The sequence below is a fragment of the Neolamprologus multifasciatus genome, chromosome 13, assembly GCF_963576455.1.
Source record: "Neolamprologus multifasciatus chromosome 13, fNeoMul1.2, whole genome shotgun sequence".
NCBI classification, from domain to species: domain Eukaryota; kingdom Metazoa; phylum Chordata; class Actinopteri; order Cichliformes; family Cichlidae; genus Neolamprologus; species Neolamprologus multifasciatus.
In genome coordinates this window covers 3,010,381-3,298,738 of record NC_140451.1, presented here as the reverse complement: position 1 = coordinate 3,298,738, position 288,358 = coordinate 3,010,381, and the positions used below count along the sequence as shown (strand labels likewise).

Sequence of the window (288,358 nt, the reverse complement as noted above, 5' to 3'; positions counted from 1 at the left end):
TGTGTGTGTGTGATAGAGAGGGAGAGATCATTTATTCAATTGTCCGTAAAATGGAAGTTTGATGCATGTCCTCGTGCCCCCTCCATTTTTTTCTGTGGGACCTCAACAAAAAGGCTGTTTATCAACCGGGATCCTCCAAAAACAACGATAAATTGATTGATTGATTAAAATGCGATGTGTATCTTTGTTTCTCTTTAAACCGCCAACTCCTTGACATACTTCCACTTCTACTACTAATGTGCAAAAATCTCAAGCCACCCCTAATGTTGCTTGGAAAATAAGATTCATATGCAGCCATTTATTGAAACATGTGCAACTATACATGGATATATAGTATACAAGACAAAAACAGGATGTACAATTCTAATGAGCTTGAAAGTCAATTATTAGCATGAACAACTTTGTTTTTCAACAAAGCTTGAACTGTCTCGGTCGAGTCTTCTTGCTTTATGTTAGGAAGTCTTCAGGAATCGTTTTTCATGCTTCTCGAAGGACGTTCCAAAGATCTCCTTTGGATGCTTTTTATTCCATTCTCTGTCAAGATGATCTCACACTGTTTCAACAGTGTTGATGATAGGCCAGCGAGAGGCAGATGCAGGATAGCTCGTCAGCCTGTCAAAAACATATAGATGTTAATAATCGCTGTATGTGTGATGTTCCTATAATAGTTTGTTCCTGTTAGCCCACCTGCTAAGGAGAAGATGGGGCGCATACAGACACATGTTCAGACATACTCTACAATCATTGCAGCAAGATCAAAATGATGATGATTACTATTATTATGCTTCTGTCCAATCTATAAGCAATAGTCAGTGACATACTATCGATTATTTCAAAGCATTGCTCATCGAGCACAAATTCTTGTGTTTGTTGGTGAACTGGACTGTAGAGCTGGACTGGACTGCAATGTAAAGTTCTATGCTGTGAAAGCTGCCCTGCAAATGCCTGCGTGTGCTTTAAGAGCAGTTTGTGATGAGCTGGTGTCCATGCTTTGTGTTTGTGTGAGTCAGGATGGAGCTGAAGAAATGAACTGCCTCTGCTCCAGGGTACAACTTGATTGATCACTAAATAGGCTAAATTTGAAAGTTTTAGTTATAACGTTCCTGCAGAGCCCCTTAACACTTCAAACTTCAATTTTATGGTCTATTGAACGAAGTGTGTTCCTGACAGAATTGATATATGTATTAATTTACTTTAACCTGTAATTAATTACTATCCAAAAAGAAAACACCCCCCTCCTCCAACACATGCCCATTTTGTTTTTAAATTTCCAAAGCTTAGTTGATCATTCAGAAGCAGAAATGAATTTAGCAGTCCAAGAAGATCTTTTTTTCACACATCGCTTTTCACCCCCCTCCTGGGGCCTGAGTTTCCTGGTTGCTAAACTGCTCGTTGAGTGTATTAAAATCAGAGATGCAGAACAAGCTTGGCTGGCTATCTGGTGAAAAAAGAAATTGCCTGTCCACTTTTGTGATGTGTTCATGCTGAGCAGCTTCTTCTTAATGTGGCTTGTCATTGCAACCTGGGATTTACAGCCGGCAGGTAGGGAGCACACTTTACGGTGTTAGCACACATATTTGTTTACAGTGTGTGAAAAGAAAAACAATGAAAGACTTTCAGAAACCCTGGAGAACTATTAAACTACAAGAGGGCTTCCTACCTTGACCATTTCAATTTCAGTAAGAAAAAAGGATGACACAAGCATAGAAACTGCCCACAAACTTCTGTAGATTTGTCAGATTATACAATCAGATCTTTTATTAAGTCTCTTATGTTTAGTCCTTCAAAAGTAAGTAAATAGATCATTGTTAAAGGAAACAATGGTGGAAAAAAGTTTTCTTTTAGTTGATAAGTTAGTGATGAAGCAGCACAGGGGTGTTGTGTGTGACTTCAAACATCCTGCTTACCTAAAGTGTAGAAATTCTATGAGGAGTTTACCTTTTTCTGGGTGTTCTAGCTTCCCACCAGGTTAACTGGTGATTCTAAACAGGCTCAGGGAGGGGTGGCCATCTGCTGCCACTGGTTGAGGATGACTCCAAACTGGTTCTACAGAAGAGCTGAAGGCTCTGCCTCCCTTTCTACTTTTAAATAGCCAATCTAAGAGGACGCACACTATTGGTGTAATATGGTATAAGGGCATTAAGATAAGATAAGACCTAATTATTAAGACCTTGTGTGTGAGGAGCAGGATTTTAAAATTTATCCTGGATTTAACAGGCAACCAATGAAGAGGGGCCAGTATGAGAAATATGCTTTCTCTTTCTCCTTGACAGTACTTTGGATTAAGATGAAGTATTTAAAGATCACTGAATAAGATATATGAATGTGTAACGCTGCAGGCGTGGCTGGAGGCGTGGCTGGAGGCCAAGTACAAGTAACGGTGTTAAAAATAACGGTGTTACTAACGGCGTTACTTTTTTCAGTAACGAGTAATCTAACTAATTACTATTTCTATCATTACAACACCGTTACCGTTACTAACAAGAAAATGCGGTGGCGTTACTATTTTTCAACAGACGGCTGAAGCTGTGTTCAGTTTACCGCTTCTTATATCAGCTGCAGGAAGCAGCTGTAAGTAATCCGGGCGCTACAGCTTTAAGCAGCTGTGCGCGCTCCCGCTGGCTGCAATCACTTTCTTACAGACGATCACTTTTTGACACAAAACCTGGAGCTCAGGGGGCAAAACGATCGCGTGAGTGCTGCTGTTTGACTGAGCAAGAATAAAGTAGTCGTAGTAAACAATCACACGACCACTTCAAGACAAAGCAACAAGGTACCAGTTTATAAACTGTGTTGATAGGCAACATAAAACCAGAGCCATGATAAATAATATATATGCGTGATTTTCCCTCAATAGTTTCGTCACGTTTACTGTCTAAGGACCTCTCTGCTTATGAGCAAACAAAAAACAGCTCGTTCCTGTTGGTGGAAAAATGCACCATGTCGACCAATCAAAAAATGATATGGCAACATGACATTTGGTTGTTTAGGGAGAGGGGGAAGATTTAGGAGTGACGGAGAGAGAGAGAGAGAGCAGAAAAAGAGAGAGAGAGAGTTTTGAGATGTGAGAGATTTGTGACGTTTAGCGTGTTTGGAGTGTGTAGTTAATGTGTTGTCTTGTGTAGTTAGTGTGTAGTGTTGTGGATAGTTTTGTTGTGTGTCAGAATAATGAGGTGACTGCTGTCTCCAGGTAGAAACAGGAGTGATAAACCTGCTGCTGTCAGACCTGCAGGTATCAGGCTGTGATGTTCTCCAGTATAGTGGACAGAAATATTTGGAGCGGCACAAATAATTTGTGTGGCGTCTTACATCAATTGTGTTAACACAGTGTGTCAAAATGAAAACATGACTGTAAATTCAGACACGTGAGGTTGCGCTGAAAACGATGAGACCAAACAAGGCAAAGTAAACAGTTTTTAAACGTGAAACAGACGAAACATCAAAAGTAGTTAAAAATGTCCGATTCTACCCTGGACCCCAGAGGGTTAAACATTTTTTTAAAGTAACAGTAATAGTTACTTTTCAAGTAATTAATTACTTTTAGAATCTTGTAACTCAGTTACTAACTCAGTTACTTTTTTGAAGAACTAACTAGTAACTATAATTAATTACTTTTTCAAAGCAACTTGCCCAACACTGCATATCACTAAATACAAAGGGCCTCGAGGGGCAGGTGGGTCACCCAGAGGCTCTCGGTCCCAGGCACCCATTCTGTTAGCCCACACTTCAGAGGGGAGATGATGGGTGTGTGTCACTCCTGGGCTGCTTGTACTTGCATTTTAGCCTGTTTGTTTCAGTGCTCTTTGTCTGTTAACCTAGGTTCTCTGTTCCTACTTTAATTGTCAGTCCAAAGTCATTCCTAGAACCCAGTTTGTTTGAAACACAATTCATCTACAGACTGTGAACGCATCTTCAATGTTCACCTGTTCACAACCTGATTGCCGACTCTCCAGCCGCATTTCTCTCATGCCCCTGGATTTCCTTCTAAATGCCAATCAATTACTCCTTCTAAGCCTAAATTTACCTTTTCAACAATTAAGACTTAAAAATATTCACAAGCGCCACAATAAACATTTCCTCCCACCTGGACTGCAGTCAGTGTTCTCCCTCCTCTCTGGCAGAGGTCCTGTGCCGATAAACAATCCACTACCTTTCAATAAACTCTAAAAACCTGCCCCAATCTTCAGGTGATGTTGTGTAGGACTGTCAACCAGAGAGCCCTACAAGACTGAGGGCCTTTAGGAACTCAGGTTAAATCTCCTTCATCCTGGGGGGTCAGCCATCAAGGAGTTATTTAACTGCCTCAGTGACCTCACCCCCACAAAGGATGAGTCATCCCTCTCATTCCCAGATTGCACTATGGAAGGCGTGTCAGTGGGATTCAGATCCTTATAGTATCCCTTCCTTATCTTTATCCTCAGTTGAAATCAGCAGTACCCTCCCTGCAATATAACACATGTGAGTAGAGCACCGCCTTCTGTTCCTGAGTTACCTGCCGGCTTGTGTCAAGGCTGAACAAAAGTCTTGATCCATGTTCTCACTGAACCCCACCCAATTATTTTCTCTTTCTTTTTAGTCTGTTTATTTATTCATTTCCATCACTGTTATTTCAGTTACTACATCATATGTGTAGTATGCAATGTTGGGTAAGTTACTTTAAATTAGTAACTTAGTTACATTACTAGTTACTTCTATCAAAAGTAACTTAGTTACTTCAAGTTACTCGTTACTTTCAAAGTAACTAGTTACTAGGGAAAGTAACTTTGGTTTTACTCAGAATTCTCTTGTTAATGTGTTGCTTCCCTAACAGGATACCCATGTTAGCACTATCCTGCCTCAGTGCACTGTGCCACCTACCAATAGAAAGGAAAAGATAATGTGCATATTTCCACGAGAGAAATCCCACGCCTGGACCGTCGTTGACCGCCGCCATGATTCTAGCCTACGTCACAGCGTCATGTGTGCTTTTTACATCCAACACAAAAACTGCAGTCGTGGTGCTTTGATTGTACTCAGAACTCGGAAATTCTTTATTTTTATTTATTTATTTTTTATTTTATTTTTTTGCCTGTCCCGTTTGGTTCTTTTGCATCAGAATTATTGTCTAAAGGCGAAGAAAGATGCCCAACGGATTTACTTTACCAAACTGACCATCCTAGACTTGCCGTAATGGTTTATTTGATTCACCTTTTATTGTTTATTTTATTTATTTATTTATTTTCACTTGCTAGATACGGGACAGACTTGACTGGGCAAAAGAAAAGGAAGAAAGGAAGAGGGGGAAAAAACAGCGGAGAAGAGGGACGGGGATAAAGGGCAAAAAAACAAAACCAACAAAATAAGCAGACAAAAAGAAATACATATATCGATCACCTGGATCACCTGTTGAGAAAGAAAAGAAAACAAGCAGAAGAGAAAAAAAAGAGCAATAGAATAAACAACATCACGATGATATATGTGAATATGACAGTAAATACTAAATATTAAACATTATTGTGCAGCACGTAAGATCGACAGCACAGTGTGCTTTGAGGTAGGAGCCAAAAAGGGTGTAGTTTGTGTGTGTGTGATCACCCATGTGTACACCTGTGAGCATGGACGCGCTTGTTTTTAAAAGGTTCCTTCATGTAATGATCTGTTAGAGGGTGTGGGGGGGCCACAGCCCCGTCCTCCAGGGCATGAAGCAGGTATGGAGGAGATCAAGACTCCAGACATCCAGAGGCCCCCAGGAAGACCAACAGAGGGGCAGCCGTGCCACTGTCCCAGAAAGAGCTGAGGAGAGCCCCAGATGAGGGGTCACTCAGCAGCCGCGGAGCAGAAGCCAGCTGTGCCTGAGTGACCGAGCCCCAGGCCGAGAGGCCGAGGGCACCCCACCCACAAAGTGGTCCGAGCGAGCCCCAGGCTCCAGGCCCCGAAAGGAGCCACCAAGTAGTGAGCCGGTGTGAACCTGGACGCCCATCCCCAGACATGAAGAACCACCAACGCACCGATGTCTGAGGGCGTCTGCCACTGGCAGGGGAAGTGGTGGGGGGAGATAGGCCTCCATACCTTGGAGGGCCTGAGCTGTCCCCAGAGAGGTGGCGTCTGATACCCAACCTGACATATAGACACAGACATACAGACACACACAGATACAAACATCCATTCCCACCCTCATGCTCTCATATGCACTTACTCCACACTCAACCAACGTGGAGACAGACATAAAGAGACACTGTACACACAATCACACTCCCCAAGCGTACTCTACGAACCGGGAACTCTGAAATTCTGCCTTCTGAATAGGAAGATGTAGGTAACACCAGACTGAAGATGAGCTGCATACAGGGCTGGACTGGGGAAAAAAATCGTCCCGGGCATTTTGACTAGAGACCAGCCGCCATTATAAGCCTTTGAATGCTGTGACAGTGATGTTCACTGTTCTGATGGTATATATGCATCAACCTATCAGTCGTTTGTTGTAAGATTCAGATAATTATTTTTTAAAAGCGAGACATTTTAAATGAGAATAAGAAAGAAAAGTATTTCTTTGTGCCCCCCTCCCCCTGTTAATGCCCCCCGTGTGTGTGTGTGTGTGTGGGAGGGGGGAAGTGAGTGAGAGTGGCCCACAGGAGCCGCTGATCTCTGAATGTCTGACTTGTAAAATGTGTCATTAGTGAAAAGAAGTTGCAATGGACTAAATAATTCCATTCTGACTTTGTGATTCATATATTATTAATATTAGTATTATTTCATTCTCCTTTTGCTTTGCTCCTGCTAAATTTTTAAAAGAAAATTGTCTGCAATTACAGTCTAAATTGTGGACGTTCCCTTTTTAACACTTTGTGGAACAATAAATGTAAAAATCTGAGTTTCAACCCATTTTAGTGTAAATAGCTCTTATAGGTTACTGCAGCCCTTTAAACGTACCAGACGTTTGAGGTTCACTCTCCAGGCCCCTAAAATTAACCCACATGTTCCAAGTGCACTAATCGAGAGGGAAGTTGAAGTAACAAGTGTGGCTGGTCGGACTGGGCGAGTCCCAGTTCCATCTAAGCTTTGTATTGCCTACTGGGTAAGACTCACTAACAGAGAGCTGACCCATAATTCCTGTGTCAGGGTGCTGGTTCCTCAGATTGACAATATCAAAAGGAATCAACTGAGGTTCAGTGTAAAATTGAATACAGGCTCAAATCAGAACACAAATCGTAATCTTAACCAAGCATTTTTAGTTCTTTTAGAGATATCTAATTTATCTGTCAATATTTTAAATTAATTAACTTTACTCACCCATCTTGAAGGCTAGCTAGATCTTCATTACTGTTGCTAAAATCTGATTTTACCCCTACGATCAGATTAACTCACCATCATTAGACTTGTGTAGAAGCCCGTACAAAAGCAAATAGTGAATCTGTCATGGTTCCATCGTCTGTCTGGCTTTTCCTGTCCCTCCACCTCCCTGCCGACTGCTTACCTGTTAGTAATTAGCTTTCAAATGAACTTGTGACTCATGAGACATCAGGCTGGCCTCTTATGACTGGAGCACAGATCGTTGGAACAAAGATCATTGCATCAGCAGGTACACACTTGGCCTCTGTCTAGTTTTGATTTCTCTGTTTCCCGTGAAATGACCCATATCTTTGTGCAGACCTCTCTGTGAGTTCAGGGCCATGTGAACATCTTTTTGTGTGTGCCCTTGGAAGACTTTAAAATTAAATAAAATGAGCGAGTTATGAAGCTAATCTTTAATCTCAGCCAAACCAATTTTCTCAGAAACAAATAAAACACTGAAATAAAACAAACATTTAGAAATGATCTAAGTGGAGGGGCTTGAAAACGACGTGGCAGGAGTCAGGCGTTCTCACCGGCTTCAGTGAGCCTTGACCTCCCAGTCAGCTATCGAGCTGGTGGGTAACAGACGTCTCAGAAAACGTAGGAGCGCTTTTGCAATTATGTGATGTCTTGATAAACCAAGAAACTATTTTAAGTTTACAGATCTACATTCTTGCCTGAAAATATCTTAAAACTTTATTTTGTGTCACAGAATCAGTAATATTTCAAACTTTTCAGTCACTCTTCTCCGCCATTGCTGCGTTTGAGTATTGGGTGAAATGCATTCTGGGATATTTGGCTGCACAAGTCACCACAGATGTGCGCTAGATAGAATGGGAGGAGCAAGAACACATCTGGGAACAAAATTCTGAGCGTAGTTGAGTTGATGTGTGTTGAATTGGAACTATGGTCTATGACTAACGATGTATCACAACTCCACGAGAACGCAAACACACACACAAGTACGCATACTGAGTGTGTGTCTCCATCGATGCTTTTAGGAGGTTGAAATGATATATTTGTGTGGCTCTTTCCCTTTCAAACTGCACCACTTTATGCTCACAGTCCCTCACTCACAGGTAACCACAAAGGGTTCTTGCTCCTTGGCGAGTAACTTTAAGTTGGATGAAGAACTTTGTCTTGCCCTAGCTCAGGGGTCTGCAACCTTTAACACCCAAAGAGCCACTTGGACCCGGTTTCCACGCAAAAGAAAACACTGGGAGCCCCAAATACTTTTTGACATCTAAAATAAAGATAACACTGTATATATATATATATATTTATTTTTTTTTACCTTTATGCTTTGTGTGAACAACTAAAGTAAGTAAGTAAAGTTTATTTATTAAGCGCTTTTCACAGACAGGCAGTCACAAAGCCTTGCTGCCTTAAAGTCTGCGCTCTCTCTGAAGAGAGCTGCAAAGCTACAGCCGGCTGTGTGCGTACAGCAACCGTGTGTGAAAAGCGGTCAATAAAGAGATGCTGAAAAGCGTGTTCATGCAAACATCGTCGGGTCTGCCGTGATATATTTACAATGGGACTTCTGCTCCTGAACCTCTGTGCACAACGTCTGCAGATCGGGGCTTTCATCTTTACAGGACTGTAAGCTGTCGTCTGTGAGGCGTGAGCGTGTTTGTTTTTAACATAGTTCAGGGTGGAGAACAGCTGCTGACATAATGTGGATCCGAAGATCTATAATTGACCTACCTGGGGTCAAAAGTCTCGATCAATGCACGGCGTTTCGGCAGGTACACCGGCTTCCGCGAGTGTGACGCTTATTTTGAGCAATGAAAAAATAATAGAATATAATTTTATTTTTATATTTCAATATCACAATAATTTTCCAATTTAGAACTACAAGTTAAAAAGAACTAACACAAATAAAATACACTTCAGCTAAATACTTCTAATTTATTTTCCCAAACCACCCGGAGCCGCAAAATAAAGACTATGCGGCTCCGGAGCCGCGGGTTGCCGACCCCTGCCCTAGCCCGTCTGTTGTACAGGGGCTGCTGAAGGCCTTGTAATCTTGTAATAACCTCCCTAACATGTGTAGCTTTGCTCTCAGGTCCAGAATGTGTTGAATTTAACTTTTTCGTAGGCTTTGACGTTCCTCCCGTTTCCTTTAACTAGGTCCAACACTGCTCGTGGAATCATGCCGAACATCAACTCAAAGGGTGGGAATACTGTGGAGGCCTGGGTCACCATCAGCACTGCAAGCAAGAGATCGTCCAGCCAAAGATCCTCGTTATGTTCATCAACGTGAGTGAACTTGATGATGGACTTTAAAGTTTTGTTCTGCCACTCCGCCAGTCCATCAGTCTGAGGGTAATAACGTCTGGTACAGTCTATCCAGAAAAGGGCAAAGGCAGAAGCTAACTGCAGCCTTGTGCAGCACTACAGGAAACCTTTGAATATCCCCATGCTCAAACCTAATCTCCACCCACTCTGCCTCCAGCAATACTCTGGGTCAAACCAGGGTTTGATGGACCTGCACGCAGTACATCCTTTCCAGAGGGGAGAGGTGTTGGTAGGCCGGCAACACAGAACACCTGCGAGAAATGTCCCAGCCGCCCACACCTCCTTTACTCCTGCTGCAACGACTGTGCAGCAGGAGTGGATACAGAGCCTTCAGAATGATCATTCAAATTCTTAACAATCTCACAATATCTTCAAACATGAACTCTAAAGCTAAATACCCTTCAAAATCAGGAACCCCCCCAAATCAGATGATTCCCTATGATCATGCACTGGCAACAGTGGGAAGAAAAAATGCTCTTTTAACAGGAAGAAACGTCCAGCAGAAGCAGGCGCAGGTTGGGTCAGCCATCTGCCACGACTGGTGAGGAGAAGGAGCTCAGGCAAAGTTGCATCCTCCTAATGTTGAACAGCAAATTCTCCAAGAACAAGCTTCCCTGGTTATTGCTCCTCTACTGTCACCTTGTGGTGACTTTTTCATAGTACAGTCTGTAAGTTAGGGTCATAATGAAACCACAGCAGTTCATGTCATGCTTAGCATCAGAAGAATTTGTGACACAGGCAAATGTTACTCATGTATGGAGATAAGGATGCATCAGGCTGTGAAACACAAGAAACCTATTTACTGAACTTTGGGACAAAAACCTGGAAGGTCTGCTTAATCGGAATAAGAACACTTTATTAATCCCTCAGGAAACTATGTCGTTGGAGGGATTTCATAGTCCTCAACACCCAGTTTTGAATTTTACAACCTTTAGAAGACAAATATTTATGAATAAGTAGAATTAAACAGTCAAACCCAAGCCTCAATTTTTATACAGATATATCCTTTTAGGCAGGGGTCTCCAATCCCAGTCCTTGAGGGCCGGTGTCCTGCAGGTTTTAGATCTCACCCTGGGTCAACACACCTGAATCACATGATTAGTTCATTAGCAGGCCTCTGGAGGACTTCAAGACATGTTGGCTGTGTCCCAATTCAGGGTCTGCACGCTTGAAGTACGCGCACTACGCGTACTACGTATGGTGCGTACTATAAGTACGAGAAGTGCGGAAGTGAGAGGCTTGTGAAATGGGACGGTCTAGCCTTCTCGATCTACTCCCGCCCTTAATTCAGAGTATTTCAGGTTGTCAGCGCCACGGCACAAAAATCGAAAATGGACCCGAAATCTTTCTCCGTTTTTTGTGTTCAGCTGGTGGGGTGACAGACGTCACCGAAAACGTTGAAGCGTTGCAAATATGCAAATATGAACGTTGCAAATATGTCATATCTTGACAAACCGAGCAGATATTTGAAGTTTACACACCCACATTCTCGCCTGAAAATATGTTTAAAGTTTATTTTGTGGCCCAGAAAGATAAATAAGAGTAATTTTAAAACTTAGTAGCGGCCGCCATTGCCGGAAACTGGAGCTTGGCTGGGCCGCGCTATGAATTCTGGGATATGGTGGGCCAAGAAGGACACACCCGACCCATCCTTCAAATTCGGGGAAAAGGAGGATGCATTTGTCGGCTGCATTCGGAGGAGTCTACGAATTTGGACAGCCTTCGGCGCGTCGCTGTGATGTAATCGGTCTACAAATGCGGCCTCAGGAGGATGCAGCCCATGAATTTGGACACGACCGGTATATGCTTCGTCGCGCTGTTCAGGTTGCCTAGCAACCATGATACTAACCGCGAGACACGTTACATACAGCTTTGTTTGACAGAAATGAAGGAGAAAAATGTTTTTTTGGTCAATCATTTTTGTCATGACATCACTTTGATTAGTTGAGTATCTGAGGCTGAGACCACAGGACTGTAAAACATGATTCAAGGGCTTCATTTCTGTACTGAACAGTCATTTAAGATTAGCTAGTAAATAATAATTAGTTAATGTTGTTCATGAGACTAAAGTCATCTCACTGTGGTAATGTAAATATAATATGGCCAATATTATAGTATTGTCAGATTATTAATATATATATATATATATATATATATATATATATAATCTATATCACTGACTTTCAGCTTGTTGTGTTTGTGGATATATGACTGACTTTAATTATCCATAAAATCATCAGATTCTCTGTAAGATTAAGGTCGACTATATATATATTTAGAAGTAGAGGCTTTAAAACCAAGTTAATGCTGAAAGTACAAACATCACTAATGTCACACAACTCTGCCGACATGTGGGCAACAGTAATGTTTTAATGTTCTTCGTTATTAAACATTCGCACATGAATAAGTGACGTCATATTCAGTACTTACTTTTGACAGTTCACTCTTGGCCGCTCCCTTCTGCCGTATTTTGCGGCAAAATTATCCACACCCACCGCCGCGCTATGAATTGTGGGATATATGGGACCACGAAGCGTGCACCAGACCACGCTTGATATTTGGGGAAATCGACGGCGCATTTGGAGTATGCATTTGAAGTACACTTCAAATTGGGACAGCCGTCGTCGCGTGGCGGTGACGTAACCGCACTTGAAATGCGTACTTCAAGCGTGCAGACCCTGAAATGGGACACAGCGGTTGAGAAGGTAATTTATCCATTTAAATCAGCTGTGATGGATCAAGGACACATCTAAAACCTGCAGGGACACCGGCCCTCGTGGACTGGGATTGGGGACTCCTGCTTTTAGGTAACAAGGATGTAATGTAAGTATGGTGAGAAACAGAACAAAATAGTTTGAATAACAAAGCTCTTAAATTAATACAGTTCAATGTTCTCCAGTCCTTTGAATATCTCTTTCATATTTTGTTGTTTAGTAAGTAGTGCTGACATGCTTCCTTCAAATTATGCAGACAGAAGGGAGTCAAATGCAGCTACCTAAATAATGGTTCGGGCAAAGTGCAGAAACTCAGAACCCACAAACCAAGCAGTAAGACACAAGATGCGAGGACCGAGACTATAAATGTGCAATTAGGCAAATGGTGAGCAGGTGGGTAAACAAACAGGTCCAAGCAATCAAGGGATAATGACAAAAAGGAAGTAAAACTAAATGCAATATAGAAGCAATAAAAGACGACAAAATCAAAAAGTAACATGAGAAAGACAGAGTTGGAGACATAACAAGAAACACAGATTAGACATGACAAACTGAAACTCAAGGAATAAACAAAAGTATAACCCTGAACATAAATAAACTGCTTATCTAAAAGCTGACACTATAAACATAAAGAAACCAACCAGAAAGTAAATGTTGTTAGAAGAATCTAAAACTTGGAACAACATAAGAATCCCAAAATTGATGCCAAATATCAGGACCAGGAGAGGTCCACGAAACATGGATTGAACCACTAAGCTTCCCGTCAGCAGGTGACCTGCTCCACCACCATGAAAAAAACTCCATGATAGTTTTCTGTTTGTTTTTTATTTCATTAAGGGAAACTGGAGCTGGTTCTGAGCAAAGAGGACAGTGTGGTTGTTTCTTTAAAGAATCCTAATTAAGGCTCTGACTTTCCACAGGCTACAGGAGAACTTTGATTATTGGTTTAGCATCTCAGTGCCTGGGTTGCCGTTCGTTCCCTCTTTTTTCCCAATCAGTTCACTGCTTCTTTTAATCTTGATTCTACACTAAACAATGGGGACTTTTTTTTGTAAAAGTCCCATAAACTATGGGCTACTATTCTTATATTTGACATTTCACTCTCCTGAAACTAACACAGGTCACTGAGCATTCACTGTTATCTTCCCTGCTGTACTGCTGTAAACCACAAGGGGGCGTATCCTCACTGTTTGTTTCAGAAGAATAACTCTGTGTGTTCCTCGAGTAACCCAAGGCGCTCAAAACTTTCTTAATTAGGAATGAGCCAAGTGAACAATACAGAACACCTGATAGTTACTGATTCATTCAATAATACATTCCTAATAACTCCTGATCCAGGTAATCATTTAGTTAGAGAGAAATACTATATTAAATATTATGTAATACATGAAATGCTATATTAGTGAATTGTGATAGAATTGTCTGTATGTAAGAAAAAGCAGTCGTTTTTCTTACATACAGTGATTCCTCTTTAACTCTAATCCAAACACTAAATTCAGTTTAATTCAGTTTAATTCAGTTTTATCTGACAAGAACCAAATTCCAGCAGTAATCACCTCAAGGTGTCTACATGACACAAAACTCAAAGTGTCCCTTATTGTAAAGTCTTATGCATGGAGATGGAGCATAACAGGTCAGCTCTGAATTAGTTTTTTTCTTATTGTCAAATTGAAAACTCAGATTTTTCAGTCACATTTGAAATAATGAAAGATACGTTTTTGACTCAAACTCTTTGTAAAGTCGCTGCACCAACATGTCTCCTATGGTATTGCACAGTAATGTGAATAGGATTGCAATATAAAGCTAAAGAAAAATAATTGAAATAATAAAACCATAATTTGATGTTTTCCAAGCCGATCCTGTTAAAGGAACGACACTATGTTAATCTGTGGTTCTTTATAAACAACCAACGTTATGAACTGTGCTAACACACAGAAAATGCTCAAGCAGCACAGTAGTCGGTGTTGTCACATACAGGTGGAGTATTAAAACGCCTCATTGACAAGTAAACCTGAAAATGCATTTAATGCGTTTTCTCCTTCAGCTTGGCAAATTATTCACGGTGACAGAAAAATGTTTATTTCTATGACTCTATGACTTGCCATCATTAGTTAGCTGTTAATTTTTCGGTTGAGAAATTAATTAGTCTATAAAATTATAAAGGATCTTGCTGCAGAAAAAAAAAGTCTCTCTGTATATCTGATAATGCAGCTTTCAGGAGTTTCAGGAGACGGGTTTGTTATTTGGAAAAGTTACACTACAGCTCCCCTGCAATGCAAACACTTTTTATAGCCTTTATAAAGTACTAAATAAAATGCTACAGTGTATTCTTGATACTACTAATATAATTCATTATTATCTGGCAGATGATTCTATTTTCTGATTCTATTTATTGTATCATGGAGTGATTTTAAACACTATTTCTTATATCTGTCCCTGTGACAGTGGAGCTGAATCAGAGACAGTGCTGCCTGTCCAGTAACAGGGTGGTCAGTTTGTTTAGTGAGCTCCTGTGTGCCACTCCTTCACAAATGTCCCAGTTATAGACTCAACCGTCCTGATCAGTTCATCCAGCCTGTTTGCGTAACCAGTTCGAATGCTGCTCCACCAGCAGGCCACAGCAAATAACACTGCACTCTAAATTTCATGGACCATTGTTTGGCGAGCAGCGGGCAAACTCGGAGACAGAATTAAACTTTAAACTTCAGCTTTTATTTAGCTGAAAAAAGAGCAGAGAAAATGAACTAAGAAGGGCAGGAAGAATGACAGAGGCTCACACAGCGTGAGGAAGGACACGACAACGAGAGACAAGGGGCTGTTAAACAGGAAGCGACTGACACAAAAACCAAGACTAAGACATACAAACTGAACAAACAGGGAAACCAGACAATAAAGGAGATGGGACAGACCAGACATGGACACAACTGGGAAAAATGGAAAGTGTTAAAACAAATGATGACTAAATATTACATAAACTAATGAGAAGCGCAGCCTGGAAACAAAGGGAAACTCAGAAGCACAAAGAAACAACGCCATTGCAGTTTGAAAGAACTAGACAGAGAACTCGAACATTAACCACATCTCAAAATCCAAAAAATTCATTATGAGCTCAAAACATCCCACAAAACTCAAACCATTGGGACTACAACACCGACTCTTCAGCGTTTTGCTGCACACGTTCAAGGAGAAAGAGCCTGTCCATCACCTTTGTGTTTAATGATGGTTTTTTACTTCAGCCTGCTGTCCATGTGGACACCCAGGTACCTTTACTTCTTAACTTTATCAACATTCTGCCCAAGGTCAGACAGACAGCCTCATCTCATTTCCCACCATTTCTCTGGTCTTATTCACAGGATTAGATGATTTCTCTAAGACCACTCCACATTACTGCTCTATACTTTTCCTCCTATTTATTCATCCAAACATTGCAGAATCATCTGTCATGAAAGTCTGAAATCTACAAGTCGAACTGGACTGGAGACAGCGAAATACCACATGGTGCTGTAATACACATTACCAAATCAAAGAACACTACCTAGTCTTACATACTGTGGGATATCTCTCAGGTAGTCTGTATTCCATGAGATGATATTTACTGACATTTCCTGTAGCTTCTCTTAAAGTAGATTTAGTTTGTATCCAAACTGCAGAGCATCAAGAAACATTTTCATCTGTGGTCTTAAGCTACGTTCACACTGCAGGCGAAAGCGCATCAAATCCGATCATGGTGTGACAGTGTGAACGGCACAAATCTGATATTTTCAAATCCGATCTGGGTCACTTTCGTATGTGGTACTGAATCCGATACATATCCGATGTTTCAGAAAGCGACTGCTGTTTGATGGTCATGTCGCATTAAATCCGTCTTTTACGTCACCGACACAAGACATACGCCAATTATCAGCGCCGGAGAAGACATCGCGAACGCTTCCTGGCCATCCTGTGTAGATGTCAGTGAAACTGTTGGGAAGACAACGTTGGAGAAACGTGAACATTTTATTTGTACTGTATAATCTGCAGATTCTGACAGAAATCTGCAACTATCCTTTGAAGCAGCGCTCCTCTAAAACAGCAATAAGGATCATTATTAGGTTATTTACATTATTATGTAAATAACCTAATAACTTAAAGCAAAAATTGGGAAACGTAAAGTCCGAAGTCTTTATATTAAGGCCCATCAGTCAAACAATACTGTTGCTCTGGGTCTAAACAGAGCGCGTTGTGTGTGACTTCTTCTTTTGCGCATGCGGGCCGCTTTGAGCGTTCACACTAGAGCACGTTTGGTGTCGCATTTTATTTGTAGTGTGAACGAGCAGACAAAAAAATCGGATTTGATCAAAAAATCGGAATTGAGCATTAAGACCTGCAGAGTGAACGTAGCCATAGTTCAGTCAAGACTATTCACTCCAGAACCTTCATCTTCATCATGATGTCAGGGCAATAGCTATTAAGCTCTGATGGCCTTGACTTTGGTCCTTCTGACTCCAGCTGTCTATATCCCAGAAGCACTTTGATTGTGAGACATCAATTTGAAGCTGTAACTTGGTCAGTTGTGGACATTCCAGGCTTCAGTTGCCTAGATAACCTTCAAATGTATTTATTACCTGATCATATGTTAGGCATTGGCACTCATCATATATTGCCTTTCACAGACAGTGGATTGGAGTTTTGGACTTTCAATTTCTGTTTAATGTTTTCTGTTTGACTTAGTTTGTTGTAGTTCTTGCAGTATTGAGTGTTCTCACTGTTGATCATAATATTTTATCACAGCGATTAGAGCAGTAGGTAAGGTTTACAATTCAATGGTTTCTGTCCTAGACAAAATGTACACTTTACTGTTGTCCTTTTGTGCAGTAAAAATAAAACTAATGTCCACTGTCCAAAAGTTGTAGCCTGCTCCACCACTGTCCTCCTTCTGCACATGAACCAAAATCAACCGACTGTAGTGTAAGTGTGCAGGAATAATTAAACACATTTATACTTGTTTGTGTTTTGTTTTGTTTGTTTTTCTTTTTATTCACTTGGTGTCCAAATAACCAAGGAACTTTTGTAACTGTAATACCATTCCTGAAGTAAGCATAGTAACTTGTTGCATTATGTGATTACAGTAATGCATTATTTTTGGACCTGATAAACTCGGGCACCCAGCCACACAGTTTGCCCTTAAAAACATTAATTTGTCACTCACTAAGGGTCAGATGTACTTAAGAGGGCAAAAGAGGATGGGAACTTAATCCCCAAATAATGCTGATAGGTGTAGTTTAGTTTTATGGGAGATTTATAAAAGCTGTTTTGTTTTCAAGACACAGGTACAGGCAATTACAATATATATGCCAAATATGCGCAGCTCTGTGCAATTTAGAACAACTTCGCAAACTTAAATATGATGTTCAGCTGTAGGTGATTTAATTACAAGATAACAAGACATGCACAGTTATCTATTTACAGTCAGAAAAGCATGCAAATATAGGTCACACGCTGTCTCGTGTGGACCACGTTAATGACAGATGCAGTGCAAAGAAACATTTTCTGCATACAAACTGGAGGTCCTACAGTCGACCAGTGCAACAGTTAATCGTCTACTCCAAAATCCGAACGTTCAGTCTGGCCTCAGAGAGCCGTTGTGGAGTCTAGTTTAGAAAGGATGAATGCAGTGGGTGGAAAAAGCACTCTGCTGAGGACATTTTAAAAAGGTGTCTTGATCTAAGGCAACAGACAAAATCAGAAATTGGGTACACAAAGGTATTGACTAATGAGGCCCTGTGAGTGAAATACCCTAGTTGAACAGGAACACTCTTGGCTGTTTACAGTTTAGTGAGTCAACTCCAGCTCATATCAGCAAGTATGCAAGACATGCGAAGAGATGCTATAGCACTCGAGACCCAAACACCAGATCTGAGAGCAGCAGTATCTAGTGTGGCAAAACACTACAAGCTCAACAATCCAAAAATGAAATGTCGTTGTGTGTCCTTGGAAAAGAAACTGGAACCAAACCTTCCACCTGCTCTCACACTGGAACTGACTCTGATGTAGGATTGAAAGCCAAGCAGCTATACTGACATCGCATCCCTTAAAACAGGTGAAGCAAACTGGAAATGCCCAATGAACAAGTATATTTCTGTTAATTGGACTGAGTGTGTGTGTGTGTGTGTGTGTGTGTGTGTGTGTGTGTGTGTAGGTGTGTGTGTGTGTGTGTGTGTGTGTGTGTGATCTATACTTAGCTACAGAAATAACAGCTTCCATATGTTGGGGAACACCTCGTGAGTAAACGGTACAAAGCCGATGCTCTGTCCATGGTCCTAGAATTGTAAAAATTGTATTATGTTAATTAAGTGTAATAAAATTATTATGGGCGAATGTGTGGGGGGGGGGGGTGCCAGGGCATTGATAGGAACAAAAAACAAACAGCACATTCTCACTGTCAAGCAAATTAAAAGCTGAAAAAGGCTCCTAATAAAACTTCCCGACAAGCTTCCAAAGCCGGTCAAAATTGTCCTCCGTCCATTCTCTCTGTTCTTCAGCCACGTCACTTTGAGTCCCATTGTCACTGTGATGTTTTGCAGGATACAGCATCTCCACAGTAATCTGGTAGACCTTGTGTGGATATGGAAATGGCAGGAATCAGCATGTATGTTCAGTACATGTTGGGTGTGGTTGCAAGAGAATAAGATGATCATCACAATTAAATCTTAATCATCTAGAACACAAGGTTCCTTTGGACTAGTAACTATGAAGTATGTGAATCGTGTCAGGTGATCTTTCTTGGATTTCTGTGACGGTTACTGGCAACACGTTCTCACTCCCAAAGCGTAACATTTTACGCTAGGTGACAAATCGTCAACATATTACGTTTTCAGCTACCCACCACGTTCCTAAATGACGACCTCGGAAAAATGAGGAAATATGAGAAAATATGAGAACCGTATGGACTCAATCTACACATGTTCGCTCTTTTTCTTCAAATTGCTTAGAAACACGCTATTTAACATCATTAAAGTCCTGGTTAAGATTAGGAAAAAGGTTATGGTTAGGGCTAGAGATAAGGTTAGGTTTAGGGCTGGAATACAGGGCTGGAAAGTCTATTGCCGCGGGAGCGTCATTGCACTGGATTTCAGCCATAACCCGCCGCGTACCATAAGAACGCCGAAGGTCTCCTTTTGCGTTCCTCAGGAACGCCGCGGGACGTGACAAAACGTCGGCATGTTACGCCTCGGGAGTGAGAACGGGCTGTTACTGGAGGTTGCTGTGGTCTGCGCTCCTAGAGTTGTTATTATGTGTTCTGTCTCTAGCTTTGGTGGGGCTGTTCTTGTATTGTTCCCCTACCACTGAGAGTAAACCCTGAGAGTAAACCTCGGATGGTTCATGGGAGAAACGCTGGTTTATTCTCCTAGCTGGTGTCACTCTGTTGTACCTTTTAGGTGGTTCTAAGGCCTCAGGAATGGTTCTTCTTAGGTAACACAAGATCGCATGATCCTCTCTTATAGGTTAGCTGCTATCACATTCAGTGCCTTCAACAAACCAGTTGTTCTTGGGGCTTGATAGCCAATCTCAGAGGTTAGGGAGGATCATATCTGCCCTGGCACCCCCTTGCTGTAGCATTTGTGTTGTATATGCCAGCTTGTACACATACACGAGATACACGAGAGTTCTTCTTTACTGATGTTTACTGTGCTTCTCTTAACGTACACAGGTACACCGTAGAACTGGTGAATACAAATGTACAAGAAAATTATGTTTCAGCATTAAAACATATTGCAATAGAAAATTCACAAAATATAAACAAACATACCACTTTGGCCTGCAAGTAGACAAACCGGTGTAACTGGAACTTAGGACTTATTTCTTCTTTAACATTCACACGGCTAGACCGTCACCATGAGCAGCTTCTCTGACCTTACTTCCCAAAACAGGAAGTGACCTCTGCCCTTACCTTATACTTACAAAATTAACCGGTTATTTTCCATGTATCAAATTAACAGTACACCAATCCGGTAGGCAAAAAAGGAAAATGTTAACATGCTCAACACAAAAATAAAACATACAAAATAAAATGCGTTAATTACATTATCATTACAAGAGCTCCGCCTAGTGGTCAAATACTAACATTTCACCAACTGTTACATTGTATCTCATTAATATCTGTGTGTGGTGGGAGCTACTTCTTCCAGAAGGTGGAACACTAAGCTACGAGTTGCATCCAGGTTAGTCCATAAGAATCCATAGGGCCCACATCCTCTTCATGTGACTCCTTTCATTGGGATTACATTCCAAGAATTCCCTATTCTCATCTTTTGTCTACTTATGCCTTCTTGTTCTCATCAGTGTGTCCTGGACCTGTCGTGGACTTCGGTATTTGGTGGTGAGTATTTACTGGCAAATTATTTGAAACTTTGCAAATCAATAGAATTTGTTCAAAGCCTTTACTGGGCCCATGAGCCAGGCCTGCGTCATGACTGATTCAGACTGGAAATCCTCTTTTGCTGTTATGAAATTCCACACTCAAAACTCTACACTCAGAACCAAACACACAATATTTTAAATATAATCAGGCTTTCTCTTAACCTCGAAAATTTTTGCAGGTCCCTGCAGTTCACCAGCAATTAGAGGTAAAGCTGGAGTCCGCCAGTCTTCTCTGTTTTACCAGGACTCACATGATCCTCCATGTTGAGCATTAAATGGCTTGTCTTAAGTATTAATGAAACCTAAAGAAATTCCAACATTTAGCCTCTCGATATGGCTTATAGCAAACTGCTCCCCTCCTCAAACCTGCTTCTGACTTCAATGATAGCCAGGTCAATAATATAAAATTACTTTTGTTTTGGAGCTTTAAATAAACATTAGGCTAATGCGAATATGAACCATGGTAAGAGTCTGTCACTCACCCTGCGAGGTGATTGAGTTTAGCACTGATGTGGAGTTGATGGAAAGACTCGCTGCTCCCTGAAGAAAATTAGGGCAACATTTTGTCAGCCATGTCTATTCGCTGGTAGACAAAATATTGCTTCCATTCACTGGCAATAAAAGTGTCCCCCCTCTCTCTCACACACACACACACACACACACACACACACACACACACACACACACATATAAACAGACATTAGGTCTGACACTCAGACATATAAACACACAATGTGGAAACAGAAGTACAGAGAAAAATACATAAAAAATCGTCCCTACACACCCACACACATAAACACACATACGCCATCCACCAAGTGGTTTAATTACCCTCCTCTATTTTGGTTTTCCTGTCTCCTGCCCACTGTTGCAAGATAGATCTCAGTGTCAGAGCCGCTGACAGATTGAGACAGAGCACAGGTACCACTGCATATGTACACATGCACACGCACATGCGTACACACACACACACACACACAGAAGAAAAAAATCTGTTCTTTTGTTTTCAGCATCCCCCACTTTCTCCACCACACACACACACCACCCCCATCTCCCCTGTCTCCTATATTTCCAGGGTTACAGGGGTACACAATGTGAGTAAATAGCCTTCCTGAATCGTTTGGATTAGAGCCGAGTAAATCAGACTGATGCTGAGTTTAGTTTACGGCAAGGATCCACACACAAGTGTTCCATATAAACACCACTTAAAGATAGAGTAATGGGTAGTTTCTGCTAGCTGTTGATGGCAGCGTCCAGTTCATCTAAGAATTCTGAGGGGGAAAAATCACTCCGTGTTAATCTGTGCTCCACACAAGATTTGGGATTGTGAGATTAAATTTAGTTGAACTGAACTTAATCTCACAAGCTGAAATCATGGAACCCTAAAACCTATTAGCCAATAACTTGGCATATTTTGGTAAAGTGTACAGTCTACCCTAAAACAACAACTGATGACAACACTTCTCCTAGCAGACAAAAGAAGAAGTCCATATCATTAAGGAAGATAGAGGAGAACAGGGAGAATGATCTTAAAATAGGTGGCAACAGGTCTTTTATGGATCAAAATTAGATATTTTTATTCAAAAATCAATATCAACATGTGTAGATGTAGGCAGCAGAGATGTACAACAGTGAGTATAAACAGCCATCTGTAAAGCAAGTAAGGGACAAAATGGAAAATGCCGACTCCAAGGACAGAGTTAAATAAACAAAAAACTGACCTTTATTTGTATTATTCTAGGGCAGCGGTCTCCAACCTTTTTTGCGCCACGGACCGGTTTATGCCCGACAATATTTTCATGGACCGGCCTTTAAGGTGTCGCGGATAAATACAACAAAATAAAACTAGTACCGGTACTGAAAAAAAGAAAATTTATTCATAACACACATGAAAAGACCCAGGAAAACAGAGTAAACGATAAAAACGATAACAAAATAACGCTGAAAACCGATAAAAACCCTGAAAACTATACATTTCACACCTGAGCCTCAACTCTCGCGGCCCGGTACCAAACGACTCACGGACCGGTACCGGTCCGAGGCCCGGGGGTTGGGGACCGCTGTTCCTTACAATATAAAGCGCATTGAGGCGACTGTTGTGATTTGGTGCCATATGAAAACATTGAATTGAAATTGAATTGAAATTGAATTAGAAGAAACAAAAAATCCAGGTGACAGGTAGTACCAAAGTTTGTAAATTCAGTTAGGGAAACTTTATTTTTATAGCACCAAATCACAGCAAAATTTCCTTAAAAGTGCTGTATGTTGTAAGGTAAAGACACCAAAATCCATCTATCCGCTTCTCAGGGTCACGGGGGCACTGGAGCCTATCCCAGCTGTCATAAAGGCGAGAGGCGGGCAAACTCCACACAGAAAGACCCGGCCTGATGGTGGAACTGAACTCAGGACCTTCTTGCTGTGCGGCAACAGTGCTAACCACCGTGCTGCCCAGACACCAAAACATGAAAGCAAGAAAACGGTAGTGTCATTAAAGGAAAAACAGAAAGGGGGGGTTAAAGATCTATAGCACGCCCGATCTCGTCTGATCTTGGAAGCTAAGCAGGGTTGGGCTTGGTTAGGCACCAAAATAATAAAAGATAAAATCCAACAATAAGCAAACATTTGGCAACAGCAGGAAGGAAAAGCTTGTTTTTAATTGCACGAAACTTCTGGCAGAACCAGGGTCAGGAAGGGATGCTCATCTTCCATGACTGGTTGAATGTGAGGGGAGGAAGGCAGGGCAAAAGGCACACTGTGAAAGACAGTTAGAGATAATAATAATAATAAATGGTTAAATGCAAAGTGTGTTTAGAGGGAACTACATAGTAAAAAAGTAAGTGCAGAAGAAGCGCATGCATCGTGGAAAGCCCCAAGAACCTGGGCCTATGGTATGATATATACGGGAGGATTCAGATTCAGGAGCAGGATTTTGAATTGTGGGTTTAACAGGAGAAATCTGCTCTCTCTTTCTAGTCCCTGTCAGTCATAAATCTACATGCTGCCTATGGAGAGATGCCAAACAGCTTCATTGTTCTTGTAACAGTGACAATAAAGATCTATCTGTAAACAAGATGTGACAAGTGATAATAATAACATCTGTACTGCATTAAAACATTCACAGCAGGTGGGATATCCATCAGGTGATCACCTGATGAATCCTGCTTCCGGGTCCAAACTACTCTCTGTTTATTAAGGTGTTTTGTTTTTAACATGTTTTAATGTTTTGTATCTTGTTCTATTTAATCTGAACAAGCCCCTAAAAACAGTCAGTGATCACTGTTGTCCTCTCTCGGTTTTTATTATCACTGTTCATTTTGAAGCTCAGTTTTTAAAACCTTCCGATGTAACTACAGCACATGCAGCAGTATATGAATGACTGACCTCGTATTGTGGATGGATTATCTCAGTTGTTCTCCTGGCTGAAGATTGGTCCGTTTACAGCATCCTGCCATGCGATTGCATTTGTCTCTAACCATCAGGAACCTTCACGTTAACTTTTATCGAGTGGAAAAGTGTTAGCCTTCACCCTCCAGCTTCACTGTTTATGTTATGCTAACATAGCTGTGTAGCTAGCGATCACGTAGCACATCATTATATAGCAGCTAGCCCAACTTCAGTAACTCTACAAACATCACTGCTGTTTAGTTTTCTGTCTTCATTTATGTCAGAAGTGACAGCAGATATCCAAACCTAGTCTGTAAATTTGATTCATGTGTAGATGAAAGTACAATTAGCTAAGCCTAGCTCACTTTGGCTTAATAAGGATAAAGCTTAAGGAAATTTCAATCAATATAAACACATGACATCAAATATTTTTCTCAGAAAATATGCATCACTTTCCTCCTAAATTGTCCTAAATCACTGCAATAAACTGGATCCCCTCAGATCAGCCAACAGTGAAACTTTTTATTAAAGAAACATTATTTTTCTCAGCAGTGCAGAGACACAGAGGAACTTTCAAGTCATTTTGTTTGTTTGTTTGTTTACTTGCTATTGGAAATCAATGAACATTGCAGCTTTTAATACGACTGCATCCATTTTTGTCTAAATTTCATTTACATTTTTTATTTTTATTTGTTTACATTTACAGTTTGAGTTCTAAAAATCAAACAGGTCACTTGTACCGCACAGATTTCAGGTTCATACAGTGGAATAGTTTGTACTAATTCAGACCCTGCACAGTTCCCAGTTGTTCCTTATAGAATTTCACATTTCAAAAACATATTCATTTCCTTTAGGCTGCATCTCATTCATCTAAATTTCCTCACTGTTTTCGTAAAACTTTTTTAACCTATTAATTTGCACAGCTCCTGGTAAAATGTTTGCCATTATTGGAATGAGCTTGCTGTGTCTTTGTTTGTAAATGACGGCTCTGCTCATCTCACAGTTTCTACTCCTACTTGTGCATTTTTGTTATGCTAATTTTCCCTGTTAAATCTAACAATGAAAGTTAATACCACTCTGCAATGACATGTCTTCTCATGGTCCACCAGTGTGATGCAATTCAATTCAGTCAACACAAACTGCATCACGTAAGGTGTGGATGATACGACTGGTCTATAAGTGACCAAAAGAAAAGAAGATTATCTTTTCTAAATAGCATGTATCACTGAACCTATACCATCCACACATATATATGCACACCTGCTTTATCAGCTGTGCGAAGGAGTGTTTTTGTGGCTGTATGTGGGTAAGTGTGTTTAGCTAAGGCCAGCTTTGAGAGGGTAATCCATCTCCATCACTTAAATGATTATCCCCATTAATCTGCTGTAAACTAATAAACACTATTCCCTCCTCCCCTCGTCTTCATTCCCTCTCCTTACCATCCTGTGCCTCTGCTCTCTGCTTTAGATGGAGGTTCATTAAGTGTTTAGTACATTAATATGTCTCCATGTCCCCCCATTGTTCCTATCATCTGGTGCTTGGAGCCCCCTGAGGCCCTGGTAGAGAGTTTCTCTTTCTCTGTGTGTGTGTGTGTGTGTGTGTGTGTGTGTGTGTGTGTGTGTGTGTGTGTGTCACAGAGATGGAAGAAGAGAGTGACTGAGTGTAGATGAGTTCCCAGTGTGTGTTGACATGAGTGAAAAGAGTTGTGTGTGTGTCTTTGCAAGAGTGTCACTAAGATGATGAGCTGGGTGGATTTAATTTTGTGGTGGCTCAGATGGCCCGGCAGTCGCCACAGTAATTTCTCTGATCAGGTTAGAGAATCACTGCACTTGGTGATCAATCATCCAGCTTGTCACAGCAACTGGGGCCCCAATCTGCGTGAAGCCACTTGTATTTGGTGCAGAATTGATGTAGCCATGTTTCCTTTGCATGCTGAACAAAAGTTTACTCAATTAAAGGTTGTTAAGATTACAACCCATTCAATGCACACAGTTGTGTATTCATTACTGCAGAGGACAATACACTGATTTTGTGGAGCTGCTACTAAACCCAGCCAAGAATTGTACTTGCCTACCTTGCCCAAAGTAGGGGTGTCATTATAGTAATTAGTAATCCTAAATAATTGTGTAATTGTTCTTTTTGCAGAGGAATGTATGCTTTCATCTCTGGTTACAGACATTTTCATCATCTGCATACATCTGTGGTTTTATTTGCCACAAAGACAACGCACTGGATCATAATATTCATAGTAAATAAACCATAACACCCATGTGAGTCAAGGGAATGAAAAGATGAACAGGACGATGAACAGGACCATCTCTATGACTGTTTATTAGCTAATGAAAGATTATTATTCTTAGTTGACTGCCATTACCAAAGAAGGAAAATGCCAGGGAAAGACTTGTTTACTTTTGATGTAAGCTTTGGAGATCCCTCTCCCAACCAGCATCATCACATCTGACACAGATTATCATCACCAAGTATCCCTGAACAACTTCCAGCAAAGCAGAAAGATTTAATAGTGTCTGTTTGGTGAGACAACTATCTGACATTTGATTATTGTGTCTCAAATCAGCACAGGCCTTTTACATGACTGTCTGTCCCACTGTCACCAAAGTGCGTGGTGACAGCGGGAAAGAAAAACTCCCTTTTAACAGGAAGAAACCTCAGACAGAACCAGGCTCAGGGAGGGGCGGGGCCATCTGCTGCGACTGGTTGGGGAGAGAGAAGGAAGACGGGATAAAGACATGCTGTACATATACAGCCCTATATATATATATATATATATATATATATAAATAAATATATATATAAATAAATATATATTTTTATATATATAACCATATATATATAAAAATAAATATATATATTTATATATTTATATATATATATATAAATATATATTTATTTATATATATTTATTTATTTATTTATTTATATATTTATAATATTTAAATAATATTTATATATATATATATATATATATATATATATATATATATATTTATTTATTTATTTATTTTTCAGGTAGCATTTTCTTGACATATTTTAGTAATATTTTGCATTAGAAAGCAGCAGTTTTCAAAAGAAAACCACAGTAAACTATCTGCCAGTCATGAGAGAAGTTATTTCTGTCTTAATAACTGTACATGACTTGAATGAGGAGAAAGAGATTAGAAAGTAAAGGAGAGGACACATAGCCAAACATCACTCCGCCAGTCACTTTTGCATAATTACAACCTTCAACACCTCCTACACTGGAAGCTCGCCCAGCTTATTGTGCCCGCCTCCACCTGTCAGTGGATCACCAGCTCCCTGACGGACAGGCAGCAGGAGGTGAGGGTCACATCCCACACATAGACCATCAGCACCCCGGCATCCCCCAGGGGTGTGTTCTCTCCCCTCTGCTCTTCTCCGTTCACACAAATTACCACATCTCAGAAGAACCATCTCTGAAAATAATAAAGTTTGCCGATGACACCACTATCACTGGTCTGCGTACAAATAAGAGGTGGACAAGCTGTTCCACTGGTGCAGTCAGAACCACCTGAACCTGTTCAAGACTGTGGAGATGACAGTGGACTTTCGAAGAAGCCCTCCCATCCCCCCTCCTCCACTCTCTCACCCTCACCTCCTCTTCTCGCTCTCCTCAACAATACAGTACCTACTGTGGATCCCTTCAGATTCCTAGGATCCACCTTTTCATGTGATTTGAAGTGGTCCTCACATACAGACTCTTTCCAGAAGGTTATACTTCCTGCAGCAACTCAGAAAGGCCAACCTGGTCATCTTCTACACTGCCATGATCCAGTCTGTCCTGTGCACATCCATCACTGTCTGTGTTGGCTCAGCCACAAAGCAGGGCAGAGCCAGAGTGCAACAGACAATCATGTCTGCAGAGCAGATCATCAGGACCTCTATGGGTCCAGGGTTAGGAATCAGACAGAGAACATCTCTGCAGACCCCTCACATCCCAGACATAAACTGTTCAAACTGCTGCCTTCAGGCAGAGCGCTGTTTATTTAAACCAGCCACCAGCGTCACTCTGAGAGAGGATTCAGCGAGGAGCATGGCAGCCTGTGCAAACAAGGCGGACTTCGGAGGCATCGAAGTCAAGCAGCTTTAAAGAGAACTTGCAAGTGCTCAGACGTTCATCACCGATTAATACCAGTTAAACTTAATCCTATCAACAACCAATGGATTTAAGTAGTGGTGACAGTAGGTTAAGACAAGATAAAGAGCCAGACTTAACATAAATTTGTTGAGCAACTCGATCGAAGTAAAGGGACAAGAGGGGGAGAGGACCATCATGACTGTTGTCACAGCAGAGGGAACTGCAACTCGTTTTGGGTTGGAGGCTTTCCCTCGGACTTGGTCAGTATGAAGTGAGGGAGAAAGGGGGAAATTGCAATGTATGAAAGCAGGAGAACCAACTGAAGTAATATCTTTTAATGTAAATGGAGTTCTAAGTTGAAAAGACAAGGTTTTAAAACATATTTTCGTCTTCATACAAGGCAGGAAATAGGAGAGGAGTTGCTATACTTATTTCTAATACAACTAATTAAGAACACATATCAGAACTACCAGATGGGGAGGGAAGGTTTATAAAAAATTATGGGCAAAGTTGAAGGTCTGGAAATGACTTATATAAATGTGTATATTCCTCCAGGAAGCAGCTGGGCAGTATAAACAAATATTTGGCGTAATGGTGAATTCACAAGGTCTGGTAATTTGTGGAGGTGACTTCAATATTAGATTGAACCCTAAACTGGATGTGTCTGGAGCATCTATTAGCCTAAATGCTCTTACAAAAAAAATGAATTTATTGATCGAGGAATTGGGGATAATCGATGTTTGGAGAGAGTTACATCCTAAAAGCAGGGACTGTACCTGTCAGGGGATGTCGTGTGTGGGTGCGAGGAAAGGAGGACCCAAACGCTGAACTCACAGGTAGGTGAAGGCTGGTGTTTATCATGATGAGCGGATGAACAGAACATGAAACGGAGGACTGACTGAACTGAAATGGCTGGACTGGACACACAGACGGCACAGACAACATCAATGACATGATGGTGAACAAGTCGAAACTGAAGACTTGAATGAATGAGAGACACACAGCTGAACATAACCTACCTAATGACACATGAAACAAGCTGGCACAGGAAAAACAGGAAATGAGAACAAGTGGATAGAATCTCTGTAACTTTTTTCTTACTTATAAATATAGTATATATATATATATATATATATACTGCCTATTTTCTTTAAATGCTTCTTTTTTTGTATAAATAAGAGTAAAGTGTCAAATTCAGTTTTTGTGAACACATTCACACCAGTGTGTGAGTGTGTGTGAATGGGTGAATGACTGCATGTAGTGTAAAGCTCTTTGGGGTCCTTAGGGACTAAGTAAAGCGTTATACAAATACAGGCCATTTACCATTTACCATTCTCAAACTGATGATTCTGATTCTAATGGAGTTGCAGGTTTGTCTGTGGCTAACATGGCTAACGCTCCATTTCACTGCAGAGTCCTTTCATGTTCTTCATATATCCATGTTGGGCAGAGTGTGAGTACTGAGACTGAATGCCCTTTGTACAAGCACACACGTCTCAGCAGTGCAAAAAAATCCAGGCAGCCAGCCTGTGTCTCTGTAACCAATCACACAGCTCCTTACATCGTACACCATGGCTAGTTTGCGTTGCTTTTCCAAGGACCAGAAGAGTCAGGGGAATGGGATATCTTATCTGCTAAGTAATCTGTTAGCTGATCTACGAGATAATCTGGTAGTTTATCTAATCATTTTGTTAATATATTAGCTTATAACAGCTTGAGTTAACAAGAAAGGTAAATGCAGTGAGGAAATGGATTTGAAAATCAGAAGTGGAACCGTCATTTTAAAAATCAGACATAGATCTTTGATTTTGGAATCCATTTACCAATTTCTTGCTTTTAAATTGTATTCTTAAAAAAATTAATCCTTAATTAAATTTAATATTTAAAAATGTTTTTGAAATGAGATTTTTATTGAGTTTCTTTTATTGTGAAATTAATTTTGTTCATAAATAAAATTTTAATAATTAATGAGAAAATTACTCAACCATCTCACAGATGTATTTTTTTCTTTCGCTCTCATTGATCTCTCTGAGTTGACTTCAATAATCACTTCCTTCAAACCATCAGTTTGTCTGTTAGAGCCCATATCGTCACCATTGCTGAAGGAATTCCCGCCATTATTTAATGCTTCAATCTCAAATATGATGAGGCTATCTCTCTTACCGCAGGCTTTAAGGTGGCAGTAGACTCCACCAACATGTTAAGTATCCTACCAGGGGCGACAGGACACTGGACTATTTGTGCTGTAACATCAAGCAGGACTACAGAGCGACATCCCAATCCGACCATCTTTCTCTGCTCCTCATCCCTGCCTACACCCCCATTAGGAAACAAACTCCTGCAAGCATCCGGGTCACTAAAACATGGCCAGATGATTCGCCCCTCCAGCTACAGGCAGCTACTCAGCCTTCAAGTGGAGGGACAGTCTGGCCAGCTGATAACCCAACCAGAGGTCTTATAGCTTACAAAAGAGGATGTTGGCTTTATAGACCAAGCTAGACACTTTCTGGTCTTCTTAGCAGAGCTGCTCGATCCCAAATCTAGAAATCTGGCCAAATTTATTAAACACCACAAAACATTTTGGATTTGGATGATTAAACATTAGATCTCTGTCTTCTAAGTCCCAGTAAGTACACAAATTAATAACTGATCAACAAATTGATTTATTCTGAATTAGATAAACTGGTTACAGCCCAGTTAGTTTAAATGAATCAACACCCCCGAGTCATACTAATTGTCAGAATCTCTAAAACAGAGGCCAAGGACGGCATGTGGCAGCAATCTTCAGCTCATTAATGAACCAAAGACCCAGACAGAGTTTTAACCCTGGAGAAACCATGGGGTCAAATTTGACCCCATTGGTTTCCCTAGAAAACCAATGGGGTCGGCTCTGACCCCATTGGTTCTCCAGGGTTAATTCATTTGAAAATCTGATGCTTAGCTTAGCTAGAAAGCTCCAAAACCTGTTATATTTGTTGTTATCTGTTATCTTTACTCAGAGTTTCTGTCTGATTTCTCAGACTTTTTATCTGATTTAGTGCTCAATCAGCATTCGATTTATTATTAGACTCAATATTCTTCTTTTAAAATATAAAAGAACCCATCCACCCCTTAAAAAACAGCCTGGATCTTGTTCCTACATTATGCATCCTGTTAAACTGAACATTTAACAGTAGCAGCTACCTGAACTCTGCTCGTGGAAGAGTGTCAAGGGGTTGCACCTGAAGACCTATGGTTTGTTAAATGGACCCAAAAGAAGATGACATGAACTTAATAACAGAAGCTAAGCAATTTATTAGGGTGAAACATGAAGGTACAAAATAAGGGGGGGGGGGCTAAGAGCAAAGCGGCGGGACTGTAGAAAAACTATGGACCAGAAATATGGGGGAAGACAAACAGACAACCTGACAATGAACAAAGGAAGACAGAGGACAGAAGGGTAACAAGTGGAAACATTTTTCATAGACCGGATGAAAACACTGTACAGCTCCCCCATGCTTGTGTTACGACAAATGATCTTACTACACAAAGCTTCAACCTGCACAGGGGTATCAGACTGGGCTGCCTGCTTTCCCCCTCGCTTTTTGTTATTTTTATCAGCCCATCACAGGCCTGGAGTTGTCTGGTAGCAGAGTATGGTTAGATCTTGAAGGTCAGTACTGCTCCTTGACAGCCAGAGCTCACTAGCCATGTACCTGGCTGCATGTGGGACAATAGCAGCAAGAATATTACATTTGATCTCAAATCATCCTTCTGCCAACAGCACAGGCTGCCCACACCTTGTCTCTTCTGGTGTGGACATATTGTGGAGATGGTTGTCTACATAAAAGGACTCCTCAGTTGTGTTAACCAGGTTTGTGTTACCTTTCCTTGGCGAGGTGTTGGAGGGTGTAGATAGCGAAATATGGGCTGCAAGTTGTCCCAAATGGCAATACTCACCACTTTGAGATGTCTATTCATCGATTCTTCACCTCTCTCTGCAGAGGAAGGGCAACTGTGGTCTATCTTGGGGCAAGAGATGTACTTTGTAGACAGTTCCTTTAATGTCACAACTTACAGCATGTTGGATAAAAAGGAAGGATATAGTGATGTGTCGGTCGCGAACAAAACGGCTCTTAGAGCCGACTCTTTGAAGTGAACCACGTGAGCCAGCTCCTTATTGGGAGCCATGTTTTTTTTTCTTTCTCTCACCCTCTCTCTCGCACTTTTTCCCGCTTCACTCCGCACCTGTGCTTGCGCTCAGCAGAGGGGGGAGGGGCGGTAGCTACACTCGCAGTAGCACAGGAACAGAGCGGGAGGGAGAGAGAAAGAAATCCAGGGACAACAACAAGAGACAACATCATCACATTAGAAAGGTGCAGCAATCATCCACAATTATTCAGTTGTGGATGATAAAGGATTCAGGAAGTTTATTCATGCAGTGAATCCTATGTATGCAATTCCAAGCAGGAAAACACTCTCCCAAAAATCCTCCCCGGCCCATATGACAGAGAATGTGCATCTTCTTTTTGTTTTCATATTTTAATTTATATTTAATTGTGTTGTGGTTTGCAGTGTTTTGTGTTGTTTCACTTTAAATTTGTTTAAAAGGAAAAAGCTGAAAATTTAAATAGTTAAAAGTTGAAATGTAAATATTTGGTTTTTGTATTTTATAGTTTATTTATTACATTTTATGTGGAGTGAATAAATAAAAGTATACTTACGGTGGCCCCCAGAGACAAAGCACGTACAAACTCCAAAAAACATGAATCCTCCAACCTTTCTAATGTGACGATGTTGTCTCTTGTTGTTGTCTTTGGCTCTCTGTCTCTCTCTGTTTTGTCTTTTCTTATATATATATAAACATATATAAATAAACCACAGGGTTTTTTTACATTCGTAATTCCTTTTGTGCATAATTTTATATTGTTGATGATAATAAATTTATTAAAGCAATAAACAACCTGAAGAGCCGGTTGGGAGCCAAAAGAGCCGGTTCTCTAAAAAGAGCTGGAATTCCCATCACTACTAGGAACTACTTTTTATCTTAAGAATGCTATTCTCCCTTTACAAGTAAGAAAAGAACCCGGAAGACATGCAAGGGGTTAGATTTGGCCTTTGCTCTGACTGATCTTAAGTCCTGTTGATGTGTCCCATTTTCAGGGCGTAGGGGGAAAGTGTGTGTGTGTGTGTGTGTGTGTGTGTGTGTGTGTGTGTGTGTGTGTGTGTGTGTGTGTGTGAACCTTAGGTCAAGATCAGTGGTTATAAGCCATAAAACTCCTGCTTGTTTCTCCAGCTTCCTGGAGCTGGTCGGAAGCCCTTCACGGCCTTCCTCTCAGTCCTGTCACACCCTGAGATATTAATGAGCTGGTCAGCCCAGAGTTCACATATTCTGTTAGCTGATGCTTGTCCATGATTGTGGAGACAAGTGTCTCAAGGTCATGAGTAGCTCCTGACTGTCCCTACGGCACAAATTGCAGCATTGACCAGGACTAAATAATTTTAAATCAAAAGACTAAAATACAAAGCAGTGTTTGACGAATGACTGGTCGCCTCAAACTATCTCTAGTTCAACCCAGTATTCTCCATTAAAGGAACTCTCAAAGACCCACATTTCTAAATAATCCACTGATTTTATTCATCACTCTGTCTATAATCAGTATTTAACAGTAATAGTGCATTATGTTTTTACTTTTGTTATCACAATGTGATAATAATAACCACACAGTGTGATTAATCAAAGTCTTCTGGCTTTGGCTTCAAGCAAAAAAGACAAAAAAGGTGGATTATCTAACCCCATTGGTTTGAAAGCCTCTGTAACAACAAACTGTTAATATCACTGTCAAAGCACACACATGAGGCAGCAACCTATCAATCATAAGTTATAGGCCAGTGAGCATACTTGGATATATGAGCGTACCTCTAGATAACCAAATTTCATAAAGTGCATTTCAATTAATACTTTCAAAAGTCGAGCTCTTGTGGTAGAAAAGCGCTATAGAAGAACCAGTCCGTTTACCATGTCCTGGTGGCATCAAAAAATGCAGGTTTAAGGTACATATGTGCTGGATTTACTTTGAGAGCCAGAAGCTACAGCCATCATTTATATGTTACAGCTTCAACAAGGTTTCAGTTCCACAAAGCGTTTATACAGAAACTGTTTTGTTTTGGGTTTTTTGTTCTTCTTCTTCTTTTCTGAATATCATATTTTTAAAGAACACTTGACAGTGAAATGAAAATTAGCTACAATAATCATCAGGATTAGGGGTGCAACAACACTCGTATCGATATTGAACCGTTCGATACAGTGCTTTCGGTTCGGTACGCATATGTATCGAACAATACAAAATATGTAATTTATTTGATCAACTTTCCTTCTGACGATGCTGTCTGTGTTGAGCGCTCAGTGGATCTGCGTTCGACTACTCCGCCTAGGATGCACTGTCGAGCTCAGATCCACTGAGCACAGTGCAAGCTAGCGAGACAGAAGCTAAGCTCGTTGCAACATGGCAAATTGAACCTCCCCCACCCTCATTCAGATCTGGCGTTTGGAACTATTTTGGTTTTCATGTGACGTATGACCCTGAAGGTAAGCGCGTCATGGACTAAAGTAAAACAGTATGTCGGATGTGCCACGCAATGCTCAATTACATTGGTGGGAACTAGTGTGTTAGCGCAGTTAGCTCGTTAACGTGTTGGCCGTCCAGCCCCACGCACGGGGCGATCCGCGGTAGCTCGTTAACAGAGATTTGCCGTGTTGTGGCGTTAACGTCATTTCAGATTAACGCTGACAGCACTAGTGGGAACACAACAAATATGACTGCACATTCACTCCGACATCATCCTCGTGCAAAGACAAGTGGAAGCAGACAAAAACAACAAGCACGCATGCTACAAACTTTAGCCGAGTCATTTAGACAGCCGTTAGCACATGATTCTCCTTATGGGGACCTGATATGTTTAATATGCTGCTGAGAATATAGCCCAGAAGAAGCGTATAGTATAGCTTTTATTTTGGAAAGAGACATTTCTCTGTAATAAACTCTCTTTCAAAGATGAGCGATTTCTCCATCAGAGAGATTTATTTTTTTATTACTTTGTTGTTTCAGCAACATTAAATTTAAAAACTGTACTTTTGAGTTAAAACATATATTTATAATTTTAATAAATGACAAATTAAAAAAACATGAACATTTTTTTGTATCGAAAAAATATCGAACCGAACCGTGAATTTTGGGTATCGTTGCACCCCTAATCAGGATGTGAAGGAACGACAGCTAGAATAAGTCATCTATGTTTTACTGAGATAACCACAAGGCATTAACTCAAACCCCTAGCTAGAGTTTCTTTTTAGACACATTTTTCTGAAATTCCACTTGGACACACATGGGTTTCAGTTTCTTTTGCTCTGTCCAGCAAGATCTTTCTGACAAGGGTGTGAAATACTATACTTAAAGAAACAAAGCCATCAGAGAAGCTTACAGGATTTCCTCTTGCTGCGACTCACTGTGTGTAGTGTAAAGTGTTGTTCCTCAATCCAGTAAATTTCTATAGCCTCAGTAAGTAGGTGTCTTAGTGAAACATGTGAACTGAGCTGAGTGGAGGTTGTTGAGTAGCCCGACAGCCTAGGAAAGAAATTATTCTTATGTTATTAGGTATTGTTTTCTGTCCCCACTCTGAAACGCTCTCTCCTTCTCCAGCCCTAGCCTCGTTAGCTTAGCTGTGAACCAGGGCTTGTCAATATTATAACTCACCCTGGTGTGTGATGGTGATGCATGATGCAGCTGTCCTCACAGATGCTGATGTAGGACGTCAAAGTCTGTATACGTATCCAAATTGTTACTTTCTGCCTGTATGCAGGGATAAAGTGAACCATGTCTGAGAATCCTAGGGATGGCATTTACTTTATAGGCAATAATACAATCACATTATTTCTCACTGTGCAAATGAGTTTGACTCAAGAGTGCATTCAGATGCAATTCTGCTTGCAAAGCTGTCAGGACACAAAAGATCAAAACTAGTCTTGGTCAGCTGTTTGCATGAAATGTTTTTGGTCCAAAGTTCAAACAGATGAATGGGTGCTGTAAAATTTAAGCTTAATATATTATATGAAGTGTAATAGCTCATATCTCAAAAACTAATACAGATCAAAGCTTGAACTTTCACTCGCCTTTTTTACCATCAAAATAATTCAGAATCTGTAATTAGGGACAGATACATCAATATCTGAGTATTGGCTCGTTAATAAAAATGAAAAATCAAATTTTCTCATGGCAAACTGTCCACCCTGGACACATCAACAGTGTGGCACTGGGCTAACACAGAGAGACACACGCACTCACGTTCACACACACCACAAAAACAAATTCATTAAATTGCAGTTAGGTACAATTTCTGAATAATATATTATGGAATTTCAAAATATTGTGTAATTAATACTGCTGTCAGTGTTGATCTCGTTTAAATGTAGCTGCCATCACCAGTGTGTGAATGTTGTGATGACAGGTTGTGTAAAGCGCTTTTCTAGTCCCCAAGGACCCCAAAGGACCCCAAATACAGGCCACAGGCCAAACGACGCCATAACCGCATTAATGCCTGCACGGTGTCAACGCGTTCGCGCGGCTAGCTCATTAACACGTTAGCGCCGTCCATGTGCACCACATAAATGGTCCATTTCAAATCATCAGATTTTTAAAACATTTTCTGTTAAACCTTCTCAGATGTGCCCAAAACTTTTATGATCCAAAATTTGGGCATATATAACGATTACTGCTAAATTTTAACTTTCGATGTCAAATCATTTTTCTTTTCTTGTTTTAAAGACTCATCAAACCGACTTTCAGGTCCCTTTTTTCACATTAAATCTGAGCCAGTGTTTGAAGATGAATATATCAAATTAAAAGTTAAAAGGATGAAGTTTTCACTGGTCTTTCTTATCATCACCATGAATCAGAATCTATCATTTTGGACAGATACATTACATGTCTGAGTACTAACTAAATAAAATATGGAAGAAAACATCTTCAAGCCGTCCTATAAATATATTCTGTTTATAACTGCGAATATCTTATTTTTAATTTTTACCTTAATTATCAGAATGTTCCAGAATGAATTATCAGAATGAAAAATGTGCACATTTTTAACAAAATGATTTTCTGAGTTGTAATTAGAATATCATCGGGAAAGTGTTTTGTTCTATTTGGACAGGACAATCTCCCAGACCGTTTTTTCACAGCACTGGAGTTGACCAATGGCTACTGGCAGATTCCCTTGTCTCCAGAGTCAAGGGGAAAAAACAGCCTTCTCCACTCAGTGCGGTTTGTACCAATTTGTTACAATTCTGTTCGGCTCGTTTGTAGGCCCAGCCACATGGACCAGGTTCTGCATCCGTAGGCTGCAGACATCATCACCCATAGTGATACCTGAGCAGAGTATATGCAGCAGTTGGCCGGAGTCCCCAAAGAAGGGCGGGGTTGGATGGATGGAGGAATGGAATGAACGAATGGAGAAAACAACAACTATCACTTCCTGCCCACATCTGAAGACCTAGCTGACCTAGCTGACCAGCCCCTTAACTGACCTCACCTGAAACGGTGCCCCATCTGCTCCAGTCCAAAGCCCCGGGCAGCATTCATGCAGGGGAAGAAGGGGGAAACCCATGCCCCACACTCCTAAGTTGTATGCCTCGAAAATTGGCTGGAGGCTGTTTTGTCGTAGCAGGTAAGTGAGGTTGATGAACCTGTGGTGTATGTCAGGCAGAAGCTGTCAGAGCGGGAAGCCTGGTAAAGCACTGCAGAAGAAGAGTGCCTGGCAATCTTGTGGGGGGTTGACTCCCTTCCCGATTACCTCGTAGGCCACCCTTTCATCCTCTGTGTGATCACACCGCGCTGCTGTAACGCCATTGCATGGGCCGGCATATATGTGTAGAGTGGATTTGTTGAGACCTGAAAAATTGTGAAATTCTTGGGTTGCTCCTGGGTTGCACTGTGAAGTGCCACCTGATCACTTTTGCAGCATTTGTCAACATCTGAGCAAAAAGTGTGGATTTGCACACTTGAGAAATCCTCCTGGAACACTAACAAGAAACACGATGACCCCGCTGTGTCTGCGCTAGCCCTGCATCAGATGTGTGTTATGTCTAACACATTTCTGTTTACTGTTTTGTTGCAGCTCTCATGTCCTCATTCAAGCTGACCTGAAATCTGTTTGTTTTAGGTCGAGACAGTCCATTAAGACAATTAGAGTGTGACATTTAACCTCTGGAAAATTTGAGAGTGAAAAAGAGGAAAGGATAAGACCCATCATACGTATGCGTACTCTTTCATTTCACCTTCTGTTTTGCCTTGCAGACGGCATTTCACTTGTGGTGAGTCCTAATGTTGTTCTTGGAAATTATAATAATAATAGTAGTGAATAAAGACACAGATAAATATACTCATGCAGAAAACAAAAAGTGTGGAGCACTGCAGGTTAAATCTTTTCTAAAGATTTCATTCTTGCTCTGTGTTTGCAGCTCAGAGATGCAACACCAATGGAAGAACTTTAAATGAAAACCATAGAAACCACACACAAGACAATGGAAAATGAGCAGTGACTGTAACTTAATGAAGTGAGAGAGTAGGTCTTGGCTGGATTCAGGATCTGTTAAAATGGTTTGGAAAGTTTGAGAGAGACAGAAACAAGAGCCTAAAAAGCAACGGAAACAAGGCAGAAAAGAAGAAAAGCTTAAAGACAATACAACATTAATTCCACAAAGATGAGAGAGGGAGAAAAACAGAGTGAGCCAAAGAGGAGGTCCAGTATCAGTTGTTGCAGCTCCGTCCTTATCCCCAAGTGAGGCTGAGGAGATGCAACGGCTCAGCTTGGATCAGAGCATGTCATTAGGGCAGCAGCACACACCCCTGGGGCTGCACAGGCACCAGCCAGTCTGTTTTTGAAGTGTGTGTGTGTGTGTGTGTGTGGGTGGGTGTGTGTGTGTGTGTGTGTGTGTGTGTGTGTGTGTGTGTGTCCATGCACAAGCTTCAGTATGCCTAATACATCTTCATACTGTGTGATGCTGTGTGTTTGTGCATCTGAGCAACGTTTCTGGAATAACTTAAGCGCAGCCTTTTTTCCTGGCTGCCTCGAATGAACACTGATCTGTCTTTTATACAATCATCTTTCATCAATATACATCCGTCATATAGAGCACTCTGTAAAACATCGATATAGATGTGGATAAAAATCTAGAGGTAGAAACACAAAAAAAGAAGAATTTCTTTTCTAGTCCTCCCAATGCATCATCATTCAAAGCATAAAAATACTTTGTTTTGTCAAAGGAGGTTCACATGGTCATATGTGTTTCATGGCCAATACGTGTTGTTGGTGACAACAGATCAATGCTTTTCTTTTAAAGATTGATCAAATTTGGATGTTGGCGGGATGGAGGTGGTAAGTAGGATAAAATATACCCCTGGGTTTGAATGACAACAATTTACAGATGAGAACAAAAACAGGGGGCTTTTAACAATCATCTGCATGTGACCAAAGTAATTATTCCAAAACCCCGTTCTTTTACTAAAAGACATCATATGCATCTGAAATACCAGAGGCACTGGCAGGTGGGGGGGGGGGGTGTATTAGTCATCCTGGGCATTATAATTGACAATTTTTCATGACAGCCCTGCAGATGATACAAAACAAACCCAAAAGATGGCTCTAGAACTGAAGCTAAGTATGGCCACATATCGAGGGGCTTCAGCAGGATGATTCCATCTATTTGTGAGCACCAACATCTCCCAGCTGCCATCACTGCATGGATGGATGAGAAATGGAAAGCAGAATAATTACCATTCTCCCACCCAATTGTACAGAGACAGCAGGAAGTGCACACTCAACCCTTTGAGACTCAGAACAGGATAGAGGCACTGGGAGGACTGGGGGGGGTGTTGGGGTTTCAGGGTGCTGACAGGGTCAGCTGTTACACCAGACACAGCCCATCTGTTGTCTTGTTATACATGTGTCTGAAGGGTACACCTACTTTTCTTTACTTTTTTGCCTCATTAAAGGTTATCTGCTTCATTACAAGAGTGAAACCAATTTGACTTCTGAGAAATTTAAATGTGTGACGCAATGAACAACTACAAAAAGAATAATCAATGCAGATACTTCAAAAAGATTTAAAGGGTAGGTGGTTAAGTAAAACAGATGCACATCACTGATACTCAGTTTTACAGCGCAGTTTATTTATTCTACCTGGAAAACTGTCCGTGAGCAACAAAGTTTTCTTTGAAAAGAAAGGTGAGCAGAGCACTGACAGGCTAAGAGTGATTTCACAAGTTGTTAACGAAAGTAACTCACTATCAGATGTGGCAATGTAGCTTCCATAATTACTCAGCACAACCTAACACCATGCTATGCGCAGCTTTTAATTTCAGAAACAGCCAGAGAGAGTACAGCAGCAGTCGGTCCCTCTCCAGTGATGGGACATGAGGTAAGCAGTGAAAACTAAAGTCCAAAGAATCACTGGTGTCAGTAACAGTTTCAGCTGAAAGCTGGATGAGCTTCGAGATCAAATACTGCAATGGCATTTCTTTCCTTCAAAAATTGGAGAGATTTCATTAAATTAGATTGATTAAATCTTAACATAATGCTATTTGGGCAATTAAACCAGGATGTGTACTTGGATTTTTTTACCATTAGTATGGTGGGTCTTGATGGTTTGTCTGGTTTGTCATCTGATGTGCCTCAGCCCCAAAACCACTGAAAACAGTATCAGTCTGTTAAGGTTAAGAGGCTAATTTCTATTCTGTACTTCATTCTGTGCAGCAGGAAGATGATATGAATGGTAGAGGTGAGCAGAATAAGAAAATGGAAAGGAACATTTTTTATATACTCCATTTTTCTGTCACTGAGTTTGGTTTGCAGGGGCAGCAGCTGAAGCAAAGTTGCCCAGGTCTCACTCTCCCGAGCCAGCTCATTCAGGGGAACATGAGGCATTCCCAAACCAGCTGAAAGACACCAATCCTCCAGTGTGTCCTTGGTGTGGACCAAGGCCAAAAAATACCTTAGCTGGGAGGTGTCCAGGAGCCCCTCCTGATTGACCAAGCTTCTTAATCTTCAAGGAGAGCCAGCCACCCTTAAGAAAAAGTTCATTTTTGCCACCTCACTCCCAGATTTTATTCCTGTGGTCAATACCTGGAGCTTTTGGTCTGATCCAGAGTAAGCACTCCACCCTTTCCAGCTGAGGACCATAGTGTCAGACTTGGAGGTGTGATTCTCATCCCAGTTGCTTCACAATCAGGTGCAAATTGCCACTAATGCAAGGTGAAGGTCATGAGAAGTCACCAAAAGAACCACATCCCCTGCACAGAACAGTCACGTGATCCTAAAGCCGCCAAAGTGGAAACCTCTGCCACTTGGTTGTGCCTAGAAATTCTATCCATGACAGTATGGATATGAAGAGGAGTGGTGACAAAGGTTAGCAACTCTCAACAAGAACAAGACTTACTGCCAGCAATGCAAACTAAGCTCTCACTATGGGAGTAAACGGCCCATAGCAATGGACCAGTCACCACATACTGTAGGAGCATCACCCAGAGGATGCTCCGAGGGATACAGCTGACATGCTTCTCCAAACAGAGCCTTTAAGATCTCAGAGTGAACCTCATCTTCCCACTGGAGAGTATTTTAACCACTACAGTGGACAACTCACCCGTTGTCTTCCTCATCCGTAGGCTCTGCCTCCGCTAAAGACAGCGTGCCAGTGGGATTGAGGAGATCCTTGGAGTAATCTGTCCACCAACTAGCTGAGTTGTTCCACAGCATGCCATCCCCACTGTGTAAAGTGGGCATACCAGATGCTCCTAACACACCCTCACTACATGTTTGTCTGTGCCAGGAAAGGAAGGGGCCAACAAAAACGAGTTCTGTGCTACATCCATCAACAGACCATTATAAGACAAGACTTTCCTTCTTGTGCTACATAGTTCTTCATTATTCTGTTGAATAGAGATTCTGTATTGATCAGAGAGCTCCCAACCTGCAGACCATGGACTTAGAGATATGACTAATACACAGCACTGTGCAATCAGGAGAAAGAAACATGTAAAAGATGAACAAAGATTATACTCATAGTACAAAACACATTTGTGTGCATATTAAAATCTGTGGTAGCCATGTTGGCTTTGTATTATTTCAGCATGGAGGTTGTCATGGTGGCATTTACATACGGCCACATTATACTGATGGGTTTACTGATGGGCTGTGTGATAGACTGTGTTTTGTCTAAATGGATTCATTTCACACTGGCTGCAGTGATGGACCTTCACACCAGCAGCTCTGTTGTGTCTATGACCTCAGGCTCTAATGACACACGTTTCTCATTACCACAGAACTAAGACGGTTGAAAGATTGTGCAAATAATAATAATAAAGCATCACTGAAGCTGCCAATTGTTGAATATCTGTTATCTGAATAGCTTTTTCATGTGTGACACTGTAAAATCTCCACTGAGACCAAACCAAAGTGAAATAATTATGAGTTTGGGGATGGAATTACATTATTTCTCCAGATGATTTTTCTGTATTGATGTCGATCCTAATCCCAGTATATCTGTCCTGTCACTCTCTAGTAATAAACTGCAGGTTTCCATTGTTTTACTTTAAGACCTATTGTGATTGCATTTATAAGACACGTTTGTGTTTTATAAGGCATTCGTGGTTTGTTATTTCTACTCAGTAATGCTAAGCTTATGACCATGAAACCAGCAAACTTCCCTGTATCAACACAGTGGGAAGTTAAATGAGCAATTTGGGGGAATGGAAAGAAAACCAGAGAGTTGTACGTTACACCAAATGTGTTTGGTGAGTTCATTTACTTATATTATAAACTTCTAAACACATTCTCACAGTGATGTTATTTACTAGCATATTGCTAACCACAGTTAAATACAGTTAACACAACAGCAGCAATGAAACGTTGTGGAATAAGAACAAGTGTTCAAAAACATAGCCCTGGTTTCCACTGCAGCTGTGGTAATGAAACTCTTTGAAAATTACATTTTTATGAATATAATCTTTAAAATTATCCACTTCAGACAAACATTACTGCTACTTTTTAAGAACTCTGGGAACCCCGTGAGAGCATAATAGAGCACTTTCAGCACTCAGTCAGTTTGACTGATCTGCGACAAAATGGATCTTCCTCTGTGGAAAAACAAAAACAGCAATCAAATCTCAGTGGGAAGAGTTTTCTTTATTAAAATTTCAAAAGTTTAATCTTCGGTCAGGCCAACCATCGAGCGTTCGCTTTTCCTTTCGGTTCCTCCACACGGAGCCAACAATTCTTCCCATCAGCTACTCCATTTATTCTCCTCAATAGGTCAACAAGTCAATAGGTCAACAAGCTGGGATCTGACTAACCAGAGGCCTTATATGGGAGAACTATGAAACGCTGTGGGTCAGTCGGCCTATTAGTCTTGGTTTAGCTCCTGATTTATGGCACATCAGACTTACCCTGCCAAAGACTTTATCTCACAAATCATTTCTTGTGACGTCTAATAAAGGTAAAATGCTCCAAAAGGGCAATTAACATGTACATGTTAATTGCATAACACAGCAGTAAATTCTGTTCACCATTAAAATGTACAAATGCTAAATATTATCTAAAAGTACCAATAGTTATATTGGAAAATGTATTATTGGTTTTAGTGTTAGTATATAGAATTATACAAGCTACTGTCTAAAAGTAATCCATACAAGAAATGTTCAGTATTTCATTACAGGCAACTGGTGCTTGTAGCAGAGATAGCTTTCTGTATAAGTCTTGTTTTATATTTCAGATGAACACAGAGAAACACTTTGCCTATTTGAAAGCACCATGTCGGAGGAAGACACTGAACTATAGAGCAAACATGAGTGTAACGTTGTGGGTGGCTGTAGCTCAGGTAGTAGCACTGCTCACCTACTAATCAGAAGGTTGGTGGTTCGATCCTTGTCTGCCCAAGTCAGTTAGCACCCTTGGGCAAGATACTAACCCCAACCCCTGATAATCCACTGTAACGTCTATCTGAGTGCTCAGTTACACTGGTTGACTGGTAAGCAGTTTCACAGTTAAGTGAGACCTGTTTCCTGGTTGTTTTGAAGCAGACATAACATCTGACCTTAAATTAACCAAAGTGTTGAATATCTTTTCATTGTGATTTTAAATGTAAGTACAAATGAAGCAGGCCATCATTAAAAATCATCCTTGGAGAAATATATGACTAGAAAGATACCAAAATATTTAGGAGTGACCACATCAACAATAATCTCCAAGAATGAATGCAGTCCATTTACCAACCCTGGTAAGAAAAAAAATCTTCAGTTAAGATATTTTTTACCAATCTGTGGTCTGTTTGGCTACATCGATGTGATGTTGAGGTTTGTCAGCTCTTTTTTGCCCCACTCCTTCTCTTTAACTCTCTCTGTCTGTTTGCTGACTGGCTTCCATCAGTCACCTGAAAATGGGATTTTTTTCCAAGTCCTTGACATTCATATGATAAGTGCACTGATAGGAAGACCTCAATCACTGAGTGGAAAGGGAAACAGCAGCCCTCTGTCTTCGATGGTTCAGCAAAAATACTATCACTACTACAACAGAAGGGTTTTCTCACACAAAGGCAAACAAAACAACAACTGAAGAAAGTGAGTTACACAGGTGAAAGTATTTAAAAATAGATAGATACACATAGAAAGAATGACCAGGTCACCCTTTTTCTGTTTCTCCAGTGAACTAAACTACATCATGGCTAAAGTAACCTGCTGGGAGGTGTCTAGGGTAAGACTCAACTGATAAGCCGCTAATGAATCAGAACGGGGGATTGTTCAGTACTCCAGTACTGCAAGATGTCTAATGTGTTTTAAAAACAGATTTTCTAACTCCTATTGAATAGACATACTGCTCAGCTATACTTAATTTTAACAATTCTAATAATACAGCTATTATTTCTTCATCCCAGACAGTTTTTTAGAAGTAAAGATGAGAAGGGGTCCATAATATTCTCCATACGATAAATTTCTTGCAAGACCCAAAGCTAAAGATAAATACTGAATAGCTGTGATCTTAATTCACCTGGGTGTGTAATTAAAACAATAACAATTCTGTTGTGGAAATCACTGCATTAGCTCGGGTATCCTTGTCTGAAAACCAACTGCAAATTAAAAACTTTGCCATCTTGTATAGGCCTACCATGTTTAGGGTGAATTGAACTGAAATGTGAAATTCTTTGTAGATATCATTTAGGTGGTGTACCCTGGGTTAAATAGGTGTGTAAAAACTGAATAATACAGGTTCTGAAACAGGACGCAGTGCTGTCCAAATAGCTGTTTTATTTGTATATGCTTTCATATTTCTATTAAAAGCAAATGTGCCACCACAGACACTATTTACCCACTTTCTTATTGCTTCTAGTTATTTTAGTAAAGCTCAACCTAAATATAATCAACATAGCAACGTGCTATACTCAGTGTTGGGAAGGTTACTTTTAAAATGTATTCCACTACAGATTACAGATTACAGAATACGTCCCAAAATGTATTCTGTAACATATTCCGTTACGTTACTCAATGAGAGTAACGTATTCTGAATACTTTGGATTACTTAATATATTATCATGCTGTTTACAACTACATGAATGTACTATTGCTGTGATTTATTACTGTTACTGAAGGTCCGCGGCTCCGAACCGTAGTAAAGGGACCTCTGGCTAATACGGTAGGTTCGTGTCGGCTCGTAGCTGAAAACTAGCTTTACTTTGTTGTCTGGGTCAACTTTGCTAGCAGAGACAGAGAGAGGCGTTGAAAGGCTGCTCCAACAGAACTTATTGTTTCAGAGGAAAACACGAACACGGTGTACAGTCGAGTCTTAATAGCTTACTTACAACTGGGCTCGTCAGGCTCTCTTCTTGGCTGCAGTGGTTATTATTATATTTACATGCTTCCAGCTCCCGTTTCTGCTCGATGACAGCTCGTACTTTTCCTTTTTCTCCCTTCCTCGCTCACAGACACATAACGTGTATGGCAGTCCATTCTCCCTGCAGCACGGACTACACTGCCCATGATGCTACATTCTTTAGAGCTATACCTGTAGCATTCTGCCTGTTAGCTTAGCACAACAACAACAAAAAGGCCTCTCTCACCCAGGAAACACGCAGAGAGAGAGAGCGTCACCCTGTAACCATGGCAACCGTAACGCTGCCGCCTGGAACAACAGAACGTAGCTGTCAAACAAAACCCAAACAGTCCTGACCCGCCACAATATGAAACAGGGAAGTACCGCCGTGTAATCCATTTATTTCAACAAAGTAACTGTATTCTAAATACCACCTTTTTAAACGGTAACTGTAACGGAATACAGTTACTCATATTTTGTATTTTAAATACGTAACGGCGGTACATGTATTCAGTTACTCCCCAACACTGACTATACTCTACTGTACTATACTGACATGTTTTGCTTGCTGCTTGTAAGCTTCTAACTTATTTGCAAGCACAAAGATAAATTTCTAAATGAAAAATACATCAAATAACTACAGTTGTTCTTAGAAGAGAATAAATAAATTGAAACTGTAATAATGATATTTTATAAATACCATCAGATGCTGTATTTGAATGGCTGTGTACCAATGAGAGATTTAAATATCACCCATGAAGTTGAATTTGATTAAAAAGTTATGTTTTTAGCAGTTTGATACAGTAAAAGTAAGTTGTATATTTCTAAATAATAATACTAATACCAATAATAAAGTTTCCAATATAACTATATACTTTTTTTTTAACTCCACGTCCTTACAGAACACATGCGCACAGGCACTTGATTAAGAAGGAAAGCTTGAGGGTCCTGCTCAGTATCTTAGCTGTTCTCCAATGTTGTTCCCGGGATCTGCTTGAGCCACTCGCCTAGCTTGGGAGTTACAGCACCTAGTGCTCTGATTACCACAAGGACCACTGTTACCTTCACCCTCCACATCTTCTCCAGCTCTTCTCTGAGTCCGTGGTATTTCTCAAGCCTCTCGTATTCCTTCTTGCTGATGTTGCTGTCATTCGGTATCACTACGTCTATCGCTATGGCCGTCTTCCTCTGCTTGTCCACCACTTGCTTAGCCATCAACAGTTCAGAAGTTCCACACGATCTTAGCTCGGCCATTGTCTACCAGAATAGGGGGCATCTCCCATTTTGACCTCGGCACTTCCAGGTTATACTCGGCACAGATGTTCCTGTACACTATGCCGCCCACTTGGTTATGGCGTTCCATGTATGCCTTGCCTGCTAGCATCTTGCACCCTGCTGTTATGTGCTGGATTGTCTCTGGAGCATCTTTACACAGCCTGCACCTGGGGTCTTGCCTGGTGTGATAGACCCCAGCCTCTGTGGATCTTGTGCTCAGAGCTTGTTCCTGTGCTGCCATGATTAGTGCCTCTGTGCTGTCTTTCAGTCCAGCTTTGTCCAGCCACTGGTAGGATTTCTGGTCTCATCCACCTCCTCTATCTGCCGGTGGTACATACCGTGCAGGGGCCTGTCCTTCCATGATGCTTCCTCCTCTTACTCCTCTTACTTGGGTTTCTGCTGCCTGAGGTATTCAGTACACGGTTGGTTGGAGCCATCTTACTGACGTATTTGTGGATGTTCGTTGCCTTACCTCCCCTCTGATGTGGACATCGGGTCAGTTGGAGGCGCAGTCGAAAGATTGCAGCGGTCCCAGATCAGATGTACACACTGGAACACTTTCACATTTTGCTGTCTGTGTTTATTGTGCTATGGTGTGTTGATGTCTGTGCATTCCTGTATTATCCTTCACTGTTACACATTTCGATGTTTTTTTCCTCGCTACCCAGCCTGACCTGTCTCCCCAATGTGATGTTTGTGTATTGTATGTACGGTCGGCAAGGTCTGTCATCTCAGTTGTGGGCAAAAGACCTGCAACTGACAAATAAAGGCTAGCTCATCAATGTCTCATCATCTCATCCTGGATATTGGCGTTGACACTCACTAGTCCCCGGGCTCCTTCCTTCTGCTCTGCATACAGCTTCGGGGTGCTGGACTTGGGGTGAAATCCTCCATTCATGGTCAGGAGCTTTCCTGTCTTGATGTCAGTGGCCTCTATCTCCTCCTTTGGCCAGCTTATTATCCCAGCCTGATCACGGGCAGGGCAAAGGTGTTGATAGCCTGGATCTTGTTCTTACCGTTCAGCTGACTCCTCAGGACTTGCCTGACCCTCTGCAGGTACTTGGTGGTTGCAGCTTTCCTAGCGACCTCTTCATGGTTCCCATTTGTCTGTGGGATCCCCAGGTACTTGTAGCTGTCCTCTAGCTCATTAACATCGCATAAACAGTCTGAATATAAAACAAAAAACACATGTGAACTGATATCACTGAAAATAAACACAAAATTTACACTTAAACAGCAGAAGATAGATGTTATCTTACCTTGTCAAAATTTTTGCTTTAAGTTATTTTGTTATTTACATAATGATGTAGATAACCTAATAATTATCCTTGTTGCTGTTTTAGAGGAGCGCTGCTTCAAAGGATAGTTGCAGATTGGGCCTAAACTCCGCTGCAGGTCCATATATCAAACGATCACTATGGCATTACTGAGAGTTGAAAAACTGTCTAAAGTCTTTCATCTTTAATAAAATGCTCAGCGTTCTGCTCTACTAGGTGTAACAATTGAGTTTAACATCCAGGCATCCATGAAAACGGAATTTATGACATTTCATGGAGTTAGAAGTTAGCAGGAAGTTAGCTCGCTAGCTTCTATCTAAATACAATATAGCATGTCCTGACTGCGGGGTTTTGGAAACAAATTAAAACGTACAGCTCTGTTATCACTTCCAACATAAATGAAGACAGAAAACTAAACAGCAGTGATGTTTGTAGGGTTACTGAAGTTTGGCTAGCTGGTATATAATGATAATAATAATAATAATGGATTGGATTTATATAGCGCTTTTCAAGGCACCCAAAGCGCTTTACAATGCCACTATTCAATCATTCTCGCATTCACACACTGGTGGAGGCAAGCTACAATTGTTGATGTGCTACGTGACCGCTAGCGACACAGCTATGTTAGCATAATATAAACAAGCTAACTTTTTTTTCCACTCGATAAAAGTTAACGTGAGTGTTCTCGGTGGTCAGGAACAAATGTAATCGCATGGCAGGATGCTGTAAAAGGACCAAACTTCAGCCAGGAGAACAACTGAGATCATCCATCCACAATACGAGGTTAGTCATTCATATACTGCTGCATGGGCTGGGCTGTAGTTACATCCTAAGGTTTTAAAAACTGAGCTTAAATAAATGATTAGCGGTAATAAAAGCCGAGGGAGGTCAACAGTGACTGTTTTAGGAGCTTTTTGAGATTAAACAGAAGAAAATACAAAACATTAAACATGTTAACAACACAAAAGCCATATTAAACGCAGACTACTTTAGGCCCGGAAGTAGGATTCGTCACGTCATCACTTAACAACCAGATAAGTGTATACCTCTGCCTACTCCTTTTCGAACAAAAAAAATGGAATGATATTTTGTAATGATTGTGAATGTACATGTTTGAAATAAAAATTAACTCAACTCTTTCCCTCTTTGGAGTGGCTATAAACACTGTTGCTGAGATACTGTGTTTATTGCTATTCATTTATCATGTTTTCTTTCCATTTTATTCTATTTTAATTTGAAGTATTTTGTTTAATTTTCTAAAAGTTTAGTGTAATTTTTCTTGGGGCTGTATACTTTTGATGTACAGCACTTTGGTCAACTCTGTTTTAAATTTGCTATATAAATAAACTTGGTACTATTCCAAAAGCCTTGGTTTGCTTAGATGCAATTTTGCAAGCCTAAGCCATGCTGCCGCGCGTGTGTGTGTGTGTGTGTGTGTGTGTGTGTGTGTGTGTGTGTGTGTGTGTGTGTGTGTGTGTGTGTGTGTGTTTTGGGGGTGGGGGGACTGTTTGTTTGGAGAGAAGACACTTGATCTCAGCAGCCCTTCCAAAGACCCATGGTCAGGGGAATTTTTGTTTAGACTTTAACATTTAACATATATGTCTTTTGTCCTGTCTTCCTCCTCTCACACCTGAAAGGTTTCAGCAGCTGCCCCTTCCTGAGCTTTTTCCTATTGGAGGGAGTTTTTCCTTCCCACTGTTGCCAAGTGCTTGCTCAAAGAGGTCCCCCTGATTGTAGGGGTTTTCTCTAGTATTATTGTAGGGTCTTTACTTTATAATATAAGGGATAAGATAAGATAAGATAAGACTTTGTTGATCCCACGACGGGGAAATGTTTTGCGTTACCTCAGCTCAGGTACAGATATCAGAAGGAAAATACAAAAAATACAAATAAAATAAAGAATAAAATTTAAAAAAGTAAGATAATACACTATATACAACGGTAGCATACACAGTATGTGATTATGGATATGGTTGTGGAAATATGCAAGACATAAACTATATAGCTTAACATAACTATTCTACCACTACTAGTCCAATGTATAGACATGTACACACACACACAGGTACACACTAAATATACATATGTATACATATACATACATATAAACCTGCACACGTCCATACACATAGCAAACACATCTGGCTACAAGGAGACATCTTTTTAGGTGCAGGGATAACTCGGTAGGTAGAGTGGTCGCCCCATAATCGGAAGGTCGTAGGTGCGAATCCACTGTACCGTCCCTGCACACTGCTCCCCGTGCGCCTGCTTACTGGCTGCCCACTGCTTCACTGAGTGAATGGGTCAAATGCAGAGAGAGTAAGTATACATTATCATTATTACAGAAGGTCCATTATGCATGAAGTGGTGACCGTGGATGTCCACAATGTCCAGTTACTTATGACTTTGTGATTGAGGAGTTATAGAGTCTAACTGCTGTTGGGATGAATGATTTTGAAAGCGCTCCTTCCTGCAGTGAAGGTGCCTCTTGAGCTTGATATAAACCCTCTTAAGGCAAATGTTGTTATGATTTGATGTTATATGAGTGAAACTGAACTGAATTCAACCTGTTAACTGGGGTCTGTAGAGTCTAAGATTTAGCAAATGCAGTTTTGCAATTTCTCTGAGCAGATTTTGCATTGACTTGGAGTGAATTTGCTTTAGCTTTCACTACTGGGAAGCTTTTGGCAAATTGTTAAACCATACAGGTCTTTGATATCAGTTGTTTGCTGGGTCATTTTTTAATATGACACATGTGAACATGTGATTTCTGATCAGGTTATTTTAACTTTGGTCTTTGCATGGGCATTACTTAGTTAGGGTCACAACCCAAGATAAGGGTCTGTGTAGCTTTGAAGCTAATAATAATCCAAGCTTCCTTCACCTCCTACCCATTTTCAATGGGCTGAAGAATAAAGCTATTGTGGAATTCCCAAAAGCTGCAATTTTCTAATTGTGACTTATGGCCGTCTTCAGAGGAGAGACAGTCCCAAAAGGTTCCTGTGTTGTATTTTTTGTCTCTATGGGTAATTTCTCCCTTCATAATTAAATAGGGTTGATTTTTTTAAATAACACAGGCATTCACACTTTATTAAAGAAGGTACAGACATGCCTGCTTTGATGGCTCCACCAATCCATGTGAGGAGGAAAAAAACATTAAACACCTGCGGGGGCCACGAAACTGTGCTCTCTAAATATTTATTTCTTTATTATGACTGTAAACGTCATAAACACTAAACTAAAAAAATTAAGACAAACACACACAAAAGAAGCATAAAAAGAGTGTAAGACTCTAGAAAATAGGGATTCTGGTGTCATCTGGTTTTATGTTTTATTTTTTTAACTGAGAAACCTTATTAAAAAATCAGATCAGAAGACATGAGACAAGCATTCGGGGCAGTGATCAAAGAAATGTGTGAAAGTAGTTTGGCTCTACAATGTTCTGTGGCCTTTTCTACAGGCAATAGTTTTCAACTTCAGTTAACGGTGATTATTCTGCTTCTGCTGCTTAAAGAGACAAAATCAAAACCTCTTTCCAGTTTGTTTTTTTTTTCCAGACTCCATGAGGCCCTTTGGGCTGAAATGAAAACGGCGACTTGATCATTTAGTTTACTGTTGGAGCCTCTCAGTGACATATTAGCACTTTAATCACACACTCAGTTTTCTATAGCTGATTTTTTTTTCCCAGTAGAAAGTTCAGAGTTTAGAGCTAAAATGCTCATTCATGTTTGGAGCCATAAACATTTTGTAATAAATAAAAGTATTTCTTAAAATCACTTTAGTTCAAGGAAATGTATTTCCAAAAAACAGAAGCTGTGTTTTAGTGCAGTATTCCGTTTTAAAGCTGCTTTTCATGAAGAGATAAAACTTCCAAAACTGATTTTCTTGAAACCACGCTTGGAGTTAAGCTCAGTCTTGTGTTGTATTTGTGAGTTACAGCATTTGATCCTGTAGTTTAGCAGCCTTTCCCCTAATGTTCATTACTGGTCCCGTTTTAAACGAAGACCTGCACTTTAGTGTGCAGAAACGCTGCTAGGCATTAAAATTTGATGTCGACCGACTGGCCAGTGAGAACTCTTTAAAGGTATCAGCTAGTAATCCCCGCGTTAAGTAATTAAGTCCCAGTGGCTTTTAGAAGGAGAGAAAATCAATAAACTGTGCGGTTTAATTTTTCATTCACTTGACGAGGAGTTTCTCTAGTTGTGTCTTGAAATAAGCAAAATATAAAAGTTACTATATTAATTTTAATATTGCTATGATCTACGATCCACGATTGAATAAATTTAGAACTGTTTGTTCTGGTAAGCTGCGATAAATATCGTCCTAATTTAAATCCTCGCGTAGTCATTGATCATTTCCAGAATCGTTAATATTTAAAATAAAAACAACACGCTATTTGTGCGTATTAACTTCAATTTTGAAATTTATGTTAGTTTTATTGTCTGCGGGGAAAACATTCCAGCAGCACCGTGTGCAGTTCTGTTTAAACACGACGGTGTTTGTGTCCCGTCATCCCTCCAAACATGAATTAATGATGTCGATGCAACAACAAAGGAGCAGCGTACCATTCATTTATTTCAGTGATTCATATTTGAGCCCATTAGACCAAACTATCAAGGTTCCCAATTTTTTGCAGCATGGATTAAAAATTGACTGCGTTTTGTTCTTTGAACTGGGGCCATTTCTTTGGTGGCAAAGAGTTCAGTTCACGGACCCACTTCAGCCGTCAGACCGTCGGCCGATCACAGAATTTAAATGTAATGGGGGTTCAATACATTTTTTCTCTACCTGGGAAGTGTAGAGAAAAAAACAGTTTTTGAGTTGCTGAGATAGATGTATGAAATGTTAAAAAATAAAAATAAAAAAAAACGAAAAATGTGTAAATGCTACTCAAATTCCCTTAAGCAAAAAAAAAAATGTCGTTTTTGTTTTCTTCATTGATATTTCTACAGCTCCTCTTAGCTCAGCGCCGCGCAGCTGGGAGAAAATGACCCAAACTGAGTTTGCACTGCGGTAATTCCCACCAGCACTAGAACAAATGAAAACTACTGAGTTTAACGTCAGAGAATGAAGAAAGAAGCACAAACGGTTTGTTTCAGGTTGTTAAGCTAAATATTCGGCTGAAGGCCTGAAGGGCCGCACAGCAAATGTCCAAAAAAAAAAAAAAGTGCCAAAAGCAGAAACATCTTCAGTTGTTTCCAACTGATCGTGTGCGGCTGTTAATTTGTGTTTTAGAGAGCAGTCGCCTATTTAACCAGTTGAGCTCGCAGGCCTGAAACCGGATCTTCATCTCTGTCTAATCTCTGGCAGTTTGACTGGTGTCCTCGTGCGCTGGGAGGGGAGTATGGGATGTGGGGGTGTTGGGGTTCTCCTGCAAACGCACACAGAAAGACGCATGCACTAGAACTACCGGAGCTCGCGTGAGCACAAACATTAGAGTTCAGGAAGTGGCGCGTGAAGCAGCCTAAATTCCTCGCGCAGGAGCGGGGGCTCGCGGCGGCTCGTGGAGGCCATGGATCACATAGGGATACTGGGGGCGCACCTGCAGCAGCACGCGCAAGTGGAGTCCATCAGTTTCGGCATCGATCAGATCCTCAGCAACGTGGAGCAAAGCTGCATGTTGGGCACGAGGATGCACGAGCCGGACTACGGACACCTGGCCTACAACAGCGGCGCGAGCGGTGGCGTGAACGGAGGTTTCACGTGCAACAGCAGCGGATATAACGGCACCGGCAGCGCGTGCGGGATGTCTTCCCTCGGCGGTGCTTATCAAATGAGTATGGGCGTGAATATGAACGGTGCTAACGTCAACTCCGCCGGGGTCATCCGCGTCCCCGCTCACCGGCCTCTGAGCGCCGGGAACTCTTCCATGCCTGCGATGAGCGGGACCATCAACAACCTGACGGCGCTCACGTTCCCATGGATGGAGAGCAACCGACGCTACACTAAAGACAGATTCACAGGTATCCACTTATTATTATTAGAATTACTAGAAGTAGAATTTATTGGTCCTTCCTATGATGGAAATCTAAATGTACCTGGCAGACTGTTTTGCGGTTTCTCTTCATTTTGTAGCCCGATTATTCATTGTTTAAAATAAAAAAGAATAATAATAATATGAGTGTGTGTGGAAGAAAGGATAAAATAGCAATACTAAACGTTAGTTTAAACTCGCGGTACTTTTTAATTAAAAGCAAATGTCCACTCACAATAAAACGGGGGGAAAGAGAAGAATCGGTTATTCGCAGCAGTAATTTGTACGTAGACAGAATTCACGTTATCCGGGCGACTGTAGAAAACCTGTGGCTGCCTCTGTGTGTTTGTGGAGCCGCTCCGCCGCCCGGAGTTTTAGACCTTTAGACCAGTAACTGCGCGTGTTTCTAATATAAAACTATTGCTTTTAAATTTTGAAAATATAATTTTGTTTATAACTTAATATGTGGCTGATTTACCGTAAGGCAATGTGGTGGTTTGATCATGTTTTTTAACCAATTCAATCCCTGAATTAAAATATATATACATAATTTTTTTAAAAATGATTTCTGCATTATATTAAAAAAATATTGATATGTGTGATATATGTAATAGTTGTATTTATTTTTGCGGAGCTGCTTTTCCTCCTGCTACGCTGCTGCTGCGCTCTCGGTTTCTTTTTGCTCTGCATCCTGCTTCCCTGTCCTGTCTCATCCTGTCCTTTCCTTTCTCGTCCTTCTGCCCTTCTCTCCTGTTTAGTGTCCCTCTCACCCCTCACTGTAACACGTCGTGTAGGTCACCCTTATCAGAACCGGACACCGCCGAAGAAGAAAAAGCCCCGGACGTCCTTCACCCGCTTGCAGATCTGTGAGCTGGAGAAACGCTTTCACCGGCAGAAGTACCTGGCGTCGGCGGAACGTGCTGCGCTGGCCAAAGCACTGAAGATGACCGACGCACAAGTCAAAACCTGGTTCCAAAACAGACGCACCAAGTGGAGGTGAAGTTACCTGTATATACGCGTTTGTACAAAATCTACCGAACAGACCTTCTTTATCAAAGACTGCGTGTCTGTTTGATTCCTGGGGGATGTCAGGAAAACCATCTGTGTTTTTAAAGGTCTCCTTGGATCCAAATACTCCACCATGAGTTTCCCTTTTGTGACCTTATCTTGTTGTGTTCTTATTTGCACATTTAATCCTCATAGAGGCCACGTAGAGGCTGTGTAGCTTCATTTCATCGCAGGATTGTGGTGAAGTGCCTGACAGAAAACTTCCTCCCAATTTAACAAGGTCATTGGACAAATTAATTAAAATGAAATGAGCCTCCTAATAGCTACTGGCATGTGTATATACACTGTAAAAAAAATCCGTAAAAATACAGTACAATCTACTGTATAAACGTGAAGGAATACATAGAAATGTACGTTTAAGGATATTAAGAACTATATTTAATGAGTTACAGTGAAAAGAAGTGCTTGGAAATAATAATATAAACAGAAATTAAAATTTTTCTATTAACGGAAAATATCAGGTAATGATACAGAAAATATACTGTGAATAAACGGAATTTTCCGTTTTATAGCTGAAGGAAATATCCGTAAATAGTACAGAGAGTATACTGTAAATCTACAGAATTTTCCATTTTATCATTTACAGAAAAGTCTGTCAAACGTCCGTAAAAAAACAGAAAATGTACTGGCAGAAAATTACCGGGACATTTTCCGTTTTTCTACGGAATATTTTTTTTACAGTGTAGCTCAACTTGGAGACACTGAAACAGGCGCTCTGTGAAGATTTCTGGCTCTGTGACTTTTAAAATATGCTAACATTGTTGAACATTTCTCTGTCTGTAGAAATCTCTTTTTTTGTCCTAGAAATAATAATTTTCTGTGTCACAGAAAAGCTCAGGAAAGGCTTTTAATACTACTTTCCCATTTTTACATTTTTAAGAGCAAATTCAGCAACAGAAAACATTTTCATAATAATAACTATTAAAGATCAAACATCACTGATATTTGAAAGAAACTGTTTGCATTAGCCTATTTTAGTTAGAGTTGAGCTACATGAAAACATATAGCCTAACTCTCTGTGTGTCTCCCAAAACAAACTGATGTAGCCTGATTCTGAGTGTCGCAGCTCGTGCTTGTACACTGTGCTGAATCTGTGCTCTATCTCATGTCATTCTGTTGTTGATACAGACGGCAAACGGCGGAGGAGCGGGAGGCTGAGCGGCAGCAGGCCAATCGGATCCTCATGCAGCTGCAGCAGGAGGCCTTCCAGAAGACGATCAACCAACCCGTGACCCCGGACCCGCTGTGCCTACAGAACAGCTCTCTATTTGCCCTGCAGAGCCTGCAGCCATGGAACGAGAATACCGCAAAGATAAGCAGCGTAACTGCCTGCGAGTAGAATCAGCACAAACCATCCAGCAGGGTGTCCGAGAGACTGCATAATAGCAGAGAAGCTGGCTAAAGCTTACATGCAAGGTCACGTCCCTGTTCTTGTTGTCACCCATCTACTGTCAGATAGACATTGAAGCGCCATCAGACAGAGTCCCCCAGCACTGCTCGCTCGTAATGGGGATCACAGTCTGAGGTGGATCCTTCAGCGGTCTGGAGTGAATCCAGCCCTGCAGACACCGAGGTTTAATCTTTGGGAGTAATTTGGAGGAGTACTGATGGACAGTGTTACAGAGTGGCATCGAAGAGTTGTTGTAGCTACTGTAATTTCCTAAAAGAGACTAAATGATTAAAGGCTAAATAACGTATTTTCATATGGGGTCTCTTACAAAAAGAATATGCTTCTGCAATCAGTGTCTATCCAGCCCCTCACAGCAGTTTGTGATGTAGCTGCGACTTTTAATCTGTTGACTTGTGTTGCTGGACACAAGTTTTCACCTTTTTGTGCTCCATATTATCCTTCACTACGTCATGCACATGAAATGAATTTTGGCTTACTGCAGCATAAAAGAGCACTTATTTTATCACCTGAGAGTGAAGAGAGTAAACCTGTGTGTTTCACCCGTCTTACTGTAGCTCGGCTATATATGGGGAACAAATACCATGGCACTTTACAAGTACGTTTAACAAAAAACATACTTTTCACCACAGTTTAGCTCATGTTACATTTTCTTTTCTCTTATTTTTGTAAAAGGGTTTTACAGACTGTATTTTCACCACTGTAACGCAAAGGATCTTAGACCTGACACCAAAAAACAATGACAAAAAGCTGTCGTGTGTTCATTTTTTGCCCACTGTGTGTGTGTGTGTGTGTGTGTGTGCGCGCCGTAGTTTTCCCTGTGTGACACGCTAATGGCTGAAGTGAAAAAATAATGAATTTCTTCAAATACTATGATTGTGTTATGTCCTGTAATTTAAGTCGCAGGCTATCGTTAAAGTATCTCACTGTTCATCAGTCCGTTCTCAGCACTTCCAGATACAAATCAGGGGTTTGGATTTTGCTTTGCTTGTTTTTTTGTTCTTCTCACACATTCGTGTATAAACAAAAACATAAATGTGGATATTTTCTGCTTTTTTTCACTGACGCCAACAGACTGCAGGAGCAGGTTTGTGCGTGTACACATGTGTGATGTGACATTTGCCAGCACTGGTTTCTGAAAGGCTGAAGGAGGATTTCATCATCCACTCAGAAATATCAGTGCTGAGCCGCTGAAGCTGATCCACACCGGTGCCTCCTGGAATTCCTTTCCCCCAACACACACACACACACACATCTGCAACAGCCTGAAATCAGATTAAATCATAATGTTGGGGGCTGTGATGCTTATACATTAATAAACACATCCCAATCGTATGTTTAAGAAAGACAACAAGGCAGCTAAAGAATCCGCTGCACATCCAGGATCACAGCAAAAAGTCCTGCTGGTCAGGCCAGAATAAATGCCCTGAGTAAGATGATGATGATGATGTGAGCTTCATGTGCTGCCTCCAAGCTCACCCTCGAGTCCTCCTCGCACTGAGTGAGCTCTGTCTTAAATGGAGAACAACACAGAGAAATGTGCCTGGATCAAAGTGAGCTGAGCAGTACCAGACAGTGGACGTGTGGCTTTAGAGTAATCTACGTATAAATCAGGATTATCTCCTGACCAGTTTGAGTACTTCTGAACAAAAGTCATTATCAGGGGTTAAAGTGGGCAACGGCTTTCTGGCACCTTCAGTTAACGAGCAATTAATTGTGTGTGTGTGTGTGTGTGTGTGTGTGTGTGTGTGTGTGTGTGTGTGTGTGCGCGTGCTGCAGCCTGGTTTGCTTCCAGTGATGTCATTGACATACTTATTCAAAAATAAAAAATGGTGTTGCACGGCCCGCTGCGTCATACACTCTGAAGTGATTCTTTGCAACAGTTGGATCCTGTGGAGATGAGCGATTTTAAAAAGCTCTAGAAGGAGGGTAAGAGGGTAAGAGGGCCTTTACATCGTCTGCAGCTGTCCCATTTAAGCTGATGCTGTGGCCAGTGTCTCTATAAACTGGACTCACGTGAGACTGGACTGTATATACTGGGTGTGTGATTTTGCTTTCTCTCACTTGATTCAGGTGCCCAACACTTTTTTGTCCTGTGAAAACAGCTGACTCCACTGTCAGCTGCAGTACAAGAGCAGAGGGAGTTTCTAGATCCTCATCTGGGCAGCTGAACACTCCAGGCCACAGCGCTGCACAACAGTTAGAGGGCTAAGCTCCAAAACAAAGCTGCATTTTAAGTGACTGTTAATAATAATGTTACATCATTACATTATCATTCTGCATGCTTTAATGTCAAAGAATTATTTTACAGCTGCTGCTTGAAATAAAGTTCAAGTATTTTAATTGCAAGTCGTGTCTGAAATTTTATTATTTCATTATATACCAATACTAGTGTGTGTGTGTGCGTGTGTGTGTGTGTGCGCGTGTGTGTGTGTGTGTGTGTGTGTGTGGTGGGGGGTATTGTATGAAAATGTTAATTTTGAAGGGATGATGACTGCCATTCACTTAACCTCTTAGGTGGCATTATTTTATTGGCTGGTTGTTTATGATTCACTGTTAAGTTTTTATTCTAATAACTTTTGCTGTCACGTTAATTTGACAGCAAAAGTTATTCCATCTAAAATTTGCACTGGAAATATAAAATAGAATAACATGACTTTACTCATCAATTTAACTCACTGGTAAATGCGGAAGGTGCACATGATAAAAAGAAAAAATATGGCATGTTTATTATTATTGTCATAATTATTATTATTGCTGTTGTTTTGTATTGCTGTATTTAACATTTAGTTTCTACTATGGCTTGACTAAAATGTTTATGACAGTCATTTTGATCAATATTAAGATCACGGTTATTCACTCATTTTGCTGACAAAAATAAAAATTAACACTACTCTCACATCAATGTAAATCCAAAGCCTATTTTAGAACAACATAAAAATCAATTGAAATTAAAAATTCCACTAAAACCGAACAGAAAACGAAAGCAACAAATTTTTCTTTTATCACTGTTTAGATCGGGACTATTTGTCAGGATTATTTCTTAAGTTTAATGGGAAAAATACTTTTGTTGCACGTAAAAATAACACTCCATTCATTGTACGTGTATGATGTAAATAAAACATAGAAAAGTCCTCCACAGCTGTGAGATCACGCTCCACGCGTTCGTGTACGGTTCAGGTGTTGCAGGAGATCGTGTATCTTGTCTTGTACTGTGAACCCTAAGCCTTCCATCCTCGGTGGGTTTATCGGACAAATTTGGAAAAACTGTTTGCCTTAGATGGGATGCAGCTGTGTGGTGACCCCGTGTTTTGCGTCCAGACCAGCGAGCTGTGATTTGCACACGCAGGCAGCGCTGATTCAGGGAGCGGCTGCTCTGCTTTCCTTTTCTGTTAGCAAAGCGCGCGTTTTTGTGTTGCTTGATCTCATTAATTTAACTGAAAATTAAAACTGCGAACTAGATTAAAATTCGATGAATTGCACAACCCTATTTTCTGCATGTGAAGCTGTATTTTAATTAAATAATCAGCGTGTAAACCGACGAGTCAATATCAAAACGGATATTTAGCCTTTATCTCCCCCTGCTGGCTGCACGCAGCACTGCACTGGCTCGCCGATCACTTTTCGTCGCTAGGTGATGACGAAAATTGCGTAAATGTTAGTCGACAAACAGTAACTTCATTGTATAAGTGCAGGCGGAGTACATTGAAAACAACTGCTGGTTTCTGTTTTTAGAGATGTCTCTTCTGCGCGCGTGTTCCTCCGGCAGACAGCTGTTCTGTAGGAGTCCAGCTGTGGAGCCGCTTTTCACAGGTCAGTTTGTCCGCTTCAGTGAGAGAAAACGGAACCTCGGAATGGACTATATTTGCAAGTTGTTGTTCTTTAAATGCTTTATTTAATACATCTACCCGCAGAGCCAGGAGGAGGTCGTGTACATAATTAATGAACAGAAGAGTCCGTTTTCTAAATAATGGATAAATGTTTCTTCTTGATTGGAAAGTTACAGACGGGATATGTTACATTCTGTAAGGGAGAAAACTCACACTTCTTGACATTTAAGTGGGTCCAGAAGCAGCTGAGAAAGATTATAGATGTGTGTTAATGTGTGCAACACACAACAACAATGTTCAGTGACTCAGAGCAAACCTCAGCTCCCTGAACAGGATCCAGTAACCATCACAGTGGCAGATATCCAGGAAAAGGTCTCTGGACAGCACCAGGCTAACAAAGAAGCTAACTGCACTCCACGAGCGCTTGGCAGCACAAATGAACCATCTGCTGATGGACAAGATTGACTTGGAATGGCTAATTGATTCCCAAGGATCCCCAGAAGGGACCAGTCCCATCCAACTACCACCAATAACCTGCCTCAATACAACAGGGAAGCACCTGTCAGGCGTCATAAGTGCTAAGATGAACAGTACATGTTTCAATACATGATCAGGGCACTGAAGGGAATTGTCAAGCACACAAACACAAGCTAATGTTAGATGGAGCAGCCACGTGAGACTGAACAACCTGTGCACCGCCTGGATTGACCACAAGAAGCTGTATGTCTCACACATGGTTTCTAGAGTGCCTGGAACTGTGCACGATACCCTGAGAGCAGCAGCAACGCAGTGTTGATGCGGCGAACAACACTACAGGGCAGGAGTGAACGAAACATCGACTGATCCACGCCACGAACATCTGCAGCGGTGACATCAGAATGTCGTTTGGACTGGAGAAATGTAATTGAGTGGTAACAAAGAGAGCAAAGGTAGTAATTGAAGGCAAAGGGGAACATTACTGAGGATAGCAATATGAATCTGGAAATCCCCCGGGGAAAGGGAAACCATGAAGAGGCCACTAGGAAAGCCACAACCACCAAATACCTGCAGAGTAAGCTGAATGGGAAGAACAAGATCCAGCCAATCAACATCTGCGCCCTGCTGGGATAATAAACTGGCCAAAGGAGGAAACCGAAGCCACTGACATCAAGACAAGCAACTTCCTTACCATGCATGGAGGATTTCACCCCAAACCCAGCACCCTAAGTCTGTATGCTAAGTGGAAGGAAGGTGGCCGAGGACTAGTGAGGGTTAACGCCAGTATACAAGAAGATAGGTACAACTGATAGTGTGCATAGTGAATATTTTAGGCAGCAGAAACCTGAGAAAGAAGAAGAGCAAGAACAGGAACCATCGTGGAAGGTCAGTCAGGCCCCTTCCATAGAAGAAGCGTCCAGGGTACAGATCTTCAACAAAACAAAAGTAGACAAGACGCCATTGAATAAACTGGAACCTAATACTTGAGTGTGTCTCTTCCTTCAGGGTGTTTGCGGGCAGCCAGCAGAGCGGTGAATGACAAGGAGCCATTGAAGAAGCCCAAAACCCCAAAAGGACGCTTTGACAACCTCGAAGAGACGAGCAAAGATGTGCTAGAAAGTGAGAAAGAGACCAAGCATTTTGTGCATCTGGTTAACAAACAGTTACAAACTGCACTGAACAAGTTGACAACCAAAGTGATCAGAAAACAAACTGTAAATGATACTGTTAATAATCAGGGAGAATGAAAGTAGATGTGCTGTTCCTTTATTACATTTTACAGAGATTAAGAGTAAAACTGTTGATGACCGCGTGGCTTAATTGGCCGTGTGTGTGGAACAGTGTTCAGCACTGTGCTGGGTTCTCAAAGGAGCTTGGAAAGAAAAGCGTCTGGACTTCTTTAACTTACTTGAAGACGTTTCAAGACGCTTTTCTTTGCAGCTCCTTTGACTACGATGACCTGGATGACTGAGAACCTTCACAGACACTGTACTGGGTTCTCCTCCAACAGTCTTAAAGCATGCAGTTAGTGGAGTTGGGTTAACTGGTCGTTCTAAATTGCCTATAGTTGTAAATGTGAGTGTGAGTGGTTGTCAGTCTCTCTGTTAGCTCTGCAACAGGCTGATGACCTGATGACCTCCAAATAAAATCAGAATTTCAGAGTTTCAATCTGGAACTGCAGTTTGTACTTCCTATTCAGAAAGTCAGAGCCAACCCACCAACCCTGAGGGACCAGTTCAAGGTAATGGTGGTAGTGAATGTAAACAGCAGTGGGACTGTAAAGCTTTCATCTGCACTGCCACTACCAATCCACTGTTTTGGATTAAATAAGTGAGCCATCAGCAGCACACTGAGCCGACTCTGTCCATGAACGCGCTGCAGGAGTGTGTTTAAGCTCTAAAAGCTAGTGTGCTACATTGGTAGTTGTACATGAATGTTTTTATGAGCATGCTATGCGTTTTTCTCACTTTTCAAACGTTGTTACTGGAACACAAACTCAGGAGTCACATCCACGTTCTGTCCGACATCTGGGATGTTGGTTTTTGGGAAGTGTTTATAGGGAAATGGCTCACAAGTGCAAACTGTAATCTCCAGAATGAGCATGAAGTTAAATCAGTCGTTGAAATGGATTCTCAAACGTTCATATTGAGAAACATTTTTAGACTGTGTGCTTAGTCCTCCTAACAAAACATTTTCATTTGAATGGACAGTGAGTTTATTTAGACGAGGTATATTTTTATATTTAATATGCATTTTCATTACAAATCGGTCTACAGCACAGGTGTCCAACTCCAGGCCTCGAGGGCCGCTGTCCTGCTTGTTTTCCAGCTAACCTGCCCTTTTAGCTTCTTATTGGCAAAGCACAGCTGATCCAGGTGATCAACAGCAGGTAGGGCGGGGATATCTCAAAAACAAGCAGGATGCTGGCCCTCGAGGACTGGAGTTTGACATCCCTGCTCTAGAGGTTTCAAAAGGTCTGAAAGTCACCTTATTGTAAACTGAGAAAAGGAAAACTGTCCCTGAAGATCTCAATCACTCTTATTTTTCAGAGTTCCCTGATGATGTGAACCCTGTGACGAAGGAGAAGGGGGGCCCACGGGGTCCAGAGCCAACTCGCTACGGCGATTGGGAGAGGAAGGGCCGGTGTGTAGACTTCTAGCTGATTATCTGTAAATGAATATGTACCTTATGAGTATGGAGATGTTCTGTAAAATGACATACTGATGCAGTTTGGATATGTGTGCAGCCATTAGTGGTTTTCTGTCTTTTGTTTAATCGTGATGGAGGAGCAACGAGCAAGTTGCCAAATTAAATAAAACAACAAAGATACACTTTGTGTTTTCATTGATGTCAGTAGAAGTATGACTACAGAGACGCTGTTTTTCTCTTGTCTACCATTTTCATTTCATATCAAAGCAGGTGTAGGAATGTAATCAGGTGCTTGGGTTCACTGCATATGGAACGTGCACACTTACGTTGTGTCCTGTTACCATCATATACAGAGAGCTAACTGGACACTCAGGCCTTTCTTGCATTTTGTTTTAAGAACAATTACACATGAAAAAGTTAAATATCAGTGGAAACATTTAAACACAGACTTCAACTTCAAAGAGCCACAATAGTCTTCTGTCACAGACTTAGTTCATCTCATACTTGATGGGTTAATGTTCAAAAAAGTCAAAAATCACTAACCGGTGAGTATTTTACGAGTTTGCACATCGATGGTGTTCTGCTACAGCTGTGAGAAAGACATGACTGTCGGTTCTGTCTCCACATATATGTGTTCAGATTGATAAATATAAAAGTGGTGGGGTTACAGGATCGTGGTCCCATGTCCCTTCTTCAGGCGGCGCCCAGCTGGGAACAATGGGCTAAGGCCCAAAGGCCTGGCTCCAGGGCGGGGTCCCCGTTTAACCCTACGTCGGTCAGGGTGAACTGTTCCCTCAATGTTGCACTCACAGGAGTCTTTAACCAATAGAATGAATAAGAAAATATAATAATGATTCTAATGACAGTGTGTGAAGATGGCCTTGGAGGCTGCTGCATGTGTGTGTATGTGAAAATGATGGGAGGGGGAGTTACTCTGACACTAAGAAACCATTAATGTAAAAGAATGAATGACTTTTAAAATGTATGATTTAATAAATTAATTGTATTTAGTATATTGTGATTGGCACAGGATTTTGAAGAGAAATAAGTGAATGATAAATGTCATTAAATCCAATTGACACTAGGTGATTGTCCAGACTGGAAGATTGAGGGAGAGATACAAATCAGCACTTGGCAGAGTATAAACGAGTGCGCACAGGAGTATCCAGCATCGTTACGTCCTCTAGTTCTTGTAATGAGCAGAAGACATCATCAGCTGTGGGATTCCACAGTTAGAAATTATAGCAAGTAACACCAACCAATGCCAACACTGTGGTAAGAACAACCAAATCTATTATATCCACTCAGAGACGGGCACTTTGTGCATCTTTGAACACTACTCCACCATAAAAATATTAGAGGTGGGAATCACCATACATCCCACAATACGATATTATTACAATACTTAACGCACGATACAATATTATTGTGATTTTTTAAAAATATTTTGCGATATTCAGATTCTGTACATAAAGGTAAACTTTATCAATATTCATTTTATCTAATATCAAAGTCTCACACTCAGTCTTTCTCTCATTTCAGTTTTATTGTTGACAAACTGAACGGTTTGTATTACAGTCTAGTCCAACTTAACTGAATCAACCATCTGGTACAATTATAGCTATTCTGAACTATGCAGTTTATGAAAACTATGCAGCCCCTTCAGCAACTGAAGAATTTGAAAGTAAATTAAAACAAAATATAATTTTACATTAAATAAAAAAGTTTTAAATTTAATTAAAATAAAACATGTCTTAAATTAAAATAGTAAACTGTCATGTTTATTGCTGCCATAAAAAGTTAAACACATTTGGACAGTGAAGGAATGTCAGGATTCTTGCTCAGAAAAAGGATCAACATTTTTTGTAACAAAATATCGATTTCTGCTGTCCCTGTATCGATACATTATCAGTGTTGGGGAGTAACGGAATACATGTACCGCCGTTACGTATTTAAAATACAAAATATGAGTAACTGTATTCCGTTACAGTTACCGTTTAAAAAGGTGGTATTTAGAGTACAGTTACTTTGTTGAAATAAATGGATTACACGGCGGTACTTCCCTGTTTCATATTGTGGCGGGTCAGGCCTGTTTGGGTTTTGTTTGACAGCTACGTTCTGTTGTTCCAGGCGGCAGCGTTACGGTTGCCATGGTTACAGGGTGACGCTCTCTCTCTGCGTGTTTCCTGGGTGAGAGAGGCCTGTTGTTGTTGTTGTGCTAAGCTAATAGGCAGAATGCTACAGGTATAGCTCTAAAGAATGTAGCATCATGGGCAGTGTAGTCCGTGCTGCAGGGAGAATGGACTGCCATACACGTTATGTGTCTGTGAGCGAGGGAGGGAGAAAAAGGAAAAGTACGAGCTGTCATCGAGCAAAAACGGGAGCTGGAAGCATGTAAATATAATAATAACCACTGCAGCCAAGAAGAGAGCCTGACGAGCCCAGTTGTAAGTAAGCTATTAAGACTCGACTGTACACCGTGTTCGTGTTTTCCTCTGAAACAATAAGTTCTGTTGGAGCAGCCTTTCAACGCCTCTCTCTGTCTCTGCTAGCAAAGTTGACCCAGACAACAAAGTAAAGCTAGTTTTCGGCTACGAGCCCGACACAGAACCCACCGTATTAACAATTTTTTCCCCCACCCCTAAAAAATATGCTGTCCATGTTGTTATTTTCTGTGTCGTGTTGCTGTTTGCCTGTTCGTCTATTCTGTAGGTACATTGAGCTCAAATCCGGGGCTCAGTTCCTTGTGTGTGTACACATAACTGGCCAATGAAGATGAATCTAGTTATTCTCTTTTGTTTGTTTTTTGTTTTCACCTGCTGCACTCTCGTCCAAATTCCAGTAGGTGGCAGCAACGCTCCTGTAAGTTCGTTTGGCAATGACCATAAAACTCGCAAGAAGAAGAGCTCCGTCACAGTCACGCACCGTAAGAAAGATCCATTCGCTTCTTTTTACCTTTATTTTATGTGTTTCTGTAATTACTACTTACTTTTGTGTCGTTGAAATGTGTCTTATATCAAATATGTTTTATATACAGCAAATACCAAGCTATAATAAAACACCAGTAGGCTAATAAATATAGCCGAGTGGCAGTAAATCGACATTTCCTTTATAAGGCACAACCTGGATGCTAATAATACTGTTTTGAACAGGCTTGTACTAAGCAGGGAGGCAGGCTGGGGACTAAGCTACAGCGGATGGACGCTTCGAGCTGAGTTACGCTGAGAAAGGCGGTAAATATCTGTCGTTTCTTTTCCTAAACAAGATTGTTTTAATATATTTTCTATAACTGGCTGTTGGTCTGGCTTACACATACACTGCTGAATAATGGGAAGTGTCATACAGTTTGAACAGGAAACTTTATGAGGCTGAAATGTTTGAGTTTGCCTGTCGAAGATTTCCATCACAGAGCAGGTTCGTCTGTAAGCTAATCAGCGCGTATTTCGTTACTCGTGGGTTTTGTTTGGGCTGTTGTTTTTTATCCAGGCTGTCATTCGTGGACTGTGATGCTCAGCACTACAGACTAGTGAAGATGAACCTGACAGAGGTCGTGAGGGGACAGAACATTACTCCGAGTCCTCTGTGCTTGTTGTTGTCGTCGTTTCCTCCACGTCCACGCTGTCTGACGATGACTGTATGTAGTCATTACCCAGAGAACCAGTTTGTTGTCTGCATCGCGAACATGCGGATATCCGGTTGCTGCTGGAGTTAAAAAGGGAGTCGTTTTGTTGCTGTGTTGCATTGAATGTACTGATCTATTTACAGAGTGTGGTGCAGTGAGGTGAACTCGAAACAGTATTATTTACGTCAGCAGTTTACAGCAGCAAAGTTAAATTAACATATAAGAATAACAGCATAAACAACTTTGGATCAGAAACATTAAGCAATGATATAATTTAACAATCCAAAGCACCCATCACTCATAGACAAGCTTTGCATCATATTTAATTGCCGACTGCATCTGGGTGCAAGCACTTGCTCGTTAGGGCTAAATGATGAGCTACCTGCCAAAGATCTTCTTTACATATTGTTGCCTTCTCTACAGCGCTTAAGGACAAACCTTAACTTTTTTACCCCACCGGGACCTATTTTTGGCCTATTTGGACACTCCTTCAGCTCAGAGGTTGCGATTGGGTTTATGGGATTTGGCAACAAAGGGATGATTGCTAGTCTTTTTCATTGTTTATTATTGTTGCTGTTGTTTTTGTTTGTTTTTTGACTCCTTTGACCTCCATACATCTAAGTACATCTCTGTCATGTGCATGTATTTGTTCATGACTGCTGTTTTCCTGCTTTGCAATAAGAAGTTCAATTTAAAAAAAAATCCAAAACACCTGCTGCCTTTAGTTCGAGCCTTTTGTATGATGACATACTGAGATTAATTTGAGAGAACGAATCTCAAATCTCATAACAGTTGAAAGTTTATATACATGTATATCTGGCATGCACCCGGGCCTGCTCACTCACCCTCGTTAGATGCTGGAACCACCTCAACTGGCTCCTTTTAATGTAGAGGAGTAGCGGCTCTATTCTGAGCCCCTCCCAGGTGGCCGAGCTCCTCAGCCCCTCTCTGAGGCAGAGGCCAGCCAGTCTTTGGAGGACGCTCATTTCTGCCACTTATATGAGCGATCTCTTTCTTTCGCTCAGTACTCAGAGCTCGTGATCATAGGTGAGGGTAGGGACATCGATTATTATTATTATTATTATTATTATTAATATTAATCATTTGGGGCAGCACAGCGGCGCAGTGATTAACACTGTTGCTTCACAGCAAGAAGGTCCCACCACCTGACTGGGGCCTTTCCGTGTGGAGTTGTTTTCCCCGTGTTTGTGCTCCAGCTTCCTCCCACAAGTCCCAAGACGCGCAGTCAGTGGGGTAACTGGAGGATGTGAGTGTGAATGGTTGTCGGTCTATTTGTGTCAGGTTGGCGATCTGTCCAGGGTGTACCCTGCCTCTCGCCCCACGGTGGCTGGGATTGGCTTCACGATGAGTAAAAAAATTCCAAATGTTAACAAAATATCAGTTGTTTGGACTAATCAGAGGACTTTTGTGCATGAGTTCAGAAGAAAGGTTGAACAGAACCTTGCACTATTGGAACTTTAGTTTTTTTTATGGATCTATGTTCTGCAAATTTTCAGCAACAAATTATTTGCTTCATAATCTGCTGAATAAATGACATCCTGTATCCTAGAAGAGGAAAACTCTTCTTAGCCAGCACCTCTGTTGGATAAGAAAGGACCAATAACTCTAGTTTTACCAGACGTTGGATAATTCTTTCTATACTTTGCTTCTTTCTTGTGTTATTTCAGGGCTCCTGTGTGCCTCAACTGAGGCAAGTCTCCTTTTGTGCAATGGAAGTGAAGGGATGCCGCCAGCGCTGGAAATTAAATCGCAGAGAGCTACAGAGCAAGAGATGCTCAACTCCAGAAGTCACTGAAAGAGTCAAGATAGAAAAGGGGGACAAGGAAGAGCCATACAAAGGTGTTACCATGGCAGCAACCTCCAAGTATCTGACAGGCAGGCAATATCTCACTAGGAAGCCTCTGTTTTCTGTAGAAGAGCATGTGTCCATCTTAAAGAAGACGCGTCCACAGAGGCTCATGGAAAAGGTAAGGAACGTGGAGAAGGAAGAGCTCCAAGTAAAATCTCTTTGTCCTTTTAGATGGAACAATACAGCAGACACAGAACGACGTGGCTTTTGTCAAAGGTCCCATATCATGAAAACGCATTTATAAACTGTGAGGTGTAAAATACGTGGTGTGAAAATCAGAAGTCACTTGCTGCTAGACCTTGTAACATCTCCGCCTCTCACACTTCAAAGTCAGTAAAAACATAACTAATCCGTCGGCATGCAGCTAAGCTGAAGCTGCTGCCACACAGTGGAACCGAAACACATGTACTGGTTAAACCCAACATGCTCTGCTGAAACAAATGAATCTGCGCATTGCATCAGTGCAATGACTGCGATTGGCTCGTTCAGTATCGTCGCTTCCTATTACGGATTTCTGTTTTATTTTTCAGCTGCTATCCTCTAAATCAGCTGGAACGTCTTACCTCAAAGAGACCAGCCGTCAGCTCGTGTTTGGGTGTCAAATTTCCAAAGCACGAAGGCCACAGGCTCTACATGGGTCCAGCACAACAAGAGTATAACTTAGGTGTACTTACAGTATAATCGTCTCCCAGGGCTGCTCGATTATGGCAAAAATGATCATCACGATTATTTTCACTGAGATCTCGATTATTTGATATTTATTTAACAATAACAATGTGTTGAATAATGACTTTAAAAAATAATATAAAATAGTGCAAATACTGATAACAGTGCAAATGTTTGCAATATAAGAAATAAATGAAAAATGTAAACATCTATGTTTAGTGAACTTTGCAGTGTTGCTCTGTGGTGCAGCTACGACACTGTAGCAAAGTTTACACACTGTGTCTACTTGATCCACGTCTGACTGAACCCATAATGTTTCCACACCACTCAAGTTTTTTTACCTCTTTTCAACCAACAGCAGTCACTCTCCTCTCCAAATAACTTCTGCTCAGCTCTCCGAGCTTCCCTCGGGTCCTCTTAATCAGCGGTCTCCAACCCCCGGGCCTCGGACCGGTACCGGTCCGTGAGTCGTTTGGTACCGGGCCGCGAGAGTTGAGGCTCAGGTGTGAAATGTATAGTTTTCAGGGTTTTTATCGTTTTTCAGCGTTATTTTGTTATCGTTTTTATCGGTAACTCAGTTTTCCTGGGTCTTTTCACGTGTGTTATGAATAAATTTTCTTTTTTTCGGTACCAGTACTAGTTTTATTTTGTTGTATTTATCCGCGACACCTTAAAGGCCGGTCCATGAAAATATTGTTGGGCATAAACCGGTCCGTGGCGCGAAAAAGGTTGGAGACCGCTGCTCTTAATTGTTGTGACACGTGTTCGAAATGCAGAGAGGTGCGCTCGATTTGCCACACGGAGCAGCGCGAGAGTAAAGCACGAGGGAGGGGCTAATAATCGGCTCAGTCATTTTTAATGATCGTTGAAAGCCCAGATCGTAATCGAGATTAAAATTTGATTAATTGAGCAGCCCTAACCCTTACAGAACTGAAAGCCCTGTGAATTACTCTCTGAAATCTGTAGTTCCCTAGCAGGGCTAATTAGCTAGTCAGCTTTGAGTTAACGTAACTCTATATACCCACAGGCAGAGCTTTGGGGACAAGCATGATGTGTGTGAACTTCAAGAAGGGATTTATAACCAGTAGAGAAGCTGATCCTGTGTGTCTGTGATCGTGTCATCAGCAGCTATTCCAGTTTCCTTTAAAGCTATAGACAGTAAATCATTGGGTTAGAAATTAAGCTCCAGGCAGTTGTATAAACGACTGCCATCCTTGTCACTTTCTATTATTCTCTTCATCACTTTGTAGCTTAAATGTCTGAGCTGATGTAAACGATGCCAGAAGCTTTTACTCTGATGCAACAATAAAGTTTATAATGCTACAGTATCATTTTTTTCTTGCAGGAGAAACAACAGGACAGCTGTGAACATCATAATATTAAATTCTTGCCCAAACCAAGAGAGGAGCTCATCCCACAGAGACTTAGCCGGTCTCCCATTGAAGTATCACTTCCCTCTACCTCTGAAGAAGACCTCGGCTCACCCTTGGGTGTTTCAGAGCTGCACCACGAGGACTCCGCTACATTTGGAACGTCTTTCCCTGGAAACAGATTGGCTCAGCAGAGCCTCTCAGGGTCTAACTTTAAAGTCTGTGGACTTGACCTTCCCCCGAAGCCCAGACTGACCTCCACGGTCCTTTATCCTACGTACAGCCCCCGTTCAAACAAACGAAGCCAAGCTCAGCGTGTGATAGAGAGCCGGAGGGAGAGAAAACTGTGTTCTTCTGGAGTAAACTCAAAAGAGATTCCCAAGTCTCCCTATCAGGCAGACTACTGGGCCTGTGCCATCCCTGAAACTCTGCCCCCATCTCCAGACAGGCACTCCACAGCATGGGACCCAAACAAGGAGTACCAGGAACTGCTGGATTACACCTACCCACTAAGACCAAGACAGGTAGACGGTGAATGGGACAGCTCCAAGAGCCTTCAGGGTGACAGCCTTCAGACAAACCTCAACCTGCAGGACTCAGGAATTGCAATGGGCCACCTATGTAGTTCCACCAGCCTGCCAGGGTTGGACATTTCAACCGGTGCAAGAGGACAGAGCAGGGAAAGAATCACTCTTAGCTCGAATGATATGTCACCTGACCTGCAGTTCATCACTAGATCTTCAGGTGAACCACTATCCCTGCTCTCTTTGTCCTCGGACTGTCTGGACTGCAGTGAGGACGGAGGGGAAATAAATCCTTTCGTTAATGATAGTCTCAATTATATGCGATCCACATCTACCTTTTCTGCTTTCATACGCTCTGAGAGTGTGCTTCGACAGTCCAGGTGTGTGTACGGGGACCTGGATGAGGAATTCCGGCCTCTTCCAGACCAGGTGGAGGAGCTGCGGCTCTTGTCCAGACAGGTCAGTACTATATGTACTCTGACTTCACCACTGTGGTGATTGTGCAAGCAGAACCATTTACATCATTGCTAATCATGTTCACAACGTTGTATTTTCACTGTGCATTCCTTTAGCAATATTTGCTAAAGTAGCAGAACGCATCACATCATCACTGTGGTCCCTGTGTGCAGGTGAGGGAGGTGACAGCTCAGCTGAGCTGGCCTGTCACAGCTAACTCTCTGGAAGCATGCACCACCTCCTGGCCCTCTCCTATCAGCTTGTCAGGAAAACAAGAGGAAAGGACTAAAGTCAAGGAGCTCCAGGAGGACAAACAAGACAGAAATGACTTTAAAACGTGGAGCACAGAGCACAAAAATGCTCCTCCAACAGGTATTTGTAATAAATATTTGTAAGGATGTTTAGATTGTAGCCCTGTACACAGTTAAAGAATCAAATCACCTTCACTGCAATGGATTTATTTCCATCTCTTTATCCAAAAGAGTTCGGATTAATTGTCAGCGTTTGGAGGTTTTGAGATTTCTGACCTTGAGAAAAATACAAACAAAAACTATTCTCTCTCCGTCAGCAGCGGTTTACGTAGGGCATGCTGAGGGTGGCTTGGCTCGCCCTGGTCTCGGGAAGGCTGAGACTCTGGTGGACCGGCTGTGTGGACTCAGCCTGATTGATCCAAAGGAGAGCTTGGAGGGCCAGGAGCAGAGTGACTCTCTGATGCAACACATCAAGGTAGGGACGCAGGTGGATCTGTGAATCATTTTTCAGTTTGCCTGCAGAACTGATTCAGACTTTATGGAGTGGCTATCACTGCTTAGTTCAGGAAGAGAAGTAGCAGTATTATGGCGCTTTAAGAGGTTTACATGACACCACTGATTATTCCTCCTCTCTGGTGTTTGCATCAAGTAGTCCCTGTCTAATAAAGTGCTTTTAATAGTGAAAGGTCCACTAAGCCTTGACTGGAAAGGTGAACCTATCACAGGCGTCAGTGCCAAAACCCAAACCCCCAGGGTCCACAGTCTGGTCTTCAGCCTTCTTGTTAAAAAGCTGTGTCATTTTATCCTGAGCTCCTCTAAGCTTCACTTTAACTGCAGCACAAGCAAACTCAAAGTCATTCATATGCGTCAACACATCACAGTGGCTCGAGCAAAAGGACCAGGGCCACCGAACAACAACAAGGCTGAAGCCGTCACACACACACAAAAACTAAACTGAAAATTTAAAAGTACAAGTTCAGATTTTTTTCTTACATTTGCGACATATTTACGGTCACAGTGGCCTCATGTTGCTCTCCTGCCACTCAGAGTACGTCATGACTCGTTCAGTGGAGAGCAGCTGGTTTGTTCTCCTGTTTCTCTTGTATACATCGTCAGGCAGTTAGTTATATAACTTAGCTTTATAATAGGTGAACAAATATCAGCTTAGAACTCAACAGTATTAAGTTATAACGTTTGCTCTTTTGTTTGAAGTTTTTTATAACCTTGACTTAAAGTTCTAGTAAATCAGTCTGTTTTTATGTTTAAGTTATGTCTCCTAGCTCTTCTCCACTCTTTAAGTCCCTCACTAGTCTCTTTGCAGCTGTTCTGGGTAGGGATGGGTATCGAAACCCGGTTCTTGTTGAGAACTGGTTCCCACTGTTTCAATTCCTTGGAATTGTTTGTCATTTTTACAAAAGATTCCCTTATCGATTCCAGTCGCCCCGAATGACGTCACCACGTTGCGGAGCGTCATTTACCTGGCAGGAAACACGGCGACTCAAACGCTCAAAAGTTTGGTTTTGCTTTACGAGAACGGATGACAACAGGACAACTTGCAATACTTGCAGAGTAGATATTTCATTTAAGGGAGGAAACACTACGAATATGCAAAAGCATTTGCTCACAAAACACACGATGACCTTAAATGAATGTCGTGATTTTATTTCCGCTCCGGACTCGTGAATCTCAACCCAGCAGCAGCGGTAACGTTTGCACGTCCTCTCCCGTTAATGCGGCAGGTAAATAATCAACTAACAGTGCAGATTATGTTAGCGCGATCTGCCTTATTACAAAACCTGCCATTACTGTGCATTTAGGTGACCATGATGAGAGAGACAGACAGAGTCTGGCTCAGATGCTGGCAGTTCTCGCTGCAGTCTACCGTAGCGTCTCCTTTCAGGCCAGGATAGACGAATGTCACCGAGCAGAGACTCAGTTTGTGGTCAAATGCTTGCAGCCGTTTGCCAGCAGATGATTTTCAGTAAGTGAATGTGTTTAATTGTAGGCAGGGACATTACTGGATATTCTTGTGTAATTGCTACAGAATAATTTATGTTAAACTTTGTTATTGCTACAGAAGAATATTTATTTTATTATTTTACATTTACATTTTTTTCCCCTGTGACACCCCATTGAAGAGCCGTAGGCTGTGGATCTCTGAAGATCTCACTGTTGGGTTTGTAAGGCCATGTTACTCCTACATTTCTATCTTGTTCAAAGAGAAGATATAAAACAAAGATCTAAGCTAATCGACCTTAGTGTTCTCCTTTTTTTTAAAACGAATCAATAAAGAATCGAATCGTTAAACAGAATTAAAAATAGAATTGGAATTGTGAAAATCGTATCAATACCCATCCCTAGTTCTGGGGTCTTTGGACATCTCTCACTGGTTTTCTTTCCAGAACCTTTTAAATCTTTCACTTCCTTCCTCTGGCAGGCTTGTTCTGTACTGTGTGACTTTGTTTGAATTTCTCAATGATATGTATCTGTGTATTCCAATATTTCAACCATTATATGATTAAAAGCACCATGAATAATATGTACTGTAGGGCTGCCACAAACAATTGTTTTGATAGTCGACTAGTCACCGATTATTTTTGCGATTAGTCGACTAATCAGATCATCATCCATTGGACTTAAAACTACAGCTTATTGCACCAGCAGCATCTGCTCTTATATAACTATCATTAGCTTACAGCTTTAAGTGTTTAAGGTCTGTGCTAACTAAAAATAAAGACAATATGATAGTTTATTAAATTTTAATGAAATTTGCAGATTGTTTCGGTGAAGTTTAATAAACTCCTTGCTATCTAATATAACAGGACACCGGAGTAAATTCTCGAGCATCTCACACTTCTGATAATCAGCTGTCTGCTTGACGTTTATTCAGCTGTGTAAAAACTATAACTTTAATCTCAGCCAAACCGATTTACTCAGGAACAAATAAAATACTGAAAAAGCCAAACAGTAACATTTTTAAGTTATCTAAGTGACTTATATATCATGTTTAACCTGAGTAGCGAAAGACGGCGGTGGGTTTGAAGCCGGGAGTCCGGTGTTCTCACGGCTCTAGTGAGCCTAGCCCCCGGCTAGCTATCGAGCTAGTGGGTAACAGACGTCTCCGAAAACGTCGGAGCACTTTTGAAAATATGTGGTGTCTTGATAAACTGAGCAGATATTTGAGGTTTACACAGCTACATTCTCGCCTGAAAATATTTTAAACGTTTATTTTGTGACCCAGAAAGAATAATAAGAGTAATATTAAAACTAACTAGCTGCCGCCATTGTTGGAAACTGAGCAGGGCTGCGCTATGAATTCTGGGACACAGCTTCTTCTTCTTCTTCTTCGGGGTTTAACGGCAGCTGGCATCCTTGTACATGCAGTGCCATGTACAAGTGTACATGCCATCTTCTGTTTCAGTCCGGTATTACACTCTTAAATCCTACTACTTATTCCTGCGTCTTTTGTGATCTTACACAGCTTCAAACGACGCGTCGACTATTAAATCAGTCGTCGACGTAATCGTGACTAGTCGACTAATCGTGGCAGCCCTAATGTACTGTATGTTCCAGGTCTTCTGTTCTCACCTGGAGCTGCTCATCCAGCAGCTGAATGCCGTGTCAGAGAAGATGGAGCTGCTGACTGAACCCACTGTGGACGTGGATCGTGGGAAGTCATCTCTGGCTGACTACCAGGTGAAGGCTGAGCCTCTCGAGTTGTTACACTGGCAGCAAACACACAGTCCTGTTACTGTGTCTGTTTCACACAGGCTAAAAGCAGCACTGCTGAAAGTTTTATCAGTGTGCATGTTAATTGTTAATTCATTTTTAACACAGAGAAATCCTTCGCTTGATGAATCAGTTCAGTGGCGATAGCAAGTTTGTTTAAATAGCACATTTCATCACATTCAAAATCCACGTTCCTAACAGCAAACATAAAAACCTGTATATGTTTACAATGAAGACAAGAAAAGGTGTAAGTTCACAAATGTGCACACACACAGACAGCTACTGTGAGAACACAACGGTTTGAGTCTGTTTTTGAAATGCACACCTCAGCTCAACAGGAAGCTTGTGCCAAAGAACAGGACTACAGTAACTGAAAGCACCTGCAGCACACTTAGATCATCATGGGAAGACTTAAAACACCTGAGAGCTCACACTGGGTTATAGACACTGAAGCCGGTAGCTTGCTGGGGGGAGCATTGAGAGCTTTCTGAACTAATCGAAGGTTTTAGGTAAAAAAAAAAAGGAGTGGCTACACAGGTTCATAGACGCCCCTCTGGACATAACTTGTATGAACAATTTGAATCTGGCTTCATTCATTTCATAGTACAGAAACACCTGAAATGATCTTTTCACCAGTTAACTCTGGCGTACCCCAAGGCTCTCTCCTGGGGCCTTTGCTTTTTATTATTTCTCCTACCTCAAGGTAATATTTTCAAGAAATATAACATCCAGTTTCACTGCTGCACAGATGATGCCCAGCTCTACTTCTCTTCCAAACCCACATCCATTTCTGATTAAGTGAAATCAAGGTTTGATTTACTCATAACTAAAGTTCTGACAGTTTTTAAGAGTCTGGGTGTCATCCTTCACAGCACATATAAATCACATCACTCAGTCTTCTTATTTTCATTTTCGTAAACCGCCTTCATCCTTCACTTACTCCAAACAGCGCCGCCATACCTGTCAATGCTCTCGTCACATCTCCTTTAGATTACTGTAACTCGTCTCCATGGTCTAACGCAAATGTCTCCATAAACTGCAGTTAGCTCAAAATTCAGCTGCTCTTTTTCTCGCAGATATCTGGACCGCTCCAAATGGATGTTAGTTTAGATTTTTAGATTTTGTTATTGTTTTAAAATTCCCACCAGGCTGTCAGAAAGGTGTTTATGTTAAAGCTTGCAAAGCAGTTACTGTGATTAATAATGGAGCTTATGGAAGGCAGGTTAGAGATTGGTGATCAGGTCCAGCTGTGGGCTGTCTCGCCAGCTCCATGGATCTGTTGGATAAGAAATGAGGTAGTTCATGCTTAGATTTAGTTGAATAAATGAATCCTGTCAGCACCACCCAGATATCTGTAGGTCATAGTTTATATCTAAGGTTAAGTCTGATGTGAACTTTGAACTGTAAAAACTGCATCGTTCATCACTTCATGCGTTTTCTGCTCTTTTGTTGTCAGAGCTTTCAGAGAGAACTTAGCAGCCATCAGCCGCTGGCGTCCTGCGTTCTGCATACGGGACAGCTACTCCTCAGCTGCATCAACAGCACCTCTCCATGTCAGTCTGTTACAGCATGCTCACTGAGAAATACGGAAACAAAATACTTGTTTTCTCACTGACCGTTCTTCCTCTCTTCTCTTTTACAGTTTTAAGAGACACCCTGCTCCTGATTGAGAGTCAGTCAGAAATGCTGCAGGCCCACAATGAACACTTCTTCTCCTCCATCCTGTCTGCTATAGACAGCCTGGGTCAGCCCAATCAAGCCAGTCCTGCCCAGCAGAGCACAAAGTGTCCTGTGGTGGTCCAAGAGTCAACTTAACAGACCCAACAACAGCTGACCGGACCTCATGGCACATCTGCATCACAAATATAAATATTTGGTGTTATTTCTGTCTAAGAACTCTGCTTTTGATACAAGCCTCTCACCTTTTCTTAGTCTTAACATCGCACTGTTTTTCTGCCTGTACTTAATATCACGTTTGTCTTTTCCAAGACATTTACAGAAGTCAAATTAAAAGTCTGTTAACCATTTCTTTTTAAAAAGGATCTCTGTAATCTGATTTCCAGACCCCAAAGTAAATCAAACACTACATCAGTGCAGCGACTAGATCAACTATTGTGAGGCAAACGGAGACGCATAGTGTGCAGCACATATCTCATGGCCCACAATGAACACAGAAGCTTTTTACTCCAAAAGATAATGTTTCCATTACTCCAGGGCAGGAACATAAAACAGGACAAATTAAAACATGAGCCCTTGACTCTTATCATGATGGTTAATCATGAGCTGTGCAGCTGCAACGCACAGACAAACGTCTGTTTTTAGCACTGATAAAAGCACAAAGTGCCTGGATGGTCTGTGCCACACAGCAAGTGATGTTTGTGGTCACACAGTGAAAATACAAAAGGTTGAGAAGTCCAATCAGTGACTAAGTGTTCTTAACTTTATGGACAACTTTTTTTAAATAGATGAATTATTTTTAAGAATTGCAAAGGCCCTAATTATTTTTGTAGTAGGCTGTAAACACTCGTTTTAATATGTGAGTCTAAGCACTTTTTAATTGGACCGTGTGTGTAAATGAACATCATCGAAGCACTTTCTAGCTAACGTTCACCGTTCAGCAGACCAAAGCTGTCGGGGATCAAACCACCAGACTGCAGTTAGTAGACGACCGTCTCCGCCTCCTGAGCCACTCCTACCAATCGTTCTGTGACAGCTGCCATTTGCTGCAGTCACATGATCAATCATGGACGCACGTCGCCTGAAACAGAGATGTTGAAGGGAATCCTTTGGATCCTATCGGTTGTATTGTCATCTGTAAAGTTTGTAGGCTGAATTACAGTTTTGCTCGATTCTCACGGCAGAAAAGAAATGGGACGTGTTTTATAAAAGGCGCTCCAACAATCCAAAGGTTTTTCACATCTGTCAGAACATGAATAGTCAATCACTTCAACTCTGTGATGAATGAATAAAAAGCTTTCAGCAGCCTTTAAAGACTTATTTCTTTTCTCAAGCCCAGAAAGAGTTCTGCATAAATGTGGGATTAATGTAAAGTTTTTCAGAAACAAATGAAACGTGAAGGATGTTTCTGAAACTTTACAAAACTGGTGGAATGGAGAAAAAAGCAAACTAATGTAATGACTTTACTAAAGTGATTGATTACTCGCAGTAATCAAACTATCTAATCAGCCTTTCACATCATTGCATTCAGGCATGTGGACGTAGTCGTGACAGCAAACCAAGCAGCAGAATAAGGAAGAAAGATGACTGAGCGTGGTTGTTGATGTCGGACGGGCTGGTTCGAGCATTTCAGACATTGTTGATGTTCTGGGACTTTCCACACAACCATCACAGGGTTTACAGGGATGGTCTGAAATGGGAAACTATCCAGTGAGCAGCAGTTCTGAGTTAAAACAGGTCAGACTACTTTGATCTGAAAGTAACAGAATCTCAAACACTCATTACAAACAAGCAGTGTTGGGTAAGTTACTTTAAAATAGTAACTTGGTTACATTACTAGTTACTTCTATCAAAAGTAACTCAGTTACTTCAAGTTACTCGTTACTTTCAAAGTAACTAGTTAGTAGGGAAAGTAACTTTGGTTTTACTCAGACTTCTCTTGTTAATGTGTTGCTAAATGGATACCCAGCCAGACTCCCAGTCTTCTAGTTTGCTTACATGTTAGCACTATCCTGCCACAGTGCACTGTGCCACCTACCAACAGAAAGGAAAAGATAATGTGCATATTTCCACGAGAGAAATCCCACGCCTGGACCGTCGTTGACTGCCGCCATGATTCTAGCCTACGTCACAGCGTCATGTGCGCTTTTTACATCCAACACAAAAACTGCAGTCGTGGTGCTTTGATTGTACTCAGAACTCTGAAATTCTGCCTTCTGAATAGGAAGATGTAGGTAACACCAGACTGCAGATGAGCTGCATACAGGGCTGGACTGGGACAAAAAAATAGTCCCGGGCATTTTGACTAGAGACTGGCCATTATAGGAAAAATCATAAAGCCTTTGAATGAAAACAAACGCTGTTGTGACAGTGATGTACACTGTTCTGATGGTATATTTGCATCAATCTATGAATCGTTTGTTGTAAGATTCAGATAATTATTTGTTCAAAGCGAGACATTTTAAATGAGAATAAGAAAGTATTTCTTTGTGCCCACCTCTCCCTGTTAATGCCCTACCTGCCCCCCTGGCAACACTTTCCTAGACCCACCCCTGCACAGTTTCCAGCTGTCAGCTATCTAAAAAAGGATCCTGGTGTTATTTGTCTCAGAAACAGTTTACAGTTTACTAAAAGGTAAACCTGTTTCTCCATCACCTGTCCAGCTCTGATGATTCAGTAAGGACATCTCCTGGTTTCATCTTCATGTTTCCCTCTCACCAGATAACCAAACCGACATCATGACCAGCAGCTTTTTTGCAGCTGTGGCTCCAGCAAACATCAGCTGATACTAGAAATTAATATTAAATAAATTCTAACAACAGCTGATCAAGCTTAAACGTGCTGCTGTTGTTTAGCGCGACATCCGCTGGTTTCCTCTTTCTGGTGCAAAGTGGGCGATAAACAAACAAGAGAGCCGATCAGCTGATTATTGATCAGTTTTCATGATTGAAGTAGAAACGGGAGAGGGAGGGGGGAGAATGAAAGAAGAAGAGGCAGCTGTGCAGCAAACACAGAATAACTCCAGCTTTGTGTCTTTTTCATTGTAGCTGAATTACGGGACAAAATGTTCCTTCTCAGCTCAATAAGAAATGCGTAATATTTTCTCTGAATATGAGACAATTACGTTCTTTAGGGGATGGTTTGCATCATAATAATTAACCTTATGAACAAAATAAAGTTCAACATCAGTATCATAGCACCCACCCAGCTGTATAGAAACTCCGTCATGCTAGCTGGCACGCAGTATGAAAAAGTCAGCACAACGAAAATAAACTCCACCTAAACTTGGTTCATATCTGACCAGATAGACTGCAGGTCATAACTTCTTACCTGAAGCTCAGGTCACCTGACAAATTGGAAATTTGGATGAACAGCTTTGACACAAAAATGAAAGTATGTGTTTCTATTTGTTGCAATAAACCGCTGAAAGTGTGTTACTGTGTTTGTTCTTTCAAACATATTTGAAAAAGGTTTCAAGTAATGATTGAAAACGTGAATAAAATGCTGTTAAGTATTCAGGAACCTCAGCGACCCGAGTTATGATTCACAAAAGTGCAAACTGGTCTGATGAGCTGTCAGATTCAAGTGAGAAGTGCACAGTAAACGTGTGAGTAAAATAATAAAAGTGTGATTTGAGAACTGCGTTAAGTGTAATGCTGTGAGAATCGCACGAAAGCTGTAATGCAGTAACTCAGATAAACAATATTAAAGCAGAACACCAGGAAATAAAAGCCATGAACAAGGGAAAAAATTCCCCAATGTGCATATTCACGTAAAAAAGGCTTGGATTTGGTTATTCCTTTTTTATTACGCATAAAAAACACTCGTTTACAGCATTATTGGGAACGTGCTTAGTTTAATCTTAGAACTAGTGAACAATAGGAGGTGCTCAGGAGACGTTACTGTCATCACCTCACTACAAGACTGTGGCCCAATGAAGACGTATGCAGAGGTGTAAAAGTAAGGTCAGTGTTAGAAATACAAAAATAGAGTGAAATGGCAGATTTGTATCAATTTTCCTGTAAAATAAAGCCAGATTGGAGTGATGAGTCATGGTTACTAGAATTTCTTGTCTTTTCTTTTCTTTTGTCTTTTCATGTGTGCCAATGTGTGAGAGTTTTATTTTAAAAAAGTCTGCAGATTACGGAGCCCCGCAGGGGACATGGGAGAAAAAAAATTAAGACGGACTTTTGCGAGATCTCGCAAAACTTTTGCGAGAACTCGCAAAACTAACTCGGGATCTCGCAAAACAAATGCGAGATCTCGCAAAACAAACTCGGGATCTCGCAAAACAAATGCGAGATCTCGCAAACGTTTTAGCCGCATTCTTCGGACGCTGGCTCGAAGCCGACCGGGCGGTCGAGGCACGATGTGCCGGGAAAGCGGTGTTCCTCCCGGCTGTAGTGGGTCTCGACCTCCCATTAGCTCGAAGCTAACGGGAGGTCGAGACCTCCCGTTAGCTTCGAGCTAATGGGAAGAATGCGGCTAAAACTTTTGCGAGATCTCGAAAAAGTTTTGCGAACTCGCGAGTTTGTTTTGCGAGATCTCGCAAAAGTCCGTCTTAATTTTTTTTTCTCCCATGTCCCCTGCGGGGCTCCGTAGCAGATAGATTTGCATCCAGTTCATGAGTTTTATACAGTTATAGTTAATGAAAAACTTTATTGAACATGATTAGGAACATGTGACCATTTTATGTTATTACTAAAAGCTCGACCTTCCAGGTCGTGTTACTGTCAGAATAATATCCCTGTTAGGATCCAGTGAATCTTTACATTTAAATTCATTGTCATTAGTTTTACCTCCTACCATTCACCTTGAGAACATTTGTACAAAATAATTGATCTGACAGGTAAAAACACCTGGAGCATCTGAACATTTGCTGAAAGGTCAATGCAAAAACACAGCGTCCAATCACAGCATAGACAGGTCCAATGTGAAGTATGGAAACAAGTGTTTTTATTGGTGCATATACTTTTTTAGTTTGTCTTTTAAATAAAAATGAATGGATCAAAGGAGATAAAGTAATCACAAACATTTAGCTAAGGTTATTCACATTATCCCATCCATCCATCTTCATCCACTTTATCCGAGGCCGGGTCGCGGGGGCAGCAGCCTAAGCAGAAAAGCCCAGACCTCCCTCTCCCCAGCCACCTCCTCCAGCTTATCCGGGGGAACACCAAGGCGTTCCCAGGCCAGCCGAGAGATATAATCTCTCCAGCGTGTCCTGGGTCTGCCCCGGGGCCTCCTCCCGGTGGGACATGCCTGGAACACCTCACCCAGGAGGCGCCCAGGAGGCATCCTTGTCAGATGCCCGAACCACCTCAGCTGGCTCCTTTCGATGTGGAGCAGCAGCGGCTCTACTCTGAGCCCCTCCTGGATGGCCGAACTTCTCACCCTATCTCTAAGGGAGAGGCCAGCCACCCTTCGGAGGAAGCTCATTTGGGTTATTCACATTATTCAAGTGTATATCCCAAATGTGTATTTTTCATGTCATGTGGTCACCTGTTGTGCTCTAGCTATGCACAAAGAAATGTCCCACCAACAACCCAGAAAACAAGGCAATCTGCCTGGGTTTGAGTCACTTATTGAACAATAATAAATAAGTAAACACATACATGCCTCTTTGTGCATTGGAACACAACAAGCTGCTGCGATCAGATCTGCAAAGAATTGACACTCTTTAACCTGCAAATAGAAAACACACAAAAAATGAAGTCCCTAATTCATGTGAGTGGAATGAGATGGTTGTAATAACATAACATATTCACCAACTGGGAAATCAGTTGTACCTTTTTAATTTTTCCAATTTTTTAAATCTGAATCTGGGCCATCAACAAAGCAAGAGAAGAGTGTGCAGGGCTCACTCTGCCTGTTCTCCCTCGTGGCTCGAAGCAGTGAAAATTAGTATGTGACACTGCGTCCATACGAGAGGCTTGACAAGAACTGATCATACAAAAGTGATATTGACAAATGATTGTTTAAAGCAGCGGTCTCCAACCTTTTCTGCGCCACGGACCGGTTTATGCCCGACAATATTTTCACGGACCGGCCTTTAAGGTGTCGCCGATAAATACAACAAAATAAAACTAGTACCGGTACCGAAAAAAAGAAGATTTATTCATAACACATGTGAAAAGACCCAGGAAAACCGAGTTAACGATAAAAACGATAACAAAATAACGCTGAAAACCGATAAAAACCCTGAAAACTATACATTTCACACCTGAGCCTTAACTTTCGCGGCCCGGTACCAAACGACTCACGGACCGGTACCGGTCCGAGGCCCGGGGGTTGGGGACTGCTGGTTTAAAGTGCAGCACCTGATATCAACTTGAAATTAGGGCTGGGTGATATGACCTAAAATTCATATCTCGATATTTTTTAGCTGGGTGGCGATATAAGATATATATCTCGATATTGTTTTAAAGCCGTAAGTTAAAAACAAAAAGAGAGTTCTTAGTCACACTGTGTCCCAGATGTCACACAGGCATTTTTATTTACATACAGCATAATTTACATGAAGAAATTACTCAAAAATAAATTATCAGCATTTATTAAATAATCATGCTCCATAAATAAAAGAAAACAATGTTGTTTTTGTGCATAACAAAAAGCTCATAATTGTGCAGTCAAAATGTAAACTAACAGACGCTGAGCATAATAACAAAGACAGATTTCCCAGCTGCTCTGTTCCCAACTTCTACTGCGTGACTAACAGCCTTGAGTTTGAAATCGTCTTTATGGTCCTTATACACACACAATACGGTAATATTATGTTGAAGCACAGTACGTATCACTCACTCCGCGAGGCTCCAGACTACGGTAGCCGTAATGCTCCGACAATCCATCAAGCGCTGCAGCTCCGTAGCTTACCAAAGTCGTACTAAAACATTTTTTGACAGATTGCTGAGCGCCGTGTATCACATAAAATCGGTTCGCGGTCAGTAAGCACAACCAGAATTCATACATAAGGCGCGCTGTCAACTTTTGAGAAAATGAAAGGATTTTAGGCCGTGCAGCCCCTGTGGGCTGCATGTCGTTAGCGTGGTTAGCTCGTTAGCGCGGTTAGCTCGCTAACACATTGACGCCGTCCAGCCCCACAACTCGCTAACGGAGATTTGCCGTGTCCATCTTGTCGCTGCCTGCAGGTGAAGCTATGGGGGAGGAGGGGGAGTTGTGTTCAGTGAAGGAGAGGCGAGGCCGAGTAACGTTGCGTAGAGACAAAAGTGGACGAAAGAGAGGCAAACTTGTGGCTCCACAAGAATAATTATAACGTAACATAGACTATATCGATATAAAGGATATTGTCACATCTTATATCTCGTATGAAAATATATCGATATTTTTTTAAAAACTCGATATATCGCCCAGCCCTACTTGAAATCAATATATACCAGTACTATCAAGTTCCAAATTTTGCCGTCTTCACCCTCAAACATTGGAGACAGGCACAAAGCTTCGATCAGAAGTCTGAGAAATGATCATCTACCTAAATCCACAGGCTCTTCGGGTACTCCCAAATCATCAGGAAAGCTGACAAATTGTGATCATCTGTCACTCGTTCGATCTATTAATGATGATTTTGCTGGTACAGCACAACCTGTGTTACCGTAGGATTAAAGACAAATACATAAATAAAAAGATAAATCAGCATTCACACACCCTGGTTTTAAAAGTCTGTTATTATCTGTTTGTTGCTTGTGATCACATATTTAGAGCTCAGTACAAAGCTGTCATATACAAAAGATAAAGTTCTACATTCCCAGTTGCTTTTTATCTTTCAGACAACAAGAAAACACCAGAGCACAGAAAAATCTGATAAATCCAACTTTCAATACACACAGAGCACATGTGAATATTGTTTAAATGGTTGATGATTCGGCTCTGCACAGCAAACTGGCAGCATTGCAGCCTGATCCTCTGACTCTGTGCACATTATTCACAAACCAGTACTGCGAAACATGCGAGCATTGCACCCCTTATACACATGATCACGTGTCCTGGCCTCTACATAACAAAGCAGAAACTATATTTCATATTTATTCATCACTTTTCTCATTTGCATATATTTAAACACTATCAGTTCCTTGAGAGAGTTGCTGATGTCACTCAGACTGACAGTTACCAGTGTAGTAGTGACCAGCTCACATGTTTAACTGTCATGGCTTTTAATGTGTCAAAAGTTGCTCTTGTGTGTAAAGGTCGGGTACAATAGCAAAAGCAATTCACAAAACATGATTTGACAGAAATAAAAATGCATAAATTAATATCAGTCTTCCTCCACTGTTATCTTCTTTAGATCCATGTCCCAACACAGAGCAGAGCAGATACCTGAACTCACACAGAAGTTGCTCATCTTGTTAATAATTTAACTTCTTCACTGCGACTCTGGATACTGTAGCTCTTCTGAAAAAGCCTCACATCAAAAGTACTGTACTCCATGATGCAGCTCTCAAACACACACCTTAAAGCAGAGGAAATGGTGTCTGGCTAATTTCATCATCATTTAGCCTGGAGAAATAGTTTGCTGCTTTATAAGAAAGCCCTCAGCAAAGCCAGAACGTCGTACTACGCCTCACTGATTGAAGAAAATAAGAACAACCCAGGTTTCTCTTCAGCACTGTAGCCAGGCTGACAAAAAGTCAGAGCTCTGTTGAGCCAACCATCCCTTCAACTTTAATTAGTAATGACTTTAATGACTCCTTCACAAATATAATTTTAACCATTAGAGAAAAAAATAACAATTTCATAGATGTAACATTATGTAGAGCGACTTTCAACCACTGATATTTATTTAGACTGTTTTTCTCCAATTGATAGTTAACTTTGGCAATTACTTCCTCCAAAGCATCAAGGTGGCCACAGATCTGAGACAATGCTGTTTGCACTGCAGTCCAGGAGCAGAACACCTCTCTGGTTCAGATCTGCCAGGTCATTCACCTCATTGGCCCTCCAGGTCTTACTGTCGTTGCCATTATGATGGGAGCGCTCTAAAGTACCACGAAGGATCCCAATGAGGTCGTGTACTCTGAACTGTCACAAACGCATACGCACAGACAACAGTCAGGACCAGCTCACCGACTGCCGTCCGTTCAGCTTTAGTGAAGGTGTAAAGTGATCTTCTTATGGATGCTGATGGTGGAGTCATCTTATCTCTCTGACTCATTTTCACTGCTATGCAAATTATACCCAACACTATCTATGTTGAAGCCAGATAACACACACCAATTAACTGAACTGCAGGAATGTCTTAAAGTTGTAAAGGAATGGCCTTTTGGGCGGACCTCTAATTTTCTGCTTTTAAATTCATATCAAACTGAGGTTATTGTACTCGGCGCTGAAAAGCTTAGAAATATGGTATCTAAGCAGATTCTTACTCTGGATGGCATTACCTCGGCCTCCAGTAACACTGTGAGGAACCTTGGAGTCATTGTTGACCAGGACATGTCCTTCAACGCACATATTAAACAAATATGTAAGACTGCTTTCTTCCATTTGTGCAACATCTCTAAAATTAGAAATATCCTGTCTTAGAGTGATGATGAGAAATTAATTATTGTATATATTACTTTTCGGCTGGACTAAAAACTCCCTGAAAAGCCTTCAGTTGCTGTAGCAAGAGTGCTGACAGAGATTTGGTTTATATAGCTCCAAATCACAACAAAAGGTGACTCAATGCACTTTATACAGGTAAAGACCCTGACATAATAAAGAAAATGGTGAAAACTCCAACATATGACACCCCCCACGCACACACACACACTTGAAAACATCCCTGGACAGGAAGAAACCTCCCTGGACAGGAAGAATCCTCCCTGGACAGGAAGAAACCTCCCTGGAAGAACCAGGCTCAGGGAGGGGCGATCATCTGCCATGACCAGTGACCATCTGCCTGGGGACCATAAATGGAGCTATTCCAGTTCTCTATTACTAATGAAAGGAGCACCAGTGCTTCATTTATTGCCTCATTTAGCATCAGACTGGCATTTATGAAAGGAGAAATGAAAACAATCAACATAATAAAGAAAATGCAGATCATCCATCCTCTTCCACTTATCCTTATGAGAATCACGGGGGGGCGGAGCCTACCCAGCTAGCATAGGCTGAGAGATGAGGTACCCCGTGGACAGGTCATCAGTCTGAGCACGGCTGTCGTGGGTCAAGTAAATGTTAACTGTGACTGCTTTTTCCATTTTATGTGATAACCTACTGCTATACTTTCTATGACTGAGGTCAAACGTCCTTCCATTTATTACTTATCCTAACTGACCTGTAACGAAGTACAAATGAATCCTGCAGACTGCAGCAAAGCTCAGCTGTAATGAAAACTGATTATACAAACCTGTGTTATCAGTTTATAGACCATAATCTTTCAATTCAACAACCAGTTTCTACTCCAGTAGTGTGATGGTCAGGGTTCAGCTGTTTAACAAATCTTATAACATATCAACAGGTTATGACGTTAAATAAAACGCAGTTACAATGAATATTTACATCATCTGCGCCACTTTGTTCATTACGACGAGTTGTGCGCCGCAATGAACTATGGGACTGCGTTTTCTCCTCCCCTTTCATCAAGGATAGCTCACTGTATCCTATGATAAAAGGAGAAATAAAGGAAGCGCTGAGAACTGAAACAGCTGATGTGGATACTTTAGTAGCGATTGGTCTTAAAGATCAAACAAAACACACAGTATTTACTTACAGCTCGTGGAAAAACGTTTGTAACTTAAACAAGTGGCTCTTGTAGCCTAACTGCATGTGGTGACATGATCACCAGTGTTTTTAATCACATGTATTTCCTCAGCGCGAAGTGATGACACAGCCGTGACTCGTGACACACTCATGAACTCAGGAGGACAGAAGTTTCTGGAATAAAGGAAGTCTTCTTTCTGTCATTGTTTATTAACTTCTAATATAGAACTTGTATTTTATTTATAATAATAGCACTGCTGCGTGTGTCTGCTAGAAACAATCAAATAAATGTGCTGCCTGGGACGTAACAGCAGAAGGAAACATACAGTCGAGTTTATTGTCAAGTTTGATACAATAAATCGGTATGTGACCGGAAGAGAGAATCATAACGTTATAAATAAACTTATATAGATCGTTTTATTCTTTGCTTTCGTTGTACATAACAGAATAATCTGATAATATCGACAACACAATGACAAACCAAAACAAGGCATGCAGCACTGCGCGTTGGTGCAGAGTGCGAAGCTGCATTCATGCAGCATTCATGACCGATCTGTCCATTGACTCCATAAAATATTATAAGTTCTTCGTAAATAAACAAATAGTTCAACATCCAGGTTTATGGTTTACACTGAAGTATTTTCCCGGAAGTTGTGTATCATTTGTAGTTTGACACGGTGCACAGGTTGACTCCTCTTTGCCACGTTTCACTAAATGATGTAATCCCTCCTACGGAGCTTGACAGTTCGCTGTTGCGGTAACGACACATACTCAGCTGGAGGGAGAGAAAAGGCCGGTTAGCCAGACGTCTGCCCATATCGCCTGTTTGTTCACCTTAGCGTTACCGCTGTAAAACGAAATATAGGTCTGTTTTATTCGTGAAAGCGGGTTTCGTAATTTGTGTTACCCCTGACTCGGCTGACACAGTTGGCTAATGTTAGCTGTTTCCTGGTGGACGTTGCAGCCATTTTGGATTTTTACTGAGGAACAGCTAACCGGTTTTGGTTTGGAAACCAGAGTAAGCTAGTCGTAACGAACGCTGTTTATCTTTAGACAGAAACAAAGGGGACATTCACTTGAAGAGATACACTATTCAACGAGTCAACAATGAATCCAGAATAGTAAGTATCATTCTTACACGTAAACATAAAGTTGTGTTACATTTTGGTCAGCTAGCTAAGACTAGCTCTGCGCTAACAAGTAAGTTGGCGTTGGCAAATAACTTGATGTTGAGTTGTAGCCTAGCAGTTGAGCTAGGTTAGCTAGGAACATCAGCTGATCCTAGCCGAAATGTCCATGTGTGTCCAGGCCGATACTGTACTCTTAACACTCTATGTTCACGTGAAGCAATGGTGTCTTATAGATTGTCACAGTGCTAGCCAGCTGTTAGGCCAGCACCCGTAGAGACTCTGGTGTTGGTTCCCGGTGTTTCAGATGCAGGAAGGAAAAAAGTAACCGCTTTTGTTATGCTTAACAGCTTCTTTAATCTGGTTAAAGTTATATTATTGAGCCATCACCCGCATTTTTTCTAAATTCATCAACTTGTCATTACGGTTCCCTAAATAATTTACCTTAGCATACATGACCTGTTGCTGATCTGGTTATTGTATACAGCACGTGCTGTGTGAATGGATCCACTGTTTACGTGCTAATTGTTGGTTTTGGTCTTTGCTGTCTATGAGTCAGTTTTCAGTCTTATAGCCTGGTTGTGCTTTAACGCTCCTTTCACAGTCCCAGTCATGTGTTGGTCACATGATGCAGGACAGACTTCCACGCTGCAGTTTTGAGTATTAGTTCCTTAAGCTTTGGATCAGTCTTATGTTTTTCATTTGTAAATGTTCACATGGGCTGATTGTTGATTTTTTCCTCTTTCTAATAAACTGTTACACAGAGCTCCTGTTAAATATAGTTTTCAAAGTGACAGTTAAGTAATAACTGTGTACACCTCAGTTGAGTCCTTAATCTTGTGATTCACTTTCTTGGTATAGGCTAGATATTTGGGTCAAGCTCATCAGTTTAAAAATGAAAAGAATGTATCTTCACCCCAGGTTACGAGGAAACTTGGAATTCTATGCATGAATACAGACTTTCTGGTTAAAATGTCAAGCAAGTACTTTAGGAAGGTCTAAATCACACAGTTTGACTCTTTAAGCAAGGAGACTGATTGTAATGGGAGTCAATAGTTTGAACCCCAAAGTTTTTCATATTCTTTTTTCTGGTCAGTTTGCTGCCAGAGTTGTGTTGAGCAGTGCAGTTAGCCTTTCACAGGAACCACCATTGTTCATAGTCACAGGCTTAACGAAGAGGGAATGATTGGAATTTATTACAATGAGAAAGTAAAGAAGTGAGATCCTCAAAAGCAGGATAACACTGACTGAGATACTGAGAGAATAAAGTTCTGCATTTATGCTGTTGCTGTTCATGAAATATAAAAAGACTGACTGTGGCTATTATTGAGTTTATTCACTGGTAAATTATTAATTGTTAATAACTTTGCTAAATTTTATGTTCCACTGAATGTAAGTGTTTTATCAATAATCCACAGATTGAAAATAATATAAAGTACATTTATTGTGTGACAAAAGGAATGCCTGACTTGATATTATAAATATCATAAATATCGATACATATAGATACATAAGATATAGATCCTTGTTGAATGTCTTTTTCCAGTGGCTTCCTGCCCTCTCCTCCAATCACTCTTGACCGATGGCCCCGCCCCTCCCTGATCCTGATCCTGCTGGAGGTTTCTTCCTGTTAAAAGGACGATTTTCCTTCCCGCTGTCGTCAAGTGCTTACTCAGGGGGTTGTCTGATTGTGATGGTTTTTTCTGTGTTATTGAGACTCTTTACCTTGCTAATATAAAACACCTTGAGGAACTTTGTTGTGATTTGGTGCTGTATAAATTGAATTGAACTGGAGAGTCTCTGTTAAAATGGATGAAACAAAAAAAGACTGAAGCCTCCTGTTTAAAGTTTGCTTTCAGACCTGCCTTTGTTGCATTTTTAAGATGATTCATTTGGTTGATAGGGTTGAATTCTCTACCCATAGTATGTCGTTTGTCATGTGCCTCAGCAGGGTTTTTGGCGAATGAAAATGGAGAGTCTGTTACCCACTCTCCACAGTTAACTTCACACAGGGTGGTTCGATGACTGGCTGCGCCAACACACTAAGCCCAAGTTGCTTTTCAATGTATCTGTTAAAGTGTGAATGTGTGTGAAAGCACTTGCATAGAAAAAAGTGCTTGTGTGAATGAGGAGCTATCTAACAACCAGTGCATTTATTGATCCTGAGAGTTGGTTTCATGTGTTAAGTCACACAGTTACATGTACTTCTTCCACTAGTACCTACTCAACGCTAAACTACTCGGCTTCACTCATTTACCATTAAAAATAAACACCATCTCAGTGTGTGTGGGGTTGTTAAAGCAAGGCAGCCCCATGACGTCATTTGTATGTGGCAATAACGCAACACAGAGGATGTTGAGGCAATGATATACCTGATGCTTGGTGTATGGCTTTATGTGCAGCCATGTCTCATTGCCGGGTTTCAAAAATGGTGGTGTAAACATGCATGACCCAGTGGCGTTTTGACCATCTTTATTAAGCCACGGTTACGGTTGCTAAACGCACACAGCTGCAGCTGTCCCGCTGCCAGCTCAACATAACAACAACGTTAGCTCAAAACTCCGAACTTTTAAGCCGGCAAGGCGTGATTGCAGATGGCGTGCAGGTGCGTCCATCGCACATCGGGGTGTGTGGCAAGGCATCGCAAACACGCCTCGCGCTGGTGCTGAGGTGGGTCCGGGGGTCGCCCACGTATCCAGCAGCAGCCCCGGAGCTGGACCGGGGGCCACCAATGTGGCAAGCAGTGGTGCAGCAGGCGTGGCAGTGAGCCGGGGCTCACGTGCAGCTGGGCAGGCTTCAAGCAGGACGCACCACACCAGCGTGCTTGACACCGGTCTACCCAGCCCGCCGACCTCGGGCTTAGGTTGCGCAGACTCCCCTGGCAGGGGCAGCTCCATCTCCTCACACGGCGCCTCCACCGCTGCGTCTCCCAGTTGGATCAGCTCCCCGCACGGTGCTTACGCCACTTCCAGCTCCTCCCACGGTGCCTCCGCTGCTCCCGCCTGGAGCAGCTCCCCACATGGTGCCTCTGGCGCTCTGCACTGTGGCCCAGGCTGAGTTGGTCTCCTCGGCCTTCTTCCGGGGTGCAGGAACGGGCACCAGCCCCTGCCGAGCCCCAACGGCTCCCATGCAAGGGGTGTGAACGGGCGCTGCAGCAGGCTGCGTGCTGGCTGGTCACACCCTTGGGGCTGGCACAGGCGCCGGATCTCCTCCACTCCCGCGCCGTGGAGCACACTGGTGGGGTTGGCGGTGGTGCCAGCGAGGCCCCTATCTTCCGCAAGTGGAGCTCAGTCTGGACCCGTAGTTATTCCAGCTCCCCGCCTTGCTGGCCCAGTTGTGGGTCTGCTGTGCCCCCCATCCTGGGTTCCAGCATCACTGTAAACATGCACGATAGACCCAGTGGCATTTTGATCATCTTTATTAACCCACAGTAACGGTTGCTAAACACATGCAGCTGCCAGCTCAAAATAACAACAACCTTAACTCAAAACTCCAAACTTTTCAGCCGGCTGAGGCATGATTGCAGATGCCACGCAGGTGCTTCCATTGCACCTGCAGCAGCATTGCAAACCACGCCCCGCCACATGTGGTTTCATTGAATGACACCAGTGATCGGCCAGTCGGTGGCACACAGTCTGTCGGCATCACATTTTCAAGTTGACTTGGTTCCCTTTGAAGTCGAGTAGAAACTAAAACCTAGCACCTAACAGAAAACCCTAAAATCAAGTTGAGTCGAGCTGAGTTGGCACTAATGGAGAAGAAGCGTTAGCACGCTTACTTCTGTAGATCTGGGAGAGTTCAGCAGGGATGCTTGTCATGTTTCATGATTTGCTCATAAAATGTAACCTGTCATCTAAGAAGATGTTTAGATGGAACTGAAACTGAGTGTTGGTCAGAGCAACCTTATGAATAAGAAGCATGATATCCTGAATGGTTCTTGTGTGTTTCCTTACTATGGCAGCATGAATAATATCTTCAAACTAGAGGTTTTATTTGTGCCCTTCCCTTACAGTGACTATTTATTCAAGCTACTCCTGATTGGTGACTCTGGTGTTGGAAAGTCCTGCCTTCTTCTTCGATTTGCAGTAAGTTTTGCCCCAAAAGCAAATAAAGAGTGTTTCTTGAAGTCCATTTGACGTAAACTGTCTCAGTGTCACAGTGTTGGCTTCATGCAGTCCTTTGAAAAATGTTTTCACTTGGATAATCTTAAATCCTTCTGCACAATAGTAGTTTTATTAACTTATTGCAGTTTCTTAAAAGTATTTATTTAAAAATAAAAACAATGGTCTTGTTTGTAACATTCATTGTAACATGCTCCATTTTTTGGGTAGAGCAATCGTTACTCAAAGTTACGATTTTGGCTTCCAGCGTTTCTAAAAATAAAAAAGTGAATGTGATGAATTCATTTTGATCATAACTCTGGTTTTAGTTGATAAATTTAGCAACTTTTTCTTATGTGGAGAAATTTACCTTAGAAGTGTTACAAACACACACTAAATGAGCCACAAACATAAACTAAGATTACACATGTGTACACTGATTTGTGTGGAACTTTTGAGGACTCACAAATGAGTGTTCCGATTCGTACACAAACACAGAGCGTTTTGACCACATATAAAACGTTTTTACAAATGCGTACGTCCAACCTGTTTATGCACAATTAAGTAACTTCAGATTCGTAAATCAGAAATCCCTCCACGCAACATTTCTCTCACTACGAAACCTTCAGTCTGTGTGCAGCATCGCCTGATACGCACAGATCGCATCACATGCCTGTGTAAGGTTTTGAGATGAATGTCACACTGCCAACTTTGCACAGATCCTCAAATGTAGGCTGTGTTTATGTCCCAGTCTAAAACTGGGACACCGGAGCTTCCTCTGTCCTACAAAAGTCTTGTTTGTTAATTGTGATCCTAATATTGTCTCAAGTAATAAGTTATGATTTTTGCCATAATTGAGCAGCCCTGCCTTGGCTACTATGTCCTAGAGTTAGATGGGTGTGTGTATATGTGTGTATCCTGAAGCACAAAGTGAGCAGGATGTATGGATCATCTAATTAACTTTGTTTCTTTTTGCAGGATGACACATACACAGAAAGTTACATAAGCACTATTGGTGTGGATTTCAAAATACGAACTATAGAATTAGATGGAAAGACCATTAAACTTCAGATTGTAAGTACTCTCCTTCATGTCCGTCAGTCACCATCTTTCAGTTCATTTTCATGTCTGTGTTTGGAAATTTGTGCAACCAGAAACATGAAGAGATTAGTCTGCCATAACTGTGTTAATTTCCTATTATTTTCTTCTCGTATGAAAGACGGTGCGCTCTTTAGTCTAACTTACTGCTACGTCTTGTTTCCAAGCTGCTGCTTGTACTTTTTTTTAGATTACTGACAACAACAGTGGAAAATCTATATTAGGCTTTAGAACAAACACGCTATTTTTAATTTCATTTTGTGCATGGATACTCACAAGAAGGAAAAACAAGAACATGACAACTTTAATTACAAACCACATGACGAGTGGATGACCTAACAACTCGACGCTTGTATTCTTGTATTTTTGTTGCTATTAGAAATTCTTGTCCAGTGAATTTTTCAGTGTAGAGATAATTGTATTGTTATTTTGTGTGTTCTCTTTGTCTGTGTTCATGCACAGTCAGTTACCAACCGGATAATCTTTATGCTTTCACAGTGGGATACAGCGGGACAGGAAAGGTTTCGTACAATCACGTCCAGCTACTACAGAGGTGCTCATGGTATCATCGTAGTGTATGATGTCACAGATCAGGTCAGTCAAACGACACATAATTCACACACGTAATACATCCATGTTTTTCAGCAGCACTGATCATTTGTGTAGAATAAACTATGAAGTTTAATCATCTACTGTCTAAATGACAAAACACAATCTGACTGCTTTGTTTCTGGACTCCTGAGGTCCAAAGAAATAAGACAACCACCGTGTTTCCATTTCATGAGCTGAGAGTCATTAAAGATGGCGCTGATCAGAGTATACAGTGTAGCCATGCTGCCCTCAGAGAAATGAGAAAGCATTCCTCTTTGTACACATTTGACGACTGGCTAAGTTGAAATCATGTCTATCGTAGAGCGTCTCCTGTGATCTTCTGTCTAATGTCCAAAGTTCAAACCTCACTGCTCAGGTTTATCGGTTTCTTGTCCCAGGAGTCCTTCAATAATGTCAAACAATGGCTCCAGGAGATTGACCGCTACGCCAGTGAAAATGTCAACAAGCTACTGGTTGGGAACAAGTGTGACCTGACGACAAAGAAAGTGGTGGACTACACAACAGCAAAGGTAAAGTTTCCTCACGTAGCTTGCCAAAACCATCTTGAGGTTAGTGTAACATGCAGGACATTCATTGAATGACTACTTATTTAAGATGATTAGCATTAAGGTAAGGCTCTAATGAGAAATGCACTTCACAGAGCCCCTGGATGTAACCGTCTCCGTGAAACTTAGCCAAGTAGTTTGGGTGCTTTCAGCTGCATAAACAAAATCCCAAATGAATAAGTGACTTATAAAGGTTTCACTGAAACCGGGTTAAAGCGCTGGGGTCATAGTTTACATTAATGGTGCACATAGATAAGAGGCGAAGCTTCTTACCTTCAGACACATGATCAGTCATTGCATAAAGTGGGCTTGACACCTGACAGGCGGAGCAGGTGTGTGTGTGTGCATATATGTATATATGACACACACTACTTTCTTAGGTAAGTGACTCTGACTCTGTCCCTCTGTTGTATCCAGGAATTTGCAGACTCTTTGGGAATCCCCTTTTTGGAAACCAGCGCAAAGAATGCCACAAATGTGGAGCAGGCCTTCATGACCATGGCTGCTGAAATCAAGAAGAGGATGGGCCCGGGGGCCACAGCCGGAGGAGGGGAGAAGCCCAACGTCAAGCTGACTCCAGGCACTACTGTCAAGACTTCATCAGGCGGATGCTGCTGAGAAAGGAACCACTTTGTTTAACCCCCTCCCCAAGAGAAAAAAAATTGGTATGTGAGAACAAGATGAAGTTGCCTGTATTTGTACTGTATATAATGTAGCCACACTACCAAAAAACAAAAAGTGCATCATTGTTGTCATACTGTCTAGTTATTGACAACAAAGTCTAAAGATCCCCATCATCCCCCCTTTCAGAGCTGTGAGACGACTCTCTCTTATTTGGTCCCCTGAATACGAGTTCATGACAGCAGTGTGGGTGGACGTGTCTTTTTCTCTGCATTCCTACAGCAAAGTTGATACATGATTGAGGTTTCTGTTTGTACCGACCTTTTCTTTCTCTTCCTTCAGTGATAATTTTGCAGTCTTTTACATAATCTGTCTGTTGCGATACAAACGTGTTTCTTGTTTTGTTTTGGTTTTTTTTCCAAGTTTTCTCACAAACCTTTGCACAACAGTGTCTCAACTGTTAAGCAGCTTTAGTCTAGTGTAACAGTATATGTACATAAACATTATGTATATATCTGTAAAATCAGATTTGGTTTTGTTCCAACCATTATTGAAACAGTTTTCACTTTCTCTGCATTAAATTTGTGGCTGAGGACAACTGTAAGTTGGTTGCTCAAAATGTAACACTTAAATTGAAAATAAATATTGTATTACTGGACTGTATGAAGTGGGAGGATGTGTCTGGGAGTTTTAGTAAGATGTAAAAACAAACAAAAGAAAACCGTGCCTATTTATTTAAGGTTTATGGCATATTCGCTGCCAGATACACAGGGTCTGCAAATTTCTGGGTGTAACCACAATACTGAATACTGAGTTGCATATATAAAGTACAATGTTCCTTTCATAATAAAGGCGACTGGATTCAGTTTGAAGCAAACTCTGGATAAGAAGAAGTCCCAACACAATGGTCATTGTGTGTGTCGCTGGATGCACATAAAGTTTAAGAAATTCCACTTGCTGTACGGAAATAACCAGTAGCCTGAACCCACGGAGCATCGGTTAATGTCGGGTGAGCCAAAGCATTTGTGCCCTAAAACATGTCATTTTAAATACTCAGCAAAGAAAAGAACACTGAGGCCTTTCTGATCAGACTTCGCACAATCTGCAAACAGGAGGGTGAGATCCAAGATAATTACTCTCAGTCAAAGCTTTCAGCACTTTCTCATTGAATGTTTTTTCTTTATTTTCATGACTCTTTACATTGTATGTTCTCATTGACGGCGTGAAAACTATGAATGAACACAGATGGAATTTTGTAAACAGAAACCCCAAACTTGGGTCAGGCGACTGGAGGCCCGACCCATCAGACCAAAGCACAGGTGTCCACTGGTCTAACGTCCGTTGCTTGTGTTTCTTGGCCCAAACAAATCTCTTCTGCTTGTTGCTTTTCCTTAGTCGTGGTTTCTCTGCAGCTACTTGACCATAAAGGCCTGATTCACACAGTCTCCTCTGAACATGTAGAGATGTGTCGCTACTGGAGCTCTGTGTGGCATCTATCTGGGCTCTAACCTGAGGAGCTGTTAACTTGTGATGTCTGAGGCTGCTGACTCGGATGAATGTATCCTCAGCAGCAGAGGGACTCTGGGTCTTCCTTTCCTGGGACGGTCCTCATGTGAGCCTGTTGTGTTGTAGTGTTTGTTGGGTATTGTGACTGCACTGCACACATTCAGAGTTTCAGCCATTTTTAGGACTGACTGACCTTCAGTTCTTAAAGTCATGATGGGCTGTTGTTTCTCTTTATTAGCTGATTGGATCTCTCAAATAGGGCTGTCAACTATTTACCAACCTGCACAACACAACTGATGGTCCTAACTCCATTAAGGCGGCAAGAAATTCCACAAATGAACCCTGACAGGCTCACCTGTGAGGTGACCATGTCAGGTGACGACATCATGAAGCTCACTGAGAGAAGGCTGAGGGTTTGCAGCCCTGTCAACAAAGCAAAGTGTGGCTGCTTTGAGGAATCTAAAATATGAAACGTTTCTATCCATTTATTTATTTACCAATATTTTTTTCTTTGATACATAATTCCATGTATGTTGCTTCATATAGCTGATCTCATCAGTGTGTATCTGCAACTTTTGACTGGTCGTTTACATGGAGAGGGAAACAGCTGGATTTCAAAAGCACAATGGGAATGAACAAAATAAAAGGCAGATGAAAGAATAAGATAAATGGAAGACAAATGAACAAAAGTAACCAAGGTTACAAACAAGAAAATGAGAAAAGAATAATTACAGTAGTAGGAGATAAAAACTAAAAATGTTTCCCTAAATTCTCAGAGTTGAATGTGCTGATTTCTGTAAAGGTTTAGTTGATGTCTAAATCCTGCAGCAGTGCAGAGTAAAGCCTCTAGTCACAAACTGTCAGACCTTCATTTATCAACTGCTTACTTACACAGGAGCAGTGTAACCAGGTATGTAATGGCTAAACATGTTTTAATTAAAACGCTTATATTAGCAGCCACCACTGATCGGTGAAGTGAATAATGTTTGAGGTTTAGTTGCAGTGTTCATTCAGGAACTGTTGTCTGCTGCGATTTTGTGTGAATGTTAAACATACTGTCCACTTCAGTATGGCTCCACAACGACACAGCCTGGGGTAGCTGAATATTTTCTTGTGGACTGCTGTTTTACACCGAACTCATCAATAATGAGTATAAATTACATGGTTGTGTCACTTGTCTCAAGTCTGCAGCATGAATTAGTCAGAGACATAACTTTCATGCTAATAACCATTAATATAAAGATCATACAAACAGTTGAGAGTTGTTCAATATTGTAACTATTTGCATTGCAGTGAGTATAAATCATATCAGGATATAAATGAACCCGCTGCTAATGTACGACACACACCTTGAATGGCTAACTGAAGGCGGGCCAATCCTGATTCTTGAAGTCACTTGTTTCATACAACTATTCCATTTTTAAATTCAATTTTATTTATATAGTGACAAGTCACAGTTACGGTTGAACAATGTGGTTTATATTGTAAGGTTCCTAACCTTACAATCAGACAACCCCGTGAGCAAGTGATATTCCTAGGGAAGGGGGAAAAATCCCTTTTAAAAGGAAGAAACCTGCAGCAGAACCAGGCGTTCTGGATGTCAGACAATCACAGCGGCTTCAACAGGTTGTGGAGGATATTTTTGCAAACCATTCCACTTGCAAAAGAATAGCTAAAACACCATGAAGATACTTCACTACACATGACACAATGTATTATGGACAGGTTGTATCCAAAATAAATAGTTATTCTGCAGAAAATGTTTCCCAACATTACTGCTGAAGGCTTCTATTTAATCCTGAGTCTGAGGGATTAAAAGTATTAATAAAAAACAGCTGTTTTTTTTATTAATACCAGCAAACAAGCGACCGTTTAGTTCCACGTTTAGTTTTTTTTTGTCATTTGCTCACTGCACTATAATGCCTTACATTCGCGGGAAAAAATCACATCCGTTATAACACATCTTTCCACTCAGAGGGGTGACCATCCTCTTAAAATAGTTTTGTCTATACATACGATAGTCTATAATGTATGAAACAGACAACCTGTTAATTATTTGTTAATTAATTAATGAATTAATTATACTTTTTGTTGCTATGTTTCAATTAATTTCAACCCAAATGTTATTGTCTTCTACCCTAAATCAAACACCACCCCGTTTCACAAGTGGTTTCCTCCGAAATGGCGCGAAATTGGAAAGCTCCGCCCATTATAAAAATCTTAGCTTCAGGGCTGTAGAGACAAATGGCGGAAACCACATGAATTTGCCTTCAAAATAAAATACAATCGTAACCTCAACTTAGCTTTTTCACGGACGCACTTTTTGTTTGAAGGGCTGTTGTCGGAAGCACATTTCACATTTCTCTCCGCTTAACAACAACACGTTATTCGGGCTGCAGAGTACTAACGTCAAACTCTTCGTTGAATGTTTTTTCACGTTTTAGAGAAAGGAACATTTTCGGACATACTACTCCGACATTGCACAGCTATCATAAACACGAGCAGTCAGCTAGGTAGAGTGAGTTGTATGACTGTTTGGATAACTTGCTTGTATAATTGACGAAGCTCCGCTGTTTTGAGCAGAAACGAAACGCTTTGAAAAGCTTCATAGAAAGCTGGAAGACCCCGCGTTAGTTGGACTGTCTGCTTCGCTGCCAACAACAATGAGCTGGTAAGTGTAATGATCGCTTCGCTCACCACAGCAACCGTGTTTCACAGAAACTTGTATTTACGGTGCAGGAAGCCGCTGCAGCATTGCCCTGAACGATACCCGTCGCTAGGTGTCGCCACTCAGCGTTTTTTAGGAGAATACAAGACCGGAAGCCAAGACTTTGTCCAGTGTTTTTTCTTCCTCACAAACACTGCGCCAACATCTCCTTCTGTATAAGTGCGTGTCTCTGAGCTCCTGTGCTGGGATATCATTAAAACAGACACGATCGTACACTCGTGACTTCAATCCAGCTGCGGCGCAACGCGCCAGTAACAAAGCTGGAGAGGTACGCGACACGTGCGACGCGTGGAGCATAAGTGCACTGTAGTAACTTGGCTCAAACAGCTGTACAGGTGAACGCAAAGGCGGCAGTATAGCCGCTATAATACTGCAGCCCTGAGTCTCCTAACATAATCATTACAATTTCCGATAAGGTATCATTTTCTTCTCTGTAAAGCTTCAATGCCCGTTTACTGTTACCAAGGTCACCGTGTGCCCAACTCCCACCCAGACAATAAATAAATGAACAGCATGCATCCTTCCTGTTCCTTTCTTTATCACCATTAATTAACCAGAAGGACTCACAGATGTTCACTGATTATGAAGTTTTAGATTGAAACTGTCTGAAACTGCATCCTGTATGGTAAAGTATAGTATCTACTAGGGGTGGGGGAAAAAATGGATACTGTGTAGCATCGTGATATTTTGTTTGCTAATAATGTATCAATACAGGGACAGCAGAAATCGATACTTTGTTACAAAAAGGTTTTTGTGCTCTGACTTCAGAGCATGTTGATCCTTTTTCTGAGCAAGAATCCTGACATTCCTTCACTGTCCAAATGTGACAGTTTACTTATTTTAATTTAAGACGTGTTTTATTTTAATTAAGTTTAAAACATTTTTATTTAATGTAAAATTATATTTTGTTTTAATTTACTTTCAAATTCTTCAGTTGCTGAAGGGGCTGCATAGTTTTCATAAACTGCATAGTTCAGAATAGCTATAATTGTACCAGATGGTTGATTCAGTTAAGTTGGACTAGACTGTAATACAAACCGTTCAGTTTGTCAACAATAAAACTGAAATGAGAGAAAGACTGAGTGTGAGACTTTGATATTAGAGAAAATGAATATTGATAAAGTTTACCTTTATGTACAGAATCTGAATATCACAAAATATTTTTAAAAATTGCAATAATATCGTATCGTGGGATGTATGGTGATTCCCACCTCTAGTATCTACATTCACTTTTGTGAGCTTAGTATGTTACATGCAGAGTATTGAAATACTCATGTTGTACTTCATCCCTTCAAATCAAATGTATCATTTCACCTGGGTTACAGCGCCTAGGAAAGGTCTAAATGGCGTTTACTCACCTCTGTAAAAATGGCAGGAAAAGTTTTACTGAGTCGATTTCATTGTTCTGCTGACAGCCTAAAAGAAGAAACTCGAAGTGTCTCCCCTCACTGCCCCAAGCCCGACGAGTCGGAGGAGCCGCTGGGCACAGCCATTGAAACTGGTGCTGCTGCAGGTGAGGTCCGTTTTTGATGTAGAGCTGCAAAGGACAGAAGGCCAGTTCATTAGGAACAGGGCTGCGTGTCACATGCTCATTAACTAGTAAATGCTAATTAGCTTATAGTAACTTGTGTTACTGAAAAGATGCTGTGCACATAGTCTTGTTCAGGTGGTGTCAATGTTGTTGTTGTTTTTAAGATGAGAGTGTGAGGTCTGAGAGTATGACGGCTGAAGTGGTGATTACTAAGGAAATGGAGGAAGAAGAGAAGAAGCTAATGGAGCAAGGCGAGAGGAAAGAGGAGGAGATGATGAAGAAGGTATGTTGTTTAATTTCTCAAGGTGGGAGTTGTATTTTTTAAACTATCAAAAACTGGTACACTTTATCAGATTAAATGTTGACATTATTAAACTCATCATTAGTTTTAGTTGTTTTTTTGTGTGGCTGGTGCAGATGTTAGGGAGTAAAAAGTGTATAGATGTGTCTGTAGCTCACCGGTCCACAAGATCAGGGAGTTCATGTGACGATGAGCCACAATTGAAATGTTTCTACATCACTGATGTTCTGGATGCTTTCCAGCCCACTCGTGTTAATGTAATCGCTTCCAACTTTTCCCATAAGGCCAGGGAGTCTTGGGAGAGGGACTCGCATGACATGCGGTTCAAGAGGCTCCAGCATTTGCTTCAGAAGAGCAACATCTATTCTAAGTTCCTGCTGACAAAAATGGAGCAACAACACAATGAGGTATGGTGTAACATGTGGAGCGTACAGGCTGTTTGCACCTGTCCACTCAAGGCTAACACGTCACTTCTGCTCTACTAATGACCGTCTCAGGAGACACTCAGGAAGGAGAAACTTGAGAAGAAGGCCAAGAAGGTGATCGATTTCCTGACAAAGTCATCATTCAGTTACAGTCATGTTTTCAGCCATACTCACTGCAGTTTGTTTCCTTCTAGATGCAAAAGGCCAACGGTCCAGAAGCTGTCAAAGGTGGGCCAGTAGTCTAATATTTAAACTTCCAGTACGGAGCTCAAATGTCAGTTTAGTAGCGTTTACACTCTATGGACACTTTATTAGGTACACCTTGCTAGTACTGGGACCCCGTTTTGCTTCCTGTCATAATTCTATGAGGCACAGGAAACATGCATGCTGGCACCATCACACATATCCACGATGCAGCGCTCTTGGTCCTGGTGACGATCTGAGTGCAGTGAACTTCTGTCATTGTGGCATCTCAGTTTAATCACACTGTGGATGTGGTCGTCCACAATACTCAGGCTGTGCAGTTTAAACGATATACAGTGGGGACAGACGGATGTGTCAGGAAGATGGCCCCGCCTCTGCTACGTCACCACAACCAACCTACCGTATTTCCCGGCCTACAAAGCGCACCTGAATATTAGCCGCACGAGCTAAAATCAGGGGAAAATCCTGTTTTGTACATACATTAGCTGCACCTGACTAAAAGCCGCAGGTGTTTCAATGTTGACTTATCATATGTAAGAGAATATGCACAAAGGGAATTGTCAGGAAAGAGATGTCTGTTTGGAGACACGCCCCTTTTATTAATATTTTGAAAAACAAGTTACGGGTACATATTTGCATAACTTTTTAGGTATATGTACAAGTAGCGGTAAATACAAGTACGAAACATGTACTGTGCTTCATAAATGAGTAACAAATGTAGTACATAACAATAACCTACAGCACACCAGAAAAATAGATTCGGACTACCTTTTAGGCTCAGGTGCAGTGACACGGCTTTAACAAGAAGAAACGTCAGTCATTCACCATCTTTCTCTTCTTCCTGCATTAAAACCACCAAAGTCCTCTTCTCCAGTGTCGGATATGAACAGGCTCAGGATGGCTTCGTCATCCACTCTCAGCTTCTCTCCTTCGTTGTCACTTTCAAAACCAAACAAATCCTCGTTGTCAGTGTCAGAGTCGAACACCCTCTGAAGGGCCGTGGCGCTGTCCTGCTCTCCATCATGCAGCAGTCCAGCCCTTCGAAATCCGTTGGTGATCGTGGATGTTTTCACACTTTTCCACGCTGTCAGATTCCACCGGTGGAGTTGAGCATAACTTGCTTTTCGCAAGTTTATCGCCGCTCGTCATCCACGCCTCCCGCTGAGCGCGTAGCGCTACTTTGAAGTTTGTTTTTCGCGCTACTTCGTACGGCACTATGTTGCCTGGCGGATGGACATGTGACCAACATACCACTCTTGAACCCCGATCCTTCCGCCAGGCAACGTAGTGCCGTACAACAGCGGAACAAACAAAACAAATCCTCTTACGATATCACAAAAATCATGAACAATCCACCTGACTAAAAGCCGCAGGGTTCAAAGCTTGTGCAAAAAGTAGCGGCTTATAGCCCGACAATTACGGTAAACCATTAATAGAAGCGAGGATGGGGCCTTCATGTATCTCTATGCCAAACGCCAACCCTACCAGTCAAATGTGGCAGCAGATATTGAGACGTAGACCGAGCACTGCTTTTCCAGTCTTGTGTTGGTGTTTGGTGAGCCCATGCAAATTGCAGTCTCAGTTTCCTGTTTTTGGTGGGCAAGAAGTTTGTTCTTTGCTGCTGCTTCAAGCTTTGACATGCTGGTCTGGTTCTTTAGCTTCAGGGTAGTAGGTGTTTGTTTACCTTTCTTTTAACCCTTGAGATGGTTGTGGGGTAAAATCCCAGTAGATCTGCATTATTTAGCCGTTCCACATTCAAAGTCACATTCGTCACCACGTTGTCTAAATGCACTGAGGTGCTGCTGTGCGACTGGCAGATGAGATGTGTGGTTCACAAGCAGGTGGACATGTGTACCTAATAAAGTGGTTGGTGACGTGTGACTGTGTTTTCTGTCAAAGCAGAGAAGAAGAAAAGGAGAAGAGATGAAGAGTATAAAATAGCAGATGTGATGTCAAAAGAAGTAAGTCTCACTTTAGTTTGTAGCTTTAACTTTTATCTGTTTATCTTCATCTTCTCTCACGTTTCTCTTTCAGGAAATTATGTCGCAGGCAAAGAAAGCAAAAGTGGAAGAAGTGGTGAGGATAATGTTTTTCCCCGCCGTGGTTGGAAAGCAAAAGAAGCATTTGCACGTGATGACTCCAGTGTCATACACGTGCATGTCATATGTCTGATTGCAGGAAGCAGCACCTGCCCAGAAGAAACTAGAAGCTGAGGATATTGAGAAGATGAGCGATTCCAACCAAGATATAAAGAACCGGCTGTCGGAGACGGTGCGCGACAACGCCAAGCACCTCCTGCATCCTCATAGGAAGGTGAACGGGCAGCCAGTTCCTGTTCAGCAACCACAGCTCTTCACTGGAGGCGTCATGAGGTGGTACCAGATCGAAGGCATCGAGTGGCTGAGGGTAAGAAGAGAGGCACCACATGGCATTGTGCGAGCAGATTGTCTTTTGTGTTTGATCTTAGCACAACAAATGACGCCTAGATCAGCGGCTCCCAACCTTTCTCGCTCCACGGACGCTTTAACGTCAGACTTTATTTCCACTGACCGGCCTTTAAGCTGTGGCGGATAAACACAACAAATAAAACGATACGACCGAGACAAAAACTGGTGTTTTGTAAATATAATAATAAACGTGAATTCACTGTGTAACTTTATTAGCAGCGTCCTCCTGAAATGTCACGACAACATTGAGAGCAACGTCCTCCTCTCTGGTTGCTATGGTAACGTGTAAATATGTCTTTCAAAATAAGACAACACGTGAAAAGACCCAGGGAAACAGAGTCAACGATAAAAACCTTGCAAACTATACATTTCACACCTGAGCCTCAACTCTTGCGGCCCGGTACCAAACGACTCACGGACCGGTACCGGTTTGAGGCCCGGGGATTGGGGCGGTCCCCAGGCCTCGAACCGGTACCGGTCCGAGGCCTGGGGACCGCCTCAATCCCCGGGCCTCGGACCACCGGTCCGTGAGTCGTTTGGTACCGGGCCGCAAGAGTTGAGGCTCAGGTGTGAAATGTATAGTTTGCAAGGTTTTTATCGTTGACTCTGTTTCCCTGGGTCTTTTCACGTGTGTTATGAATAAATCTTATTTTTTTTCGGTACCGGTACTAGTTTTATTTTGTTGTATTTATCCACGACACCTTAAAGGCCGGTCCATGAAAATATTGTCTGACATTAAAGCGTCTGTGGAGAAAGAAAGGTTGGGGAACCGCTGCTCTAGACCACAATAATGTAGCAGTTAGGGACTGGAGCTGCCGCAGCCACCCAGCACTGACAGAGGCAGCAGCTGAGGCCCATCAATAAAAGTGTTAACGATTAGATTAAATGACGAGCAAGTGTGGTACTGACACGTGACGATGACGACGGTTAGTCGGCTAGATGACGAGTTGCGCACGTCCCTGCTACCAGTATGCCGCAGGACCAGTAAGGATTGTTTTACCCCTCAGTCGTAAAAGGCTGATGGGCGTCGTCACCCTGTTGCCAAGCAACGTGGACCCAAGTTTGTGAATATGAAAACTTAAAAATGAAGCGGCGTACGAGTTTCATCATAGACGTGTCTACTTACACATCTCAATGACCTTGACCTCAGTATTTTTAGTGGCCGCCTTAATGGCCACTCCTCTGAGAAAAACAATTATTTACAAAGGAAGTGCTGCTACACACACGTCAGAACAGAGAGATACGAGGGACGCTGTGCAAAGTCGTCCTGTAGTAACGTGCGTCACACAGCATCCGGTTTAAATGAAGGGATAGTGTCTGAACAGATGGGTCACACAGCTTTCCCTAAACCATAAGTTCACCAGTTAGCTGCACTATTCTCACCAGTTCACGTGGACATCATCGTGTTTACGGTGTCATCAGTCTGTGTTGTTCCTCTGTGCTGTCAGATGTTGTGGGAGAACGGCATCAACGGGATCCTGGCTGATGAGATGGGCCTGGGAAAGACCATCCAGTGCATCGGTCACATCGCCATGATGATAGAAAAGAAAGTGTTGGGCCCCTTCCTGGTGGTGGCTCCTCTCTCCACGCTGCCCAACTGGATCAATGAATTCAAACGCTTCACACCAGAGGTTAGACAGCGCACTGCTCAGCGTCTCACCCTGACACACACAGTCTGATTCACGAATACAAATGAAAACCTATAAAAGTGTCAGTGGTGAATGACAGTGAGTCTTGTTTGTGGCAGGTGTCTGTGCTGCTTTACCACGGCTCTCAGCCAGAGAGGACCAAGCTGCTGAAACAGATCTGCCGGCCTCAGGGGCCCCTCAGCATGTGCCCTGTGGTCATCACCTCCTTTGAGATCTCCATGATTGACAGGAAATTATTACAGGTACGATCCCTGCTGCTTCTGAAATGGCAGAGGGGACGTGACAATGAGAGTTGCTTAATTAAAGATTCCTTTATATCAAAACTTCCTTTCTTAGCTGATAAATTGTTCTCAAAGTTTTGGATAATCACTCGGCTTGCGTCTGTTCTGCTACAGCGCTTCCAGTGGAAGTACCTGATAGTGGACGAAGGCCACAGGATCAAAAACCTCAACTGTCGGCTGGTGCGGGAGCTGAAGATGCTGCCCACCGACAACAAGCTGCTGCTGACAGGCACGCCGCTGCAGAACAACTTGGCCGAGCTCTGGTCCCTGCTCAACTTCCTCCTGCCGGAGGTCTTTGATGACCTCAAAAGGTGACGCTTTCTCTGCTTTGCTGCTTTCAATGACAGCCAATCATCTACTGTGATATGCACAGAAATGTGTGTCTGTGGGGGAGAAGCAGGACACAAACTGTGTTTAACATCCCAGTTAACAAAAACTGGGCAAAGTTGTGTATATGGCAAGTTTGGAGCTGTTTGGGAATCATCCTGTCAGTGCGAAAGTGTCGTTTCAACTAAAGAAATCTGAACTAATCGTTTCTGCAGCAGACTGGTGATAACAAAGTAAAAATAAACAGTCCGGTGCAGGGACTGGAGTGGAAATGGTTTCAAAAGCACTTGATGCCTAAAGGAAAAATTCCTCAAGACTACTTATGAAGCAACGTCTGGTAGTTTGGAAGCAAAATGAAGAAAAGAGGCTCACGACTTATTTTGTTACCAACATAGAACCTCGTTTGTTACAGTGTGTCTGCTTTAACCCTTTACAGCCGGTCGGAGCGGCACGCTCTGTTTTGTGTAAGTAAGTAAGTAAGTAAAACTTTATTTATATAGCACCTTTCAAGATAAAAATCACAAAGTGCTTCACAGAAGCTAAAACCTAAAAATAAAAATCAACCAAAAGCAAGTTTAAAAAGATGAGTTTTTAGCTGTTTTTTAAAAGCGACCACTGAGTCCACAGATCTCAGGCTCAAAGGGAGAGCTATAACTATTTTTAAATCCTTGTAGCTCTGCAACCACGTGAGCTAGCGCAATAATTTTTTTTGCATATGAAACCGGAGGAGTTGTACTTACATCTTATGCCATCAGCTTGTCCTCGGTCACAGTTTCCTTCCACATATAGCTTTGCAAAAACTGCATAAAAAGCGCTTGCAGCAACAAAAACATAATATTCCAGAAACACGCTTTGCTGATCCGATCAGCTGTTTGTAACACTTCCTATCGCATGTCCGCCATGACCTGCCCAAAACCGGAAGTGACGTCATTTTGCGAAAATGTAGTTTTTTACCATCAAGGCCTCAAGAGCCTATACTGGTGTTTTAAAAGTTATCTTTGACTTTATGACTTTCTGTGTCGTTTCTGGGATGCTTAGGACTCATATTGCACTGCTGGAAATAGTTTATTTTGATGCATATGCTGCTTTTTTGCAAATTTGCATTATAATATTTATTTTCGTTTTTCCTGCAGTGTATAAAAATTGGTGTATTTCAAAAATAAAACTATGAAGACACTTAAAATAAATTTCCTTTTGTTAGAAACTATTTTGTGCAACTTTTTTGTATTTACAGTTTTGAGGGATAAGCCTCTTAAATTTCTCTAACTAGAAATATATGTTAAAAAAACAAAAACGATTTTCAATTTTTTTGTAGTTTATTGCACTTTTTTGCAGTTTATGTAATTACTATGCACTTAATGCATACATATTATTAAAGGTTGGGCTATAATGGTTGTATTGATGTATAGCAACTTGAAATGCTCCCAAAAATGGCTCCACAGCATGTAAACATATAATATAAGCTCTGGCGGACTTGGTTCTATGGTAGGTCTTAAAGGGTTAACAGCAGACTCAGCTGATATCTGTGCTCGATGTTTCTGCTCGGCTTTGATCTCTGACATATTTGCCTCACAGCTTTGAGTCGTGGTTCGACATTGACACCCTTGGAGAGGCCGACAGTATGGTGGTTGCTGAACGTGAGCAGAACATCCTGAGTATGCTGCACCAGGTCAGTCCGTCACACATCATCACGGCTGTGCTGTGATGGTCTCGTTTCTCTGCTGTTAAACGTCATCTGCAGAGATACTGACAACACAACCACAGTTAAGAAAAGTAACTGGGGACAAAGTTTAAACTTGGCTACCAAGAAACATTTGGGTTCCTGTGATTAGTTGGAGGTAAATTTGGTGTGAGCCAGCCTTTAAGTCCAGTGTTAAATTTAAGGGTTTGTCTGCTAACGAGCAGCAGGTTAGCCTGGATGTTTACGTTTTTAATAAGGAAACATATCCAGTTGTTCAAAGGCATAAGCAATAATCTTACATCCATCCATCCATTCATTACTTACCTGGGGCCATAGAGTTTGCAATCCCTGAAACAGCACAGTTCCTCAGTGGGTAGCACTCGAGCTAATTCAGGGTTTTCAACCCAGATCAATAATTGCAGCCCTACATTATATAAAGATATTATAAATTATCTTTAAATATTAGATATCAGTTGTCTGTATATAGACACTGTAGGTAAGCAGACGTGTTATTACAGGTTATCTGTTGTTTCAGATTCTGACTCCGTTCCTGCTGAGGAGGCTAAAGTCAGATGTGACGCTGGAGGTTCCTCCTAAAAAGGAGATCATCGTGTACGCTCCTCTGACAGCCAAGCAGGAGGCTTTCTACACTGCTGTGGTCAACAAGAGCATTGCCAAGATGCTGGGCCAGGAAAAGGTAACAAAAAGCCAGAGCTGGGAGCTTGTTAGAGCAGGAGTCGGCGCTCTGCGGCGCTTTAGTCGTTATACTGCGGCTCCGCGTGGTTCAGGAGAATAAATGAGAAGTGTTTAGCTGAAGTGTGTTTTATTTATGTTCTTTTTAACTTGTAGTTCTAAATTAGAAGATTATTGTGATATTGAAATATAAAACTAAAATTATAATCTATTATTTTTTCACCGCTCAAAATAAGTCACACTCGCAGAAGCCGGTGTACGAAACGCCGTGCATGTATCGAGACTTTCAGCCCCAGGTAGGCCAGTTATGGATCTTCGGATCCACATTATGTCGGCAGCTCCACCGTGAACTATGTTAAAAACAAACACCTCCGCCTCACAGACGACAGCTTACAGCCTGATCTGCAGACGCTGTGCGCAGAGGTTCGGGAGCAGAAGTCTTATTGTAAACATATCACGGCAGACCCGACGATGTTTGCATGAACACGCTTTTCAGCGTAGCTTGGCTGTGAGCTTTGCAGCTCACAGCCCAACAACAGCAGAGAGAGCACAGACGTTAAGGCGGCGAGGCGTGATTGCGGGTGCCGCTCAGGTGCGTCGCCTCCCCTGCAGCGGCGCTGCAGACCACGCCCCCCCACACACATTAACCAGGTAAAATACATATTTAGGCAGAATTTTGCAAATATCTATTTTTCATCTTTCAGCAGCATCGAGCTTTTTTATTTTTTAAAAGTCAGGTCAAGGCTTCAAAAGCACAAAGGCGACATGAGGGCGGCTCACAACAGTTTATTTTTGCTGGATCATTTTAGTTCAGCTTTCCTTTTGTTATATTTCTTTAAGAGTTCAAAATGTGTTAATTACATAAATAAAATGTAATTTTCTCTGTAACTTCATGGATTTCATAAGAAACTTAGTTGTTCACACAAAGCATAAAAGTAAAAAACAATATAAACAGTGTTATCTTCTGTTTAGATGTCAAAAAGTATTTGCGTCTCAGTGTTTTCTTTTGCTGCAAGTTTCTCTTTGGGTGTTAAAGGTTGTGACCCCTGAGGTTTAATTCAATTCAATTCAATTTTATTTATATAGCTCCAAATCACAACAAATGTCGCCTCAAGGCGCTTCATAGATACAGAGAAAAGCCCAACAATCATATGACCCCCTATGAGCAGCACTTTGGCGACAGTGGGAAGGAAAAACTCCCTTTTAACAGGAAGAAACCTCCAGCAGAACCAGGCTCAGGGAGGGGCGGGGCCATCTGCTGTGATTGGTTGGGGTGAGAGAAGGAAGACAGGATAAAGACATGCTGTGGAAGAGAGACAGAGATTAATAACAGATACGATTCAATACAGAGAGGTCTGTTAATACATAGTGAGTGAGAAAGGTGACTGGAAAGGAAAAACTCAATGCATCATGGGAATCCCCCGGCAGCCTACATCTATTGCAGCATAACTAAGGGAGGATTCAGGGTCACCTGGTCCAGCCCTAACTATATGCTTTAGCAAAAAGGAAAGTTTTAAGCCTAATCTTAAAAGTAGAGATAGTGTCTGTCTCCTGAATCCAAACTGGAAGCTGGTTCCACAGAAGAGGGGCCTGAAAACTGAAGGCTCTCCCTCCCATTCTACTTTTAAATACTCTAGGAACAACAAGTAGGCCTGCAGAGCGAGAGCGTTTAGGCTGCAGTGACACCCTCATTATTGGACGCCACACGTCCAGGTCAGCTCGTGGCGTTGTTTCAAACGCCACATATTTCAGCAGCATTTCCACATCATGATGTTGAGTATCTGCTGATTAGTGTCATGTTTTTAAAAACATTAACAAACTGGGAAATGAGTCACTGGAACATCAGGATAAAGCTAACAGCTGAAAACCTGTGAGAACTGTGACCTTGTGACCCCTGTGTGTCATCATAGACCCCTGATGTCTCTAATATAAACTGGCTGTAGCTTTGACCTCCCGAGAACAAGCCTGTGGTGGATTCATCATTTCTGGTTTGAGTGTGATCCTGGTGAAAGTTGTTGCTTCTCCTGGTGTGTTCAGACAGAGGCTCCTGTAGCCCTGACGTCCAGCGGCAGGCCGAAGCGTCGCAGCCGGAAGGTAGTGGACTACAAGGAAACGGACACAGACACGCCGTATGACCTGGAGAAATATCTGGAGAGGGTTCGCAAGGAGCTGGAGCCGAGGTGAGACGGCCTCCAAGCAGCGAATGCTACTGTGACGGGAGAAACAATGTTTCTGTGTTCAGCGTTTGCAGTTATCTGCCTGTTGTCTCCACCACAACGTAACAAATCCTCCTTTACACACGTTTGTTCACATCTTGTGTCCTCCGCTCTGCTTCAGCTTCCACCCAGTGCTGGATGTCCAAAGCCCGCTGGACGCTCAGGTCAGTCTGAAGCTGCAGAACATCCTCATGCTGTTAAAGAGATGCTGCAACCACCCGTACCTGGTGGAGTACCCCCTCGACCCCGCCACAGGGGAGTTCAAGGTAATGCTGTGCTCATTTAGAAGCACTGATAGCTCAACTCAGTGTTTTACAGTTAAATAGAATCGGCTCGTGCTTGGATAACATGTTGATCCCAATCTTCCTGCAGATCGATGAGCAGCTGGTGCAGAGCTCTGGGAAGTTTCTCATACTGGACCGGCTGCTGCCAGCACTGAAGAGACGAGGTCATAAGGTGAAACGAACATGTGACGTAGAGCTGGGACAGAAGTGTGTGAAAGGTTGTGCTGCAAACAGGAAACATATTCATGAACCGATGAAACGATCAGCTACAGTCAGCAGTTTAAAAATGACACAAAGTAACTCTGAGCACACAGACAGGAAACGCACACATGTAGTGAAGATTACAGGAGGATCCTTTCAAGGCCGATGCTGCCGGCGTGCTCTGGCTTCTGGACAAGAACCGGCGCTCCAGCTCTGAGTGAAAATAAGGACTCAACAGTTTTGGCTCCAGGAGCACAGTTTCTGCCAGAGGTGACAAAAATCGACCTGTGGCTGAAATCGCTCAGTTACAGGAGGCCTGAGCTGTAGAACGAGTCGTTACAGTGAATCTGGACTAACGGGCGTAGTTCGAGTTCAGAAACTACACAAGAACTGTGATGGCTGACGTCTGTGGCGATCGAAACTGCTGAATGTACATTAAAATGTTTTGATTTTACAAATCTTTGCATCAAAATCTAAATTTAAAAAACATTCTCAAAACAAAATTAATTGAACTGCGTAATATTTTCACCTTTACAGTTTATCGTCTGCCACTGTCTCACCCAGCATCCTCCTGTCACACCTCAGCATTATCTTCTTCCACCACATCCATGAACCTCCTCGTCTCTGCTTTGACTTCCTCTCTCTGCACATCTCAGCCTTGCTTCTGTCTGTGATCTCACCCTGTCATCCTGCTCACTCCCAGTGAAAGCTTAGCATCTTCAACTCAAATAATATATTAGGAGACATTAGAGAAGCAAGTTTTAGATGTTTGGACATGTGCAGAAAGGAGACATCGGATAATATTAGAGAAAGGATGTGGAGTATGGAGCAGGAGGAACGGAGGACGTTTATGGATGTAGTGAAGAGAGCTGGTGTGAGATACAGCAGCGAAGTCGTTTGTGACCTTTGTTCAGAGAAACATTGACAGATGTTGTGCTGCTCTCTCCACACTGCTCTTTTCTTTAGGTTCTCATTTTCAGTCAGATGACATCGATCCTGGATATTCTCATGGATTACTGCTACCTGCGGGGCTTCCAATACAGCCGCCTGGACGGCAGCATGTCATATGCTGAGAGAGACGAAAACGTGAGTTTTAGGCTCCGTCCACACGTACACGGGTACTTTTGAAAACGGAGATTTTCTGTTTTTGTTTTAAAAAATAATCCCGTCCACACGTAAAGGCGGAAATGAAAGAAAACGCTGCTAGGAACATGCCAAAGCAGCAGGTGGCGCTATATTCCTAACCGTGTAGAAAAAAGTAAAAGTAAACAAAGCTGGGGCATAGAAGCAGCACCGAGTCGTATGTGTGGAGGGACAGTAACTGTGTGTATATGTAAGCATTTAAACACTGCAGAGACAATTAACAGTATTGTAGAAATTCATTTCACCGAAACAATAACGTGGCGCAGTGTGACGTCAAAAAAGGCGCACACCTTTGATGCTGCGTTTTCTGTTTTTCTCGTCCACACGTAAATGCAAAAACTGAGTTTTCAAAAAATTCAAAAATATCCACCCTGGCCGGAGTTTTTAAAAATCTCCGTTTTCCGTGACTGAAAACGCCGTTTACGTGTGGACGAAAGGTGCAAACCCATAGAAGAATCTGCGTTTTCAGAAATACCCGGGTACGTGTGGACGTAGCCTTAGATTGTGAACATGTTACAAAGGTTACAAAGGTAACAAAGGTAACAAGTTCCTGCATAAAAAGCACATTTTTAACTTGATGGTGCAATATTCTCTTAACTCCAGAGTCAGCACCCAAACTGCCTCTGAGTAGATTGTCGAGTCATTCTTGTCGTTCTTGTCTCTGAAAGATGGGCAGGTTTTCCAAAGATCCCGAGGTGTTCATCTTCCTGTTGAGCACCCGAGCGGGAGGACTGGGAATCAACCTGACAGCTGCTGACACCGTCATCATCTTTGACAGCGACTGGGTCGGTGCTGATGACGAATCTACAACAGCTGTTTCTCGTACGTATCTCATTGAGTCCATGTTTGATGCTTCTGTCGTCTCTCAAGAACCCGCAGGCAGACCTGCAAGCTCAGGACCGCTGTCACCGCATAGGACAGACGAAACCAGTCGTGGTGTACCGCCTGGTCACAGCCAACACCATCGACCAGAAGATCCTGGAGAGGGCGTCTGCCAAGAGGAAGCTGGAGCAGATGGTCATCCACAAGAGTGAGTGTCTTCGCCGTGATGGGATTGCAGCTGTTCACAGCTGTTTCAGTTTGTTGTGCTGAAATGTTTTGACATGTGGTCGATGGTGTCTTTCCTCCACAGACAAATTTAAAGGTGGGAAGGCGGAGCTGAACCAGAATAAAAGCTGCATTGATCTGGATGAGCTGCGGGAGCTGCTCAAAGCTCGAGGCACTGAGAAGTAAGCACTGACCTCCGAATCTAAGTGGATGAGCCTTGGAACTGGAGGCTAATCTTGGCTGTAATGTTTGTCCCACTCAGGGAGGTTAAAGCTTCGAAAGGGAACGTCATCAGTGACAAGGACCTGGAGGTTCTGCTCGATCGCAGCGACTTGCTGGGTGAGGAAACGCATCGTTTCATCAGTACAAAACCCAAGTGATGATTCAATCGTAGCCTCGTTTTACGACGAGTGCACCTGCGATGTCCTTTAACCACAAAATATGTGACGTTCACAGGAGTCGGATTTAGCGTTGCTCAAGACACAAAAGCCCGTCTGATTCATCGCGACTCTTTTGTTAAAACCAGTTTAACTCGTGAGACAAGAAACGTGACAGTTTGTGTGTTTCTTTGCTTTTTCAGACAAAGGAAAAGACGCCACGAAGAAGGCGAAAGTGGGAGTGTTCAGAGTGATCGACGCCAAAGAGTCAGCGGAGATCACGCTGGGCTGAGAACACTGACGCTGCAGCCATGTCTGCATCACTCACAGCCACTGAAAACCTGAAACTGCTGTTTGTACAGTTTGACTGTGTTTATGTCAGGTGCTCCCTGTAGTCTCATGGAGGGAGGTTTTTTTTTTCTTTTGTTGTGACGGCCCGTCTACAGCGTGTTCAACTTTTAACTTCATCAAGCAAAACCAGACTCTCCAGCTCAGCCAATAAAACTGCCACGAGCTAATTCACGCACTTTAGTGTCACTGTGCGGATTTTTACAGAGAAAGATTTCACTGAGATGCTGCTCGTTAACAAAATAGTGACGAGGTCTTTAATTTTGATTTTCTTTAAGGCTCCTTTTATCATCATTCCCAGAATTGTACTTAAAACACTTGGATGCAGCTGCAGTTGGATTTGTTCTCGTGTCTTGAAATAAATAAAGAGACTTAATTACTGTTTTATTTTCATTCAGTTTCTGATTAAAAGTTTTTGTTAATCAAAAAATGCATCGAGTCAGTTAAACTCTGAGATGTTGATCTGTCAGGTAAGTAGCAGACTGAGGTTGTTAAACAGTTTCAGCAGCTTTGGTGTTAAATAATTGCTGATTTCAATGTTTTTTCTCTTCAAATGTGGAATTTCAACCCAGCGCCCTGTTTGGGAGATGGGCTACAGTATTTACAACAATGTGTTTTAACCCTGTTCTATGGAGGTCATGTAAACAAAAGGAGCTGTTCATTACAAAGCCGAAATCCTCCTGACATCGAAAAGCTGCAGGATTATTAACGAGGTGAATCCAGCAAAACAAATGTCAAATCCTAACCCTGTTGTGGTTGTGATAGTTGTTACTAGGTTAGCAGGGCGGTGTCTTCTCAGAACAAGTCAGCACGGTGCTAAAACTTTGGCCGAAAACTCTTCAGTGTTTAGAGGCGAGCCCCCTCAGGAGTGCTGGGATCTTACTGACAGCAGACATGAACTGAAAGTAGCTGCTTTGTCTCAGCACAGCAAGCAGTGTTTATCAGCAGTGTTGGGGAGTAACGGAATACATGTACCGCCGTTACGTATTTAAAATACAAAATATGAGTAACTGTATTCCGTTACAGTTACCGTTTAAAAAGGTGGTATTTAGAATACAGTTACTTTGTTGAAATAAATGGATTACACGGCGGTACTTCCCTGTTTCATATTGTGGCGGGTCAGGACTGTTTGGGTTTTGTTTGACAGCTACGTTCTGTTGTTCCAGGCGGCAGCGTTATGGTTGCCATGGTTACAGGGTGACGCTCTCTGCGTGTTTCCTGGGTGAGAGAGCGCCTGTTGTTGTTGTTGTGCTAAGCTAACAGGCAGAAAGCTACAGGTATAGCTCTAAAGAATGTAGCATCATGGGCAGTGTAGTCCGTGCTGCAGGGAGAATGGACTGCCATACACGTTATGTGTCTGTGAGCGAGGGAGGGAGAAAAAGGAAAAGTACGAGCTGTCATCGAGCAAAAACGGGAGCTGGAAGCATGTAAATATAATAATAACCACTGCAGCCAAGAAGAGAGCCTGACGAGCCCAGCTGTAAGTAAGCTATTAAGACTCGACTGTACACCGTGTTCGTGTTTTCCTCTGAAACAATAAGTTCTGTTGGAGCAGCCTTTCAACGCCTCTCTCTGTCTCTGCTAGCAAAGTTGACCCAGACAACAAAGTAAAGCTAGTTTTCAGCTACGAGCCGACACAGAACCCACCGTATTAGCCAGAGGTCCCTTTACTACGGTTCGGAGCCGCGAACCTTCAGTAACAGTAATAAATCACAGCAATAGTACATTCATGTAGTTGTAAACTATGGAACGCCAGGACTGCCATAATGAATTAATTAAATACACCATTAAATAATTAATTAAATGTGTCAATAATTAATTAAAATGGGAAATAATTAATTAAATAAATAGTTATGACACATGTAATTAATTAATTATTGACACATTTAATTAATTATTTATGTATTTCACATTTTAATTAATTATTGACACATTTAATTAATTATTGACACATTTAATTAATTATTTCTTGACACATTTAATTAATTATTTATGTATTTCACATTTTAATTAATTATTGACACATTTAATTAATTATTTAATGATATATTTATTTATTTCATTTTGGCAGTCCTGGCGCCTATGGAACGCCAGGACTGCCATAATGAATTAATTAAATACACCATTAAATAATTAATTAAATGTGTCAATAATTAATTAAAATGGGAAATAATTAATTAAATAAATAGTTATGACACATGTAATTAATTAATTATTGACACATTTAATTAATTATTTATGTATTTCACATTTTAATTAATTAATGACACATTTAATTAATTATTGACACATTTAATTAATTATTTATTGACACATTTAATTAATTATTTATGTATTTCACATTTTAATTAATTATTGACACACTTAATTAATTATTTAATGATATATTTATTTATTTCATTTTGGCAGTCCTGGCGCCTGGCTCTCATCATGAAATAATTTTATCTGTCAACCTCACCCATCAAACTCAGGGGGCGGGGTTAACGCTGATCGACTCAAAACCATTGCTTTGGCCTGGTGGCCATTGTTTTTAGAACACAACAACCAGCATGTGGAAACTAACAGAACTGAACTTTGAAAAACCCTGTTTGTGTGTGTCACCAAATACAGTTTTAATATTTTTTTAGCCGAGAATGTAGTGGTTTAATCTTCATGTGTCTGGTCGGTTTCTCAAGATACAGCCTCTTTGCAAAAGTGCTTCGATGATTTCGGAGATGTCTGCCCAGTCTCACGGCAAAGCGTGGATAGACCCGCTCGCCTCGCAAGCAATCGAGCTGTTATTACCACCGAAAAGGCTCAGGCCCCGGTACACAGCTGTAATAACCCCCGCTGACACGGACTTCTTTTACTGAGGTTATATTTATCAGGGTTTTATTTCCTGATGTTCTTATGTGTCCTACGTGTTTCAGTCGCCAATTCTGAATTATAACTAACATTAAAAACATGTTTAAGGAGGAGAGAGAGCAAATAAATTCGATTAACAGCTGATCTTTGGGTTTTTGTTCAGTAATCAGCGTGACCTGCGTATAAACGCATAAAAGAGATAACGTTGGTGTTTCCTCATGTAGTAACTGCTGGCTTTAACTGTACAAAGGTTGTTCGAAACTATGACACACATACAGACTTCATGATGTTCGGCTAATATTTTTATTGTGAATATTAATCATGAGGGTAAACGGACCTGTACACCACAGAGCGAGGTCAGCATATCCACGATATCTTCAGCTCTCTGAGGTAACACAGAGTTTCCCAGCTGACTAATCTAACTGTCATCTACGAATAATTCACGGGTCATATCAATATGATTTTACAGAAAAGCATCCTTAATACTGCCAACTATTCCAGAGACGTGAAAATCTACAGCATAAAGAACACAAAAATATAGCAGTCTGACGCAACACTGTAGATGAACCGTCAGTTTGTCAAAGTGGAATGAAAGCGATTGGTTGAACAGGTGTTCGTGATCTGTGTTTTCTGCATTTTCATCAGCGTAAGAGACTCAGCAGCAGATTAGAATAACAGTTATACATTTAATAAATTACCAAATGAACGCAAGAAACGAGCAACCCTGTTCCGACAATTTGAGTTTGTGTTCCCTCAGCTGCAGACTGTTTAAATGTTTGAGAGGAAGATTAGATATAAAGCAATCGTCAAACATAGACTCAGTCTGCGTTCACATTTGATATGAGGCCAGGACGGATAATGGCTGTGTCCTGTTTTAAGATCATACATGTAAAATTGTTGTCTGACCTCCGTCGATCCAGCCGCTCAGAGTTAACTGAAGTTAACCTGGATAAATGATAGTTAAGGAGTATCACAGATAACACCCACGTGAGCTGTGTGACTGTTCACTACTACACTGAAATCAGTAGGCTATTACTGAAATACACGTGCTATTTCATAAACTATGATGTAAAGTCCTACTAACATGTTTAGTTTTAAAGGACACCTTCCTGCCTTATTAGCAGTATTAGTTTTCTTCTAACATCCAGAAGTCTGCACCATGTGTTTCATAGTTTGTAACAAACCTTTGACAGTTAAACATAACATGACCGAAAAAGCAAAAAAATGAATAAAAAGAGAGAGAGAGAGAGAAAAATCACACAAATTATATGTTAACCTCATTTATTTTTAGTTAAGTAAACTCTAAAATTTCTAACAGATCGCTGGTGCTTAGAAAACCTATTAAAAAACAGATGATATAATATTTCTGTCCAGGTTGCAGTCTGCATTATGAACATGTAGTTGGAAACTCTGCTCCTCTCGGTGGAAATGCGCCTTCTCTTTCCTCTTTGTATAAAAACATTTTAAAAGTCAGTTTAATCTCAAAATTTACTGTTAAATCCAAAACACACCAGATAAAGAAAAGCGAATGGTTCAGTCTAACACAGTGAACCATTAAACGTCTGTAAAACTGTGCAGTTCTGAAACGTAACTTTAACCTCAGCCAAACCGATTTGCTCAGTTGTAAATAAAACAGCGAAGTAAACGTGACCCGACAGACAAAACCTGAGTGAATTAAGTCCAGCGTTTAACACTGAGAGCTAAAACTCAGCTCAGGTTTCAAAGCTGTGTGCCGGTGATTGGACATCAGCCGCTGATAAAGTGGGTTCGTGCTCTGTTGGGAAACAAGCTCCAGCAGCTCTGCGCTCGGGAAAAACTATATTTACTTATCTTGTCCAGAAAAATGTGCTGAGGTTGCGTAATATCGAGCACCGGCTGCCCAGTTAAACTGTGACTATCACCAGGTAACGTGGGCGTGTTTCTTGAATTAGCAGCAGGTGTTAAACAGCTGACAGGTGAGGAGGAGGATGCATGCAGGTAAACTGAGGGCCTGTTGAGCTGATCGCTGGTTTCGTGAGAAAAATGTCAGCTCGTCCTTTATGTTACAGAAGCACAGAGACACAAGACCAGGTGGAAAGAGACGATCGTTCGGTGAAAATGAGAATCTGCGAATGCAACACATGGAACACGGAGAGTGGAATATGTAAACAAACCGGTTAACGTAACCCCCTCGGTGCACTCTGCATGCTGACTGTTAGCAGAGCTACTGAAATCTCTGAAAACATCTGAGCACCTTTGCAAACATGTTCTATGTTGACAACCTGACCCATGTGAAGATTACAGCGCGACATTCGCAGCTAAAACACAGTTAAAAGTGTAGTTGGTGACAGAAAAACGGGGTATTTTAAAACTACACCACCAACATTGCTGCCTGTGATTTGAAATGCATTCTGGGATACCTGGCTGCCCCAAGTCTACACAAGCAATCGATTATCTAGGATCGACCTGTTTTGACTTACTTTGCACGGCAACCAATCAAATGTTAGAGAAGCTGCATGGGCAGCGTTAACCCCGCCCCCTGCGTTTGATGGGTGAGGTTGACAGATAAAATTATTTCATGATGAGAGCCAGGCGCCAGGACTGCCAAAATGAAATAAATAAATATATCATTAAATAATTAATTAAATGTGTCAATAATTAATTAAAATGTGAAATACATAAATAATTAATTAAATGTGTCAAGAAATAATTAATTAAATGTGTCAATAATTAATTAAATGTGTCAATAATTAATTAAAATGTGAAATACATAAATAATTAATTAAATGTGTCAATAATTAATTAATTACATGTGTCATAACTATTTATTTAATTAATTATTTCCCATTTTAATTAATTATTGACACATTTAATTAATTATTTAATGGTGTATTTAATTAATTCATTATGGCAGTCCTGGCGTTCCATAGTAAACAGCATGATAATATATTAAGTAATCCAAAGTATTCAGAATACGTTACTCTCATTGAGTAACGTAACGGAATACGTTACAGAATACATTTTGGGACATGTAATCTGTAATCTGTAATGGAATACATTTTAAAAGTAACCTTCCCAACACTGATTATCAGTAATGTCATCAGTATTACTGATGGTGCAGAACCTTCCTAAGCAAAGTGGACTAAACGCAGCCCTAATCCCTGATATGGACAGGCTTAGATGGAGCCTGGTTCAGCTGCTACTACATTCCTCCAGATCTTGATCCTGCTTCCTCTTGCCTGCCAGGGTGGGCCTCTGCCCATTATTAGCAGCTGTCCTCTATGCACTTGACAGCTAACAGGTTAGATTTAGTGGCATCAAGGATGTGTTCGTTGTTCAGGCTGGAGTAACCTGTAAGAACCTTTTGAGTGAGGTTTTACCTTTACTGTTTCACAACAGCTTAAAAAGGGAAGGTCCGCAATTTAGACTTTTTGATAAATGGACCGATTCTTATATAGTGCTGTTCTACTCTCTTAGAGAAGTCAAAGCACTTGGTCATGGTCATTGATCAAAAACCACTGATCAATGGTCGTGAGTACCATCACAGAGAGTTGGGGAAAGGCTGCAATCACAGCATTGTAAGATGGTGAAAGATGGACCCTTGTGGATGAGGCCTCATCCACACCAATACCAACTTCCCCCAGTGTCTATTCTTATGTGTAGACATTGTCTTTAATTTTAAAGACAGCTGTGACATCATCACACCCTGTAGGACAGTGACTGAGCAGCTCGTTTTGATGATATGTTTCAGTTAATACAAGCACACCAACATCTTTAAAAGATTTCATGAAAAGGGTGGAGGTAGAATGTTCCAGCTGTTTCTCAAAGAAGACTAATATAGTGCATGTGCAGTGAGACAAAAGTGAATTAACATAAAAACTACTGATACATTTATAATACTGAATATAATTCATCATGTACTCTATGGAGGCATGTTCTTTCTGTTATATTAGCATTGTACAAACTGTTACTGTTGCCTTCTCATTGGCTGTTTAGTGGAATAATTCATTTTTTTCCAGTTCAATTCAACTCCATGGTTTTAAAGGGAACTAGCTTACAACTGTAGCTCATCACAGACTGTACAGAAACAGCTGAGACCCTAAATATGGAAACAAAATGTGCAAAGACTTCTTGGTCTTTCTTTTGTTTGTATAAAAATCCCGATACAAACAATAAACAAGAGGATCCTTATCACGCAGGTTTTCAGCTGACATTGATAACGATGTGAGGGCACAGCTGTGTGCGACTTCACAGCCTCAGAGTTGATTCAGTTTGAACAGGTACGTATCATTTAGACCACAGCATGTCTCGAAATAAAACAACATTGTTTTATGATTTTTTTAATGACAACAAACTATTAACAATATTAAACATTTACTGTCTTAAAATCATACATAACTTACACCTGCTTCCTTGTCTCAAACCATCAGTTGTGTGATTAACACTCCGGCTGTTGCCACGGTTACATTTCACTGCTGCACTGGGTCGTTCACATTTTACAAAAGAACAAATGTAGAACTAAAAGATAAAAGTTAGTATGTAACAGCGAATCCAATCATCTGAATGTAACATTTTGTAGTAACCCATGTGACTATATTTAGTAACAAAAATATAACATTTCTGTTATTTCAGTGCTGAGAGGGTTAAGAACTCATAAAGGCCCTCATTTGTCCAAAAACACCCCAAAATAACCAAAAAACATAAATAAAATCACTTTAAACAGCACGTTACATACAAACCTCTTAGTGCCCATTTACAACTGTTACACAGCAAGTACATAAGCAACAACTTGTCTGTTATTATTGCTTATGTTCAAATATTATTTACAACAAGGACGCCTCAGGTCTAGAATCAGTGAGTCTGTATGGGATTAAACACTTGGCTCTTTGTCATTTGTATATCATCCAAAACAGTTTTACATTTTTTACCTTAGATTTGAGATTAACAGACGAAATATCGCTCAAATTAAAATGCTTTTTATGACGAGTTATTTCCTTGAATTCTGTCCTCAGTAACTGTTGTGCAGTGCAAACAGATCACAGATTTGTATGATGCAGATGCAATTAAGAGATCGAGTTTGGGACACTTAAAGATTCTCCCTGATATTTATTCTCCAAATCTCTAAAATCCAGCATAAGTGATGAAGAGCATTCCTCCAAATCTTATTTAGTAGCGTAATGCAGGAGAGCACTGTCTAACTCAAAGGTCCAAAACCCCCCACGGGTGTTAAAATGGCTTGAGATCATGTGACTGTGGGTGAAATGTCACATGACTCACACACAGTAAGCCCTTGTGTCCACAGATGGAGTTACTGTGATTCTGGAAAAGACCACAACCATCAGGAAATGTTTCATCCCGGGTTAGATGTGATCCCTCTCCTCTTGTAAAAGTGTCAGATTCAACATCAATGCATTTTATACTGGAACGAGCTCCAGTTAAAGTTAAAGCTTCAGGTCTCCAGGTTCACATCTGCTCGATCACAATATTAGATCTAAGTATGCTATTTTCTATTTTTGACGTCCCGCTCTTTACAACCAGCTGCTTGCTGACCTGAGATCAGTTAAAGCTGTGCTCACTCAACACCTTTTAGTTACACAGGCCTTCACTCAGTGGGTGTTTTTATTTAACTTTTTTCTGCTTTTTTAAATGATATTTTGTGGTTCTCATTGTAAACGTACACGGGTTTTAGCACGTGTGCTGCATAAATAAAATTGCCATATATATCAACACAGGTAGTTTACATCCTGTTACAACTGAAAACATGTTATCTTAAGGTAACAGCATTTAAAGATCGCACTGACAAGCTGATGCAATGTGTCCAGTATCCCCAGTTTAATCATCTAAGAAGCATTGAGTGCAGTTACATGCAGAAGTCTCCTCTCAGACTCGTGGCTAATGTTGTTCTCAGCTTGCTACAGATCAAAAAAGATAAACAAGAATAACTCATATTCTGATCTCTGATTGTAGATTTGTACTGTTTTCAGTTCACATCTATTTCACTGTTACAATAAAGGAGAGTCCAGCAACTCTGTGACAATAACATACATTTTGATTCTAAAATGACCTCAAATGAACACAGCACGCAATTGATTTCTATTTATACAGAAAACACAAGAGGTCGCAGCTGACTCTAATAAACCCACTACAATTTTTCTGTGTACAGTAATTCAAATACTGATATATTAAAAGATCTACAGATATATGCACAGAATTCTGAGGAAAAACGTCAGTAGACTCGTTTTAAACTCACATTAAGTGGGGAAAATAACTTTGATCCACTTTAAAATGTAAGAAAAATGTTTTCAGTCGATGTCAACGTCTCATTTTTTAACATGTCCAGACATGGAAACTCATTCCAGGCTCCTGTCTGCTTATTAATATGTCATGAGACAGGTTTCTGACGTGGGCTGCTTCGGCACACTCGAGGTGTATAAAATGTGTATCGTCCTCTGAAGTTTCTCAGCAAATATCATGACAGAGTTTCTTCTCTACAACTTAGTCTACATATTGGATTCATTTCTTTAGGTTAGGCTAAAATAAACCAGACGCGTTTTTTTTACATGAACAATAAAGTTTTGTTTCTGATAAACATAAATAGTCACTGAAACCTTGATGAGATTCCTAACATGATTCCTCCAGATGTCATGTGTCATTATTTTGATAGTAAACTCATAAATTAGCTACGCGTCTCATGCTGACCAAGCACTGCAGTGAAAGCTCGGTCTGTAAGCTCAGCTCCCACAGGGCAGCAAGTTTATGTAACACTAAGAAACCTTAAATGACAGCAAGTTAAAATTGTTTCCATTTGTAATTTTTTTTAAATTTTTTAAACATAAAATGTGACTTCAGTTGCCTTTACAGACGTCTGAATGTAGAGTGGATTCCTCAGAGTGTCCATTACCAAGTTCTTCTTTGGTGGCCATCAAACTCAAAGTGCTTTGATTGGTCAGTAAGACTAGAAAAGCACTCTATAAACACCCGTCCATTTCCATCCTTTAATATTCTCATCTGTGTTTCTCTCTGCCTCACTCCTCTTCGCGTCTGCCTTTCACGCTCCCTCCTTGGGTCAGAGGTCAGCTATCAGCAGGTCCAGCAGCTCTCTGTAAGCTCAGTAGCTCTTTATAGATGTGATGAGGTGGAAAAACACAGTTTGAGTGTGTATGGGTTGGACCCATCTGAAATAAGAAATACACAAACAAATGCAAACTTAGCATAACAGCCTGACGGTAAATGAACTGTGATAAAGATGTAAGGGCAAAAGGTACGGGTTGGTTTTGATAAGGCTCCCTCCCTTGTATTTGCATTTAGCTGGAAAAGTGTGTGTGTGTGTGTGTGTGTGTGTGTGTGTGTGTGTGTGTGTGTGTGTGTGTGTGTGTATACCATTGTCGTCTGAGGACAATGGTCTAATTTCTGTCCACTATGAGATGAAGGAGAACAACAGCCTGATACCTGCAGGCCTGACAACAGCAGATGTATCACTGCTGTAACACCTGTAACATTCAGCAGTCGCCTCATTGTTCTGACACACAACAAAACTATTGACTACACTACACACTAACTACACACTAACTACACAAAATTTGCGTTAAATGTTGCAAATCTCTCACATCTCAAAACACGCCGTCACTCCTAAAACTTCCCCCTTCCTAAACAACTAAATGCCACGTTGCCATATCATTTTTTGATTGGTCGACATGGTACATTTTTCGACCAATAGGAAACGGGCTGGGGGGTTGGTGTTGTTTTTGCTCACAGGCTTTCGAGGTTTTCCTTATAAAACGCCGTTTTTACCGTTTCTTCCCGCAGTAAATATAAACAACGACAGTATTCAGGAAGAAAACCAAACATTGCAGATATTTTATCATAACTCTGGTTTTACGTGGCCGATCAACACAATTTAAAAACTGGTATAAAGTCCACACTTCTTCCATTAATTGTTCCGTCTGTCGTGCTCACATCTCCAATGGTTGTACACGTTGTCATTAACGTGGCTTCACTCCACATCAGCCGCTTTGCTAGCTAAAACACCGGTGCACTGCAAAACACTGCAAAACAGAATTGTTAAAGTTTTAATTTTAATTTCAATTCAGTATTTTTTTTGTGCGCAATGCAGATTTTCTGTGCGCAGAAACCGTGCCAGCAGTGCCCAATTGCGCATGCGCGCAGCTTAGAGAGAACATTGGTCTAAGAGCTCTTCATATTAAGAGAGCCATGCGCTGCTAAAAGGATAGTCTTAGCTCTTCACTTTACTATGGCAAGTGTCCTGGAGGACAGTTTAGGATCTGATGCCATGTAAATAAAATTACATTAATTTGAGGATGTGACAGTGCAGTATAAAATGTAAAGCATGGTTAGTACCGTATTTTCTGCACTATAAGGCACAGTTAAAATCCTTTAATTTTCTCGAAAATCAACAGTGTGTCTTATGTATGAATTCTGGTTGTGCTTACTGACCTCGAACCGATTTTATGTGGAACACGGCGCTCAGAAATCTGTCAAATATATTTTAGTACGACTTTGGTAGCTACGCAGCTGCACCGCTTGGATTGTCGCAGCATTACGGCTGCCTCGCGGGGTAATCTGGGTCCTAAACTCCGTCCACTTCAGGTCCCAAAGTCAAACGAACACTGTGGCATCACTGAGCATTAAAAACTGTCTAAATTCTTTCATCTTTAATAAAACGATCAGCGTTGCTGCTTTACCAGGTGTAACAATTAAGTTTAACATCCAGGCATCCATGAAAACAGGATTTATTACATTTAACAGAGTTAGAGGTTAGCAGGAAGTCCACAGTGCAGACTTTCATCCTCAAGGAATTAAACTAACATTAACTGTTTAAATTTCACAAAATAATTTTTACAAAATAATTTTTTCTACTTCAGATGTATTTTCCACCTCCACATTCAGGAATATTTGTGAAGTTCCCAGCATGAGACTGACAGAGTGGGCAGTGATGGATGTTTCTCTCATGGACTTACTGGGAATCCTAATCTGGTAGTGGTTGAGAACAGTAAGAACCTCCACAGCCTCTGTCTTACTGTCAAACTCCAACAAGCCGGAGATGGTCTTAGAAGAGGCTGAAAAAAAGAGACTGAACATTAAAAGGCAGGCGACGACCACATTCATGAGACTTCATCTGTTCAATCAAAGGTCTACTTACGTTTGGCATCAAACATCTTAAATTTGACAAAGCCAGGCAGATCATGCTCCGTGCACAGCTACAGAAACACAGACAGCAGCGTGTGAGCAGTTCTGCACTAGGCAACAATTAATTACAACTTATCAGCATTTGTTATACAATGTGGGAGTGGATTTCTTTATGGCAAAGACTACTCAAGAAATCAGGCTCAACTCAAGAGAGGATCTTTGGGCATTTAAGGATATCTTGTTAATTCAGAAAAACAGGGCAGTCTTCTTAATAAAAATGTGTTTTTTTGGAATTTCCAAGATAATAATCATATTATTTCAGGAAAAAACAAGACATTATGAAGTAGATGGATTACCCTTTGGATACATCTCTGTATGATAGGATAAAAAATGTTTTAGGGGTTTTGGAATACCTTTAAACAGTTCTTCACAGATACACAGAAAAGACGGTGAACAGACAGAAGTCCTTTACCCTCAGTAAATGATCCTGTGATATGCACGGAGGAACGTTATAGTAGTGCAACACTGCAGATGGAGGCTGGATGATGTTTTTGGAGGCTTGTCCGGCACTGCTAAAGCGATTGTTTCTGGTCATAGCAAAGTCCTTATAGCTGCTGCTGCCATCCTCTAACTCAAAAACCTGGCTGGGGATTACTGCGTGCTGCTTCGACACACTGCGAAAACCAAAAACATCAACTGTGTTACTTATCTTATCAAATCCATGCATAACAAATCTACTGATCATAAAATAGTCAAGATAATATACACAGAAGTAAAGAAGTATATGGTGCCAAATTGCCTCAGTGCGCTTTATGTTGTAAGATAAACACAAAAAAGAATAAAGAAAACCCCCCAACAATCATATGACCCACTATAAGCAAGCACTTTGGCGACAGTGGGAAGGAAAAACTCCCTTTTAACAGGAAGAAACCTCCGGCAGAACCAGGCTCTGGGAGGGTGGCCCTCTGCTACGACCGTCTGGGGGTGAGGGGAGGAAAACAGTGAGTAGAAGGATTTTAAATTTGACTTTGGAGATAACAGGATCAAATAATGAGAAGCCAGTATGGGCAAAATATGCTTTCTAGTCCTTTTCAGTAATCATGCAGCAGCATTCTGGATTAACTGAATTTTGGGGGGAATGTCTGATAATAATGAATTTGCGGAAGAGGATTAGGGTCACTGGAAAAAAAAGTGAGCACGTCAGAATTCAGACTTTTTTCTCAGAATTCTGGAAAAGAAGAAGAAAAAAAGATCCACTTTTTTTCCCAGTGGCTCTAATCCTCTTCCGTATGAATTACAGGATTCCAGCTTAGAAGTAATAAATGCATGAACTAGTTTTTCAGCGTCACTCTGAGACAGGATATTTCTAATTTTAGAGATGTTGCACAAATGGAAGAAAAGCAGTCTTGCATATTTGTTTAATATGTGCGTTGAAGGACATGTCCTGGTCAAAAATGACTCCAACGTTCCTCACAGTGTTACTGGAAATTTTAGCATACATTTACACTGCTATGCAGATGACACCCAGCTCTATCTGTCCATGAAGCCAGATAACACACACCAATGAGTTAAACTGCAGGAATGTCTTAAAGACAAAGACCTGGATGGCCGCTAACTTTCTGCTTCTTAATTCAGATCAAACTGAAGATGATGTCCTTGGGAGCATGGTGTCTAACCAGATGCTTACTTTGGATGGCATTACCTTGGTTATGCACGGATATGTCTTCTAATGATGCTGCCTAAGGGAAGCATGTATAATGTAAACAGAATTGGTCCTAGCACTGAACCCTGTGGAACTCCATAATTAACCTCAGTGTGTGAAGAGGACTCTCCATTTACATGCACAAACTGGAGTCTATTAGATAGATATGATACAAACCACTGCAGCACAGTACCTGTAATACCTACAGCATGTTCTAATCGCTCTAATAGGATATTATGGTCAACAGTATCGAATGCTGCACTAAGGTCAAGAAGGACAAGCACAGAGATGAGTCCACTGTCAGAGGCCATAAGAAGATCATTTGTAACCTTCACTAAAGCTGTTTCTGTGCTGTGATGAACTCTGAAACCTGACTGAAACTCTTCAAATAAACCATTCCTCTGCAGATGGTCTGTTAGCTGTTTGACAACTACTCTTTCAAGGATGTTTGATATGAAAGGAAGGTTGGAGATTGGCCTATAATTAGCTAAGACTGCTGGGTCTAGAGATGCTTTTTGAGTAAAGGTTTAACTACAGCCAGCTTGAAGGCCTGTGGTACATAGCCGATTATTAGAGATAGGTTGATCATATTTGAGATTGAATCTCGATCTTGGAAGTAAAGTGTATTATCAACACGTTATTAAAGATATGCACATCTTACCAGACATTCAGTCTTTTACCAAACACCTTAATGCTGTTGAGGTGTGTGATGGCCCTGTCCACAGCATACTCATCTCCCATCTCAACCAACGCTGTGCCAGGAACACTCTTCATAAACTTAACCTATAACAAGCACATAGATAACAGCTGTTCTAAAGAGGTACCATACATTGTGAAAGCAGTGTACATGTTTTACTGATGTAAACATTCCTTCATGTTAACCATTAGAAGACACAGTGTACATTAGAGGACTTTGGAAGGTTATCTAAAGTCAGGATATTTTACACTTGTGCTTTTTTGTGACATCAGAAAGTATATAGAATATAGCTATTCTGACTGTGTCACGAAATCAACATATTCTATGAGAACACTGAATGGGTTTGATGTTTGGGGAAGTTCTCTAAGTGTTACAGGAGCAGCAGAATCTATTCGTTATAAGGAAGCGATGAGCAGATCATGGAAATATTATTAACCCTCTCAAGGCAGGCGTTGCCGATTTGCAACAGTTAAAAACTAACAACCTGATTACCCCACATACATATTTTATGAGTTTTTTTTACTCAGAAGCACCACTGCAGGACTTGGTTGTGCATTAGCAACAAAAAGTTTCATTTGAGCCTGAGAGGGTTAAAGTGCTGGAAAGTGAACAGGAGGAGGCAGATAATTAAATCCTAAAGTTAAAATTTCAATTGTATGAGAAAACAATGTAAACAATCTCTGACATCACATTAAAAAAGGAGAATCAGACCTATGTTTGGTTTGGTTTGGTTTGCAGGGGTACATCACATGTCCTGACATTAAACAGAATTCAATGACACTAGTGACGGTAAATTTGATTCTTTTTACTGAATCGAGTTTTAATGAGTCACTCACCAAAGTGAATCGGGTTTTTTGAGTCATTTGATTCACTGAGTCAGTTGACCAGAGAGTGCAAAAATATTTACATTTTCACTCAAACTTAATTTGTTTCTCTTTTCATGTAAATCCTACTGCTAAGATGAATGATTCTAAAAGAAAACAACTATTTTATAGAGCAAAAAAGAGCAAAAACTTTTCTAAAATTAAGCAATTTCCTATCAAAATAGCTTAATAAACATTTATTTTGTGTATTTGTATTTTATTAGTATTTTCCTTAAATGTGTCAAATATATATTTTCTCATCTAAATGTCCACTGAGCTGTGAGCCAGGGGGCGGTAATGCGCCTTAACATTGGTTGCCAACCAAGAAGAAGAAGAAGCTGCGAGCCAGGAGGGAGGGGGTGAGTAGCTCAAATGTGCTGTTAGCATGTTAGCAGAGCGATGCTACTGTGAACCGAGGAGCTATTTTCTTGATGTGAGCTTCTACTCAGGGTTTTTTCTTCCAGTTCAGAGCAGAAATGCTTTTGTTAAGAAACTGGCTGTTGTTTTTTCCCCCCACAATTTTAATTATAAGCTAGATATATTTCTACTAATGTAATTAGTTTGCTAACAGCAACAGGGATGAGTCAGTGAGTCAGTTGGGCTTGTGAATCATGATTCACGAGTCAGTAAAGTGATTCTCGAGTATTGAACCAACATCACTAAATGACACACAGGTACATGAGTGGCAACAAGAAAATGGATAGTACATTTCTAAATAATGCAGTAGGTGTTGATGTACAGAGGTCTAATCCCATTCAATATACTGTCATTTACTTGTGAGTAGGACTGAAGGGCCAGGATATGATAGACACAAACACACAATTTCTGAGTTTGCTTCCACTCGAATCTTTTTATTGTTTTTGCTAGCTTTTCCCTTCCAGCACAATTTCTACAACCTAAATATTAATTAATTGTTAATAAAATTAACAGTTGTTCCCTTTGTTACTACAAAAACACGCCAAAGACACATGAAGAATACACAAACAAACACTTACCTTCTCAATGTTGCCGTAGAGGCAGAAGAGGTTGAAGATGCGGGTGCAGTTCATCTTGGATGGATGGAGGCCACTTACCATGGCAACAGAACTGGGGGCATGGCCAGAGTATGACGAGGATGACTGTGGTAGTGGATAAGACACCATGTCTGGAACGTCCAATGAGGTGAGCTTGTACCTGCTGTTGCCGGGCAGTGGCAGCAGGGGACATGGTGGACCTGGGAAGGCACACATCGAAACAGTCGCTGTCTTGCAAGAACAATGAAAAGCTGTCTGCACCAATCCAATTCTGAACCACTTCATGCAACGCAGGTGAATATGGCTACGTTCACTCTGCAGGTCTTGATGCTCAATTCCGATTTTTTGATCAAATCCGATTTTTTTGTCTGCTCGTTCACACTACAAATAAAATGCGACAGCAAACGTGCTCTAGTGTGAACGCTCAAAGCGGCCGCATGCGCAAAAGAAGACGTCACACACAACGCGCTCTGTTTAGACCCAGAGCAACAGTATTGTTTGACTGATGGACCTTAATATAAAGACTTCGGACTTCACGTTTCCCAATTTTTGCTTTAAGTTATTTTGTTATTTACATAATATTGTAAATAACCTAATAATGATCCTTATTGCTGTTTTAGAGGAGCGCTGCTTCAAAGGATAGTTACAGATTTCTGTCAGAATCTGCAGATTATACAGTACAAATAAAATGTTCACGTTTCTCCAACGTTGTCTTCCCAACAGTTTCACCGGATGGCCAGGAAGCGCTCGCGATGTCTTATCGGGCGCTTCTCAAGCGCTGATAATTGGCGTCTGTCTTGTGTCAGTGACGTAAAAGACGGATTTAATGCGACATGACCGTTCAAACAGCAGCTTTCTGAAACATCAGATATGTATCGGATTCAGCACCACATACGAAAGTGACCCAGATCGGATTTGAAAATATCGGATTTGTGCCGTTCACACTGTCACACCATGATCGGATATGGGTCACAGAGGGTCAAAAACATCGGATTTGATGCACTTTCGCCTGCAGTGTGAACGTAGCCTAAGTGAGCGCACACTCACAGCCAACATGTCATTGGCATGGAAGCTCTTTACTGTGAGCGATGAATCAAAGTACGCCAAAGTACACTGTGGGGTGACCACCACAACGACAAATGTACCAACAAAACTAATCAGACACTTAAATCACCGCCAACCAAGCAGCAACATAGGAAGACAACTGAAAATGAGAAAAGGATTGATGCCCTGTTATGACTTTGGATGATGTGCCCTAGTTTTGAGATGTGTCATCATCTCTGGATCAGTGTTGGCTTAGTGATGGTGATGTGGGAACGTCAGTCTGCTACATCAGATACAGGTATGGCTGATTGAAGGTATGCCTCTACAAGTGTGCACCCTCTGTTTGGCTGCCTTTTCCTTAGCTGTAGCCTGGATCTTGTTATAAAAGCAGTGACTGTATAACAAAAAGTTTCGGCCTGTCTCAGCAATGCAAAGCTTCCAGCTTCCAACATCAGCATAAAGAAGAGGAAGCCACTCTCATTGCTTAGTAATGACAACAACATTGTCACCCTTCAGACAGACATGTGTAGGTGCAAGGTTTTGCTAAACCAGAAAGACTATCATGAGAAGATTTTGTCACTGCTCAGTGACAAAAATACTTATGAGCCCAGGTAGTGGTCTCAGAAGAGGGTGATTGATTGTCTGAAACAGGAAGAACAGGGCGATGCTATTGACTGGACCTCATACCAAATGCTTTATCCTGGGGAGTCTACACCAAAGCTGTATGGTTTACTGAAGACATAAACAGGGTGCACCTTTAAGACCAATTGTCTGTATGATCAACTCTGTCCTCCGTTGGAGGTAGTTCGTAAGAGATTACAAGACGACCCTGACCTCAGCAAGAGGATCACTTTCAGCACCAACTACTGTAAGTACTACACCCAGAAACATGGGTGTGCCATGGGTTCCCAAGTTTCACCAATCGTGGCCAACTTATACATGGAAAAAGTCCAAAAGAAGCCTTTGTATCCTATCCTGGAACACCACAAAGTCACTGATTTTCAGCTATGTGGATGACACCTGGGTGAAAATCAAATCTCAGGACGTTCCACATTTAACGGATCACATTAACTTGGTGGACCAACAAATCAACTTCACCAGGGGGGATATGAAAAGTGGGAGGTTAGCCTTGTTAGACTGTGAGATTTCCATCAGTATTGGGGGACATCTAAAAACTGCCATGTACTGGAAACCTACGCATACGGATCAGTATCTAAGATTTGACTCTCATCATCCACTGGAGCACAAACTGGGTGTCATCAGGACGAGCGAACACCATCCCCACTGACACAGCAGCCAGGGAAGCAGAAGAACATCACATCAGGAAGGCCCTGAGTAAATGTGGTTATCCCAGCTGGACATTCGTCAAAGCTGGGAAAACTCCTAAAGAAAGCTCCAGCCGATCCAGGAGAGAAGGACAACCGCTGCCTAAGTGAAAACCTTTAGTAATCTCTTGTTTGTCAGAACTATCGGAACAGCTGAGGCGCATGTTCTCTAAACACTGCATCTCTGGCGTTACGTATTTAAAATACAAAATATGAGTAACTGTATTCCGTTACAGTTATTGTTTAAAAAGGTGATAATTAGAATACAGTTACTTTGTTGAAATAAATGGATTACACAGCGGTCTTTTCCTGTTTCATATGCTAGGCTATCCCCTCAATATCCCCTTTCTGTTTTTGGTAATTCCACGCATTGCCGGAAACCCAAACAAAACACGAAATAAGAGTCTCTAATGTAAGCGTCCTGTTAATGTTGGTGGCGTCAGTTACACAATGGACCCAGAGCCAGCGCAACGTGCCAGCAGTGCACAGGCAGGAATGCATTTCTAACTTGGAAATTCCAACACCACTTCACATTTAAAGAAGAAAGGGCTGAAGGGCGAAATCTGACCGTGCAAACTCTCTTTGCCAGCAACCAAGCTGCTCTCAGCGTCAAAAGACTCCAACCTAAAGAAACATCTGGAATTAAGTTATTTTTTAAAAACTAACGTTAGCCTACTGCAACTAACTTGTTTTAGTTGTGATAGCTGCCTGGGTTATGTACCACTTAAGTATCTTTGATGTACTATTGCTGTGTGATTTATTACTATTACTGAAGGCTACTCACCACCGAGCTAACATTGTTAGCTGCCGTTAGCTTAGGTCTACCTAGAAAAGAGCTGAGGAGAGCCCTGGATGGGCGTCACCTAGCAGCCACTGTGCAGAAGCCACAGAGGGCTGTAGTGACGAGCCTGCAGGCTCCACCGAGCCTCGGGCCCAGAAACCCAAAGGCCATCCACACCCCAGACGGGGCCCGACAGACCATGGAGTCTGGGAGTGAGCCACTACATACCTGAGCACCCAGCCCTGGACACCAAGAACCAGCCACCAGCGGGTGGGGGCACCAGCCACTGAAAGGGAGTGTGGTGAGGGGAAATATGTTCTGAGAGAGGTGGAGTCTAAGACCCGACCTGACATATAGACACAAACATGCATTCCCACCCTCATCCAACATAGAGACACACAGAACTGTATGCAGTACACATGCTCACACTCCTCATACAAACACTATACTCCCGGGTCGAGGCACCAGCACCCCCGGAGTGGCAATCCACCCCCAGACCCAGGAGATGGTTCCCTTTATTCTGGGGTGGAGACGAACAGACTGCCCCCTGCATCAGCAGGGAAGCCCACCAGCTCAGACCTGATCAGACGTTGAAACCAAGCACACCATTGTTTTTCTTGTGACATTACCAATAAGTCTGATGTGTCACATGACCCTCTTCCTATTGGAAAAACAAAAGTTGTATCCAAGATGGCCGACTTCTAAATGGCCACCATGGTCACCACCCATCTTGAGGAGTTTGCCCCCTGAGCTCCAGGTTTTGTGCCAAAAAATGATCGTCTGCAAGAAAGTGATCACCGTCCGCGGGAGCGCGCACAGCTGCTTAAAGCTGTGGCGTCCAGATTACTTTCAGCTACTTGAAAAACAGTAACGTGACCGCATTTTCTTGTTAGTAACGGTAACGCCGTTGTAGCAATAGAAATAGTAATTAGTTAGATTACTCGTTACTGAAAAAAGTAACGCCGTTATTCCCATCACTGCTTTTAAATACTCTAGGAACAACAAGTAGGCCTGCAGAGCGGGAGCGAAGTGCTCTAATAGGGTGATATGGTACTACAAGGTCATTAAGATAAGATGGGGCCTGATTATTTAAGACCTTGTATGTGAGGAGCAGGATTTTGAATTCTGGATTTAACAGGAAGCCAAAGCAGGAGAAATATGCTCTCTCTTTCTAGTCCCTGTCAGGACTCTTGCTGCAGCATTTTGGATTAACTGAAGGCTTTTCAGTGAGTTTTTTGGACATCCTGATAATAATGAATTGCAGTAGTCTAGCCTGGAAGTAATAAATGCATGAACTAGTTTTTCAGCGTCACTCTGAGACAGGATATTTCTAATTTTATATGTGTATATAAGAATATATTACGGCTTTACAGGATTTGTAAATCATCACGTTCTGGGGTTTCTTTTGTTTTTTTACATTTTACACAGTGTTCCAACTTTTTTAGCCCTGTGGACGTATCGACATAGTGGGAGTCCAAAACAGGTAGATTTCGAAGCATCAAAGAGAGAAAGCAGGTCACTGTTGCCATGTGCTTTGCCAAGAACTTCACAACAGTCGAAAGGAAGAACTCATTGTAAACACAAAAAGCTGTCTTCAGCAGAACCAGGTCAGACACCTGACAGATGACAGAAAGACAAAACATCAACTACGAGAGAAAGAAGGCAAAGAGTTAACCGAGTGTCTTTTTTTGCCATCAAATGAGTTTTTATTTTCTATTTAATTGTGATTATTCCTGTCTTTGTACTGTGCGTTGTGTCTTCATGCTTGTGAAAAATCCTTACTTACCATAACCATTATCACTGTAGGACGATGGGTGTTCACCTAAAATGGCCTGTCTCTGTCTTCCCTTTCCACGGTCTGAAATACATACAAATACAGATAACACAAACAAATTATGTGAATGCGAGAAGATTTTACATATACTGATTTAAATGACATTAAAGAACACTTGGAAAGTGTTTCATTCATTCACTGAATCGTTAGAGATCTGTTAGTACCAATCAAATGGTCCATTAAGGCCCAATGCTTGAACAGGCTGGGTCTGACTGTCTGACTGAGCCTATGTTTGGCAGTGCTTATGTGCTCCCAGATCTCAGCGATTAACTTGATGATTAAAGTCTTAATCTGTGACAAATAAATAATACTGTTTGACAGACGGTCACAAAGTAAACAAACACAACCAGAAGACAAGAGAAAGTGTCCTCCACTAATCAGAAGGCTGACAGTTCAGTTCCCAGCTCCAAACAAGCAAGTTAATCCTAAAAACGGAAACACAGGAGGTTAACAACAAGGTGGGAACCATAATTCAAGAACAGGAAGGCCAGATTAGAAACCACAATCAGAATCTAAAAGAGTCGAGTTTCAGATGAAACCCAAATAAATGCACCAGAATGATGAAAATAGTAAAGAATTCAAAAGAAATGAAGTGTACCACAGCATCTATCAGACATGGTGGAAGGCAGCAGTGAATGACTGCCAGAGGAACAGGCACCGGCGTTTATTGATGATGTGTCTGCTGGTAAAAGTCTGACTGCATGGAGCTAGAGTCTCTGCTCAGGTTCAGTCAAATTAATCTACACAGTGCTTCACAGTACAAATGGATCCTGCCAAAGAAACCCAAGAGTGTCTCCAAGCAAAGACGTGGGAAACCTTTCAGTGGTCAAGTCAGTCACCTGATCTCCACCCGACAGAGCGTGCTTTCAGTTACTGAAGGAAAAGAGACCAACAAACAAGCAGCAGCTGAAGTCGGCTGCTCCAAAGGCCTCGCGGAGCGTCTACAGGTAGGACACGGTATTTTGGATTCTTGACTATATCTTTAAAAATCAGAGCCAGTTATTAACAGTGCTACATTTAAAATGATGCAATGTTGCAATTTTGAGTTTGATCAATCACGACTCACATCTGGAGCATTCATGAAATGCAGGATTTACAGTTCGACTAAAAGGCCTCCTGTTTCTTCCAGTGTTCACATTCCTGCAGAAACATCACAGAGGAAATCTGTTTCCTCCATCTGTGTTTATTGTAGGATTCATTTGGAACTGAGGGGTAGCTTCTATCAGATACTGTGCCCATGAAAGAGAACGACACACAGTCCTGCAGAGCCCTACGGCCACGGCAGATGTTGCTAATAGCTGAGATCTGAGACACTAACACACAGAGTCACTGAAATATTGCCCTGGCTTTCCCAAATATCACATTATATTACAGTATTATAATAAATATCATTATGACATTTTCTTGGACTGGGAATAACACAGACAACTAAGAATGCTGGTGCTTCACATGGTCAGTTTTTAATACATCAGATAAACTCTCAGTTTTAACACGAGCACAACAAGCATGCTCAGCAGCAGACTACATGTGAAGGTTATTAATGTCCTTTATGTGCCTTCATTGTGTTTCCGGTTGAGTTGAGTTGGCCAAATTAAAACGGTCATGCTTTGCACATGACAACTCATGAGAAAGACGATTTTAACGATGCCATCTGTCATGCAGAGATCAGAATTTCAAAAGAAAAAGATCAGAAATGCCTGCCCTGAAGAAACGTGAGGTGATGAGCACCTGCTGATTTTCTACAGTAGTTTTTTGTGTGTGTTTGTGCACATTTATTTCTATGTAATTAATCCCAGCTGCTCCCAAAAAATAACAACAAAACTACTACTGGTGGTAATGGAGGTGAAAAAATAAGAAAAACAGTTTTGTGGTGGTTTTATTCAGAGAAAAGCAGGAAAAACGATACAACAACATGTGAACAGAGATAAGAAAGAGACAGTACCTGTGAGGCATCAAGCTTTCTCTTTTTTCTCCCTCAGCACAAAAGAACATCAACCTGCATTACATTATCATCACAATGATAAAAACATGACCATTATCAAAACAGAACGAGTCACTCAGCATTACATCCTGTACATGTTGGAGGCACACTGACATGACACAGACTTTCTGCCAGGATAGCGTCTAATCACAACACGTCTGTGTGCAGTGCTGTGTATCAATCCCTGTGTCACATGGCTGAAATATACACCCACTCAGGATAGTGGAGACAAACTGGACTCCATTTCAGTGACTCAAACTGGGATGACACAACCAGTTTTACGTTTACTTTCCACATGAGGTCAGGTAGGTTTGGATATGTATATATGTTTGTTTGTTTTCCATGAATAAATGAAATCATCGTTTTATATCTGCTGCATTTTTGTCAACGGCTAAAATCTGAAACGTTCCAGTGAAGTCAAGTAGGTGACAAACAGTTTTTCATTACACTGTAGAAATCAAAGCGTTCACAGGACTGTGACCTATCAGATCATTAAAGCAACGCTTCATTGCAACTTTCCTTTGATCTAAAGAATAAATTCTCAGCTCCCAGATGGTGTTAAATGTATCATATAACTATTTTTGTATTCTGGCAAGAATTCAACAGTAAAATACTCTTTTTGCTTTTCCCTGCTGAGCTTAGCAGAATTAGATCGTTTCGTTTTGCCTGCTTGTGTGTTAAAGTATCTGCTATGATGATAATGAGCTCGGTGACCCTGACTGCATGAGTTTGGGTTGTCTGACAACAGGCAAAGACGTTGTGAGAGGATCTGTAGTTGACGAGCCAAAACAAACCAGAACATCCGACTGTATGATTGCAGCTTATGTATGTTTATGATGTCTGTACCCAAACGCACATCGTCACCCCTTCACCTGCTGATGTTTTGTTCTCTGTTTGCTTTGCTAAATGTTCAGCTTACATTATTTGCACATCGCCCAAACGTAACATAAGATTCACCCAAATTTCTGTCTGTGATTGAATTTTGTTCTAAATACGGCATGAAGAATTTTTTTAAAGTGGCGCTAGCGACAACAAAAATAGATGGTACTGCCATTTTTATAGAGTAAAGCTGCTTTTGTTGTACCCTGCTTCACAGCAGGGGGCTACATTTTGATTTGACACTGGATGCTTTTCCTGATGCAGCTCTCCAACGGAGTTGCACCTCCTCCCAAGATAGAGGATCCCCTGGATGCTAATCACTGTGCTATGATCCAGTTTCTTTCATGGACAGTATGTTTTTACAATCGTGTGATCTCACCATAGCGAATCAAAGCAAACCCCTTCGACATCATGTCCTCTTTATGGTCGATTAATAGTAGCAGCAGTTATTGGATGAATGGACTCCGCAGAAGGGGATTCTCAACATGCATCAGACACCATCTACATGGGAGTGAAGCTGTTAATAATTCTCCCAGATTTGGTCTGAATACAAAACGAAGAACGTCAAGAGACGTTTTCACCTGTGGTCTCAGGTGAGCCGAGAATGGTCTCTGCAGCGCATTAATTACACAGGATGTGAGGACAAGCGGTCAACAGTCATTAAGCTTAGGTGTGCGGTTCATTAAGTGCAGTTTGTAGACACAAATCAAACATGCAAAGTGTCCGTAGCCTCATTTGTCTGTGGCTGCTACAGGTTGTTGTTTAACGAGAGGACTACGCTGTGGTCAGACCTTCCAGTGCAGAGCATAGAGCAGCTCTAGCATCTTCTCAGGTGGGACAACGGACAAACTATTGATACAGTAGAATACCTTTGGCAGGCATGTATTCCAACAGCTATCAATACCCACAGAGGCGTTCACAAGAACACGTCGGGGACTGACTTTTCTATTCACCCAAAAACTCTGCAGGAACAAAATGATGAACGTGCAGAACATGGAGGAGTGAAAGCAGCAGAGTGTGACGGGGTGATGGGAATGCACACTGGCACAGAGAAGCAGAGGAAGTCCGAGACGAATGACGCTGAGGTCAAAGATGCACTCAGCTGTCTGTGGATGAAAGGTAGATGGAGCTCACTGTGTGGATGTATGGTTAAACGTGACTTAGTGTCTAAAGTGGTGATCATTTCATCTCACTATTATTTTATATTATTGTTCTGTTTATTTTTATCCTGCTGCTAAACTAATTTCCCCTCGTGGGACAATAAAGAAATGAACTGAATTTAAAGCAGAAAAGTATGACATCGGTATCAGTCCACTTCCATTTCCATAAGGTTAATAACCTCGTGCTAAACGCAGCTACTAAAGTAAAAGGTACAAGTAATATGTAGGTCAGTCTATGAGCCATAGCTATATGCTCTCCTCTGGTAACGTACTCTTTGGCAACATCAACCACTTCCCCCTATGCAGCCAGGGCGACCTTGTTTGGTGACGGGTAGTTTGACCATATCTATGAATGGCTCTGTTAGTGAGAAGCAACAAAACCTGTGTCTGATGAGCAGGTTTATTTTATCAGCAGTGCAGGAAAAGAACTCTGTGCTGCTTCCAGCTGCTCCCTTATCACACGAGGACGCCACAGAGGCAACTTTGCATGTTTGATTTGAGTTTTCAGTGGGCGCTCTTCCTGACATCACCTCTCCTTCTCGAACCAAACAGGGGATCAGAGTTTCAGACAACTGATGTTCTGGGTTCCTTAATGTGCTGGTGGTTCTCCTCGGAACACTGCAGCTTGAAACACTGTTGCATTTTCTCACGAGCACAACTAACAAAGGGATGCACAGTCACTGATATAAAGATAAAAATAAGAGATAAAACATTTTAAAACATGATTTGTTTGATCATCTAAAAATGTATTATAGATAATACTTCATATTTATGTGAATCTTCCCCACAGTGCCTCATTTAGAGAAGGTCCAAAGCAGTCTCCCAGTGACGGTTTACTGTAGCAGTCATGTTTAAATACAGTCTCCCTCAAACACACTGACATAAGTGTATATATATAAAAATAACGTTCACTAGCTGGGCCCACGTCCTCATTTGAGGTTTGACAGCGTTTCAGTAGATAATGGTGAATGGCTTGGCCATGAATTGAGCTGTGTTTTGGGGAAGGCCTCAGAGGAGACTGGCGGCTCATCGTGTACTAAATAGAAGTTAAAGAATTGAACAGGGGAGGGAGGGGCGTGTAAACGAGAACGAACAGCTTGGAGAACTGGGGGAACACATGATGAGAACCAGAAGGAGCGTGTTTGGAGGCGTGGTCCCACTCCTGAAATTCAGATACTATAACTTCTATCAAAGGAACACAAATTCACTCGTGTAGGTGCTGGATGGTGGAAATGATTAAAGCAGCACAAGAAAAGAGCAGCTAGTACGGAGGGAATAGAAAGCAAACTGAGCAGTAAAGATACTAGCAACCACTATTGTGGAAGCTAAAGGGGTAAATAAACAAATAAATACATTTTCAGACTCCACCAGAGACCCCAACACACCCCAAGTATCACTGGTGACTTGCCCCAGTCTGTGTCAATGCAGTGCACCCCCATGAAATCATATAACACAGCAGATAAAACTAAACAGAGTTGGGACCAGTTCATCACAAAAACAATCGTTTAATGAATCATTTTAAAACAAGGCTGTTTAAGGTTGTATTAGGCAAACTCAAATATTTAATGGTCGTTAATGGCACCTCGGGGAGGTCAGAGTCTCACCAAGACTGTAACAAATAATAAATGAAGCTCTGTGGATATCAAAAGAACATTTCACGGTGAATCTGATACTCTGGGCAGCAGCTGTTAATGTTGCCATAGACCAAAGCTGGGGCTGTGAGCTTACCGCTTTCAGATGTCGGCAATTTTTAATCAGTGCTGTCTGAAAAAAAAACAACAGTTTTTTTTGAATTGAGTGAATTCAGGATGAACTGACTCCAACATCAGTCTCATCACACAGGTTCAGATAACGTAGCTATGGAGCACACGGGACTGCGATCACACAACACACTCATGCAGTAATACAACGTAACAACTTTTGGCTTTAAACAAGTCACTGATACATAGTAATTATCTTTCTATCAAAATATACAAATCAAGGAAAATTAGATGGCTAAACGTAGAGCTCCCGATTAAAGCTGTCACAATATACTGACGTTCACAGTTGGTATTTCTTAGTTTGCAGATTCGTGTACCTTTGCTGGTTGGCTGATAGCAGAACCAGGCCGTGTGATTGACGGCGAGTCAGCACTTTTTCACCTGTTTGATTCTTTCCACCAAGAATTCAAAGGCTTCAACAGTTAACTGTCTCAGACCAAAGAGGCTTTCTTTGGTAAGAGCATGTTCATGCTAGCTAACCTAAATCCTTGGTAGTTCTCGAGTTACATAACTGTTCACGTTAATGCTGATTTAGAGTCTTTTAGCCTCATTTGAGATTCGCTATTTAATAGAGGTGGGAATCACCATGCATCCCACGATACGATATTATCACAATACTTAACGCACGATACGATATTATTGCAACTTTTTAAAAATATTTTGCGATATTCAGATTCTGTACATAAAGGTAAACTTTATCAATCATCATTTTCTCTAATATCAAAGTCTCACACTCAGTCTTTCTCTCATTTCAGTTTGATTGTTGACAAACTGAACGGTTTGTATTACAGTCTAGTCCAACTTAACTGAATCAACCATCTGGTACAATTATAGCTATTCTGAACTATGCAGTTTATGAAAACTATGCAGCCCCTTCAGCAACTGAAGAATTTGAAAGTAAATTAAAACAAAATATAATTTTACATTAAATAAAAACGTTTTAAACTTAATTAAAATAAAACTTGTCTTAAATTAAAATAAATAAACTGTCACATTTGGACAGTGAAGGAATGTCAGGATTCTTGCTCAGAAAAAGGATCAACATGCTCTGAAGTCAGAGCACAAAAACCTTTTTTGTAACAAAGTATCGATTTCTGCTGTCCCTGTATCCATACATTATTAGCAAACAAAATATCACCATACTACACAGTATCCATTTCTCCCCCCACCCCTACTATTTAACGTTTCATATTTGAGGATCTGCAATAACACCAACACTGCTTTTTTAACTAAATGGCAAATTTAGACACTTGAACCCAGATGTGCAGGAAGCTGACACGCCTCCTCACAGCACCACATGTCTATCTACCAGAATATTTAGCTGTCATCTGAACAGCTACTGTATCTGCTTCTCTCTGTTTTTCACACCTGTAACAGCCAATGAAATTCTCAATTTAGTGTTCTGTCTTAATTATAAGCAACATTGTAAAGACAGTTCTTAGTTTAGCGTTTTGGATACCATTTTTGCAGTAAGGTGTCATTAAAAATCTGATATTGTGACAGCTCCAATTCAGACAAAATAAAGTAACAGAGAGCAGAGTTTTGATATTCATAATGTAGAATCACATAGCCAGAGACTCAACTTATTACCTAATAAGGTGTTTTCATCAGATTTTGAAGAAGAAACAAGGATTTGATTTCACTTGTTATGTCGATGTTTGGTAAAAATATGCAAGATTGCTATAAAAAAGCAACACTGAAAGTTAAATCTAATATGTCGAGGCTCTGGAGAACAAAAGACGTCAGGCTATGTGAGACTACTTCTGCAGACAAAAAGGAGATTAAGAACACAGGGTAAGATAGGTGGAGGCAGTGCTATCCTGCAGCGAGTGGCAGGGAAGGTGGCTCCTGGGCATGTTGAAGCAGCAGCTGCATGGCGGTCAGCAGGAGTGAGATCCATCTCTTTTTCTCCCTCTCTTTCTCTCTTTGCTGGGTTGCAAAGGTGTAGATGGAAGAAAGTTGCTGTGCATGGCCAGCCTGACGTTCTCTGCTCTCTCACTGTCCCTCAATGTGTCTCTCTCTCTTTCCCCACAGTAGGCAGAGGTGCAAGATTGTCAGAGGTCGGAAATTGGCTGATATGAGAGTGTTTTGATTGGAGATGTAGAGGCAGGAGGCGTAGGAGTCTCGGTGTGATGGAGAACTATGTTCCGGGACAATTTTCAGGACTACACTGAATCCACAGTCAGAAATGGGCAAATAACAACTGAAGATTTGATTCACAAATCACTAAAAGGTTTCCTAAAAGAGCTGTAGCGAAGGTGAGTATGTCCCCACAGAGAATTCATGCTGAAAACAGTCCTACCTTCAACATTACAGCATCTCAAGTATTGCAAAAAGACAGGAGCAGCTCAAACAGTCGACCTGTCTGAGTCTGACTGTACAACTGAAGTTAAAAGGGAGACTTTGACCTACCTCGTCTGACCAGGTATGGTTTCGTGTAGTCCCAGCTCTCGTTGTCATTCTTAATAACATTCAGACGCGTTGGCTGTTGAAAAGAAAGATGAAAAAAAAAAAGATTCAGGATCTAGCTGGATGGATCTGTGATACCAAGGAGAAAACTCCAAACACTGCAGTGCATCAACAGTTTATGAGTTTGTCACATATTTGTGTACCTGTACAGTCATTTCATGACAAAGTGCATAAAAAAAGAAATTAACCAATTTAATTTATTCATTTAAATTCTAAAATGTATTTTGAAATGTGCAAAATTTAAAAGTAACATTCGAGATTTAGTTCTGCTGTGTGTATTCATCCTACGAGTAAGGATGTTACTGGTTATACTGAGAGTCCAAACAGGTTCAGTGCACTTGATTTGTTTGCCATATAAAACTAACTTTGGTAGAAAGTAGATTTAACACATTCTGAGTATCGTTTGTCGCAGGAAACCTTGCAGTCAGGGTAAAGCAGTGCTGTCTACATGGCACAAAAACACTGTGGATGCTGCTGATGTTTCTCTTACCCTTGCATATTCAATCTTTAGTGTACAGCAACCTGCATAGATGTCAGCTCCATTCAGAGCTGCTTTCGCCTTCTGAGCACACTGAACTGACTCAAATCTGGAGAAGCTTGGTTAAGGAGAGGACGTTCAAACACAGAGATATAAATGACATACATTTACAGATGCTTATCCATAGCTACATTCAATAATCGCAATGAAACCACATAGAAACATTATTCCTTCCTCTGCATCTTCCTCACTCTTGTTGGGACTGTGGTTAATCCTGCACTTCTCCATGGCTGGTGCTGGCAACAGCAGCCTTTTGTGACTGTGAGGGCTTGTTACTAGTTTGGTTTGACTGTTGACCGTGCAGCAGACCAGACAGCTAACCTGCCGGTTAATTAGACACATTTTGCTGCATTTATTTGTTGTTTCTTTCTCCTTTTCCGGCTTTTCAGCTCCACCTTTTTCAAAATACACTCCGTTCTACAAGTTGTGTGAGTGCACAGCAAAGGTAGGTACTGTTACACAGTGTCAGTAATGGAGATGAAAGAATGGGCTGCTGTAGCATCTAGGGCCGGTGTGCACCATCCCTTCAATTTACACATCTGACCAAAAGTGTATCACCCCACTGGTCAAATGTCCAGTATGCCAGATTACCGGCCCAGCCTATCCAAGCTAAAACCTATCCAGGGTGGTATCCTCAAGGACTCTGAGCACGCCCGCTCTCGTCTGATCTGGGAAGCTAAGCAGGGTTGGGGCTGGTTAGTGCTTGGATGGGAGACCACCTGGGAATACCAGGTGTTGTAAGCTTGGGTGGAGCAGGTCATCTACTGATTGGAAGGTTGGTGGTTCGATCCCTGGTTCGCCCTAGTCTGCAAGCCAAATACCCCTGGGCAAGATACTAACCCTAAGTTGCTCTCTGATGCATCCATGTGTGTGTGAATGTTAGTTAGTGAGCACTTAAAATCACAGAATCCACAATCCAATTTACATTTAGTGACCAACAGAATATGAACATGGGTTTCTGTGTTGTGTCTAAGAGTCTTGTCTTCTACCATTGCAGGCTGACACGCACTCCCACAGCTGTTAACAGGGGCGATCGTGGCTCAAGAGTTGGGAGTTCGCCTTGTAATCGGAAGGTTGCTGGTTCGAGCCCCGGCTTGGACAGTCTCGGTCGTTGTGTCCTTGGGCAAGACACTTCACCCGTTGCCTACTGGTGGTGGTCAGAGGGCCCGGTGGCGCCAGTGTCCGGCAGCCTCGCCTCTGTCAGTGCGCCCCAGGGTGGCTGTGGCTACAATGTAGCTGCCATCACCAGTGTGTGAATGGGTGGATGACTGGATATGTAAAGCCTTAGGGACTAGTAAAGCGCAATATAAATACAGGCCATTTAGGCCATTTACCATAAACCCCCCTCAGAGTGTTTGTCACTCTCTGTTTTACGATCCTTAAGCATGAGGGTTATGAATGATAAGAAAGAATGGACCTGCATCAGACTGGCGACCTGTGCAGGTGTGCCCTGTGGTAGCGGGGATAGGCTCCAGCCCCCCCACCGACCCTGATAAGGAAAAGTGGTAAAGAAAGGATGGATGATGGAAGACAAGCACTAAATGATTCATGTCAAATAATGTATGAAAACATATCTCTCTGGATGAGTGTCAAGGATACAGTCAACCCTTGAACCCACGAATTGTGAAAAACTGCAGATTTTGGATGTGGTCAGAAATGCCTGTTTTTATAGTTTAAACACTAAATGTGAATGTGGGCGGGATCTTAGGGCTTTCACAAAAACATTGCCGTGTCCAAATTCATGGGCTGCATCCTCCCGAGGACACGTCCTTCGCGGTCTAGGTGCACCGGGCCCTCCGAAGGCCGGGTAGGCCGGAAGTGAGCAGCTGTGAAATTGGATGGTCAAGCCTTCAGATCTGCGTCACCGCGCTCTAGGTGGCGTTTAATGAACTCAGCCGTCTGCTCCTTGCTGAGTAAAATCTCGACCATCTCACACTTCTGTTTAATCAGTTTTCCGTTTGACGTTTATTCAGCTGTGTGAAACTAGAACTTTAATCTCAGCCAAACCGATTTACTCTGGAACAAATAAAAGACTGAAAAAAGCCAAACAATAACATTTTGAAATTATCTAAGTGACTCATATGTCATGTTTAACCTGAGTAGTGAAAGACTGCGGGGGTTTTGAAAACGATGTGCTGGGAGTCCACTGTTCTCGCCGGCTCTAGTGAGGCTTGAACCCCCGGCTAGCTATCGAGCTGGTGGGTAACAGACGTCTCGGAAAACGTCGGAGCGCTTTTACAAATATGTGATGTGTTGATAAACCGAGCAGATATTTGAAGTTTACACAGCTACATTCTGAAAATATCTTAAAAGTTTGTTTTGTGACCCAGAAACAGTAATAAGAGTAATATTAAAACGAAGTAGCTGCCGCCATTGTTGGAAACCGAAATTGGCTTTGAATTCTGGGATAGGTTGGGCCACGAAGGATACACCTGAATCGCATCACTGTGACGCAATCGGCCTACAAATGTGGCCCCGGGAGGATGCAGCCCACGAATTTAGACACCCCCCATGAGAACACTGAAGATAGCTACATGTGGTAAACTGTTCTGAACACACAAATTCACCCACTCAGCAAGGATACTCCACCATGGCTTGGATTCCATTTCGTTTAAAGATGACGATCCTCAGCACACTGCCAATGGGGTTACACACAGTGTACAGAACATCCTGCATCAATGTGGACACACACACACACACAAAAAGACAAAATGCAGCATTAGGGTTAATCTATGAGTTTCTAATGGTGAGATGAAGGTGAAGACATGTAACTGGAGCAGTAATGGTTTTGTTTTTGTATTTTTTACGTATATATTTCTTTATAGCCACATCACGATGGCAATCATGACAAATATAACTGAGACACCTGATGTAGCAGGAATTACACAAACACATTCTGGTGTAACGTTTTGGTGATGGTTAAGTTAGCTACAGGCGACATATGTTGAACATAAATTTAAAAAATATATGCAAATGGAGATGGTAACACCACACTTGCAGAGATGATGAATACAAAAATCTAAAGAATTGATGTTTGTGCAAAGTTCTGCTCGGATTGCCCGTCCATTCAAAGAAGACAGACGGTACGACTTAATTATGAGTTATAAATTATTAAAAAACACGCAAGATATAAACCACATCCATCAGCATATCATAAAGACTATGAGTTATTGTTCGAAGAAGAAGGTACACAAAAGAGAGCTGAGATGTCCCTCTGTAGGTGTGTTTACCGTTGTTATAGGGTAGAGTGGGTTCTGTATGGACAGCAGGAGGACTTTGTTCCCACTGTTGGGGTTGTCAGCATTTGTAGGCCTGGTGATTCTTTTGGATGTGGAATAATTAAAGTATGCTTGTTGACCTGATGACAAAATGAAAAATATAAACACAAACAGTTTGCTACATTTGAGTACATGTTACCAATCCATTTCATAAATAATGTATCGCAGTAAAAAGGAATGGACCTGCGATGTATACTGGCTCCTTGGCTCCACAGGACACACAGCGGTCTGCACTCTCCACTGCAGAGAATTCCACCAAGGCCTGACGCTTGAATGGCATCATCATCACATAACTGAAAACATACGCACAAACACCTGGATAAGACATGAACTGCTGAAAACTCCCCTTCATACAATTTCATTTGATGGGTCACTCTGGCAGCTATACTGCAGTTTTCTAATCTTAGAAACAGAACATTTGTACAATGACTGAAACCAGCTCGTTGAAGGAACAATGGGCTGTGAGGTCAGTTCCTTGACATTTAATATGCACATTAACCAGAGACCACATTAAACAGAGAGCTGGGGAATGGCTGCAATCACAGCATTGTAAGATGGTGACAGATGCACCCTTAGGCCCCCTCCTCGATTCAGAGACGGTCTTTCCCTTTTCACGTAAATGGCCTCCTTGACTCAAACCAGCGCTCCTCCCTGTCCAGGATGTTACATCCTCATCATTGAACGAGTGTCCACTGGCCTGCAGGTGTGAATAGACTGCAGAGTCCTGGCCTGACGAGGTGGCTCTTCTGTGTTGTGCCATCCTCTTCACCAAAGGTTGTTTGGTTTCCCCGATGTATAAATCATCGTCCTGGCACTTAACAGCGACACTATGTTACTCTGTTTGTGTCGGGGGACCCGATTCTTGGGGTGGACCAGTTTTTGGTGCAGCGTGTTTTGGGGTTTAAAAGCCACAGAGACGAATTGAGGATCAAAGCCAGAAACTTAGAGATGTTATAGGTGACAGGTCTTAAAGGTGCACCCTGTTTATGTATCTTCGGTAAACCGTACAGACTTGGTGTAGCTTCCCCTGGGTACAGCCTGTTGTATGAGGTCCGGTCAATAGCCTTGTCTTGTTCTAACTGCTTCAGAGACCCTCTTCCTGTAACCACTTCCTAGGTCCCCTTTTAGGGGCTCTGAGCAGTAACAAAATTTTCTCAGGAACATTTTGTCACTTTGTCTGGTTTAGCAAAGGTTGGGGAAACCTGCAGTCAGCTGATCCTGAAGAAGTCACTTAGATAAGTGACAAAATGTTTCTCCCACTGAAAACGTCCAGATGAACAGAATCAACCTTTTCAGACTTACTTACCTGGATGACTAAGCATGCACCAAGACACTGTAAGCTTCAAGTTTCCCCACAACAGTATCATTAGAAGGCATAGCATACATCTTCACTAGTATTGAGATGATACCTAGCTTTATCTATCCATTAGGCTAGATAATACACATCAGTTAAACTGAAGAATGGTCATAAAGACATGGGTGACCTCGAATTTCCTGCTTTTAAATCCAGATAACATGGACGTTATTGTACTTGGCACCCAAAATCTTAACCAAATGCCTTCTCTGGACGGCGTTACCTTGGCAACCCTTCACAGACAACATCCAGAATCAACTTTCTGGGATTCTGGAAAGAATATTCACAGAAACAGCCCAGAAATAGTTATGACAACATTTTAGCATGATGCTCAAAAAGAACAAAGGTCAGAGATGCTGCCATGATTCCTTAGATATCATCACTGATCTAGAAGAAGTAATTGATGCTGTTTGAGGACGGTTATAAGGCCATTTCCAAACAGCATGAAGTCCATCATTCAACAATCGGAAAAATTATTCACAAAATGAAAAGAATTCAAGACAACTGGCAGTCTTTCCAGTCTTCCAGATGTATCTGCAAATTCACCCCAACGTCAGAGAAACTGCAAAAACCCAAGAGCTACATCTCAGACTCTGCAGGCTTCAGAACACATGTTACATGATTCAGTCCTATCAGACTGTCATGAAAAGACTGTATAATTATAGCTTGGAGTGATGGTTTGGGCTACTTTTGCAACCATAGCTGAGCACTTTGTGTATGTCAAGTATGTCAAAGTATTGTATAATCAAATAAAAGACCATCTGACCAACAGCTGAAGTTTAGTCAAAATTGGGTCATGCAGGACAACAACAGATATGTAAATGGACTGGTTCTTATATAGCGCTTTTCTACTCTGTCCGAGCACTCAAAGCGCTTTATACAGCTAATTCATTCACCCAATCACACAAGCACTTCTAAGCTTAAGTGCTAAGTATCTAACATTCATACACATTCACACTCCGATGGATGCATCGGAGAGCAACATGGGGTTAGTATCTTGCCCAAGGATATTTGGCATGCAGACTGGAGCAGCCTGGGATTGAACCACCAACCTTCTGGTTAGTGGCTGATCCGCTCTGCCACCTGAGCTACAGCCACCCCGTATGTTAGTGCTGTAGATAGGGGATGGCTGAAAAAAGAAAGGTCTTAAGATGTTGCAATGGTTCAGTCACTATCCAGCCCCGTCAAAGTGACCATCAGGTTCTTGGTCACCTTCTTGACTACGACCCCTCTACCTTGTTTGCTGAGATTGGCTGAGCAGGCAGCCTTAGGAATCATGGTGGTCATAACTTCTTCCGTTTACAGATATTGTAGGCCGCTATCCTCACTGAGACTGTCGATGCTGCAGAAAGTTTTCTGTACCCTTCCCAAGAATCGTGCATCAATACAGTCTTGTCTCAGACATCTACAGACAGTTCCTTGGACTTCATGGTTTGTGCTCTGACACATCACACACCTGATATTAAAGACAGGTGTGTGCCTAAATTTGGTAAACTAAATTTACCACAGATCCCATCGAGGTGTACAAACCGACAGCTGATCAGTGGAAACAGGATGCCCCTGAGCTTAATTTTAAGTGTCATGGCGAAGCCTGTGAATGTTACATCTTTGTTTTTTTATTGTTAATAAACTGGCATTTATTTCAACTAACCTTGTATATAATCTAGTCACCACAAAGTCTTTTAAAGGCACGCAAACAAAGACACACAACCTCTCTCCTTCACTTGCACACTTAAACACCCAGATGCACACACACACACACACACACACACACACACACACACACACACACACACACACACCTGTATAGGCAATTTTATTCTGTCCCTTAGTGTAGCTTGCATGTATACCTGATTTGGCATTACTGTACTTGAGATCATTTCTTTATTTTTGCATTTAAGAAAACGGTTTCTTTAAAAAGAAAAAATTGCAGTTTCAACATGATATGTAAATACTTCAGTAGTTTTTTGACAAATGCATGCAGTTAAATTATTGAAACATCGTAGTTTCTAAAATGGAAACCAATGAGCAGTTCTTTTTGAAACACCTGTGATTTTCTCTGTTGAATATTTATTATTGCTCATTAATTACGCAAAAGTCTTTCCTATCTGATTACCTGATTAATCAATGGAGAAATCCCCAGAATACTCAATGACTAAAATAATCGATACCTGCAATCATCAAATGCATTCAAGGATACTTTCAAGTTTCAGATATCGTCAAAGCAGAAACACTCGTGTACACACTAGTTGCTGTCTCACCATATGGGTCCAAACTTTTCCAGGGCATCTATCAGGTCTGCCTCCACCACAGCCTCACACAGACCCCGAACGTGCACCACGGGACTGGGAGAGATACGATGGGAGTCCTCGCCATTATTATCCTGGAACACACACAGCCAGTCAGCCACAGTTATTCAACGATAGATGGACTGATTCTTATATAGAGCCTTGCCTCGGAAATGGCCCATCTAGAGGAACACAATTAAAAACTCTGTATCTGATAACCCTTCAAATACAGCAGACGTTGTGTAAAAATGTACAATTCATCATCAGAGACATCCTGACAAAACTGTTTTTAATGTCCAAACTTAACACATCCACACATCTTTATTTTTAAATGATGTGTGGAAATCTGTGATTATGTAAGTTTATGCACATGGACATGAATCACCACATATGAAATGTCCTTTTCAAAGATTAAATACAACTATTTCACAAACTGCTGTGAGACCACGTTGAACATTTCACATGTGTTTCCTTTCTGGAAGTAAAAGACTGAAGAGTGATATGAGGAAGTAAAATGTGTCTTGTTGCTGATTGTTTTGCCCGTCATTTAGTCAATACAGGACTATTACCAAATTGAATAATGAACTACAACAAATTTAATTCAAATTCAATTTTATTTGCATAGAAAAAGTCTATTAACACATAGTGAGTGAGAAAGGTGACTGAAGAAGAAACACTCAATGCATCATGGGAATCCCCCGGCAGCCTACGTCTATTGCAGCATAACTAAGGGAGGATTCAGGGTCACCTGGTCCAGCCCTAACTATATGCTTTAGCAAAAAGTAAAGCTTGAAGCCTAATCTTAAAAGTAGAGATAGTGTCTGTCTCCTGAATCCAAACTGGAAGCTGGTTCCACAGAAGAGGGGCCTGAAAACTGAAGGCTCTCCCTCCCATTCTACTTTTAAATACTCTAGGAACAACAAGTAAGTGCAAAAGTGAAGTGTTCTCTTGGGTGATAGAGTACTATAAGGTCTATCTCAATTTAGAAGCCTAAATTAGAGGTTATCCAGGTCTTTGTCTTTAATAAATTTCTTCAATTAGGAGGTAACACATACCTCCTAATTGCTATGTGTTATCTGGCATTATAGACCGATAAAGCTGGGTGTCATCTGCATAGCAGTGAAAATGTATGGTATGTCTTCTAATGACACCGCCAAAAGAAAACACTGAATAATGTAAACAAAACTGGGCCTAGCACTGAACCCTGTGGAACTCCATAATTAACCTCAATATGTGACTCTACATGAAAAAAGGAGTCTATCGGATGAATGTGATACAAACCACTGCAGTGCAGTACCTGTAATACCTACAGCATGTTCTAATCGCTCTAATAGGATATTATGGTTGACAGTATCGAACGCTGCACTGAGGTCTAGCAGGACAAGCACAGAGATGAGTCCACTGTCAGAGGCCATAAGAAGATCATTTGTAACCTTCACTAAAGCTGTTTCTGTGCTGTGATGAACTCTGAAACCTGACTGAAACTCTTCAAATAAACCATTCCTCTGCAGATGATCTGTTAGCTGTTTGACAACTACTCTTTCAAGGATGTTTGATATGAAAGGAAGGTTGGAGACTGAAAGAAATCCAGAGTCTAGTCTGGATAGCAGCTGTGAGACGAGCAGATATCCAGTTCTCTTCCATCTCCAAATATCTGTTGGTGCTCCAGACATTTTCATTCCGGTAAGTTCTAAATATGTTCATATCACTCTTCATAGCCTATTAGTTTTATTTTTGATGCGCTCTGAGCTCATAGCAAATTAGAACAAACATCCTAATGAGTGATTTTGCAAACTACCTTCTATTTATAGAGTTGCTAATTATTTGGCATTATTGCAGCAAACCAGCCTATGAAATGGATGAAACACATCATTACTGGGTTCCAGCTAAGTATAAATAGCAGTAATTTTTCAGAAGATACAGTAAATTAAGTAGTGTTAGTAGTGGGTGATGTCATGTAAACGCTGTCATGATTTTGTGTAAACATTGTCTTTTATAAACTGTAAATAACATGGATTCTACATGTAACTGATGTGATTTTAATTAAAGAAAAAAAGGCAAAAAATTAGTTTGTTTCTTTATTCAACTTTTGAACAGTGGGACTCAGTGAGTATATATTCAGTAAATGCAAATTATTTACATGGCAGTGCAGTACAGGCATAAATCTAGACCCCTAGATAAAACATTATGGGTCATTCCCACAACCCACAGCTTTACTGTGTTCCTGCTAAGTATCCAATAGCAGTGACAACTCCTCCACAGGAGCAGGTGGGATTTTTCTTTTTTGAGGCTCCTTTTACCTGTCACTACAGATGGTCTGTTTATGTTTTGATCCAGAGCCGTTTTTGGGCAGCTGAAGAGGAGAAGTCTATCTTATGGCCAACCACTGACTGTATCTTGGTCACATTACCCAGCAAAACCCAGCATGCAGGTTCATCTGTAACAGTCCTTGTGCCACGATCAACACTGTTGCAGCGACATGGGTGCAGGTCTCCACGACTCCGGCCTTACAGCTGCAGTGGGCGTCTTCAACCATCCCTGTGATGCTCACAATGACCCATGGCTGCAATGCTGGTTCATTCAGTCTTTGAGAGTGCAGGACCTGAAACATACAAAGTTCATTTAAAGACAAGAACTTTAATGAGCCAAGGCCGACACAAATGTGTTTGATCTACTTTCTAATCCATTTAACATAAATGTAACAAAGTGTTTAGAAAGTTAGCACATACATGTAATTTTTCATTTTATGTGTCCATCTATAGAACGCTGCATGTTATAGTGTAAATCTGCCTGCAGAAAATGAACCTAAAGTATGTAATGCAAGGATGTCATCACTTTAGAGATGGAGAAAGCATAAAGTTTGACTTTAAGTGACAATTATGGACACCTAATATGATAAGGAGATTCTGCAGGTCATGTATAAAACTAAAATCAAATTTACTTTTAGTGACACAGCACACAAACACGGAAGAAGGATCTATAATTAGGATTATTTATAATAAATATGAATAAATAATTGCAATTTCTTTCACCATAGAGAATAACTAAATCCTTCAGGACAATGTCACATCAATGCACTGAACTCACTGTTATCCCTCTAACAGCCTCCACATGTTCTCACTGCAGTTTCCCCTCATGAATGAATTTATGCTGCACTAATCTGAATGTTCGGAGGAAAATCAAACGCATTTTACTCGCAGTACTCGAGCTGACTTACCTTTGTTTGAATGACGACGTACTCACAAATCTTGTACCCAATCTTTGGTGAATTGGATGTGTCCCTCGAGATTTATAATTGGGAAACTGGTTCACCTTGTACGCGCTGACTCCACAAAAGAGGTACGAAAATATCTTCTCCCAAAGACAAGAACCAACAGACTTAAAAACTCCTTTGTCCCACACGCCATCAGACTGTTTAACTCCTCTCTGGAGGGGAGAGGGAGGGGAGACAGGGGGACAAAGGAGGGGGAACAACTAAGCTGTAGTGCCTCTTCACTTCACTGTGCAATTACCTTTTGTGCAATACTTTTTGTTAATAGTCAGCGGTGCAATAGACTCCATACTTGAAATGTGCAATTCACTTGTATTTTTATTTTTATTTTTTATTCTATTTATCCCCTTTGTATATTTTATCTATATATGTCTTTGTATTTATATATATATATTTATATATGTGTATATATATATATATATATATATAATATTCTGTAACTCTGTAACTTCTATCAGTGCTGTGCTTTTTTGGAAACCGAATTTCCCAGAGGAACCCACCCAAGGGATTAATAAAGTTTTATCTTATCTTATCTTATATCAGGCTACGTCAATAGCGGTTGTTCTTCAGGGTTTCTACTCCACGGCCGTATTTCATACAGGTCCACATTTCCAATGCACGCTATTTTCTGCAAGTACCGTCTCTTTGCAATCTGTCTCTGTACCATCCTTTTTCTTTTAAACTGCTTTTAAGCATGTTTCTAGCAACCGTCCTTCCAACACAGTGTCTTCGTTTTGATTCGTGGCCCAGAAAAATGGCGCCACGCTCCCACAATAGCTTGCAGCGTGACTTCAACTCCAAAGCCCTATAAGGAGCACAAATGGCACCTGTAAGAGACACGGTTAGGAAGCGGGTTTCAAACTCCAGGCTGTCGGTCACGCAGCAGAAGTTGGGAACAGAGCAGCTGTGAAATCTTTGTTATTATGCTCAGCGTCTGTTAGTTTACATTTTGACTGCACAAAAACAACAGTTTTATTTTATTTATGGAGCATTATTATTTAATAAATGCTGATAATTTATTTCTGAGTAATTTCATGTACATCTGCGCTGTATGTTAATAAAACAGCTTTGACTAAGAACTCTCTTTTTGTTCTTACTTTATGTCTTTAAAAAAATATCGAGATATATTTCGTATATCGCCATCCAGCTAAAGAACATCAAGATATGAATTTTGGGCCATATCAGCCACCCCTGCCTACAACTTGTCTGACAGTCGATTAGCCTGGAACTGATTCTGAGCAAAGTTGCATAAATCAGTCTGCTGAAGAAGTTAGACCTGTTAGGGTTCATTAGGACAGACTAGAGAAAAAAATCTGCCTGTTCAAAGATGAAGCTAAAACTCAACAATGGTATAAAGTCTGGAATATATAAGGTTTATTTCCACAGTCAGTGTGTTGAATGCAGGAGAAAACAATCTAAATGTAACGAACTTAAACGTCTCACCTGTCAGAGGTGTCTGATTCCACAGCCGGTGCTTCAGTGTGTCAGTTTATGATGGGTGAACCTACTTGTAAAACCAGTCGGTGCTGCCTGTACGAAAATGAATCAGTGGAAGTTTGAAACAGTTGGAAATATCTTAATGTTTCGCTTTGAACGCACAAGATGTGAACCAGGAAATCACAGGTCAGTGAAGGGCAGCAGCCCTGGGATAAGCCAATCATGGAAGAAAGGTTTTGCTGTCACTGCTGAATTAGGGGTAAGTGAAAACCAGAGGACAGAGAGACAGATGGGAAATTCTAGTCACATGTTTAGTTTTCTCAACTTTTTGGTATCTTGTATATTTCCTCAGACATTCTCTTGTAAATTGTAATGTGCTCCCTGCTATATTTATATCATTATCTTCCTACTATCCAACCCATCCCCCGTCCTTCCTCTTTCTGTCCTTCTCATCCACATTGACATTCCTTTTAATCTATTTATAGAGGCAGATGGCTCATCTAAGTGTTTGGAGAGGAAAACAGGGCATGAGACTAAATTTTCTTTCTGTTGACCAGGCTGCTGCCTTCTTTCTGTCAGCCATTTGAACAATGACGCTATTATGTCTTTAACTACATGGCATGTGAACTGTTAAGGCTTTTATGAAGAAAAACAGAATTATCATTTCTAAACTGGACTATGCAATATTCATAACTGTAAAGGATTATATGCACACCTGCAGCTTGTTTAAATAAAATATGAAATTTAATTGCAGAGGAGAAGTTTCTCCTCTGCAATGATTTTATTTGCCTCTGACCCTGTGGATGAACTCCAACTCCTGTTTGTAGCAACAAAGCTAAATATGCTACTAAGAATAACTTTGCAGGTTATCCTCCCACGTCTTGTAGGAGAAAGCATACAGCGTTCAAGGTTGATGTTCCCATATGTGTTTTATTTCCCAACTACTCCAACAAAGACGTTCAGATTATTATTGAGATGCAAAATGCTTCATTGCTTTAGTGACTGTATGAAGTCTTAATTCACACATGTACATTTTCCTTCAGCGGGTTTTCTTGATAATTACTGTTGTAGCCCAGTCTCTGCTATCCTCCTTACACTCAAACCGAACTGTTCTGAGCTTTGATTATGATCTGTTAAATAAAAAGTCCAAACTGAATCCTCAGTAATGTTGCTGTTTAATGCCCTGTGTACTATTATAAAATATTAAACAAGATCAATGCTTCACTTACTCGACAGCCTGGTTCACTTGCTTTACGATCTCTGACTGCACACTGTGGCTTCACAGCAACAGCTTCCAGATTCAGCTGCCATATCTGAAATCAACTCCAGAGCTTTTTATTGGCTTAGCTGATGAAGAAATAATCCAGCACCACCCACGGCCGCCCGTGTTACCGGTTCTGAGTGAACCGTCCACTGAAAGGCACTCTGGGAACTTCAGATGCTATAATTGTTCAATGATTAAGACGATGTTTTTGTTCAACCCCTTTAATTAAAGCTGAGATGTACGGAGCCCCGCAGGGGACATGGGAGAAAAAAAAAATTAAGACCGACTTTTGAGAGATCTCGCAAAAGTTCTAGCCTCATTCTTCGGAGGCCGCCAGCTCGAAGCCGACCGGGAGGTCGAGGCACGATGTGCTGGGAAAGCGGTGTTCCTCCCAGCTGTAGTAGGTCTCGACCTCCCGTTAGCTTCGAGCTAGTGGGTGTCAGATCTCCGAAAACGTCGGAGCACTTTTGCAAATATGTGATGTCTTGTAAACCGAGCAGGTATCTGACGTTTACACAACTACATTCACGCCTCAAAATATCTTAAAAGTGTATTTTGTGACCCAGAAAGAGAAATATTACAACTAAACAACTAAGTAGCTGCCGCCATTGTTGGAATTCAACTTTTGCGAGATCTCGCAAAAGTCCGTCTTAATTTTTTTTTCTCCCATGTTCCCTGGGGGGCTCCGTAGAGATGAGCAACACAAGAGCAAAATGACATCTATAACAATGATGCTGTAATAATATTTTAGTTAAACAGCACATTTAACAACACTGCGTTTGTGTTTTTAAACCAGGCACCATGTTTAGTGTACCAACACGTTTGGCCCCAGTCACTGGCAGGTTTCAGGTGATGCTTTTCCTAGTATGACATGTACTTTAGTTCTAATTCAGTTTCATGCCAGTTTTGTGCACAACTGCTCCCTTGTTCATTCAACCAGCTTTGGTGCTTAGCAGCTAAGCTATCTGGCCATTCCTAATGTTCCTCTCCTTTTCTTGTTTGAATTTCTCCTTGCTTGGTAATTCAATATTTGTTTTATTTTGTTTTGGGCTCCTCGCCTTTATTTGATGGTGCATTGATGATTAACAGAAAAGTAGGGCGAGAAATTGGAGGAAGATATGCAGCAAAGGGCCTTAAGTCGAACCTGAGCTGCTGCATTCACGTTATTATTTAGTTTAACTGGGAAACAGGCAGCCTGCTGCTAATGAAGCATACTTTGCTCATATCATGCAGGGGTGTTTCGATATAACACAGAAGGCAATTAAGCCACATGAGCATTGCTTTGATTAGAAACATATTTATGTGTGGGAACAAATTTACAAACAATATAATCCTAAAAGCCCAGTTAAACACCAAACTCAAACTTAGCAATTCAGCACACAGTCTCGTTGTTGGACTCTACTAGAAGCTTCCAACAGTTTTCACTGAGCTCCTGAGACTCAGCCATTCCCTCACAGATGTTTGCAGCAGTAGTCTGCAGGCCTAGATGTTTGACCTGTGGCCACAGAAGTGACTGGAATGCCTCAACTCAATGATTTGGATGGGTCAGCGAATACTTTCGACAATGTAGTGTAACATTTACCAACACTTTGAGCCACTTGTTAACCACCTCCGTTGCTGAGGCTAACACTGTAACTGCATCTTACAGGCTTTGTCCACCACGTGCTGCACAGCTGCTCAAGCCCTCGAAGACACACTCACACACACTGAGTAATAAATAACCAATAAATATCCAAATGTTTATGTGCACGTTTTTGTGTAATGTGTTCTTAATTGTGTGAATGCCTTTTGTGTCCCTGTTTCTCTTTATACTTTATTCTTCAGCCTTATTCTAGTTTTTCACCATTCAAATTTCAAACTGCTCTGCTCTTTCTGCTAATGCCAGCTACATCTGTTTGTGCTCATAACTTTTATACTTTTGGAAATATTTAGCTTTTTATGCACTTTTGGCCCTTTGAAGTGTGATAGCTGGTTTAGCTCACCAGAGTGAGCCATGTTGTAGCTCAGTGAGAGCAGCAGCTGGGTTTGAATCTCGCCCATGGCAGCATGTTTTCAGCAGACAATTCAAGCTGACAGAATTTCAGCTTCTGCAGCTTTTTTTTACCTGACTGTTTTGCTTTGATTACAATTCTGCAAAGTTTTCATGATTTCAGCAACTTTTCCGCTATCCACCTCAGCGTCTTCACCTCTATTTCCAGCCTCTGAGATACTGCGAGATAATAGTGAGACGAGCAGCCACCCTGAGCCGGGCGGCGCAGGTTCGACACCCTGAGCCGGGCGGCGCAGGTTCGGCACCCTGAGCCGGGCGGCGCAGGTTCGGCACCCTGAGCCGGGCGGCGCAGGTTCGGCACCCTGAGCCGGGCGGCGCAGGTTCGGCACCCTGAGCCGGGCGGCGCAGGTTCAACTCCTACCCGTGACTGTTGCCACACATCTTCCCCGCTCACGCTCAGTCTGCTTTCTTAACACTCTTCAGTCTTTCAAATAAAGCCGTCTTCAGCAAACACTTTAGCTTCTACTCCTCTTTTCAGCAGATAGTTGTGCTTCTTCTGCATTTTTCCACTACAAATGCAAATTCTTCTAGTGTGAAAATGTTGTTCTTAAACTGTGGATTACTAGCTAAGTGCAAATATGACCAAAAAAGGCAAATTTTACTTAAATATAGAATTTTTTTTAAACAGTAATGTGATACCTATTTGCACCCGACCCAAAGCAGAAGCTTCTTATCCAATCAGTACAAGGAAGGTTTTTCCAGCCTAAGAAGAGCCACGAAGGCTGTTCACAGATCAGTTGTAGTCTCAGCTGACAGCTGACTTCAGCATCCCTGGTCGGCCACCGAGGCTGATTTTTGACTCCTATCTAGAGTGGCCTCACCGGCCTTGCTAACAGGTCATCATCCTCAGAGTCTCTGTTTTTACCCTCCCACCTGCACTTACCCCGTCCTCCTACTGCCAGACTGTCCTTCTGGCAACGTTCGCTCTTTTGTTCTTGAATGATTATTACTGTGGACTTTTATTACAGCATTACTGATGTAGATAACAAACAGCCTGCTCTTGTATAGCACCTTTTAATTTTTAAAGCTATACAAAGCATTTTAGCAGTGGCAGCAGAGCTGTGGAACAACATACTGGAGCTCCATCCAGTTTCACAGAGGTTAATGTCTTTCCCAAGTACACTTGGGGAGACACAGCATATAGACAGGCTGATTACTGTTTAACTACATGAGATTAAGCTGGTACAGTTTATATGTGTTTTTAAAATATTTGACTATTGTAGATCAAAGTAAAGATAATGCTTCCTGGACAAAACTAAAGCACACTACAGCACAAAGTGCGACATGTTTGTATTTTTCATCTGTGGCTCCCGTCTGTTTGTTTATAATTAATGTTTTTATTCAGCAGTTTTATTACAGCCTTTTTCTTCTGTGCTGCAGCGTCTGTGCTGCAGCGTCTGTGCTGCAGCGTCTGTGCTGCAGCCTGCACAACTCCCACTAAAAGCCACCATCTTCTCACTGCTCAGCCTGGCAAATCATGCTCTTAGTCATCAGCACGCACACACACATGCACACACACACACGCACGCACACACACACACGCGTACACACACACGCACGCGCACACACACGCATGCACAGACACACACACACACACTTTTAATTCCTCTGGCTTTGGGAATTGAAAGTTTTGTCTTGAAAGTGAATGAGTTGTAATGTAACATTTGTAACTCCTGTTAGTAAGAATATAAACTTGAACAATACTGCACCCAGTGATGATTCAAGGCCATAACGAAAGGCTACAGCATACTCACTTCCACCCACACACTGTACACTCCGTCAAAAAGTAATTATTGTTGCTGTCAATCAGTCTGGGGGGGATATGAGGCCATTTCCACACAATGTGAAGTCTGACTTTCTATAGTAAGAACTAACTTCAATATCAGGTATTTAAATACTTTTCTCAACCTTATGGCTTTAGACTGAGTCAGAGGTGAATGTCATCACAAACCTAAAGAAGAACAGTTGCCTTTTTTTCAAGCTCCTAAAAAACATTAAAGTGTTGCAATGGTCCAGTCACAGTCCAGACCTCCACCTGACTGAAACACTGTAAGAGAGATACACATGACCAAATTCTGACAAACCTTAATGACCTGAAACAATGTTGTAAAGAAGTGTGTAAAAATTACTACACAGCAGCGTGAGACTAATGAAAGGGTGTGTTCAGTTTAGTTGTTAGTTTAGTGTCTATGTCAGGTTTTAATGTCCTGAGTGCTTGGAGGGGCCTGTTTCCTGATGTAGACAGTGTAGATACGAACTGAAGCAAGCACTGTAGCAAAGACAATATTGATAAATGACTCTAAATATTATATTTATCCTCAAAGTAGCCACACTTTGCTTTGTTGACAGTGGTGCAAACCCTCAGTCTTCTCTCAGACTACGTCCACACGGTCAGATTTGAAAACGGCATTTTCGTCTGAAAACGCTGCGCGTCCACACTAGTGCAGTCACAATATATTTTGGTTTTGGTTCGGTACGCATATGTATGAACAATACAAAATTAGTAATTTATTTTATCAACTTTCCTTCTGATGATGCTGTCTGTGTTGAGCGCTCAGTGGATCTGCGTTCGACTACTCCGCCTAGGCTGCACTGTCGAGCGCAGATCTACTGAGTGCAGCGCAAGCTAGCAAGACAGAAGCTAAGCTTGTTGCAACATGGCAACTGCCTCAACTCTACCCAAACCTCTTCACCCTCATTCAGAGCGCGTCATGGACTAAAGTAAAACAGTATGTCGGATGTGCCACGCAATGCTCAATTGGTGGGAACTAGTGTGTTAGCGCAGTTAGCTCGTTAACAGAGATTTGCCGTGTTGTGGCGTTAACGTCATTTCAGATTAACGCTGACAGCACTAGTGGGAACACAACGAATATGACTGCACATTTACTCCGACATCATCCTAGTGCAAAGACAAGTGGAAGCAGAGAAAATCAACAAGCACGCATGCTCCAAACTTTACCCGAGTCATTTAGACAGCCGTTAGCACATGATTCTCCTTATGGGGACCTGATATGTTTAATATGCTGCTGAGAATATAGCCCAGAAGAAGCGTATAGTATAGCTTTTATTTTGGAAAGAGCCATTTCTCTGTAATAAACTCTCTTTTCCAAAGATGAGTGATTTCTCCATCAGATAGATTTATTTTTTTATTACTTTGTTGTTTCAGCAACATTAAATTTAAAAACTGTACTTTTGAGTTAAAATATATATTTATAATTTTAATAAATGACAAATTAAACAAGCAGGAACATTTTTTTGTATCGAAAGAATATCGAACCGTGACACCAAAGTATCGAACCGAACCGTGAATTTTGTGTATCGTTGCACCCCTAATATATATATATATTTCTGTTTAAACTTGTTCTTATTTCATTTATTGTTTCTTTTACTGGGATCCTATTTTTAGACTTTCAACTGTATACATGTGCTCTGTTCTCACTCTAATTAATGGCTGAAGTAACACGCAGTAGCAGCGCATCCATTTTCTTAATCACCCTCTAATGATGAAGTGACGTATGTGTAACCGTGTACGTGCATGCATACCTAAGTATTCGGAAACTAGACTACAAGCATGTAATGCTGATTACATGCAAGGTGATCCCACCTTCACTCAGAACCCAGAATGCGTGTGTGTGAATGTTCCACTCTAATACCCCTGCACGCTGTAATGGTGAGACAACGAGAAAGGAAACAGTCATATACATTACATCCTTCTACCCAACTAAAAAAAAGCCCTTCTCACTTCTCTATTTACTCTGTTGGTTATTTATCTCAGCAGAGAGCCCAGCCCACACAGTCAGCAGACCACAGACCCACTTTAATAACATTCGTCAGCTTGCTGGGAGTCCTTTAGCCGACACACAGCTAATGCAGAAAAATGTTTGTTTGTTTTGTTTTTTAACATTTTAAAAACTGGGTTTGCAGCACGGAGATTTACATGAAATGATAAAAGCTGGAGTTACTCAATTATTAAAAAAAGTTCTTGATCTGCTTGAATTTTAAATATATTTCAACTACAAATATAGCAAAGTCAAGTCTTCCTTAGCAACAGCTTCCCTACAAATATAATGTTTCAAATAGGAGAGAAACTAATATAATCTGGCTTCATCACAATCTCACAGGAGATACTGCTGCAGCGCTGGCTCCTCAATCAGCAGATACATCAAAGGCCGGACTTACTAAGGAGTAGTAAAAATCGATACTGTGTAGCATCATGTTTTATTTTAATTAAGTTTAAAACTTTTTTATTTACTGTAAAATTATATTTTGTTTTAATTTACTTTCAAATCCTTCAGTTGCTGAAGGGGCTGCATAGTTTTCATAAACTGCATAGTTCAGAATAGCTATAATTGTACCAGATGGTTGATTCAGTTAAGTTGGACTAGACTGTAATACAAACCGTTCAGTTTGTCAACAATCAAACTGAAATGAGAGAAAGACTGAGTGTGAGACTTTGATATTAGAGAAAATGAATATTGATAAAGTTTACCTTTATGTACAGAATCTGAATATCGCAAAATATTTTTAAAAATTGCAATAATATCGTATCGTGCGTTAAGTATCGTGATAATATCGTATCGTGGGATGTATGGTGATTCCCACCTCTACTAAGGAGGCCAAATTATCAGTCTCAATAAAGATGTAAGTGCAAAATTCAACAATAATGGACCGACGTGTAAATGATGATACAAAGAACAGTGCAATGTAGCAGATCAAAAACATACAGCAGTGATGAGGCAATGAGTGATGTACTAATATAGGTACGGCCTGTTATGTTAGCACTCTATGTATGCATTTCATATGAAAAGGAAGGAGCAGTTCATTTACTTGTAGATGCTGCTGCCTGCAAGCGTTGACAAAGCATACAATATTCTTTAATGCTGTGTCATCAGAAATATAGTTATTGGAAATTGTCTTAAAATTTTGTCTTGTCACGTTATAAACCTGAAGTCTGTGTAACTTGTAGAAGAACATTTCCTGCCAGGTTGAGGATCCGACCCTGACCGACCCTGACCGACCCAGCCTCAATAAAGGTCCTGCACGTGTGTGATACTGCAGGTATTTATTATTGTTGATGGACGAGGACACACGGCCAATTGTAAGTAAAACACAGAATCTGCAAACTTGTACGCTGGCGAGAGCAAGTCTTCAAATCAGATTTGATCAAGTTAAGGCACGAGGACCTACCCAGCTCAAATACTGGAAGTCAATTTACTTATAATGCACCAGTTCAAACCAGTCATGAAGGCAAAGGTGGAGACTGGGATAGTAGAACTTAATAAATGATGTTCACATGGTCATGAGATGTTGCGTGATGTGGTGACCGTGGCCCTGTGACTGGAAAGGTTTGTACCCTACCCGATGTCTTATTTCTTGCATATTTATCATCAAATGTTTTAGATCAAAAAATATATTTTATTAGACAAAAGTAACCTGAGTAAATGCTAAATGCAATTTTAAATACTGATTGTATTTACCAAAGGGGAAGCGCCATCCAAACCTACCAGGCCTCATGTGAAAAAAACCCACTATGTTACATTTTGAATCACCTGTTTTTACCTAATAAAAACCTGTGGCCGGTGTATTCGCCGGAAAAGCTTGCCGGAGAGAGCTGCTCCTCTTGTTAACATTCGGACATCACGTCCACTTGAACTCATTTGTATGGATTTCCTCAGTCTCGAGCCCGATACCAGCAACACCAAAGACATCCTGGTACTGACAGATCATTTCACCAAATATGCCCTTGCCATTCCAACACCAAACCAAAAGGCAAAAACTGTGGCTAAATGTCTTTGGGAAAACTTCATTGTTTATTATGGAATTCCAGAAAGACTCCATACAGCTCAAGGGCCAAACTTTGAGTCGAAATTGATAAAGGAGTTATGTGCACTGTTGGGAGTCCAAAAGTGTCACACAACATCGTACCATCCAAGAGGAAACCCAGTAGAGAGGTTTAATCGCACTCTACTGGCCATGTTGGGAACTCTTGAACCCAAACAGAAATCCAAATGGAAACAGTTTGTAAAACCACTCGTCCATGCATAAAACTGTACCAAGTTCATCTGGATCCAATTAATCCTGGTGGTAATCTGGTGTGGATCTTCATGAATGAGTCTGATTTTGAAATGCTAAGTTCAAATTTGATTAGCTACAAAGCTAATTTGACAAAGTGAAGTAGGCTAAACAATCAAAAAGCAACACATCATGTCACGATCTAAAAATAATTTGAGAACAAATAAGAAAAAAGTCGTGACGTCTATTAGTCAGGAAAATGTTACGAATCCATTTCTAAGGCTTTGTAACTTCAAAGAACCACAGTGAGAGTTATTATCAAGAAAACCTGCCCAAGAGTGGCTGACCCCAAGAGCCCCTCACCAAATCATCCAGGAGGTCACGGAAGAACCCAGAACAACATCTGCAGAACTCAGTCAGTGTCAGAGTTCACGACTCAACCGTAAGAAAGAGACTGGGCAAAAACTGCATCCATGGGAGAGAAAACCAATACTGACCATAAAAAACCAAAACAAAGGTTCATCCTCACATATTCAAAAGCCCATCTTGCTCCCCAAGACTTTGGGAAAGTTTTCAGGGGACTAATTAGAGAAAAGCAGAACTTTTTGGAAGGCTGGTGTCCCGTTACAGCTAGCATAAAACTACCCCAGCATTTCATAACAAGAACATTGTACCAACAATCAAACATTGAGGTAATAGTGTGATGGCCTGGGGCTGCTTTGCTTGGAATCATGAATTCTACTCTGAAAATCCTGAAGGAGAATCTCCAGCAATCAGTTGATGGCCTTATGATGAAGATTTTGGTTTGGTTGGCATTTTGGTTATGCATCTGAAACACATCAGAAACGCCACCTTAAATGGCTTAGAAATAATAATAATAAAGCTTTGAGTGGTCTAGTGAAAAGTCCAGACTTAAATCCAATTGAGATGCTTTAGCATGACCATAAACAATTGCATTCAGTTTTATTTATATGGTGCCAAATCACAATAACAGTTAGGGTTAGTAAGGTGCTTAAATTGGCCATTCATACTCGAAAAACGTCCAATTTGTCTGAATTCACACAACTGTGCAAAGAAAAATGGGCCAAAATTCTTCAGAGTGAAATGAATGTCTTGCCAGCATCACTTGAAACAAAGGGGTAAATACTTTTTCATGGAACTGTAAATATCAGATGGACTCAACATTAGAAGATACAAGAGACACTGGGTGAATAACCAAAGAGAAACCAGGACATCTGTGTTAAACCCAAATTTAGGCAAGTCGATGATTTGTACTGAAAACCTGCGTTTGTTAATTCAGTGACCTGAGAGGAAACCACAGCATTGCAAGGAAATACACAAACCTTAATAACAGACACCATAGAGTGGAAAGAACCGAATATTCAACATCAAAAGTAAAACATTTTGCACATTCATCAGCACACATTTGATCGGATAATTGCTTTGGCTGCATGAACACAGGCGTTACATTGAAAAATTGGCCTGGATTCATAATTCAGGCTCCACTGTGTCGGTGATGTCGGCGCCGACATATGTGTGACAGGTAGATGTCTATTGGCACAGACTGCATGACAGCGCGCGCGCACATGCGCGCGGTGTGATGCTGTGCCGCAGGGTACCGTTAGGTAACACTTCTGCTCTCCTTACCCTCAGTCCTGCTCCGAATTGGCTCGCGCTCCACCGGGCCCGATTGTCTGTCGCCGACTCTCCGTTACCGGGTAGCGATCCGGAGTCCGAATCCTCTCCTTCCTCCAGCTCCTCTTCCCCCTCCTCTCTCTCATCCGCCTCCGTCTCCTCTGTTTTGAGCCGTTTAGCCGCCCTTCCGTACTCCCCTTCCTCACGCTGGCCGGCTTCTTCTGGAGTAGACATGCTCGGTGGTGGATCCGGTGGACGAAGCGACAGTGTCTGCAGCTGGTCACTCTGATGCGTCCATGCCGAGAAGGATCCTTTGGTACCTGTCTCGTCTCACGGGTCCTTTCCACGGATGCGTCTGTCTCTCTCCAGCGCCAGTGATTTTCTATATATATGTCCCGCCCAGTGCCTTCTGTTATTGGTGAAACTGGTCCTGCGCCTTACAGACACGGCGTGTCATTGGTCGGAATCGAGTCGTCAACCGACAGGCTCTCTCCAGGCTATGCAGAGGAGTGCATGGAGGGAGCGGAGAGGAATGGTGGGTAACATACAATGCAGGGAGAGGCAGACTGGAAACCACAGAGGGCTGGAAAAAGCAGAGAGAGGGGGAGAGAGAGCATCAGTGTGAATGTGCAGCATCATGAAAGGAAAAGTCATCTTTATCCTCTGTCATGCCCGGATTACCCAGAAACATGGTGGGATTTAGGAAAACAGCTCATTATGTTTTTATGCATATGCATATGTTTTTAATTTCCTTACATTACATTTACATTCAGACAGGTAAAAGGTCAACCCTAACCCTTATGTAGCCCCCTGAGACCAGCGTAACCTATCCTGACTTGGTCTCTAGCACAGGTTCTAACTGAAATCCCCAAATCCAACTGAAGAGCCTTTTTGTTAGACGCCTTTCCCACTTCAATCTGTCAAAGTTCACACGTAACGGTTAGTTCCTCTAAACAAGAGCAGAAAACGGATCTTCTCAGTTCCTATCTTGGGTATCCTTTCTGCACAAAAGGTTTTGTTCCTTTTCCATTTCAAGCAATGACAATAAGTGTGCCATTACATGGGCACACTTAATAATACTTATTATTATTATTATCAGTAGTAGTAACACTTTATCACATCTTTATAACATGTCAGGTGTTAATCACAAAGATTCTAATTATTATGCTAAACTCAGTCTGCTATTTTATTTTTAACTGCACGTTTTCTGTCAGCAGATCTTGAACATAACAGAGAAACTAGATAAAAACAGACACCCTCATTCAGAGATATTATCAAATCATAACATCTCGTCAGCATTGCCTGATGCATCGATGTGGTCAGCAGCCTTATTTCCTGTTGTTGCATGGGAATGTACAGTCACCAACAGTCACCCCCCCCCCCCCCCCCCCCCCCCCGTTTAATTTGTGTCTGATGTAACCGATGAGAGATACAGAAGTGGAAAGAAACAGTGTTTCTGTGCAGCAGTCACTTACACACTGTTTTGGTAAGAAAAGAAGAAATGAGGTTTTACAAAAAGCATTTGCTGTTACAGGTTCAAGAGTGCCGATAAACTAAGCATGACATTAACTCTTTTGTAGCCTTTCAATACCTTCGTGCACAGAAACGCAAAAAAATCTCATAAATTTCCCAACAAAGCTGAGCCGTTATCAAAATGATCCAACATTCAATCATTTTCAGGATTTTAACCCTTTAAATGCCGTTTAAACATTTGAATGACAATGCAAACGAGTTATTTTACATGTAGTAAATAGTATAGGGATGGCACGTTGGTGGTGATTAGAGTCTTGGACATGTCAAAGATTAGCCACCGAACTGATATGATTGGATCATTATTTTTTGTGTAATAGCAGATACTCCCTCTCAACACCTTCGTGGGCAAAACTGCCCCATTGAAACCAAATGTTTGAATCTCTCTGCTGTTCCAGTATAAAACCATAGATTCTGTAATGTCAGCATTTCATTTTGAAAACAAAAACTAGTCATATTTGACATTTTTACTGCAACCCACCAGATTCCCCATATTAGGCCAATGCAGGGAATTCTTGTATTTTTGCCAGTTATATTATGGAGCCGTGCGGCCACCAGACTTGTATCGATGCGTGTCTGAATTAGTGAGAATATATGTGCATGTGTGCGTGCATGTGTGCGTGCATGTGTGCGTGCATGTGTGCGTGCATGTGACACCGTGTAAATGTGTAAACATGCACTGATCGTTTCGGGGTGAACAAAGGTCATCTTGGAGGGATGTGCTGTGAAGTGGTGCTCGAGCAGCGACATGGCCTCCTGCCCTTGCTGTACTCTAAGAAAGACCTGCAGCAAAGACAAGGAGAAAAAATGAAGAAACAGTTTAGTGCAGAAGAGGGTTTAGAGAAGGTCATGCAGCCTTTACCTGTCACGGAGCTGCAAGCTTCAACGGAGAATGCATACTGCTCAGTGGAGAGCTCCACGTCTGTGAGCGCCGCTGACACTTCCCATGAAAGTGGAGAGGACATCTCATGTCCAGATGCTTGATCTGAGGGTCTGTGAGATACGCTGTCTGTCTTCACCTTTTCTTCACTCCTGACATGATGCAGTTGATTTTGCAAAGGACAAGCCTACACAGGAGGCGTTCAGCGAGTGTCAGGATGACATGATGTGGATGTGCAAGAGATATGATACGTGGAACTTCTCTTTTTTTTATAGTTGTAGGAGGCAGGCCACATGGTGGCCTCTTGACCTGCTCTTCAATCGCATTGATGTCTCCACCTTCAGTGCTGTTCACTGCTGTGGATCCCTCCTGAAACCAGCACAGAACATACACATGAAGGTTTTCTTAGAGGAGCTGGGGATATCCACGGTGTCCTCTGGGATCGTGCAGAGAAAACCTGCCATGCTCAGTATCTGCTGCTGCTATAGCAGAGTTACAGCCTGCTGCTCCTGCCTGCACAGAAAACACAGACACTGCTGGTTCTGCACAGGCCTAAAAACAAGGTCTGCACAAACTGCACAAACAAGTGCATCTGTACAGGATTCACAGCAGGTCAAATACTGCAGGCCTGTTGGCCTACTGCTGGGAATAAGCACACACACACAGATACATATCAGATATAGATATATATATATGTATAGAGTAGAATAGAATAGAATAGAATAGAATAGAATAGCAATTTATTGTCATTGTGCATGTACAACAAAATTACGGGTGCTCCATCTGTGCAGGCAAACAAAGTGTTTGAAGTAGTCCAAAGGACAACAGCTTAAATAGCACATCCCATTTGGGATTTGGCAATAGGACACACAGAAGAGCACCAGTTGAGCAAACTGGGAAAATGGACTGGGACTGAGATCAGCTGCAGGGTTGCTGATCTTGACTATGAAGTTTGCTAGAACAGTATTTCTGCTACGCTCAGTATTTTTTGTATGCATGGTGATTTTCGCTATGTGAGCAAAAACCATAAACCGCCCTGTGTCCACGGTCTGTCGGTCTGAACGGTGTGCATGCCTTCACAGCAAACTGGTTTATGACCGAAAGTATAAAGTGGGGCAGACTTGTGAAAGGGTTTCAGTTACATTCAAGAGCCAATGGTCACATTATGTGCAAATTATTTGTGATTTTCATAATTAACTAAAAAAAATAAGGCAAAATAAATAACTACTTGAATCGCTTCGTTAATACCAATGTGTACTGCTGGCAAGCTACTGAAATATCTAGTTAAACTACTAGTTTAATGTCAAGTTCTCTACTCTGCACCACAGAGGTTGTGCTTTAATTCTAGTGACATTGTTCTTCAAGTGATCCTAATGTTTGAAAGGTGTGAGGCTGAATGAACCTAGAAAGTTATTTAATCGGACAAGTCGCTGGTTAAAGGCCCATGCACAGCCCTGCCCTGCTGCGTGTGGTTTGTAATTCCTCTCTTACTACATGTGTGCTTGGCTGCCTGCCTATGCGGTCTGAAACTAACGTCACAAGCAGAATAACACAATATAGCCATTTCCTGTTCCTCCTTGTACACACGCTTAATCATAAGTGTGTGGTCCTTCATGCAGCCTGTTTTCACACTCGTGCTGTGATTCAGATCAGCTTTCAGGCAACTCAGCCCGCTGGACAAGACCAAAGCTGAAAGACGAGACTGTTAATATGATCCTTTCACTTAATACTTTTAATAGGGTGTGATTCCCTCGCTCACATACAGACACACACATTATTATTAGATGGGAAGAGGAGACACTAATGGTTTCAGTAACTATATCAGCTAGCTTACATAAATACAAAATGTTACATGTATAATTTTAATTATTCTCATTCACATGTTGGTTGGTTGTGGCAAAACAAGTTTTAAATGATATGTTTGATTTCTTGTCCAAGTACAGACTATACATGAGATACATGAGAATAAACGTGCTACACATTTGTGCTAAAGCCTGCCTGCTCAGGTCAGATGACAACGGTGAATAAGGATTGTAGAAAAGGTTGGGTTTGGGTGCTCAGTCAGTAAAAAAGCACTAAGTATCAAACCCTGTAAATAGGACATTCCCAAAGGCAGGCAGAGTTTTGCACTGTTCCCTCACAGTAAGATGCTCCTGGGCTAAAAACTGGGATTGTACAGTCAAAGGAGCTTGCAAAGAAAAGCGTCTGGACTTCTTTAAGTTGCTTGAAGACGTTTCAGTTCTGAACTGAAACGTCTTCAAGCAACTTAAAGAAGTCCAGACGCTTTTCTTTGCAAGCTCCTTTGACTACACTGACCTGGATGACTGAGAACCTTCACAGACATTTGTGATTGTACAGATTTCCTTCATAGATGTTTGTTTGCAGGCCGAATGACTCAGGGGAAGAAGCGGTTTGTGAGTCTGGACCTGAGGAACCTGATTGACCTGAGGTGCCATCCAGGCGAAACAACTACTTGGTGAGCAGGGTGTGAGGGGTCAACTGTGATGACCCCGTTTTCCTGAGACAGGAGGAGCTAGCACTGGCCTCCAGGGGTGGCAGAGGACAGCCAGTGATGTTTTGACCAGTGTTAATTACCCTCTGTGTAGGTTTACGTTCTCAGTTGTGGCAGCAGCAGCTATTTTTCCTCAGGACACGGTGGAAGTGCAGCTATCGCTGTGCCTTCTTTACCAGGGTGATGGCTTTGTGGGTGTCCGGAGGCGGAGATGTGGGTGCCCAGAATGAGAGGGGACTGGACCTGTCTGTGCCTCCTGGAGTCCACGATGAGTTCTTTTAAGCATGTTTATTTTCTGAGCACCAGAACAAATTCTCTACCTCTGCCCTGTACACAGTTTCATCTCCATCAGAGATGACCCAACCACAGAGGTGTCATCGGCACGCTTGACGATGTTAGGCGGGTGGCAGTCACAGCTGTATATGGCGTAAAGTAAGTGAATGAGAAAAGAGCCCTGTGGGGATCCGGTGCTGAGTGACAGTGAGGGGGAGAGGTGGAGGGAGAGGTGGAGGGAGAGGTTAATTGGTATTTCTAAATTGGCCAAATGGGTAAAAATGAGCGTAAACGCCACTATGTCCATGGGGTACCCAGCCTTTTCACAACAAAATATGATGCTGGTCAAACATTTCCAAATAAAAAGACAATAATTCTGAAGCCTAGCAACCAGCCTAAATATAGCTTAGCGATAGATATCAGGAAGAAGAACGTGGAGTCTTTCTGTCTCTTAACAGATCCAGAATCAACTGAATCAGTAACCTACTGATTCTGCTACAATCTGGGGTTCAATGTTGCTGTTGACGGTTGCTGCTGCTCTTGCTCCTGATAGTGCCGCAGGGCGATCTCAAAACAGTGACAGTAAAATGCAAAGACTGGTGACAGCGCTTGAAACCATGAGGCAACAGATTTTAAAAAGTGCAGGAAATAAACCAGACTCTGCCTGTGACTCACTCTTCCTCCTTCCATCTCCTCCTCTGATTCATCACTATCCACTTGCTGTCCATCTGAGAACAAGGCACAATTTGCTATTGCATCGATCTATTATTTAATTATCCACACTTAACAACTCTCACACCTAATCCGTGATAAATTAGTGATAGAAACATTTTATACATCCAAAACACAGCAATTGTGTTTATTATTATTTTTATACTTGAATACCTCTGCAATGCAATGACTGGTACATGTGTTATTGTTACCTGTGCCTTTAAACTACATATGTTCCCTACAACGGTGGCAGAGCTTCAGAGCCCTGACAGCTGTACCCAGTTAGCTAGCAGCTAATGACCAGCACACCTGTGCAGTTAATAAAAGGACAGGTAATGTCTGTCGCGCTGTTGCACACACAGCACGCTCATTTATTTCAATTCGCCAGTTGCAACAACCAACAGTTGACCAGCGTGTGCATAATAGCCTAATACTCCTGTGTGCTATAGACTACAGTGTACGCTGCACACTTAGTGGTTTCATTTGCATCAGTCTGCGTCTCCCAGTTCATTTGTGTGTTTCCCCTTCATCTCTGCACTGCTCAGGTGGTCCTTACGAGCTCGTTCCCGGCTCATAACCACCGTGCTCTGCTGTCAAGGGCGAGTTTTGGTTATCATTCATCATGTGACCGATGAAAGCCATATCCTTGTGTTTAGCAAAATTGTGATTAATACTTAAACGTTATTGTTGAAGGGCACAGACAGGACTCCACATGCACACAGGGCCCTGGAGCCTATCTACTTCTAATTACCCTCATGTGTATACATACTGCCATCTTCCTGTGAGCCTTTGTTCCATTGTATGTTGGCCTACTCATGCTCAGGAAGTTGTTTGGATTCTTTGCATTCATCTGCATTAACGGTATGTTTCAGTTAATTTAGCCTTTTTCTGCATTCACACCTCACATCCAGAGTTCAAATCACAGATGTAATGAGGATGTCTGCAGCAAAGTCACTATTAACCAGAATTTGAAATGAACTGTACAGCTGGATGCTTTCAGTGCGGAGGAGCAGCCCCTCCTTAGTGACTGAACTCATCCACCCCTCACACAAAGCTCATTTTGCCCTTTGTATGTTTGTATGTGTCATTCTTACGCATTTAAAAGAACTAACAATAATTGTTTCTCAACAACAATGCTCCATCTTGTGGCTTTAGAACATATTGGACACAACAATTTAGCAGCATTGGATATTAATTAAAATGTAAAACTATTAGAATAAATGACTAGGGCGTTTAATACTGAACACATCGCAAATATATATATTTGCCCTTCAAGCTTTAATATATGCTTTACTATATTAAATATAATGTAAAAACTGAAATAAAACTACTGAAAATTAATGAATGAACAGATAAAATAAACATATGAACATAAGGAGCCTGTGGAGAATTTATAGAGCACATCTTTTCATCAAGTCTATTTACATTTATAAGACATTACATGTAAAAATAACCCAGAAACATCAGAAACAACTTTTTCTTTCTTACAAAAGTCTTTTTATTAGGCAACGTTTCAGTGCAACGTACAATACAGAATACTCCAGAGTGTTCACATTATGGATTCCTCCCCGACACAAAGAAACAAAAAACCAAGCCCCTGCTGGCTACTCACAGACCATAGTTGTCGGTCTTTCAAAGAAGTCCAGAAAAGGAGACCACAATTTATAATTTTTTTTAAATCCACGAACTGTATATCTAATTTTTTTCTAAATCCATACAAGTCATTATTGTAACAACAATAATGACCTGGCCTACTTGTTGTTCCTAGAGTATTTAAAAGTAGAATGGGAGGCAGAGCCTTCAGTTTTCAGGCCCCTCTTCTGTGGAACCAGCTTCCAGTTTGGATTCAGGAGACAGACACTATCTCTACTTTTAAGATTAGGCTTCAAACTTTCCTTTTTGCTAAAGCATATAGTTAGGGCTGGACCAGGTGACCCTGAATCCTCCCTTAGTTATGCTGCAATAGATGTAGGCTGCCGGGGGATTCCCATGATGCATTGAGTTTTTCCTTTCCAGTCACCTTTCTCACTCACTATGTGTTAACAGACCTCTCTGTATTGAATCGTATCTGTTATTAATCTCTGTCTCTCTTCCACAGCATGTCTTTATCCTGTCTTCCTTCTCTCACCCCAACCGGTCGCAGCAGATGGCCCCGCCCCTCCCTGAGCCTGGTTCTGCCGGAGGTTTCTTCCTGTTAAAAGGGAGTTTTTCCTTCCCACTGTCACCAAACTGCTGCTCATAGGGGGTCATATGATTGTTGGGTTTTTCTCTGTATCTATGAAGCGCCTTGAGGCAACTTTTGTTGTGATTTGGCGCTATATAAATAAAATTGAATTGAATTATATCTTTTACCAATTGTGCATGTGAGGGGAGAGAAGAATATTTCCACTTGAGTAAGTTAACTCATCTGGCCAACAGTTAGTTCCAAAAGTTAGCCAATGAAGGACAGGACCACTACATATGAATCAGTGTACTAGGAGCACCCCTACACCTTCTACAGGTTGGGCCCATCTCTGGATATATGCGCACTGACTTAGCCCTGGACCAGTGCACACGATGAGCTATCTTAAACTGAACAATATATCAAGTGTGTAGCGAGCACACACTTGATATATTGTGAACTTGGTCAAAGACAGAATCCCACAGTTCATCTGTGATATGAAAGTTAAGGTCCCATTTAGATTTGATGCAGCTATTGAAGAACATTGTAAATTGTAAATTAAATTGCACAGAACTGATATTGTGCCCCTAGAGGTTGTTTTGACCATTAAAAATATCATCTGGAGGTTTTGGGGGGAATTGTACTGTCATAGTCTGCACATAGTGTCTGACCCTTAAAAACTGACCAGCTGCAATGCCACATTTGGTAGATAGTTGAGAAAAACTTGCAAATTGTCCATCTACATATAAGTCCACAAAAGATTTAAAAAAGGATTTGGGACTCAGGATGGGAAGGCATTGAAATACATATAAAAATTTTGGAAGTAGCATCATTTTTACAGAGGTAATCCTGCAATAGTCAGCACAGGAGGTCACATGACTATGAAAACGAAGATGAGACTGGGTGGAAAGAGAAGGACGTAATCTGTGTTGCGCAGAGAACACATTGAAACAAAGCACGAGAGAAAGCTCTTGATCAATATTGTGTTTAATATGACAAGTATGGCACATCATCATAAATCTAATTATAACAGTTTGGTCATGTTGAACTATGAAGATTTTTTCTTTATCTCATCAGTTCTGTGCTGCTGCAAACGATGAAATTTTCTTCTTTTCTGTCTGTCAGATCAGACAGTTGTGAAGGTGTAGCGAGTTATGTGATGGTAGTTCTCTCCAGGACGCAGAAGGCAGTCAGGAAATGAAGGCTGAATACACACGCGCACACACGCACACACGCACACACACACACACACCACACACACACACACACACACACACACACACACACACGCACACACACACTCTATTTTAATTCTCATTAGTCTGTTTAACCAAACAAACAACCAAATAGTAACGAGGAAACTTGTTTTCACTGCTGTTCAGTAAGCGGTTAATGAGTGTTTGCATACTGTTTGATTTTGGGTATAGGTTGGCCGGGTTTGATGGACTGGTGGGTAGGGATGGGTATCGTTTAGGTTTTATCCGATACCGGTGCCAAACCGGTACTTTTGAAACGGTGCCGGTGCTTAAACGGTGCTTAAACGGTGCTTAAAGAATGGAGAACACAAACTTGGTCCAAAAACCTCTCATGTTCAGCTGTTTTTTTGTAAAAAGATAACAATGTTAGCCTTTTCTGCAGCTATGGGGCATATATGGTATCACTCTTGGCTGGAAGCAGCTTAATCAATGGAAAAAACACAAACTTTGTTCAAAAACCTCTCATGTTTAACTGTTTTCCACTTTTTCTTTGGTGATTTTAGCCTTTTTGTCCAGGGTGAAGGGAGTATCTGCCATCAAACAAGAAGACAGCCGCATGTAGCTATGATGGTGTTTGCTAGTTCACCTTACATGCATTAATGTAATAACGTGGTTAGCCTACTCAACGTAAATTACACACGAACAACATGAAGCTACTCACGCAGAGAAGAACGGCTGCTGCTGCCATCATCATCCTCATCATTTCTGCTACACTGGCAGGGCTAGGGGCCAGGACTCTCCTCTTTGGGTTTTTGGGGGATGTTGCTAATTCCGGGTCGATAACAGGCACCACACCCGCAGGAGATGTGCTCGGTGTGAGGTATTGCAGCAAGCTATCAAATACGGCGCATTTCTTGGCTTTTAAAAAAAACGCTATGCGTCGCCAGGTGTTTCATCAGATTTGAGGTGTTACCTCCTTTGACAGTATCACAGTATCAGCTTAAAGCACTTGTTGCAGCTGCTGAGTTTGCATCTTTTGCTTTACATGCTTCCCCTAGGCAGCATCATTAGAAGACATAGCATACATTTTCACTGCTATGCAGATGACACCCAGCTCTATCTGTCCATGAAGCCAGATAACACACACCAATTAGTTAAACTGCAGGAATGTCTTAAAGACATAAAGACTTGGATGGCCACTAACTTTCTGCTTCTTAACTCAGATAAAACTGAGGTCATTGTACTCGGCGCTGAAAAGCTTGGAAATATGGTATCTAACCAGATTCTTACTCTGGATGGCATTACCTTGGCCTCCAGTAACACTGTGAGGAACCTTGGAGTCATTTTTGACCAGGATATGTCCTTCAACGCACATATTAAACAAATATGTAAGACTGCGTTCTTCCATTTGCGCAACATCTCTAAAATTAGAAATATCCTGTCTCAGAGTGACACTGAAAAACTAGTTCATGCATTTATTACTTCCAGGCTGGACTACTGCAATTCATTATTATCAGGATGTCCAAAAAACTCCCTGAAAAGCCTTCAGTTAATCCAAAATGCTGCAGCAAGAGTCCTGACAGGGACTAGAAAGAGAGAGCATATTTCTCCTGTTTTGGCTTCCCTTCATTGGCTTCCTGTTAAATCCAGAATTGAATTCAAAATCCTGCTCCTCACATACAAGGTCTTAAATAATCAGGCCCCATCTTATCTTAATGACCTTGTAGTACCATATCACCCTATTAGAGCACTTCGCTCTCGCTCTGCAGGCCTACTTGTTGTTCCTAGAGTATTTAAAAGTAGAATGGGAGGCAGAGCCTTCAGTTTTCAGGCCCCTCTTCTGTGGAACCAGCTTCCAGTTTGGATTCGGGAGACAGACACTATCTCTACTTTTAAGATTAGGCTTAAAACTTTCCTTTTTGCTAAAGCATATAGTTAGGGCTGGACCAGGTGACCCTGAATCCTCCCTTAGTTATGCTGCAATAGATGTAGGCTGCCGGGGGATTCCCATGATGCATTGAGTTTTTCCTTTCCAGTCACCTTTCTCACTCACTATGTGTTAACAGACCTCTCTGTATTGAATCATATCTGTTATTAATCTCTGTCTCTCTTCCACAGCATGTCTTTTATCCTGTCTTCCTTCTCTCACCCCAACCGGTCGCAGCAGATGGCCCCGCCCCTCCCTGAGCCTGGTTCTGCCGGAGGTTTCTTCCTGTTAAAAGGGAGTTTTTCCTTCCCACTGTCGCCAAAGTGCTGCTCATAGGGGGTCATATGATTGTTGGGCTTTTCTCTGTATCTATGAAGCGCCTTGAGGCGACATTTGTTGTGATTTGGCGCTATATAAATAAAATTGAATTGAATTGAATTGAATTGAATCTTTTGCTGTGAAGTACAGCCAGACTTTGACCGCTTCACCTTGGGCGTTTTTAATCTGTAGCTCTGCTCTAAAAGAACGTACGTACCTGGACCCGCCTACTATCCTCGGAAACGTAAAATGATTGGCTAGAATCTAAAGTGTATCACAGCTCAGGAAAAAAAAAGCACCGAAATAAAGCATCATGGCACCGGATACAGGTACCCATCCCTATTCAAGAGTTTAGAAGTCAATGAAAAGTAGGCGTGAAGGAATTAAAAACGATTCTGGAGATGGGAGAAATCAAAGAGTCTCAGACAGACGAGTCTCTAGAGAGCTCTGCAGATTAAGGTGAAAGATATGTTACATGCCTATCCATGTCGGCCAGGAAGTGAACTCGACCAAAGGCTAACTTCCATCTACAAGAGAAAAAACACTGAGTTTCTATTCATCATACCTGGTTAACAGCATTAGGCCAGTTCTGCATCTCCAGACAGAAGGAGCTGTGCTTCCTGTACCTACAACCACACTTTCCTGCGATGGAGCCATCCAGGAAGTTGGCAGTGTAGAACTGGACTCCTGGCTGGTTAGTAGAAACCTCTAAGACACGCCCACTTGCTGGGTGACAGACGCTTTAAAATAAATAAACAAATAAGATAAGACTTATTTGTCCTCCTTAACTTCAGTGGATGTCACATGTGTCTATGTTTTAGAAAATGACTTCTGTGTCAAACCTGGCAGCGCGTTTCTCTGTCCGTGGACCTCCGGGTGATGACAAACAGAAGTTGTGGTCAAACCCTGGGCCTTGAAGTTCCTTCAGACGAGGGCCAATGAGAACGGGTTCTCTGAGGTCAAAGGGTGTGTCTTTCACCTCTCTGATCTCTCCTGTTAGTATTTAGCTAATTAATTCACGTTAAATAATGTCACACAATCAATTCTATAAAGGTGAATTATTGCAGTTACGAGTTATTTACTGGAGCATTAAATGACAAAAAGTCCATAAATAACACGTTTAGCAAATTAAATCATTTGCTAGTGAGCGTTCTGCACGGTATCTTTGCTGTTCCTAGTACTGCGCATTCTGGAAAGAGATCTCGGATGTCATTACTTAGCTGCATCTCGCACTACAGGCACGTTCCTCTGCTTTTTCACCATTGTCCAGTGGTTTCCATCAGGAGCTTGTCTGTATCTGAAACTCCCACAGGATCTTAGCTTCGTCATTCTCATCCCCACAGTGACCTCTGGGAGGTTTCTGAATTACTGTGATAGGACGCCAGCCATACAACAAGTCCAAGAGCCAATCAAAGGCCTCCAAACATTATGTGGCCTTCACGTGAGCTCACGAACGGTGGGTTTGATTTATATAGTTAAGCACCTGCATACTAAAGAGGAAAATAACTAGAATTTGCCATTTCTGGAGACATTGCAGTAAAAATTCAAACTTGCATGTACCAGATGGGTCAGTTGTGAGAGTGCCACAAACATGGAGAGCCACACTATGGTGACACAGACGAAACCATCCACAAATGAAACTCAAATGAGGGAGGCAGGACATCAGAAAAGACCCACTTTTCTCTGTCAGTCTGTGAGAGCAGCGTTGCACCAAAATAGCTTGTTGCTGTAGACTGAACAAAAGTGTACCTAACAAAGAGGCACAGTGTTCTTTTACTGTCAGTAACATCCCACGCAGCACATAGCTCTATGCTGAACGGAGGTCAGGAGTTCAAAACGGATGTCTTTTTCCTTCTTTCCAAAACTGGTTGGAAAAATTAAACAGGGAGTAAATGGGAGCAGAGGAGGACTGAGACAAATGGCTCCAGTTCAAAAGTTACACATCTCTGGGCTTTGAGGAAGGACTCGTTGAAAAGAAGACACATGTAGCTACATCTTGAGGGTAAAATGATCACTGTAGGGTGAAAACTGTGGTCACAGCAGCAGGTTAAAGAGAAATTTTTCAACCGAGATTTTCTGCCTGTCTCACACTAACTCACAGGTGTTGAACTCCAGTTATGGGCTCAAAATGTGGTCATAAATATTTTGTACTTGTAAATCAGGATTTGTGTGTGTAAAAAGAATTTGTGTTGACTTAGCCAAAAAAAAAAAAACCCTGCAAGTTACAAGTACGAATTTTGACCCTATTTTTCTTCCTTTTATCTGATTGGTCAATGTCATGTCAATCACAAATGTAACAATCCAATCAGAGAACAGATGGTTAGTACAAAATATTTATGACCACATTTTGAGCCCATATCCAGTCCTCGAGGGCTGCTGTCCTGAAACCTTTAAATGTGTCCCTGCTGCAACACACCTGCCACCTTCAGCATTCAGTCAAGTTCTACAGTGTCTTGCTAATGACTAGAGATGGCACGATACCACTTTTTTATGTCCGATACCGATATCATAAATTTGGATATCTGCCGATACTGATATGAATCCGATATAGTGTGTTTTTTAATCAATAAAACTGGGTTTTTTTTAATATCTTGCTGTGTTTTGTATAAGTTTATACTCAAGTTAAAACAAAAAACATAAAAAACCCACTTAAGCTATTCTGTTATACCTGTATGCAAAAAATACACTGCACCCAAAATAATTCATAGTTCAGCAACACTGATCAATCTAATAAACTTAAACCTGCTCCATCCTCCCTATTCTGATATTTTAAAGAGTACTTAGCAGAAATATTAAACAACCTAACTAATAGGGTTGCAAACTCCCAGCAAAAAATAAATAAATAGGGAAATACGTCAGCTGCGTAGAAAAAGATCCTGGTGTAGAAAGTAATATTAAATAAATTCTAACAACAGCTTATCAAGCTTAAACGTGCTGCTGTTGTTCAGCCGCTGGTTTCCTCTTTCTGGTGCAAAGTGGGCCAAAAACTAAGAAGAGAGACGGACTCGCGACAGGAAAGCTGATCAGCTGATCATTGATCAGTTTCATGATTGAAGGAGAGAGAGAGAGAGAGGCAGTCGCTCCATATCTCGTTGTTAAGCTTAACGCTAGAATGCTTTACAAACATTCAGAGATGAACTTACACACTTGCTTTACTTCTCTCTGGGAAAACTTCCTCGGAGATGAAATGTTTGCTAGCAGGCTACAAATACACACAGCCGCTCATCACGTGACCACACTGCTCCGACGTGCTACGGTTATGAGCCGAGGTACGCCTTGTAGCAAGTTTTGTGATATCCGATCCAGTAATTTACGTCAGTATCGACCGATACCGATACGTAATATCGGATCGGTCCATCTCTCCTAATGACCTACTTGTATTCAGGTGTGTTGCAGCAGGGACACATGGAAAAGTTTCAGGAGGACTGGAGTTCGACACGCCTCCCACTAATAAAAACACATACTGGAATCATTGCTTTACAACAATCCCACTAGAAAAAGAAGTTGCTGATATCCTGAAATCCTATAAACGGCTGGACAGAGCTGAAAGCTGACAGTATAGAGAACAACCCTGGAAGCACAGGAACAAGCCCTTTCCCCCAGATCAACAGAGGCTGGGATCTACCACAGGAAAGACCCCAGATACTGTGCAAAGATGTCCCCGAGTCGAGCACATAGCAGCAGGGAGCGAGATGCTAACAGGCAGGGCATACGTGGAACGCCAGGAGGAACACGAGAAGCTCAAGGACTGAGAGGGGAGCTAAAGATTCAAATGGATATGTACTTCAACTGATTATAAAGTCTGGAGTCTTGTTCCCGAGTGATTTGAAGCACTTTCCACCAAACTGTCAGAGACTATCAATATGCTTGTAAACGCTCTAATATTTTTTGACAGATTGATTAATTCTTTTTGCTTATTTAATCAGATTTTTCCTATTATATCATTCAGTTTGACATCTGTTAAATAAACCACTTCATTCCATCGACTTTTGCAGTTAAAGATGATTGAAGTAAATCTTTACCTGTAGGAATTGATGTGTCATCCACAGGCAGGTAGGACTGTGCAGCGATGGACACCTGATGGTCGTAGATATCTGCTACACCCTGGAGCACAGATAAGAGATCATCTGTCATCCTCTCCATACATAAACCCACGTTACTCATCTCGATGTGAGGAGGAAGGGGTTGATCTGTCTGAGACTCAACCAACACACTCACCAATACCAGAACATCCTGCCAAAATAGGCCCGCCTCCTCCTTTAACAGTTCAGAAATAAAATTGTGAAAAACTGACTGAGAGTTTCAGTGTTTGATATCAAGAGTTTACGTTAATTTAGGGCAGAATGCTATTTTAGATTTCTCATTGGAATCACCTTTAAATCCATATAGTATGTAACAGGAAATGATGTCATCAGTAAACAGGAAGCTAGATGGGAGGTTGGGTTGTATTAAAGACGGAGCTCATGTGTTTTCATTGTTATATCTGTACATCGTGAAGAAGTAAAAGTGTAGCAGATGTTGCAGTTTAGCCTCTTCCTGTGTCGTTACTCTGGATGTTGGACTTTTTTAACCAACAGGACTCAGAAACTCTCTTTCTGGTCTCCGTTCCACCTCCACTGTTCTCCTGTCACTGCTGTCAGGCCCTCACAACACCACGGGCTCGCTCTGCAGGAGTTTGTAGAGTGGTGTGACGGCTGCAAACTGAACGTGAGCAAAACCAAAGACATGGTGGTGACCTTCTCCAGTAGGCAGAGGGATCTGGCTGCTTCAGTCACCACCATCCACGGGAAGCCAGTGGAGGGAGTTGAGGAGCACAAATACCTGGGAACCATCTTTGACAACCTCCTGAGATTCTCTGCTAACACTGAGGAGGTTCTCAGGAGGTGCCACCAACGGCTACACCTCCTCAGGAAACTCAACTCCTTTGGAGTCAGCACACCCATCATGATGACTTTTTACTACACCTTCCTGGAAAGCATCATGACCTTCTCCATCAGCTGCTGGTTCCACTCCCTCAGCCTTACAGGAACAGACTGCAGCACACTGCATCAGAACTCTGACAGGTTTTCAGCAACAGGCCCTCAGACAGGCAGCCTGAATCATCAACGACCCCTCTCACAGTCTTCACCTCACATTTCAGTGGCTCCCCTCTGGGCGACGCCTCCGCTGAGGAGCGCCACCTTTGTCCCCAAAGCCACGCTGCTTTTTAGAGAAACATAAACTACGCTACACTCTTTTTATACTGCCGACACTTTATTCACTTACAGTTATTTATTCACCTATTCAGTCACTTTAATTTAACAACTTTGTAATTTGTGTATATACTGTATATTTATTATCTCACTCTTATTGCCTGTTTAGGCCCCGTCCTTATCTTCAACGTCATGCTGCTCTGTTGGATCTTAATTGGGGATAAATAAAGTCTCTCTGATTCTGATTGTGTTACCGTCGTTACACCTGTGGACCAAGAATCAGAGTGTGGATGTGGGGAAGGAGTTTAGAGGACCCGTTCATAGCAGAGGCAACACACTGAAACCACACTTCCTAGTAGGGCTGGGCTATATCATACCGTTCACGGTAATACCGGTGTAATGTTGGGCAACGATAGGAAAATGAAACATGGCGATAGAATATGGGTAAAACGCGCATGCGCAGTGCCTTTGTTTACATACGCACATGGCTGCGACGCAGAATGAGAAGAGCGAAAGCGGATTGTTGAGTGAAACGGATGAAGCAGAACTGGTTTGTAAAAATGCTGCAACTTCACTGGTGTGGAACTGGTTTAACTTTCGTCCGTCAGATACACAACAAAGCACTATTTTTGGTAGCGCATGCTAGCGGGCCGTCGTTATTACCGTGTTGTTTGGAAAATACGGCACTTAAAATCATCCTTTGATTTTTCTGAAAGTCGACAGTGTCCCTTATAATCCCGTGTGCCTTATGTATGAACTCTGGTTGTGTTTGCTGACCTCGAAACGATTTTATGTGCACAGCGCTCAGCAATCTGTCAAATGTTTCAGTACGACTTTGCTGAGCTACGAAGCCGCACCGCTTGATGGATTGTCGGAGCATTACGGCTATCGTAGGCGGAGCCTCGCGGAGTGATACGTACTGTGCTTCTCCTCTTTTTAAGTTTTGTGGATATTCTACATGGTTATGTTGAGGATATGTCGGCCAGTTTCCACTGGAAATGCCTTTTAGTTAAACTGTCAGCGAGGAATTTGCATTTGCACTGTTAAACTTTTATATAACTTTAATGCAGATAAAAAGCTGCTTGTTTAAGTGAAAATACATTGATGGGGTTTGTTTTGCACTAATAAAGTTGAGGAGTTGTAAAATATTTTGTCTAGTGTCAGTTATATCGTCAGTTATATCGTTATCACAAATTTTCAAATGTATATCGTGATAAATATTTTTGGTCATATCGCCCTGCTCTACTTCCTAGTGGGCAAAATATTGTTTTGTTAGCCAGGAAACTAGCACTGCCAACTACGCAGGCTTCAACTTCATCAGTCAGACAGACACTGCGAGGACTGAATAGTTAGGATGGCAGCCAAACAAACACAGAACTAGCTCTGGAGGATACCTGTGTTTTACAGACTGACACTCTTCTGATTACAAATGTGATGATTGTGACAAAATATGTCCCATTCATGGGAAACTACACCCATCACGCAAATGCTGCACGTTCACAGACAAACCCATTGAAGAGTGTAAGATCTTGGAGGGCTGTGGGCTTCTGTTTAAGGATATGATTCAGTAGACGGGGATAAATCGTGTTTAAGTTATAGTCTGAAATAAGTAGCTACGTAAAAGTTTGAAATGATTAGAGCGACACACACTGAACCACACTGTGCAGAGGCACCCAGAAACGTGTCCGTGGTCACTTACCTGTCCGGCCAGGTTGAAGTAGGAATGGTTGGTGAGGTTGATGGGGGTCGTTTTGTTAGCCTGTGCTTGGTATTCAACAGTTAGTTCTTCCCCCTGATGAACAAGTTCAAACTCAATATCTTTATGCCGCATATTCACATAAAACCAGTTACATGTAATTGGAGACTCTGTGCTGGCAAAACAAATGTCTGAGTATCACTAAACAGCGACGTCGAATTAGCTCTGCCTAAAGGAAATTTGGGATGCAGTAGTATGGATTCATAACCAGATGTGTCTACCTGCAGCGTGTAGGAGACAGAGACCTGAACTTCACCAGGATAACCCTGGTCTCCATCTGGACTGGTAAGACTCAGCTGCACACCACCTTCCACTGCTGTAGCACGCCAGATAGCCTGCAGAAGCAAACACACATGAACGCACAGGATACATAAAGTGCAGGTTGCAGTAAGTAAGTTGAAATACAAAATCTACAGCTGCCAACAAGTAGGTGTTGTGAAGTGATGGTGTATTTTTCACTCTGTGAGACCAACCCCGCTTTTTTTGATGTGTGAAGGTTTTCCTGTGGCATGGATCGCACGTGTAAAAAAGGGCGTCCAGTCTTCTTTTCAGCCATTCTGTCATTTGTTAATATTACAGTTGGAGCCAGAAGGAACTCATCAACATGAAGAACAGAATCGGCAAAAGCCTAAGAAGAGCTCTGTACAGTAGTTTAGTGTTAGAAGCCTGTGTGAATCTGTGCGTACTTTAAATGTTTCGGTCATTTTAGTCTAAACCCAGAGAAGGAAGCCCCTTAACCCTTTAAGACCTACCATAGAACCAAGTCCGCCAGAGCTTATATTATATGTTTACATGCTGTGGAGCCATTTTTGGGAGCATTTCAAGTTGCTATACATCAATACAACCGTTATAGCCCAGATTTTAATAATATGTCTGCATTAAGTGCATAGTAATTACATAAATTGCAAAAAAGTGCAATAAACTACAAAAAAAATGAAAATCGTTTTTGTTTTTTTAACATATATTTCTAGTTAGAGAAATTTAAGAGGCTTATCCCTCAAAACTGTAAATACAAAAAAGTTGCACAAAATAGTTTCCCACCACAGGAAATTTATTTTGAGTGTCTTCATAGTTTTAGTTTTGAAATACACCTATTTTTATATACTGCAGGAAAAACGAAAATAAATATTATAATGCAAATTTGCAAAAAGCAGCATATGCATCAAAATAAACTATTTCCAGCAGTGCAATATGAGTCCTAAGCATCCCAGAAACCACACAGAAAGTCATAAAGTCAAAGATAACTTTTAAAAACACCAGTATAGGCTCATGAGGCCCTGATGGTAAAAAAAAACTACATTTCCGCGAAAATGACGTCACTTCCGGTTTCGGGCAGGTCATGGTGGACATGCGATAGTTCGTGCTGATGGACGTAGGAAGTGTTATGAACAGCTGATCGGATCGGCAGAGCGTGTTTCTGGAATATTATGTTTTTGTTGCTGCAAGTGCTTTTTATGCAGTTTTTGCAAAGTTATATGTGGAAGGAAACTGTGACCGAGGACAAGCTGATGGCATAAGATGTAAGTATAACTCCTCCGGTTTCATATGCAAAAAAAATTATTGCGCTAGCTCACGTGGTTGCAGAGCTACTGGGATTTAAAAGTAGTTACACAAAACAGAGCGTGCTGCTCCGATCGGTTTTAAAGGGTTAAAAAAAAAAAAAAAAAAAAAAAACCAAAACTAGTTGAAGAATTATGGCAGTCTTTGAGCAGTCTTGTAGGACTGGGGTCTAAAAGACATGAGAATTTGCCAGTGAATAAGCTCCTCCTAAACATCAGCAAGACTAAGGAGCTGATCGTGGACTTCACTACAAAGCAGGCGAGGAATTACGAACCCCTCATCATCAGTGGCGCCAGTGGAGAGAGTGGACAGTTTCCGATACCTGGGTGTCCACATCACTCAGGACCTGTCATGGTCCTGCCACATCAACACCCTGGTTAAGAAAGCCCGTCAGCGTCTCTTCTTCCTCAGAAGATTTAGAGACTTCCATCTGCCACTGAAGGTGCTCAAGAACTTCTACTGCTGCACCATCGAGAGCGTCCTGACGGCAAACATCTGCACCTGGTTTGGGAACAGCACCAAGCAGGACAGACGAGATCTGCAAAGAGTGGTGCGCTCAGCCGAACGCATCATTCAATCAGAGCTCCCTGACCTGCTGTCCATCTACACCAAGCGGTGCAAGTCCAAAGCTAAGAAGATCATGATGGACCCCTCCCATCCCAACAATGGACTCTTCTCACTGTTGAGGTCTGGGAAGCGCTTCCGCTCCCTTAAGGCCAAAACAGAGGGAATGAGGAGGAGCTTCTTCCCCCAGGCTATTCGGGCCCTGAACCAGGTGTAGGACTGGACACTCACACACATCACATCACCACACGCACCACCACACATTTCCTATAATCCTATAATCCTATAATTTATAATCTTGATAATCTCTTTCTGCTATTTGCACATTTTTACTGTAAATTTCTAAGTTAATTTGTAAATTTTGTAGTAACCTGTAAATTGTAAATACTGAAAAACCTTTTTTCTGTCATTTAATGGTCGGGCATTGTACAGCTACAAGCATTTCACCCCCGTGTCATACTGTGTGTGGTTGTGTGTGTGTGACAAATAAAATTTGAATTTGAATTTGTAAAGAAGTCATTACTAGTTAACGTTAAAGGAAAAGTTGGCTCAACAGAGCTCTGACTGTTTGTCAGCCTGGCTACAGAGCTGAAGACAAACCTTCTTATTTTCTTCAATCAGTGATGAATAGTAAGATGTTCTAGCTTTCTTATAAAGCAACAAACTATTTCTCCAAATGATGATGATCTTCTACATTTGTGACACGCCATTTCCTCTCCAGCCTACGAGTCATCTGCTTTAAGCTACGTGTTTGACAATTACACCACTGAGTCCAGTTTCACAGGAGCTACAGTATCCAGAGTCGTACGGAGTAAAGCTGTAAAATTATTAACAGGATAACTGATCCTGTGGGAGTCGTGTTCAGGCAGCTGCTCTGCTCTGTGTGCACAAATTGTCACACATTACAAATAATGGTCAAACTTACCTGTGAAGGTGAAACATGTACAAAGAGGGAAAACACATCATTTATACAGTTTTGCTCCATGTTAAGATTGGAGCACAAACAAATATTAAGCAGACCTCACCTTGTTGAAGCCTCGCAGGCCTCCGTGCAGCGCATTTGGTCCATTGTTAACATCCAGCTGGTACTCCTTTCCCTCAAGGACAAATCGTCCCTTTGCAATCCTGTTTGCCACACGGCCCACCACAGCGCCCAGGTACCGCTTATCTGATACATAACCTGACAACAAAGCATAACACTTCTGATTCATATATGGAAGCTGATATTGTAGTGGTAAGACGACACACGTTTGGAGCGCGAGTCACAAGTTCGATTCCCACCCAGGACTGAAAATGCCTGAAGAACTTGATTCTGTACTGGACTTGTCATCCAGGGAAGGACAGATGTTGTTTTGCTTTGCTGTGTTCTAATGTGAAGTGTGTTTATTTCTTTTTTATATTGCATGTTATATCTGTAGAGAGGCTCCGCCCTTTTCCCGTTTTACTAATTTGACACACCTGAGAGGAAAGGAGCGGGCGGTGATTTACAGAGAGTGTTGAGTGACACATAAAGGCTGGTGGAAGTTGGCGTGGAGTGAAACGAGGAGACGACGCCAGCGAGCAGGGATCGGAGCGAGCAGTCCGGCTGCTGGAGTTATTGGATCACGCTTCTGTGGGGAACTAGAGGCGGCGAGACAGTGCTCTACATCCACGGCGAGACGGGCCGGTGCCGATTGCCTTGCCTGGATATTTATTTTTTAGTGACTTTTATATCGTGGCGGACGCCACTGGGTTTTAATGTTGTGTTTTATTAATGTTTATTGTGTTGTTCCCTGGCCAGGGTTGTTTTCATTCATTTTACATTTTTAACTGTTTAAATATAATAAATTATATTTTAATTATACAGTTTTTAATTCAGTGCATTCCCTTGGCTGCTCCACTGCTCTGTCCGTTTTTGAGGAGAGTTTCCCTCCTTTAGTAACACTTGTGCAAAAAAATCACCTTCACTCCGTTACAGACTCAGCTGTGAAAACTGGGGACCAGAATAAGGACCAGACTGGTGCACTCTTGCCTAGTTCATGCAGGCATGTTAGCTGAATCTGTGATGAGAGGTGCAGCGATGTGCAGGATGCAATGTTGAAAAAAAACTGGAGTCCTCGAAACAAGTGATGATGTTTCAGCTTTCATATATTTATAGAAAAGACTTATAATGGCCGCTATTGTCTTTGTGAATCTTTGTTACACGGCAGTTTATTACAAGTACCATTAGTGTTAAAAGAGACAAAGGAAACACTGAACACTTGACACACTGAGTAGGAAAGTGCCGGTGAGACAGAACTGCAGGCCGTACTGCTACTGACACAATAAGTATTAGCAATGTAATGTGCACGTTTTTGAAAAACACTACTGGGCGTTGTAAGAGGTTAAGATCAGTGATATATCAGTGACAATCATCTCTTTACTACTAAACAAATAATGGGTGTTTCCAGGGTGGGAAAAGAGCTTCACTTTAGCCGTCGCCTGATGTTCAGATTCATGTGAAGCAAAAACAAAACAAAACATGATGACGTCTGCCTGCACGAGAGAACCTGACATGTACAACAGACATCATGTTACGTGCCTGTGTTGGTGGGTTATCTGTTTCTTAATGTGTGTATGCAAATTCACCTGTGCAGGGGCCCGGCTGTGATTGGTAAATGGTAAATGGACTTGTTCTTATATAGCGCTTTTCTACTCTGTCTGAGCACTCAAAGCGCTTTATACAGCTAATTCATTCACCCAATCACACCCATTCACACAAGCACTTTTTTCTGACCTAAGTGCTAAGTAGTCTACCATTCATACACATTCACACTCCGATGGTTGCATCGGAGAGCAACGCGGGGTTAGTATCTTGCCCAAGGATATTTGGCATGCAGACTGGAGCAGCCTGGGATCGAACCACCGACCTTCTGGTTAGTGGCTGACCTGCTCTGCCACCTGAGCTACAGCCACCCCGATTGGTGGACCTAAGGAATGGCCTGATGTAACTGGTTCCTGCTCTGGACGTGGACTATAAAAGGGCGACCGAAGAGCTGCGGTGCGGGGGGTGTGGCAGACGTCAGGTCCAGACGGAGCAGCCGTAGCAATAGCTGTTTGGTTAAAAGGTCGGGCATGTGTGTGAAGTGCGGAGCAAGTAGGGGTGAGCTGCCGATTATTTTGGGAGGCCTTCTATTCTCCTGTGTTTTTAGACCAGACTGTGTTATTTCTTTCTTTTCTTTTCCTTAAACAGGTCAGAGGGGAACCGAAGCCTAGGTTGAGTTTTGTTTGTTGTGTTGGCCTTAGCTCACCCCGAAATCATACACTCCTACTACCGTGAGCGCCATTGTTGTCAATAAACTGTTGTTAAAAGTCCGATGCTGTGTCTGTGTCTGTTTGGGCGTGGGAAGTCACGGGACAGCCCGCTCTTGTTACGGGTCGTAACACATCACTTTCAGGAGTTTGTGCTTAAATTAACCACTTTAATCATCTTATTGCTTTTTATACAATTAAACCGGTTTATGTGCAGATAACTTCCCCTCCTACCTTCCAGGTTATCATAGCCAAGGACTACATCCTCCATTTGTCCATCCTTCCCTCTGCAGCTCACTGATCTGATAATGGCACCTAAGGTTAGCACTTCCACCTTCACCTGAGGAGACTGGACAACCCACAGGTCCACGGTGCCCTGGCCGGGCCACTCTCCCCATGGATGATGGCTTACCTGAGTCATCTTGGAACAAGCACAGGAACAGAACATAAGCTTAAAATAATGGTTAAAATGTTACTTCACATTTAACTCAAAGAAGTTTGGTCAGCTCTTACATCCCCACAGGCTCAATATATCTTGTTCTAGCTTACAGTAGAGTCAACAGTTTGTACAGAGGCTACGAACATCTGTGTGAAGCCTATTAATGCTCACTGGACTGTGCACAAGAGTCAAAATACCAGCTTACAGTATTCCCACGTGTCTCTTACATACACACCAACACAGATAGTAAAACCAGTGTTGTGCCAAAAACTGATTGTCTGCAAAAAAGTGATTTCCGGTATTTGCCAAAAAGTGATTGCTCGTATTTAAACTGCTATAAGTAACTTGTTGGGCTATAATATGTGAAACATATGTCAAATGCATCCCTTGGGGATGACATAAAGTCATCTGGAGCCACAAACAACATTCGTGTAACAAGGTTGAAGCTGCAATCAGTTTGTGGCAGTGACTTTTATATAACCTTTATTTATGCAGTTAAAAAAACAAATCTCATTAACATTAAAAATGTCTTTTGGCCAAGAGGACAGCAGCAAATATGACGATAGTTCTGTAAAAATATTCTAAGTGGGGATAAAGGACCGGATTGGTTATAATGTAAGTACAATAACACAGAGTTGTAAAGACACCTGAAAAAGAGAGCATTTTTAATTCTATATATAAGCCCTTTGTAAACGCTGTTCACCGAAGTCTGTTTACCAACATACGTAATGACATTACACATAAAAAAAATACACGGAAACATTGGAAATCACTTTCTGGCACGACACCGGCACAAAAAGTTTGCTCAGTTAAGCGTACACAGGATATGACGCTAAACACGTTACTTCTCTTTACAGTCAGCAGTTATTCAGCACGACACACGCTCTGATCAGCGACCTCTCCAGCAGCAGGTCACCCGCGCGTTCTCGTTTCTTACCTTGAATACTTCACGCACTCATTACTAGACTTTGGACCTGGTCGTGTTTTCCTGCTTCCGTTACTGATGACGCAGACGCGCAATGGGTGACGTCAAAGCTACTGGGGCACGCCCACGTGGCGGGCAAAAACGATTTGTTTTTTTTATATAGATTTTTTTTAAAGCGTGCACGTAAACGGCTCATTAATGGTGTGTATATAACAGAAGAAGTATTACTGAGAAGACTGAAAAGGTTGTGACTGTGTCAACTTTACTCACAAACTGCCTGTAACATCAGTTCCAGCTGATATGTTTGTTAATAACTCAGCTGATGCCCACAAAATGTAAGAAAAAAAAAAACAGGACTAAAGTAGCGAAGCGCTATATTTATGTGCTAAAACCAGTGTTGGGAAGGTTACTTTTAAAATGTATTCCATTACAGATTACAGATTACATGCCCCAAAATGTATTCTGTAACGTATTCCGTTACGTTACTCGATGAGAGTAACGTTGCTGTGATTTATTACTGTTACTGAAGGTCCGCGGCTCCGAACCGTAGTAAAGGGACCTCTGGCTAATACGTCGGGTTCTGTGTCGGCTCGTAGCTGAAAACTAGCTTTACTTTGTTGTCTGGGTCAACTTTGCTAGCAGAGACAGAGAGAGGCGTTGAAAGGCTGCTCCAACAGAACTTATTGTTTTTGGAGTCGAGTCTTAATAGCTTACTTACAACTGGGCTCGTCAGGCTCTCTTCTTGGCTGCAGTGGTTATTATTATATTTACATGCTTCCAGCTCCTGTTTCTGCTCGATGACAGCTCTACTTTTCCTTTTTCTCCCTCCCTCACACAACAACAACAACAGGCGCTCTCTCACCCAGGAAACACGCAGAGAGAGCGTCACCCTGTAACCATGGCAACCGTAACGCTGCCTGGAACAACAGAACGTAGCTGTCAAACAAAACCCAAACAGTCCTGACCCGCCACAATATGAAACAGGGAAGTACCGCCGTGTAATCCATTTATTTCAACAAAGTAACTGTATTCTAAATACCACCTTTTTAAACGGTAACTGTAACGGAATACAGTTACTCATATTTTGTATTTTAAATACGTAACGGCGGTACATGTATTCCGTTACTCCCCAACACTGGCTAAAACCAAAATGATGGCATTCGGGTGCTAATTTAAAAAATGGCATAATTTTTCCACAGAGGAATTTTTCAGCACTGACTTTTTACATTTATATATTGTTTAATTTGTTTTAAATATTCAGGTTAAAAATAAGCTTTAATGAGGTATTTTTCAAAAAGTTACTTATTGATGATAATGTTAGTCTTTATTGATTTCATTATCATCTGCTTATGCACACATGTTGATGACTGAAAACTGTCTCAGAGTGACGCTGAAAAACTAGTTCATGCATTTATTACTTCCAGGCTGGACGACTGTAATTCATTATTATCAGGAAGTCCTAAAAACTCCCTGAAAAGCCTTCAGTTAATCCAAAATGCTGCAGCAAGAGTCCTGACAGGGACTAGAAAGAGAGAGCAGATTTCTCCTGTTTTGGCTTCCCTTCATTGGCTTCCTGTTAAATCCAGAATTGAATTCAAAATCCTGCTCCTCACATACAAGGTCTTAAATAATCAGGCCCCATCTTATCTTAATGACCTTGTAGTACCATATCACCCTATTAGAGCACTTCGCTCTCGCTCTGCAGGCCTACTTGTTGTTCCTAGAGTATTTAAAAGTAGAATGGGAGGCAGAGCCTTCAGTTTTCAGGCCCCTCTTCTGTGGAACCAGCTTCCAGTTTGGATTCAGGAGACAGACACTATCTCTACTTTCAAGATTAGGCTTCAAACCTTCCTTTTTGCTAAAGCATATAGTTAGGGCTGGACCAGGTGACCCTGAATCCTCCCTTAGTTATGCTGCAATAGATGTAGGCTGCCGGGGGATTCCCATGATGCATTGAGTTTTTCCTTTCCAGTCACCTTTCTCACTCACTATGTATTAATAGACCTCTCTGTATTGAATCGTATCTGTTATTAATCTCTGTCTCTCTTCCACAGCATGTCTTTATCCTGTCTTCCTTCTCTCACCCCAACCGGTCGCAGCAGATGGCCCCGCCCCTCCCTGAGCCTGGTTCTGCCGGAGGTTTCTTCCTGTTAAAAGGGAGTTTTTCCTTCCCATTGTCGCCAAAGTGCTGCTCATAGGGGGTCATATGATTGTTGGGCTTTTCTCTGTATCTATGAAGCGCCTTGAGGCGACTTTAGCTGTGATTTGATGCTATATAAATAAAATTGAATTGAATTGATATTTCATGTCCTAACTTGGTAGCCAGGGGTCAGTCCATCAGGGTCTCTGCCTTTGGCTGCCACCCAGCACACATTGCATCCAACCCCTATGGCGCCTCCTGCGGGTGGTGGACCTACCGGAGGTTGGACCCATGTCCCTTTTTTGGGCTGTGTCAGGCCAGGGCCCATGGACTAAGTCCTGACACAGATGCTCGCGCTGAAGCACCCTCCCCGGGTCTGGATCCAGAGCGGAGCCACGGAAATCCTATCCCGAGCAGTACCATTGATCTTCTGCTCATAGGCGTTTTTGAATTTTGAAACTTAAATGTATTGTACGTGTCTCTTTGCTCACTTAGCGATCCAAATAAACAAACAAAGAGTGCCCCACCCCCACTTTTATTGCTGGTCACAGAAACATAACATGATTGGTGGAATCAGTTGAGGGTGGCCTTAGGTTTGATATTAGCTCGCGTTTTCTCTTCTGCACCTCTCTGGACATCTTCTTACATGTAGATAACCTTTTTGCAGGGAACACTCCCATTACCATGGCAACCACCTCTTGTCCTCCAGTCCAGCGATTTTGAAAGTGCTCCCACTTAGAAATCATGGACGGGTCTGAAATTCACATTGTAGGTATATTCCCACTATGAGAGACAACATTTAAAAAACAATCATCAGGAAATCACATGTATGATTTTTAAAGAATTGTTTTTGCATTGCTGCACATAAGTATTTTTAAACCTGGCAATCAGCAAGAATTCTGTCTCTCAAAGACCTGTTACTATGCTTTTAAAAAGTCCACCTCTACTCTACTTGTTAATCTAAATTAGTAGCACCTGTCCGAGCTCTTTAAAGACACCTGTTCACCCCACAGTCACTCAGACTCCAACTACCACCATGGGTAAGACCAAAGAGCTGTCAAACGACACCAGAGACAAAATTGTGGACCTCCACAGAGCTGGAAAGGGCTACGGGGCAATTGCCAAGCAGCTTGGTGAAAATAGATCAACTGCTGGAGGAATTATTAGAAAATGGAAGAGGCTAAAGACGACTGTCAGTCTCCCCGGGGCTCCGTACATGATCTCACCTCGTGAGGTGTCACTGATGATAAGAAAGGTGAGGAATCAGCCCAGAACGGGAGGAGATGGTCAACAACATGAAAAAAGCTGGGACCACGGTGTCAAAGGTCACTGTCGGTAGAACACTACGCCGTCATGGATGTGGAAAAACACTGGGGGGACACAGCTAAACACAGAGTGTAACATGGGGAACACAGGGGACTGACTCGTCATGGGGCTGGGGCAGAGAGCCGCTGAGGCAATGGGTCTGAAACACAGGAGAAACGGGGTTAGCAGTGGTGATGTCAGGAGCCAGAGATGTGAAAGAGTATGAAAGGTTATCTGTGGGAATAGCTGGCTGAGTGAGCTGTTGAGTAGTGAGGAGAGAGTTTGTCCAACCTGGAACCCTGAGCTGATGGAGGGCAGGCAGGTGAGGCAAAAAGAATACAAAAATCCAGGCTCCAGCACAAAGCTACAGCTCATTGTAAGCATGAATGGTGAAGCTGAAACTGCAAATACAAGGAGATGAGGTAAGAGACATAAACGTGAAGGAAACACTAAAGGCGTGCAGCCTGTTACCACCACAGGTAGGTGACGGACTGGCGAAGGAGAGAAGGCCACACCGGGTTAAATTGCAGCCTGTTGATTGCTGCTGATGAGAAACAGGAAAGAGACTATTTTAATCATAACGTAGCGCTGATTGCATCTTGTGGACAACTACCAGCTGATTGTAAGGCTCGGCACACCCGGCCTGGCAAGGACAAATTCAAAAGTGTTAGGCTCCAGCTTGTCAGTCCAGGTATCAGATCGATACTAGTCCAATAGGATCAATACTTTACTTGGTTCTCTCCTAAGTTCAGTGCGTTGCTGCTCATCGTCACAATGTATAAAAAGACATGAAAGAATATGAAAAAGTGCAAAACAAAAACGTGTCCTGTACAAGAGGCAATGAATAACATGTAGCTCATACAGTGGTGAGTCATTTTTGTGTGGATACAAAGTGTTAACCAAACTTGATATAATTGCATAAATATGTAGTGTTTAAAGTCCATTTTGTTCCACTTGGGTGGGGTGGGGGCTGGAGCCTATCCCGGCTGTCACAGAGCAAAAGGCACGGTCAATTTTTCACATTAAATTATACAATAACATTTGAATAATAACAGTACTTTCTGAGAATTGTAATGTAAATACTATTTATTTAACATAAAATATCTCATGAAAATTAAAGCTACACAACAGTTTTTTGTAGAGTTTTTTCCCCTTAAAAAAATGCTGTTAAATCCAGAACTGAATTTAAAATCTTTCTCCTCAGTTACAAAGTCGTGAATAATCAGGCTCCCATCTTATCTTAAAAACCTCACAGTACCATCACCCAAACGGAGCCCAACAGAACACATCTGCTCTGTTCGGGGTGAGTGTGGCTCTAGTGGTAGCATGGTGTATCTGCTAATTGAAAGGTCAGTGGTTCAATCCCCGGCTGCTTCAGTCTGCGTTCAAAAGTAAGTAAACTTTATTAAGTGCTTTTCACAGACAGACAATCACAAAGCGCTGTACACAAATATTAAAATAAACAATAAAATCAACAGACAATATATACAATGTAAAAGATCAAATGTAAATAATGTAAAAAATATAAAATATGTAGATCAACAAAAGGCTTGTTTGAACAAAAGAGTTTTGAACTGTTTTTTAAAAGAATCCACAGAGTCAAGCAAACGTAATTGTAGTGGTAAACTGTTCCACAGCCTTGGTGCAACAGACTGAAAGGCTCCGCCCCCTTTTGTCTTCAGTCGTGTACGGGGAACAACTAAGAGACTCTGAGTCTGTGAGCGGAGATGACCAGCAGCAGTGTATTTTATAAGAAGCTTGGATAAGTAATCGGGAGCCTGGCCATTTAGTGCTCTGTATGTTAAAACAAGAATTTTAAAGCGAATTCTAAACTCTATTGGGAGCCAATGTAAAGAATATAAGATGGGAGTGATGTGAACACGCTTGGTAGAGCGAGTTAGTAGTCTGGCTGCTAAGTTTTGTATAGCTCGGAGGTCTATACAAAACTTGGAGGTCTATACATTCTGCCCAAGGACACTTGGGCAGAATGTATAGACCTCCAAGTGGAGGGCAGAATGCTGAAGTCGCTAACCAATGTGTTAGACAGAAAGAACTTGTACACATAAATATGTTGGTATCAATGGGTGAATATGGCATGTTTGTAGTGTTGAGTGCTCAGGCAGAGTAGAAAAGCACTATATATTAAAACCAGTCCATTTACACCACTTTGGATTTCATCATTGGTTCTTATTAACCTCTGGCTCTCTTCCACAATGGGTCGTTGTCCTGGTCGTTGTCCTGGTCGTTGTCCGGGTCGTCGTCCTCTCACCAGTCATGGCAGATGGTTCCCTCTCCCTGAGCCTAATTCTGCCAGAGGTTTCTTCCTGTTAAAAGGCAGTTTTTTCTTCCTACTGTTGCCGAGTGCTTGCTCATAGATGGTCATCTGATTGTTGGGGTTTTTCCGCATTATTGTAGGGTCTTTATGTTATAATATAAAGCCCCTTAAGTCAGTACAGTTTAGGCTGGCTGTGGCTCAAGAGTTAGTGCATATCATTTACTATTGGAAAGCTGAAAGCTTGATCCCTTGCTTCTCCAGTCTGTATTTTGTGTCCTTGGGTTGGAGGGTTGTCGAACTCCAGGCCTTGAGGGCCGCATCCTGCAGGTTTTAGATCTCACCCTGGGTCAACACACCTGAATCACATGATTAGTTCATTAGCAGGCCTCTGGAGAACTTCAAGACATGTTGGCTGTGTCCCATTTCAGGGTCTGCACGCTTGAAGTACGCATTTTAAGTGTGATTACGTCACCGCCACGCGACGACGGCTGTCCCAATTCGAAGTGTACTTCAAATGCGTTCTCCAAATGCGCCGTCGATTTCCCCAAATATCAAGCGTGGTCCGGTGCACGCTTCGTGGTCCCATATATCCCACAATTCATAGCGCGGCGGTGGGTGTGGATAATTTTGCCGCAAAATACGGCAGAAGGGAGCGGCCGAAGAGTGAACTGTCAAAAGTAAGTACTGAATATGACATCACTTATTCATGTGCGAATGTTTAATAACGAAGAACATTAAAACATTGCTGTTGACCACATGTCGGCAGAGTTGTGTGACATTAGTGATGTTTGTACTTTCAGCGTTAACTTGGTTTTAAAGCCATAGATAGATCTATCTATCATAATAATCTGACAATACTATAATATTGGCCATATTATATTTACATTACCACAGTGAGATGACTTTAGTCTCATGAACAACATTAGCTAATTATTATTTATTCACTGATCTTGTAATGACTGTTCAGTACAGAAATGAAGCCCTTGAATCATGTTTTACAGTCCTGTGGTCTCAGCCTCAGATACTCAACTAATCAAAGTGATGTTATGACAACAATGATTGACCAACAAAACATTTTTCTCCTTCATTTCTGTCACACAAAGCTGTATGTAACGTTTCTCGCGGTTAGTATCATGGTTGCTAGGCAACCTGAACAGCGCGACGAAGGCTAGACCGTCCCATTTCACAAGCCTCTCACTTCTGCACTTCTCGTACTTAGAGTACGCACCGTACGTAGTACGCGTAGTGCGCGTACTTCAAGCGTGCAGACCCTGGATGTATCCCAATTCAGGGTCTGCAGCCTTAACGGTCCACAAGGGCCGCGTACTTAATGACCGCTAAGGCCGGAAGTGCGAGGCTTGTGAAATGGGACGGTCTAGCCTCCGTCGCGCTGCCCAGGTTGCCTAGCAACCATGATACTAACAGCTGGAAACGTTTCATACAGCTTTGTTTGACAGAAATGAAGGAGAAAATCTTTTGTTCATTTGTTTGTTTGTTTCTACATGAGCTTTGATCATTCTCTGATTAAGCTCAGCTATTGAACGCCGTATATTTTAAAGCAAAGGCTTTAAAACCAAGTTAGTACAAACGTCACTAATGTCACATAACTTTGTCGACATGTGACCAACAGTAATGTTTAATGTTCTTTGTTATTAAACATTTGCACATAAATAAGTGACATAATATTCAGTACTTACTTAAAGTTTACTCTTCGGGCGCCCCTCATCTGCCGTTTTTTTTTTTTTTTTTTCCGGCAAAATTATCCACACCCACCGCCGCGCTATGCATTCTGGGATATGTTGGGACACGAAGTCTACACCGCCACATCCTTAAAATTCAGGGAAATGAAGGACTCATTTGAGGGCCGCATTTCGAGCAGCCTTCGAATTGGGACAGCCTTCGTCGCGTCGCTGTGACGTAATCGGCCTTAAAATGCGGCCTTTAAGGCTGCAGACCCTGAATTGGGATACGGCCACTGAATTGGGACACAGCTGTTGAGGTGATTTAGCCATTTAAATCAGCTGTGTTGGATCAAGGACACATCTCAAACCTGCAGGACATCGGCCCTCGCGGCCTGGAGTTCGCCGCCTGTGGGTTAGATGATGAACCCTCAGTTTCTCAGGATGCAACCATTGGAATGTGAAGCGCCTTGAGTCAACTGTTGCTGTGACAACGTGCTTAGCCATAGATGAAAGCAGTGTATGTATAGATCTGTATGTTCAGTGTGACACATGTTCTGGCTGACCTCTTCAGAAACACAGGTCATTTCACACCAGCCAAAGAGTTGTTTCTGTTCAGTTTTCACTTCTGATATTTTCTTAGATTTCAGATTTTTAAAGAATTTTACGTGTGTTTTTGTTGTTGTTGTTTTGCCTAAAACCCATAATATGACTGAAAAAAATTACATCGTAGAAACAGAATAGAGGAAGACACTGTATAACTTTATTGTTTTCACTCTAGAACAAAGCTTCTAAAAGGCCAAAAAATGCCCTCCCTATAAATACAGATCTGTTCACGAATGTTGAGTGAGTTGTAGTTACATCCAGAACATACTTTCACACAAATATTATATTAAACATCACAGCAAAAGTGTGCTTCACGCCCATCAGCACATTATTCACTTTATGTTGTACAGACACACATGCTAGCCACGTCCCCAAAATGATCCAGCGACAGATGCACACTGAAAAAGTGTTGCTACTACGTAAGAATGATTTAGTTTATATACAAATGTTAAAAAGTGCAGTGTAACGAATACCTTCTTCACATTGTGCTTCCTTTAAAATGAAGTGTAGGTATGGATATTGCTATTATGCTTGAGCCCCATTTGTCTGTTGAGTAATCTGTAAAATTCAAAACATGGATGAGAGTAAATTCATTTAGACAGGCGCCAAATCACAACAACAGTCGCCTCAAGGTACTTTATATTGTAAGGTCGACCCTACAAGAATGCATAACATTGACTTTGTCCAACAGGCAGATCATTTGTTGTGTATTTGTTTTATTCTACAAATGCATCCATTTGAAATAAAATGATTTGGATCTTTTATTTAACTATATATAAATGTTTCTGTAACACTGAGTGGTGTTAGCATTGGCAGACGATACTAGAGCTGTGTTGCTGATTCCCAACGTTCCCATTGTGCTCCGGGAAAGTCTTTATGCTACCTTTATTATTCTCATTTTTCTAGTTACAAAAACATGACATGACCACTATGAAGTCTTCAATCGTAGAGCTTTTCTATAAGTCAGACAACATGACTGCAATCCTAAATATGTTAAGTTCTTCAGCCAGCACTGTGACATAACACAAACAAAATTCAAAGAAAAACCAACATTAAATGTCCTGGTATAGTTTTGCCATGGTCATCAAAGACCATGAGGACCAGGAAGTGGACAGGGAGGAACGCTGGTTTGAGCGAGGAATCAAGGAGGACAAAGGAGCTTGGAAAGAAAAGCGTCTGGACTTCTTTAAGTTGCTTGAAGACGTTTCACCTTCATCCGAGAAGCTTCTTCAGTTCTAAGGTCAAATGGTGGAGAGTCCCAGATTTAAACCTAGTGGGAGTTTCCCCCCACAGAGGGACAAAAGGACCCCCTGATGATCCTCTAATCGCCTGAGCCAAGGTGTGAAACTGGGTGTGGATCCCAATAACCTTAGAACTGAAGAAGCTTCTCGGATGAGAGGTGAAACGTCTTCAAGTAACTTAAAGAAGTCCAGACGCTTTTCTTTGCAAGCTCCTTTGACTATGATGACCTGGATGACTGAGAACCTTCACAGACAATCAAGGAGGACATTTATGTGAAAAGGGAAAGACCATCAAGGGTACATGTGTCCCTATAAGGAGCTTGGAAAGAAAAGCATCTGGACTTCGTCTTCAAGAAACTTTAAGAAGTCCAGACGTTTGGACTACGATAACCTGGACGACTGAGAACCTTCACAGACATCTGTCACCATCTTACAATGCTGTGATTGCAGACATTCCCCAACTCTCTGTGATGGTACTCATGGTCTTCGATCAGTGACCTCACAGCCCATTGTTCATCGGTGGTGCTGGTTTCAGTCATTATACAAATGTTGCTGTTTATAAGAAAACCTGCAGTCAGCTGAGACTGAAGACGTCACCTGGATGAGTTTCTCCGACTAACAAAAAATGATTCGTCCAGAGGAACACAATCAACTATCCTTACTTCGATGCATCGAGACATGTTCATCTGGGTCTTTAACTTACGATGTAAAGCGCCTTGAGGCAACTCAGTTGGTGCTATATAAATAAAACTGTATTGAGTAGACACACGTGATCTTTCAGAAACACACACCTCATACCCAGATGTTCTCAGGCTCTTCCTTTGTTGCTGTTATTTGTATGTTCATCATTCACATCTGTTGCAGTTCTTATTGGAAGAGTATATGCCATAAAGCAAGTTTATGAACAGCCTTTTAATGTTTGAGCCCACTCATCAGAATATCACTGGTGATTTACAGACCGCCTGGTTTGAAGTGGTTTGATAGTAGCTGATAGGCTTATTACAAAACGTAATCTGTGTCATCTTCAACCTATCAGAAAATAAATAGAAACATCACCTCACCTGCCACAACACAGACAAACCAGAGCATTGCACATTCACTTGTACATCACAATCGTATCCAGTAGGTCGTTTTGTTACTGGAGTGATTAAAATAAAACAACAATATTGCTTCAGAATCATCACACTTCATATCACCGGCAAAAAAAGTTCCTGGATATCGTCAGTTTCTTTTAATCAGAGATCCAAACACTCAGGAAGAGCACACGTCACTTCTCTACCTTTGGGATACTGAGAAAAAGGTTTGTTTGGTAAAATATTCTGGCTGCATATTCAGTAACATCCTATCCATCCATTGTCTAATGCTTATCCAATTTAGGGCCGTGGTTGAGAAGCGGGGTCCACCTGAACAGGTCACCAGTCTATCGCAGGGCTAACACACAGAGACACACAACACGACCTATGGCCACATTAGAAGTGGCCGTTATCTAACAGCAGGATTCCCACTCTCCATACTTGGCAAAGCTGGCTGGTCGACCTGTTGAGGAATTACCATTCCCTGTTCAGAAGCTTCTAAAAGAGCCCACAAAGGTTTTCTTGGCTTTCTCACTGAAATCTTTACCTGACTTTTTTCATTCTTGGTGATTTTATGATTGTTCCCCTTTAGTGCTCACCAGCACACGAGCTGAGACTGTGTGTATATGCAACGCTGAGGATGCTACTTCCTCTCACCACGTGCCAGCCTGTTAAAATCAATGTTGCTGAAGTAAGAGTCGCAAGCATGCTGCACTCTCTTCCCTAATCAAATTGAACATTGTTGATCAGCTGGCGTGTGAAGTGTGAAGCTCTATCTCTACATTCGTTTAACGCTGTCTGCACTGCTGTCCTGTGAGGTCATACCGCCTTAAACGAAGGGCACTCAGTGCAGGAGAGCTTGCAGAGTCTTAGGAAATTTTAACAAATATCAGGAGGCTGTCAAGGCCTCAATAACACAAATGCACTCTGATGAGTTCTGCTCTTCACTGGTGTGTTTCCTCAGTCTGAGCATGTTTCACTTCCCGCCCTAACCAGCACTGTCAGCAGCTCAAAGCCTCATCTGTTCATCTTTCTCTTGTAATTTACCATTAATTTTGAGAATTAAATACTTGGTTTTTGTTCACCCAAAGACATTCCTCTTCAGACTAGTTCCAGTTTATTGTCTCATTTTTCCCAGTGCATTTAATATGATCATTTCTACATTATTACTTATTATTTGTACCGTTTACTGACATCCTGCTTCCTGTGCAGCACTTGGATTAGATTACAAGCCTGGAATCACAACACAGAAAGAGCTTCCACTGCACCACTGTGATGCTCACGTTCAGTAATATTCAATAACACTTTATAGAACATTAACATATATTATAATAAAATCTTTGCCAATGACCTGGTACTGAAGTTACAGATATTAGCACTGAGGTTTTATTTTGTGTGCCCCCCACACCTGTGCACATGCGCCTCCATCAGGTGGCTCTTAGTAAATTTCTCCATCCGCCCACTTTGGTCCAGAATACTGTAAAACTTAACCTAACGTGTGTTCTCCAGGTAACTTTACCTCTTACCCTTTCTTTCTGCTATCTTTGAGAAATGTCTACAATGTTGCTAGTCATGGTACTGGATACTTTTTCTGTGGCTATTCATCAGTTGTTACCTTTGAGCCCCACATGCAGACTCATCGCAGACCATCTGATTCATAAATGTGCAGCAGCACACGCTGCAAATACACCCGAGGCTGCGCTGATACGTCTCGTTACTACTCACAGGAAAACCTAAATAAATGAGCTTAGATGATGTCTGAACTGTGCAGCGTAAAGATAATGTTGCTTCTTTTAAACAGAGGAGCAAATCAAACACGTAACTCAAAGACTCCTATAATCTGCTGCCTGCCACACATGCACACACCCTTAATTTTTACAGAACAGGTGACAAGAAGCCAGTTCAATACTTTGCAATATTTGTGCAGTAAAATATCGTCGTTTAAGTATGCCACTGAATAAGCTCGATAAATCCATACAGCTGATGGGTCCCCTGTTGCTGCAGGATGCTGGTTTAGCTGGTGTCACCCAGGATGGTGAGTATGGAGCTGGCCTGAGAGGCAAGTTTACTGCTGCTGTGATCTGTGAGTTTACTGATGCTTTCCTTCATGTTCGCAGAGTTCAACTCCTCCTTCATGACACCTAGAGCACACAAGAAGAGAAAGAAAAGATCAAATTATGCAGATGTACTGCACCATATTCTCTGATCATCAGTGGGTGTGCAGTAGATTTTGTGCTCTTTAGAGCTCAGTTTGAATACATTACACACCTGAGTCCTAAACCAGGAGAATCTGTGACACGCTCAAACATGGCTCCCTAAGAATCAGCGATTTTTCTACAATAACGCTGCCAAAAAGTCTCTGAAATACCTGAGGATGCATGAAAACTCTGCTTCTTAAATTGTCTTTATTTTTCCACCGTTTAAGTGCACGAGGTAGCCACACAAACATTTCAGGGCTGAAAAACACGTTTAGGCTATGCAACCAAAACAACTTTACACAACATCAGTTGCACCAAACTTGGCATTAAATGTCAAAGTAAACACAAAAGCTAATATCTAATATAATCATTTTTAATTGTGCGAAATTTGCAGCCTTCATGTCCTGTTACTCTTAACATCGCTGTCTGAAACACAGAACTGAGGGACACTTGTGATGTTGTCATGGTCCCTGGGGCTGAAGGTTTTGTCTTCATTAGGATTCTTCATGGTTTATTTTCTAGTCTTGTTATTTAAGTCTTCTGTTAAATTAATCATGACTTTGTTTATAATTACTTTCTCTTTGTGTTATTTGCCTTCAACTATATTTCCTCTCTGGTTACACGTCCCTCTTGGACTGTCTCAGTCTCCCCTTGTCCATTGTTGTCCCACATAGCTTTGTATTAGGGCTGGGTATCGTCATTGATTTCTAGAATCGATTCAATTCCGATTCGATTTAATTCGATTAGAATCTGGGAAATTTTGACAGTCAGAAATATTATAATTCAGATCAGCACATTTACATATTTCTGTATCTATAAAAAGGAAGCTGACACACCAAGACTTTATCAAAGGTGTGAGCATCACAGCAGAGGCCTTTGTGTCAAAGCAGCTGAAGATAAAACACAGAAAAACATGAAGGTGATTTTCCTGTTCTGGATTTTATAAAAATATTCTGCAGTAGATCAAAAACGAAAGAAAACCATTAATCAACTTATGAACATTACCTCTGAAGTTACAGCGGTTTTATTACAGACACGGCGTTTTGCATTTTGTATAATTTTAAAAAGTTTAAATTTGTTCAATATTGAACGACAGAAATTAGGTTTTCTTTTCGGAAGTAAGTAAAACAAAAAAAAAAAAAAAACATCGGCCGACAGGCTGTAAACAACGGTAGATTTGTGCGTAACAAGCAAGCGAATAATGCAGAAAACAGATTTTTAGACGGGAAACTGTTCTTGAAGAGAGAGAGAGAGAGAGAGAGAGAGAGAGAGAGAGAGAGAGAGAGAGAGAGAGAGAGAGAGAGAGAGAGAGAGAGAGCTGTGCATGAAGTGTGATTTTATTGTGTTGGAAGGAAAACAGTAAAAGTCAGAGTGAGTTCATGACGATGTTTATGTGAAGCGTAGTTTGGATCTTCTTTTGCTGCTGGTTCAGTCAATACTGTTTGGAGAGACATCAAACTAACAGCTTTAGAATCAGCGCAAAAAGGGCGTGAACACAAAGCGCCGAAACATCAGAATCAGCGAGCTGTCGGCTTTCAGCCCCGACCGTGAGAAAGGCAACATCTGACTGATTCTGATCCGTCGGCGCTGTGTGTTTAAGTCTTTGTGCAGAATCCGTGTTCCTGCTCTCATTTACTGTCTCAGCTGTTGGGTGGTTGTTGAAATTTTGTGAGGTTTAACCTGAGATTCTGGCATTTTGGGCAAAATAAATTTATATTAAAAAAATCGATTCAGGATTTTAATGAATCGATTTCACTGAATCGATTTCACGTTATCCAAGCCAGAATCGATTTTAATCGATAAATCGATTATAAAAACCCAGCCCTACTTTGTATCTCCTCGCTCTGGTTTCCTTGTGCTTCCTGCTCAGTGTCTCCTGAGGTTGATCAGCAACACAAGTACCGTGTTACTGTAATCCAATTACTTTTTTCAAGTAATGAGTGAAGTAAAGAATCACTATTGTAAAAAAGTAATTATATATTCCTGTTACTTTCTCGTGAGCACGCTGCGTTACTAAAGCGTGATTTTGTTAGTGAGAGCGTCTCATGACAATGACGAGCGAGCGGCGTCTGTGGCAGCAACAGACGTGCAGATCAACAACGGATACCATGGAGCGATGGAGAGAGTGCGACCGTGCAGCGTTTACAGCGTGGACGTGCTGACATCACTTAAGTTTTATTCTGTAAAAAGTGACAAAAACATCAGCGTCCGCTGTTCACTCTGCGTGGGAAGAAAACTTAAACTTCAAATCTGAGCGAGCAGCAGCCGCCGCACTCCGGCTAAACAGGTGAACGTAGACTTAAGAGCAACAGGACTCGGTGCTGCTGAATCTTTGATTTTATTTTTTTCTTAGGGTCTCCATATTTCATACTTCCTGTAACCTGCCTGCTGTGGTTTCATCTCTGTGACGCTGAGCTGTAAGCTAGAAGGTGCACATCATTTACTTCCAGCTAGGTTTGCTTGTTGCATTTTTGTGGCTCTGACTCTGACATCACAGCTTTATCATTCTACATCCACTGGACAGAATTACTGCAATTTCTATGTGTTGCATTAAAATCGGACACATACTGGAGTTAGCCAGGCTGCAAATGAGACCTAAAGCACTGAACTTGACCTCGACCGCTCCCACAGGATCCTCCAACATCTTCTTCAGCATGGGCAACAGGTCTGCCTCCCGAAACGGATCCTTCACAGACTCTGTTTACAGACATGCAAAAATAGGTAAACATATATTCTTTGATGTGCATCATCTCTACTCAGCATTGACATCATATCTCTTGATTTGTCAAACATCTTGTATTTTGCTAAATTGCAACAGGTCATTATTGTGATGTATTGTGTGCTGATCTGTGGAACCAGCGCTCGGTGGCACCTCTCTCTCTCTAAGGGGGAGCCAGGATCCCGCCCAGGCTTCTAGACATCTGATTGGCTAACATTTCACACAGTTAGGATCTGGCATGAGCGTTTGACTTTAGCGTTTACATGTGGATGGAGATGTTTTTTCAAAACTGCACGTGTGGACGGGATTTAAAAAAACTAAACAAAAACTGAAAATCTCCATTTTCAGAAAAACTCCTGTGTACGTGGCCTTAGATGAGCTGGTTGAGTGTGACTGATAACTCCATCATAAGGAGATAGTTAACATGGAAATTAGTCTTTTTCCACTTACATTCAGATTTTCTGGACGCTCCTCTTTGGTGGCGAATATGATCGCTGATCCAGGGGGAAGAATTTGTAACTTGGACTAATCTGACTTTTAACAGTCTGACACGATGCAGAATTGGTGAGCATGCATTATTCAACCAATTAATTAAGTCACTGATATCTGAAAAGGTAGTTGTTGATGCAGTAAGGTCAGAGCAGGAAACTGAGCTGCTGAGTGCTCATTAAAGATGCAAGGTGTAATAGTTGTTCTCTGGGAAGACAACGCTGGATGCTGAACGGTGTCAAACATTACACATTTGTGATCAGACGTGATCAAAGTGTTTATAGATAAGGCAAAAGTAGAAACTGTATCCAGTGTGTGGCCACCACATGTTGCACTAAATTAACTGCCTTTGCAATGTTGAGAAATTCTGTGGTGGTGCAGTTAGAGGCATCATGAATATGTAAAGTAAAGTCAGCTTTTATCCAAATGAACAATAACAGATAAAAGTAGAATTCATTTAAGAAATTATTGCAGGATTTGGGAGTTGATAGATTACAATATACAACAAACTGTTTGAGGAATGATGTGAAATTGTCCACATAGGCAATGTTTTCATTCCTGCAGTACGCTTGAACCAAGTGTGCAGGTGGTCAACAGCTGAAGAGCAGTCAGAGTAACATCCTTCACACAGGCCCCAGGATAGCAAAAGGTACGGCCGCCAAGCATCGCCAAGTGTTGAACCATAGACGTGGGTAGAATCGGCCTTGAGGCGGTCGATGATGAGCAGTTCAGGGGCATGACCGCATGTGAGCTCCAAGATGCAGCTGTGGCAGCAGCGACAATAGTAATAGTACCTGGCAGAGAAAAGCGGCAATGCCTGTGCGGCAGGTCTGTGGCGCCGCTGCAGGGAAGCTGACACAATGGAGCTGCAGCAGCTCATCACGCCTCCTCTCCATCACGCCTGGGTAGTTGTTGTTGTGCATGTGTGGCTGGCAGCTGAAAAGCTGCAGCCGAGTGCAAAAGAAACGACAACTGAGAATAAAGATCAGCGTTTAAAAGTGTTTAAAAGTGTAGTGGTCAGGTCTGCCGTGCGTCTGCTACAGCCTGGTTTCTGGAGGAGAGAGATGGTCTGTGCTGGAGCCAGGCAGCCTGGAGGAGTGTTGAAGTGGCGAGAAAGTCCGGGGGTGACACAGCTGTGGCAGCCAATCCGGTGCTGAGCAGGCCATGAGAAGGAGGAGCATGTTGAGGAGTGAAATTGGACCAGCATCCCATCTTCATTGTCCAAACGGTCCCCATTATCATTGGGCTGAGCGAGGGGCATCCAGTAGCCACGGATGCAAAAGCATCATCCTGCTCTGGAGCAGACGGCCCACTAGAACTTAAGAAGACTGCAGTTATATACTATAACTGTGAGTATGGTGGGAGAGCTCAGACAGCCATGGCCTGAGGACAGAACAAACTGACGGACAGGCTCAAAACAAAGTCAGGAGCCTTCATGGTGTGTTGATTAGCAGTGGTCGCGCCGTTAAAGTTGTAAAGGATGTCAAACAGAAATTACAGTTTCAAGAGCATTAAAGATTTAGTACATCCAGAAAAAACTTTAGAAGGCAGCAAAATATGGTTTGAAAAGCAGCACAGAGGCACTAATCATAGCAGCCCTGAGCACTAGATCCACAGAGGCTGGGGTCTATCACACCAGGCGAGACCCCAGTGTAAAGATGCCCCTGTGCAGGGTGCAAGATGCTAGCAGGCGTACATGGAACGCCATAACCATAGTGTACAGAAACATCTGTGCTGAATATGGCCTGGAGATCCTCAGGTCACAATGGGACACGCCCCCTGGTTTTGATTGACAAGCTAAGATACTGTGGGATTTCCAGGTACAGACGGACAAACTGGTGATGGCTGACCAACCAGAGGCGGAGGAAGATGGGTACAGCACATCAGGAAAAAGGAACACAAGAAGCTGGAGAAACACCACAGAGGGGCTCGAGACGATGTGGAGGGTGAATGTAGCTGTGGTTCCTGCTCTCAGGGCAGTGACCGCCAAACTGGGCGAGTGGCTCCAACAAATCCCAAGAATGAGTTCTGTCCAGAGGAATCCTCAATCCTGGGAATCAGGTGGAGGACCTGTGTGCGTGTAACATACAACCTGCTGGTTATGGTAAAATGTTTTTAAATCCTGGGCTGGTAGTGTTCTGACGTTTCAATTATGAGGTATATTTATATGTACAACATATTTCTGTGAACCCCGACCACTGTGATACTCTACACGTCACTCACCTCCACAGACACCAAATTACAACTTGTTGTGAACACTAACAGTCAGTGTTGGGGAGTAACGGAATACATGTACCGCCGTTACATATTTAAAATACAAAATATGAGTAACTGTATTCCGTTACAGTTACCGTTTAAAAAGGTGGTATTTAGAATACAGTTACTTTGTTGAAATAAATGGATTACACGGCGGTACTTCCCTGTTTCATATTGTGGCGGGTCAGGACTGTTTGGGTTTTGTTTGACAGCTACGTTCTGTTGTTCCAGGCGGCAGCGTTACGGTTGCCATGGTTACAGGGTGACGCTCTCTCTCTCTGTGTTTCCTGGGTGAGAGAGCGCCTGTTGTTGTTGTTGTGCTAAGCTAACAGGCAGAATGCTACAGGTATAGCTCTAAAGAATGTAGCATCATGGGCAGTGTAGTCCGTGCTGCAGGGAGAATGGACTGCCATACACGTTATGTGTCTGTGAGCGAGGGAGGGAGAAAAAGGAAAAGTACGAGCTGTCATCGAGCAGAAACGGGAGCTGGAAGCATGTAAATATAATAATAACCACTGCAGCCAAGAAGAGAGCCTGACGAGCCCAGCTGTAAGTAAGCTATTAAGACTCGACTGTACACCGTGTTCGTGTTTTCCTCTGAAACAATAAGTTCTGTTGGAGCAGCCTTTCAACGCCTCTCTCTGTCTCTGCTAGCAAAGTTGACCCAGACAACAAAGTAAAGCTAGTTTTCAGCTACGAGCCGACACAGAACCCACCGTATTAGCCAGAGGTCCCTTTACTACGGTTCGGAGCCGCGGACCTTCAGTAACAGTAATAAATCACAGCAATAGTACATTCATGTAGTTGTAAACAGCATGATAATATATTAAGTAATCCAAAGTATTCAGAATACGTTACTCTCATTGAGTAACGTAACGGAATACGTTACAGAATACATTTTGGGACATGTAATCTGTAATCTGTAATGGAATACATTTTAAAGTAACCGTCCCAACACTGCTAATAGAGTACCAGGCTCTTCCTTTGATACACCAAATAATTCAAAGTCACTTCCAGACGAGACCAAACTAGCGTCTGATAGTTTGTATTTTTTTAACCAAAGCCAGTGTTGGAACGCCCACGTTCCCAAATATATTCCAGAGTAATTGTTCATTCCTAACTGGAGAACACTTCGTAGTAACACTTTGGATCCTTCTAGAAGCGCTGCAGAGCCGTCTCGGGCCATCAGAAACTTCAGGCCCAGCAGACTCGTGAAGCTCGAGAGATCTCACTAGAACTACACTGTCTGATAAATTCAGCCGAAGAACTTGAAATTGCTTTACCAATGTCGATGGCACTTGCAATTGCCAGGGCAACCAGGGCTTCATTCTGCATGATGACATGTTCACTCGATGCCATAGAAATGAGATGCCGAATTCCATTGGCTCTGGCTACCTCACGGACAACTTCCTGTTGAAGAGAGAAAATCAGCCGATCATAAGATAATAAGTGAACATCAGTGAGTTTGATAACCAACACAAACAGAGAAACATTCCCAGGTGAATAATCTGACTCACAGAGTTCTGACTGTGTCTGATGAGAGCAGCCAGCAGGCGACTGGCTTCTCCTCGGACTCCTGCGTGATCTTTGGCTTCGCACCACTCCATGATCCGATCGAGCAGGTCGGCATCTCTCCCCAGCACTAACGCAGCTTCCTCTGACACACAGTGTAGCAGAGGGCAGAAGACGTTTGTTTTGACTACGATTAATAAAGACTGCCAGCTGTACATGGGGGGAAAAGATGTACTGTGTATTACATTAATCTGAGTGAAGCACGACATTTTGGTGGGTCTCCTCATATGAAATGTCATTTTGATCCTCGCACAACATTTCTGCTGAATTAACGTCGGGTGTTTGACTTGGCGAGGTGCTTTTCCTTTGTTGCTCAGGGTTGTGTTGATGATGGCCTCGTTGATACCTTCAAATTTTTGGCCTGGATGGAGGTTTACATACTTTCATTTAATTTCTTTAAACAGGCTTTCTGTTTCAGACGTGTGTCCCATACAGAAACCCGGAGCACTCGTTATCCCCTCAGACCTGACACCACATCGCGGCTGTTTCACTGGATCTGCTGGATTCATACGTTAGCCCAATATTTTATTTTTGCAGGTTGCAGAAATGTCACGAGGTGGAAAGGGACAAGTTATCCAGGGTTTTTTACTCTGCATGTTTTGCTGTGTTTTACCTTTTTAATATTTTAATATTGTACACTGCTTTATTTTTATGAGTTTTATTGCATGTTTTTATGGTATTTATTGGCGACTTGTCCTGGAAAGACTCCACCCCTACCTGATTATAAACCTGATCACACCTGGGAGCGAGCGGTTCGACTGCTGCAGCAACAGGAGGCCAGATTACGCGTCTGCGGGAAATTAGAGGCGGCGGACGGGCCGGTGCCGATTGTCAGTTACAAAGAAACGGCGGGCGGAGTTGAGAGCTCTGCCCGCCCGGGGTAAGTCTTTTGACTCGTCCCCTTTAATGTATTATAGCTGCCTAAAAGAGTAGTGACTGCCGCTGCCTTCCTTTCTTTAGCGCACCGGGGCGCAGAGCGCGGAGAGGAAGGCGAGGATGCCGCCGGGTCTCCCTCCTGCACCGCTTCACTGGATTTTTAATTCTTAGTGACTCTAAGAAGTGGCGGACGCCACAGGACTTTTAATGTTGTGTTGTATTGATTTTTATTGTGTTGTCCCCTGGCCAGGGTTGTTTTAATTCATTTTATATTTTTAACTATTTAAATATAATAAATTATATTTTAATTATACAGTTTTTAATTCGTCCTTCCTCTAAACTGTCCGTTTGGAGGAAGGTTTCCCTCCTTTAAAAACACTGTGGAAAAATAAGCAGTGTGTTTGTGTGCTGTTTGGTACCTAATGGTCGATAAGAGGTCTTCTACCAAAGGGAAGAATCAAAGTTAGCACATGTCATCAAAACTAAACTCTTGTTTCCAAACTGAAGCATTTGAAGCGTCTTGCTCACCGTGTCCGTCCACCATCATGCGCAGAGTACCCAGCAGTTTGAACTGAACTGGGGGCATGTCAGAGCGCAGCAGCGTCTTTATCCTGTCAGTCACCCCGTCCTCCAGCATCCGCACTTTGTTGGTGGCTGGAAACACACACGTCACATTATCGACTTTCTCAGTGTTTCAGGTTTACTTGATCAATTCACATCGATTTTAAGGACAAAACACATTCAGGATCGTTTTATGTATGAAATGTACTTCAGTGGAAGCCTGTACCGGGAATGGCAAGATTCCTGAGTGCGCTTAGTCCAGCGTGTTGAACAGATACGTCTCCTTCGTCTACGTGCTGCTCCAACAATGTCAGGATGTGAGGAACCACACCGAGGTCCAGCATCTTCACACAGTTACTGTCTGACAGAAAAGCAACAAGTCCTCAAAACCCAACTACTCAAAAACAAACAAACATCAACATGAAGGTCGTTTGGGGCTTTTCTCTCTGCTTTGTAAAGCAAGAATTGGTGCAAAGTTTTAATTTTGTTATTATTTTCTCTAATTCACACAAAATCTAAATTATACACACAGTCTCAAACACATGATTCATGTAGAAGAACTGACGACAACTGCTGTGTCTCTGTGCCAGCAGAAGAAGGACTTGTGTTAGATTTAATGTACGTGTTGTAGGTCGCCATTTAGACAGCTAGAATGCTCCTGTTTGCTATCGAGGTAACGTACATATATGACTACGTGCTCGACATTGATAAGAGGAACAAGCAGCCTTGAGAAGAACAGATTCTGCCAACAACAATCTGGGAGAGCTGCACTCCCATCATGTAACCACACATTGTATAACCATGCTTGCACAAACAATCACACTTTGTAACCAGTTACAGTAGTTTCTCATAGGTAATACAGCAACAAGCTTTATGAATGTTCATGTGTGTGACCAATAAAAACAACCTGCAGGGGGAAGCAAGTTGAAGTGGGTTGGAGACAACTGCTTCCCCCTGACCTCGTTCCTGAGTGAGCTTCTGTTTATCCAGCAGCATCAGGGGAACAGTACTCACTGGGCAGACCGATACACAAGGTACTGGTAAGTGTATCGGACCAGAGTGAAGATCTATGAAGTTCTCTTGGGGCCATTTCTGTACAACTACAGATTTCTGAATCACCACTTCAAACAATTTATTCTGATATGTCCCCACTTTGTCCATGTCTGACACCCAAACTGTCCACAATGATGCAATTTTTACATTGTCATGGGCTGGGGGGGGTGGGGGGCTGACAAAGAAAGAAACCCAACCTTGCTCCACAACCGACACCTTCAACCGTGACTAGGGATGGGTATCGAAGACCGGTTCTTGTTGAGAACCGGTTCCCACTGTTTCACTTCCTTGGAATTGTTTGTCATTTTTGCAAACGATTCCCTTATCGATTCCAGTCGCCCCGAATGATGTCACCACGCTGCGGAGCGTCATTTACCTGGCAGGAAACACAGCGCCTAAGCGGCTCAAACATTCAAAAGTTTGGTTTTACTTTACGAGAACGGATGACAACAGGGCAACTTGCAATACTTGCAAAGTAGAGATTTCATTTAAGGGAGGAAACACGATGAATATGCAAAAGCATTTGCTCACAAACACACGATGACCTTAAATGAATGTCGTGTTTTTAATTCCGGACTCGTGAATCTCAACCCAGCAGCAGCGGTAACGTTTGCACGTCCTCTCCCGTTAATGCAGCAGGTAAATAATCAACTAACAGTGCAGATTATGTTAGCGCGATCTGCCTTATTACAAAACCATTACTGTGCATTTAGGTGACCATGATGAGAGAGACAGACAGAGTCTGGCTCAGATGCTGGCAGTTCTCGCTGCAGTCTACCGTAGCGTCTACTTTCAGGCAGGATAGACGAATGTCACCGAGCAGAGACTCAGTTTGTGGTCAAAGGTTTGCAGCCGTTTGCCAGCAGATGATTTTCAGTAAGTGAATGTGTTTAATTGTAGGCAGGGACATTACTGGATATTCTTGTGTAACTTCTACAGAATAATTTATGTTAAACTTTGTTATTGCTACAGAAGAATATTTATTTTATTATTTTACATTTACATTTTTTCCCCCTGTGACGCCCCATTGAAGAGCCGTAGGCTGTGGATCTCTGAAGATCTCACTGTTGGGTTTGTAAGGCCATGTTACTCCTACATTTCTATCTTGTTCAAAGAGAAGATATAAAACAAAGTTCTGAGCTAATCGACCTTAGTGTTCTCCTTTTTTAAAAAGAATCGATAAAGAATCGAATCGTTAAACAGAAGCAAAAATGGAATCGGAATTGTGAAAATCGTATCAATACCCATCCCTAACCGTGACTGAAAGTTGCTGCTGCCCTCATGGATAAGCCAAATGCCTTCTGGAGAAAAGGTTTCTGGTCAGAAGACACAAAGATTGAGCTACTGTGCCAAAATGATACGAGGCATGTTTGGAGGAGTAACGGCGAGCCTTTATCTCTCATTACATGTGAGAGTGGGTAAAAAAGTAAGAACTATTTATATTAATGTGGATTTAATACTCGGATTTTTACCTTTATGGTTTCACAAAGGGTTAAAAAGAGGATGCACAAAATTAATATGATTTACTTTTTGCAAACGCACATAAAGATAAACTCAGCACTTTGTATCACTGTAAACATAAGACCTTTCACCCACTCTCAGATGTAATGAGAGGTAAGCTGGGGCTTCAATCCCTTCAATCCCACCTCCTCCACACATAACTCTTATCATTTCTGCAAAGCAGCAGTGTAAATTAGCCTTTATACACGTAGTGTTTTGCCCATTTTAAAGAAACAGATCTTTGGGCAGCTTTCAAAGCCACTGATTTAAACCTAGTCATATTTCTAAAGCGCTGCTGCAACAGGTATGGCTGATGGGAGCGGCTCTGCAAAGCTACTCAGGTCTTGCTTTTGTTCCCCTGGAGGCTAAAGGCAGAACAGCATCCTCACTCATCGGCTCATCCAAGCTCTGCACTGCCTGCTGGGACTTTTTAAACAGAGCGCTGATCCAGACTTCCTATAGTGGGGTGCTGGTTCCACAGATCAACCGTACCAGCAATCCACCGTGGTGGTGGCAGCGTTATGGTCTTGGGCTGTTTTGCTGCCAGTGGTACATTGAACAAGCTGGATGGAATAATGAAGAAAGAGGACTACCTCCAATTTCTGTAACTTCATCTCAGATCAGCAGCAAGACAGAAAGTTGGACACGGCCGGTTCCACAGGGACAATGATCCCAAACACATAACAGCTGGATTAGGAAAAGATAAAGCAGGCTAACATTAAGCTTCTGGAATTTCCAAAGCCCCAAACTGGAATACATTTCAAATCTGGATTCATCCAAGGAAACCAACCAATTTGAGTAAACTATCAATTCTGCCAAGACGATTGGTCAAATATCCATCCAGAATTATGCCAGACGCTCGTCGATGGCTACCAAAAGCATCTGGGTGAGGTACAATATGTAAAGGGATATAAAACCAAATATTAGTGTATAACTGAATATTTTAGTATACTTTGACTCCAAATTCAAACTTGTGCAGCCAATTGTTGTTTTTCGGGGTGATTAGAGATATGTGCTCTACAACAGCGGTCCCCAACTCCGGGGACAAAGACTGGAGTTGTTTGGTTGAGCTGGGGCTCAGGTGTGAGACTGATGGTCTTTTCCCGTGTGTTATAAATACATTTTCTTTTTTTTGGTACTGGTGCTGGTTTTATTTTGTTGCATTTATTTGCGACACCTTAAAAGCTGGTCTGTGGAAATATTGTCAGACATAAACCGATCCGTGGCACAAAAAAGGTTGGAGGCCGCTGCTGTACGAGCATTTCGCCCCAGAAAAACATCACGTGATAACACGAAATGACACTGAACACCAAAAACAGTATGTTAAAGAAACTGTTAATGAATGAGAATGACTATACTGTGTTACATTACACTGTTTAGAAGATCTTGTACCAGTTTTGATCTGTTTAAAACATCAGATTTTAAAAAAGTCTATTTTGAATTTAATGTATAAACTGTAAACTGTCTGGACAGATTCTGCTGAGGAAGTAGAAGAAAGTGGGTTTTTGAGATGTTTGACCCGGGAAAAAATGGGTGAAAAAAAAATAAATCTTAAGTTATCTTAAAAAAGTTCTAACAGTTTAGAGACTGGAACTGTTTCAAAAGACCATATAGTGTCTCTTTGACAAACATCTCACCATTCCTGGCGAAGTTGGCGATGGCAAGCGCTCCCGACAGCTGCAGTTGGGTGTTGGAGCTCTGGAGCCATGACAGAACATCCTGGTACACCAGACCTGATCCTTCACCAAAACACTTCTGCATGGACTCATCTGACACACAGATATTTTGAAAATGATTTAAAAAGCAACGTGACAAAATCACATGATTTAGATTCACATGCAGCAGTGACATTACTATTGCTTTATTAGGTAAATCAATACACTAGTGCACCAACACCAGAGATTACATATCAGATTGGTCACAACGCATTCAGTGACAAGTGCAGTTTTATTTACTAGTTTTTGTTTTGTAACTGTAACTCGACACAATGAACATATGTCCAGTCTGGACAATCAGGGAGAAAAATGCATCTTCCCCTGATAGTTATTAGTCGTCGTCACCACTGATTCAAATGAGTCCGTGCCTGTAATCAGTTTGAGCAGATAATCAGACATATTCTACCTTCGTGCTCTTTGAGTGAAACAAAATTCAATTTTGGCACTCCTCGTTTTTTACTATTAAATGAGCTACTAAATACTTGCCCACCCAGATGCAATACTCGAGGCTGTTAGAAGTTTCAGCGTGGTCTCTGTCACCATGCTTGCATAGCTTAAGCCTTGTTTAGCCACTTTTTGATTTCTTGAGATAAAAAGAAACCTCTCAACACTAAGGAAAACTCCTTACAGACAGTAGATGCCCAATGAGAGGCAAAGCCAGGGGGAACAGAGGTTTTGCTCAGGAGCTCTGCATTAGGCGAGCGTCTTGGTGAGTGGATCCCAGCACTTTGTCTTCCTCTGTTTGTCATCTGACCACTTCTTCCTTTCAAACCTACACTAAGACAATGTTGTTGCTATGCATTACGTACCCCCTAAAAGCAGGGACACCATTAGGTTGGAGGCAATCTTGATGCTGCAGAGGTCATGTGGGTCAGAGCCTCCCTGCAGACTCCGAATCATCTCGGATAAAGCTTCTGGGACTCCTGACTCTGCAAACTGTAGTTTCAGAGTATCTGGTGGCACAGAACAATTCAATTTACTCATATAGCACCGAATCACAACAACAGTTGCCTCAGGACGACAACCCAACAAGTTTTACTACTGTCTCCATTAATCATTAACATATGCATGAAGAAAACTAATGTTTGGACTTTATTTTGTTACTGAGCAGCATATGTGGTAAAAGTCTTTGGGTGCTTTTATAATAGGAGACACATTTTCTTAGTTCATCCATCAAAAAATAAATGTCTGACAAGTCAAGGCAATGCCACATGCCAAGGCTGCTCTCCATCTCCCTCAAGCTTTCTACAACCAAACTCCAGAAAAGCTGCGTGAAAAGTAGGAAAACCAAATACTATGGATCTGCAAGTGTCGTAGACCCATTTTAACTGACATTAAAACACAGAACACTGATTTAATATTTTAGTAGCTCATGAAACGTATTAGCTCATTATGAATTGGATGAAAGCAGCATGTTTCAAATAAGTTGGAAGTGGAGCAACAAAAGTACACGGTACTAAAAAGAAAGTTTCTCAGGAGTAAAGATGGGCGGAGGTTCACCAGTCGATTAAAAACATGCCCTTACCGCTCTCTCCCAGAGAGCCCAGTATTTCCAAAATGACATGTCGGCGTTCAGCATCAGGGGCCTGTTTCAGCTGGAATATCAGCACATCTGCAACATCCAGCTGTGCCAGCGCCTCCCTCGCAGAGTCTGCAAACACAGAGACGCAGAGCAGTTCAACAGGTCAGTGGTTTCTCTGATCAAAGTAGAAGTGCTCTTAACAAGATACTGAACCCTAAATTTCTCCAGGTGTGCATGCTGTATTAATACAATACATTTATAACGCACAGTTTGTTTAGTTCGAGACTAAACTCAAATGCTTTCTTCTGTTAAAAGGCTTTAAAAGATTCCTCTGGCCTGACATGGTTACGGGGACTGTGTCAGCTATTTATCTCTGGCGTGTTGCTCACAAAACAAAACCCTCTGTGCTTCATGTTTAGGGTTGCAGGCAGTGTTGGGTGTAACGCGTTACTGTAATCAAATTACTTTTCCACTGAAAAAGTAGAGTAACTGATTACTGTTCATTTTTAGGTATTTTAATTACAGTTACTTACAATGTGCTTGCGTTACATTGTAAAATAATTAAACTCGCTGAATATTATTATTTAATTTCAATAATTTGTCTTCTAAACGTAGAAGTAAATTCTTTAACGTCGCTGTAGTGCAGCTGCGCGTCGTTTCACACCAGTTTGCTGCACAGTCGTTTTCTACAGCGGAAGCTGTCGGACTGAAGCGAGTGGCTGTTTTATGAAAATACTCCCGTCTCTTCACTTTTCTGAAACAAGCAGACAAGAACGTTACAGTGATATGTAAAAACTATCAGCCGCTGTTCATAGCACGAGTAATCTACTGAAGCTGACACAGAGCAGAGACGAACACTTCTGAGTGATCCTTGTTCATCATCCATCACCGCGGCAACTGCTGCTAAGCACCAAAACCTGATTTTACTTCAGCAGCACAGAAAGCGTCTGAAGGTGAGCTTAAAGAATGACTGCAGGCGACACTGTGGAAGAGATGCTACAGCTGCATACTGTAGATCAGCGGTCCCCAACCCCCGGGCCTCGGACCGGTACCGGTCCGCGAGAGTTGAGGCTCAGGTGTGAAAAGTATAGTTTTCAGGGTTTTTATCAGTTTTCTGCGTTATTTTGTTATCGTTTTTATCGTTTACTCGGTTTTCCTGGGTCTTTTCACGTGTATTATAATAAATCTTCTTTTTTTCGGTACCAGTACTAGTTTTATTTTGTTGTATTTATCCGCGACACCTTAAAGGCCGGTCTGTGAAAATATTGTCGGGCATAAACCGGTCCGTGGCGCAAAAAAGGTTGGAGACCGCTGCTGTAGAGTCTCCGTCTTTAAAAATATTTATTTATTATTTACATTTTTTTTAAATAAATTTATTAATTATTAATTTATTAATTTATTAATAAAGAATTTATTTTATTTTTTTATTTTTTTTATTATTTATTTAAAGAGTTTAATTTCTATTGTTTGCCACTCAAGGTTTATCGGGATTTTAAGAAGTATTTAGTTAAATTACTTATTTAGTAATTAAGTTACTTTTCAGACACAGTAATTAGATAAGTATTTTAAATACAATATTGACTAAGTAATTAGTAATTAATTACTTTATTAAAGTAACTTACCCAACACTGGTTGCAGGCACATTAATTAAAGGCAATGCTGTAGCTATAAAGAACATGTAAAGCACTGACAATCAAACTACATCTAACAGCACTGAATACAACGAATACAAACAGTAAATAATCACCCATGTCTGCCAGGTTACACAGGGCCAGCAGACAGACATTGACCAGTGGATCGTTGCCAGGATACTCCCTCATTATGGACACGAGTCTGGGGATTACACCACTCTGGACTAACTGGTCCTGCTGGTATGCTAGGTAAAAAAGGTAGGAGACAGATAAGTGTTAAGGAATAAAGTGAGAGACCTCTAGATATCATTTTTATCATTTTGTTAAAAAATGGATCTCAGAGCATTTTCTCAGGATGCTGAAAAGTTTACTGAGAGGCAGTTCTGTGGTACATGGACCGGGTCTTATCTTTTCGACTCTACCCAAAGTGCTTTATACAACATTACAATATGGATGCACATGTCTTGTTGTGAAAAGCTGGAGGAGAATGAGAAGACTGGTTGGTTCTGCAATGGGCGGCTACAGCAGCAGATCATATCAGGCTCCGCCCCTCCCAGCCACGAACAGAAGGCACGCTGAAGACTGGAAACACGTAACCTGCTGCAAGAGCCGTTTTTGTTTTGACACAGCAACTAGAACACTAAGACAGTGTACTGCCAGGCTTACTCTGCACCAGTTAACCATGCTGTGAATGCTCCAGCTCACCCTGTGTAATGTTGTTGACTGTGTGGCAGTCAGGAACAAAAACAGGCATCATACAGTTCTTTTATCTTGCATAGTGCAATAATGGATGCAAAGCAACGCTGCATCTAGGAAACCTGACATGCTCTGAGAGCAGCTTGCATGACTGATCTGTAGTTGCCAAACATGATGTAGTTACCATGACAATATCATGTAGTTTGAGGCTGGAATTAAGATCTGTCACTCTCTGTAACCTTCAAAAGAAATCAGACTCATCAGCACACGGAGAACGCCCCGCTGACGGAGCCAGCAGTCCCACCCACTCACAGTTGTCAAAGCAGATGCGCCCAATGGCCCTGCCAGAGTTCAGCAGCATTTCTTGGTTATTGCTGTTCAGATGGGGAACCAACACCTTCACCAGGCCTGCCTCGATGCATGGCTCCCTCACGGCAGCTACAACACATACACGGACATCAAACCTTGTAAACGCTGATATATTTTAAATGCTATGTTGCATAAGTTACTCAACAGCTATGAAGCAACCTGGTGTTTTAGTCTCATGACTAGGGATGGGTACCGGTATCCGGTACAGTTCTGACATAAACGGTAGTAACCAGACCGAAAAGCAGCGCACATTTTGGTGCTTTATTTTCCCTGAGCTGTGATACACTTTAGATTCTAGCCAATCATTTTACGTTTCCGAGGATAGTAGGCGGGTCCAGGTACGTACGTTCTTTTAGAGCAGAGCTACAGATTAAAAATGTCCAAGGCGAAGCGGTCAAAGTCTGGCTGTACTTCACAGCAAAAGATGCAAACTCAGCAGCTGCAACAAGTGCTTTAAGCTGATACTGTGATGCTGTCAAAGGAGGTAACACCTCAAATCTGATGAAACACCTGGCGACGCATAGCGTTTTTTTAAAGCCGAGAAATGCGCCGTATTTGATAGCTTGCTGCAAGACCTCACACCGAGCACATCTACTGCGGGTGTGGTGCCTGTTATCGACCCGGAGTTAGCAACATCCCCCAAAAACCCGAAGAGGAGAGTCCTGGCCCCTAGCCCTGCCAGTGTAGCAGAAATGATGAGGATGATGATGGCAGCAGCAGCCGTTCTTCTCTGCGTGAGTAGCTTAATGTTGTTCGTGTGTAATTTACGTTGAGTAGGCTAACCACGTTATTACATTAATGCATGTAAGGTGAACTAGCAAACATCATCATAGCTACATGCGGCTGTCTTCTTGTTTGATGGCAGATACTCCCTTCACCCTGGACAAAAAGGCTAAAATCACCAAAGAAAAAGTGGAAAACAGTTGAACATGAGAGGTTTTTGGACAAAGTTTTTGTTTTTTCCATTGTTTAAGCTGCTTCCAGCCAAGAGTGATACCATATATGCCCCATAGCTGCAGAAAAGGCTAACATTGTTATCTTTTTACAAAAAAACAGCTGAACATGAGAGGTTTTTGGACCACTTTTGTGTTTTCCATTCTTTAAGCACCGGTTTGAGCCCCGTTTAAGCACCGGCACGGTTTCAAAAGTACCGGTTTGGCACCGGTATCGGATAAAACCTAAACGATACCCATCCCTACTCATGACGCATCACTGGAGCATAAGATGCAACCCCTTTTTTAAAAAGCATCACATTTTCAGCCACTCTGTGTGGAATTTAAGTGCATTTTTTCATATCAGAAATAATATTAAAAACACAACAACCTCGTACAGATAAAACGTCAACCCAGTAAGTTGAAAGTGGCTTCATCTGTATAATCCTACACATGCTAGCTTTAAGTTACTTAAAAGGGATAAAAATGTTTCCTTATAGACTGCAATATATTTTTATTTGATATTTAATAATTATTGTAATTAAAAATAAACATAGTACAAGGTCCTTAACATAAGTTAACCTGATTTTAAGGACCTTGTAGAATCCTAAAGCTCTTCAAAGAGAACATGAGACAAGACAACATGAGGAAGCTTATACTGTACAAACTGTTTTATGAAGCTCACACAGTTTTATAGTGTTCTACCTTCTCGGGCCATCTCTGCCACCACCAAAGCCACCTGGCAGCTCAGGATGCTTTTTCTCTGTAAGGCCTGAGCCAGTATGGGTAGAATCCCACTTTTGGCAACGTCGATAGCAGCATCTTTCTCTGTGAACACAAAAGTCCGTTCATTTAGAAAATTCACCATGTAATACGTGATGTTAGTTGAAAAGTGAAAGTGTGAGGCTTTGATGACTCAAAAGGTTGATTCTGTTCGTCTGGACGAAGCGTTTTCAGTGGGACAAATGATTCATCACTCAGCTGGGGGACTTCTTCAGTCTCAGCTGACTGCAGGTTTCTAACCTCAGGCTACGTCCACACTAGTGTTTTCAGTCGTTTTCACAGAGCTGTGCGTCCACACTGAAACGGCCCAAAGCGCTTACGTTCGGGTCCTGCGCATGCACAAAAGCGAGTGAGAATTAAAGAATTTGAAGAAAAACTATCTGGAGCATGTACACTGATATTAATCTTTAACAGGGCTGTCAAAACAGAGCAATCAAAACAACTGCTGTATAACGCCCTCCGCTAGCTTTGTTTAATTGGTCACATGACTGCATCAGATGACTAAAATCATCATTTTAGAAAGTCTGCGTTTTCGTTTTTGAGAGCGTTTTGAAAACGCTGCGGTTTTCCTGGAGGAAAACGCCGTCTCAGTGTGGACGGGAGACCAAAACAGAGAAAACGATGCAGTGTGGACGTCGCCTTAGAAACGGTGCATTTGCATAATGACTGAAGCTAGCACCACTGACTAACAATGAGCCAGAGCCTGAGTCAAACTGACTGAGAGCCTGAGTCAGTTTGATGATCTTTAATATGCAAATTGTCACAACTCAATAAACATTGATCAGTGGCCGTGAGTACCATCACAGAGAGTTGGGGAAAGCCTGCAATCACAGCATGTAAGATGGTGACAGATTAACCCTTGGCCTGACGAGGTCGCTCTTCTGTGCTGCGCCATCTGCTTCGCCAGAGGTCGTTTGGTTTCCCCGATGTATAAATCCTGGAAATCCTCCTGCACTTAACAGCGTGCACTCTGTTACTCTGTTTGTGTCGGGGGACCCGATCCTTGGGGTGCACCGGTTTTTGGTGCGTTTGGAATTTGAAAGCCACAGAGACTCGGTGTTTTGTGAAAATGCTCCGATAGTCCTGACACTAAAGGGTCACTAAAGGTTTTCGCTTCCATCTCTCCTCGGTCGTCTGGAGCTTTCTTCAAGTGCCTTCCCAGTTGGATATTTGTCAAAACTGGGATAACCACATTCACTCAGCACATTCTTGATATGATGTTCTTCTGCTTTGTCTGTGGGGATGGTGTTCCTCTCTGATGACACCCAGTTTGTGCTCCAGTGGATGATGAGAGTCAAACCTTAAATACTGATCCGTATGTGTAGGTTTATGGTACTCATTAACGTTTAAATGTCCCCCATTACTGATGGAAATCTCACAGTCTAACTTAAGGCTAACCTGCCATTTATCGACCAAGTTAATGTGATCAGTGAACTCTAATTTCCCTCCAGGTGTCATCCACATACCTGAACCAATGACTGGGCGGTGTCCAGGGTAGGATACCAGAGTAAAATGAGTTTGTCTCATATGCTCACCGAGCAGCTGGTTCTTCTGGAGGACTTTTGTTGCTCAGAGGCCCTTAACTGAAGATCTCAGTTGCAGACTTTTAAGAGTAATCGTGTCTTGGTGGCGGCTGCAGTCAGCCATCTCTCGTGCTGTTCGCTCGTACTCACGTACTAGCTTTAGGCAGTCCTTGTCAAAGTGGGTTAAAATGTCTTCATGCATGAACATTTCTCCACTTCTCATAAATGGCACTCATGGCCACTGATCAATGTTTATGACAATTTGCATGTTAATGGTCATGAAACTGAAACATGGCCTAGTGGTGCTGGTTTCAGCCATTATCCAAAGGTACTGTTTATAAGGTTGGAGAAACCTGGAGTCAGCTGAGACTGAAGAAATGTTTCCCACTGAAGACGCTTCGTCCAGATGAATTTCCTGGGATGTGTGTGTTATACGACTTACTCTTTTCTAGCAGCGCAGCCAGCACTGTATCCAAATGAGGCTTGAGCTCTTCTTCAATCAGCTCTGTGCTCACACTGATAGCTTTTAACGCCTCACACAGAGAGTCTGCCACACACAACGAGAGTTAGCTGTTAGCTTTAGTAACATGAGACATGCCGTTTTATAGCTAGCACACAACTTGAATAAGATTATGATTCTGACAACGAAGCAACTAAAAATTTGCCAACAAGATCTGGAAAATCTGCAACACTGACAAAATAAGGAGCTGGGTTACCTTGTTACCAACACAAAATCGTAGACAGATATTGGTTAGTGGCTACCAAGCACTAAGTCCTGTATGCCTAACTTGGCATTCAGGTTTAAGTGATCCTATAGTTCAATTCAGTTTAATTAAATTTTATTTATACAGCGCCAAATCCCAATAACAACGTGCTTTATATTGTAAGGTAGACCCTACGATAATATAAAAAAACAACCCAACAATCGTATGACCCCTGTGAGCAAGAACTTTGGTTTCTGTGATGTTTCTGTGACCAGCAATAAAAGTGGGGGCGGGGCGCTCTTTGTTTGTTTATTTGGATCGCTAAGTGAGCAAAGAGACACGGCAGCCATTTCTACCTTGAACCTTTAACTGCTTAATACATTCAAGTTTCAAAATTCAAAAACGCCTATGAGCAGAAGATCAATGGTACTGCTCGGGATAGGATTTCCGTGGCCCCGCTCTGGATCCAGACCAGGGGAGGGTGCTTCAGGTCGAGCATCCCAAAAAAGGGACATGGGTCCACCCTCCGGTAGGTCCACCACCCACAGGAGGCGCCGTAGGGGTTGGATGCAATGTGTGCTGGGTGGTAGCCAAGGGCAGAGACCCTGATGGACTGACCCCTGGCTACCAAGTTGGGACATGAAATGTCAATTCAATTCAATTTTATTTATATAGCGCCAAATCACAACAAAAGTCGCCTCAAGGCGATTCATAGATACAGAGAAAAACCCAACAAGCACTTTGGTGACAGTGGGAAGGAAAAACTCCCTTTTAACAGGAAGAAACCTCCAGCAGAACCAGGCTCAGGGAGGGGCGGGGCCATCTGCTGCGACCCGTTTATAACAGGACATTTGTTTGTATCTGTTGACAGGCTAAGCTTACAATTTGTTACATTTGGTTATATAACCCACAACATAGCAAAAGGTGTTCATACACACACATAATAAATAGTGATTGTGTTAGCTGACATGAAAAATAAAAAAAAAACATAACGAATGGCTTCTGGAACCTTAATAATGAAGTTTTTGACTGAAAATTTGTTTTGTTTGAGAAATGTCAGACTGAAATGAAAATGGTCAACTTACAGAGAGCTGATTTTAAAGACACAACAAAAACCAAAGTGAAAGTAGGGCTGCTCAATTAATCGAGTTTTAATCTCGATTACGATCTGGACTTTCAACGATCATTAAAAATGACTGAGCCGATTATTAGCCCCTCCCTCGTGCTTTACGCTCGCGCTGCTCCGTGTAGCAAATCGAGCGCACCTCTCTGCATTTCGAACACACGTCACAACAATTAAGAGGACCCGAGGGAAGCTTGGAAAGCTCAGCAGAAGTTATTTGAAGAGGAGAGTGACTGCCGTTGGTTGAAAAGAGGTAAAAAAACTTCAGTGTGGAAACATTATGGGTTTGCGGAGTCGGACGTGGATCAAGTAGACACAGTGTGTAAACTTTGCTACAGTGTAGTAGCTGCACCACAGAGCAACACTGCAAAGTTCACTAAACATAGACAGGGCTCGCAAAATCGCTAGCCCAACGTCCCAGGGCTAGCGATTTTGCCAGTTGGGCTACCAAAATCTATCTCTGCCCTGCCCGTCGGGCTGACATAGGAAGGAAAAATATATGTCAATGCTTTTGCATTCTTTTGGAAATGTAGCTGAGTAATTATGTCATTGGCATCGGTGAGTCACTGTCAATATGTGACATATTGAAATCTATTGAATTTGCTTGTTTTTTGCTTTCACTTTGCAATCGCGTGAACTGTGTATAGAGAGCGACAGCACTGATTGGTGAGTGATGATAATTTGTGCACCAATTCCTCTGACATCATCTTATCAATCGTTAGCTTACTATGCAAACATGACCAGTGAAATCTCCCGCAGCTTAAACATGTGAGAGGTTGATCGCGCAGAGAATCGCTGAGCGTTATGTGAGTGTGTGTGTAAAAGCAGCAGGATATATATTTTAGTTCTGCTGAGCCAAATAAGACAGGTCAGGGTGAAGAAGTGACAGCCAAAGGAAAAGCTTACCACAAAACAGAAAAGTTATGACAAATCAGACTATAAGGCAAAAAGAAAGTGCAGCTTTATGGTTTCATGGACAAAAGGATTTCTGTGGCTGCAATATGACGAGCTAAATAACCAGGGCTGCACATAAGTGGTCCGCAGGTGCGCATTCGCTGTCAAAATAAAAAACGCCACAAGATAAGAAGTTGCAACGCGTGTTTGTGTACATACGATTTTCAGGAGGAGGACAGACATTTGTTTAGAACTCTTAAAGATGTCGAAGAAGCTCCTTTAAGCAATTACTTTGGTGTGTGCGCTGCAACTTCTTATCTGGTGCGCGTCTTTTATTTTGACAGCGAATGCGCACATGCAGACCACTTATGTGCACCCGTGTAAATAACATAATGTTCTGCCGGGTGTGTTGTTGGTTTTGCCTCGATTTCTGAGTCGACAAGCGCCTTTGTTACTGGGACCAGTAACTTTAAGAAAGGCCTCCATTAGAACCCATGAGAAATGCAAGAAATGCATTATTGCTCAGTCTGCAGTATCTTTCCCAGAACAAACACCAATTACAAATAACAAACTAAAAATAAACCTGAAAATCAGTTTAGAACAGCTACTATGTTGCAAAGAGTGAACTACCACTGGCACAATGTAGCAGTCTTTGCAAACTTCAAAAAGCAAACGGCCTCGATCTTGGTTCCACTTGCCTCTTACCCGTGACTCAGTGGAAATTTCAAATTCAGGATCTGACACAGATTCATGTTCTACAGTTCTTACAAGTTCATAGAAATTTCTGTTCAATTGGAACCAAGTATTTGATTTGATGATTGTAATTTTTATACAATGTTGTAATTTGTGTTTCAACAATTTTTTGATTGATGTTTTGTTTCCGTTACAATATTATACTTTAATGTATAATATTGTAACGGAAACAAAACATCAATCAAAAAATTGCTCTTTTTTTTTTTTATTCGGGCTACTTAAATTTATTTTGGGCTACCAAAAACTGAAGAGTCCCTGCCCGAAGGGCTACCAGAGATTTTGAAATTTTGCGAACCCTGATAGATAGATGATACATTTTTCATTTCTTTCTTATATTGCAAACATTTGCACTGTTATCAGTATTTGCACTATTTTATATTATTTTTAAAGTCATTATTCAACACATTGTTATTGTTAAATAAATATCGTCAAATAATCGAGATCTCAGTGAAAATAATCGTGATTATCATTTTGCCATAATCGAGCAGCCCTAAGTGAAAGTATGGAATTTAATTTTATTTATATAGCGCCACAACAACAGTTACCTCAACACGCTTTATATGACAATAATACAAAGAATGCAACGATCAGAAAGCCCAGTTGTTGCACGGCAGTGAGGAAAGACATGTTTTGAAACCCCTCCTCTAACAGGAAGAAACCTCCGACTGAGCCAGGATCAGGGAGGGGCCGCCATCTGCTGCACCCGGTTGGGGATGAGGGACTCATCCTTCACAACCAGAATGATATACAGTAGATTATACAGCTCCACAGTGAGCAGAGGGTCCACTACAGGACGTCACACTTATGAAGTCTGTTTCTGATTGTTTGGTCACAGACATTCACATCCAATGGCCTGCTGGAGGTCATTTTGTAGGACTCATCAGTGCTCGTCCTGCTCCTTCTTGCACTGCTGATGGCTTAATGTAAATATATAATAAAATTCAAAAATAGTGAGAAAACAGTCTGGAAAGATAAGGAGTATAAACATTCAAGCTACCCTAATAAATAAAGCTTCTTTTAAGCAGAAAAAGACACAATGAAAAGCTGAATAATCAACAAAGCAGCAACTGAGAAAAAAAAAAGCATTAGCGCTTTAGCCTGCAAGACGTTATTATCCGACAATTAAAAATGTTTTTCCTATTTTCTTCTACAAGTCTTGGCAGCACTCTTACGGGTATTGTAGCTGATATGATGCTCCACCACATGCAGCACATATATGAAGAAGCTACTGGAGACCAGAGATCATCTGCAGATATGAAATGGTTCACTAGAGCCACCAATACAACGTCTTCAAGAAATCATCAGCTGAAAGTCTAACGAGGTCGGAAAGAAAAGCGTCTGGACTTCTTTAAGTTGCATGAAGACGGGACTGGGACTCCCCACCAATCGACTCCTAGAACTGAAGAAGCTTCTTGGATGAAGGTGAAACGTCTTCAACTTAAAGAAGTCCAGACGCTTTTCTTTGCAAGCTTCTTAGACCACGATGACCTGGATGACTGAGAACCGTCACAAACATCAGCTGAAAGGTTAACAAGAACTGGGGACAAATATTTAATGTTTAATTACATCAAATATCCTCTTTATTTTTAGAGTATTTTATAGAGCTTTGATGTTATTATTTGCCAAATTCAGCTGAACTCCCACAACACAATTATATTTCTCCTAATCCTGATTTTGTACAATATATAATACGACTTACATGATGCTTTTTTTTCTCTTTTACCCACCAATAAACAAAGTCTTGGTTAAACTTAAACCTTTACAGCTATATTAAATTTAAATAAGTATAAAGGAAACAACAGATTTTTCTAGAGCCGTCCAACACTGATGTTTCTGTTCAGTGATGTGGTTGAATAAAGTTTGAACAGTTTACACGTGCCAGCAAAGGGCTGTGCACGCTTGGACATTTCTTCCACCAAAGGCATGGAGTATAACTCAATAACAAACCTAAAGAGCTTCTTAGACACATACAGTCCATTTCAGTCAGACGCACACACGAGTGCAGATGGTAATCACCTCGGCTAATCCCTATAAAGTCGATTGAAAATAGCCCGGGTGGAGGGGGCCAGGAAACGATACACACACTTGCATGTCACGATCTAGCCCTGGTGTCCTTCTGCATGTGTAAAAAGACTTATAGACTCTTCTGTGCTGAGCACTCGTTACTACAAGCCTCATTCAGCCAGTCGCACACACATTCATACAACCACTTTCTTCTATAGCGTTCATCCACACACACTCACTCGGCATCTTGCCCGAGGATATTTTGACATGCAGACTGCAGCAGCCAGGGAATCGATCCATCGACCTTTGGATTGGTAGACAACCAGCTGAGCACAGTCAGGGCGGTGTGGCTCACTGTGTGCATGTGTCTGTGTTAAAGCACAGGCCAACAATTTCCTAGTCAGTCTCACAACGTAATGCCAAGAAGTCCCCAGGGTGCCTATTAAACCTACTTCAGCTACACTACAAACATGACTGCATGGACACAATAACAGGAACAACTGGGAAGTCTAATCCCATCACCACTAAATCCTGTCACTGTGATGCTCATTGTTAGACTACACGGTACATTTTGGATATTATTATGATGGTATTGTGTCTATTTTAATCTATGAGGAAGCAAAGAAATGGCTCATGCCTCAGAGCAGCAGTCAGCAATGCCACAGAAGCTGCTGCACAGAGGAGGCTGGGTTGTTTGATTGTGTGGCTCAGCTGGTAAGTTTATGTCCATCCACTCCTGAACTACACAGCGCTGCAACCTTACTGGCCGGTGGCACAAACAGCTCACTGCTGCTGGTCTGCAGTGGCGCAACAACACCACGCCGGCTGCAAATCGTTTTACCTTTGATACAGAGCAAGAAAGGATAGAAGCATCACACACACACACACACACACACACACACACACACACACACACACACACACACACACACACACACACACACACACACACACACACACACACAGAGGATGCAGCTACTCACCAGTGTCTGTCATGGCTGCTGGCAGGCTCTCTGCTGGCTAACTGCCTTCGCCTGCTTGCTAGCACTGAGTGCGTGTCCGTGTGTGTCTGTGTGCAGCTAGCAGAGAGGCCGCCCTCCCTTCTTCAGTCAGGTGTGTCCCGCCTCTCACTCTGCCTGCTTCCCCGTCCTTGCTCTTACTCCACTAATCCTATTACCTAACTCTCCTGTTCGTTTTCCTCGCTTCACGCTGCCCTTCTCTGCTCCCACTGCGCGTGCGTTTTCTCTCCGTGCTCATTTGTTTTCTGCTCCCATCACGTGTTCGCTCTTCCTCCCTGACAGATTCAAAGTGCAGGCTTTGGTGAAAGAAAAGCTGCAAACGAACAAAGAAAATTATGTACGATATAATAACAAGCAAATCCCGGTGATGTTTACATATTTGATATGTTTTTAAAAATATATTCACTGTTATATATTATTGTATGTATATTTTATCATATAAGATAAGGGACTAGTTTAAAGACTGATGGGTATAAACATGATAACATCTGCGGATTTTTAAAAAATGAAATACAAATATTTCTGGAGCTCTTTAAATGTTTTGGGGAAACAGGTTATAACTTAAGTGCGTGTCTGTCCATATTTCCCATTTTTGTAGTAAATGTCAAAAAGAAACTGGCACTTTTTTTCATTACTTTTGGGAATGTAAATTAATCAAAAGATTTTGGAGCTTCATATCTCGAGAATTAATTATTATTTTAACAATCTGATTCAAAGGGACCCTTTTCTTCTTGGCCTACCCTCAAAAGAAGTAACATTGAATCACTTGCAGCGCAAATTATGTGACAAACTATTGCTGGTAGCTAGGAAATGTATTCTCATTAACTGGGTTAAGGATAAACCTCTGTGACTTTGTGGTGCAGAGAATTATTTAAAGTTATTCCTCACGAAAGAACTGCTGCTATTTTAGGAGGAAATGAGGGTCTCTTTCTCAATGTTTGGTCCCCTTTGCTTTCTTATTTGCCAAATGATTTGTCCCAACTGTTGGGGGGGGGGGGGGGGGGGTTGCGATTAAGATGTTCTCAGTTAAATAGGAAGTAAGCGTAAAGGACAACAATTCATTCTTGGAGTTTATCTTTTTCTCTTTCTAAATCTGTGGGTAATTGAGTGAAAATATGTTGGGTTTTTTTGTTGTTTTGTTTTTTTCTCTCCTCTTTACACCGTATGTGTATTTGTACAGGTATATAATGACTTTAATATATTCCCTTTGGGGTTTTTTTCTTTTCTTTTTTTTTCTCTTTCTTTCTTTTTTGTTTGCTTGTTATGTTTTATGCTTTTCTTGATAATGAATAAAAACTGTTTAAGTTAGAAGTGCGTGTCTGTGTACAGTGCATTGCCCTTTCTGATTTTTTTTTAAGTGTGCCAAATATGCAAAATATTTCAGATGGTCAACTTTTAATATTTGACATAAAGAACTCTTGTAAACACAAAATGCAGCGTGTGATAAAAAGGTTATCCAAACCTTCCTGACCCTGTGTGTAAAAAAAAAAAAACAAAAGCTGATTGCCCTCGAATAAATGTGTTTGTCACGTTTCATGGCAAAAAAAAAAAATAAATTGTCATCACTGTACAGGAATTTCTGGCCCACAGTTCTTTGCAGACTTGTTTTAGTTCACCCACTCTGGAAGGTTTGCCTGGTTAAAGTCATGCTTCAGTCTGACTTGTGTCTTTGACTACATCATCCCCAAACCTCTTTTTGAGCCATTCAGAGGTGGACTTGCTGCTGTGTTTCAGATCGATCACGCTGAATAGCCCAGTGTGTTAGAGATTCATTGTCATACGTGCACTAAAGAAACATGTTTTCCCCGAAATTCTTCCTTTGCTGTCTGTAACAAATACCCAAGAGGAGAAAAAACACTTATACAATAGATAAATACAATAAATGATTTAAAAACAATAGAAATAATTATAAAGGATTATACTAGATACAACAAAAAAAAGGGGGGGGGGGGGGGGCAAAAAATACACATACATATACATATATATATGTATCACCTGGATCACCAGTTGAGAAAAAAAGAGAAAACAAGCAAAAAAAGAGCAACCATCGCGATAATCTATGTGTATATAACAGTAAATACTAAATATTATTGTATTTGTAAAGCACTTTACACATCCACCCATCCACACACTGGTGATGGCAGCTACATTGTAGCCACAGCCACCCTGGGGCGCACTGACAGAGGCGAGGCTGCCGGACACTGGCGCCACCGGGCCCTCTGACCACCACCAGTAGGCAACGGGTGAAGTGTCTTGCCCAAGGACACAACGACCGAGACTGTCGGAGCTGGGCTCGAACCGGCAACCTTCCGATTACAAGACAAACTCCCAACTCTTGAGCCACGATCCCCCAATAGCATTGTGCAGCACGTAAGAGCGACAGCGCACAGTGTGCTTTGAGGTAGCAGCCAAGAAAGGTGTAGTTTGTCTGTGAGCACCCGTGTGTACACCTGTGAGCGTGAGCACGCTTGTATTCAAAAGGTTCCTTCATGTAACGATCTGCTAGAGGTTGTGGGGAGTGTTGTGGAAGTTTTCCATTTAAATAAAGCCTGCAGACGAGCAGTGAGCGGTAGCTAACATTCTTTAATCAAAACACAAAGAACAGACAACCAAGCTTGTGGAGAGCCTGCATGACCGCGGGACAGACGGTCAGCAGAGTCTCCCTGAGCCTAGCATGGCTCTCAGTTAAACACCTTCTCCAGGAACAAAAGGTAGCACACAGCTGTTTAAGGTTCACACTCCCTTGCTACCTCCCAGAGTCCTCGAAGAGGCAAAAGATTCTTCCTGTGGAGTTCCTGCTTCCCCCAACTTCCTTACTGGACCCCCACCATTTGTCTTACTGTATGAGTGTCAGACATGTTAAAATCCAGTGGCACCAAGGCATCATACAATAAAATAATGTGATTAATACATAAGTAAAAGAAATTCCTATACAGAGGCCACAGCCCCGTCCCCCAGGGCATGAAGCAGGTATGGAGGAGATCCAGGCTCCAGACACCCCCAGAGCATGAAAGTCCAAGGAAGACCAACAGAGGGGCAACCACGCCACTCTCCTGGAAAGAGCTGAGGAGAGCCCCGGGCGAGGGGTCACCCAGCAGCCACGGAGCAGAAGCCAGGGGGGGTTGTAGTGCCCCTGAGCTCCACCGGCAGCCAGCTGTGCCAGAGAGGACCGAGCCGCAGGCCCAGAGGCCGAGGGCACCCCACCCCCCAAAGGGGCCCGACCGAGCCACAGGTGCCCGACAAGCAGCCACCAGGAGTGACATTCCTCCCCCTGCACCCTGGTGACACACCTGCACCCCAAGGCCCTGCATGTGTGGGTGATTGTGATGGAGCGGGAAGAGGGAGGCAGGTGGGGATTGGGAGGGAAGGAAGGGAGGGGCAAGTGGCCCCTCCCTGGGGCCAGCTCCCCCTGCTGACCCCAGTAGGCACCCCCACTCTCTGGAAACCACCAAGACCAGACGGTCCAGGCTCATCTGGACCGGGGCCCACAGAAGCACCGCCCAGCCCCACAGAATCTGGAGCAGCCCACCCGACCCCACCACAGAGAAAACTGTACCCACCCCATCATCCACTCATCTCCCAGACTACACAAACCAATAGACACCCAGGTTAAGTTCATTATCCTCCTCTCCTACATCTCTCCCCCACTCTCACTCTCTGGGGGAGAGTTTACATTTCGAATGCTTCAGCTTCAGGACACGAACTGTACAGGAATCTGTGCTGCTGCAGGAACTAAAACAGGGAAGACTTGGGCTACGTTCACACTGCAGGCGAAAGCGCATCAAATCAGATTTTTTTGACCCTATGCGACCCATATCCGATCATGGTGTGACAGTGTGAACGGCACAAATCCGATATTTTCAAATCCGATCTGGGTCACTCTCGTATGTGGTGCTGAATCCGATACATATCCGATGTTTTAGAAAGCGACTGCTGTGTGATGGTCATGTTGCATTAAATCCGTCTTTTACGTCACTGACACAAGACAGACGCCAATTATCAGCTCCGGAGAAGACAAACGAGAAAGCATGGCGGCAGAAACTGGAGACGGAGCGAGTCAAGGGCCACTCACTGGTTCCGACTCCATGTCCATGTATACCTCTGCACCGAGGTAGCAGCCACTGCTCCAAACAAGGCCATTGTTAAAGCACAGGCTCTCTGTTTTCTCAGTCTCCTTCTTTCTCTAATGAATTTGTCAAAATTCTGTCGGTTACGACTCTGCAGAAATTGATAGACTCCTGCAACAACACCTACTAGCTCTGTAGCCGCCATTTTTACTTCCGTAAACAGAGCACGTTGCGTGTGACGCCTTCTTTTGCGCATGCAGGCCGCTTTGAGGACCGTGAACCGTTCACACTAGAGCGCGTTTGCTGTCACATTTTATTTGTAGTGTGAACAACATGACAAAAAAAATCGTATTTGATCAAAAATTGGAATTGAGCATAAAGACCTGCAGTGTGAACGTAGCCTAAGAGGCATGGCTATGTGAGGATGGCCTGTTCCTGTCTATAAAGCTTTGTTTGGTTCAAAGGATTGTGTGTATAAGGTAATGTCCTATACTAATGAATTACAACTCTGATTAATTGAATGAGTTACTATTGTCCAATACTGCTACTGCTAATAACAATAAAAATAAATAATGATGATGATAATCATGTATCAGAAGTAAAGGACCTGTCAATGTAGAGTGCAGAGTGAGGACCCAAATGCAGACAAAGTAGGCAGGAAATGAACTTAACGAAAAGTGAACCATTTAATGATTGTAAAACAGTACAAAGATAAGAAAACCAATCAAAAATGAGAAACTAAAAGAAAACCTGAACTGAAACTGTAGAGACTGGGAAACTCTGGGAACACAGATCCTGAGCGATGCAGGGATAGAGGAGCAGACGCTCTCACAGAGGAAACAGAGACAATATATACATGTGACTAGAGTCACTAAGGAAGTGGAGACATATGGGAACGCAACAAGAATATTTATTTATTATTTATGCATTTATTACTCTTCTAATGAGTTCTACCCGTGTCCACCAGGGCTGAGAGTGACCTGCAGTTTCACGCTCCTTCCACCGGGTGGAGCCCGAGAGTACTTTAACTCAGTCCTACCACTTTTTTCCTTTTAGCTGTAATACCCTCTTTTGCACACACGGTGTCGCACTCTAACAAATAAAGACCCGCGTGTACTACTTCTTCCCTTTTTCTCACTTCTGTGGTACAGTGAGTTGAATCATTCACAGCAACTAATGCAAAGCCATATCTCCATGCACGCTGGTGAATAGTGATGTGCCACGCCACTGATTTCCTTTCTGATCCGATACCAAGTAAAATTCAGGATCGATGACACTGGTCCGATACCGATACTTTGTAGCTTCATAATGATTGCAGAACATCAGACTGCTTGTTCTTATTGTTTAATTATGAAGAATTATCATATAGAAATAAAAAAGCTGAAGCTGTGCGTCGATGCTGTTTGAACACACGTATGTTGTCATTTAACATGTAGATACTTACCTGGACGCTTCAACAAAAACCTTCAACATTCACACTTTCCCTCATTCACAGCAGCGCTGCGCCACACGACACATTTTGGTATCAATCCAGTACCAAGTAAATACAGGGCCAGTACTGTCGATGTTACTCAGGCGGCTAAATGGTTCAGCAGCTACACACTGAACTTGAAGGATAAAAGCAATGTATCGATCCAATACCAATACTAGTGTTGGTATCGATACTATCGATATTTGGATTGATCCGCACATCTCTACTAGAGAAATCGGTTCAAGCTGACGCGCTCAGAAGGCACCTCCATTAAAAGCAGTGGGCCCATGGGCACTTTAGGACTTTCCATTTGGTTCTCACACTCAGGGCAGGGCGTGCACCATCGGAAAATCCGCCTGGAAAGTTATTTCCCGGTAGATTCTTAGCACCAACAACTGGGTATTTTCCTCTTGCGTGCGAGTATCACCATCAATTTTCATCACTTGGTCAAAGGCTGAGTGTAATATGTCATCACGAGACTGCTCTAGAGGAAAAGTGAAAGTGAAGGAGTGAATTACTGCAAAATTACTGCAACCGTTTCCTACTCAGCATCAGATGCAGCTGAGTGCAGCAAAGTCGCTACGCACTCCTATAGGTCGGGAATGCATCGAAACACACTGCCCCAACAGGTGATTAAACCCTGGCCAATGCTCTGCCAGAATTAAGGGACGCATCAGGCGGGCGCTAACTGCAGCTGTAACTCTACACGCTTCAGTTTCACAAACACGGTGAGTTCTGTACTCAGGTAAGGATCTCTCCTAGTGGTGAGACAGTTAATCAACCTCAGGTGAGCAGGAACCAAGGATGGGAAGCAAAAAAGAAAGGATCACCTCTGCAAGACAAGGGCGTGGTTCTCTGCACACTCTCACACAGAGAGGGGGGAGAGAGCAAGAGGAGAAGAGACAGAGGGGCAGAGCTTTGCAACACAGTCTCTGGTAACATCTAGTGGCCTCAAATATGAAGAGCAGTTTGAATGTGAGTGTATCACTGAAAGCCCTGGCAGCCAAAGCCTACTGCAACATGACTAAGAGAGGATACAAATGTCTTTTTATACATTTTTTTTAGAAATTGCCCACTCTGCTGTGGACACCTTCAGTCTCTCTCTATGTATATATATATATATATATATATATATATATATATATATATATATATATATATATATATATATATATATATATATATATATATATATATATATATATATATATATATATATATATATATATATATATATATATATATATAAAGGCAAGGCATACATGGAACGCCATAACCAAGTGGCCGCCATAGTGTACAGAAACATCTGTGCCGAATATGGCCTGGAAGTCCCAAGGTCAAAATAGGAGAGGCCCCCAAGGGTGGTGGAGAATGACCAGGCTAAGATCCTGTGGGAGGGAGGGAGGGAGGGTTGGATAGATAGATAGATAGATAGATAGATAGATAGATAGATAGATAGATAGATAGATAGATAGATAGATAGATAGATAGATAGATAGATAGATAGATAGATAGATAGATAGATAGATAGATAGATAGATAGATACCAAAACAGATAAAAGATTACGTTTACTTATGAACAGGTGGAAGGTCATCACTGCTTCCATGTCCCATTATGTTGCGTACTGCTTCGCTATCTCTTGCACCAAATCACCACCTAAACACACATCAGATTGTGACAATGATTCACAAGTCAGCTGATCACCTGACTTTGGCCAGCTGAACCAAGCCTTGACACAATGCTTGTGAAGCTCAGCCAGCACTTCAGCTTCAAACAGGTCCTGACTATAACCTAGGTACTCCCAAGGTCTAGTATATCATTGTGAAGTTGGAAAATGATCCAGGAAAAATTGGGAATAATATAAAGTTTGAATAATTTTCACATTATGGTGTGATCTTGACCCGATTTTCACCAAAGTTAAATCAGCTCCAGCTGGTATTGGTATCTTGAAAAAAGTGGTCTGCTAACAGACAGACAGACAACCAAACTGAAGTGAACACATGCTCCGTCCCTTTGGGGGGAATTACTGAGAGAATGTGTTGAAACATGTTCTGAAGTGTGTGAGCTGACTGGGAGTTAACAGGAAAGAGTTTCACCAGGGATTCCGAGTGGATTTACCAGTTTTTTAACTAATGAGCAAAATGAAATTGTAGTTTTTGTGAAAGTTTAAAAGATTATCTAAAATACAGAAAGCAGTTTGCATGCACGCTTTCCTTTAACGAGTCAGGGTTCATCTGTGATAGTGATGAACAAAGAATTATTTAGCTGTCTCTCTGTTCTCAGATATTCTTCCCGCTCTCTCGTTTACACGTTCTGCTCGCAGCTATTTTCAGACAGAGAGCTTCAAAAGCTGAAAGTGGAGTCTGAGTACAGCCAGTCCTGCAGCTAAGGAGACATTTTAGATTGTCTCATGATTTCCTCGTAGATTTTTACAGTATGAGTGTATGGGTGTGTTATTTACTCTGAGGGCTGTTGTTACGACGCTGGCACATGATACCACGCACCGTACCAGCTGCTGTTTGTGCTGATGCTGCCTCCCTCAGACAACAGCAGATGTTAAGACTTGTCCTGCATTCTCTCTGAGCACCATGTAGATGAAGTAGAAGAGAAACCGAGCACATACTGAGGATCGAGGAAGGCGAGGCAGAATGCCTTAAGAGACCAAATGACTGTAGTGACTGCAAGAACTTGATGGACATCTACTTCACCACCTTAAAAATGTTCTTCAGATGACATTAATGGATCTTAGTGATGTGCACTCCACTTATAATCTGACATCCCTTTAGTTTTCAACGCGAGGGCTCTTGAGTACTCCATTAGGCAAAATCTGTGTTTCTGTTTTGTAAAGGGCAAGTGGATGACAGTATGTTAATTTCAGCAACGCATTTTGGTTGAACATTAAGATTTGACATCAGAACATTTTCACTTACAACACAAATATTTAATTCAGTTTCAGGGCAAGTGGAATAAGACTGATTTAGTCTGATTGACCCAAAACCAACAATAGTAATGACAAGAAAAACAGAAACGTGATGTGCTGATTAAACCTGCATTAATTGTTCTGTGTAGACAAGAAAATAGAAAAGCACAGAAAGCCTCTAGTGTGGCTGCAGATACCTGATTGAGCGGCGTGATGTTCTGAACTCCACAGACTTACAGAGTGAGTACTGTAGACTGTCCAGGTCTTGTTTGCAGTCCTCCAGAGTGCTGAAGGCGAATAAAATATGGCTAAAATAGAGAATAGAGAAGCTCTCTTTCTGCCTCTTTACCAAGTCTAACCAGGGCGCAAGAGGTGGTTGTCATGGCGATGGGTGAAGAGGCGTCTCCAAATAAGGAGATGCGAAGAAAGTTGCAGAAGAAGAAACGTGAGCCCACATCAGACCTAAGGCCACCCTAAACTGTTTTGACCAATCAGAGAGACATGCTGTGGATGCTCGCATGTCTGCGACCCAACCAATCACAGCAGATGGCCCCGCCCCTCCCTGAGCCTGGTTCTGCCGGAGGTTTCTTCCTGTTACAGTTTTTCTCCATTGGTTTGGCTCATTTCTTGAAACAGAAATTACATTCTCAAAATAACATGGACAAACCTCCAAACCTCTTGGCAAATGTTCACAACAGAATGGCATTTCTCATTCATTTTATCAAATGGCAAATGCCTTAGTACATGTCTCAATTGTCTCAGTGCATCTTTGCAAATGATTAAGTACAAGTAGCCTACAGTTATACAGTTAGCCCACATTTAGCACATTTTCCAAATGAATAGATCTTGTAGATCTAAACTGATTAGTTGATTCTCAGTCTAATGATCATTCCCTCCAAAACATGTCAGCATGATTTCATTGTATAAGTACTCGCATGCACAACCGTCTGTTCAATTGTCAAAATTGGTCAAGAACATAATGCCATGAATACCAAATATGAATTTCTTTGAATATTTGATAAATTGATGACAGTCATTGACAGTCAGGTGAAACTAGGTGTCACACACAGGTGTCTTCCATGATTGTGTGCTGCTAAACACAGATATATAGAGCTTGACCAGAGCCAGTCCGATCTCTGAACATGGATAGACAAGGCCAAGCAAACGGACAAGGGGAAGTTCTTCCTTAAGGAAGAGGAGGAAGAAGAAGAAGAAGAGGAGGACTGAGAGGAATAGGTGCTGTGCTGTCCCAAATGAAATTCGGGCCACAATTATAGACCATGTCATAAACCATGGCCCCACAATGTCAGAGGCAGGTCGTCGAGTGCAGCCTAATGTGCCTCGCTCTACAGTCTCCTCCATTATCCAAACCTTTCGCAGGGAAAACAGGTATGTACTCTATGTAATCTATGATGGAATTATATGTTGTATAGGACAGGGCACTGTGCGTGAGGCAAAAAATGTATAACTTACTGTAGAGATTTTGTGTGCATCTGCCTACAGTGGTAGGTCTATACTAGCAGGTGGAGAGGACTAGTGGAATGTTTTGATACTAAATATGACAAGAAATATATTGAACAAATTACTGTTAACTATGGAATTACATAATTCATACAGTTTAGAGAAGTATTCCAGTCACTGTGCAGCGGGAGAATGAGTACAGCGAACACTGAATAAGTCCTTGTTTTTTGATTTTGTGTTCATACAATTTACTACTGTAATGTACATTTTCTTTTTACATATGTATGAAACTTTCTTTGCGTGTGAATAAAAAATGGTTATCATTTCCTTGGTAGTGTGAGTGCAATCTGTGATGTCAAACCTTGGAGGCTACTCTTTTCTGTGGTATATTGTTGGTCCTCTGCCATAGTGACAAAACATCTAAACATTTTGTATGGCAGTACTCACACAATGCCAAAGGGATGATGCATTTTGGGGGCACTGACTATTCAGATTAGAAAGAAATGTAGTTTTGACACATGAGTGAACTGTTTTAGGGGAGATATGAGCTTTTGCAGGTGGACCATGTTGTTGTGATCAACCATCCAGGTTTATTTTGACAAAAGCACCAAGAATGATGAGAATGTCCGATCTGTGTCGAGAAATGAGCCAAAGCTATTGAGAAGGATCTTTGCCATTTTGGAGACACTGACTGTTTAAATGAGAAAGGGATTTAGATTGAAGCCTGAGTGAACAGTTTTGGAAGAGATATGAGCTTTTGCAGGTGAGCTATAGTGTTGTGCTAAACTGTAAGAGCGTTTTGCCAAATGATCTTAGAGTTTTGAGAATGTAATTTCTGTTTAAAGAAATGAGCCAAACCAATGGAGAAAAACTGTAAAAGGGAGTTTTTCCTTCCCACTGTTGCCAAAGTGCTGCTCATAGGGGGTCATATGATTGTTGGGTTTTTCTCTGTATCTATGAAGCGCCTTGAGGCGACTTTTGTTGTGATTTGGCGCTATATAAATAAAATTGAATTGAATGTTAACATTGTCATTCTGTGACATACAGTAAAAGCATTACCTTTTGTCTCTGAGCCAGAGAGAGAGGTCCACGGTGGCATGGAAAACTAGTTTGAAATTCTAATCGTTTTGATAATAAATTGTAAAAACTCATAATTCTCTATCATAAAAAAACGCTACATAATCAGTGCACTTTAGGGCGATCGGTGGATTGAAGGCCCACTGCGCACTGGCCTTACAAACACTGACAGCTGACCACTCCTTGATTTTCATTAGATTACAGTTAAATCTGAGCTCGCGCTCCAACAGAGTATAGTGTGGAAGAAATGGGGAAATGTTGGAGCTGTAAAACTGAGAATAAATGCAGGGAAGTGTGTCAGATGAAGCGACATGTCAGAAGTCAGGGCTGCAGCAGCAGCTGCACCATCAACAGCAACAACAAGGCTCACAGGAGGCCGCTGTTACTGCACCAGCTGTGCAGAAGCGCCCATAGTCCCAACAACAGTGTGAGGACGATACAGAGGAAGGTGAAATGAATGTTGTGAAAAATAAATGGAGGGAAACAATTATGAGTGGAAAGATTCGGGTAAAATGAATGCCTGCTTTGACCATGAACCATTCCTAACAGCTATAGCATGGCTTAAAGATATTCTATCCCAACAACTGACAATCAAACAAAATTAAATCTTTTCGCCTGCTTCAGTTTGTCAGACAGCTTCTGTTTAAGGGATTTCTTGATTCAGCAGGTGCGGCGCTGAAACTGATCTGAGCTTTCCAAAATATATTGTTATTTAAAGATATTCAGAATTTAACCAGGTTAGGCACTTTGTCACATGGGCGGGTAGATGGATAGCGTTTTTCCTTCAATAAATGAAACCATCATTGGGTTATCTTTGTCTGATATTAAAAGTCTGTCTGTTGATCTGAACCTTTTGAATGTGACAAATATGCAACAAAATAAGAAATGAAAAAAGGGGCAGTCTTATGTTATTTATCTTTCTTAAAGCCTGACTGTTTCATCAGTAACTGAGTCCAAAACTGATTTAAATATGTCATCAAGAACTAATGCTAGAATGTTATTATTTCACTTTCTCATTGGTTTCAGTATTAGAGTAGTTAGACCCTGATGTATCTTCCTGGAATGGTGAAGCTATTTTCTGGAAAACTGACTCAACATATCTCCAGTAATAGAAAATTTGTATATTTTAAATTATTGATTATTATCGAGTATAATTATTCTGATCTCATTGAAAGTAATATTTGTGATATTTTTTGATTTTTATAAAGATTTTTATCAAGCTGATGCTGAGCATCCTTTTATTGTTGGCTTTGGACCATGTCATTATAATGCCATCTGTTCATTCATAACTGTAAATTTAGCAGCAAGAACCCTTTCCTGTTTTTTACATTAATGAAGCTCTATTGCTGGCTGCATCGACCAGAAAGCTGTGAAAACAACTTGAATTGTGTAAGAAACTGCAGTTTTTATTTAAAATCCCCTGCCGTGTATTTACTTATTTATGAAAACATTATTACTGTCTTATTTCATTATATTCCCTGACTGTTAATGTTATTGCTGTGAGTCCCTGGCTTGTTTTTTAAACGTTTTTGTGTTCTTGTAACTTGTTTTCCTTCAATTATTTTAAAAAAAGTTTGCAAATGATGTTGCGCCACACGCACACATTACGACACCGACTCTGGATTAGACAAGAAGAAACAACAGGACATGTTTTAGTGCATTGTCAGAAATATGATGCTGTAAAAAAGACAATGATCCAAAAGCTTTTATTATATATTTATAATAACTCACTGCTCGAGCAGTGAGAGTTATCAGGCCATATTTTGTTTTTAAGGCAGACTCGTTTGTTTTCGAGGATTTGATTTTTTATCTTTATTTTTTATTTTTTGACATTTCGGTCCACACTCCACGCCAGTTGGTGGCGGTGGAGATGGTTTTGCTGCAATGCTAATATATGCCAATAAATAATATGAAGAAGAAGAAGACCTTTACGACAATTAATTTCTTTCTACGGTAAAACATGGCGCCGCGCAGCTAAGCTTGGTGAGGTAATGAAGCACCGAGACGAACACTGAGAGCTTTTCTTCTGCTTTTTCATTCTCAAAGTTTCAAAATATTTCCTCGGCGAGGCAGCAGCTCCCCGTGGAGCTAAGGCACAGCGAGGGGGGGGACGTTCACACCACGATGGCCACGCAGGGAGGCATCGTGTTCCAGGAGAAGGTCAGCAGACTGCTCCGCGGACAGAACGGGAAACCAGTGCTCAAACCCAACAGGGCTCTGGTTCTGAAAGACGCCGTAGCGAACCGAAAACCCAAGAAAGGGGGTAAGAACAGAAAGACATGAATACATCAGCGCTGAGGGCTGACGACAGAAGCCCCACCACACACCGAGTACAGGCAGCGTAGTTCAGTGATGTGCTGGTGGTAGCAGCAGGGTGGAGCTTGGGGCTGTGCGCTACTCAAATTGAACTAAATGCTGCAAAAGTGATCGGATAGTGCTTTACGGCATTGCTGTCTTAGAAGAATAGAAGAGCAATATTAATTGACAGATGTCTTTAGATGATTTAAATGTCAGTTTGATGTTTCAGATCAATCACAAATAGACATTTTATTCATTTATTAAACGTTTTTCTCAAAGAACTACAACAGAGTTACGTTTCTGTGTTTATACACAAGTATCTGGATTTACTTTACACTTGTAGTTGCCTGTAGAAGTCCTTTATGTCCCACAGCCAGTTAACTAGATTTATTATGAATAACTCGAGTTGGATTAATGCGACTGTCTTTCTCCACAGAGGCCTCTTGTATCACTGAAATGTCAGTCCTGATGGCCTGTTGGAAGCAGAACAACTTTGTGGACACTCTGTGCTCTAATGAGATTAACAGCTTTTATAAGTGTGTGGAAAAGGCTCAGGTACGTCCATGCTCTGCACCTTCACACAAGCACAAATCCAGCTAATGCAGAATTCAGTGAAACATGCCCATGCATTAACTGTGACTCTAGCAGCGCAGAAACACTGAGAATGGGGATGGAGAAGAGTGTTACTGTTATTTTAGAGTAACACAAAGGGAAAATAAATTATGTATCCTCGTGTGATTTTGATGTACAACTTACCCAAGTGGCAGAAAACAAAACATTTTTCCTAATTTCTACATTGTAGATACAAACTGAAGGCATCAAATATATGAAGCAAGATACACAGGATTATGTAGCAAAGAAAAATAAATGGATAGAAATATGTTTCATATTTTAGATTCCTCAAAGCAGCCACACTTTGCTTTGTTGACAGGGCTGCAAACCCTCGGCCTTCTCTCAGTGAGCTTCATGATGTCGTCACCTGACATGGTCACCTCACAGGTGAGCCTGTCAGGGTTCATTTGTGGAATTTCTTGCCTTCTTAATGGAGTTGGGACCATCAGTTGTGTTGTGCAGGTTGGTAAATAGTTGACAGCCCTATTTGAGAGATCCAATCAGCTAATAAAGAGAAACAACAGCCCATCATGACTTTAAGAACTGAAGGTCAGTCAGTCCTAAAAATGGCTGAAACTCTGAATGTGTGCAGTGCAGTCACAATACCCATCAAACACTACAACACAACAGGCTCACACGAGGACCGTCCCAGGAAAGGAAGACCCAGAGTCCCTCTGCTGCTGAGGATACATTCATCCGAGTCAGCAGCCTCAGACATCACAAGTTAACAGCTCCTCAGGTTAGAGCTCCACACAGAGCTCCAGTAGCGACACATCTCTGCATGTTCAGAGGAGACTGTGTGGATCAGGCCTTTATGGTCAAATAGCTGCAGAGAAACCGGGACTAAGGAAAAGCAACAAGCAGAAGAGATTTGTTTGGGCCAAGAAACACAAGCAATCGACATTAGACCAGTGGACACCTGTGCTTTGGTCTGACTGTGGTCTGCATGCATGGTTCCCACCGTGAGCATGGAGGAGGAGGTGTGATGGTGGGGGGGATTTATTCAGAATTCTGCACCAGCATGGCTCACAGCATCCTGCAGAGACATCCCATCCAGTTTGCATTTAGTTGGACCTTCATATATTTTCCAACAGCACAATGACCCCAAACACACCTCCAGGCTGTGTGAGGGCTATTCGTCCAACAAGGAGAGTGCTGCACCAGATGGCCTGGCCTCCACAGTCAGCTGACCTAAGCCCAGTGGAGAAGGTTTGGGATGAAGGCAAACAGGCCGACAAGAGCTCAGCATCTCTGGGAACTCCTTCAAGACTGTTGGAAAACCATTTCAGGTGACGACCTCATGAAGCCCATGGAGAGAACGAAGAGTGTGCAAAGCATTAATCGAAGCAAAGAGGGGGAGGTGTAAGAATCTACAGTATAAAAAAAATGTTGAATTATTTCACGTTTTTGTTTACTACATAATTCCAGATGTGTCCATTCATACTTTTGATGCCTTCAGTGAGAATCTACAATGTAAACAGTTATGAAAATAAAGAAAAAACATTAAACCTTTGACTGGTAGTTTACATCAGTTTTCTGTGTTTCGACATTGAGCTGAGAGTTCGGTAGAAGAAGGTACAGTTACATTTCAGTGACCCGGCCAGCTCAGAAGCACACACCTGTGCTTCTTCCTCATTATTCTTTCTAAACTCTGACTTTGAAGGCAAAATGTTGGGCTGAAAGTGGGCAGCAGTGTCCTGGTTGTAGTTTAGAAACATTACTCTCATAAACACATCTGTCATAAATCTTCTTCCTTCGTAGGCTGATGCGAAGAATAAAGCTGCACAGAGCAACATCCAGGGAGGACGTCTGCCACCAAAACAAGCCACGGCGCTTCTGAAGAGATATCCCAACCTGTGCAAAGAGATCTGATGCACAAACACTTTAATGCTCTTCTTGTACAGATTTGGACTGGGACGCTCTCGGAGATGAATTTGGATTATGTCGAGCTGCCAGCTGCCAAATGAATAATGAAATAAAACAATTGAGTGGAATATTGAAAAGGGTGATTGTTGCTTTTACCCTTTACTGTAAGGTTCTTTCATACCTCTGTTAGTTTATGTGCACTTGTGTTCTTGTCTTATTTTAAAACAAGTTTTAAAATATAAAGGAACTGTTTCATGTCCTGAATTGAAACTGATGTCGGTTTTTTCTTAATCTAATTTGCAAAGTGGTTTTATTCAGTGCAAAGATGGTAAGTGGATGTGATGGGATTATTCTTCTTGGGTTGCATGGCTCTGCTGCTATCGCTGAGCACTGAACCCATCGTTCCTGTGGAAGCTGATATTGGTGCTCAGCAATGTCAAAATTGAATCAGCCAGAAAGACGTGCATTAAGTACAGTAAACGAGGTTATTGTGTTTGATGCAGATATCTGTGATTGGATTTGAACACTTAAAAAAAACAAACATTCACAAGTAACTTTCTGAACCTGTCTGTGGCTGAACCTGTACTTTAACAACAGTGTAAACCTGATGAAGCTAATCACGTGACTCCTGCTGCTTCAACCTTACAGGCTCTGTTAGCTGCGTTCTACCATTTGTGGACAAGTTACTACCAGTTGACACATTCCTCCTCCTCCTCGTAAAGCTCGGTTGTGTTGGTTGGGTGTGCGTATCTCTCTGCCGTTGCTCTGCACCACAGTCTGAATTGATATTTTACCAAACACTTGCGTGTGTGAGTATTTATATGAAGGCTGCACTTCATGCACTCTTCATATCAGAGTGTTGCTTTGGAATCAGTTTTGTAACACTGGCTTTGTGTTCAAAGATTTGAACTATAGCAATATATTGTAAATCATTACAAAATATTATTATTGTGATAATATTTGTATATTTCAGCATCTGCTGATCTATTGGAATTTTACAACAATCTCTGGGGCCGGACGTCAGCCGTGGAGGGTCCAGGTTCCCAGCTTAGCCATGATGCTTTCTCTCAGCTCAGCTGCTTTCACACTGAAACACCTTCAATGCACCGGTTGGGGCTTGGTGCCCAGTCTCAGGTGGAGATTATGATTTCTCCCCCCTGACATCCTCACGTCCCACTGTGTAGTATTTGTGTTGTACACTGAGATACTATTACCTTATTTATTAAGTTACTGTAGTTGGTGGCCTGTGGGCATAAATTCCTTAATTTAATGTTATCTTATTTACTGGATAAGTTATTGTAAATTATTCGTCATGACAAACACAATCAGAACTAAAATTGAATAATAAAGCTTTACAGTTATGCTATATTAAGCTTAAGTAATCAGGACTATATTTCTAAGCAATCTTCCACTTTGGGGTGGAGCAGCTGTGCAGCAGGTGGTGTGCCCCCTGCAAAGGTCCCCAGTCTGTCACAGTAATAACACAGAGACATGCATTCATGCTTGTATTCAAACCCACAACTAATTTCGAATCATCAGTTACCCAACAAGGAGCGCTGGGATGAAGGCAGAGTACCCAGATGGAAACCCACTCAGACACAGGAAGAACACAGCTTCCACACTGAGCAGCTCCACACAGCAAGAACGTCCAAGGTTCAAATCCACTATTAGCCAGCAGTCCACCACTGCACGGCTGCGTGGCTCTGATAGTACATTAGATTTAAAATCCTGTCACTGCTTTTCCTTCACTGACAGCAGCATTTTGAGCTAGATGGATTTTTAAAAAGTGGTTAATACGACGCTTTGTTTCTCTTGACATTCAGCTAACGATGTTGAAAGTGTGCGTTTGTTTCATGTTTTGTCTAAAGCACAGGAAGGACTTGGGCTGTTTGCACCAGCCGCTGTGAGAACATGTTGCATCCCTGTTTATCTGCACATCGTTGTACAAACCATTTCCCCACCCTGCTTATCACTTCCTCCCAAATATCCACACTCAACAGGAACTTTCTTACAGTCCACAGTAATTACTATTTCATACACACCTTAGGGCTTCTTACACATTCAGTTACACCACATATATTATTTATTTATCTAATTATCTAAAAAATAACTGAATTATAGATTAAATATAAACACAAACCCCAAGTACAGCCATTTGTAGTATATTCCCTGTTGTGTCCAACACTTAATGGGAGGGTTATAGTATTAACAAACACGGGAGCTACGTGTTGCTACGTCAACGTTACTCTTAGCTGCTGTTCACTGGTGTTGCACGAATGTTGCTCAGAATAAGTTTGTGACAAACGTTCCAAGTATCTATGCAGTGATGCTTTTGGAAAAAACAAACAAACACAGGAACCTCGAGGTGGTTTTCTGGTTCAGCCCACGTCGATGGCTGTTAGCACTGAGAAGGTTCGCTTCTCGGAGTCTTTTTAGGGTGTTTCTGTGGGATCTCTGAACATGTTGCTTCTTATCTTTGTCACCTATCTCTACGTATCGTTTTAATTACACAATCTGTTCCAAACCCCTAAACTGTTGCTGATATACCGATTCTTAGGACCTCCACGCCTGTAGTTGCCTTCATCATCAGTTAGAGCTCCTGCACATGCTTCTGTGGTGCACTGCTTTGGCCGTTCTCCCTTTAGTTCCCCTGTGGGCTCATTTTGGCCCCAACACTACATCTTTATCAATCCTGATATTTCTGGTGATCCAGTTTATTATTGCAACCATTAGGCCTGTCTCTACTGGCTGCTATGAATATGTGGTACGTGTGTGTTGTGTATGTGTACAGGAGCTGGTAATGCTAGCATTAACAGACAAGTACTGCTAGCTTGGAAGTTGTAGTTGGTTTAAAGAAAAATAAATACACTCCACTTTTGCACAAATCTCCTGTGGGAGGGGAGCTGGAGTGGGCAAATTGTTTACTTGGAGGTATTTCTTTTGACCTTTTTATTGTCAGATGCACGACACAGGAACACGCGGTGTTAGAGGCGTCTGAAGCCTCCGCCCAAAGACGGAGATGATTAAGATCAGGGTCGTAATCATCCTTGTTTTGTTTTGTTTGTTTTGTATTTGTTTTTTCTGGCAAACTTTCACAATCAGTGCCAAGTAAAACGCAGCTTATCGGGCTCTGCTTATCTGTCTGATCCAGTCCTGTTCAGAAGTTGTAGCAAGCAGAATAATGGTCTGAGGGCGGGAGGGGAGATGTTGAGGATAAAGCAAACACACAGGCTGGGTCTCCAACCGCTGCATCTGTAGCAAAGCATACTCAAATGATACACAACACCTAGGAAGCGACAAGGGGGCAGTAAGGGGAATCCCCAACCTTAATAACAATCTCCCAGAGGGACCAGCAAGCCCCAGACTCAGGCCGAGTACCACATTGAGCCAGCAATGATCCAGGGAGGCAGTCAACAGGTCACCTATCACCGGGTAGAGTGTAGGAAACGTGGGTGAAGACCTGCCTGCTCCTGTCCTGCTTGTCTGTGTAATTTTAAAATAAAACGGCCTGATGTGTAAAAAGTGAGTGACTGGTTCAGCCTGATCACAGACCTGCTGTTGATGACTTAGCTGGAGCCGTTTCATAAGTAGTGGCTTCAGTCTTCAGTGCTGCGCAGCTCCTTGCTTTGTTTATGCTGACACTTGTTTGTCAAAAGGATATTAAGCTGCTTTTTCCGGTGCCCAGACTTTGCTTGGACTCGCTGACACGGAGAGGTGAGCTGTCTTTGATTTAGAGTGAACATGCGGACTGAAATCTGTGGAAGCCCAAGAATAATAATAATAATGATGGATTGCATTTATATAGCTGTACAAGTCCACTATTATTCACTCTCACGTTCACACACTGGTGGAGGCAGCTACAGTTGTAGCCACAACTGCCCTGGGGCAGGCTGACAGAGGCGAGGCTGCCATATCGTGCCATCGGCCCCTCTGACCAACACCAGTAGGCGGGAGGTGAAGAGTCTTGCCCAAGGACACAACGACCAAGACTGTCCGAGCCGGGGCTCGAACCGGCAACCTTCCGATTACTAGGCGAACTCCCAACTCTTGAGCCACGATCGCCCAAGAAGAAGCAAGAAGAGACTCAAACTGTCACAAGTTTTTGGCCTTTTGGAAATTGTGAATAAATGTGTTGTTCTTTAACTGCTGTCCTGCATTTGACTCCTGCCTGTACATAGACCTTCACAAAAGGAACCGTTTCTTCCATATTCCCCAGTATACTGCAGGGTTCTCCACGACACACCTACTGTATAAATTTAGGAAACACTATTTACAAAACAAGTTTAATAGTAGCGATGTACCACTCGGTACTTGTTGACCTACTGATTATTTTTTTTAATTCAGTCATTTATATAGTGCTGAATCACCACAACATTCATCTCAGTTGTTTATATTGTAACATAAAGATGCTACAATTACAGGGAAAACCTGACCAATTATTGGACCCCATATGAGCAAGTGCTTTGAAAATAGTGGGAAGGAAAAACTCCCTTTAAACAGGAAGAAACATCCAGCAGAACCAGGGTCGGGGAGGGGCGGCCACCTTGGGGTGAGGGAAGAAGACAGGACAAATAAATGCTGTAGAGCCAGAGACTAAACACGTATGTGTTCATGTGTTCATGGATGCATCATGAGAAGCCCTCAACAGACCTATTGCAACGTGACCAAGGGAGGTCTGAGGGTCATCTGATCCCATCCTAACTATGTGTTTCCCAAAAAGGAACGTTTTAAGCCTGAACTTAAAAGTAGAGAGGGTGTCTGTCTCCTGAATCCAAACTGGGAGCTGGTCCCTGTGAGGAAGTGTAACGCAAATGGTAAGGAAGGTGACAGGTAGACAGCATCAGCAGATATTATCTGGCCTAAAGGAAGAATGTACTTTAAAAACAGAGTAGGTCTCAGCACGGAGCCCTGAGGAACTCCACATAGTAACTCTGTAGATTCAGACATAATCTGGTTTGCAGACAGACTGAAAACTGAGCCAAAAACCACTCAAGGACAGAGCCAGACAACCCAACCAGATCTCTCAGTGTGTTTATCGGGATAGTAGGATTAACTGTTTATCCAAGTGCGCTATAAGGTGGACAGTAACGGCCTTCTCAGAAAGTTTTGACATAAAGGGAGTTTGAAAGTAGGTCTATCATGTTGATGTAGTGTTGAATCCAGGCTGGGGTTTACAATGGCACGTTTAAAAAAGCTGGGAAACGATTAGGAAACATGAAACATTAAAAAAGTTTAAACCCAAGGACCAATAGTATCAAAGGCATTGATAAAAAGCTTAGTGGGGAGAATATCCGAGGGACCTGAAGACGGCTTCAGGAGTTGATCTACTCAACAAAAAATCAAAGAAGTTTGTTACTGTCGCCTTTAGAGTGCAGATTTAAAGGTACCACACCTGGGGACACGATAGATCTGAATTTTGGGATTTCTCTTGTTTTTTGATATGAGTCTAGAAAAATATTCTGATCATTTTTCACCATTTCATTTAAAGAGAACACGAGATCTCTGAGATAGAGAGTTCAGTTTTCTTCCATAGTCGTTCAGCTTTGCAGCATATTCTCCTCAAACTTAAAATAGACTGATTTATCCAAGGGCATGCCTTTTCCTGTGAGATACAACCTGATTTAATCAGGTTTTTTTATTTCATGAGAAAGTAGAGAACTGTCAGTCATGACAGAGAACCTCTCAGCAGTAGTCTCAGTTCTTATGATCTATGAGTGTTTGTTTAGAACTAGAATTGAGCTAAAAAGACAGTTATCATCACTCAAATGTACATCCTCGACAAACACATCGCTAATATCGAGGCCCAAAGAAAAGACAAGGTCCAATATTATGGCCAGTGTTGGGGAGTAACGGAATACATGTACCGCCGTTACGTATTTAAAATACAAAATATGAGTAACTGTATTCCGTTACAGTTACCGTTTAAAAAGGTGGTATTTAGAATACAGTTACTTTGTTGAAATAAATGGATTACACGGCGGTACTTCCCTGTTTCATATTGTGGCGGGTCAGGACTGTTTGGGTTTTGTTTGACAGCTACGTTCTGTTGTTCCAGGCGGCAACGTTACGGTTGCCATGGTTACAGGGTGACGCTCTCTCTCTGTGTTTCCTGGGTGAGAAAGCGCCTGTTGTTGTTGTTGTGCTAAGCTAACAGGCAGAATGCTACAGGTATAGCTCTAAAGAATGTAGCATCATGGGCAGTGTAGTCCGTGCTGCAGGGAGAATGGACTGCCATACCCGTTATGTGTCTGTGAGCGAGGGAGGGAGAAAAAGGAAAAGTACGAGCTGTCATCGAGCAGAAACGGGAGCTGGAAGCATGTAAATATAATAATAACCACTGCAGCCAAGAAGAGAGCCTGACGAGCCCAGCTGTAAGTAAGCTATTAAGACTCGACTGTACACCGTGTTCGTGTTTTCCTCTGAAACAATAAGTTCTGTTGGAGCAGCCTTTCAACGCCTCTCTCTGTCTCTGCTAGCAAAGTTGACCCAGACAACAAAGTAAAGCTAGTTTTCGGCTACCAGCCGACACAGAACCCACCGTATTAGCCAGAGGTCCCTTTACTACGGTTCAGAGCCGCGGACCTTCAGTAACAGTAATAAATCACAGCAATAGTACATTCATGTAGTTGTAAACAGCATGATAATATATTAAGTAATCCAAAGTATTCAGAATACGTTACTCTCATTGAGTAACGTAACGGAATACGTTACAGAATACATTTTGGGGCATGTAATCTGTAATCTGTAATGGAATACATTTTAAAAGTAACCTTCCCAACACTGATTATGGCCTTTTATATGTGTTGGTCCAGAAACATGTCGGGCAAAGTTAAAGGATCAGATAAAAGCTCAGCTGCTGAGTTTGAGGAGGCTTCGTTTAAACTTCCAGAGAATCCTTCCTCTCTCTCTCTCTGAGTCTACATGTGTTGTTCTTCTTAAAACCACGTCAGTGAACAATTCAATTCACAACAACAGCCTCCGGTGCTGGTTTCACTGTACTGACACGCCCTGTCATATAATCTTTGTCAAATGATAAATATTTCCCCTTAAGAAGTGTTAATTATTTACGAAAGTTCTGATGTCACATATTGAGGGTGTGATTCCGTGTATCGGGAGGCACGACCATAGACAAACGCTTCATACGATTTTAAGGTGAATGAGTCAGAGAGAGAGAGAGGGTGGGCAGAGATATGCCCTTTCCTCTCCAACAGCGCGTCATTTTTAGCTCTGGAGCGCCTTGGACGTCGGTACCTCGGTTAAAAGCGGACACTATCCTGTGTGTTTAAGCGTGTTTCTTATGGAGGATTGTCAGAGGCCGTGAAGACTTGGTGAATGCGTGGAAGTGTAGAGAATATGGTTTCCTCGGCACGATGGAGCAGAGGAAAGCTGTGTCCGGATTTGTCCCGTGGTGTCTGTTGCTGGCGCTGGCTGTGTCTGCAGAGGTGAGCGCGCTGCTGCCAAACACGCGCAGCCTATATAAAGCCGTCTTTGTCACGGAACACATTATGTCAAGTGAACCGGGACGCTGTCTGTGGCATATTGAGTTTAAACTGTTTATATGCGCGCATCGCTTTCCGTCACACTTCCTACACATTAAGAACAAATCAAATCAAAGGCAGAGATAAATACCGTATTTATTTTAATAGCTTGTTGGCAAATTTCCAGATGTATGTTGCACTATTACTGGAACTCACTGCCTCCATTTTCGCCTGATATTTCTATAGTGCATCAACTCTTAGAATTAGTAATGACATATCAATTTATTTATTTATTTATTTGAATGTTCATGAAACTGCAAGACCTGTTAAATAATACCAAATGTATTCTGGAAGTGCATAAAAATTAAAAAGTATTGGGAAGACCTTAAAATGACCATGGATAATATTCTGGGTTATGCACTTCCAAACACCTGCCAAATGATGTATCTAGGAAACATAAAAGAACAGATACAAAGGGAGGACTTATATCTAGTTAAAATAATTCTAGCCGCAACCAAAAAAGCAATCACAAAGAAGTGGTTACACCCAGACCCTCCCACTCAGCGAGATTGGATTAGTATTGTAGAGGGTATCTCAGAGATGGAAAAAATGACATTCAGTATTAGACTGATGGGATGTAAATACGATAGACAATGGAGGAAGTGGAAAGCATTCCGAAGTGACACCAAAAACACAACATAACAAGAAATCTTCATGTGACAGATGGAAAAAGAAATGTAAACTCCAAACTGTTTGTATGTTTGTTTGTTTGTAATTTTCTTTACTGTATGGTTTTCAATGTTAACTTAAACTAATAAAAATTAAAGTTGAAAAAAAATAATACCAAAAAACTCAGTAGTGCCTTCACAAGCAGGTTTTTCTCAAAACATCAATAGTTCGATCGATAGTCACAAACGGTGGATGGTCCAACAGGCTGAAGACTTTCTCTTTTAAATTAAGAACGATTTTTAAACCAGACCCAGATATTAAAATGTGGAGGGAATTTAGAGATCCGTTTCCAAACATGATTTTCACCTTAGTTTTTTTTCTACAGTCTTAGGTTATACCAGATTATACAGATGGCAAGTTACCTGTTCCAAAGATTCAGACATTTGACTTGAACATCGAGCACTGAGCATCCTCTGCCCTCTTGTAAAGAACAGCAGAGAAATGCGTTTAACTATTTTGAAGAGTTAATGATCTATTTTCACAAAGTGAACAACATTAAACACTTTTTTGGAGGATATTGTTTTACTGACCAACCATTTTAACAGCAACACATTCAAGCTTAGGATGAGTCTAATGTGCTGCAGTTCAGAGAAGACGATTATCAACGCAGCTTCCTTCTGTATTGGCGATTGGTCAGTGTGCTTCATACTGTAAGCAGGTCAAAGTCTACACTTTTGTTTGTGTCACATCACTGCAGATAAGTGTGAATGTTTCAGAGCCTCTAAGGAAATTCCTCTAAATATTTCAAAGGCATCTCTTCAAACCATACAATCAGTTTAAAAGAAGCTAATGGAAAGAAACTTTTCCAATATTCTCTCCTTCTTATGGAAAAGGATGAAGTATCTGGGGGCCCTCTGGGGGCCCTCTGGCCACAAGCACTTTTTACATTTGCTACTATACTAGTGGGGTCAAGTTTTTGTCTAGTAGAAAGACACGACAGGCAAGGTTGGACAATAAAATAACTGGAGAGAGAAATATTTATTTTTTAATCTAATCTTCATATTATTTTTTCTGCTCCTCCTTTTAATAATGTATACTTTGTAATGTTAGGAAATTACATTTAAACCATTCACTGAGTAGAGCAGTGGGCAGCCACCAGTCCAGCGCCCGGGGAGCCGTGTGTAGAGATGGTGCCTTGCTCAGGGGTAGCCGTTCGGTGGATTTGAACCCCCGACCCTCTGATCATGGGGCGAACACTCTACCTACTGCTGCTAAATTCTGACAAAACAGATTATTTTCTGAGCCCTGAAAGTCTTAGAAATATGGTATCTAAGCAGATTCTTACTCTGGATGGCATTACCTTGGCCTCCAGTAACACTGTGAGGAACCTTGGAGTCATTTTTGACCAGGATATGTCCTTCAACGCACATATTAAACAAATATGTAAGACTGCGTTCTTCCATTTGTGCAACATCTCTAAAGTTAGAAATATTCTGTCTCAGAGTGACGCTGAAAAACTAGTTCATGCATTTATTACTTCCAGGCTGGACGACTGTAATTCATTATTATCAGGATGTCCAAAAAACTCACTGAAAAGCCTTCAGTTAATCCAAAATGCTGCAGCAAGAGTCCTGACAGGGACTAGAAAGAGAGAGCATATTTCTCCTGTTTTGGCTTCCTGTTAAATCCAGAATTCAAAATCCTGCTCCTCACATACAAGGTCTTAAATAATCAGGCCCCATCTTATCTTAATGACCTTGTAGTACCATATCACCCTATTAGAGCACTTCGCTCTCGCTCTGCAGGCCTACTTGTTGTTCCTAGAGTATTTAAAAGTAGAATGGGAGGGAGAGCCTTCAGTTTTCAGGCCCCTCTTCTGTGGAACCAGCTTCCAGTTTGGATTCAGGAGACAGACACTATCTCTACTTTCAAGATTAGGCTTCAAACTTCCTTTTTTTCATGACACGTATTATTAGGTCTGGATCAGGTGACCGTGATTCCTCTCTTAGTCACGTTGCAATAGGCTCAGGGTGGTAAGGGTTATACTGTACTGAGTGTTTCTTCTTCACGCACCTTTTTTCACTCACTAGGTGTTTACACACCACACTGCGTTTAATCATCAGTTACTGTTAACCTCTGGCTCTCTGCCACAGTGCGTCTTTTATCTTCTTCCCCTGACCCCCAACTGGTGGTGGCAGATGGCTGCCTCTTCCCGAGCCTGGTTATGCTGGAGATTTGTTTCTGTTAAAAGTTTTTCTTCCCCACTGTCACTGAGCACTCGCTCATAGGGGGTCATATAATTGTCGGGGTTTCTCTTTGTTATTGCAGTCATGTTGGTGTCCTGTTACTAATTAAATCACCTAATTAGTTGCAAAATGTTCCTAAACAGACATCCCAGACTTCTCAACATTCCCGTGTTAAGTTTACTAAGTTTTCAGTGTTTTGTTATGAATTAAAATATTGTTTTATCAGCTTTTTAATATAATGGACTTTATATTTGACACAGTAATCGCGCCTTTATGGTTGTATGATATTTCATTATAATATAATAATAGAACATTTAGTTTTGTTAAAATATCTGTTTCTTGTTGCTCTGTAATATTCACATTGCGTTTCTCGGGGTTTGTGTTTCTTTAACAGATTTCTCAGTGGGCGCACTTCAATGTAGTTCAGCGTGCAGGTAAGTTCTTTTCTGTGCTACGCATTATATGTACATACCTGTCAGGCAACTCATCAGTGCAGCTATCAGCAAGTATCAGTGAATAAATAAATAAATAATTTTGTCAGATAAGGAAAACATTTTAGGTGAGTAATGTTTGGCCAGTGTTGAGGAACAGTCCCAGACAGTAAATCAGGGTGTGGAAACGCTGCAGACTGCTGTGAAATGCCTTCCTCACATTGTTGGCCGTGGCATCAGTGCTGAGCTACCAGCTTGATTTCACTTTCATAGAACTCCAGAAGCAAAGTATTATTGAAGTCTCTCATCTCAGGAATAACTGTCATTTTAATTTCTAACCTAAGCTTCGTATCTAAAACCCTTGAGTCGTTTCAATCAATCAATCTTTATTTATAAAGCACTTTTCATACAAAAATGTAGCACAAAGTGCTTTACATGGTTAAAAGCAGCCCACCCCACCCCGCCCTCCAACTCACTCCCCACACTCTCATTAACATAAACAATGTGAATACACACATATCCCCCCCACACACGCACACTTAAAGAGTAAAATTTGGCTGGGTACGCATGAGCCAAGTGAGGAAACACTATCACAGGGAGCCGTCTGCACCGGGAGCCGGTCACAGACCGCAACCACGGTCGATCACAGCCCCGGTGCAGAGAGCGCCCTCCGAGGAAACACTGGAGATATGACACAATAGGATACATACAGGGTAAAAAGATAAAATAAATAAGAACGGGATACAATATAAATATAAATAGAGTAAGAAGATAAAAAATGAATAAGAATAAAATCAATAAGTTTCTCAGGTTTGTGCTCAATTGTCTGGCAAAAAGCTTTATGAACAGTCTGATTTCATCTTCACAGAATAGAACGAGCTTTGATCAAAATCACTGTCATGTATTTCTTATGTCACCTGACTTCAGTTTGGGTCTTATGTCTAAGAAATGTTACATATACAACAGTGATAAAAACAAAGAAAAGTAAAAATGAGGTAAGAAGAAAAGTAAGGCTGACAAGAGAAAAATAATAATAGTATATATCCTATAAATGCTACACCACAAAAAGCAAAATCGATGGCATTCGCTACCACAGACTGGTCGAAGATCTCCAACATGTTGCTGAGCCCATCAAAGGATGTGAGCTTTAGTCTGCTCAGCATCACTGTCGGTCCTCCAGTCGGTCATTCAGGTGATCGTAACGATAATAATATGAATCATTTTATTAGATGCATTTGATCGCAGCCAAAACATGAAAATAATAATAATAAATAAATGTTTCACTTTCTTGCGTTGCATAAACAGAGCACAAAAACCAGCTATGAGACAGTTGGGAACGTTTAAATGAGTAAATAAATAACTAAACACAACCAAAGTGAGGGTACAACAGTAGCTCTCATAGTCAGACTCCTCAGCAAGAGAAGCCACGCCCCTTTATTCCAGATGTTTCATCTACATGTTGGAGTTAGCGTCTTTTTATCACACGTGCTCTGTTTGTGCTTCTCACTGAAGTTTATAATGTTTACACTGAGTGAAGGCTTATTTACAATCATCTCTCTCATCTTTGTAACATCTCGAGATGCTCTGTGTAAAGAACCATTTGTGTTTGTATAAAATGAAAAGTATGTATGGAAGGTGATTTTATTAAAATATTGTCTGACTGACGTGATGATTGTCTGTGTCTGCAGTGCTGCTGTCCTGTTCAGAGGGTCTCAGTAAACTGGGCTACTATAATGGCTCGGTTTCTCACACAGACGCAGGCTCCCCATGCTTAAGGTGGACTAACTTCCCAGACTACATGCAGCAGTATCCAAACCAAGGCCTGGGAGACCATAACTTCTGCCGAAGCCCAGACAGAGAAACCAAACCGTGGTGCTTCTTCCGAAAGACCTCTGGAGCCATTGGATGGGCTTATTGTGATTGTCATCAAGGTGAATTAAGGGTGGGCAGCAGGTGTCTGAAGATGGCATGTAGTCTAAAATCAGATTGCACTAAATATGGATGTGGGAGCTGATGCACTGATTCCAAATATTTCAGTCATTATTCTTTTCCACCAGTTTATTTGTGGACAGTCTTAAAGGTAATACAAGTATATTCTGGGTATTAGGATGATGATTGTTTCGAGTTAGGTGTTGTGGGGAAACCAAACAAGGTGCCAACTCGCTGCAGCAGCAAAGGCTCTCCATCCACCCAGGAAGCACAGCTGATGACTCCTCTGAAACAGTGAACATTTTGGAGTCTGTAGATAAAAGACTGTCCACTTCTGACACCTGTTGCTACTGGAAACTCTTCACAAGTTTCAGGCTCTGTTTGGTTGGCTTGAGACAACTGCTGTTGTGGTTTGGTGCTTTTGGCTACGTTCACTCTGCAGGTCTTGATGCTCAATTCAGATTTTTTGATCAAATCCCATTTTTTTGTCTGCTCGTTCACACTACAAATAAAATGCGACACCAAACGCGTTCTAGTGTGAACGCTCAAAGCGGCCGCATGCGCAAAAGAAGACGTCACACCCAACGCGCTCTGTTTAGACCCAGAGCAACAGTATTGTTTGACTGATGGCCCTTAATATAAAGACTTCGGACTTTACGTTTCCCAATTTTTGCTTTAAGTTATTTTGTTATTTACATAATAATGTAAATAACCTAATAATGATCCTTATTGCTGTTTTAGAGGAGCGGTGCTTCAAAGGATAGCTGCAGATTTCTGTCAGAATCTGCAGATTATACAGAACAAAGAAAATGTTCACGTTTCTCCAACGTTGTCTTCCCAGCTGTTTCACTGACATCTACGCTGGATGGCCAGGAAGCGTTCACGATGTCTTCTCCGGCGCTGATAATTGGCGTCTGTCTTGTGTCAGTGACGTAAAAGACGGATTTAATGCGACGAGACCATCAAACAGCAGCTTCCTAAAACATCAGATATGTATCGGATTCAGGACCACATACGAAAGTGACCCAGATCGGATTTGAAAATATCGGATTTGTGCCGTTCACACTGTCACACCATGATCGGATATTAGTCGCATAGGGTCAAAAACATCGGATTTGATGCGCTTTCGCCTGCAGTGTGAACGTAGCCTTGTAGATAAAATTGAATTGAACTCAGTGGTGTCCAGCCAGCAACAGGTGAAAACACTCGCTGCAGAAAAGCAGTCTTCCAAGAGTTGGTGACATCGCTCACCAAGGGGATGACCTGCCTCTGGGTAGGAAATAAAAATAATTTAAAAAAACTGTTATCACTCTTCAGGCCCACAGTGAGACATCGTAGTGTTTTCAAGCATCCAGGAGACGGTAAAGAGGCAGGCTTCAGCATCAGTGACCAGTTTCCCAAGGTGATCTTGGGCTATGTTATGCAGAGAAAGTTAGTTGAAGAGGCTCCAGCGTGTCCTGTCCTGACTGGTGTCCTGTCCTCAGCTTGTGGTGGGAAAGCAAGCCTCTCACAGGCTGCCTGTTGCCTCTGTTCTCTGGTTGTCTTTTGGCGTGGGAGCCTCCCCGTCTGGGGCCTTTGTCATGTTTCGGCTGCAGTGGGCTTGCAGTTGTCACCAGGTTGTATGGCCTTAGGGCTTCAGTGCTTTTGGGGGCTGCAGATGGCCTGGGTGCATCCTGTATATGCATTCATTTCATTTTCCCCTTGTAGATTCAATTTTGAAGCAAAAGCCTTTCTATATCTTTCTGCGATTGTCTTTGTCCTTTTTAAGCATATTTACCTTTGCTCAAAGTGACAGGTTACAATTTAAGCATTCCACACAGTCCTCAGTTCCCTCTGAGGAGCTTTGTTGTATCGTCATAGGTGCCAGTAACACTTCACTATTGCTAGAATGATCAAACCATTGATTTCATAAAGATGCTTGTTTAAAAATGACATTTTATTTTGTTATTATTGTGCGAGTTCTGCTTGTTGAAATTCTTCCTGATGTGTGTAGGTGCAGCCAGACTGGTGGGGGGTTCAGGCAACAGTGGCCGTCTGGAGGTGTATGTGAACAACAAGTGGGGCGCAGTATGTGACACACACTGGACTGAGCGTGATGCCAGTGTCATATGCAGACAGCTTGGACTAAGGTAACGGCAGAGCTTTCATTTGAACCTAGCTGAGGAACACACACATGAGTAGCTGTGGCTCAAGTAGTAGAGTGAGGCAGTTACTAATGTAATGTTCCTGCTTCGGCAACATACAAAAAATGGCACCAGAATCCAGAACAGGTGACCACCAGAGTTTAAATGTAATGCAACATTATGTTACTGTGCTTGTGCAGAAAATGTGGTATTTAACTGTTATTATGTCTTTTAATGTCTTTTCAGCTGCTTGTTAATGTAAATATAGATCAAGATAAGACTATTAGCAAACCTATGAAATTAAAGGTTATTGCAAAGCGATCAAGCACTGTGCTTTTACCCTAGCATTTCTAAACTTGCTAGTTTTTATTAGAAACCATAAATTATTTCTGTTGGCCACGTTTGTCACTTGAGAAAGCATCATGCCAAAGGCTAAAGAAATTAGTTCATCATTATACTTTATAGTATCATCATGAAATTCACAGAACAAAACAAGTCTGACAGAGGTAGGAAGCAACCATTTCAAAGACTCAGGCAATAAAACGAGTGACAGATGTGTCCAAAGACCCCAGACCTGCTGCCAAGACACCCGTGAACGATGTAGCCAAGTAGTTTTAAAGAAGATGATCACTGGAATGGACTGAGGCTGCAGACCAACAACAACTACACTTCTGCAGAAGAGACACCTTCAAGGACACCTGGACGAACACTATGCATATCTGCGGGGTGGCTGTAGCTCAGGTGGTCGAGCGGGTCACCTGCTAGCTGGAAGGTTGTTGGTTCTACTCCAGCAGCATGCCAAATATCCTTGGGCAAGATATTAACCTCAAGTTGCTCTCCGATGCATCCATCTGAGTGTGAATGTGTATGAATGTTAGTTAGATAGCACTAAAAAAAAACCTAGATGAAGTGAATGGGTGTGATTTGGTGAATGAACGAGTTGTATAAAAGTGCTTTGAGCACTCAGAGTAGAAAGGTGCTAAGAACCAGTCTTAAAGGTAATATATATATATAATAATATAATAATAATAAAAGCTATACTATACGCTTCTTCTGGGCTATATTCTCAGCAGCATATTAAACATATCAGGTCCCCATAAGGAGAATCATGTGCTAACGGCTGTCTAAATGACTCGGCTAAAGTTTGTAGCATGCGTGCTTGTTGTTTTTGTCTGCTTCCACTTGTCTTTGCACTAGGATGACGTCGGCGTAAATGTGCAGTCATATTCGTTGTGTTCCCACTAGTGCTGTCAGCGTTAATCTGAAATGACGTTAACGCCACAACACGGCAAATCTCCGTTAACGAGCTACCGCGGATCGCCCCGTGCATGGGGCTGGACAGCGTCAACACGTTAACGAGCTAACTGCGCTAACACACTAGTTCCCACCAATGTAATTGAGCATTGCTGGCACATCCAACATACTGTTTTACTTTAGTCCATGTATATACATACATACATACATATATATATAGAGACAGAACCCAAAGAACAGTATCCCCACAGTGAAACACGATGGTGGGAGTATTATGCTGTGGAGATACTTCGGTGTGTTTGAGGACTCTCATCGTGAAGAAAGGAGGACACGTTGAGATCAGCTCTTAGCAGCAAAACTTGGTCTGGGGTCATCGCTTTGTCTCCCAACATGACGAGAGCCAAAACACACGGTGCTCCCGATGAAGAACAACCCGTCAAGACCAACATGTTATCTAGTAAAAAGGACACACTGCTGACTATTAGGATCCGTTTGGTGATGTTTATTTTGTTTGTTGTTGTTTTTTGCAAATAATGTTGTTTCTGTGTTCAAAGTAAAAATAATGTAGGCATCCAAAATAAAAAAGGACAGTTGGAAAAGGTGTGTTAAAAATTCCTTGTTCTGGGAATATTTTACATTTGGATTTTCACATGAGGGAATTTTTTCCTCATCTTTATATAATCAGGCAGCAAATCTGTGCTTATGAGAATATTGCCTGCTAAATTGCAAAGGCAAGCGTCGGAACGATGAAGAAAGGTGATTTAAGTGGATTTGAGCTCGGCGTGGTGCACAGGCTGGCAGTACTAGGGCTGAGTAATGATGAAAGTGCTGATCTCCTGGGCACAGAGAATGGCCCAAAACAAATGAGTGAGTGACTGTGTTCTGGACAAAATACCTTTTTGATGCCAGAGGTCAGAGGGCAATCACTACACAGTTTGAAGCTGATAGGAAGGCAACATTAGCTTAGTAGCTCAAATAACCACTACTTACAACCAAGCCTTAAGGCAACCATTATTTTGATTTGGCCGTAAATAAATAGTACAGAATTGAACTGAAGAAGAGCACAACATGTCGACCCTTGACCCACAGGTAATAGTAGTATACTACCTCCCGTCATCTAAGACCCAGAAACTGGGGTTACAATTCACACACACTCAGCAGAATTGGAGAAGAGACTAAAACATTGCAGTACTTTGGTGTCCTCCATGGTCTCTAGATCTCTAACTGAGAAACTTCACGATGTGGTGGAATTGAAAAATTGGACGACCAAAATCTGCAGCAGCTGCATGATGCTGTCGTGTTGGTATCGACCCACATCTCTAAGACATGTTTCCAGCAATTTTGTGAATCAATGCTACAAAGAATTAAGGCAGTTCTCAACCAGTGAGACAGACCAGTGTGTACAAACACACTGAGACAAGTTGATGCTGTCAGGTGATGTGAGGTCGAGAGGGATTGATGTCCCGCTGGCCGCCCCTGGTCATTACAGCTGAGAGGGAGTGGAAGGTCTTTCATTTAAATAAAATGGATCAGGGCTGAATCAGAGCTTTATAATAATTATGTTTTTTTTTCTTAATCAGAGATAAATCAGAATATAAGTTTGATTGATATGTTAACAGTAGTTTAAGCAGTAAAAACGACTGTTTCGATGTCTGAATTGTGTTTGTGATCCATCTTTAACCTGGTAGATTAGTGTGTGGATGTGTGTGAAGGAATGTGAGAAGATAAGAACTGTCCACATTTTAACTGAAGGAAGGCGAATTAATGGTTGACCTCAGAACCATAATTCATATGTGATTTTGTTGATAGTTGTATATGGTTCATACTGATCAGAATATTATCAGGTGTATTAAAAATGAGTATGTATAAGTTCAACCCATAGAATAAATTAGTAAATAAATCTATGTAATGATTCTAATCAGGCAGAGAGACAGCCTGACCTTGGTGTGTGTTTTACAGGGAGGGAGGGGTGACACTGGGCAGCCACTAATCTCAGAAAATGTCTTATAAAATATATGATTTCATAAAAATAAGTTGATATAATAATCTTCATGTGAGAATGTGCTAAAGACATATCTAGTATCTAGAATTACATAAACTCGATGAAACATGAATTATATCCATGTGTGGTTAATGTTCCAATATGCTATGACACAAAAGAAGAACATGCACAGTTTAAACTTTGTGTTAAATCGTGTAAGTTAGAGAGAGGATGATAAGGTGTGGGTGGACATCAGGTGATTAGATGTAAATAATGTGATTGGCTGTCCCGCTGGGTGAGGTCAGATGTCATGTCAGAAGATGTGACGTCCGGTAGGAGAGGAGGGACAAAGATGAACAGCTATAAAAGTTAAGTGAAGAAGAGATTCTGAGTTCAGTTCAGAAGATGTAAGATGTTCACAGTTGAAACCGGGACACTGGAGGGACTGACCCAGCCCGCCCTGTGAACCCACAAACTGGTTGTATATTTTTGGCTTTCCTATCTGTACTCTGCATTACTGTCTGAGTAAGACTCATAGGTTCAGAAATTCACTAAAAGTAGTGAGAATAATGATCCCGGTGTGAGAACATCAAGCAACTGAGGAAAACTGTAATCTTTAAAGTCTTCATTTCCATTAAAGGTCTTCCTTATTTACATTTCTGCTGCCTGGATGATGGTTGAACTAAGAGTGTCTCTGTTTATGTACTTTTCAGTGAGATTGGTGTAGCCCTACAGCATTCCTACTTTGGCCCCAGTTCCATCTTCCACTATGAGCGTCTAGGCTGCCGTGGTAACGAGAATTCCCTGCTAGAGTGCTGGAACAGGAAGTTTGCCACTGGAGACTGTAACCACGGAAACGAAGCAGGGGTGCTTTGTGCTGAACCTGAAGGTGAGATTTGTGACCTTACATCACAAACTCAAAATTACAAAAAGAATTACAAAATTACTTTATTGTCATTTTTCTGGATGCTCCAGCGCGTCCAGAACTCTGCTGCTCGTATCATCAGGACCCCTTCTATCCATCACATCACTCCTGTCCTGCAGCAGCTTCATTGGCTCCCGATCAAATATCACATCAATTTCAAAATACTCTTGTACACATTTAAGGCTATTCATCATCTCTGCCCTCCATATCTCAGATCACCATCCCATCTCGGTGTCTCAGATCTTCTTCTCTTTCTCTCTCTGTCCCCTCTCCCCATCTTGAAATAAAATGTATTATTATTGTTATTATTATTATTATTGTTGTTGTCTTCTTCTGTTTGTCTACCACCACTATGTCCGGTTGGTTAGCCATCACTATTTTGTCCGTCTGTATCTGGAAGTCCCACAGGATCTTAGCTCGGTCATTCTCCACCACCACACTATGCCGCCCACTTGGTTATGGCGTTCCATGTATGCCCTGCCTGCTAGCATCTTGCACCCTGCTGTTATGTGCTGGATTGTCTCTGGAGCATCTTTACACAGCCTGCACCTGGGGTCTTACCTGGTGTGATAGACCCCAGCCTCTGTGGATCTTGTACTCAGAGCTTGTTCTTGTGCTGCCAACTCCTCCGATTTCTCCTTAATATCAGTCCATCTTCAGTTTTCACATTGTACGATCTTGGGTTTACCTCCTCCAGTACAGTTGCTCTCTTTGTCCAGATGTTTGCATCTTCCACTCTGACTGCTTCATTGGGTGCGAGTGGTTTTAGACTTTTTGAGGACTTGTCAAAATTGACCTTTTGTCTTTTCTGCAACTGTTTCATTTTGTCTCTCACTTGTTTGTGTTTTCTGGTTGTTGTGTAAGGAAGAGTGGTCCGTAGTTGTCTTCCCATTAATATTTCTATAATCATCATTCCTCTTTTGCAGAGACAACTTTGCAGTTGCAAGCAAACATGATTAACTTCTCACCTATAAATGAGATAAAGTCTACTGTGTGTGTGTGTATGTGGCTCGACCTCACCAGCTGAAACTTGTAACCTTTTCCACCAGACAGAAGGCCAGCACGTACACATTTCAGATTATAACAAGCATTCAAAAGCATTTAAGATTATTGATTTAACTCAACAGTTTAGAGTGGTTATAACTGCACCTGTAATAAAGGCTAATTGGGTACCAATATGTTTAAACATCTGAATACAATATCAATACTGCAGATTGTATTATTAATGCAATGGTAATGAGGATGATGATTAACAATAGCAGCAAAATATATCTCTAATTTCTCACATCAGTAATTAGATTTCATCAAGTTTCAAGAAACTAACCAGCTGCTGCCCAGAACTGACTGAATTTGTTGGCTCCAGTACTTTTCACTCGTTCACCTTGCTGCATCATACTGTTGTTCATTCAAAACAACAACAACAACAATAATAATGATAATGAACAAGAGTAACATATTACTGTCACTAGTAGGGATGGGTACCGGTATCTGGTGCCATGATGGCACCGGTTCTGTCATAAACGGTAGTAACCGGACTGAAAAGCAGCGCACATTTCGGTGCTTTATTTCCTGAGCTGTGATACACTTTCTTCTTCCTTACATTTGTATTGGCGGTTGGCAAACAACTGAAAGGTGCATTACCGCCACCAACTGGTATGGAATGATACACTTTAGATTCTAGCCAATCATTTTACGTTTCCGAGGATAGTAGGCGGGTCCAGGTACGTACGTTCTTTTAGAGCAGAGCTACAGATTAAAAATGCCCAAGGCAAAGCGGTCAAAAGTCTGGCTGTACTTCACAGCAAAAGATGCAAACTCAGCAGCCTGCAACAAGTGCTTTAAGCTGATACTGTGATGCTGTCAAAGGAGGTAACACCTCAAATCCGATGAAACACCTGGCGACGCATAGTGTTTTTTTTTAAAGCCGAGAAATGCGCCGTATTTGATAGCTTGCTGCGAGACCTCACACCGAGCACATCTACTGCTTGTGGGTTGCCTGTTATCGGACCCGGAATTAGCAACATCCCCCAAAAACCCGAAGAGGAGAGTCCTGGCCCCTAGCCCTGCCAGTGTAGCAGAAATGATGAGGATGATGATGCAGCAGCAGCCGTTCTTCTCTGCGTGAGTAGCTTAATGTTGTTCGTGTGTAATTTACGTTGAGTAGGCTAACCACGTTATTACATTAATGCATGTAAGGTGAACTAGCAAACACCATCATAGCTACATGCGGCTGTCTTCTTGTTTGATGGCAGATACTCCCTTCACCCTGGACAAAAAGGCTAAAATGACCAAAGAAAAAGTGGAAAACAGTTAAACATGAGAGGTTTTTGGACAAAGTTTGTGTTTTTTCCATTGTTTAAGCTGCTTCCAGCCAAGAATGATACCATATATGCCCCATAGCTGCAGAAAAGGCTAACATTGTTATCTTTTTACAAAAAAACAGCTGAACATGAGAGGTTTTTGGACCACTTTTGTGTTTTCCATTCTTTAAGCACCGGTTTGAGCACCGTTTAAGCACCGGCACCGTTTCAAAAGTACCGGTTTGGCACCGGTATCGGATAAAACCTAAACGATACCCATCCCTAGTCACTAGTATACAAATGGTTGGCTCAGTTGTTGCTTCAACACTTACAGGTACTGGAATCCCTTTAAGGCTGGTAGGAGGCCTGGAGGAATTTGAGGGGCGTGTGGAGGTGTACCATAACGGCAGGTGGGGAACCATTTGTGACGACCAATGGGATGATCTTGATGCAGAAGTGGTGTGTCGACAGTTGGGCTTGGGGTAAGAAAAAATCAGCTGCTGCTACACACAGAATGCAAGATCTGTCATTGTATGTAGGGGTCAGAGGTGAACGAGCGAAGCCTTTACTGACTGATGAAAAAATACACAAGGATGAAACATACGGTTCAAAAAAGGGATAAATGAACTAACCTGCTGAAACCTAAAAGTAGGGTACACATGCAGGCTGGGAAACAGGGAAATGTGAAGAAGGGCGATTTGGAAGAGTGGAGATAGCTGGGGAGAACGACACACAGCTGAACGAAATCAAGGAGACAAGCGAAGGTGATGTAACATTGAGAGAAGAATTAAACTCCTGAAAACTAAGAACAGGGCTAAATACACTCAGGGAAAAAATACAAGAAACAATATAAACGTAAAAATGACAAAACCTGAAAGCCCCAAAACACAAACGCTGAGTAAAACGACTCAGGACCACGGCAGGATCGACTCCCTCCTGTTACATGTAAAGTCCTTCCATGTAAAAGTCTTAATGAACAATGAGTTCAGGGCTTTAGGTGAGCTTATCCCTACATTCAAATTTCTATTGAATTGAACTTTCTGCAGAAGAAAGTCTGTCTTCACTCGTCTGTTTGAACCCTGCTCCAAAACCTTCTGTGTCACTATTTGGGGGGATGTTGCATACACTCAGTGCCGACAGCTACGTATCGCTCTGCTCCCCTCACACCATCTGCACCATCTGCACACTCTGCTCCAGCTGTCATGGCTCCAAAGCTGTAATTACTGGCATTATTACTAGCTTATTAAGAGCATCTATGTAGCTTGGAAAACAAATGACTGGACTTCTTTAAGTTGCTTGTAACTTACAGATCCTAAGATAGACAGGAGGTAGATTACTTCCCCAAAAAAGTAATCCCGTTACTTTACTGATTACTTATTTTCAAAAGTAATTAATTACTTAGTTACTTAGTTACTTTTTAAAAACACGATTTACAACCTGAATAGGTGATAAAGTGATAGATCTTTCAGCCCAATTCTACTTTTTCTGCATAATCATCATACAAAATGTAATCAAATGGAAAAGTCTCTTTTTAAAACTTGTTTTATTAGTTTTAATCTTTTAACTTTATGCATCAAGCAAAAATTTAATTATCTGCAACATTCTCTGACTGGAAGAAATTAGTTTAACATTTAAACCTATTTTCTGCACATTCCAGCACATAAAATAAAATATTTTGTGTGTTTACACTCAGTCTTTCAAATAGATGCAAGTAAAACACAGCAGAAAATAAATAAAGTCAAAGACTAGCGGTCCTGTTGCTCTATTTTCACCTGTAAAGCAGGAGTGGGGTAGGCGGAGGGTTACCCTGGTGCAGGTGTGCAGCGGTCAGTGGAAGAATCCGCGAGTTTCTCTGTGAGTTTCCCATTACGTCGTAGCTACTCGGTGCTTGCTCGGAAGTTTAGGGGTTTTTTTCACTGTAAAAAGAAGTTTTCTTCCCACGCACAACGGACACTAATGTTTTTGTCACTTTTTATGGAATCAAACTCAAAGTAAGGTCAGTACTTCCACGCTTTAAACGCTGCACGCTCATACTCTCTCTGCACTCGATATATGATCCATTGTTGATCTGCACACAGCTGTTGTCACGAACATCGCACTCGCTTACGTCACTGTCATGAGACATTCTCGCAAAAAATCACAGTTTTAGTAACGCAGTAATGCAGCGTTCCTACGGGAAAGTAACGGTAATCTAATTACCGTTTTTGCAATAGTAATCCCTTACTTTACTCGTTACCTGAAAAAAGTAATCAGATTACAGTAACATGTTACAAGTAACGCGTTACTGCCCATCTCTGTTAATAATATACTGTACCATAGATTCCTGATGAACCATTTCTCATCTTAATTTATCGGGCCTCTATAAAGCTGTGACATCACCAACAAAATGCATTATGGGAACGTTGTTTACACAAGCCTGAGTTGATAATGGGATACATGACATAGGTGCTGCTTTTGGGTTTGAAAATGAAATTGTGGACGTTAGAAACTCATCAGAAAGGTGGGCTGCTGTTGTAAATGACCACGATGTAGGCCCTTCAGGGCAGCTGTGACTAAGGCGGGAGAATCGTCTATCAGTCGGTCTGTCAGTGGATTAATCCCGACTACTCCAGCCGTGTGCCGAAGACGCCCCCGATGAAGCCACTGGAGTGTAGAAAGATGAAAGTGTTATGTGACTGAGTGAATGAGAATTGCAGTAGAAACAAGTCTGAGTGCTCAGTAGACTAGAAAGCTGGTCTATACGTACTAGTCCGTTTACCATGTTTCCAGAATGGAGTAAGATTTTTGTGCTTTCCAGCCTGGGAGCAACAACAAGGAGCTGAGGTCATGAAGCCAACAATAGTGTAGTTGGAAGGAAGACAACATTTCAGAAAATGTGTTTGGATGATCACGGCATTGTCACATTGGTAAGTTAATCCACATGTAACTGTTTACATGTCATACAGCTATCGCTGCACCTTCGATGTGGCTGTAGTTAGACGGCAGCGAGTCGAGGAACGTCTCCATGCTTTTGTTTTTAAGAAACAGTTTTGAAAATGTGCCAAAGCTGACACAAACTGTATCTTTGCACTTTGATTTTAGCCAAATTATCTTATGAAATGCAACATTATAATTCACACTGGTAACATTGTTACAACGTAGACATGCAGAAGTCAATGTGGCTACAATTAAGTGCAATTAAGAACAAAGACTGTAATGCAATGAAATAATAAGGAACATATAACTACTTTATGCTTGAATGACTTTTATTTTACACTGTTGTCCTTATAGACAGAAGGTCCTGAGTGTAGCCAGGCCCTCTCTGTGTGGAGCTTGCATGTTTCTCTCCATGTCTGTGTGAGTTCTCTCCAGTTATTCTGGCCAAAGTCCAAAGACATGCAGTTAGTGTGGTTAGGTTAACTAGTGATTGTAAACTGCTCATAGATGTGAGCGTGAATGGCTGTCTGTCTCTCTGTGTTCGCCCTCTGACAGACTGGCAACCTGTCCAGGATGTACCCATCTCTCCCCCCAATAAGGTAGCTGGGATAGCCTTCAACCTCCCTGCAACCCTGAATTGGATAGTTTAGTCGAGGGCCCAGGATGCAGACTTGTGGTAGAGTTAATAAATAAACAGCAAATCTTTATGAGGAGATGAAGAAGGTCCAGAATCTGGAAAAACAACGTCTAAAAGTCCAACTGGGAGACATGTGATGTGGCGGGTCAAAGATAACACAGGAAAACACTTAATTATATGCAGGATCACATACCAGCACTAATGCTCACTGTACATATATTTGGAACGTACATCCTCAGCTTATTCATGTATTCATAATATATTTCTGGTATCTTGTTGTGCATATGTCAATTTTCAATTGTCCTGACCAACAGGGGTGTTGCCAAAGCATGGACACGGGCCCACTTCGGCCAGGGTTTTGGTCCAGTTTTGCTGGATCGGGTTCAGTGCACAGGCAATGAACTCTCTCTAGACGATTGTCCTCATAGCAACTGGGAACAGCACAACTGCGAACACATGGAAGATGCAGGGGTGTCCTGCAATCCATATACAGGTCAGAGCCAACCGCAGCCTCTATGTGACTATAAATTCGAGTGATGCTCAGCTTTTTCTTTGGGTCTGGTGTGTTTATGTGCACACTGTGTGACTTATATATATTGCTCTGAATAATTTTTTTAGTCCTAAGACTTTGATGACCTATTTTTTCCTTTAGAGCCGCTACAAGGTCAACAGTTTTTTGTTGTGGGTAAAACTTCCTGTGAGCTTTTGTTAACACTGTTTAATTCAATTCAATTTTATTTATATAGCGCCAAATCACAACAAAAGTCGCCTCAAGGCGCTTCATAGATACAGAGAAAAACCCAACAATCATATGACCCCCTATGAGCAGCACTTTGGCGACAGTGGGAAGGAAAAACTCCCTTTTAACAGGAAGAAACCTCCGGCAGAACCAGGCTCAGGGAGGGGCGGAGCCATCTGCTGTGATTGGTTGGGGTGAGAGAAGGAAGACAGGATAAAGACATGCTGTGGAAGAGAGACAGAGATTAATAACAGATATGATTCAATACAGAGAGGTCTGTTAATACATAGTGAGCGAGAAAGGTGACTGGAAAGGAAAAACTCAATGCATCATGGGAATCCCCCGGCAGCCTACGTCTATTGCAGCATAACTAAGGGAGGATTCAGGGTCACCTGGTCCAGCCCTAACTATATGCTTTAGCAAAAAGGAAAGTTTTAGTTTAGTGAGTTGGTGTTCACCTTTAGTTTTGTGTTGATATGCTGCTTTTAGTAATTATTAAGCTAAAGTCCAACTTAAACGTAGCAGCCTTTGAAAGACCTAAAGCAGTAACACAAGTTGTTCATACTTACAAGTGTGTAATTTAGCGATGTGTGGTCTCAGATGGTGCAGTTCGCCTGGTGGGAGCAAACAGCGACCGGGAGGGTCGCGTGGAGATTTACTACCAGGGACAATGGGGCACTGTGTGTGATGACAACTGGACTGAGCTCAATGCCCAGGTAGTGTGCAGACAGCTCGGTTTCAGGTCAGTGCGTCTTTATATCACACAACAATAGTCTGAGTGAACTTAGGGGAACTATTGTCTCATTCATGCATTTTCCCTGCCTGCAGGGGGCGAGCAGAAGTGGCTCCTGAGAAGGTGTACGAAGAAGGCAATGGGTTGATCCAGCTGGACGAGGTGCAGTGTGACGGGACAGAGACCAGCTTACTGGCCTGCACTCATTCTCAGTGGAGACAACACGACTGCTCACACAGTGAGGATGTAGGTGTTCTCTGTCACAGTGATACCAATGACATACAAAGTAATTACGCACCTACAGGTAAGTTTCTGAGTAGCACAATGCAGGCCAACACCAACTGAAAATCAGCGTTTGACTGTGGCAGCAACACATTGTCCCTCTGATCTCTGTTTTCAGGCCCTCTGGTGCGTTTGGTTGCAGGAGAGACCAGGAGGGAGGGCAGAGTGGAAGTGTTTGTTAACAGCCAGTGGGGAAGTGTGTGCGATGATGGCTGGAATGACGCTAATGCAGCTGTAGTTTGTAGACAGCTGGGATTCACGTTAGTATGACGATATTTTTACAGATATATTTGTCCCAGAAGGCTGGACAGTAGTCAGTGGTTTTTCCTGTTGTAGGTGAAAAGATTCGTCCTCTTGTGTTCTGTGTTCAGGGTGAAAAGGAGCTTATGGTTATGATTCATATAGGTGGCTGTAGGAGAGTGTGTGATATCGCAAAGTGCATACCAGCAATGAATAAAGCTGTATATGAATGTGTGTATGAAGGGTGAATAAATGCCTGCGCAATACAGCACACAAAATGACATCTACACTCATACGATAAAAGAATAAGTGGACTGTTTTGTCTCCATGCTGTCGTTGCAGTGGCGTGGCTAAAGCTCGATCTATGGCGTATTTTGGTGAGGGTCAGGGTCCAATCCATCTGGACAATGTGCGATGCTTAGGAACTGAAACATCCTTAGGCCAGTGTCCAGCTGAAGGACAAGAAGGCCATGATTGTCGCCACAGCGAGGACGCAGGTGTCATCTGTGATTACACACTAGATCCCACGGGAAACGGTGCCGCAGCGATGCAGAGCTGTGGCCGCAGACTCGGCCGTCAGCGCCGTCAGCGGAGAATCATAGGAGGAGAAAAGTCGCTGAGGTTAGCGTACGTGTGCACTCAGACGTTTCATGTTAGTGGGACATTGTTGCTGCTTGAGACGTCTCGTGGCAGTTTAACGGTGTCTTTAGACTGAAACAGCTCTGAGAGTCTGACTCGTTGATTTCAGGGGTGAGTGGCCGTGGCAGGTGTCCCTGTGGCTCCGGTCTCAGTCTAAAGGCAATCATCCTCTGTGCGGCGCCTCACTCATCAACTCCTGTTGGCTCGTTACTGCTGCCCACTGCTTCAAGAGGTAGGAGGCAGTTGGCCCCCCCCACCGTCTTCAAATCAAACATTTGTGCTGCTTTTGTTTCAATTATATTATTACAATTTTTAGAGGTCATCCAAGGTCAACCAGCCCCCCCACATTAACAAAATCAAACACAATTGGTGTCAATCAGTGGTGCTATGTCTGTGCTGGTTTGTGATGAACTACCTATTATTTTTGGAGTGATTATATTAAACTTTAGAGGCTTTTCTAACAGGAAACATGCCTTCATTGTTCTGATAGTTCTGTATTTTGCTGCCTATCAGCTCTGGTTTCAATTCAGTTCAATTCAATATTATTTACACAGCGCCAAATCACAACAACAGTCACCTCAAGGCGCTTTATATTGTAAGGTCGACCCTACAATGATACATACAGAGAAAAACCCAACAATCATATGACCCCCTGTGAGCAGCACTTTGGCGACAGTGGGAAGGAAAAACTCCATTTTAACAGGAAAAAAACCTCCAGCAGAACCAGGCTCAGGGAGGGGCGGGGCCATCTGCTGTGATTGGTTCAAGACAATAAAAAACATCTAAAACCAACCAGGAAATATTAAAAGTATGAATTCAAGTAATGAAAAAAGAACGCAGAAAGAAACCGTGTGGTTATAGTTTTATTTGATTAAACTTCAACAAACACTTTTGATTAAGATGAAATCCCCTCAGCTTTAAGACATTATCGTGATTTTCTTCTCACCTTCAGATTTGGCAGAGACCCGGCGCGATACGTCTTACGTCTCGGTGACTACCACACCGTGGAACTAGATGACTTCGAACGCACGTTGTCCCCAGAACGCATCATCATTCACACAAAGTACCACAGTCAAAGCTGGGAGTACGATATAGCCCTGCTGCGTCTGAAAGGCACAGAGGGAAACTGTGTGGCGTTCAACCCTCACACTGGTGCCGTGTGTCTGCCAGAGCCAGGTGACAGGTTGGAGAAGAGGCTGACTGCCTGTGTGATCACTGGCTGGGGCATCACAGGTACGTTTCACTGCAGGTTCGCTGCTCGTCACCACGTTTCTTTGATGTTCAATCTGTTTGTCTTTACATTTGTTCTTTTTTCTTTACAGAGCAGAAAATGTAACAAAGGTTTATGTAATTATAGTGTCCATATATGTTAGTGTAGCATCTGGAGTTTGGGACAGAGTCACATGGTGTCCTCATTTTAAGCTTTTACCTTCTAAAGAACAGAGAATCCATCCACATCAGATTTGTTTCATTTTTCAGCATATATTTATGCAAAACAAGTGATCAAGTTTAGGGAAACACACCAGCTCTGGTTAAACATAAAAATATGATTATTACTGGACTTTGATCCAGTAATAATCCTCTCTGGGATGGGCTGCACATAACTGGCAGGTGGTGGAACAAATGTGTGGAGAAAAGAATAACTGAGAAATAATAATAATAATATTTTTGTGAAGCTTTGATCAACAGTCCTGTATGTTTACTCCAACATTCGCAGCTCTTTGTGGTGGATTCAACAATATATACAGAGATGATGCACAAGCTGACAGTGTAACGATTTATTATAAAAGGTAGAATTCAGTGAGTTCAGCCTTAAATATAAACTGATGTCAGCTCATGAACACCACATCTGCTGTGTACCAGTCCAACATACTGCAGTTTATTTATGTGGTGCCAAACCACAGCAGTAGTTGCCTCAGGGCAGCTTATATTGTAAGACAAAGAGTCGACAATAATACACAGAAGCTTTGTACTGCAAACTTCACCAAAACAGGTCTACAGTATTTTCATCCACCAGTGTTTTTCAAATCCAGGCTTCATCTCTACCAGGTGTTTCATGTAACTGAGCCTTTCTTCTTTTCTGTGTCTGCTGTCAGACTCAGAGTACTCACACACTCTGCTCCAGGCCCGGGTCCCCCTGCTTCCAGCCTTGACGTGTAAGAAACGATATGGAAACCGCTTCACCAGCCGCATGCTGTGTGCCGGGAGCCTGTCGAAGCACCACCGTGTGGACAGCTGCCAGGGTGACAGCGGGGGTCCGCTGGTTTGTCAGGGGCAGAGGGGTCACTGGGTGCTGACAGGAGTCATTTCGTGGGGTCACGGCTGTGGTAACCCCTCTTTCCCTGGGGTTTACACTCGTGTTAGCAGGTTCCTGCGGTGGATTAACAAGGCTATCAACAAGCCCTACAAGAACCAATGATCAAGTGAAACAATCAAACAATCTTGTGTCATAAAGAGATTTCAGAGCTTGTTGTCTTAAGAGGAAGTGAACCTGCTGGGTGTTACACCTGGAACCTCACACTAGACTGGATCATGTGATTAAGTTTCCAGATTGTTTCATCATGGATGTGATTGCCACAGTATGGTGTTTTCAGTTTCATCAAACACATTTAATAACACAAGTAAACACAAATCAGTTTCTCAATGAAAATCCAAACCCAGATGGAGCAAGTCCATTGGAAAGAGCTGCAGGGTCACATGACACATGCATGTGAGGCTTTGATTAACTGCACACAGAATATATGTTTTAATAACCTGGTCCACAGAGCAGCGCTGTGTGATGCTGATATAAACCCTTATTTCAGCTGATAGTGTGGTTACTTGGTGGCTGATCTAAATGTTTCGTTTCTTTTACTGCTGCACGTTTAATACACAGCTGATCTCAAACAGTCAGCGTACGTAAAAACTACTTGTTACAGGAACATATGCACCCATTTACAGCTCGTCACTCCATAGTACTTTTCCATAATATGCATCCAGTGTGTCAGTATTATAATGTTTATGTATGTATGCACAGCCTTTAATTATTTAAGAAACAATCTGTGCTGACTTTGTTAAGTTATACAAATTAAAGTTGACCAATTAAAAAAAAACCTGGTAACCACACATCAGCACCAGCTGGATGACCATATCTCCATTATTATGAAAATGAGGTGAAATGTTTGCCCCCCCCTCCAACTGAGTGCAGGGACTGTAGGATCAAAATCAAGGTGCACTGAAGCTGTTCTGGTCGCGTGTGATGACTCATGTTATTAAAATAATTTATGTTGTTTTTTCTCCTTGATTTGTCACCCACAACCCTCTCACTGTTATTTATTCAGTTAATTTCAGTTTTATCTATGCAGCAGCAGTCACCTCCAGGGGCGTAGGCCTGTATTGTACAGCAATATTAGAGAAAACCACAACAATCTGCTGCTGCGAGGCTCCACGAGCAGCACTTGGATCAGGAAGATTCCCTTTCAACAGAGGAGAACGCTCTTCAGACTCAGGACAGCACACCCATCTGCTGCAACCAGTGAAGAGAAAGAGGACAGAAGAAATAAAAGCCTAAGAATAGTTTTCATTTTAACATGGTTGTTCCTGCGGTGGTCCTCGTTGGGTGCTCTGCGGGGCCTCTGGATTTCCTCCATGCCTGCCTCATGGGGGGCAGGGATATGGCTCTCCATACCCACTATTAGACACTTTCATTGAGAAATCTTATGATCATAAGGGCGCTCACACACACACAGGTGTGCACACAGGTACTCCGAGACAAACACTCTCTTGGTTGGCTGCTGCCTCTAAATCACAGGTGTCAAACTCCGGGCCTCGAGGGCCGGTGTCCTGCAGGTTTTAGATGTGTCCTTGATCCAACACAGCTGATTTAAAGGCTAAATCACCTCCTCAACATGTCTTTAAGTTCTCCAGAGGCCTGCTAATGAACTGATCACTTGATTCAGGTGTGTTGACCCAGGGTGAGATCTAAAACCTGCAGGACACCGGCCCTCAAGGCCTGGAGTTCGACACCCCTGCTCTAAATGGTCCCTTTGGGTGGTGTTCGCTTTCTCTGCAGTAGAATATCACTTCCTGTTCCAACACACAGTGATGTGTTTGTATAGCTTATCTGCGTAGCAATTTAATTAAAAACTTAAAGGCAGCTTCTTATTCATACGGAGCCCCGCAAGGGACATGGGAGAAAAAAAAATTAAGACGGACTTTTGCGAGATCTTGCAAAAGTTTTGCGAGATCCCGAGTTAGTTTTGCGAGATCTCGCAAAAGTCCGTCTTAATTTTTTTTTCTCCCATGTCCCCTGCGGGGCTCCGTATATTCAATACCCCAATAACTTACCTGGATGATTGAGCATGCATCAAGACGTTCTTGATGCATAGTGTAATCGTCACTCTGTGTACTCACTGGCTAACCTACTCCTTCTTTAGGGTTTCGCTAGCTTAGCTTAGCTCATAGCCGACTTGCTAGCAGCCTCCTTTAGCAATACTGATACTTATAATAAATGTAGCATATTTTCACCTCCTGAGGCCAGGATCACAGAATAGCCTTGAAAAGCCCGTAGCCAGCCAGGGACCTGTTGTAGCCGGTGCAGCCGAAGGTAGCGTAGGCCCTCGCTAATTCTCTGCCTTTAAATTCAGATCAAACTGAGGTTATTGTACTGAGCCCTGAAAATCTTCTAGTTCATGCATTTATTACCTCTGGGCTGGACTACTACTTCTTCCTGTTAAAAGGGAGTTTTTCCTTCCCACTGTCGCCAAAGTGCTTGCTCATAGTGGGTCATATGATTGTTGGGTTTTTCTCTGTATCTATGCCCAACCTAAAGTCAGCACCTGTAACCTGTCAGTACTGCTTGGTCTGATACATTGCATTCAACAACGCAACTGGACACTTCAGCAGCTGTGTTAGAAAGTAGGTTAAGTTGCTTGCAGTTAACTAGCAAAATAATTGGCGGTGGTACGTAGTTGGGGTCTAAAGGACACGTTGATGGTTTGGAGGAAGTAATTATAGAAGTTAGCTCAGAAAGAACATTGTAGAGAAAGACGCTACATAAACATCAAAAGCATTGAAAGTAGCTGTTTCAGGGAGCAGATCTAAACATTATTTTTTATTCTTATCACTTTATTGTTATTGCACTAGGAATAAATAATAAGGGAAGTATTCTGAATCAGATGCAAACTTGTGGCCATAGTATAGGCCAGCTCGCACCGGCAACTGTCGGAGGAAGAGGTCAGTGAAGGGGAATCCACCGTCATCTGTTCCTAGCAAGGACAGCGTGCTCTCCGTGATCTGGAGAGTGGTACCACCACCTAGGCCCGAGAGAGAGGAGTTTCTCGGCCTGCTCTGCGTGGGAGAAGGGGAGGTGCCGCAGCAGCAGCGCCTTGAGAGCGGTGTAGTTCCTTATTTCATTTGGTGGAGGGATCCCAGAGCAGGGTCATCACACGGCAGGTGAACAGCAGATCCAGCAAGGTCACCACATGATGGCATTTTGTGTAGTCGGCTGAAATGCCACAAAGAGCAAACGGAGCTCCAACGTGCACGAACCACGAAGGAGGGTCGTGAAGCCAAAAATCCCGCAGCTTAACCGCCACAGAAAACTAAACAGCAGTGACGTTTGTAGGGTTACTGAAGTTGGGCTAGCTGCTAATATAATGATGTGCTGCACAGCTATGGTTAGTATAACAGTGAAGCTGGAGGATGAACGCTAACACTAAGTTAACGTGAAGGTTCCTGATGGTTAGAGACAAATGCAATCGCATGGCAGGATGCTGTAAACGGACCAAACTTCAGTCAGGAGAACAACTGAGATAATCCATCTGGAAGATGGATTATGATGATTATGTAGAAAAAGTAGAATTGGGCTGAAAGATCTATCACTTTATCACCTATTCAGGTTGTAAATCGTGTTTTTAAAAAGTAACTAAGTAATTAAGTAATTAATTACTTTTGAAAATAAGTAATCAGTAAAGTAACTGGATTACTTTTTTGGGGAAGTAATCAGTAATTAGTTACTGATTACTTTTTTCAAGTAACTTGACCAACACTGGTGATAATAAAAACCGAGAGAGGCCGACAGTGATCACTGACTGTTTTTAGGGGCTTGTTCAGATTAAATAGAACAAGATACAAAACATTAAAACATGTTAAAAACAAAACACCTTAATAAACAGAGAGTAGTTTGGATTCATCAGGTCATCACTGAAAGATTGGAGCTGTGAATGTTGTAATGCAGTACAGATGTTGTTATTATCACTCGTCACATCCTGTTTATGATAGTTAAAATAAATAACATTCACATAAGAAATAAAATTGTCTCATGTAAACTGTATGTGGTGTTAAATAGGCCTATATTACTGTACTTGTCGGTCATAAGGCTGGTACTTCAGGAGCCATATATTTTATGAGGTGTTACTCATTGTGAAAACTTTGAGAGCATAAGGATGAACACACGTGTGTCACACTGAGACCGCAGGTCCTGTAACTCTCCAGCAGAGGGCAGATGAAACAAGCTTGTGACAGTGTAAGGAAGAAGACTGCCTTTCTAGTATTATAGCTTGTGCAGCACTTTAGGAACACCTTTGCACTTTATTTAGCATCGCACTTTAGGTATAGATTTTCACATTAATAACATCTGCACACAAGAGGTTTAATTATTTATTGAGTATTTTAATAATTAGCAAGTAGCCTTTTTTCCAGGTGCTCCAGCTGCTCCACATTAAGAAATGTGGTGGTTGTCTGTGAGGAGGAAAGAATTGTTTCTAGGAGCAAATAAGGTTTAACATGAAGAAAAAGTAACGCTAATGTGTGTGCAAAGACAAGAGGTAAAGGTGGTGCAAAGAACTGGTTGAGATGTTGAGATGTGATTACTCACCTGTCTTTCCTGTGTGCTCTCCAGGCTGCAAATGTTTGTCTGTTTCGTCCTTAACAGCTGAGAGTATTTAAGGCTGCCAGCTGTTATTAGATGTGAGTGACTGTTGTGCTTATATTGTCTGTTTTACCCTTTTATTATTTGTCATCTTATGAGCAGCACTTTGTGATTCTGTCTAGAAAGGCGCTATATAAATAAAAAAAAATTTATTTATTTATTTAAGAAAGCTTGACATGCAAGTAACTGCCACAGCCTTAGAGCTGTACAGGCAAATAAATGCCTCTTGTTTCCGCCATACTGTGTCTTGGTCTTCCTCACTGTAAATCCAGCCACAAAAGGCCGTTACAGCAAGTAACGCTCTCACTCCGGCCTAGTGACTTTCAGAGTTTTTTCTAGCATACCCCGTGGAAGAGGATTAGGAAGTGGGTCTTTTTTTCTTACTTTTTTCTCAAAATTCTGGAAAAGAAGAAAAAAAGATGTTTCCACTTTTTTTTTCGTTTTTCAGTGGCCCTAATCCTCTCCTGTAATATCATAATTACCATTAGAAACTGAACAGAATTCATACACACTGACGCCACAATTTTATTTATTTAGGAAAGGAGATTAATAAAGAAAAGAAACTCCCATTTGGAGAAATAAACTTATCAGCAGTGTTTCTTTGGTTCGTTTTTGTTTTTTCCCTTTACCACATCATGACATCAAGCATTACATTATTTTTACAACATTTAACAGCATATTTGTGTCTTGATCGTCTGCTGAAATCCTGCAATGGCTCCATGCAGCCAGTTTGACAGCCAGCCGAGCTCATCTCCTTTGACCCAACCACGTGTCACAAAAGGCCAAAATACAACTAAACCTAAATGAGCCACTGATCTGTATTTATCGGTTTACATTACATGTTCAATTCAATTCAATTCAATTTTATTTATATAGCGCCAAATCACAACAAATGTCGCCTCAAGGCGCTTCATAGATACAGAGAAAAACCCAACAATCATATGACCCCCTATGAGCAGCACTTTGGCGACAGTGGGAAGAAAAAACTCCCTTTAAACAGGAAGAAACCTCCAGCAGAACCAGGCTCAGGGAGGGGCGGGGCCATCTGCTGTGATTGGTTGGGGTGAGAGAAGGAAGACAGGATAAAGACATGCTGTGGAAGAGAGACAGAGGTTAATAACAGATATGATTCAATACAGAGAGGTCTGTTAATACATAGTGAGTGAGAAAGGTGACTGGAAAGGAAAAACTCAATGCATCATGGGAATCTCCCAGCAGCCTACATCTATTGCAGCATAACTAAGGGAGGATTCAGGGTCACCTGGTCCAGCCCTAACTATATGCTTTAGCAAAAAGGAAAGTTTGAAGCCTAATCTTGAAAGTAGAGATAGTGTCTGTCTCCTGAATCCAAACTGGAAGCTGGTTCCACAGAAGAGGGGCCTCAAAACTGAAGGCTCTGCCTCCCATTCTACTTTTAAATACTCTAGGAACGAATTTTGAATTCAATTCTGGATTTAACAGGAAGCCAATGAAGGGAAGCCAAAACAGGAGAAATCTGCTCTCTCTTTCTAGTCCCTGTCAGTACTCTTGCTGCAGCATTTTGGATTAGCTGAAGGCTTTTCAGTGAGTTTTTTGGACATCCTGATAATAATGAATTGCAGTAGTCCAGCCTGGAAGTAATAAATGCATGAACTAGTTTTTCAGCGTCACTCTGAGACAGGATATTTCTAATTTTAGAGATGTTGCGCAAATGGAAGAACGCAGTCTTACATATTTGTTTAATATGTGCGTTGAAGGACCTATCCTGGTCAAAAATGACTCCAAGGTTCCTCACAGTGTTACTGGAGGCCAAGGTAATGCCATCCAGAGTAAGAATCTGGTTAGATACCATATTTCTAATTTTAGAGATCTTGCGCAAATGGAAGAACGCAGTCTTACATATTTGTTTAATATGTGCGTTGAAGGACATATCCTGGTCAAAAATGACTCCAAGGTTCCTCACAGTGTTACTGGAGGCCAAGGTAATGCCATCCAGAGTAAGAATCTGGTTAGATACCATATTTCTAAGCTTTTCAGCGCCGAGTACAATGACCTCAGTTATATCTGAGTTAAGAAGCAGAAAGTTAGCGGCCATCCAAGTCTTTATGTCTTTAAGACATTCCTGCAGTTTAACTCATTGGTGTGTGTTATCTGGCTTCATGGACAGATAGAGCTGGGTGTCATCTGCATAGCAGTGAAAATGTATGCTATGTCTTCTAATGATGCTGCCTAGGGGAAGCATGTATAATGTAAACAGAATTGGTCCTAGCACTGAACCCTGTGGAACTCCATAATTAACCTCAGTGTGTGAAGAGGACTCTCCATTTACATGCACAAACTGGAGTCTATTAGATAGATATGATACAAACCACTGCAGCACAGTACCTGTAATACCTACAGCATGTTCTAATCGCTCTAATAGGATATTATGTTGTTCAAACGTGAAAAGTATATTGTACAAACATGATAGTATATTGTACAAACAGGAAAAGTATCTTGTTAGAACAATAAACGTTTCACGTTATAACGTGATACACTTGTATTTTTCTTTTGCCTGGGTGGCAGCTCTACGCTTCCGTAAAAAGACACGTTGATGGTTTGGAGGAAGTAATTATTGAAGTTAACTCAGAAAGATCGATTGGAAAAAAAAGAGTCTAACTTAACATCAATGGAACTAAGAGTAGCTGTAGATAATGTTACATCTGTGGGATGATTATTGGTAATTTTTTCTCTAATGATAAAAATTTTATTTGTGAAGAAGTTCATGAAGTCATCACTAGTTAACGTTAAAGGGATGGTTGGCTCAAAAGAGCTCTGACTTTTTGTCAGCCTGGCTACAGTGCTGAAGAGAAACCTGGGGTTGTTCTTATTTTCTTCAATCAGTGATGAGTAGTAAGCTGTTCTGGCTTTGCGGAGGGCTTTCTTATAAAGCATGTTGACTTTCAAACGTCCCTCATTACTGATGGATATTTCTCACATCCAGATGAATAGCATCAGCCTTCTGGGATTTTTCTTACCTGGAAAACCTGACTGAGAATTGTCTAAAATGAAGCAAACTTTCTTCAGTGTTAATTACAGGCTAATGTAGTATCTGCAGTTTGGAGTGTGTTTGACTTTATGTTGTGTAAAATGGCCTGGTTCTTATATGGCGCTTTTCTAATCTGAGCACTCAAAGCGCTTTATACGACTAATTCATTCACCCAACCACTGTGGATGCATCGGAGAACAACATGGGACTAGGATCTTGCCCAAGGATATTTGGCATGCAGACTGGTGGAGCCTGGGATCGAACCGCCAACCTTCTGGTTAGCTGACTGTGAGCTGACTTGCTCTACCACCTGAACTACAACCACCTAAAAGGTGTCTGTAGTCAAAAGAATAATTTTACTGTGACACAATACACTAGAATATGCAAAGCTTAGCAACGTTGAGCAAATGAAAGAAAGCAGTCATATTTGTTTAATATGTGCATTGAAGGTCATATCATGGAGAAACAGCTGTTTACTACCTTGCACAGTGCAATCAGTTTTCCTGCTAGAAATTTCACAATTCCCGTTAAATCCAAAAACCAAAGTAAAACAAACAAAAAATGATCCCATCCAGTAGCACTTAACAGGTTAGTTCCCCTACCCTGGAAAACTAGCTCATGATCCTCATACAGTCACAACAATACCCACTACAGTAACACTACAGTAACACTACAGTGACACTACAGTAACACTACAGTGACACTACGGTGACACGACAGTAACACTACAGTGACTCTACAGTGACACTACAGTAACACTACAGTGACACTTAGGGATGGGTACCGGTGTCCGGTGCCATGATGGCACCGGTTCTGACATAAACGGTAGTAACCAGACCGAAAAGCAGCGCACATTTCGGTGCTTTATTTCGGTGCTTTTTTTTCCTGAGATGTGATACACTTCGAATTGTAGCCAATCATTTTATGTTTCCGAGGATAGTAGGCGGGTCCAGGTACGTACGTTCTTTTAGAGCAGAGCTACAGATTAAAAATGTCCAAGACGAAGCGGTCAAAAGTCTGGCTGTACTTCACAGCAAAATATGCAAACTCAGCAGCCTGCAACAAGTGCTTTAAGCTGATACTGTGGAAAGGAGGTAACACCTGAAATCCGATGAAACTCCTGGCGACGCATAGCGTCTTTTTTTAAAAGCCGAGAAATGCGCCGTATTTGATAGCTTGCTGCGAGACCTCACACCGAGCGCATCTACTGCAGGTGTGGTGCCTGTTATCGGACCCAGAGTTAGCAACATCCCCCAAAAAGCTGAAGAGTAGAGTCCTGGCCCCTAGCCCTGCCAGTGTAGCAGAAATGATGAGGATGATGATGGCAGCAGCAGCAGCCGTTCTTCTCTGCGTGAGTAGCTTAATGTTGTTCGTGTTTAATTTACGTTGAGTAGGCTAACCACGTTATTAAATTAATGCATGTAAGGTGAACTAGCAAACACCATCATAGCTACATGCGGCTGTCTTCTTGTTTGATGGCAGATACTCCCTTCACCCTGGCCAAAAAGGCTAAAATGACCAAAGAAAAAGTGGGAAACAGTTAAACATGAGGTTTTTGGACAAATTTGTGTTTTTTCCATTGTTTAAGCTGCTTCCAGCCAAGAGTGATACCATATATACCCTATAGCTGCAGAAAAGGCTAACATTGTTATCTTTTTACAAAAAAAACAGCTGAACATGAGAGGTTTTTGGACAA

The 288,358-nt window shown here is 41.8% G+C and overlaps 10 protein-coding genes and 5 long non-coding RNA genes across 24 annotated transcripts; 9 read left to right on the top strand and 6 right to left on the bottom strand.

Annotated features, from left to right (window-relative positions):
• Positions 1 to 53,529: 53,529 nt before the first annotated feature.
• Positions 53,530 to 59,461, top strand: tlx1 (T cell leukemia homeobox 1). 2 transcript variants are annotated; one of them, XM_085181987.1, is made up of 3 exons: positions 53,530 to 54,625; positions 55,431 to 55,632; positions 56,833 to 59,461. In XM_085181987.1, the coding sequence occupies exons 1-3, from the start codon at positions 54,175 to 54,177 to the stop codon at positions 57,041 to 57,043; spliced, it is 864 nt and encodes a 287-aa protein (XP_085038113.1). In that variant the 5' UTR covers positions 53,530 to 54,174; the 3' UTR covers positions 57,044 to 59,461. The 2 variants fall into 2 exon arrangements, with proteins under 2 accessions (XP_085038113.1, XP_085038111.1); XM_085181985.1 differs by having other exon boundaries at positions 55,395 to 55,632.
• A 1,301-nt stretch (positions 59,462 to 60,762) lies between these two features.
• On the top strand, positions 60,763 to 64,248 carry sdhaf4 (succinate dehydrogenase complex assembly factor 4). The gene is made up of 3 exons (XM_085181877.1): positions 60,763 to 60,925; positions 62,425 to 62,538; positions 63,969 to 64,248. Exons 1-3 carry the CDS (start codon positions 60,850 to 60,852, stop codon positions 64,076 to 64,078), a joined length of 300 nt encoding a protein of 99 aa, XP_085038003.1. The 5' UTR covers positions 60,763 to 60,849; the 3' UTR covers positions 64,079 to 64,248.
• Positions 64,249 to 66,841: 2,593 nt separating this feature from the next.
• On the top strand, positions 66,842 to 79,547 carry cep68 (centrosomal protein 68). Of its 3 annotated transcripts, XM_085181867.1 has the most exons (9): positions 66,842 to 66,994; positions 67,221 to 67,301; positions 69,379 to 69,678; positions 71,572 to 72,579; positions 72,750 to 72,948; positions 73,145 to 73,302; positions 76,401 to 76,523; positions 78,013 to 78,109; positions 78,199 to 79,547. In XM_085181867.1, exons 3-9 carry the CDS (start codon positions 69,421 to 69,423, stop codon positions 78,369 to 78,371), a joined length of 2,016 nt encoding a protein of 671 aa, XP_085037993.1. In that variant the 5' UTR covers positions 66,842 to 66,994; positions 67,221 to 67,301; positions 69,379 to 69,420; the 3' UTR covers positions 78,372 to 79,547. The 3 variants fall into 3 exon arrangements, with proteins under 3 accessions (XP_085037993.1, XP_085037994.1, XP_085037992.1); XM_085181868.1 differs by lacking the exon at positions 66,842 to 66,994 and having other exon boundaries at positions 67,001 to 67,301; positions 73,148 to 73,302; XM_085181866.1 differs by lacking the exon at positions 66,842 to 66,994 and having other exon boundaries at positions 67,001 to 67,301.
• Positions 77,684 to 82,354, bottom strand: LOC146504823 (uncharacterized). Of its 2 annotated transcripts, none has more exons than XR_014877448.1 (2): positions 81,557 to 82,354; positions 77,684 to 81,466 (listed from the first exon to the last, which is right to left on the bottom strand). It is a non-coding gene; the product is annotated as an uncharacterized LOC146504823 (long non-coding RNA). The 2 variants fall into 2 exon arrangements; XR_014877447.1 differs by having other exon boundaries at positions 81,564 to 82,354.
• A 474-nt stretch (positions 82,355 to 82,828) lies between these two features.
• Positions 82,829 to 89,072, bottom strand: LOC146504822 (uncharacterized). Its single transcript, XR_014877442.1, has 3 exons — positions 88,065 to 89,072; positions 83,686 to 88,024; positions 82,829 to 83,272 (listed from the first exon to the last, which is right to left on the bottom strand). It is a non-coding gene; the product is annotated as an uncharacterized LOC146504822 (long non-coding RNA).
• A 589-nt stretch (positions 89,073 to 89,661) lies between these two features.
• Positions 89,662 to 97,687, top strand: LOC146504821 (ras-related protein ORAB-1-like). Its single transcript, XM_085181876.1, has 6 exons — positions 89,662 to 90,049; positions 94,068 to 94,140; positions 95,134 to 95,229; positions 95,752 to 95,847; positions 96,243 to 96,374; positions 96,828 to 97,687. The coding sequence occupies exons 1-6, from the start codon at positions 90,036 to 90,038 to the stop codon at positions 97,026 to 97,028; spliced, it is 612 nt and encodes a 203-aa protein (XP_085038002.1). The 5' UTR covers positions 89,662 to 90,035; the 3' UTR covers positions 97,029 to 97,687.
• A 3,085-nt stretch (positions 97,688 to 100,772) lies between these two features.
• On the top strand, positions 100,773 to 116,820 carry hells (helicase, lymphoid specific). 2 transcript variants are annotated; one of them, XM_085181865.1, is made up of 23 exons: positions 100,773 to 101,208; positions 102,681 to 102,778; positions 102,961 to 103,079; positions 103,382 to 103,504; positions 103,595 to 103,636; positions 103,717 to 103,750; positions 105,629 to 105,687; positions 105,761 to 105,802; positions 105,905 to 106,132; positions 107,622 to 107,804; positions 107,921 to 108,064; positions 108,218 to 108,414; positions 110,006 to 110,099; positions 110,647 to 110,808; positions 112,842 to 112,984; positions 113,142 to 113,286; positions 113,393 to 113,476; positions 114,472 to 114,591; positions 115,317 to 115,433; positions 115,519 to 115,678; positions 115,781 to 115,877; positions 115,958 to 116,034; positions 116,276 to 116,820. In XM_085181865.1, the coding sequence occupies exons 1-23, from the start codon at positions 101,201 to 101,203 to the stop codon at positions 116,362 to 116,364; spliced, it is 2,565 nt and encodes an 854-aa protein (XP_085037991.1). In that variant the 5' UTR covers positions 100,773 to 101,200; the 3' UTR covers positions 116,365 to 116,820. The 2 variants fall into 2 exon arrangements, with proteins under 2 accessions (XP_085037991.1, XP_085037990.1); XM_085181864.1 differs by having other exon boundaries at positions 105,626 to 105,687.
• A 7,820-nt stretch (positions 116,821 to 124,640) lies between these two features.
• LOC146504818 (heterogeneous nuclear ribonucleoprotein L-like) lies at positions 124,641 to 170,091 on the bottom strand. Its single transcript, XM_085181872.1, has 14 exons — positions 169,038 to 170,091; positions 153,330 to 153,451; positions 149,898 to 150,007; positions 149,667 to 149,794; positions 149,021 to 149,106; positions 146,389 to 146,485; positions 145,842 to 145,914; positions 137,602 to 137,673; positions 132,648 to 132,865; positions 130,754 to 130,875; positions 128,863 to 129,064; positions 128,404 to 128,461; positions 128,222 to 128,320; positions 124,641 to 126,418 (listed from the first exon to the last, which is right to left on the bottom strand). The coding sequence occupies exons 1-14, from the start codon at positions 169,257 to 169,259 to the stop codon at positions 126,363 to 126,365; spliced, it is 1,665 nt and encodes a 554-aa protein (XP_085037998.1). The 5' UTR covers positions 169,260 to 170,091; the 3' UTR covers positions 124,641 to 126,362.
• Positions 136,679 to 141,470, top strand: LOC146504819 (uncharacterized). The gene is made up of 2 exons (XR_014877446.1): positions 136,679 to 137,281; positions 137,328 to 141,470. It is a non-coding gene; the product is annotated as an uncharacterized LOC146504819 (long non-coding RNA).
• A 7,972-nt stretch (positions 170,092 to 178,063) lies between the features above and the next one.
• On the bottom strand, positions 178,064 to 195,045 carry galm (galactose mutarotase). Of its 3 annotated transcripts, none has more exons than XM_085181875.1 (9): positions 194,958 to 195,045; positions 193,110 to 193,296; positions 190,631 to 190,785; positions 187,703 to 187,816; positions 187,425 to 187,517; positions 184,556 to 184,637; positions 181,376 to 181,526; positions 181,099 to 181,273; positions 178,064 to 178,296 (listed from the first exon to the last, which is right to left on the bottom strand). In XM_085181875.1, the coding sequence occupies exons 2-9, from the start codon at positions 193,294 to 193,296 to the stop codon at positions 178,219 to 178,221; spliced, it is 1,035 nt and encodes a 344-aa protein (XP_085038001.1). In that variant the 5' UTR covers positions 194,958 to 195,045; the 3' UTR covers positions 178,064 to 178,218. The 3 variants fall into 3 exon arrangements, with proteins under 3 accessions (XP_085038001.1, XP_085038000.1, XP_085037999.1); XM_085181874.1 differs by lacking the exon at positions 194,958 to 195,045 and adding an exon at positions 194,252 to 194,344; XM_085181873.1 differs by lacking the exon at positions 194,958 to 195,045 and adding an exon at positions 194,160 to 194,328.
• Positions 195,046 to 204,730: 9,685 nt separating this feature from the next.
• Positions 204,731 to 233,663, bottom strand: LOC146504814 (rap1 GTPase-GDP dissociation stimulator 1). Of its 2 annotated transcripts, none has more exons than XM_085181871.1 (14): positions 233,415 to 233,663; positions 227,396 to 227,500; positions 225,353 to 225,475; positions 223,659 to 223,784; positions 222,767 to 222,895; positions 221,023 to 221,148; positions 220,307 to 220,450; positions 219,420 to 219,551; positions 215,456 to 215,590; positions 215,197 to 215,322; positions 213,738 to 213,877; positions 213,504 to 213,630; positions 209,366 to 209,453; positions 204,731 to 206,699 (listed from the first exon to the last, which is right to left on the bottom strand). In XM_085181871.1, the coding sequence occupies exons 1-14, from the start codon at positions 233,425 to 233,427 to the stop codon at positions 206,648 to 206,650; spliced, it is 1,566 nt and encodes a 521-aa protein (XP_085037997.1). In that variant the 5' UTR covers positions 233,428 to 233,663; the 3' UTR covers positions 204,731 to 206,647. The 2 variants fall into 2 exon arrangements, with proteins under 2 accessions (XP_085037997.1, XP_085037995.1); XM_085181869.1 differs by having other exon boundaries at positions 209,325 to 209,453; positions 233,415 to 233,661.
• Positions 217,486 to 219,413, bottom strand: LOC146504816 (uncharacterized). Its single transcript, XR_014877444.1, has 2 exons — positions 218,275 to 219,413; positions 217,486 to 218,199 (listed from the first exon to the last, which is right to left on the bottom strand). It is a non-coding gene; the product is annotated as an uncharacterized LOC146504816 (long non-coding RNA).
• On the top strand, positions 232,445 to 233,396 carry LOC146504815 (uncharacterized). Its single transcript, XR_014877449.1, has 2 exons — positions 232,445 to 233,080; positions 233,111 to 233,396. It is a non-coding gene; the product is annotated as an uncharacterized LOC146504815 (long non-coding RNA).
• Positions 233,664 to 246,381: 12,718 nt separating the features above from the next.
• chchd1 (coiled-coil-helix-coiled-coil-helix domain containing 1) lies at positions 246,382 to 250,165 on the top strand. Its single transcript, XM_085182838.1, has 3 exons — positions 246,382 to 246,710; positions 247,182 to 247,300; positions 249,119 to 250,165. Exons 1-3 carry the CDS (start codon positions 246,572 to 246,574, stop codon positions 249,227 to 249,229), a joined length of 369 nt encoding a protein of 122 aa, XP_085038964.1. The 5' UTR covers positions 246,382 to 246,571; the 3' UTR covers positions 249,230 to 250,165.
• A 4,914-nt stretch (positions 250,166 to 255,079) lies between these two features.
• On the top strand, positions 255,080 to 283,320 carry LOC146504812 (neurotrypsin). Of its 2 annotated transcripts, none has more exons than XM_085182836.1 (14): positions 255,080 to 256,665; positions 260,011 to 260,050; positions 261,802 to 261,978; positions 263,970 to 264,105; positions 268,048 to 268,223; positions 270,894 to 271,041; positions 274,427 to 274,605; positions 275,452 to 275,593; positions 275,680 to 275,888; positions 275,985 to 276,126; positions 276,449 to 276,727; positions 276,855 to 276,977; positions 277,698 to 277,978; positions 278,842 to 283,320. In XM_085182836.1, exons 1-14 carry the CDS (start codon positions 256,594 to 256,596, stop codon positions 279,162 to 279,164), a joined length of 2,427 nt encoding a protein of 808 aa, XP_085038962.1. In that variant the 5' UTR covers positions 255,080 to 256,593; the 3' UTR covers positions 279,165 to 283,320. The 2 variants fall into 2 exon arrangements, with proteins under 2 accessions (XP_085038962.1, XP_085038961.1); XM_085182835.1 differs by having other exon boundaries at positions 255,082 to 256,665; positions 261,736 to 261,978.
• The last annotated feature ends 5,038 nt before the right edge of the window (positions 283,321 to 288,358 follow it).

What these genes read in the sequence shown, in the direction of transcription:
- tlx1 (XM_085181985.1), top strand. Translation starts at nt 54,175, where the DNA reads ATGGATCACATAGGGATACTGGGGGCGCACCTGCAGCAGCACGCGCAA. An exon ending in CACTAAAGACAGATTCACAG is followed by an intron (nt 54,626 to 55,394) that starts GTATCCACTTAT and finishes TCTCCTGTTTAG; the next exon opens with TGTCCCTCTCACCCCTCACT. An exon ending in AACAGACGCACCAAGTGGAG is followed by an intron (nt 55,633 to 56,832) that starts GTGAAGTTACCT and finishes TTGTTGATACAG; the next exon opens with ACGGCAAACGGCGGAGGAGC.
- cep68 (XM_085181867.1), top strand. Translation starts at nt 69,421, where the DNA reads ATGGAAGTGAAGGGATGCCGCCAGCGCTGGAAATTAAATCGCAGAGAG. An exon ending in CACAGAGGCTCATGGAAAAG is followed by an intron (nt 69,679 to 71,571) that starts GTAAGGAACGTG and finishes TTTTTCTTGCAG; the next exon opens with GAGAAACAACAGGACAGCTG. An exon ending in CAAAAATGCTCCTCCAACAG is followed by an intron (nt 72,949 to 73,144) that starts GTATTTGTAATA and finishes TCTCTCCGTCAG; the next exon opens with CAGCGGTTTACGTAGGGCAT.
- LOC146504814 (XM_085181869.1), bottom strand. An exon ending in GGCAGAGATGGCCCGAGAAG is followed by an intron (nt 223,785 to 225,352) that starts GTAGAACACTAT and finishes TATGTGTTGTAG; the next exon opens with CTGCCGTGAGGGAGCCATGC. An exon ending in TTGCAGCCTGGCTAACTCCA is followed by an intron (nt 206,700 to 209,324) that starts GTATGTGTCCGA and finishes TGTGTGCTCTAG; the next exon opens with GTGTCATGAAGGAGGAGTTG.
- chchd1 (XM_085182838.1), top strand. Translation starts at nt 246,572, where the DNA reads ATGGCCACGCAGGGAGGCATCGTGTTCCAGGAGAAGGTCAGCAGACTG. An exon ending in CCGAAAACCCAAGAAAGGGG is followed by an intron (nt 246,711 to 247,181) that starts GTAAGAACAGAA and finishes CTTTCTCCACAG; the next exon opens with AGGCCTCTTGTATCACTGAA. An exon ending in AGTGTGTGGAAAAGGCTCAG is followed by an intron (nt 247,301 to 249,118) that starts GTACGTCCATGC and finishes CTTCCTTCGTAG; the next exon opens with GCTGATGCGAAGAATAAAGC.
- sdhaf4 (XM_085181877.1), top strand. Translation starts at nt 60,850, where the DNA reads ATGTCTCTTCTGCGCGCGTGTTCCTCCGGCAGACAGCTGTTCTGTAGG. An exon ending in TGTGGAGCCGCTTTTCACAG is followed by an intron (nt 60,926 to 62,424) that starts GTCAGTTTGTCC and finishes CTCTTCCTTCAG; the next exon opens with GGTGTTTGCGGGCAGCCAGC. An exon ending in GAGCAAAGATGTGCTAGAAA is followed by an intron (nt 62,539 to 63,968) that starts GTGAGAAAGAGA and finishes CTTATTTTTCAG; the next exon opens with AGTTCCCTGATGATGTGAAC.
- hells (XM_085181864.1), top strand. An exon ending in TCAAACGCTTCACACCAGAG is followed by an intron (nt 107,805 to 107,920) that starts GTTAGACAGCGC and finishes TGTTTGTGGCAG; the next exon opens with GTGTCTGTGCTGCTTTACCA. An exon ending in ATGCTGAGAGAGACGAAAAC is followed by an intron (nt 114,592 to 115,316) that starts GTGAGTTTTAGG and finishes TGTCTCTGAAAG; the next exon opens with ATGGGCAGGTTTTCCAAAGA.
- LOC146504812 (XM_085182835.1), top strand. Translation starts at nt 256,594, where the DNA reads ATGGAGCAGAGGAAAGCTGTGTCCGGATTTGTCCCGTGGTGTCTGTTG. An exon ending in TGTCGACAGTTGGGCTTGGG is followed by an intron (nt 271,042 to 274,426) that starts GTAAGAAAAAAT and finishes CCTGACCAACAG; the next exon opens with GGGTGTTGCCAAAGCATGGA. An exon ending in TGCAGACAGCTCGGTTTCAG is followed by an intron (nt 275,594 to 275,679) that starts GTCAGTGCGTCT and finishes CCCTGCCTGCAG; the next exon opens with GGGGCGAGCAGAAGTGGCTC.
- LOC146504818 (XM_085181872.1), bottom strand. Translation starts at nt 169,259, where the DNA reads ATGTCTACTCCAGAAGAAGCCGGCCAGCGTGAGGAAGGGGAGTACGGA. An exon ending in GGAGCCAGTATACATCGCAG is followed by an intron (nt 149,795 to 149,897) that starts GTCCATTCCTTT and finishes TTTTGTCATCAG; the next exon opens with GTCAACAAGCATACTTTAAT. An exon ending in TAAGATGTTTGATGCCAAAC is followed by an intron (nt 128,321 to 128,403) that starts GTAAGTAGACCT and finishes TCTTTTTTTCAG; the next exon opens with CCTCTTCTAAGACCATCTCC.
- galm (XM_085181875.1), bottom strand. Translation starts at nt 193,296, where the DNA reads ATGACTCAGGTAAGCCATCATCCATGGGGAGAGTGGCCCGGCCAGGGC. An exon ending in ACTTCAACCTGGCCGGACAG is followed by an intron (nt 184,638 to 187,424) that starts GTAAGTGACCAC and finishes TCTGTGCTCCAG; the next exon opens with GGTGTAGCAGATATCTACGA. An exon ending in ACAGAGAAACGCGCTGCCAG is followed by an intron (nt 181,274 to 181,375) that starts GTTTGACACAGA and finishes TTTATTTTAAAG; the next exon opens with CGTCTGTCACCCAGCAAGTG.
- LOC146504821 (XM_085181876.1), top strand. An exon ending in GCCTTCTTCTTCGATTTGCA is followed by an intron (nt 94,141 to 95,133) that starts GTAAGTTTTGCC and finishes TTCTTTTTGCAG; the next exon opens with GATGACACATACACAGAAAG. An exon ending in AGACCATTAAACTTCAGATT is followed by an intron (nt 95,230 to 95,751) that starts GTAAGTACTCTC and finishes ATGCTTTCACAG; the next exon opens with TGGGATACAGCGGGACAGGA.